General features: G+C 42.3%; 4 protein-coding genes and 1 non-coding gene across 13 annotated transcripts; 3 read left to right on the top strand and 2 right to left on the bottom strand.

Annotated features, from left to right (window-relative positions):
* Positions 1-31,405: 31,405 nt before the first annotated feature.
* On the bottom strand, positions 31,406-31,475 carry trnae-uuc (transfer RNA glutamic acid (anticodon UUC)). The gene has a single exon. It is a non-coding gene; the product is annotated as a tRNA-Glu (tRNA).
* A 26,737-nt stretch (positions 31,476-58,212) lies between these two features.
* LOC106571503 (potassium channel subfamily K member 1) lies at positions 58,213-62,282 on the top strand. The gene is made up of 3 exons (XM_014144674.3): positions 58,213-58,761; positions 59,754-60,158; positions 62,009-62,282. Exons 1-3 carry the CDS (start codon positions 58,425-58,427, stop codon positions 62,257-62,259), a joined length of 993 nt encoding a protein of 330 aa, XP_014000149.3. The 5' UTR covers positions 58,213-58,424; the 3' UTR covers positions 62,260-62,282.
* A 6,479-nt stretch (positions 62,283-68,761) lies between these two features.
* Positions 68,762-74,493, top strand: l3hypdh (trans-L-3-hydroxyproline dehydratase). Of its 3 annotated transcripts, none has more exons than XM_014144672.3 (6): positions 68,762-68,843; positions 71,216-71,687; positions 71,884-72,053; positions 72,176-72,298; positions 72,592-72,729; positions 73,241-74,493. In XM_014144672.3, the coding sequence occupies exons 1-6, from the start codon at positions 68,811-68,813 to the stop codon at positions 73,364-73,366; spliced, it is 1,062 nt and encodes a 353-aa protein (XP_014000147.2). In that variant the 5' UTR covers positions 68,762-68,810; the 3' UTR covers positions 73,367-74,493. The 3 variants fall into 3 exon arrangements, with proteins under 3 accessions (XP_014000147.2, XP_014000148.2, XP_045551728.2); XM_014144673.3 differs by having other exon boundaries at positions 68,779-68,847; XM_045695772.2 differs by lacking the exon at positions 68,762-68,843 and adding an exon at positions 68,895-70,506.
* On the bottom strand, positions 74,490-214,638 carry LOC106571498 (disheveled-associated activator of morphogenesis 1). 4 transcript variants are annotated; one of them, XM_045695770.2, is made up of 27 exons: positions 214,482-214,638; positions 181,565-181,719; positions 149,320-149,617; positions 133,858-133,947; positions 108,820-108,891; positions 107,157-107,251; positions 105,597-105,930; positions 104,593-104,703; positions 104,333-104,436; positions 104,159-104,225; positions 103,947-104,064; positions 103,202-103,340; positions 102,730-102,788; positions 101,856-102,043; positions 101,280-101,576; positions 100,473-100,580; positions 99,155-99,184; positions 98,482-98,582; positions 91,572-91,656; positions 91,079-91,185; positions 88,068-88,156; positions 87,772-87,940; positions 87,486-87,593; positions 80,917-80,977; positions 80,134-80,265; positions 78,236-78,406; positions 74,490-77,357 (listed from the first exon to the last, which is right to left on the bottom strand). In XM_045695770.2, the coding sequence occupies exons 3-27, from the start codon at positions 149,506-149,508 to the stop codon at positions 77,148-77,150; spliced, it is 3,234 nt and encodes a 1,077-aa protein (XP_045551726.1). In that variant the 5' UTR covers positions 149,509-149,617; positions 181,565-181,719; positions 214,482-214,638; the 3' UTR covers positions 74,490-77,147. The 4 variants fall into 4 exon arrangements, with proteins under 4 accessions (XP_045551726.1, XP_045551727.1, XP_082817978.1 ...); XM_045695771.2 differs by lacking the exon at positions 99,155-99,184; XM_082961852.1 differs by lacking the exon at positions 181,565-181,719 and having other exon boundaries at positions 214,482-214,636.
* Positions 214,639-217,306: 2,668 nt separating this feature from the next.
* On the top strand, positions 217,307-238,034 carry LOC106571501 (nuclear receptor coactivator 7). Of its 4 annotated transcripts, XM_014144669.3 has the most exons (18): positions 217,307-217,451; positions 217,872-218,003; positions 222,401-222,550; positions 223,815-223,978; positions 229,123-229,193; positions 229,456-229,563; positions 229,650-229,751; positions 229,846-229,971; positions 230,060-230,244; positions 230,709-230,863; positions 231,062-231,661; positions 231,738-231,900; positions 232,008-232,158; positions 232,357-232,485; positions 232,623-232,775; positions 232,857-232,952; positions 234,431-234,504; positions 236,173-238,034. In XM_014144669.3, the coding sequence occupies exons 3-18, from the start codon at positions 222,513-222,515 to the stop codon at positions 236,306-236,308; spliced, it is 2,451 nt and encodes an 816-aa protein (XP_014000144.1). In that variant the 5' UTR covers positions 217,307-217,451; positions 217,872-218,003; positions 222,401-222,512; the 3' UTR covers positions 236,309-238,034. The 4 variants fall into 4 exon arrangements, with proteins under 4 accessions (XP_014000144.1, XP_014000145.1, XP_014000146.1 ...); XM_014144670.3 differs by lacking the exon at positions 217,307-217,451 and having other exon boundaries at positions 217,721-218,003; positions 222,405-222,550; XM_014144671.3 differs by lacking the exon at positions 217,307-217,451 and having other exon boundaries at positions 217,721-218,003; positions 230,742-230,863.
* Positions 238,035-258,436: the final 20,402 nt, after the last annotated feature.

The raw sequence follows: 258,436 nt of genomic DNA, 5'->3' as shown, positions 1-258,436 counted from the left end.
TAACAGGCTTTCACAGCTTTCCATATCTGAGGACAGAAAATATTATAATCAAATTAGACAGCACTGAATATTATGTTGCTATTATCTCTCTGTACGCAAAGTTTTCCTCTCTAGGGACTGGAATTTGAGAATATTTTCATAATGTCCTCCCACAAAATGACCTGCCCTGTCCAGTAGCCAACACTTGCCCTTTACTGCCAGGTGGAGCTGCAATTTCACCCTCTTCCATGGCTGTGATCTACAAATGTATTTGGACTGTGTTTTTAATAAACAATGATTACATCAAGAAGCTAGGTCATAGGAAGTTAGCTAGCTGATAACATTTAATTCACTTAGTTAAACAGTGTGTAAAGTTAGCTAGCTAACAGCGATCAGTTAAGTTAGCCTACAAAGTGGCCTACTGTAACCAGCTAGCTAGCTAATAATACATACTTTAACATTAAAAACATGTATTTACTTACTTGAAGAGGTTCTCCCACTGCTTCTGTGTTTTTAATCCTTACAAAAACAAAATAATGGGCAATCTTCACAATATTTTCGGTGGTAGCAAAGTGCAGATAGCAGCCATGTGGATGAATGGAGACAAGGTAAAAAAGTTTGTTTGTCACAAGAGCAGTTTAGAACGTGTTGTGACATTTGACGTTACCAGAGTAATCCAATCTAAATAAATATAAATCTCAGACTGTCAGCCACACGTGATAATTTGAAAACTAGCACTTGAACCTAGCATAGGCAACAACTACCCCGATGAAAAACAGTGATGCATATAACACACAGCATCCCTTCAACGGGTGTGTGGGGTGAGGGTTCTTGAAATGTAACATCCAATCAAAATCTTGGCGCTGGGAGCCAGTGGACCATTCAAACCGTTGTTGCAGTACAAAATTCTCCAGACCTCCAAGGGAGGTGTGATAACAACGTGATCTTGGAGGTATGGCAACGAGAGACTAGGTTGTTACGAATGCACTGATATAAGTGGACGCACATGGCATTTCGGCAACTTTGAATAAAACAACTTTATATCAGAGTTGGGCCTGTTGTCATGAGATAGATAGAGGACTCAACATGGATATAACCCGTTTAAGCATGGACATTGCCATTGAGGGCTTCCACCATTTTAAATTAGTCAACTGGGTGGGGACTCCTATGAGTTGGGTGCAATCAGCCAATAAAGAAGAAGAAAATGGACTACTATAAAATCTTTGGCTCTGTGGACAACAAATCCCATGGTTAGGGCGGACACATAAGCATCTCATCATTATATCCAGTATCTCTGATCTGACATACCGGTACGACCTAAGATGGCAGCCAATATGGGCAATATGGGCGCTGGTGCCTATCAGACTTTCAGCTCTAACTTCAGAATTACATTTTATATTTTAGTCATTTAGCAGACGCTCTTATCCAGAGCGACTTACAGTAGTGAGTGCATACATTTCATTAAAAAACATTTTCTCCGTACTGGTCAGCTCCAATTGCATCTGAAAGATGGGATTTCCAACCTGGTATAGAGACATTGACTGGAGGCCAAATATTTATTTATATTATTGAGTTAATTTAACCCAGAAAGTGCCCAATATGGGGAACAAATCGTGAAAAGCGCCACAGGTAGCCAAAATGACTTCCATGTTGTTCCATGCTATATTCCTTGCATGTCAGCCACAGCTAACGAGCGGTCTTTTCAATAATGTAATAAAATGACACCATTTTTGTGGAATAACCATAAAAATGTCAACTAAATCTATGGTAGTATTGTATTTGAACATGAACAGAAGAATTAAGACACGAATAACATGAAGATATGCAGCCTCTATGTCACGACTTCCGCCGAAGTTGGTCCCTCCCTCTCCTTGTTCGGGTGGCATTCGGCGGTCGACGTCACCGACCTTCTAGCCATCGACAATCCACTTTTCATTTTCCATTGGTTTTGTCTTGTCTTCCATCACACCTGGTTCCAATTCCATCAATTACATGTTGTGTATTTAACTCTCTGTTCCCCCCCCCCATGTCCTTGTCCGTAATTGTTTGTTGTATTGCTTGTGCACGGTATGCTGGTATTTTACCGGGTTTTGTTTGACTCATTTATTGTATTGTTCTGTTGACGGTGGTTTATGGTTATTTAACACAACCGTTGTAAATCAGTTTCCGCTCTCCTGCGCCTGACTTCTCTGCCGCCAGTAGCAACGCATTACAGAATTACGGACCAAAACTATGGAGTCAGCAGGAGCAGGTACCCCGGGTATAGGGGTGGAGGAGCGCGTCCGGGAGCACGCAGCAATGCTCCAACATCTTGGCACCACCATGGACCGCGTTGTCCAGACAATGGACTGCTGGGAGAGACAGGGAGTTCTTCCAGTGCCTCCACCAGCACAACCAGGGTCTCCACTGAGCGCCCCTCTTCCTCCTGGTCCCAGTGGGATTCGTCTCTCCCTGCCCCAGGAATACGATGGGAAGGCTGCGAACTGCCAGGGGTTCCTTTTACAACTGGACCTATACCTGTCCACCGTCCACCCGGCTCCGTCGGGCTGTGAGAGGGTGTCCGCCCTCATCTCGTGCCTCACCGGGAAAGCCCTGGAGTGGGCCAATGCCGTGTGGAGTAAGGGAGATGCGGCGTTGGACCAGTTTGAGGAGTTCACCCGCCGTTTCCGGGCAGTCTTCAACCACCCGCCCGAGGGTAGAGCGGCGGGTGAGCGCCTCTTCCATCTGAGGCAGGAGACGAGGAGCGCCCACGAATTCACCCTGGATGTTAGGACCCTGGCTGCCGGCGTGGGATGGAGCGACAGGGCCCTGATCGACCATTACTGCTGCAGTCTGCGCGAGGACGTCCATCGGGAGTTGGCCTGCAGAGACACCACCCTCACGTTTGACCAGCTGGTGGACCTGTCCATCCGGCTGGACAACCTGCTGGCTACCCGCTGACATTCAGATCGGGGTCTGGTGGTTCCATCCCCCTGCACCCCCTCTCCGATACCTATGGAGCTGGGAGGGGCGGTGCGCTTCGAGACTGGAGGCGGTTCCAGCTTGTGCACCATCTGTGGCCGCAGAGGTCACACTGCCGGTCGGTGCCGGGTTGGTTCCTCTGGGGATCGAGGCAACAAACAGGGCGCTCTGGCGTCACCCCAGGTGAACCGGCACCATTCTCACCCAGAGCCCTCTGTTGCTCATATATGTTTGTCTATGTCACTTTTTCTGAGTTTTCCCCGCATTCACAGCATAAGGTGCTCGTCGATTCAGGCGCGGCTGGGAACTTTATATATAGATCATTCGCCCATAGTTTAGGGATCCCCATTGTTCCCGTGGCTGTGCCCTTCCCCGTTCATGCCTTAGATAGTCGACCATTAGGGTCAGGTTTGATCAGGGAGGCCACCGCTCCTCTGGGCACGGTGATGCAGGGGGGGCACAAGGAGAGAATTAGTCTCTTCCTTATTGACTCTCCTGCGTTTCACGGTTTCTTGGCCACAGAGGGCTCTCACGGGGTGGTCGCGGGAGTGCTCGGGGAGGTGTTTAGGGGTTTCCGTTGTTGCTACTACGGTGGAAAGCCCAGACCAGGTCTCCACCGTGCACATTCCCCCTGAATATGCCGATTTGGCTCTCGCCTGCTCTAAAAAGAATGCGACTCAATTACCACCCCATCGACGGGGCGATTGTGCGATAAATCTCCTGGTAGATGCTGCACTTCCCAGGAGTCACGTGTATCCCCTCTCACAGGCGGAGACGGAGGCTATGGAAACATATGTCTCCGAATTCCTGCGTCAGGGGTACATTCGGTCCTCCACTTCACCCGTCTCGAGTTTCTTTTTTGTGAAGAAGGAGGGAGGTGGTCGCCTGTTAGAGCATGACCTGTACGTCAAGGCTGAGAAATGCTTGTTTTTCCAGCAATCCGTCTCCTTCCTAGGGTATCGCATTTCCACCTCAAGGGTGGAGATGGAGAGTTACCGCATTTCAGCCGTGCGTAATTGGCAGACTCCCACCACGGTAAAGGAGCTGCAGCAGTTCTTAGGGTTTGCCAACTACTACCGAAGGTTTTTCCAAGGTTTTGGTCAGGTAGTGGCTCCCATTACCTCACTGCTGAAGGGGGGCCCGGTGCGTTTGCAGTGGTCGGCTGAGGCGGACAAGGCTTTTAGTCACCTGAGGGCTCTGTTTACCTCAGCTCCCGTGCTGGCCCATCCGGATCCCTCTTTGGTGTTCATAGTGGAGGTGGACGCGTCCGAGGCTGGGATAGGAGTGGTGCTCTCTCAGCGCTCGGGTACGCCACTGAAGCTCCGCCCCTGTGCCTTCTTCTCGAAGAAGCTCAGCCCGGCAGAGCGAAACTATGACGTGGGGGACCGGGAGCTGTTGGCTGTCGTCAGGGCCTTGAAGGCGTGGAGACATTGGCTTGAGGGGGCTAAACACCCTTTTCACATCTGGACTGACCACCGCAATCTGGAGTACATCCAGGCAGCGAGGAGACTGAACCCTCGCCAGGCAAGGTGGGCCATGTTTTTCACCCATTTTGTGTTTACCCTTTCCTACAGACCAGGCTCCCAGACGTTAAGGCAGACGCATTGTCCCGGCTGTATGACACAGAGGAGCGGCCCATGGATCCCACTCCCATACTCCCCGCCTCCTGCCTGGTGGTGCCGGTAGTGTGGAAGCTGGACATGGACATAGAGCAGGCGTTACGTGCAGAGCCCGCTCCCCTTCCAGTGTCCCGCTGGGCCTCTGTACGTCCCGTCTGTTGTCCGTGACCGGTTGATCTATTGGGCCCACACGTCACCCTCCTCTGGTCATCCTGGGATCGGTCAGACAGTGCGCTGTTTGAGCGGGAGGTACTGGTGGCCTACCTTGGCTAAGGACTAGAGGGTTTATGTTTCCTCCTGCTCGGTGTGCGCCCAGTGTAAGGCTCCTAGGCACCTGCCCAGAGGTAAGCTACACCCCTTACCTGTTCCACAGCGGCCTTGGTCGCACCTGTCGTGGATTTTCTGACTGATCTTCCACTCTCACAGGGTAATACCGCAATCCTGGTCGTTGTGGATCGTTTCTCTAAGTCCTGTCGTCTCCTCCCTCTGCCCGGTCTCCCTACGGCCCTACAGACTGCGGAGGCCTTATTTACACACGTCTTCCGGCACTACGGGGTGCCTGAGGATATAGTGTCTGATCGGGGTTCCCAGTTCACGTCTAGGGTCTGGAAGGCGTTTATGGAAGTCTCGATCAGCCTTACTTCAGGGTTTCACCCCGAGAGTAATGGGCAGGTGGAGAGAGTGAACCAGGATGTGGGTAGGTTTCTGCAGTCCTATTGCCTGGACCGGCTGGAGGATTGGGCAGCGTTCGTGCCATGGGCCGAGATGGCACAGAACTCGCTCCGCCACTCCTCCACTAACCTCTCTCTCTTCCAGTGCGTACTGGGGTACCAGCCGGTTCTGGCGTCTTGGCATCAGAGTCAGGCCGAGATTCCTGCGGTGGACGACTGGTTCAGGCCCGTGGAGGAGACATGGGAAGCCGCCCATGTCCACCTTCAGCAGGCTGTGACGCGCCAAAAGGAGAACGCAGATCGCCACCGCAGTGAGACACCGGTGTTAGCACCGGGGGACCAGGTCTGGCTGTCGACCAGAAACCTGCCCCTCCGCCTGCCCTGCCGGAAGCTGGGTCCGCGGTTTGTGGGGCCATTTAAAGTCCTGAGGAGAGTGAACGAGGTTTGTTATAGGTTACAGCTTCCACCCGATTACCGTATCAACCCCTCGTTCCATGTGTCTCTCCTCAGGCCGGTGGTAGCTGGCCAGCTCCGGGAGTCTGAGGTGCGTGAGGTTCCTCTGCCCCCCTCTGGACATCTGAAGGGCCCCGGCGTACTCCGTTCGTTCCATACTGGATTCGAGGCGTCGGTTGGGGAGGCCTTCAGTATCTCGTGGAGTGGGAGGGGTACGGTCCGGAGGAGGGGTGCTGGGTTCTGGTCGAGGACGTGTTGGACCCTTCAATGCTGGAGGAGTTCCACCGTCTTCGTCCGGATCGCCCTGCGCCTTGCCCTCCGGGTCGTCCCCGAGGCCGGTGTCGACGTGCTGCTGGAGCCGCTCGTCAAGGGGGTGGGGTACTGTCACGACTTCCGCCGAAGTCGATCCCTCTCCTTGTTCGGGTGGCGTTCGGCGGTCGACCTCACCGACTTTTGATTTTCCATTGGTTTTGTTTTGTCTTCCATCACACCTGGTTCCAATTCCATCAATTACATCTTGTGTATTTAACCATCTGTTCCCCCCCATGTCCTTGTCCGTAATTGTTTGTTGTAGTGCTTGTGCACGGTATGCTGGTATTTTACCGGGTTTTGTTTGACCCATTTATTGTATTGTTCTGCTGACGGTGGTTTATGGTTATTAAACACAACCGTTGTAAATCAGTTTCCGCTCTCCTGCGCCTGACTTCTCTGCCGCCAGTTGCATCGCATTACACTCTATTGAGCTTGAACTGCACCACTCTGATAGAGGTTCAAATTCCCCTCACTGTGGGTGTACCACTAAATTTTACTCCAACAAGAAAATGCTTCCATCAGTCAACACAACTGTTAAATCAAATACATTCATATTGATGCAAAGAATACAAACAAGGACACAGATGTACAAAAAAAAAAACTGTTGTTTGACAAAATCATGAGACATTGGAAGGATCCAACAAAAGTTACAAAAAGTAAGTTGTGTGTGTGTGTGTGTACACTGTCATTACATTCAATAACCAACAGTCCTCTGGCACCCCCTAAACAGGTGATGTCTATGTAGTAGAGGTCCCACTAAACCCCCGGAGGATATGTGATGCACTCTATCATAATCTGCTGGAAGTCGCAATGGCTTAACTTGAATATAAATGGTGTTTTTGTTAACCTCTATGGGCTAGGTGGGACGCTTGCATCCCACCTACTCAACAGCCAGTGTAATCCCGTGGCGCGATATTCAAATACCTCAAAAATGCAAAAACTTCAATTTTTCAAACATATGACTGTTTTACACCATTTTAAAGACAAGACTCTCGTTAATCTAACCACACTGTCCGATTTCAAAAAGGCTTTACAACGAAAGCAAAACATTAGATTATGTCAGCAGAGTACCCAGCCAGAAATAATCAGACACCCATTTACTAAATTACTCACGATAAACGTTCACAAAAAACATAATTATTTTAAGAATTATAGATACAGAACTCCCCTATGCACTCGATATGTCCGATTTTAAAATAGCTTTTCGGTGAAAGCACATTTTGCAATATTCTCAGTAGATAGCCCGGCATCACAGGGCTAGCTATTTAGACACCCAGCAAGTTTAGCACTCACCAAAGTCAGATTTACTATAAGAAAAATGTTATTACCTTTGCTGTTCTTCGTCAGAATGCACTCCCAGGACTTCTACTTCAATAACAAATGTTGGTTTGGTCCCAAATAATCCATTGTTATATCCAAATAGCGGCGTTTTGTTCGTGCGTTCAAGACACTATCCGAAAGGGTAAATAAGGGTGACGAGCATGGCGCATTTCGTGACAAAAAAATTCTAAATATTCCATTACCGTACTTCGAAGCATGTCAACCGCTGTTTAAAATCAATTTTTATGCAATTTTTCTCGTAAAAAAGCGATAATATTCCGACCGGGAATCTGCGTTTAGGTAAAAAGAGGAAAGAAAATAAAGCACGGGGTCGACTCGTGCACGTGCCTAAGCCCATTGTCCTCTGATCGGCCACTTGCCAAACGCGATAATGTCTTTCAGCCAGAGGCTGCCTCGATATCATTCAGCTTTTTCCCGGGCTCTGAGAGCCTATGGGAGCCGTAGGAAGTGTCACGTTACAGCAAAGATCCTCAGTCTTCAATAAAAAGAGCCAAGATGAACAACAACTTGTCAGACAGGCCACTTCCTGTTCAGAATCTTCTCAGGTTTTTGCCTGCCATATGAGTTCTGTTATACTCACAGACACCATTCAAACAGTTTTAGAAACTTTAGGGTGTTTTCTATCCAAAGCCAATAATTATCTGCATATTCTAGTTACTGGGCAGGAGTAGTAACCAGATTAAATCGGGTACGTTTTTTATCCGGCCGTGTCAATACTGCCCCCTAGCCCTAACAGGTTAACGTTTACATTTGTCGCTGTTGGGGGTTTCATCTGGTTTTAACAAAACAATGTTTTTGCTTTCATAATCTGTATGTATTATTGCCAAATTCAGAGTATAAATATAGTTTTTAATCTTCTAAACGTAGGATGAAACATAGCAACGAAGCACTTTCACATTGGTTCGGTGGATGCTAGCTTGCAACATATCAGGCTTTCACGGCAGTATCTTAACTGCACTATTACAACCCTCCCCTATTCCGAAATCATGAATGAATTACAAACTAGCTAGCTAGCTATATATTTTGAATCAAGCTACAATAGGCTATTCAATCGGTTCATTTTCCTGTTTGCCCAATCAAAAGCTACTGTAACTTATAAACCACGGGAAAACAAAGTGTACCTCAGGCTACACTCTCTCGCACTTCAAAACCAATCACACAGTCACACTGTCACTACTGCCTACACCTTAGCTAGCTAGCTTAGCTTTCTACTGCATCGATGAATTCCCGAGAGAGAGAAATCGGCAATTTTATATAATAATGTTGTGCTGGGAACTGGTTCAGACTATCAGTGGCGTCGACTTATTGGCAACTACTTTTTGACACTCAGCCGGAGTGCGTCACCATCAGCGACTCCGCAGACAGCGACTCAAACGAGCTCACCGAAGTCGAGGCCGAGCCCCTTGAGGAAGCAACCGAGGAAGACCCCCGTTAATGGTGGATCCGTCAATTACGGTGCTTCAGTCGGTCGACGGGGAATATGTCAGTGATGCTGGGCAAGAAATTGAAAAGGCTCACGAGTTCAGGTGCACTTGCAAGACCAACGAAGAAAGCCCTACTATTTGCTTTTTACCCATGAGGAGATGGTCAAGAAAAGTGACCAGATTAATTAACTCACCAATAGTAAGTGCTTCCCATTCAACTATTAGTCAAGTTCAGTTGGCTGTGAGTGAGTAAAGTGTAATGTATGTGTGTTTCTGTGTCTGCCTATCTGTCAGTGTCTGTGTTTGTGTGTGTGTATGTGATGAGGCACAAATAAACTGACTAGCTAGCTTGCTATTATATTAAAGCCGTGTGTGTGTGTGTGTGTGGGGCATGGGAGCGAGAGAGAGAGAGAAGAGGAGGATGTGTGCAACCTAGCTATGTAGCTAGTAACTTATGGGGCTTGAGTGTGAGTGAGTGTGAGTGTGAGTGTGAGTGTGTGTGTGTGTGGACACATGAGAGGGAGATGAGGAATGTGTAGCGCATAAAACCTTTACAGTAACTTCTGGACCTGTCTGTCTGTGTGTTTCTGTGTGTGTATGTTTGTGCGTGTATGCATGCGTGCATGATGGGTGCTTATATTTGTCCTACTTGTCCTAAAGACAGGTTACATAAATGCATGAAATGACCATCAACACTGAACAAAAATATAAACGCAACATCTAAAGTGTTGGTCCCATGTTTCATGAGCTGAAATAAAAGATCCCAAGTGTACCATATGCACAAAAACGGTATTTCTCCAAAATGTTGTGCACAGATTTGTTTACATCCCTGTTATTGAGCATTTCTCCTTCGCCAAGATAATCCTTCCCCTTGACAGGTGTGGCATACCAAGAAGCTGATTAATCAGCACGACCACTACACAGGTGCACCTTGTGTAATGGCCACTTTATAATGTGCACATTTGTCACTCAACACAATGCCACAGATGTTTTGAGGCAGCGTGCAATTGGCATTCTGACTGCAGGAATGTCCACCATAGCTGTTGTCAGATATTTTTATGTTAATTTCTGTACCATAAACTGCCTCCAATGTTGTTTTAGATAATTTGGCAGTATGTCCAACCGGCCTCACGACCTCAGACCATGTGTAACCATACCAGCCCAGGACCTCCTCATCTGGATTCTTCACCTGCGGGATCATCTGAGGGGGTGTGGGGGGTGCTGATGAGTATTTCTGTCTGTAATAAGGCCCTTTTGTGGGGAAAAACTCATTCTGATTGGCTCGGGCCTGGCTCCCAAGTGGGTGGGCCTGGCTGCCAAGTACACCCCTGCCCAGATCAAATCAAATCAAGCTTTATTTATACAGCACATTTCAGACCTGGAATGCAACAAACTGTGCTTCACAGGAAAAAAAAACAATGAAAATAAAAACTTCAATATTTACTACACAACAAACATAAGAGGATAAAAAACAATAACAATAAAAACAGAATGACTAAAAAGCACCCTATGGAAAAGCAAAGCTACAAAGGTGTGTTTTAAGATCTCTTAAAAATGTCCACAGTTTCGGCTGGGGGCATATTAACAAAAAGCTGCCTCTTCATGCATCTTGGTCCTAGGCTTTGGGATAGTTAAAAGGCCAGTGCCATAGGACCTGAGGGACATAACATAAAACCATGTCTGACATGTATTGGGGTGCACAATCGTGGATTGATTTAAAAACCAATGAAAGAATCTTATAATGAATTCTAAAACTCACAGGCAGCAAGTGCATAGACCTTAAAAGCGGTGTAATGTGTGCTCTCTGTCTGGTCTTGGTCAGTACCCCTCCTGCAGCATTCTGTATGTTTTGCAGTTGACCAATGGCTTTCTTCGGTAGATCAGACAGGAGAGCATTATTGTAGTCAAGCCTGCTTTTAATGAAAGCATGGATGAGTCTCTGTATCAGCTTGAGAGAGAAACGGCCACACCTTGGCAATGTTCCTCAGGTGGTAAAAAGCTATTTTGGTCACATTGCTAATGTGTAAGTCGAAATTGAGTTCAGAATCTAAAATAACACTTACTGTAGGTTTTTTACCTGGTGTTCTATCTTTATTACCCGTGAATAAAAATGTGCAGCCAGATTCTCTCTCTGTGATTTGGCTCCAACAATAAGTACCTCGGTCTTGATTTAGCTGGAGGAAGTTGTGAGCCATCCAAGTATTTAAATCACTAATACAGTCTAATAATTTATCCGTGGAGCTGAAATCCTCTGGGTACAAAGAAATATTAAGTTGTGTATCGTCTGCATAGCAGTGAAAATCAATGCTGTGCTTTCTGATAACGCTACCAAGGGGTAACATATAGTATATAAACCGGGCAGTACCGGACCCAAAATTGAACCTTGTGGAACGTCACATGTGATATGCATTTTCTCTGAGTTATGTTCACCAAGGGTGACAAAAAAACTCTTGACCGGTTAAATAAGTCCTAAACCAATTTAGAACTGGACCGGAGAGGCCAACCAACCTCTCCAGGTTAATGCAGCACTTTAATCCAAGAGTACAAGGACAGAGAGCTGTTTGGCATCTGTGTTGGTTCTAAGATTATTTACCACTTTAACTAAGGATGTCTCTGTGCTGTAGCGGGCCCAAAAACCAGATTGGAATTTTCAAAAATACAAAATAATTCAGCTGTTTTAAAACCGATTTCTCCACAATTTTGCTTAAGGTTGTAGTTTAGCCAAAAATATGTAAGAGCTGAAGAATCTAGACTACTTTTCTTCAGAAGGAGTTTCACCATAGCAGTGTTTAGTGCAGTGGATAACACTTCTTCAGATATGCAATTCAAAAAAAATATGTTCCGGAACTCCAATTTGAGCAGCAGCAGCTGAAAAATGAGCTCCTACAAATATTGAAATTTACATGGTTTTTAGAGTGAAGTACATCGGAAAAAAGCAAAAGAAAACTGCAAGACTGAATAGGAGAAAAAACAAGCAACAAACAAAGAAGATAGGCGTTTTGAAAAATAACTATTTTTCATAAAATTGTAGTTATCTTAGCAAGCTGAATTGTTTACCAGTTGCTAAGCAGTTGCTAGGGACTCTTTTGGAAGAAGCTAGCTAGCTAACGAAGAACAACAAAGAATCTAGTTAACAGAAGAAAAGAAAGAGAAAATCAGGACAGAAGAAAAAGGATATCAAAGTGAAACAGTTCTCTAAAGACACAGGAGACAATAATACAAGAAACAACACTTCTGTAGCTTGTCAACTATGTGTCTGTCTATCCCTGTTCTCTCCTCTCTGCACAGGCCATACAAACGCTTCACACCGCGTGGCCGCTGCCACTCTAACCTGGTGGTCCCAGCGCGCACGACCCACGTGGAGTTCCAGGTCTCCGGCAGCCTCTGGAACTGCCGGTCTGCAGCCAACAAGGCTGAGTTCATCTCAGCCTATGCTACCCTCCAGTCCCTAGACTTCCTGGCGCTGACGGAAACATGGATTACCACAGATAACACTGCTACTCCTACTGCTCTCTCTTCGTCTGCCCACGTGTTCTCGCATACCCCTAGAGCATCGAGCCAGCGGGGTGGTGGCACTGGAATCCTCATCTCTCCCAAGTGGACATTCTCTCTTTCTCCCCTGACCCATCTGTCTATCTCCTCATTTGAATTCCATGCTGTCACAGTTACCAGCCCTTTCAAGCTTAACATCCTTATCATTTATCGCCCTCCAGGTTCCCTTGGAGAGTTCATCAATGAGCTTGACGCCTTGATAAGTTCCTTTCCTGAGGATGGCTCACCTCTCACAGTTCTGGGTGACTTTAATCTCCCCACGTCTACCTTTGACTCATTCCTCTCTGCCTCCTTCTTTCCACTCCTCTCCTCTTTTGACCTCACCCTCTCACCTTCCCCCCCTACTCACAAGGCAGGCAATACGCTTGACCTCATCTTTACTAGATGCTGTTCTTCCACTAATCTCATTGCAACTCCCTTCCAAATCTCCGACCACTACCTTGTATCCTTTTCCTTCTTGCTCTCATCCAACACTTCTCACTCTGCCCCTACTCGGATGGTATTGCGCCGTCCCAACCTTCGCTCTCTCTCTCCCGCTACTCTCTCCTCTTCCATCCTATCATCTCTTCCCTCTGCTCAAACCTATCTCCTGATTCTGCCTCCTCAACCCTCCTCTCCTCCCTTTCTGCATCCTTTGATTTTCTCTGTCCCCTATCCTCCAGGCCGGCTCGGTCCTCCCCTCCTGCTCCGTGGCTCGACGACTCACTACGAGCTCACAGAACAAGGCTCCGGGCAGCCGAGCGGAAATGGAGGAAAACTCGCCTCCCTGCGGACCTGGCATCCTTTCACTCACTCCTCTCTACATTCTCCTCTTCTGTCTCTGCTGCTAAAGCCACTTTCTACCACTCTAAATTCCAAGCATCTGCCTCTAACCCTAGGAAGCTCTTTGCTACCTTCTCCTCCCTCCTGAATCCTCCTCCCCCTCCCCCCCCTCCTCCCTCTCTGCGGATGACTTCGTCAACCATTTTGAAAAGAAGGTTGACGATATCCGATCCTCGTTTGCTAAGTCAAACGACACCGCTGGTCCTGCTCACACTGCCCTACCCTGTGCTTTGACCTCTTTCTCCCCTCTCTCTCCAGATGAAATCTCGCGTCTTGTGACGGCCGGCCGCCCAACAACCTGCCCACTTGACCCTATCCCCTCCTCTCTTCTCCAGACCATTTCCGGAGACCTTCTCCCCTTCCTCACCTCGCTCATCAACTCATCCTTGACCGCTGGCTACGTCCCTTCCGTCTTCAAGAGAGCGAGAGTTGCACCCCTTCTGAAAAAACCTACACTCGATCCCTCCGATGTCAACAACTACAGACCAGTATCCCTTCTTTCTTTTCTCTCCAAAACTCTTGAACGTGCCGTCCTTGGCCAGCTCTCCTGCTATCTCTCTCAGAATGACCTTCTTGATCCTAATCAGTCAGGTTTCAAGACTGGGCATTCAACTGAGACTGCTCTTCTCTGTGTCACGGAGGCTCTCCCCACTGCTAAAGCTAACTCTCTCTCCTCTGCTCTCATCCTTCTAGACCTATCTGCTGCCTTTGATACTGTGAACCATCAGATCCTCCTCTCCACCCTCTCCGAGTTGGGCATCTCCGGCGCGGCCCACGCTTGGATTGCGTCCTACCTGACAGGTCGCTCCTACCAGGTGGCGTGGCGAGAATCTGTCTCCGCACCATGCGCTCTCACCACTGGTGTCCCCCAGGGCTCTGTTCTAGGCCCTCTCCTATTCTCGCTATACACCAAGTCACTTGGCTCTGTCATATCCTCACATGGTCTCTCCTATCATTGCTATGCAGACGACACACAATTAATCTTCTCCTTTCCCCCTTCTGATAACCAGGCGGCGAATCGCATCTCTGCATGTCTGTCAGACATATCAGTGTGGATGACGGATCACCAGCTCAAGCTGAACCTCGGCAAGACGGAGCTGCTCTTCCTCCCGGGGAAGGACTGCCCGTTCCATGATCTCGCCATCACGGTTGACAACTCCCTTGTGTCCTCCTCCCAGAGTGCTAAGAACCTTGGCGTGATCCTGGACAACACCCTGTCGTTCTCCACTAACATCAAGGTGGTGACCCGATCCTGTAGGTTCATGCTCTACAACATTCGCAGAGTACGACCCTGCCTCACACAGGAAGCGGCGCAGGTCCTAATCCAGGCACTTGTCATCTCCCGTCTGGATTACTGCAACTCGCTGTTGGCTGGGCTCCCTGCCTGTGCCATTAAACCCCTACAACTCATCCAGAACGCCGCAGCCCGTCTGGTGTTCAACCTTCCCAAGTTCTCTCACGTCACCCCGCTCCTCCGCTCTCTCCACTGGCTTCCAGTTGAAGCTCGCATCCGCTACAAGACCATGGTGATTGCCTACGGAGCTGTGAAGGGAACGGCACCTCCATACCTTCAGGCTCTGATCAGGCCCTACACCCAAACAAGGGCACTGCGTTCATCCACCACTGGCCTGCTGGCCCCCCTACCTCTGAGGAAGCACAGTTCCCGCTCAGCCCAGTCAAAACTGTTCGCTGCTCTGGCACCCCAATGGTGGAACAAGCTCCCTCACGACGCCAGGACAGCGGAGTCAATCACCACCTTCCGGAGACACCTGAAACCCCACCTCTTTAAGGAATACCTAGGATAGGATAAAGTAATCCTTCTAACCCCCCCCCCCCCTTAAAAGATTTAGATGCACTATTGTAAAGTGGTTGTTCCACTGGATATCATAAGGTGAATGCACCATTTTGTAAGTCGCTCTGGATAAGAGCGTCTGCTAAATGACTTAAATGTAAATGTAAAACTGTTTTGAATAAGGTGGTGGGGATAGGATCGAGAAGGCAGGTATCACTTTCCTGAGCATGTCTGTCAGTCAGGGAACACAAATCCATAGTGCCTTTGTGTGGTAGACTAGGGCACCTATCATCATTCTCATCAGGTCTTACTTGACTGATACCCAGCCTAACATTTGTTATTGTATCTCTGAAATATGCCCAGTCGTGAAATCCATAGATTAGGGCCTAATGTATTTATTTCATTTGACTGATTTCCTTATATGAACTGTAACTCAGTAAGATCTTTGAAATTGTTTCATGTTGCATTTATATTCTTGTTCAGTGTATGAAATTTTCCCATACCTTTATATCAAACATGACCCATCTACAATACTAGTTAAAAAGTGTGTGTGTGTGTACTGTTTGTGGTGTGTGTGTGTGTGTGTGTGTAGTGTTTGTTGTGTGTGTGTGTACTGTTTGTGGTGTGTGTGTGTGTGTGTGTACTGTTTGTGGTGTGTGTGTGTGTGTGTGTGTGTGTGTGTGTGTGTGTGTACTGTTTGTGGTGTGTGTGTGTGTACTGTTTGTGGTGTGTGTGTACTGTTTGTGGTGTGTGTGTGTGTACTGTTTGTGGTGTGTGTGTGTGTACTGTTTGTGGTGTGTGTGTGTGTACTGTTTGTGGTGTGTGTACTGTTTGTGGTGTGTGTACGGTTTGTGGTGTGTGTACGGTTTGTGGTGTGTGTGTGTGTGTGTGTGTTAAATAATAATGATTTTATAGATGAAAAACATCTAGTGCTCTTTGGCAAGATCGCAGGTTTGATTAACCTCTGCACGGAAACGGTCGAAAACAAAAAGAAACCAAACAGCAGAGGACATCATAGTTCCTTGATAGCCAGCAAATCTGCAGAAACATTCTAGTTCTTACAAGCGTTAGTTTTCTTGAGTAAAACAACTTGATGTTTCTGTTATTATTGGGACAGCAACATTATTAAAAAGTTCATGAGGTAGTAGGCTGTATCATGAATAGAAATACAAGAGCTGAGAATACATATGTGCTGAAAGGCACTATTAAAGGCATGATTTAAATGAGTTATTTTCTGGTTTCAGAATTTCCACAAAAAGTTGACTGCAGTGATAAAGTTCGACAAGGAACATGGTGTGGCTCCAAGGAAGAAAAGGTATCGGGGTCGTCTCACCAGCAAACGGGTGCTGTCCTACGAGGACATTCAGCGAATCGTCCACTATGTCAACAACTATGTCCACACGATGTCCATGTACATGTGCGAAAACAAGTGAATGTAGCCAATACATTTTGTCGCTTGTATGTCTACAAATATATGTGCAAGCGTTTACCCGTATACACATGCACACGTGCACATATACTGTACATGTGCACGTATACATGTGCATGCATGTGGGTGCGCAACAACGATGCAGACAGACACTGTCTGTATAGTTAGAGCAAGATGTAATTTATATGTAGCCTCTGTGTGTGTGTGTGTGTGTGTGAGAGAGAATGAGCGTGTAAGTGAGCTTGACTGAGTGAGAAAAAGAAGAACATAAGCACTCATGTCAATGGATTTCATGTATTGTGTTTGGTATTAAGTAAATAGTTCTTACTAATTATTTGAATAAATGTCTTAAAAGTAACTGCAAACTTTGACTGCGTTTTTCGCCAAAACATTTGGTGGAAAATCACCAGGTAATGGCACATAACTCACTTGATATTTGGAGTAGAGAGATTATGTTGGTCTCATTAGAAAGCTAGCATTCTCCTCTTTCCAGCACAGTATAAGACTGTGTTTCGGGGTCAAAGTGACTGATTATGATTGAGCAAGTCACGTATACAGTGCATTTGGAAAGTATTCAGACCACTTAAATTTTTGTTATGTTACAGCCTTATTCTAAAATGTAGTAATTGTTTTTCCCCCTCATCAATCTACACACAATACCCCATAATGACAAAGCAAAAACAGTTTTTTTTTAGAAATGTTAACAAATGTATTAAAAATAAAAACTGAAATATTAGTATTTCAGATCCTTTACTCAGTACTTAGTTGAAGCACATTTGGCAGCGATAACAGCCTCAAGTTTTCTTGGGTATGACGCTACAAGCTTGGCACACCTGTATTTGGAGAGTTTCTCCCATTCTTTTCAGCAGATCCTCTTGAGCTCTGTCAGATTGGATGGGGAGCGTCGCTGCACAGCCATTTTCAGGTCTCTCCAGAGATGTTAGATCGGGTTTAAGTCCGGGCTCTGGCTGGCTCACTCAAGGACATTCAGAGACTTGTCCCGAAGTCACTCCAGCATTGTCTTGGCTGTGGTCTTAGGGTCGTTGTCCTGTTGGAAGATGAACCTTCACGCCAGTCTGAGGACCGGAGCGCTCTGGAGCAGGTTTTCATCAAGAATCTCTCTGTACTTTGCTCCGTTCATCTTTTCCTCAATCCGGACGAGTCTCCCAGTCCCTGCCGCTGAAAAACATCCCCACAGCATGATGCTGCCACCACCATGCTTCACCGTAGGAATGGTGCCAGGTTTCCTCCAGACGTGACGCTGGCATTCAGGACAACAAGTTCAGTCTTGGTTTTATCTGACCAGAGAATCTTGCTTCTCATGGTCTGAGAGTCATTAGTTGCCTTTTGGCAAACTCCAAGCCAGCTGTCATGTGCCTTTTACTGAAGAGTGGCTTCCGTCTGGCCACTCTACCATAAAGGCCTGATTGGTGGAGTGTTGGAGAGATGGTTGTCCCTTCTGGAAAGTTCTCACATTACCACAGAGGAACTCTGGAGCAGTTGTACAGTTGTACCCATATTTTTGCCCATATAACTCAAAAATATAAATACATATTAGCCTCCAGTCAATGTCTCTATACCAGGGGTACATTCTTCTCCTTTACCGTGCAACTCTTTCCCGGGTCCATGATGTACAAGAGATGTGATTTCTGTCAATATACCTGGTAAAATAATGGTTAATAAACAACTCTAAGGGGGCCCCATAAAATAATGTTTTTTATTTTCCTGAATTCTCTTTTCTCAGTTGTATTTTTCCTGGTTTGGGATTATTACATTATTCATAGAGAAACAACTAAAACATATGTTCTGAGTCCATGTCAATGCTTAAATCACATCAGAAGACATGATCATAGTAATAAAAAAATACTTGTAATTCCCCTTTAATTGTGCATCTAGCAAGAGAGGGATGTGTCAGTCTAGTGTTTCTGCTGTTACACCTACTACACTCAAAACAATCACCACCCAATTGATACAAATAATAATGATACAGTTCTGCCAGGTAAGCCTACAATGCAGTTAACATTTAATTGAGAAGGTTTTTGGGGAAAGTCTGTCTACCCACAAGATGGTTATCATTAACTGGCTATATATAGCGTGATAGATAAGCACATGCACCGAACAGACAGAGAGGAGCAATTTGGCTGGAAATTAATTGGCAGATATTGTGTTATGTTTGGCTTTGTAGGGGTGGGATAATGTCAATGTTGCTTTGATTGGCTAGTAGTCAGGAGCTTTATGTTGGAACATTTAAAAATGCTTGTACTTTCAGAACTGATTGGCAAGTTACTCATAGGTTGACTGCGAGCTAATGGTAGCTTGCGATCTACCTGTTGGAGACCCCTGCTGTATACCAGTTGAGAATCTCATCTTTCAGATGGAATTGGGACTGAGTTGATAGCCCAAAAGGTTTCCAAAGTTAGAGCTTAATAAAAAAAAAATTGGGGGGGGGGGTAAAAATATCTACAAATGAGGGGGTAACTAGTTGCTTGACAAAGTCCTACAATTTTAGGATTAAAAAAAAGTTTAAAAATTACTACGTTTTTGACCCCTTGCGGTCATAATTGACACCGGTTGGCGCTTCTAGGGTTATTAAAGTTTTAGGGACACTGACTTTTTTCTACACAACTTTGCAACTTTTTAGTAACTCTTGTGTCTCTCCCCAGTTGAGAACTGATTCAGCAAAAAACAGTTTCTTCAGGAAAGACCAAAAATAGACAGCTAAACAGGACACAATGGCATAGCACTCTGATGGAATCAGGGCATTTATTCCAAACATTACATACCTATTATGACACAAATCCCCTTTTTTGTGTATTGAGAAAGCAAGAGAGAGAAAATGTGAAGGAGCGAGCAAGCGAGCGAACAAACAAGTAAGTGAGAGAGTAACAAAGACAGAAAGAGAGGAGGTGGGATGGAGAGAGGAGGACTTGACACAGCTACTAAATGGGGCAGCAGCATCCATCTCCAGCTGAATAAACCTCATTCTCCCACTCTCTCGTCTCCTTGCCTTGCTCCCACTCTGTAAATCTGTAAGAGTCCAGGGCTCATTATAGAAGCTGATAGACTGTGGCTAAAGCTTTAGTGGCCTCAGGGGTCAAGGGTCAGAGGAATGGACTGGCCCCAAGGGCTGAGGTGACCCAGATCTTGGCCTGAGATCAGAGTCTTCAGATGTAGCTAATTATGTGCCCACTGTCACTGGTGATAAACTCCCCTCCTCTCACAAAAGAAGAGCAACATCACTGATACAGCCAGAGAAGTAACTTAGACTCCACTACAGCCAGGCTAATCGCTGTCATAGTTTGGCAGTTTAGCATTACACTCTGATGTTGTACCATAATGTGTACAGTAGGGTAGCTTGTGTGTTATAGTTAACATGTCAGTATTCAAATCTCAAGTTCTCATGCAAAAGTCGGAGGAATTCAATCATTGTACATTACGCATCAAAGAGCACAAAGGCGAAGACTTCCATGTCAGCATTACTACAGTTGACATTTAAACAAATAAAAGACCCGTGTGGCATTGCATCAAAACCCAATAAAAATGCCTGTGTGATGTCAATCTTGAAATGTACAGTGCCTTCAAAAAGTATTCATATCCCTTGACTTGTGTTACAGCCTGATATCAAAACAGATTAAATAAATACAAATTAAAAAAAAAAAGAAAAAAAAAAAAAATAATCACCCACCTACACATAATACCCCATAATGACAAAGTGAAAACATGTTTTAAGAAATGTAAGCAAATGTATTGAAAACTAAATACAGAAATATCTCATTTGGCAGCGATTACAGCTGTGAGTCTTTCTGGGCAAGTCTCTAAGAGCTTTGCACTCCTGGATTGTACAATATTTGGCCATTATTCTTTTCAAAATTTTTCAAGCTATGTCAAGTTGGTTGTTGATCATTGCTTAGCAACCATTTTCAGGTCTTACCATAGAATTTCAAGCAGATTGAAGTCAAAACTATCTTGGCCACTCTGAAATATTCCCTGTCTTCTTGTTAAGCAACTCCAGTGTAGATTTGGCCTTGTGTTTTAGATTATTGTCCTGCTGAGAGGTGAATTCATCTCCCAGTGTCTGGTGGAAAGCAGAAGGAACCAGATTTTCCTCTAGGAATGTAGCTGTGGCTAGTTCCATTCCGTATATTTTTGATTCTGAAAAACTCCCCAGTTCTAAACGATTACAAGCATACCCATAACATGATACAGCCACCACTATGCTTGAAAATATGGAGAGTGGTGCTCAGTAATGTGTTGAATTGGATTTGCCCCAAACCTGAGGTGCTAAAAAATGCATATTGACGTCACATGCAAGGCTTAACCACGGCAATGTTTTCAGGGTCCTTCTGTCGTTATTACGTGACAAAGACACTCCTTCAGCATATATGTGGGCTTATGATATGGTGGTGCTGGCGACAGCTTATCATGAGGGTGATGAATAGGAGGCATATTGCTTTGGATGAAAGATGCAGCACCGTGTTTTCCCGGTGAGTGTGGGAGGCAGGACTGCAGCTGCTGGGCTGTTATCCAGTTCTCAGAATAAGGGCCCTATTTAATCTAAAATGTTAACTAGGTTGATGGGATAAGTTAAAGATACAATTAATTCAACACCAAGATGTTTTTTTAATGAACATTCTGTTTTGTGTTTGTCTCATACTGTCAACACTTTTGTTGAATACACTTATCTAAACATGTATTTTTGCAGTGCAAGAGACATTTGGATTTTACCTTAGTGAGAATGTTGAATACTTAACTAGTGAGAAAGCTTCTTCTTTTGACCTGTACAGTATATCACCATTGATACAACAAACTGTACCACCGCAACCTTTTTAAAAAAGGTGGTTTGTTTAGAAAAAAAGATAAGGTTAAACTTTACAATAAGGGTTCTATAATCAACATGAGTTAATGGTGTTTTAATAAATACATGGGATACAATTAGCTATTAATAAAAAATAAAATATTTTTTCATATTTGTAAAGGGTCTAAATGAGCAGTTATCCAAAAGTGTTAATATGCAATGGGAACAATATCAGTGTCAGAAATACACAATACATCATATTGTTTTGCAAGAATGTGTTTATTTATTAATTCCAGGAATCATTCCAAGAAAAGTACTCCAACTTTTGAAATGAGTTTTGAAGCAACTGTCACAAAATCATTCACTTTGAGGCCAGCGCAGTTTATTGGGAGGGATATTGCCACAATAGAAGTTGGATTGTCGAGATAGGTAGCTATTACATTAGCTTTGCCGATTCATTTAAACTAATATACGTTTATGTTAGTCAAATACGCTAACATACCTGACAACTACACTGTAAAAAATAATCTGGATGTTTTTACAGTATTATTCAATAAAACTAATAGTAAAGTACCATATTCATTATTTACAGTAAAATGCCATATATGGCAATGCACTCTGGGTGATTGTAGGGGTAAATGGTAAATTATAGTGTAAATGCCAAAGAAATTTTGGTTTAACAGTACATTACTGTCACAGCACTGCATTATGGAATTGTCAACTGGAAACTTTCTGAAGTTGCCAGTTGATTTACAAAAATGTATTATACCGAATATTACACGGTAATGAAAAACTGTGATTTCTACAATGCATTGGTACATTTATCAACAGTAAAGTACTGTGGAGCATATTGCAGCATACTGTCAATTATGGTGCATTGTGGAAAAATGTGGGAAGGGAAAGAATTGCTGTATTTTGAATGGTGTACAGTATTTTTGGAGTGCCAAAAAACATTTGACCACTAGTGGGTGCATGGTATTGTTGTTTCTGGCTCATTAACATATTTGAGGTGTGCCTTTTAAGAGGCTACATTTGTTGCACCTGTTAGTGAGAGTGCTGTGCCAATTTAACTGATGTGGTGGTGGTAGTAATAGTTTCCCAACAATTGAATGTATTTCGGGGACAGATTGGAGTGGCAGCAAGTCTCAAATGGTTGCGTAACCATTTGAGACTTGCTCAAATGGTTGTGTAACCATTTGAGACTTGCTCAAATGGTTTTGCCCTGTAGTCACTGCCACAGGCCTAAACTACGACTCGATGCTAGATGTATTCAGGCTTTTCTGAAATTAGCAAGCAGTTAGCTTCACATTCCATCTCAGGCTTCATCCATGTTACGAAGGTAGATATTGATCGTGCACCCACCGCTTCTCAAGCCTGCTTTATTACTATTAAAATATAGGTTGTGATATTTTCATTAATTCACCCAGTAGGCTAGTGCAATTTTGGTTTCATGTATTGTTATGAAAATAACAACTTGCTATTTAGAGCATTTCCCCCAAATACACATCCTGTTTTTTGGCTTCAAAGACAATAACAATTGTGGGCTATAATAAATGTGCATTGTCATGCAGTGGCATAATGATAGGCCTAATTGAGATAATGCAAATCATTAATGATTACTTAGTACAAAATAAAGAAAAGCCCTTGAATGAGTAGGTGTGTCCAAACTGCCAGTATGCTTCCAGGGCACATTTTAATTACCTAATGTGGCTATGTAGTGGGTATTCACTAGACCTGGAAATATCTGAGCTGATTTACTGATACATATTCGAAGGCAACTGTAATATTCATGAGGCAGGAGGCAAAGTGCCACCACGGCAGACAGTTTGGTTGTTGTGCCTGCATGGTTTAGGTAAACAACAAATGGAAGAGTCAGCTCTTTGTTAAACAAAACAACCTTAAAATGAAGAGACATCCTCCCAGAACAAACAATTTAGTACCTGATTTACCTTTTTTGTCTTCTACCACACACTGTTTTCTGTATCTCTATTCTATCTCCAATGTTTTTTTGTTGATCTGTCTAATGAATACCTATATCTCCCAGTTTCCTCAGTACCATCTTCCAGTTTCCTGATTCCTCCTATTCCTCTTTGTCTTTCCCTCATATGTCATTTTTCCACCTTTCACCTAGTCTGTCTCTTTTTTTGTCCGATTGAATTCACTGATTTAGGGCTCTATTCAATCCGTACCGCAGAAATTCAGCACTAAAGCACAATATTCCGTGTTGGCGGAAACTGCATTCACGGTAAACGCTGCATATGTTGGCTCAAACAGAAATTACCTTCAGATTTCTATCACGCAATATGTTACGCTTCAGCGACACAGATTGAATAGAGCCCTTAGCCCTCGCCCACTATTTTTCAGCACACCCCTTCTATTTATTGTAATGCACCAGTCCATGCTGCATGCTGAGTATTGCTCCTAGCTATAGTGAGTAGTCTTATGTAAGTCCTATGAAAAAGGAGCTGTTCTCTTCTGGATGGGGAGAGATGGCCAGTTGTGCAAAACAAGAGGCCTACACTCGACTCCACACGGGACACTTACACTAGATACAAAACCCCATCAGTCAATGCCCCCAGGTCTAAGGGGTTGGGATTTGAGAGGGGTGAACAACACTCATTCAGCACTGAAGTTATTTAATATATGCAATGAAAAAGAGAACTGTTGCTGCCCCTCTATTCTCATATATATATATATATATTTTTTTACCCCCTTAAGAGATTAGGCTCATCTGAGAAAAATGGCTTACACCTGTAGTGGAGGTGCATGGCTGAATTATATTTGCGTGATGAGTGCCCTAAAGTGAAACATGAAATTACAGGCTTTAGATCACTGTGCAATATACCGTCAATATACAGTTGCGTGGACAACCTGGATGGTTGGTTGCACAGAATTAGGAGAGGATTCAATCTGATTTTAAGTTGTAGAGCGCTGTCGATGAAAGCGAAAGTTGGCAAATGTTTTTTGCTGAGGCAGAAATGTAATAAGCTGTTATAGCACATGTATATGCATGCTACAACAGCATGGTTATACCCAATCCTACAAAACTAGGTTAGGATAAACAACATTCAAATGTGAAGATGGCACTGAAGTGGATAGCTGCCATTTTACGGGCTCCTGATCAATTCTGTTATTTTATGTTATTTTTTACACTGATCTGAACTTTTTTTTTTACATAATATTTCCGTCGTCATTTCCGATGACCTAAAACAGTTTCTGGACATCAGAATAGTGATCACTAACCTCAATTTGGATGAAGATTTCTACTTCAACAAGTCGGGCAGCTGTGGATGTACTCCTCATTGCGGACCAGGCCCTAATCCCCGTGCCTCGAAAGAGGAATAGATTGCGCAAGAGAAGCAAACGAGCGGGTCCATTGTCTAGACTACATCATCGAGAAAATAAACCGCCTCTACCCTCTGTTCTTTTGGCGAATGTACAATCACTAGAAAACAAACTGGATGAGCTCCGTTCGAGACTATCCTATCAACGGGAACTGAATAACTGTAAAATCCTATGTGTCTTGAAGTCGTGGCTGAACAAAGACTTGACTAATATACACTACCGGTCAAAGGTTTTAGAACACCTACTCATTAATGGGTTTTTCTTTAATTTTACTATTTTATACATTGTAGAATATAGTGAAGATATCAAAACGATTAAATAACACATGGAATCATGTAGTTGTCACGTCCTGACCAGTAAAAGGGGTTATTTGTCATTGTAGTTTGGTCAGGGAGTGGCAGGGGTGTTTGTTTTGTGTGTTTCAGTGTTTTTTGGTTTAGGTTCTATATTTTCTATGTGTATATCTAGTTTTCTGTTTCTATGTTGGGTTTTTAGCAATGACCTCCAATTAGAGGCAGCTGGTTGTCGTTGTCTCTAATTGTAGGCCATATTTAGTTGGGTTTGTTTTCACTTGTGTTTTGTGGGTGGTTATTTTCTGTATAGCCTGTGTGCCTTATGGAACTGTTTCGGCGTTTTGTTATTTTTGTTTAAGTGTTCACATTACTTCAAATAAATTAAGTATGAGCACTTTACCCGCTGCGCCTTGGTCCTATCCTTACGACGCCCTTGACAGAACCACCCACCAAACAAGGACCAAGCAGCGGGGATTGGAGCACCGAAAGAGGACCAAGCAGCGGAAGAAGGAGCAGCAGGAGGAACGGACATGGGAGCAAATATTGGACGGCAAGGGATCCTGGACATGGGAGGAGATCCAGAAGGGATTGAATCGCCGTCCATGGAAAGAAGTGGAGGCAGCAAGGGCAGAACGACGTTTCTGGGAGAGGGAATTAAGGGAGCTACATGAGGCCGAGAGGCATCCCCCCAAAAATTCTGGGGTGGGGGGGTGGGGGGGGGGGGCACACGGGGGAGTTGGGCAGAGTCAGGATGGAGACCTGAGCCAACTCCCCGTGCTTATTCTGGGGAGCGACGGATCAAGCAAGCACCTTGTTATGCGGAGATATGCACTGTGTCGCCCATACGCACGCACAGTCCGGTGCGGTCAATAAGGGCTCCGCAGCGTTGCCGGGCGAGAGTTGGCCGGCAGCCAGGGAGAAGTGCTCCGGTGCAGTTCATCTGGCCACCAGTGCATCTCCTCGGTCCAGTTTACCCTGTTCCTGCTCCTCGCACTAGTCCTGAGGTGCGTGTTAATAGGCTGGCGCCTCCAAAGCCAGTCCCACGCATCAGGCCTCTAGTGCGCCTGCACAGTCCAGTACGTCCTGTTCCTGCTCCCCGCACTAGCCCTGAGGTGCGTGTTACTAGTCTGGCACCTCCAAAGCCAGCCCCAAGCATCAGGCCTCTAGTGCGCCTGCCCAGTCCAGTACGTCCTGTTCCTGCTCCCCGCACTAGCCCTGAGGTGCGTGTTACTAGTCTGGCGCCTCCAAAGCCAGCCCCATGCACCAGGCTTCCAGTGCGCCTGACCAGTCCAGTAGGTCCTGTTCCTGCTCCGCGCACTCACCCTCCAGTGCGCCTCCATAACCCGGTACAGCCAGTGCCTGCTGTGAGCACTCGGCCTCCAGCCACGCTCCCCAGCCCTGAGCCTCCAGCCATGCCCCCCAGCCCGGAGCCTCCAGCCACGCCCCCCAGCCCGGAGCCTCCAGCCACGCCCCCCAGCCCGGAGCCTCCAGCCACGCCCCCCAGCCCGGAGCCTCCAGCCACGCCCCCCAGCCCGGAGCCTCCAGCCACGCCCCCCCAGCCCGGAGCCTCCAGCCACGCCCCCCCAGCCCGGAGCCTCCAGCCACGCCCCCCCAGCCCGGAGCCTCCAGCCACGCCCCCCAGCCCGGAGCCTCCAGCGACGCCCCCCCAGCCCGGAGCCTCCAGCGACGCCCCCCAGCCCGGAGCCTCCAGCGACGCCCCTCAGCCCGGAGCCTCCAGCGACGCCCCTCAGCCCGGAATCTCCAGCGACGCCTCTCAGCCAGGAGACTTCAGCGACGCTCTTCAGCCCGGAGTATCCAGCGATGCCACGCAGCCCAGAGTCTTCTGAACGGGAGCTACGCCCAGAGCAAGAGCCACCTCCGTAGTGGGAGGATTGGGAAGGGGGGGTGTAGCACAGGGACCGTCGTTGACGGTGGCCACCCTCCCTTCAAGTTTGGGGTTGTTTTTGTGGGGTGTTTTGTTTTTGAGGTGCATTCAGGGTCTGCACCTTTGGGGGGGGGGGGGGGGGTACTATCACATCCTGACCAGTAAAAGGGGTTATTTGTCATTGTCGTTTGGTCTGGGCGTGGCAGGGGGTGTTTGTTTTGTGTGTTTCGGTGTTTTTGGTTTAGGTTCTATATTTTCTATTTCTATGTTGGGTTTTAGGCAATGACCTCCAATTAGAGGCAGCTGGTTGTCGTTGTCTCTAATTGGAGGCCATATTTAGTTGGGTTTGTTTTCACATGTGTTTTGTGGGTGGTTATTTTCTGTATAGTCTGTGTGCCTTATGGAACTGTTTAGTCGTTATGTTATTTTTGTTTAAGTGTTCACGTTACGTCAAATAAATTAAGTATGAGCACTTTACCCGCTGCGCCTTGGTCCTATCCTTACGACGCCCTTGACAGTAGTAACCAAAAAAGTGTTAAACAAATCAAATAGATTTTACATTTGAGATTCTTCAAATGGGGGGGGGGGGGGGGGGGGGGGGGAGTACAGAAGATAGCCAAGGCCATATCATGGCAAGAACAGCTCAAATAAGCAAATAGAAAAGACAGTCCATCATTACATCAAGACATGAAGGTCAGTCAATACGGAAAAGTTCAAGAAAGTTTCTTCAAGTGCAGTCGCAAAAACCATCAAGCGCTATGATGAAACTAGCTCTCATGAGGACTGCCACAGGAATGGAAGAACCAGAGTTACCTCTACTGCAGAGAATAACTTAGAGTTACCAGCCTCAGAAATTGCAGCCCAAATAAATGCTCCACAGTTCAAGTAATAGACGCATCTCAACATTAAAAGTTATTAATTACACTTTGGATGGTGTATCAATACACCGAGTCACTACAAAGACACAGGCGCCCTTCCTAACTCAGTTGCCAGAGAGGAAGGAAACCCCTCAAAGATTTCGGCATGAGGCCAATGGTGACTTTAAAACAATTACAGAGTTTAATGGCTGTGATAGAATAAAACTGAGGATGGCTCAAAAAATTGCAGTTACTCCACAATACTTACCTAATTGAAAAGAAGGAAGCCTGTACAGAATACAAATATTTCAAAACATGCATTCTGTTTGCAACATGGCACTAAAGTAATACTTCAAAAAAAATGTGGCAAAGCAATTAACTTTTTGTCCTGAATACAAAGTGTTATTAATGTGTTAACACATTAATGAGCTCCACTCTCCATATTTTCAAGCATAGTGGTGGCTGCATCATGTTATGGGTATGCTTGCAATCGTTAAGGACTGGGGAGTTTTTCAGGGTAAAAAAAGAAACGGCATGGAACTAGCCACAGGCAAAATCCTAGAGGAAAACCTGGTTCAGTTTGCTTTCCACCAGACACTGGGAGATTAATTCACCTTTCAGCAGGACAATAGCCTAAAACACAAGGCCAAATCTTCACTGGAGTTGCATACCAAGAAGACAGTGAATGTTCCTGAGTGGCCCAGTTACAGTTTTGACTTAAATCAACTTGAAAATCTATGGCTAGATCTGAAAATTGTTGTCTTGCAATGATCAACAACCAATTTGACAGAGCTTGAAGAATTTTGAAAAGAATAATGGAAAAATGTTGCACAATCCAGGTGTGGAAAGCTCTTAGAGACTTACCCAGAAAGACTCACAGCTGTAATCGCTGCCAAAGGTGCTTCTACAAAGTATTTTCTCAGGGGTGTGAATAGATATGTAAATTAGATATTTCTGTACTTAATTTTCTATATATGTGAACACATTTCTTAAAACATGTTTTCACTTTGTCATTATGGGGTATTGTGATTAGATGAGTGAGAAAATAAATCTATTTAATCTATTTTTTATTCAGGCTGTAACACAACAAAATGTGGAATAAGTCAAGGTGTATGAATACTTTCTGAATGCACTGTAGTCACTGATTGTCATCAGGCTATTAGGCAGCCTACAGGTGCCACCCACAGGGTTCAGTTAAAGTCATTCATACTCACCCTCTTACTTGTACAAAATTCAATGTCACAAACCCATGGTGAAACCTTTAAATGATGAGTATGATGGTCTCCACTCCCTGATTTTAATATAATTGGAGCAAAAGAGGAAAAGTCACTACAATGATCCAGAAAACTGCAGTGACATGGGGAAAGAGCAGAAGGACCATCACCGTGATGACCTCCCTCTATAGTTTCCTAACCAAACTGCATCGTACAATGAATGTCCCATCGACCAAGAGTGTTCGTTTACTGAGGAGAGTATATGATTGGTGGTGAATCGTGGTTTGTGCCACAACTATAGTGTAGGGGTCAGAGGCGTACTCTGCCACAACAGGCAAACAGAGGGCCGTTTAGAGAGGGGGATGTGTCACCTGTCCTAGTGGAAGTGTCCACCGGTGCATTGAAAGGTGATGAGGATGAGCACTGAAGGACAGGCAGGCCAATTCACAATCCCACTCTGGAGTCCTGAACACCAACATAGAATGGAGAGACTGGGTTCATGAAACTAGCTTGTCAACTTATCAAATGAACTGGGGAGAGGGTTGAAAGGGCACCAAGATGGTCCATTTTACCACCATCAATATGTACAGTACAACCAAAGTGGCATTGCTCTGGTTGAAAGTAACTGCAGTGACTCCATCAAACAAATCACAATGCTCCACTTGTATCTTTTTCAGCGCATGAAAACACTGCATGATCACTCTAACCCTAAGCTTTAAAGGGGTGTGTTGTGATTCAGTCCTGTCTTACATCAACCCCTCATTCAGATTACAATTCTTGGAAGAGGTTTCTTGTCCATTTTATGTGAGACAGTAATGGGTGAATTAAAATATGTATTACTATTCATTGTTCATTGTTTATTTTTTTATCATTGTTTTTGGAGATATGCTTAAGCCTACTGGGATTGGCCTCATAGTGATGAGATTACACACACTTTTTTTTTTATTACATTCCACAACATTTTAAAAGTTACTATGGCGGATCAATGATGTGTCATTTTAAATATTATACCAACTTTAAACAATAATTCATTTAAAAAGCCACTTAAGGGGCAACAGTAATTGTAGCCAAGACAGTAGTAGAGAGCAAGAGAGAGCAAGGGAAAGAGACAGATGAACACCCACTAATGTGTTAAAATGGCCATACATTACACGATTTTAAACTGAGATTATGCAATGATTTGGGATCCATGGTAAATTTCTGAGATCGCAGGTAAATTGTGTAGTCGTAGGTTGCGTAATATGAGCAGGTGAGAGACTTGTGATTATGGGCCTTACGGTCTCCCGGTCCGCATTTTAGGTCCCGATTATTTTTCTGACATGACATACATTTTCGGTAGTATGTTGTGTAGTGAGGGGTAACGATGACACTTCTTAAAGCCACTGGTGCCACGCCCAGCAGGAACAGGAGGGGTCTAGAGCCAGGTTGCAATCTGAGCAAACTCGTGTAACGTGAGCACACCGGTCGCAGACTTCAGGATGACAACATTATGCAGACATTTCGCATAATGTGAGTCCTGCCAAGATGTCAAGATTTTTGTTGTTGACTAATGTATGCCTAGCTTTACTATTGAAGGAGGGTATGTGAAGCTATTCCCTGGTGGATACAGATAGGCTAGCTGTCATTTAAATGTGTAAATAGTAAGACGGACATAAATGTACAGCTGCTGTTTAGTGTTTATATATTTTTTTATTGTAACAAAACGGATTTTAGAGGCAATTTCAATTTGTGTGTGTTAAACAATTCTTTTTTTGAATAGTTACTGTTTGAGTAGGCTACACTCTCAGAGAAAAAGGTTCTAGTGTGTACCAAAAAAGGGCTATTCATTTTTTTCCAGTAGGGGAACCCGCTTTGCGGTGTGGATAACCTTTAATATTGGTCCTTTGTATAGCGTAACCATCCGCGGACGGTTCCATTAGGAACAAAAACTTTTTTCATTTAGATGTAAAAAAAAATAATCCTGGCTACTGGTTGCATTAAATGGTAAATATACAAGTTACTGTATTTTTTGGGCTGAATGAAGGTGTTATTACTGTGAGGTACAGTATGCTGCTGTGTTCTGATTACTTGGAACTCCTCTTGGTTGCCAGTGACCTGAATTTCCTGCTACATCATCAGGTCTGTGGGTATGATAGAGATTGTTAAAAGATTAGAGATAAGAGGAATCTGTCATTTGTCCCACTGTGGGAATCCTTTTGAATGCAACGTAGAACCCTTTGATTTGTCCCTATAGAGGAACCATGGAACCATTTAGAACCCTTTCATGAGGAACCCTCGTCCCTGTAGGGTGCTTCCTATAGTACCCTCTCATGACGAACCCTCTGGTTCCAGGTAGAACCAATGAGAATGAACAACCTTTCTCATTGGTTCTACCTGGAACCAGAGGGTTCTTCATTTGTCCATGTCAAACCATTTTGGGTGCTAGGTACAACTCTCTACACTTTTGGCAATTGCTGTTAAATGTGGTGTAAAAACAACAACAAAAAAATCATACTGTGTCATTCTTTTGATGCATATTTACTGGCAATCACAATGCACTTGGGTACTTTTTGGACCGTCTGGTAACATTTACATTTTAGTCATTTAGCAGACGCTCTTTTCCAGAGCGACTTACAGTAGTGAATGCATACATTTCATTTCATACATTTTTTTCTCCCATACTGGTCCCCCGTGGGAATCGAACCCACAACCCTGGTGTTGAAAACACCATGCTCTACCAACTGAGCCACACTGCTATTTTTTTTTACATTGGTGTCATCAAATAATCAGACAATTATTGACAACATCTGTGGCCAATCTTTGTCATGCCCACAGTTTGAGGCATAACAGGAACATTTCAGGTTGCTCGAAACCAAAAGGTTGTGAGTTCAAATCCCAGTTGAATGCCAAGTGTTGCCACAGTGCATACTTTTACAATATTGTACTGTATTAGTTATCCTATAAAGTTACATTAACTTACTGAGTTGCAGTTAAAATATGGTAAATATCATACTTTTAGAGTATACTGTCATCAGAATACAGCAGCATACTGTCATTTTACAGCAATAATACATTCAAGTTGTCGAACATTTACTTTATTCTTACTGCAACTGTAAGCAAAGTGCAGAAATGTACAGTTGAAGTCGGAAGTTTACATACACCTTAGCCAAATACATTTAAACTCAGTTTTTCACAATTCCTGATATTTAATACTAGTAAAAATTCCCTGTCTTAGTTAGGTCAGTTAGGATCACCAATTTATTTTAAGAATGTGAAATATCAGAAAAATAGTACAGTGAATTATTTCAGCTTTTATTTCTTTCATCACATTCTCAGTCGGTCAGACGTTTACATACACTCAATTAGTATTTGGTAGCATTGCCTTTAAATTGTTTAACTTGCGTCAAACGTTTTGGGTAGCCTTCCACAAGCTTCCCACAATAAGTTGGGTGTATTTTGGCCCATTCTTCCTGACAGAGCTGGTGTAACTGAGTCAGGTTCGTAGGCCTCCTTGCTCGCACTCGCTTTTTCAGTTCTGCAAATTTTCTATGGGATTGAGGTCAGGGCTTTGTGATGGCCACTCCAATACCTTGACTTTGTTGTCCTTAAGCCATTTTGCCACAACTTTGGAAGTATGCTTGGGGTCATTGTCCATTTGGAAGACCCATTTGTGACCAAGCTTTAACTTCCTGACTGATGTCTTGAGATGTTGCTTCAATATATCCACATCATTTTCCTTCCTCATGATGATCTATTTTGTGAAGTGCACCAGTCCCTCCTGCAGCAAAGCACCCCCACAACATGATGCTGCCACCCCCATGCTTCACGGTTGGGATGGTGTTCTTCGACTTGCAAGCCTCCCCCTTTTTCCTCCAAACATAACAATGCTCATTATGGCCAAACAGTTCTATTTTTGTTTCATCAGACCAGAGGACATTTTTCCAAAAAGTACGATCTTTGTCCCCATGTGCAGTTGCAAACCGGAGTCTGGCTTTTTTATGGCTGTTTTGGAGCAGTGGCTTCTTCCTTGCTGAGCGGCCTTTCGGGTTATGTTGATATAGGACTAATTTTACTGTGGATTAAGATACTTTTGTAGCTGTTTCCTCCAGCATCTTCACAAGGTCCTTTGCTGTTGTTCTGGGATTGATTTGCACTTTTCGCACAAAAGTACGGTCATCTCTCGGAGACAGAACGCATCTCCTTCCTGAGCGGTATGACGGCTGCATAGTCCCATGGTGTTTATACTTGCGTACCATTGTTTGTACAGATGAACGTGGTACCTTCAGGCGTTTGGAAATTGCTCCCAAGGATGAACCAGACTTGTGGAGGTCTACCATTTTTTTTCTGAGGTCTTGGCTGATTTCTTTTGATTTTCCCATGATGTCAAGCAAAGAGGCACTGAGTTTGAAGGTAGGCGTAGAAATACATCCACAGGTACACCTCCAATTGACTCAAATGATGTCAATTAGCTTATCAGACAGAAGCTTCTAAAGCCATGACATAATTTTCTGGAATTTTACAAGATGTTTAAAGGCACAGTCAACTTAGTGTATGTAAACTTCCACAAAGTAGATGTCCTACCCGACTTGCCAAAACTATAGTTTGTTAACAAGATATTTGTGGAGTGGTTGAAAAATGAGTTTTAATGACTCAAACCTAAGTGTATGTAAACTTCCGACTTCAACTGTATTCTTGGCTATAGTGTTGCATGGTATACCGAAACATCTGTACTTTTTCAATACTAGACCATTCAAAACGTTTCGGTAGTAGAATTTTGTTTACTTTCGTTACTTCTGTCAAATGTGTCTCACGGATCAAGTCTGTCTATCAGCACAGACAATGTCCCCCTTATAATTCGAGCGAGAGCACCGTGCCTGGTCCACTTACAGCCAGTGGGTAATAGCAAGCCATCTGCTTACGTTTTCGAGATGATCGCTCTCTGTCGATGGAGGAGATGGTTTTTCCATATTGTGTGTATTTATTTATTCTTAACACATTTCCATTTGTTGGCAATGTCAATTCTTCAAAACATTTTCTAAATACTTACTTCTATGTTCGCTAGCTGGACAGGCAAATGCTGCCGAGTACTTAAGGTAGTAGACAGCTGGTGACAGCTCGAGAGAGATCTCCATCCGACAAACTTCTATCAGGTAAAGTAATTTGGGGGTTTTGTAATCTAACTATTTAGTTATAGAAACATGATACCATCAAAGCGAGCTGTAAAATGACTCCCACCTTAGAACGCAGCAACCTTAGTAATGTAGCTAGCTTTCTAGTTTGCAAGCTAGTTACAACAAGTAGATTTGTTGCTATGTAGCAGGAGCCGTGCAAGATAGCATGTCATTCCGGGACAAGAAGTTTTTTAGTTATCAGTTTATTCCAAGTAATAATTTAAGACTACACACATCTATAGGACAGTTAGTGTAAAGCTAATACACAGCGTAAAGACAAGGTAGGATCCACTAAATTAATTCATACTGACAAATAAGAAATGCCACATTATCCGTGTCATTAGTTGGAGTAGGATGAAAGCAGAGAACCCCGCCTCAGACTGTCAGGATGTTCATTTTCTAGCTCACAAACTACATTCCTTTACTGTGATGATTTATTGTATTCATTCCTGTCTCTCACTTTTGTCTCACATGATCTATTCAGCTCTCCTGTGTCCCGCTCCCAGAGATCAACCAAGTGCTATTCACAAAGCATGAGCTGATTCACTCACCTACTGCAATTTGAACTAGCCCTGCCGTCACTATTTAGACCACATTTGCCTGTTGTCTTTTCTTTGTGGATTTTGTCTTACACAGTCTAGTGCATTTTAGAGTAGAAGAACACCCACTACAGATACACATGCTTGTTTGAGCATCTTTATTCATTCTTGCCTCTCACTTTTGTCTCCTATGAGTTATTCACCAAGTCCTGCAGTTTGAACTAGCCCTGCTGTCACTAATTAGACATTGAGACCACATATGCATTTGCCTGTTGTCTTTTCTTTGTGGGTTTTGTCTAGTGCATTTTAGTGTTGAAGAACACCAACTACCGATACACATGCTTGTTTGAACATCTCAAAGACTAAATTCAATGTAGAATCAGTTTGACAGGTGACAGATTTTACTATTGTAAAATGCAGTGGTGAGAATTCTATTGTCCCCATCAGGAGCCCAGGCTTTTGCCATAGATGGTAGAGTTCGTCTCTGGACCATACAAGCTTTAGATTACATTCTGCTATAGCACTTGTCTCCTATGGGGCTTGGGCACACAAATGCTCCTAGAGAGAAGGAGGAATACTGAAGCATGCGTTGATGACAGTAGTAGAGTCTCCATCAGAGGCCCAGGCGTTTGGTAGATGGTAAAGCTCTCATTTCTGGACTGCAACATTGTAAGATTGTGCCTTCCATGGCACCTGATATATATTGATTGGTTACACTATATTTAGATACTTCAAATACTGCCGGAGACACCTTTACTATTTGTCTCCGTACCCAGTAAATGGTGAAACACTATTTGGGATGGTGTTCTTTGTTGGAATGTATATGCATAAAACATTGTAAGATTGCCATAGAAAACATGTCTCACTCAGTCATAGCTATTAGAAAAATGAAGGGATTGTGTAACGCCCTGGCCATAGAGAGGGGTTTTTGTTCTTTATTTTGGTTAGGCCAGGGTGTTACATTGGGTGGGCGTTCTGTTCTTTTTTCTAGGTTGGTTTGTTTCGTTGATTTTTGCCGTGTGGCTTCCAATCAGGCACAGCTGTAGTTTGTTGTTGCTGATTGGGAGTCACACATAAGTAGCCTGTTTTTCCTTTGGGTTTTGTGGATGATCATTTTCTGTTTCGTTCATTTTTGACCAGACAGGACTGTCTGCTGTCGTTGCTGTTTAGTGTTTTGTTTATAGTGGTTCATTTTATTAAATATTCAAAATGAATACACATCCTCCGCTGCACCTTGGTTTTATTACGACGACGGCCGTTACAGATTGGCAAGATTTTGGCATCGGCATCTTTTAGAAAGTTAGTAGGAATGTTAATAATTTAAACCACCTAAATATACTCACATTCACAGAACATTTAGTATTTGAAACATAAACATTCATTTCCCTACTGCTTTTTCTATAATCCTACAGGCTCTGTTATTCTCCATACCTTATATTCCAATGAATCCAACATTATGCATGCCCACCATGGTATTGGGCAGCAGCTATTTGAGAACTCATCTGGTTTAGAAATCAAACTCTGGTTATTTTATTGCAGAGCACATTGTACAACTATTTTTAGAGAATATTTTATTTCAAGGTATGCTATATGTGTATGGGGGAGGGGTTATGTATTGCTAGCTAATATGCATATGTCGCATATACATCGTCTATCTACATGTTTTTATTTAGATTTCTATGCAAATTGTATGATTTAATGTTTATTTAAGCCTGCAGCTAGTTATTTGAAATGAAACAATCATGACAAAACATGATTCAAAATTGAATTCACTGACAGAGAGATAGTTAATGAAGCACTAGCTACCTGAGCAGGCACATTGACGTATTTGCTGGCTAGGCTAGTCAACGGTAACATTGGCTAACCTTCAATAAATTGGATAAATGGTCAACGAAGTTACCTCTTCATATAATCAAAACCATTCCTACTGCATGCTGCATATTTCAAGTGCACTCGAAAACAGATATTTATCTTCTTTCAGTCTTTGGGAGCTAGCGTTAGTTCCTCTTAACACACTGACAGCAGATCACGATTTCATGTGAGGCTGTGTTTACGTCTTAGATAGAGGCCCATTGGCTGCCTTCATCACGAGGGGTATATGTGGGATTTCTAATTGGTTCCAAGTTTAGCAGTTTGCCAATTTGCCTGAACAGACAGTGTAGAAATACACTTTTTCTGAGAAAATGTGCAAGAATTTAAGGTGCCAATACATTTTACAGTAATCATAAGAATATTTATTTGTCATATACAAAAAAACTCAGCTCCTCCCTCGATATAGATCAATCAACTTCACTGTTTTCGGCATAGGCCCACCACCTATTAGCCTGCACCAGGAGTCTGGGCTGCATATTAGCTCCCCACTCTCGCTGCAAAGAAGTTAGCACAATTGAATAATGCGACACGGCATGTAGAAATGTTGAAACTGAATTAAAGTTCGCAAAACAATGTTCCCACAGACTGGGACACTTTACAATGCAAGAAGATGCCGGTAGCTTTCAGCTTTGTAGGCTAACTTTCATCTGAAACTAACATCAATTCACTACCCTAGTACTTTGTTTGTGATTATATGAAAACCATAACAGAAAAATAGACGGTGATTTCAAAGCTGATTGCAACCAAAACTTTTTTCATTCACTTAATCTGTCCCTCTCTCACGTCTTAAGGATGATCTATTGCCTCAGCAAACTGACTGTGTGTGTGTGAATAGAGCTCCTGTCACGACTTCCGCCGAAGTCGGCTCCTCTCCTTGTTCGGGCGGCGTTCGACGGTCGACGTCACCGGCTTTCTAGACATCGCCGCTCCATTTTTCATGTATCCATTTGTTTTGTCTTGTTCCCTGCACACCTGGTTTTCATTCCCCAATCAATCTACATGTAGTTATTCCTCTGTTCCCCATCATGTCTTTGTGTAAGATTGTTTGTGTATTTTGTCATTTGGTATTGTTGTTACGCGCCAGACACTTGTCTATGTTCCGTGTTTTGGGCACATTGTTTGTGCTTATGATATTTTACCGGAATAAAGTGTGTGCCTGTTCACTTCACTCTGCTCTCCTGCACCTGACTTCGCCACCAGTAGACATCAAGTAACAGCTCCGATGGGCCGCCCCCTCCTAAAGAGACAGCGGCACTTTTATAAAATAAGCTACTTCTATGCAAATGTTGTTGATCAGTACAATAAAATAAGTCCCAAAACAGATCATTTTGAACTGTAGTCCCACAAAATCAACCAAAACAAGCTCAACAACTCAATGCATGAACACACTCCTATTGAATAATGCATTCACCTGTACTGTGAATAGGCCTAGGCTACAGAGATTTACCATTCAAATAAATGATTGCCATTGTTGTTATGTAGTTAGATTGTTTTTACCAAAGTCAAATTGATTGTATGATTGTATAATTTATTCATAAATGCATAGTGTACATTGCTGCAGCAGAACGTTTTTGACGCAAAACATTTCAAATTAATTCATATTTCACTTAAAAATGCCCAACTATTGAACAAAGCAGTAGCTTAGTTTCTCTGTCTGGATCAAGTGCCATTCTGTGACTTCGGCTAATATACCCTATTTTATTGCTGTGGTATTGTTTTGGTATCATTGAGTATTGTGATGGTATCAAGTATCGTAATACTAAACTAGGGCTGCATTCAGTACGTTTTTACGTTCTGGAACGTTTAATTGAATGCAATGGTGCTGTACTGAATGACTGGCCCTTTAAACTTCTTTCTTTAAGCCACACCTCGCCACACCCACCAAATGGGAGCAAACATACCTCAAAGTCTTTTCAAGAACGTTTTGGGGAAACTTGGCGTTCAGTACAAACTGTTTGGAAACTTAGCAAATGTTGAAGCGAACTGAACACACCACTGGTATAAGTATCGAAGTCAAAATTCTGGTAGCGTGACAGAACTACTTGGCAATAATGCTGCGTTCACAACTGGGAAGTCTGAAAAATACGAGGTCAAATCATGACGTCATTGATCTTCAAGTCGGAAAGTCGTAGCTCTAGAAAGAGGCCCGAGTTCCCGAGATGGTAATTCTAAGTTGGATGACCGTTCAAATCAGAGCTTGTTCCCAGTTGTTTTGAATGCACCAAAGTCGGAAGTCAGAGATTTCCAAGTTCCCAGTTCCGAGTTCCTAGTTGTTTTGAACGAGACATAAATCTGTGGCCACAGACCTGGTGGTGTAGCAGGAAATTCAGGTCATTAGCAACCAAGAGGTTGTGAGTTCTAATCCCAAGTGAGGTACAGTATAGTCCCAAGTAATCAGCATTCAGCAGCATACTGCCTTTTTACAGCAATAACACCTTAATTCAGCTGTAAGAATACAGTAACTTTTCTTTACTGTACTTTCACTGCAGCCAGTAGCCTGTAGTGTAGCGTAAAATTACTGGAACTTTTTAACAGTGTAGCATTTCATGGCATAAAAGGTTCTTCACAACCATCACAGCAGCAGGCTAAAAAAGAACCCTTCCTGATATGCAAATGGCCTTTTGGTGAAAATGGTTCAACATATAACCCTCACCCCTGACAAAGAACCCCTCAATTGCCTTTTTCTCTGAGTGTAGCCTAGTTACAAATACACTATATATACACAAAAGTATGTGGACACCCTTTCAAATTTGTGGATTCGGCTGTTCAGCCACACCCGTTGCTGACAGGTGTATAAAATCGAGCACACAGCCATGCAATCTCCATAGACAAACATTGGCAGTAGAATGGCCTTAGTGAAGATCTCATTGACTTTCAATGTGGCACAGCCATAGGATGCCACCATTCCAACAAGTCAGTTCGTCAAATGTCTGCCCTGCAAGAGCTGCCTCGGTCAATGGTAAGTGCTGTTATTGTGAAGTGGAAACGTCTAGGAACAACAACAGCTCAGCCCAGAAGTGGTTGGGAACACAAGCTCACAGAACGAGACAACTTAGTGCTGAAGAGCATAACGCGTAAAAATTGTCTGTCCTCGGTTGCAACACTCAGTACCGATTTCCAAACTGCCTCTGGAAGCAACGTCAGCACAAGAACTGTTTGTCGGGAGCTTCATGAAATGGGTTTCCATGGCAGAGCAGCTGCACACAAGCCTATGATCCCCATGCGCAATGCCAAGTGTAGGCTGTTGTAGTGTAAAGCTCGCCGCCATTGGACTCTGGAGCAGTGGAAACGTGTTTTCCAGAGTGATGAATCATGCTTCACCATCTGGCAGTCCAATGGACGAATCTGGGTTTGGCGAATGCCAGGAGAATGCTACATGCCCCAATGCATAGTACCAACTAAAGTTTGGTGGAGGCGGAATAATGGTCCAGGGCTGTTTTTCATGGTTCGGGCTAGGCCCCTTAGTTCCTGTGAAGGGACATCGTAACGCTACAGCAAACAATGACAATCTAGACGATTCTGTGTTTACAACTTTGTGGCAACAGTTTGGGGGAAGGCTCTTTTCTGTTTCACCATCACAATGCCCCTGTGCACAAAGCGAGGTCCATACAGAAATGGTTTGTCGTGATCAGTGTGGAAGAACTTGACTAGCCTGCACAGAGCCCTGACCACAACCCCATCGAACACCTTTTGGGATGAATCGCCCAACCTCACTAATTCTCTTGTGGCTGAATGGAAGCAAGTCCCTGAAGCAATGACTTTGGAATGAGATGTCCATAGAGCAGGTGTCCACATACTTTTGGTAATGTAGTATAGCGCCTCTTCAATTGACTCATTCACTTCTCAGGCGGTAACCTGGCGCTGAAACATTAGGATAGGCTGGTAGTAATAATAATTTCACACCAAAAACCAACCGGCTATATCATGACTAAAACGCATTGAAATATCTCACCTTACTGTGCATATTGTCGCATGCAATGTGCTTATTTATTTCAAATTTAAATTGCATATAGTCAGTCTAGTAAACATGGCTTTAGCCTAGGCTACTGTGAAGTTATATTGTTGCCTATCCCAAAAGCTGCTGATGTTACATTCATAATAATGAATGTAGCTTACTAAAGTATGCCTCATTAACTCATATTAGCCTTTAAATCACTACCATTAATTATCAAAGCAACAAACTTTGGGGATTCGTTATAAATAAAAGCATAAATGATGTCTTCTCTGAATAGTTGCCCCATTTATAGTCATGGAAATTATATAGACAATACGTTTAAGTAAGGCTTTTTAGGACACAACCGATTCTGGCGATAATCATATCCGGGAGCACACATTTTAATGTCAATCAGGCTGTCCCAAAACATTCAAACCTTACGCTGTGCACAGCCTTGTTTTAAAAAATGAATAATGTGATAAACAAATACAATTTTGCCTACGCATAAACTTGGCACATATAGCCTATAGGCTACATCAATAAATTGTATGCATCGCATAAAGCGCAGTAAGTTATTATTAAGTGGCACATGATCGTCTTCTGCATAGGCCTATCTATAAACTGCCAACAGAGGGTGTCTTGGAGTTTTTCAATAAACAACAGTGGCTCTGATATTCACAGACCTTGCTTATCTACAAAACAAATACAGTATCAGGTTCACAACCACAGGCTATTGCATCTGCTTATTCGCCAACAAATAATAATAATTATGCCTAATTGCCCTGAAATTTATGAAATGAATGCCCAGCATCATTTCATTCAGAAAATTGCGTTTGTCATCCTTAGCGAAATTCAACAGATTTGGTAATTGTAGGCTAGTCTTCACTTGTTTCTACATGCATTTGAACCATTTAATGCTACTGACAGAGGGAACTCTTACCACTTGAGCGCCGGACAATGTTCTCCAAAAAAGTGTTCTGAGGTGCCACCAAACCTCTTTTTCCCCCGTGCATTCTGTGGTCAGGAGGTGTCGTTCGGGGCTTCAAGCTTTATGAAAGCTGGTCGCAAAAGTGAAATAGTCTAGATAAGTAAGAGTCTGTGGGATGAAGAAGCTCATGGTAACAATGCACCGAGGCTGGTTTGATGTAGATTCTTTTATCACAGAGCTATAGCAGCTCCGCAGGCTACGAGCTTGTCCTGGTGCGCCTGCGCTCTCGATGTTTCACCGCAAACCCGATGGCAATGAATCTCAGATGGTCAATGCAATGATCTCAAGTAATGGCATGAGTTTGGGATCCAAACTGTTAGAGAACTTTGCCGACATTTTCAACCTATCTGGAAGTAAGCTATAGCTCAATGGGTTCTTAAACTTATTCTCCCTCTTTTTGCAATTCAAGCAACACTTGTCCATTTTCTTGCATGATATTACATTTACCAACAAATAGGCTGGCTAAACTCTTAGAAAAGAAAGATGCTAAATATAACCACATAAGGTTCTTCGGTTTTTCCCCATATGGGAACCCTTTTTGGTCCTAGGTAAAACCCTTTTCAGAGAGGTCTATGTAGTGTTCTTCATAGAATCCCTACTCAGCTGGTTGTCTAGGTCTTAATTGAAAGGAAAAATTAAAAACCAACAAACACTAAGCCCTCCATGGAATGAGTTTGATACGCATGACCTAAATCATCTACATGGAACAACCATCTCAGTAACGTGTGCAATAAGTCCAACTACTAACAGATAGGATAAGTAGTAGAATTATAAATGTATGTTATTTATCTTCGTGTGGCATAATCAAACAATCAATGTACATGCAAAAACACAGATATTGAAACAAACAATTCTGAAAATCAACCAGCAATAGAGCATGCTAGGAAATACGATATTGATGGGGTTGGTTTTAAATGGTTTACAATCCCCCCAGGATTTTGCGGGATTTTCTGTGATATTTGCAGGCAAAGGAGCTTGATTTTGCTACAGCAAGTCTGTCATTTTGCATGGCAAATGCAATGATTTTATCCAATTTGTCTCGAAAATGCGCTGATGAGAGAAAGTTTGTTGACGTGTGGCTTGATTGAACAATATCATGTGGTAAATGTGTGGTGATTGGTTGAAATTGTACTGCGGTGATGGGTATATCGCGAAATCCTGGAGGGACTGGTTTTACACTACACACAGTAAAAACGACACAATCACACTCAACCCTGGTCATTAACACCAACACTGGGATTATTTTACACCACTGAGTGTTAAATTAACTTTAATGTATGAATCAACACTATACATTTTACACAGAAAAATCAACACAAGGTAAAATTGGCCAATTTGCTGTGTAGAATACACATACAAGACACTGCTGGTTCAAATCAAATTAAATGTTATTTGTCACATGCGCCGAATACAACAAGTGTAGACCTAACCGTGAAATGCTTACTTACAATCCCTTAACCAACAGTGCAATTCAAGAAGAGTTAAGAAAATATTTACCATATAAACTGAAGTAAAAAATAATAAAAAGTAACACAATAAAATAACAATAACGAGGCTATATACAGGGGGTACCGAGTAAAATGTGTGGGGGTACAGGTTAGTCAAGGTAATTTGTACATGTAGGTAGGGGTGAAGTGACTATGTATAGATAATAAACAGCAAGTAGCAGCAGTGTACAAAACAAATGGAGGGGGGAGGGGTGTCAGTGTAAATAGTCCAGAGGCCATTTGATTAATTGTTCTGCAGTCTTATGGCTTGGGGGTAGAAGCTGTTAATGAGCCTTTTGATCCTAGACTTGGCTCTCCGGTACTGCTTGCCGTGCGGTAGCAGAGACAACAGTCTATCACTTGGGTGACTGGAGTCTCTGACAATTTTTCGGGCTTTCCTCTGACACTGCCTATTATATAGGTCCTGGATGGCAGGAAGCTTTGCCCCAGTGATGTACTGGGCCGTACGCACTACCCTCTGTAGCGCCTTACGGTCAGATGCCGAGCAGTTGCCATACCAGGCAGTGATGCAACCGGTCAGGATGCTCTCGATGGTGCAGCTGTAGAATTTTTGAGGATCTGGGGACCCATGCCAAATCTTTTTATTCTCCTGAGGGGGAAAAGTGTTGTCGTGCCCTCTTCATGGCTGTCTTGGTGTGTTTGGACCATGATAGTTTGTTGGTGATGTGGACACCAAGGAACTTGAAACTCTCGACCCGCTCAACTACAACCCAGTCGATGTTAATGGGCGCCTGTTCGGCCCGCCTTTTCCTGTAGTCCACGATCAGCTCCTTTGTCTTGCTCACATTGAGGGAGAGGCTGTTGTCCTGGCACCACACTGCCGGGTCTCTTAACTCTTCCCTATAGGCTGTCTCATCTTTGTCGGTGATCACGCCTACTTCTATTGTGTCGTTGTCACGTCCTGACCAGTAGAGGGTGTAGTTGGGTCAGGACGTGGCAGAAGGGAGTAAGTGTTTTATTGTTTCATTTAATTTTGGCCGTGTGACTTCCAATCAAGCACAGCTGTAGAGGGTTGTGGTTGATTGGGAGTCACACATAAGTTGCCTACGTTTCCGTTGTGTGGTGTGGGTAATTGTTCTTGTTACTGTGTTAAACGTGACAGGACTGTTTTGGTTGTCTGTTTATTGTTTTGTATTGTATAGTGTCCGTTTGATCATTAAATATACGATGAACACTAACTCCGCTGCATTTTGGTCCACTCTCTCTAAAGACAGCCGTTACAGAATTACCCACCGAACCAGGACCAAGCGGCGGAAGAGGAAGGAGCTGCAGGACTACAGCGTTATGGACAAATGGACATGGGAACAGATCCTGGACGGAGAGGGACCATGGACTCAGGCTGGGGATTATCGCCTCCCGCAGTGGGAGATTGAAGCGGCGAGAGCGGAGAGGCGATACTACGAGGAGAGAGAGCGCAACGAGCGCGAGAGGCAGCCCCAATATTTTTTTGGGGGGGGGCACACGGGACAGTCGGTGGAGCTGAGGTCGGAACCAGAGCCAGTCGGGATGACATTGGAGGTGAGCGAGGGCTATGAGACAGAGACTGTGACGGGGTTAATGGGAAAATTAGGAGAGAGAGAGATGAGAGAGCTGCTAGGTTGGTGCATAAAGTACGGCATTCGCCCTAATGAGCGTGTCGTGGGTATGATGTCACCTGAGGCAGCTCTCCATACTCGTCCTGAGGTGCGTGCTGGTTGTCTGGTAAAGACTGTGCCTGCGCCCAGAAACAGGCCTCCTCCATGTCTTCCCAGCCCTGCACATCCTGTACCTACGCCCAGAACCAAGCCTCCTGCATGTCTTCCTATCCTGGTCAAGCCCGTGCCTCCTCCACGGACCAGTACTCCAGTGGGTCTCTCTATCCTGTTCAAGCCCGTGCCTCCTCCACGGACCAGTACTCCAGTGGGTCTCTCTATCCTGGTCAAGCCCGTGTCTCCTCCACGGACCAGTCCTCCAGTGGATCTCCCTATCCTGGTCAAGCCCGTGTCTCCTCCACGGACTGGTCCTCCAGTGGGTCTCTCCACCCTGGTCTCTCCTGTGCCACCTCCTCAAGCCAGGCCTCCGTTATGTCTCCCCAGCCTGGTGAATCCTGAGTCGGAGCTGCCCGCCAGTCAACAGTCGTCGGAGCTGCCCGCCAGTCAACAGTCGTCGGAGCTGCCCGCCAGTCAACAGTCGTCGGAGCTGCCCGCCAGTCAACAGTCGTCAGAGCTGCCCGCCAGTCAACAGTCGTCAGAGCTGCCCGCCAGTCAACAGTCGTCAGAGCTGCCCGCCAGTCAACAGTCGCCAGAGAGGTCAGACTGCCCTGAACTGCCGGAGTGGCCGGACTGCCCTGAACTGCCAGAGTGGCCGGACTGCCCTGAACTGCCAGAGTGGCCGGACTGCCCTGAACTGCCGGAGTGGCCGGACTGCCCTGAACTGCCGGAGTGGCCGGACTGCCCTGAACTGCCGGAGTGGCCGGACTGCCCTGTTCTGCCGGAGTGGCCGGACTGCCCTGTTCTGCCGGAGTGGCCAGACTGCCCGGTTCTGCCAGAGGTGCCCGCCTGCCCTGATCTGCCAGGGTGCCCGGCCTGTCAGGATCAGCCCGAGTGGTCCTCCTGCCCTCCGGTCCAGCCCGAGTGGTCCTCCTGCCCTCCGGTCCAGCCCGAGTGGCCCGCATGCCTTCCGGCCCAGCCCGAGTGGCCCGCATGCCTTCCGGCCCAGCCCGAGTGGCCCGCATGCCTTCCGGCCCAGCCCGAGTGGCCCGCATGCCTTCCGGCCCAGCCCGAGTGGCCCGCATGCCTTCCGGCCCAGCCCGAGTGGCCCGCATGCCTTCCGGCCCAGCCCGAGTGGCCCGCATGCCTTCCGGCCCAGCCCGAGGGGCCCGCATGCCTTCCGGCCCAGCCCGAGGGGCCCGCATGCCTTCCGGCCCAGCCCGAGTGGCCCGCATGCCTTCCGGCCCAGCCCGAGGGGCCCGCATGCTCTCCGGCCCAGCCCGAGGGGCCCTCCTGCTCTCCGGCCCAGCCCGAGGGGCCCTCCTGTTCCCCGGCCCGGCCCGAGGGGCCCTCCTGTCCTCCGGCCCTGCTCGGGGGGTCCGTCTGCCTGGTGCAGCTATCGGCTCCACCAAAGTGGGCGACGCCGAGGGTGGAGCAGGGTCCACGTCCTGCACCGGAGCCACCTCCAGGATAGGTGGGTTGGGGAGGGAGGGTGTAGCACAGTGCCGTCGGTGACGGCAGCCACCCTCCCTTCCCTCCCTTATTGTTTAGGTGTTCCTTTTTGTTGGGGATTTTTTTTTTGTGTTTTCCTTTTTTTTAGGTGCATCCCGGGGTCTGCACCTTGAGGGGGGGGTACTGTCACGTCCTGACCAGTAGAGGGTGTAGTTGGGTCAGGACGTGGCAGAAGGGAGTAAGTGTTTTATTGTTTCATTTAATTTTGGCCGTGTGACTTCCAATCAAGCACAGCTGTAGAGGGTTGTGGTTGATTGGGAGTCACACATAAGTTGCCTACGTTTCCGTTGTGTGGTGTGGGTAATTGTTCTTGTTACTGTGTTAAACGTGACAGGACTGTTTTGGTTGTCTGTTTATTGTTTTGTATTGTATAGTGTCCGTTTGATCATTAAATATACGATGAACACTAACTCCGCTGCATTTTGGTCCACTCTCTCTAAAGACAGCCGTTACAGTCGTCAGCAAACTTAATAATGGTGTTGGAGTCGTGTTTGGCCACGCAGTTGTGGGTGAACAAGGAGTACAGCAGGGGACTAAGTACACACCCCTGAGGGGCCCCAGTGTTGAGGATCAGCGTGGCATAAATGTTGTTGCCTACCCTTACCACCTTGGGGCGGCCCGTCAGGAAGTCTAGGATCCAGGTGCAGAGGGAGGTGTTTAGTCCCAGGATCCTTAGCTTAGTGATGAGCTTCGTGGGCACTATGGTGTTGAACGCTAAGCTGTAGTCAATGAACAGCATTCTCACATAGGTGTTCCTTTGGTCCAGGTGGGAAAGGGCAGTGTGGAGTACGATTGAGATTCCGTCATTTGTGGATCTGTTGGGGCGGTATGTGAATTGGAGTGGGTCTAGGGTTTCCAGGATGATGGTGTTGATGTGAGCCATGACCAGCCTTTCAAAGCACTTCATTGCTACCAATATGAGTGCTACGGGGCGGTAATCATTTAGGCAGGTTACCTTTGCTTCCTTGGGCACAGGGACTACAGTGGTCTGCTTGAAACATGTAGGTATTACAAACTCGGTCAGGGAGAGGTTGAGAATGTCAGTGAAGACACTTGCCAGTTGATCCGGGCATGCTTTGAGTACACGTCCTGGTAATCCATCTGGCCCTGCGGCTTTGTGAATGTTGACCTGTGTAAAGGTCTTTCTCACATCGGCTACCTAGAGTGTTATCACACAGTCGTCCAGAACAGCTGGTGCTCTCGTGCATGCTTCAGTGTTGCTTGCCTCGAAGCGAGTATAAAATGCATTTAGCTTGTCTGGTTGGTTCACGCTACTGGGCAGCTCGCTTCTGGGTTTCCCTTGGTAGTCCGTAATAGTTTTCGAGCACTGCCACATCTGACGAGTGTCAGAGCCCCTGTAGTAGGATTCAATCTTAATCCTCTATTGACGCTTTGCTTGTTTGATGGTTCATCTGAGGACATATAGCGGGATTTCTTATAAGCGTCCAGATTAGTGTCCTGTTCCTTGAAAGCGGCAGCTCTAGCCTTTAGCTCAATGTGGATGTTCCCTGTAATCCATGGGTTCTGGTTGGGATATGTACTTATGGTCACTGTTGGGACGACGTCGTCGTTGATGCACTTATTGATGAAGCCGATGACTAAGGTGGTATACTCCTCAATGTCATTGGATGAATCCCGGAACATATTCCAGTCTGTGCTAGCAAAACAGTCCTGTTGCGTAGCATCTGCGTCATCTGACCACTTCCATATTGAGCGAGTCACTGGTACTTCCTCTTTTAGTTTTTGCAAGAATCAGGAGGTTAGAATTATGGTCAGATTTGCCAAATGGAGGGCGGGAGAGAGCTTTGTATGCATCTCTGTGTATGGAGTAAAGGTGGTCTGGAGTTTTTTTCCTCTGGTTGCACATGTGACATGCTGGTAGAAATGAGGTAAAACTGATTTCAGTTTGCCTGCATTAAAGTCCCCATAAGCCAACAAGAAAATGCTCATCCAAAAATACCAGATAGTATTCATAACCATTGACTTTTTCCACATTTTGTTACGTTACAGCCTTATTCTAAAATGTATTAAATAGATTTTCCCCCCTCGTCCATCTACACACAATACCCCATAATGACAAAGCAAAAACAGGTTTTTAGGAATTTTCACAAAGTTATTAAACATAAAAAGCTTAAATATGACATTTACATAAGTATTGAGGCCCTTTACTCAGTAGTTTGTTGAAGCACCTTTGGCAGCGATTATGGTCTCGGGTCTTCTAGGGTATGACGCTACAAACTTGGCACACCTGTATTTGGGGAGTTTCTCCTATTCTTCTCTGCAGATCCTCTCAAGCTCAGTCATTTTGGATGGTGAGTTTCGCTGCACAGCTATTTTCAGGTCTCTCCAGAGATGTTCGATCAAGTTCAAGTCCGAGCTCTGGCTGGGCCACTCAAGGACATTGAGACTTGTCCCGAAGCCACTGCTGCGTTGGCTTGGCTGTGTGTTTAGGGCCGTTGTCCTGTTGGAAGGTGAACCTTCACCACAGGTCCTGAGCGCTCTGGAGCAGGTTTTCATCAAGGATCTCTCTGTAATTTGCTTCGTTCATCAAATCCCTCGATCCTGACTAGTCTCCCAGTCCCTGCCACTGAAAAACATCCCCACAGCATGATGCTGCCACCACCATGCTTCACCGTAGGAATGGTCCCAGGTTTCCTCCAGACATGACACTTGGCATTCAGGCCAAAGAGTTCAATCTTGGGTTCATCAGACCAGAGAATCTTGGTTTTCATGGTCTGAGAGTATTTAGGTGCCTTTTGGCAAACTCCAAGCGGGCTGTCATGTGCCTTTTACTAATGAGTGGCTTCCGTCTGGACACTCTCCATAAAGGCCTGATTGGTGGAGTGCTGCAGAGATGGTTGTCCTTCTGGAAAGTTTTCACATCTCCACAGAGGAACTCTGGAGCTCTGTCAGAGTGACCATCGGCTTCTTGGTCACCTCCCAGACCAAGGCCCTTTTTGGCCGGGTGGCCAGCTCAAGGAAGAGTCTTGGTGGCTCCATTTAGGAATGATGGAAGCCACTGTGTTCTTGGGGACCTTCAATGCTGCAGACATTTTTGGGTGTTCTTCCCCAGATCTGTGCCTCAACACAATCCTGTCTCGGAGCTCTACAGACAATTCCTTCGACCTCATGGCTTGGATTTTGCTCTGACATGCAATGTCAACTGTTGCACCTTATATACACAGGTTTGTGCCCTTCAAAAACATTTCCAATCAATTGAATTTATCACAGGTAGACTCCAATCAAGTTGTAGAAACACCTCAAGGATGATCAATGGAAACAAGATGTACTTGAGCTCAATTTCAAGTATCATAGCAAAGGGTCTGAATACTTATGTAAAGAAGGTATTTCTGTTTTTTATTTTTAATAAATGTGCAAAAATGTTTAAAAACCTGTTTTCGCTTTGTCATTATGGGGTATTGTGTGTAGATTGAGGGTGATAAATATTTATTTAGTCCATTTTAGAATAAGGTTGTAACATATCAAAATGTGGAAAAAGTCAAGGCGTCTGAATACTTTCCGAATGCACTGTATATTCCCATATAGGTACGGTTTTAAACATGCTCACACCTATCTTTTTAAATGTATCAGATTACTCAAACTCCTGATGTTAAAGTTTAAACACTGAGGTAAACATTAATGCTCAGGCACTATTTAAAGTAAAGAAAAAAAATTACAATAAAAGCTTATTCAGATGTAGAACATTTGCCTTCCAAAGAATCCTTCTTGCCACCAAAAGAATCATCAAAGAAGGGTTCTTCAGATGAAAATGGTTATTGGTAGAAACCTACAGAGGTGTGGACTCGAGTCACATGACTTGGACTCGAGTCAGACTAGAGTTACAAATATGATAACATGCAACTCGACTTTGACTTCAACACCAGTGACTCATGACTTAACTTGGACTTGAGCCTTTTGACTCGAACTGACTTGATACACTCCCCAAGCCCAAATATTAAAAATGATGCTTTTTAAAAAAGTGTGCAGCGCATCAACTCTTCATTTAACAGATTACAGTTTGAATCGGACAGCAGCCAATAAAATTGTGCCAGCTGATAAAAAGTTGCGCGTGGCAGTGCAGAGCAACGTCGGCGGGTAAATTCAGATGGAGCCCTTGGAAAGATGATACCCAAAATTATTATTTTCGGATATAAAGACTGCTGTATCAACAAAAAACGGATTACAACTTGCAAAACATGCGGGAAGAAAATGACAGACAGAGGCGCAACAACAAGACAGAGGCACAAAGAACGGTGAGTCGTGGCTAATATAGCCGACAGCTATATCATTCATAACTTTGCTAGTGTAGCATGTTGGCTAACATAACGTTAAATCAATGAGCCTCCACACAGTCAGTCAGTGCGGGAACATGATCATTGCACCCAAGATTGAGCTACAACTGGCTAGGCAGTTGGTAGCCTAAATCCTGCCTGATGTTACTGCTGTTCCTAAAGCCATTGACATATGTTAGCCTACTGTAACCACACACACAGTGTGTGTGTGTAAGGTTGGGCGATTGTGTACAAGCCTACATTGCCCAATTGCACCCTATAGCCATCCTCGATAGGCGATCGCTATTGGGGGGGATCTTTCTTATGGCTACCATGTATTTACATGGAAATATAAAGTTTATATGGAAAGTAATAAATATATTTTTAAAAGCATTCATTGTGTAAATATAATATACTAACTATTACTCCTGTTAAAAATATGAAATGGTATTACAGTTGAAGTCGGAAGTTAACATACACCTTCGCCAAATACATTTAAACTCAGTTTTTCACAATTCCTGACATTTAATCCTAGTAACAATTCCCTGTCTTAGGTCAGTTAGGATCACCACTTTATTTTAAGAATGTGAAATGTCAGAATAATAGTAGAGAGAATGATTTATTTCAGCTTTTATTTCTTTCATCACATTCCCAGTGGGTCAGAAGTTTACATACACTCAATTAGTATTTGGTAGCATTGCCTTTAAATTGTTTAACTTGGGTCAAATGTTTCAGGTAGCCTTCCACAAGCTTCCCTCAATAAGTTGGGTGAATGTTGGCCCATTCCTCCTGACAAAGCTGGTGTAACTGAGTCAGGTGTGTAGGCCTCCTTGCTCGCACTCGCTTTTTCAGTTCTGCCCACAAATTTTCTTTAGGAATGAGGTCAGTGCTTTGTGATGGCCACTCCAATACCTTGACTTTGTTGTCCTTAATTAAGCCATTTTGCCACAACTTTGAAAGTATGCTTGGGGTTATTGTCCATTTGGAGGATCCATTTGCGACCAAGCTTTAACTTCCTGACTGATGTCTTGAGATTATGCTTCAATATATGAACATCATTTTCCTACCTCATGATGCCATCTATTTTGTGAAGTGCACCAGTCCCTCCTGTAGCAAAGCACCCCTACAACATGATGCTGCCACCCCCATGCTTCATGGTTGGGATGGTGTTCTTTGGCTTGCAAGCCATCCCCCCTTTTCCTCCAAACATAACGATGGTCATTATGGCCAAACAGTTCTATTTTTGTTTCATCAGACCAGAGCACATTTCTTCAAAAAGTATGATCTTTGTCCCCATGTGCAGTTGCAAACCAGTCTGGCTTTTTTAATTAAGGTGGTTTTGCAGCAGTGGCTTCTTCCTTGCTGAGCGGCCTTTCAGGTTATATCGATGTAGGACTCTTTTTTACTGTGGATATAGATACTCTTGTACCGGTTCCCTCCAGCATCTTCACAAGGTCCATTGCTGTTGTTCTGGGATTGATTTTCACTTTTCGCAACAAAGTACGTTCTTCTCTAGGAGACAGAATGCGTCTCCTTCCTGAGCGGTATGACGGCTGCGTGTTTATACTTGCGTACTATTGTTTGTACAGATGAATGTGGTACCTTCAGGCGTTTGGAAATTGCTCCCAAGGATGAACCAGACTTGTGGAGGTCTACCATTTTTTTCTGAGGTCTTGGCTGATTTCTTTTGATTTTCCCATGATGTTAACCAAAGAGGCACTGAGTTTGAAGGTAGGCCTTGAAATACATCCACAGGTACACTTCCAATTGACTCAAATGATGTAAATTTGCCTATCAGAAGCTTCTAAAGCCATGACATCATTTTCTGGAATTTTCCAAGCTATTTAATGGCACAGTCAACTTAGTGCATGTAAACTTCTGACCCACTTGAATTGTGATACAGTAAATTATAAGTGAAATAATCTGTCTGTAAACAATTGTTGGAAAAATTACTTGTGTCATGCACAAAGTAGATGTCCTAACCGACTTGCCAAAACTATAGTTTGCTAACAAGAAATTTATGGAGTTGCTGAAAATCGTGTTTTAATGACTGAAACCTAAGTGTATGTAAACCTCCAACTTCAACTGTACATTTGGTGAAGAGTACATTATGACTTGTTTAGGACTCAAAACTCGACTTGAGACTTGTTGGTCTTGACTTGAGACTTGACTCAGACTTGCCTGTCTTGACTTGGGACTTGACTCGGGACTTGAGTGCTAAGACTTGAGACTTACTTGTGACTTGTAAAACAATGACTTGGTCCCATCTCTGGAAACCTATCCCTCCACAAATAACCCTTTTAGAACCCTTTTTTCTAACCATGTAGCCTAGGCTACAGTACAGTGGTTTGTCCTTTAAATGTTGCAGTGTACTGTGGCACAGCTTGCATGGTACCTGAGACTTCTATGGCACGTTATTTAAGTGTCAACCACTGGTACCATTAATACTAGTTAGTGCTAGTTTGACCACCAGAGGGCATCTTTGAGAAGCATTTGATAGTCTTCAATAGTGGCTGTACTAGAGAATTGAAAACCTTTTTTTGTAAGAACAGTATATGGGACTGATTTTAAGAAATCTTGCTTAATTATTTTGATTAATATTATGGTGTTTCTATTCCAAGAAAAATGAAAAACCCTCTGGGTTTCCATAAGGATGGAATGGAAAATATGGTGCTGTACAACGTGACGGTCGTGAGTAGGCTACAGTACTGGGCTATTTAGCTAAAGAATCCCCGTGTTTTGTTCGGGCACGCGGGAGACCGAGGTTCAATTCTCCGATGGGGAGGAAGGAGTAGGCTGTCCTTGTAAATAAGAATTTGTTCTTAACTGACTTGCCTAGTTAAATAAAGGTTACACTAAGAGCATAACATTTCTACACCATAATTGTAGTCTAACCAATATCCAAACAGAGATTCAGTGAAAATAAAAATCTCATTGTTTTATCAAGACCAGTCCCCATGCTTGTCTCAGAGCAGCGCGAAACTGTGCTAAAATAGTTGTAGGCTATTGCTTCAAATCCTATTGCTTCGAACATCAATATGCTCTTTAAATAAATAAGACCTACACCACTTTTAACAGCACATTACTCAACACTAGTAAGACTCATGTTGCCTACGGTATGCCTACAGTATATCAACAAATATGACGTGACTCTCTGCCAGTAATTACATATAGAGGATAAGAGGATTTTAAATTAAAACCAAAAGCTGCCTCACGGGTCTCCCGGTGGCGGCCGGCATGGGTATCGAACCTGCATCTGTAGCAATGCATTTTGCACTGCGGGAGCCCCCATCCACTCCGGAGGCCCCTTCCACAAAGTATCAAAATACAGAGAGGTGTTGGTAAAGGTGTATTGTCCTGCTAATAGCCTATTATGGGCTATTATAATGCTGTACATGGTGTCCAGGTCAGGATAACCAAAAATGTCTTTATTAAAGACTATCAGAAAGAATGTTGGTACTTATTTATTTTGATCCAAAGCCATGAATGAGTGAGTCACTCAGCTATATGACTGTGCCATCAACTTGATAATATATAACAATATTTTAGAGGTTATTTCGTTTTTTAAAAAAGAAAGAGAGCGATGGTAATCTGAATAAAGACCAAAATAATATTTGTAAATGCCAAAACATTTATTTATATTTTTAGAGGGAGAGAAACGCTGGGCCCCATTGTGCACCGCACGCATATAAATGCCAAAATATAGCCCTTCTAATAGTCATAATGGCTCTGTCCAACGTGACGTGTGTGTTTGAAAGAGTATTTTCCAGTAAGCAACAATTTGTTTACCTTCATTAGACAACTTTGTTCCAATATTTATGTAATTCAGTGATATTTATTCCCATAGTAATTCATTATGGATCCATAACTATATAAACATTGGCATTTTGAAAGAGTATTTTTATTATTATTTTATTAGCGAAAGCATAAAGACGCTGATGAAGAAATACAGTACTGTACAGTATATGCTTTTACATTTGGATAATAAAGCATTTAAAGCATTTTGAAGATATAAGCCACCTGCATTTGTTTTTTAGGCTATAGCAGAACAGCATAAAGGTCCGGATGGCCCTTGCTTTGCCTGGTGAGCAGTTGGTAAAGTTCTGTTGTCAGAAGAGGAATGGAAATGTCAGGGTGAACCAACGACCTGATGAACCCGTCAGGTATGTTGACTCTGCCTGTCGGAGGTGGAGTTCCAGAGCTCACAGGTGTGCCTGGCATAGATTGTGACTCCATCTCGTTCCTCGCCATTCTCCGCCTGACTCTCCGCCAATGCCGCCTGGCTCTGGACTAATGCATCAGCTGTCGCCTGTATCTCTGCCCTCAGATAATGTTTCTCTTTCTACTGGTCTGCCTTCAATGACTCAATCTCGTTCTTCAAGGTTTGAATCTGATCCATGTGCACCTTCATCAGATGAGCAGAATGGTACCGCCCTGAGCCCCCATCGATTACAGTGGTCTATAAACAGGTAGGCCACAGTAGGCAACATTTCTGTAAAATTGGCCTAATAATGCTAAAAATAATGCTTAAATAAATCAACTGCTGGTCTTTACTGTATGCTGCACATTTTTACATTGTATTCCATTTCCAGCGAGACTATTGAATGAATATGATGAGCGATCGGCAAAGGCCATCTGTAATCTGATGGCATCACGGCACAACATCAACATCGCTCTAATCACAGTCCAAAGACAGTAGAAGAAACTTGTGGGGACTTATAGAAAGGCTCAGTAAGACATGTTTTTTTAATATATATATATATATATATATATATATATATATATATATATATATATATATATATATATATATTATTTTTTTCTAACATTAACCATGTGTGTTTGCATGTTTTAAACCGTTCTGTAGTTTCGACCCGATGATTTGTCTGACAAACCAAGAACTTTGCGTCCTGCAGGCCCAGGCATGGATCAAAGCTGGCGAGACATTCATTGATGTCATCTTCACAGACAAATCAACCGTGGTCCTTGAGCAATTTGCATCCAGTTCAACCCTAACTTTAGCCTCAACCGCAAGTCTAACCCTAGCTTCATGTACACATTCCGGTTCAAGCCTTACCCTAGCATCAAACCTAAGCCTAATCCTAATCCTATATTTTAGCAGAGGCTCTTATCCAGAGCAACTTGCGGGAGTAATTAGGGTTAAGTGCCTTGCTCAAGGACACATCAACAGATGTTTAACCTAGTCAGGTCAGGGATTTGAACCAGCAACCTTTCTGTTACTGACCCAACGCTCTTACCCACTAGGCTACCTTTCACTTTCAGTCCAGAACTAGGCTTAATCTGTGTCCAGTAAACCACCCCTATACTGTATGTCTGTCTGTTCACACTAGACACTAGAGAGACTAACTCAAAATTCCTGATTTCGAAAATGTGCAAGGCTTTGCTGATGCAAATGCTTAGTTAGTCAGATCCTACATTACCTCAACTTCTTAACCAGTGTTCTTAAATGGCCTTCAGTATCAAGGTCAGGAAGTCATGTCCATTGTATGGTGTTCAGTGCCTTATGATGTGTTTTCACTGGATACCACGTTGTCATACAGCATCTTCTAGATATCCCCTTTGTATGTTTCTTCCGAACAGCATGCAAAACAGCGCCTTGGCTGGTTGCCTATCCAACAGCTAGCAAGACCTACCCTCCCTGCTCATCGCTAAGCAACTTAGCTGATGTTTTGAATAATGACTCCTCACCTCGACTATTTATACTCTTATGGGTGTCATTTGCCTACTTCCTCACATTGCTCTTGCCTTATCTCCAATGTCCTTAGTGCTCTGCACATTAAGGTTAGGAGAGAAGAAGAAAGCATATCATAGACATCTGTGGCTTTTTATAAGAATTGAGGAACATGCCTTCCAGAACATTTCATGTGTTAGGTTTTAGAGACGTTCTTTTTTGGTCCTTAGTGCATGTCTGACACTGCCTTTCATGTAGTTGTGCCTTTGCCTGATACTGTAATCCAAGCCTTAACCTTTTACTGCAGTGGGCTAAATCAGGGTCAGTGTTTCTATGTAGTCTTAAACAAACCTACTTTGAAACAAAAGTATACACCTCACACACATGGTTATGGGCTTTAAAAAAAGAAAACAAAATATAACAAGATATGTAATGTAACAGTTGAAATGTATTACATTTTGAGTTTGCATCCCAATATTACACTTTATATACGTCACAAAAGAAATATAACAAAATTGTTTGACATAGAAACACCGGACCTTCAACAGGTTTTTTTAAATAATGTTTATTAATTATGAAATTATGTAAAATATGAATTACATTCCACCCATTAGGCCACTAGGTCATTTGACTGCAAGAAAGGGCTATGCACGGTGGCTACAATAGCAATAACTTGAACTTTCATTGTTACTGTAAACTATATGAAACTTCATGTCTCGATTTTCAACCTGGACTCAGGGGTAGACGTAACATAGTAAATATAATTCTGGGATACTCCAATTAGTATATGTTATGTTTCGTGTGGTATGTATTCATTTGTGCATGTCCATCATCCATTTCGTATGATATGTTACGAATTGCAATTCGTACAATATGTTAAAAATTGAAATTCATACAATATGTTACGAATTTGAAAAACGTATATGTTACGAATTCCAATTTGTTGTGGCTAACGTTAGCTGGGTGGCTAATGCTAACGTTAGCTAGGTGGCTAACGTTATCTAAGCTAAGGGTTAGGGTTAGGAGTTAGGTTAAAGGGTTAAGGTTAGGGAGAGGGGAAGGGTTAGCTAAAAAGTAGTAGGTAGTTGCTAATTAGCTAACGTTGTCCGTGATGAGATTTGAATATGCAACATTTGGGTTGCGAGATGTTCGCATTATACGCCTACCCATCCACCCTGACCAACCACCCTACTTTTGTTTTTGCCTTAAGTAACCATCTGTCTTGTGTAACCATACCAAACATAACATATAGTATCATACTACATGGATTGTCTCAGATTTATGTACAGAATATTACGAAATGCTCTGAGACCAGGTTGGACCCTGCGATAGACTAGCCTCCTGTCCAAGGGGTGTACTTGTACATCAAGCTGCCTCTCGCTACAGAAACAGGAGATCGGCTCATAGGGCAGGAGCCTTTCTCTCTCGCACAAGCCAAGGCTCATGCAAGGTTATACTTACTGTTTTGATTTATTGTATTACTATTTATTGATTGCACTTCATACTTTAAATGTGTATTTTTAGATTATTCTATAGGGCTCATTTAAAAAAGAGACATGGATCTCAATATGATTCCCTGTTGAAATAAAGGTTAAATAAATAAATTGCAATTTTGTTGTTTTTCAAATCCCAGATTGCCTCTTTAAGATACTTTATAAAGAGATAATGCTTAAAGAACATTTTTATGGAATGTTTTCCTTGAGCACTAGTACAGATCATAACAATCAAAGTGCTGCCATGTGAATGTGATGCATTTGTTTCATTGTTGACATATTTTTTGGTGGACCACCTACAGATGGCTTCAATTGAATTGCCTGATGTGAATGTAAAGTAACAAACGAATTGTTTAAATGAGAATTCAGACAATATCTTCCAATGCACCGCCAATCACAGGTAAAAAATATACGTATTCTGCCTCCATCTAGTGGGGGAAGAAAGGTGTAGGCAGGAATGGGCATACAAAAAAATACAATTGTTATATATACTGTATATACAACATTGTTTTAACCAACAATGTATTTAATTACGAAATAGGGTTTTGGGTGTGTGCGTTAAAAATGCTTTCATGCAGGAGAGACTATAAGGACACAGCTTGCGCTTAAACCGACTAGCCAAAACCTAAAGCTGACCCTTGCCATAACACATTCTGAAATTAAATATTGGTTTAGGCGACAGGCGGGCCCTTATAGCCTTTTCCCTGTCATGCACTAGAGCAGCAGAGTGATAACAACCAGCCCAAACAGGCAAGACCGGCTGCCCTGCAACCACACACCTCTCCTGTAAAGCCTACCTGGTCCAGTGAGAACCAACGACGTCACGCGTCCCGTCCTCAGGACAGGTCGCGCGTCACCTTGACTAGGGTTGTATCGTGGAATGAGGAAAAGAAGATCACACCATCTGGACAGAATACTTTTAGATATTAACTCTCATCGATAACAACTATCAGTAATGTGAAAATTAGACATAATAAATTGACCGCATCACAGAATTTGAAAGAAATAGTTGTAAGTCAGGTCCAGTTTCAGAATGTACCGCCAGTGCGCGTGTCTGGTGGAACGACACCGGTCAGAGCTGAGTTTCGCATTGCTGTTGTCAGGCTATGCGCTCTACCTGATTCTTGGCGCATGGGTCTTCTCCGCCGTTGAGCTTCCATATGAGCAACGGCTGCGCGAACAGCTGGAGACCGCCCGGAAAAAGTTTCTCTGGGACAACGAGTGCGTGTCTGACGAACGGCTCGAGGAGCTTCTGACCCGCGCGCTGCATGCCAATAACTACGGCGTGTCTGTGCTCGGTAACGCTAGCGAAAACAACTGGGACTTCATCTCCTCTCTGTTCTTTACCAGCACAGTTCTAACCACCACAGGTAGGTTTAGATGGGTTGGTCAGTGTGATTTTTAACCGTTGCTAAAATGTAGTTATTTAAAGTTTGTTTCACCTTCTCAAGATGGGTATCACAAAGCAGGATCACTACTAGATAACTGTGAAAACATTAAGATGAATTTAATAAGCCTGCAGCTTATGGGTTGTTTGAAGTGTCAGGTCAATGTATCCCTTCCATGCATAAGTAGGGATGTTGAGGGTGCTGCAGCACCTCCTGAAAAATCGGAATAATATATATATATATATATATTGTAATGACCCGGCTGGGTCATAAAGGAAAAAGAGACGGACTCTAGGTGTGCAGGTCAGAACACAGGTTTATTCCTAAACTGGGCTATTGTTCAGGCCACAGCCCACGCCGCTAAATGCCGAACGTACACAATTATACCAAGTCTAATTAATGTTTACTCCCATAGGAACAGATCAAGGCCCCGAACAGAAAAAAGGGAGAAGATGAGACAGTAATCCCTATTTATGCATTTCCAAATCCCGCGGGATTACCCATCATACCCCCCCAACCTTTCCCTCTGTCCTGACATATTTAACCCCTGCTAGTAGCCATGAGAACCATAACACACCCACAAACACAGAACACAATACCGGGTCGTTACAATATATTATTTTTTATTTTTTTCTTCTTCACAAAAGTAATGCACTGGGCCTTTACTAGTCCTGTATTAGTGGACTGATATGTCTGTAGCACAGGCAAAAACGTTTTAAACCCCACCAAAGTACTATGCATGGCCATTTCAAGCCTTCCTATGAATAAACACATACACTCTAAATGTAATCAGCAGCATCATGCACCTTATTTCTTTGAAGGGGAACTAATGGGAAAATTCAATATCTCTAATTCTGCTAAATATATATATATATATTTTCAGTGAAAGTGGATAAATGTACCTGAGCAGGGCTGTCAGCCTCCAGGGTAGGTATTACATTTAAAAAGATGTGTGTGTGTGCGTGTTGTTGCAGGCTATGGTCACACTGTACCACTGTCAGATGGAGGAAAGGCATTCTGTGTGTTCTACTCTCTCCTCGGAATCCCCGTCACTCTCCTCTTCCTTTCCGCCCTGGTACAAAGAATTATGGTCCTGGTGACACGCCGGCCTGTGGCGTACCTTCACCTACGATGGGGCGTGTCCAAACCAAAGTTTGCCGCTGTCCATGCGGCATGTCTATCCGTTGTTGCAGCACTGCTCCTCTTCCTCCTACCAGCGGTAGTGTTCTGCAGGCTGGAGCCTCTATGGAGCTACCTGGAGTCCCTCTACTTCTGCTTCATCTCGCTAACTACAATTGGCCTAGGAGACTATGTACCTGGAGAGACTCACAATACCGTTCCCAACTCTCACCGCACGCTATATAAGCTGGCTATTACACGTAAGTTACTATAACACAACCATAACCTAACCATAGCAAAGCCGTGAACCCCAGCCCTCACTGCTATTTACCTTGTCAAAGATACTAATGAAAAAGCAAGATAGATCGCCTGCCCTACTGCCATGCAACAATAGAAATATAATCTGTTCAATGCAGTTTAATGTCACCTTAAGTGTATACAGTGTATCAAAAAAGAGTGCACACTGTTTCATGATTGATTCTCAATTTCGGAGGTTCTATACTTCAGGTGGATGGATGTTTCGTAGATGTAAGTTGGCAATCTAGCACCTAAATGCAGAATCCTTGGTGTAATACATGAAGGTGGTGAAGGTCACGTGATTCTGGCTTTGGCGCATGTGCTGGCTTTGGCGAATGTGCAGTCTTTTTGCGAGGGGTGGGGTAGCTGCACTACCACTGTTATAACCAGCCCTACTATCCATGATGAAACACTGACCATAACCACAAAGTACGGTGCACTACAGTCTTTAGCCATGTCCTATAAGTTATTTTTCAAAATGGAAACACCACTCAGTGGTGGAAAAAGTACCCAATTATCATACTTGAGTACAAGTAAAGATACCTTAATAGAAAATGACTCAAGTAAAAGTGAAAGTCACCCAGTAAATTACTACTCGAGTAAAAGTGTTTGGTTTGAAATATAATTAAGTATTAAAAGTCAATATAATTGCTAAAATATACTTAAGTATCTAAAGTAAAAGTATAAATCATTTCACATTCCTTATATTAATTTACGGATAGCCAGGGGCACACTCCCAACACTCAGACATAATTTACAAACCAAGCATTTGTGTTTAGTAGGGATGACCAGGGATGTTCTCTTGATAAGTGTGTGAATTGGACCATTTTCCTGTCCTGCTAAGCATTCGAAATGTAAAGAGTACTTTTGGGTGTCAAGGAAAATGTGTGGAGTAAAAATGTACATTATTTTCGTTAGGAATGTAGTGGAGTAACCAGTACGGAAAAACCAGTACGGTTAAATGTATGAAATGCATTCACTACTGTAAGTCGCTCTGGATAAGAGCATCTGCTAAATGACTAAAATGTAAATGTAAAAATGAGTAAAAGTAAAAGGTGTCAAAAATATAAATAGTCAAGTAAATTACAGATACCCCCCAAAAAACGACATAAGTAGTATGTTAAAGTATTATTACTTACTTTAGTACTTTACACCACTGGCTCCACTGTAGTAGCTCCGATGCAATAATTGATTTAACAACATTTTGACAGCAAGCACTCTTCATCGGGGTATCATGAGTTATAATAACCATAAACTAACCATAATAACTAGGGCGGTCAAACGCTAAAACATTTTTATCAAGTTATTTCCAGGATTTGCTGTGATTAAACATGATTAATCACAAATTCTGAATTAGCTTAAATTAAGCAGAAATTAAGATTTTTCATAATAAAAAAAAATATATTGATGACTTGATTTGGTCTAAGGTAATGGTTAGCAAAATTAGATAAATTGAAAAAATACTTTATTTAACCTCAAAGTGAACTTGTTTTTAGATTGCATTGTTGTTTTTAGCTGTATAGATTGGGTATTTGGGATGTTGTCCGTGTACTTTGAAGGGTTTCAGACAAGGCGATTAATCACGATAAAAAATTATAGGGCACTAAAATTACAAAAAGTTAACTCGAGTCTTCAGTATTAACTCTGACAGCCCTAATAATAACACAATCATAACCCCGACCACATGCTATAGTCTAGCCATCACTTGTAAGTTACTATAACCATAACAGAACCACCAATGAATTACTATATCAGGTTCATGTGTGATTAATCTTATTCTCCCCCGTTTCTCGTCACTCTCCCTCTGTGTTAGTGTACCTGTTGCTGGGCTTGGTGTGTCTGTTGGTGGTGGTGGAGACGTGTTGTGAGCTGCCACAGCTGAAGAGCTTCAGGAGGAGATTCTACAGAGAAAATAATGCTCCAGAGTCAGAGATCAGAGACCAGGAGGAGTTTAGCAGCACAGAACATGATCAAATGACTGACCACCTAACTGATCAGCTGACCTTCTCCTCAGTGTCCGCCCAGGCTGCCTCCCTCCGCCAGGACAACACCCCCTGGCAATAGAATAAAATAGATACTTCACTGTGTATTGATGAGAATGGAAATTTGTCTTCTGCCTTATGCCCCTCCTCTCTCTCTCTCTCACACACACACACACACACACATGTTGAGATGCAGCCGCAGTGCAGCGCCCCTGAAAGGAGAGCCATTGTGGGGGGTTAAAATGTCTTGCTCAAGGGATGGTATATAGGATCAGAAACCAGCAGCCTTCCATCTGCCAGTTCAGTTCCATTCCCATGTCGCCTGGTCCGGGGTTTGAACCAGCAACCTCCCAGCTGTTGGGCACATTCTTTTTGCATCACCTGGTGCTTTGGTTGGGTGGAGTTTGCACATTTTAAAGTAGACCATTACATTGGTCCTAAAGTGAAATCTCCACCAACTAGACAAGGGGGGGGGGGGGGGGTTTGGGTGCTCTACACTTCCTCATTCAAGCAAATTAGCTATACAGTTTGAATGAGAGATGTGTGGCTAACCAGTGTGTTGTGGGATTGTGATTACTCTAGACCAGGATCTCCCAATCTCAGTCACTTTAACCTGTTGGGTCTAGGGGGCAGCATTTGCACGTCTGGATAAAAAAAATGTACCCGATTTAATCTGGTTACTAATCCTACCCAGTAACTAGAATATGCATATACTTATTATATATGGATAGAAAACACTCTAAAGTTTCCAAAACTGTTTGAATGGTGTCTGTGAGTATAACAGAACTCATTTGGCAGGCAAAACCCTGAGACATTTTCTGACAGGAAGTGGATACCTGATGTGTTGTATTGACTTTAAACCTATCCCATTGAAAAACACAGGGGTTTAGGAATATTTTGGCACTTCCTATTGCTTCCACTAGATGTCACCAGCCTTTACAAAGTGTTTTGAGTCTTCTGGAGGGAGATCTGACCGAACAAGAGCCATGGAACGGTGATGTCCCATTAGACACCTGGCGCGCTACTTCATGTTGGGTACCCTCGTTCCAATACGTTATAAAAGGCTATGCATTCGTCCACCTTGAATATTATTCATGTTCTGGTTAAAAAAGGCCCTAATGATTTATGCTATACAACGTTTGACATGTTTGAACGAACGGAAATATATTTTTTCTCCTCGTTCATGACGAGAAGTCCGGCTGGCTTACATCATGTGCTAACGAGACGGAGATTTTTGGACATAAATGATGAGCTTTTTTGAACAAAACTACATTCGTTATGGACCTGTGATACCTGGAAGTGACATCTGATGAAGAGAATCAAAGGTAATGGATTATTTACATAGTATTTTCGATTTTAGATCTCCCCAACATGACGTCTAGTCTGTATCGCAACGCGTATTTTTCTGGGCACAGTGCTCAGATTATTGCAAAGTGTGATTTCCCAGTAAGGTTATTTTTAAATCTGGCAAGTTGATTGCGTTCAAAAGATGTAAATCTATAATTCTTTAAATGACAATATAATATTTTACCAATGTTTTCTAATTTTAATTATTTAATTTGTGACGCTGACTTGACTGCCGGTTATTGGAGGGAAACGATTTCCTCAACATCAATGCCATAGTAAAACGCTGTTTTTGTATATAAATATGAACTTGATAGAACTAAAAATGCATGCATTGTCTAACATAATGTCCTAGGAGTGTCATCTGATGGAGATTGTAAAAGGTTAGTGTATCATTTTAGCTGGTTTTATGGTTTTGGTGACCCTGTCTTTGACTTGACAAAACATTACACACAACTCTTGTAAATGTACTGTCCTAACATACTCTAAATTTATGCTTTCGCCGTAAAACCTTTTTGAAATCGTAAAACGTGGTTAGATTAAGGAGATGTTTATCTTTCAAATGGTGTAACATAGTTGTATTTTTGAAAAATTTGAATTTTGACATTTATTTGGATTCAAATTTGCCGCTCTTGAAATGCACCTGCTGTTGATGGAGTGCACCACAGGTGGCACGCTAGCGTCCCACCTAGCCCCAAGAGGTTTTAAAAATAAAATTCAGGGAGTTGGCATTTCATGGGAGATAGTGTCTCACAGCTAAATAATGCAATTCAGTAAAGGTATAGCTTGAGTGGTAGTGGCGTTGATGGTACTGCCAGGGAGGGAGAAACATCAGTCAGACAGACAGGCCCGGAGTTTTGCATCAGGCACCTGTGTGTCTGAAGTTCACAGCTACTCCTCTGAAGGTAGGCTGAAACATCCACCACCGAATGTGTAGCACCTACCTGGGTGATGCTTCGGCAGATATAAGAGCCTGAGAGACCACCACACCTCAGCAGTAATCAGTAACAGTGTCCTACAAGTCAAGCCTCTGTCATCTCCTCACACCACAGTCAACATCCTTCCAGAAACAGGAGCAGGTGGAATAAAAAGCCGGTGCTGTATTGATCAGGCGTTGATGCATTAGTCCTGTGTGGCTCAGTTGGTAGAGCATGGTGTTTGCAACGCCAGAGTTGTGGGTTCGATTCCCACGGGGGACCAGTATGGGGGAAAAAAATAATGAAATGTGTGCATTCACTACTGTAAGTCGCTCTGGATAAGAGCGTCTGCTAAATGATTAAAATGAAAATGTTATTCAAATTAGATTAGCCAGCAAGTCAGACTTGCCATCGTCAGTCATGCAATTCCACAGGTCACCACCAGATATTTTTGCTTAACCCTCAACTGGTTATCAAAAAACCCCAAAAGTATTTAAAAAAAGAAAAAATATATAAAAACACTTCACAATTGCAAGAAATATGTACAATATTTACAGAGCTCTATGCCAAGGCTTCCTCACATGTCACGACTCCTGCCGAAGTCGATGCCTCTCCTTGTTCGGGCGGTGCTCGGCGGTCGACATCACCGGTCTTCTAGCCATCATTGATCCATTTTTCATTTTACATTGGTTTTGTCTTGTCTTCCTACACACCTGTTTCCAATCCCATTCATTACATGTGTATTTAACCCTCTGTTTCCCCTCATGTCCTTGTCAGAGATTGTTTGTTGTTATGCTCATGATATTCGATTAGTGCGGACGGGTTCTTGTACCCACGTTTATTTTATTATGTACTTTGGTTTTGGAGGTTTTGTTTTACGTTATTAAACTACATTTATACCAGTTTGATTCTCCTGCGCCTGACTTCCCTGCCACCTACAGACACGGCATGACATCACAGGTGAAAATGCAGCCTCCCGGTGAGGATTGGGGTGTGAGCCAGGTGCCCTGTTCAAAGCAGCTGGCGAAGTCTGCTCAAAACAAAGTTTCGTATGTAAAGCACATGGAGAAGGGGGAGACCAAGGTTGGTTGTCAGACGGATTGGTTGTCACAGTGCTCATAGAGAGCAATGGTAATGGCGTTTTTTTTGTAGGCACTAACTCCGCCAAGGCTCGTTGGCCAAGCCTATGGGGAAATTAATTCGGCCTCAGAAATTGCAGCCCAAATAAATGTTTCACAGAGTTCAAGTAACAGACACAGCTCAGCATTAACTGTTCCGAGGAGACTGTGTGAATCAGGCTTTCATGGTCGAATTGCTGCAAAGAAAGAAAAGACTTGCTTGGGCCAAAAAATACGAGCAATGGACATTAGACCGGTGGAAATTTGTCCTTTGGTATGGAGTCCAAATTGGAGATTTTTGGTTCCAACCGCCCTGTCTTTGTGAGTACGGTGTGGGTGAATGGAGGATCTCTGCTTGTATATTTCCCACCGTAAAGCATGGAGGAGGAGGTTAAGGTCTATTTTACCAAGAAGGAGAGTGATGGAGTGCTGCATCAGATGATTGGCCTCCACAATCCCCAGACCTCAACCAAATTGAGATGGTTTGGGATGAGTCAGACCGCAGAGTGAAGGAAAAGCAGCCAACAAGTGCTCAGCATATGTGGGAACTCCTTCAAGACTGTTGGAAAAGCATTCCAGGTGAAGCTGATTGAGAGAATGCCAATAGTGTGCAAAACTGTCAAGGCAAAGGGTGGCTATTTGAAGAATCTCAAATATAAAATATAGTTTGATTTGTTTAACCCTTTTTTGGTTACTACATGATTCCATATGTGTTATTTCAAAGTTTTGATGTCTTCACTATTATTCTACAATGTAGAAAATAGTAAAAATAAAGAAAAACCCTTGAACGAGTAGGTGTTCTAAAACTTTTGACCGGTAGTATATATATATATATATATTATGTGTATATATACACACACACACACACACACACATTTGATATAATGTTTAGGGTGTTCAATCAAAAATGCTTATTTTGACAAATGGGTAACATACTGTGTGTTGGTTGTGTCGATACTCCTCTAAGAAAAGCCATGGTCCAAACCTCAACTCTCTATCATAATCCGTTCAAAAGTTACTGGAGAATGGACAAAACTAGGGTGACTAAATCAATGAAGAAAAAAGTGTTCAAAAATCTGGAAAATACCATTGCATCAATTAGGCTGGATGTTGTGCAAGAATTATAAGGCTACCTGACAGTGACAGGCCCCCTCCATTAAACTCGTCAGCTTTCTTCTCGAATCTGGAGGACATAAAACATTATAGAGGAAAGATAGATATAGATTTTTAGACATGACATGTAGTATTTTCATATTTTAGTATCCGCTTTTCAAAATGTGATGTTTTTTAAAGATTTCTCACAAAAACAAGTTTACCATTGTGAAATGACAACTGAGCACTGAGCGTACCGCAAGCGTTCTATTTCCAATGCCTCTTACATTTAATTCAGTTTGTGTTATGTTAATTTAGCTTTTTGCGACCGCGGAAACAACTTTGCAGACGAACACCACAACATGTAAAATCCTCAAAAGTCGCTCTGTCAACAGGTCTCGGTGCTTGTTATTGGATGTATGAATCGTGACACATGAATCGCAGCAAATTGGTTCCATTTCAGCAGTGGTGTAAAGTACTCTAGTAAAAATACTTTAATACTAATTAAGTTGTTTTGGGGGTATCTGTACATTACTATTTATATTTTTGAGAGCTTTTACTTCACTACTTTTCTAAAGAAACTGTACTTTTTACGGCATACATTTCCCCTGACACCCAAAAGTACTCCTTACATTTTGAATGCTTTGTAAATGATGTCTGAGTTTTGGAGTGTGCCCCTGGCTATCTGTAAATAAATAAAAAACACAATAAAATGGTGCAGCCTGGTTTGTTTAATATAAGGCATTTGAAATGTTGTATACTTTTACTTTTGATACTTAAGTATATTTTAGCAATTACATGTACTTTTTATACTTAAGTATATTTAAAAACAAATACTTTTAGACTTTTACTCAAGTAGTATTTTACTGAGTGACTCACTTTTACTTGAGTCATTTTCTCTTAAGAGATCTTTACTTTTACTCAATTATGACAATTGGGTACTTTTTACACCACTGCATTTCAGTCTTGTCTTTGGTCACGTTCGCATTGGTCAAACAAACAAAAAACGATGATTTGTTGACAATAGAGCCTCCCACAATGCAGGTGATGGCTACAGGATGAAGTTGTTGAAAAGCAACTACAGAACTTGGGCTGAGTCACAAATCACCCCTTCCCTTTAGCCTTCCATTTGAGCGTCCACGTGTGCCTTTGCCATCTGCACAAGTGTCCCAAAGCTGAGGGAGTGGAAATGATCTAGACAGCAAGACTGCAGGTTTCAGAGCGAAGTGTTATCACAACAAGCACTGCATGTTTGGAGTTTGCACAATTTAATCCAAAAGAATGGAGAGGAGTGTCTAATTATGTGCCACATGCTTATATGTCTGATTTTGAGACTTGACACATTTAACAGATATACTTCCCAAATTAAATGTTTAACGGTAACAGAGGTTAATATCTTGTAAACTATTTCATTCTAGTTTTATTATTTAAAAGTGGAAAATGAATTGCATCATTCAAGTCTGGAGTGTGTCCATAAGTTAATGTGTTTATTAAAGCCCATCGCCACTCTGTTAAATCATCCTTAGAGTTTCGTCACAACACTTTGGGATTCACGGCTGCAGTCATGACCTTTGATCACATTATTTTTGTAACATTCATGCAGTCGACATGTAGGCGTAAGTCCCAAAAAAAATGCCCCAGAATGCAACACACTTTGAAAGACGGTGACCAACGATGGTGAAGGACTTGACAAACGTGATCCGCTCGAATGCGTCCATGAGAAAAAGGGATACTGTTTCGTGTAAACAGTGTAATCACCCGCCTCAAACCAGTCATGCATATGCATGTTGATTTCGTCTATCCACACCAGTACCCAATCATTTCCTATTGAGTTCGGATGTAGTAGAGTTTGCAATGTAATATTGTCTCAAATGGAATCAAGGTCTTTGGAAAGTGTTAACAGCGCCGCCTGCTGGAAATATCACGTGACACCACTGCTACAGGCCTATAAATACCAGTCTCAGTATTGAATTTGTTCTTATTGGTATGAAATAATTGAGTTGAAATCCCAAATTCTTCTTGTTTTCATTAATCATTTATCACATTTGCTTGAAATAAGAATATTAGAAGCCATTGATAAAAATAAAAAATGGTTTTGACTTTTATTTTGAAGTTTCATTTGAATACCGGAAGGAAAGGAACGGAAAGTTAAGTAGAGTTCCATGAATCTAAATAGCAGGATTGGATCTAAGAAAGTAGGTAAACAACTCTACGCATGGCCTAATAGCATAGTTCGAACTACTTTTAACTTAATAGGCTACCTTGAAAAACTGTTTTGAATGGTGGTCCCTTACGGTCTATCCGTAGGGTTTTAAAAAATTGTTTTACTCAATTCAATACACTTCATTCTGAACTGAACAAAAATATAAACGCAACATGCAACAATTTCAAAGATTTTACTGAGTTACAGTTCATAGAAGTAAATACATCAATTGAAATTAATTTGTTAGGCCCTAATCTATGGATTTAACATGACTAGGAATACAGATATGCATCTGTTGGTCATAGATACCTTTTAAAAAAAAAAAGGTAAGGGCGCGGATCAGAAAACCAGTCAGTCTGTGGCGTGACCACCATTTGCCTCATGCAGGGCCACACATATCTTTGGCATAGAGTTAGTTGATCAGGCTGTTGATTGTGGCCTGTGGAATGTTGCCCCACTCCTCTTCAATGGCTGAGTGAAGTTGATGGATATTGCGGGAACTGGAATGCGCAGTTGTACACTTCGTTCCAGAGCATCCTAAACGTGCTCACTGGGTGGCACGTCTGAGTATGCAGGCCATGGAAGAACTGGGACATTTTCAGCTTCCAGGACTGGTGTACAGATCCTTTCGACATGGGGCTGTGTATTATCATGCTGAAACATGAGGTGATGGCGGTGGATGAATGGCACCACAATGTGCCTCAGGATCTCGTCATGCCATCTCTGTGCATTCAAATTTCCATAGCTAAAATGCAGTTGTGTTCATTGTACGTAGCTTATGCCTGCCCATACCATACCGCCACTATGGGGCACTCTTTTTACAACGTTGACATCAAACTGTTTGCCAACAACGCCATACACGTGGTCTGCAGTTGGACGTACTGCCAAATTCTCTAAAATGACGTAGGTGGCTTATGGTAGCGCAATGAACATTACATTTCTAGCAACAGCTCTGGTGGACATTCTTGCAGTCAGTATGCAAATTGCACACTCCCTCAATTTGAGACATCTAACAGCAAAATCTCCTTTAGTTTTGTTCTGTTACCAAACTTTGTATCTGCACAGTTCTTCCTGTGAAAGTGTTTTTGTAAAATATTCTGTGGAAATTGTTGGAAGTAGTCCTTGTGCACAGAACTCTATAGTTTTTTTTCATCTTTTAAATCAAATGTTTTTTGTTTGGTATACATTTTAAAGTGAAAAATATGAGTGTGTAATTCTGTTACCATGGAATTGCCGTAATAAGATGAGGGAGGGGGTAAAATCAGTCTCGTGGGTGGGGGGAGACTGATGTTCAGGAGGGGACAGGCATGTGCACAGATAGGGGTCCATCTGTGACTGAGTACCTGCCTCCTGTGTCCTCCCACTACCACTGGGTGGTGGCATATACACAGAGTATACCAAACATTAGGAACACCTTCCTAATATTGAGTTACGCCCCCCCCCCTTTTGCCCTCAGAACAGCTTCAATTTGTTGAGGCATGGACTCTATAAGATGTCGAAAGCGTTCCACAGGGATGCTGGCCCATGTTGACTCCATTGCTTCCCACAGTTGTGTGAAGTTGGCTGGATGTCCTTTGGGTGGTGGACCATTCTGGATACACACGGTAAACTGAGCGTGACAAACCCAGCAGCGTTGCAGTTCTTGACACAAACCGGTACGCCTGGCACCTACTGTACTACCATATCCCGCTCAAAGGGACTTCAATCTTTTGTCTTGCCCACTCAAGGCTTAAAAATCCTTCTTTAACCTGTCTCCTCCCCTTCATCTCATCTGATTAAAGTGGATTTAACAAGTGACATCAATAAGTGATCATAGGTTTCACCTGGATTTGCCTGGTCAGTCCATGTCATGGAAGAGTTCTTAATGTTTTATATACTCAGTGTATATATTTTTGTATAGTTTTTGTCATCGTTGTTCTGAACCCACTGCCAAGTTGTTGTGACATCGTTAAGTTCGCCACTCCCCACCCCCATCTCTGAATTCAAAGACTGACCTGGAATTTGAATTAAATGGAATTTACAGAGAGAGGGAATTGAATTTGTGGAATTAACCCCAACCCTGCTATATTTTAACTTTAATTTAAAGCTTTTTCATCAAACTGTCCCATTTTCATGTCAGATGGTCCAGCACAATCCTCAGACAATTGTTTGAATTTTTTTAATGTAGTTCTAATTTCTGGATTAGGCTTCAAATACAGGATACAAATATTACTGTGTTATATAATTGGCAAAACACAGGGCCCTAACCTGAGGTAGATAAACCCATTGGATGATATTGTTGCATTCCCATTACCTAGTGATCAATTATTACACCACAGAAAATTGCATGCAAACCTTCTGGTTGAATGTTTTTGTTGAAATCAGATGGAGCTTCCACCCCACGAAGGATCGGTACTCTCTGTGGTTGACATGCACACGGGTGGAGAGCCTTTGCGCATTATCCTTAGTGGTTACCCAGAGGTAAAGGGCGAGGGTGTGCTATCCAAACGACGCTACGTGAGAGAGAATCTGGACTACCTACGGAGAGTGTTGATGTTCGAACCAAGAGGACACTATGACATGTACGGAGCCCTGGTCGTGGAGAGTGAGATACCTGAAGCCGACTTGGGGGTTCTTTTCATGCACAACGAAGGTTACAGTACCATGTGTGGCCACGCAGTCATCGCTCTTGGGAGGTTCGCTGTAGACTACAAACTTGTTCAAGAGCCGAGGTCGCCAGAGACGCAGGTGAATATACACTGTCCATGTGGCCTGGTTAAGGCATTTGTGGAGTACTCCAATGGTAAAACCGGAGGTGTGAGGTTCCACAGTGTTCCCGCGTTTGCATTTGCGACAGGTAAGTTACATTCTTTGCTGACAAGCATTTCAATACATAGTAATATTGCATATAGAGTTGCAATGAGGAAATATGGATCTGTGTTGATAATTGAACACGGACTCTAGTAGAATACAAGGTATCACCATCTCAAATTACTTTACACTGCTGGCTGCTGGTTGCCTTTGGCTATCAAGGCTAAATCTATTTTTGTCAGATGTAATTGTTGCTGTGCCTGGGTATGATGAAGTCACTGTTGATATAAGCTACGGAGGAGCATTCTACGCATTTGTAAGGGCAGAGAGATTTGGCCTGGACATCAACAAGTCCAAGACCAGGGATCTGGTGGATGCAGCTACTGCAGTGACCAACTCTGTCAAATCTCAGGTAAAGATTTGTTCTAGCCCATCTGTAAATTTGCAGTTTAACAGCCACTCAATGTTCACCACAATGTCCTGAATCCTTCAACCTAGGAGATTAATAACCCTGTGAATGTGTGGTTCCCCTAGGTAAAACTGCACCACCCAACCAGTGAGGACCTAGCCTTCCTCTATGGCACCATCCTCACGGATGGAAAAGATGCCTATTCCCAAGAGCCCACTGCTAACATGTGTGTGTTTGCAGATGCCCAGGTACAACTAACTTTAAATCTTGCCACGGTACAGTAGCCTTCAACAGAAGCCACTGTGCATGATACCTATGACACCGGTCATATCACCATATGATTTGAAGTAAGGTTTAAAAGAAAAGTAAAAGGCAAGCATAGATAAACATTGGAGACAGAAGTAGACAGTGATTTGTAAATAAGTCCTTTGATATTCAAATTAGAAGAGTTCAAGTTAATTGCAACTATAGCAAGACTTCTTTCATTAATGTGGTCTGATTTTGTTTCCTTTTTGGTTCTCTGACACGTCACATGGGCTAGGTGGACAGAAGCCCTACAGGTTCAGGGGTCACTGCCCGTGTGGCTCTCCAGTACCATAAAGGCCTCATCCAACTCAACCAGACTAGGACCTTCCAGAGTGGGGCCACAGGATCTCTGTTCACTGGCAAAGCTGTTCAGGTACTAGGGTTGTCTCCAATATATTTTCATGCCTCTCAAAGCCTTTTTGGAAGTTTTCAATTAAGATTTGTTTCATTAACACAATGATATCTCAAATGTATGATTTGTCTTGTTATATTGATGTTAATTTCAGGATAGCAGAAGGTCTGTATGCACTATGCAGACTTGACTGTGCTGCAGGTGCAGAGGAGCAAATAAGAGCATACTGTACATGGGGGGAGAAATACTGATAACTGCGACTTTGCAAAACACAGCATTTTGATCGAAGGCCACTGACTTGTTGCTGCTTTCTGCAGTTGACATCGCTGAATAATTGGTGCAATGATTGCAAAGATATGACACACACACACACACACACACACACACACACACACACAAAAGCTTACCCCAAACTAGTACAGTAATCGTATGGTAAACTCAGTTTTATGCAGATTCTATTTAAAGCATAAACAAAGTTCTATAATTGTCTACCTGGAATGCACCCAATTACGTTTCTCTCCATCTTGCACAGGAAACCACATGTGGAGACTTCAAGGCTGTGGTGGTTGAGGTGGCTGGCAGAGCACACTACACTGGCGTGGCCAGCTTTGTGCAGGAAATTGACGACAAGCTAAAACATGGTTTCCTGCTGAAATAGGAGCAGCTGTCCACAACCTTTTGAGTACATCTCCATCCAAGCAAAGCACCATATCAGATTACAAATCAATTGTAAAAAAACCTATCTCTCGTTGAAGGCCTATGTGGCATCGGTAACGGTCATAAATATTGTATGTACTGTATGCACAGAGTCTGACATGAGCCTCCACAGTTTTGTGAAATGGCAGACAAGGATGTTGGAATTCCCTCAAACATCTGCATGGTTAATGCCAACTTCCATGAGCAGGTGTCCAATATAACAAAGTTTCTTCCTGTCCTGTAGTGGTCATAAACACAAAATTGACTAAAAAGTGTTAAGTTGGCTAACTTTGGTCATAAAGTCAGTATTTTTAAGGAAACAATCTCTCAGATTTCTTGGATATTTGAGGATTGGGTTTCGATTTCAGTCATGCCCAGTCAACGCCTGGTACACAGCGATGGGAGAGCTGTGACACACTGGTCTGGACAGGAGTCAGTTTGTTGGTGCAATATACACACAAAAATTGTTTGAACTTTGATTCTCTCAAACATAATGCTTTCCCCCTGGGGGGTTGAGACCTCCCGCTGTTTGTATTTGAAAATCCAACCGTTGTATTGGATAAAAAAACACATCCCCCTTCATTACCAATGCATTGTGCCTACAACATCAGGAAGACCCTGTGTTTGATACCATTCCACTCCAGCCATTTCCACGAGCCTGTCCTCCCCAATTAAGGTGCACCAACCTGCGGTATGCACACTTTAAAGCATCTGCTAAATGGCATATATTATTATAAACCACACCCTCATGACAGAATCTCATCTCCGGAGTCACATTTCCTATGAGGAGGAAAACTGTGGTGAAATCAGTCAGTTCAGCCTCCCTTTAAGGTGATGTGCAAATCAATGTTAGTGTCATGCCAGAAGCGCTACAAAGCCAAGGGGGAACATATTGGGTAATATCACATATTGGCCTCAAGATGGTGCTATACAAACATTTTCTGCTAAAGTAGTCAAGTGACTATGAAGGAGGCTGATGTATGTAATTTAAAAAAGCATGTATCCATTCATAGACACATTTAGCTGTGATTGGGACATTTTACAATGTTATTTTCACCTTGATTTGAAATAAAAATACCACAACCTGCATTTTTTCCCCCCATTTATTAACTTTAACTTTATCATAAAATGGGAGGCCATATTTAAATTATAGAAGCCCAATGGAGGTATCTCAAATTGTGAACGAGAACTTGCCACACAGTTAAACTCTGGAGGAGGGCACTCCTGTGAAAGGGAAATAATGGTTGAGTAGTATTGCATTGACTGGATATGGTTTTAAAATAATTACATTCAACATGAAATATGGGGGGGACAAACAACCAACATTGTATGTACTGTATGCATAGTCTGACATGAGCGTCTACAGTTTAGTGAAATGCCAGACAAGGCTGTTGGATAACAACAAAGTATTTTCCTGTCCTGTAATTATTCACTCAGATCCCTGGTTACGTTGGGCGTTAATAATCTAGAAAATCACCACATACAAAATTGCCCATTCCAGCAGGGAAAAAAAAGTGAAACAAAGTTTGTCCACTCTGTAAAATGTCCTCTTAACGTCAACTTTAGTTGATCAACATACATCTTCCACTGGTTTTGGATTTCTCTTCCAAGTCCAAATGTCGTTCCAACACCCAGCCTTGAAAAATTGTGTTTCCTGTACATTTCAGTCTGCCCAATGATTATGCCATTAAACACAGCATGAATAACGTCTGTTCAAGCATGAATGAGCATGCTCCAGCATGAATTTGGGGGTTGTTTAGTGAAGCTACAATGTCATTGGAAGCAGATCAATTCCATCCAGTCATAGAATATGTTTCCACAGGTTACATGTGCTATAAAGGTGTATATATCAGATGAGGTCTGAGCAAATAGACTTTCCACAGCAGTCGAGGGGCCTCATTTATAAACCGTGCGTATGTACAAAATATACCCCAAAATGTGCGCGTGCCAGTTTTCACGCAAAAAAAAATGCAATTTAAACGGAGAACGTGCTCTCCTCGTCGCTAACTTTAGACCATGCATACGTACATCTGCTAGTGGTTGAAATATTGTATCGCAACCAAGTATTTTCTGCAAATGGTGATATGACAAGCATATTCATAAACAATCTGGAAAACATATTAACAAGTATGCAGCCATTTGCCATTAGTGAGAAGAGCGAAAATCCCCTTTAATTTTAGAATTAAAATAATTAGACATAGGAATATTTTTCCTATTTATTTTCATAACCATTGTAGAATATATTTCTCACCTTTTCTGGCCGTGATGGGTTCATATTCCCGAAGGACATAGAACAAATGATCATGCGCATCTGCCATTTCATTGGGCCTAGTAGCGTCGTAAACAGACAGGCTATATGTTTTGCAATATTATAGGGAGCGCGGTTTATAATATCGGCATACAGATCTTTTACATTGAAATAGGACTACTGTAATTACACAATTCTTTGGCAGCCTGCTCTACAATGTTTTACAATTCGAACTGGCAACCTATCATATTTGTGCTCATCTGTAGGGCAGTTTGTAGAGCATGGCGTTTGCTACGCCAGATCAGTGGGTTCGATCCCCAGGACCAATCATACTTGACATGTATGCACGCATTAAAGTAGCTTTGGATAAAAGCGTCTGCTAAATGGCATATATTATTATTAGTATATTTAGGTTGTGAGGAAAAGTCGATGCAAAACATTGTTGAATTGACAGGTCCACGACAACTTGCCATTGTTTTCTCTTCCAGAAACTGACACAGTGCTTTTCCAGATACAGCATACATTATTGCTAAAGTTTAAAATATTCTGCCAACATAGTAAATAGACCGGTAGTTTATGCAAAATAATAGACCGTATGGGCAGGCTAACATTTTTTTTGTGCGATAGGAGCGCGACATCATTGCCTATTTAATCTGAGTCTATACCAAGGCAGGAAATAGAAACCCAATAATCTATTGATAAAGTAAATATCGAACAACAATTCGTATTTTGCATGCCGTGGCCTAATGCCAATAGTTCCAAATTATACAGTAAATAAAAGGCCGTTTTTGTCCCCATTTTACGACAGGTCTGATTTATAACAGGATACATGTATGTAAGGCGTGCGCTACATTTATAAATCTCATTATTTTTGTACGTTTGCAGACTTCTCAGAAATGGTGCACGCAGGAATTGTGTGAAATTTACGCAACGTTTATAAATGACGCCCCAGGTGACCTCCACACGATAGTGTTGTCAGTCCATCCTCCCATTTCGATACATTCTGAAATACAAATAACACGCGTTGTCAGAGGCCTCTTCCTGGTTTTAGTAAACTTCTTCCACCTCAAACTCTGTTTATTTGGTTATTCATTTCCAGACAAACGTCTATATCCATTTTATCCTTCTGTTCCATCTTGGGGGAAGAACAGTAGACCACCTTGCAACATTCACTATCCTGGGTCACATTCATCAATTGCTCCTATTGTCACATAGTAGCAACGTTTTCAATGGAAGTGGTGCCTCCTACAGACCTCAAAAGGTTAACAGCCTGACATGTCTCAAAATGTTTCAGAACTTTATACTGTGATGAGTGGAACCATGGTTTTACATTTCTCTGTTGGGTCAAGAACGTGCACTCCCAACGTTTTCCACCAGATGACAGTATAGGCCAAAAGGAGGGGTGAAGCAGCCTGTGGATGGCTGGGTTGATAGGCTTGTGAGATGGGCAGTGGGTGGATCAAAGGATGGAGGGCTGGGCAGGGGGCCGGACCTCTCAGAAGTTGAGCTTGGTGACTGGCCGCTCCCTGCCAGTATCTGGCTGGCTGTTGATGCGCTTGCGGTTGCGTTTCATCTTGGACAGGTCCTTGTCGAAGACCTCGCCGGAGCGCAGTGCCGACACCAGGTCGTCAAACTCTCCGCCGTCGTCCTCGCCGCTGGCCTTCGCTTTCCGTGCCTTCCGCTCCTTCTCTCTCTGCTCCTTCAACTGAGAGAGAGAGAGAGAGAGAGAGAGAAACGTAGGGTAGATGGAAATATGGAGAGATCATGACAGAAAAGACATGGGGGAAGAAAAAGGGCTATTCCTATAAAGGTGTAACGACAACAGCTGATGTGATATTTTTCATAAAGCACCTAATTTCCTCCTGTCAACCTTGTGTTCTGCATATTGACTACGTTCCACGTCTCAGTCAAACTGGCATTAAACATTCCAAGATGATCTTGAGCCATGGGAAGTGTTAGATTGTAGCTGGGTTATCCATTGTCGAGTGTGTTCACAAGCAAATGGGCTAGGGTGTGCCAGGCTTGTACCAGCCAAGAGCACGGCTGGTACCAGCAGTGGCACCATATCCAGCCCAATATCCTGATGAAAAAGACTGATGTCCAAGTATTCTGGTCATGACGCACATTCATTAATCTAATTGAGCTTTTTATCTGATTTCTGTACTTGAATGAAAGGACATCAGGATTTTTGCCAGATGAACAGGTTGAAGGACTCAGAGGGAAAGCTGATTTTGGATGGGACCAATCTTTCCCATTAATCTGACATGTATCCCTACAGATCTCTCCTAATGCATGTTACGCAATCTAATCAGCAAAAGGCATGGAATATGAAATTGGTTAGACTCAAAAACACTTTTAAGGTACAAAAATGTAAAATCAGAAAATTGCCCTGGTGACATATCTGATGTAATAAAAATGTGATTATTGGTTGTGATAATACAGCTGTAACCTAAATCCATAATGAAATGAGGTTGCGATCTTCAGCACTAAATGCGACATCAAAACAGCACACAGATATTGAAATAAGGGAGAATTGTCAGGGTAAATCTTAATGAAATTCAGGATTAGCAGGTATGTACACACCTGAGTTTCCATTTTTGCCCTGCGCTCCTCCTCATCCTTGCGCCGGCGCATATTCTCATTTTCCTGACGCGCCTCTGCAAACGACCCCAGAAACTGGTCGAAGATGCCAAAGAACTCATCCGGCTGCATCTTCCCGGCATCTTCACCAAAATGCTTCACCGCCCTCAGGAACTTTGGGATTGAGAAGAGATTAACTAAAACATTCACTGACCCTAGAATTTTTTTTTTTTTACTGCAACCACACCTGACCAGAGATAAATGTGTGCATACATCCATTTCTGGCTATATGTTGTGATTTTAAGTACTGCTATTTCTGGTAGTGTGTATATAGTTATTTCTAATCCACACAGGCATTTGTTCTTGGCCAAACATTGGTTTACATTACCACTGAGAGCATTGTAGAAGAAAGGTGAGTATATTGACCGGAGATGAAATGAGAGCATATTGACCATAGTAGTATATACTGTATATCAGAGCATTTCCCAAGATGTGTTTAAATCATAGTGTGACCTGCATAACCAGAGGATGTTACTCCAGAATCAACAACAGTGCCATTATGGCAAACCGTTTATCAGCTTTATGGTGCAGCAGCAGGGCCAAAATACAGGCCAGCGTTAAGGCTTTGCAACCAACCAAAGCAAGCACAGACACACACAGAACAGCTACTAGACAGACATAATGTCATTTATTCAGAACAACAACAACTGTAGCCACACAGAACCACCACCCATCACAAACAACTGCATTGAGGATAGCTTGCAAAAACCAAAAGGACAAAACAAGTCCTAACCATGTATCCGTGAGAACATCGCAGATTCTCCAGACGTATAACGACAGTAAATGAGTCTGTAGTAATGTCAGCTCCTTTTCTTTGACCCACTACCCTTGATTCTATGTGTTTGGTGTCATATTATTAGCACGCCATTAAAAGAAGGAAGGAAGCCTTCTAATGCTCGGGTTTGAAAACAACAAACACAACAACGACAGTGGCGGTTAGGGTCCCGTTCTGCTGTAAAACAGTGATGTCCTGCTCCCTTAGTAGCGGAGCAGCAGCAGCAAGGCTTTGAAGCCCTCATTAACTTCCATTTCATGTGCTACTGATTACAGCTGTTGAACCTGGGCCTAGGGCAGAAATGAGAACTGGGTGCGTGTGTGTTTGTCGTAGTGTATGGGGTGAAGTGGGGGGCAGCGTTAACTTTGCTCTTCCTACTATGCCTTTGATGCGAGTACATCACTGCCATATGAGGCATGCAACGCCACAGGTGCCGGTGGGTGGTGTGATGGGGTTGGGGGAGAGGTTGGGGTTGGGGGAGGTCTGGTGTATATGGCTCACTACAACTAGAGATATTCTGTGGCCAGAGGATCTGCACAGCGCCACCTAAACATATTTAACATCTGAGAGCAAACATTAACCCTCTATAGCAAAAAGTACACAATTCTGCATGTTATATAAAAATGCAACAGTTTAATTGGAGCCAGAGCCAGCATTTCCAGGCATGTTTCCTCTCCCAGTCTCCTGAGGCCCCCTAGGGACCAATAATGAAGCCAGGGGCGGCAGCACAGGAAGCTCCCAGCATGCTGTGTGCTGATGTTACTCTCACACCTCGCAGGGGGTGGCCAGGGGGTCACGGAGGCCTGTTTCAACAGCTACTGTACCTTGTGAGGAAACTGAGGCAGCCCTAATCTGCTGCACACACGGCACGCATACAAACTCCCCTAACACAATCAGACTAAAGACTGTCACAGTCAGATACTCAGGTAGGCATGGACATGGAAGCACAGCTTTTTAGACTCCCACATGGCCCTATAAACACACACACACACACACACACACACACACACACACACACACACACACACACACACACACACACACACACACCCACTCACACACTCACCAGCTCTTTGGCCTCGGTGAGAGAATCCTCCACATCCGAGAAGCTGAAGCTGGCCACAGTGATGAACTGGCTCACCACTGACACAAACTTATCGCCCACCTCCTGGGGCCGCTTCTTCTGGAACTCCAACTCCTGACAGAGCGAAAGAAAAGGACAGAGAGAGAGACAGAGAGAGAAAAAGTGAGTGACAGAACAGAGGGGAAGAAATTTGCAGCTAACTTGGTCACCCATTGTTTGCTTTTTTACCTTTTAATAATTAGAAGTGATATCCCTAGAATTCCAGTCTACTTTTCCAATTGCCCTGTTCAATTTGCTCTCAAACAAAACGATCTCTTGCTTTAGGTCTGACAATGATATGGACTATGATACCTGGGAGAATATTCAGTGGTTCCCTTGGTGGCAGGATAGTCCACATCAGGGTTGCTACTGACTACAGCTATTATTACTTCAATTTCAATTCCAGTCAATTCAGAAAGTACACTGAAATTCCAATCAATTCTCATCAATGCTTTTTACTGAGGAAAATGTGGAATTGGAATTTGGTGTACTTTCTGAATTGACTGGAATGGAAATAGAATTGAGCCCAACCTGATCCACATACCATTGGGAGTGACGTACTATGAATTGAGAAAACAATCATAGAGACCAAGAGAAAGAGGACAAGAGAAAGAAAATAAGAGAAAAAAAGAAAAGGGTCATGAATGAGGAAAATATGTGGATGGGTAGAAAAAGCGATGACAGCGAGGGAATTAGGATGAAGACCGGGCCAATTACTGTACTCACACACTCAACGTTTTTCAAGCCACTGCGCAAGTTATTGATTTCCTTTTCCAGCTCAGTCATGCTACAGTGAGAGAGAGAGAGATAGAGAGAAATAAAGAGAGAGGTTAAATCCTCAAGAGAGCTCTTCAATTGCAAAGTTCCATTTCTCAACTTTCAAACTTGTTCTCACAAAATGTTCACACAACATCACACTACCAACTCAGACTTTTTTCACATGCATGGTGTTAGCCTAGTTAGAACTGTTTCAATCTAGAAATACAGTGTAGTGAAAGTGTCTCTATTCTTTCATATTTTTGATACTGAATTTTATCAGATCTTCCACCAAAACCTACAATTAGATAAAGGGCACGGGAGTTTACAATAACAAAAATGTATACGGTATTTATTTACTTAATTAACAAAGTTATGCAACACCCAATTTCCCTGTGTGAAAAAGTAATTGCCCCCTTACACGCAATAACTGGTTGTGCCACCTTTAGCTGCAATGACTGCAACCACATGCTTCCAGTAGTTGTTGATCAGTCTCTCACATCGCTGTGGAGGAATTTTGGCACACTTGCGTGCAGAACTGCTTTAACTCAGTGACATTTGTAGGTTTTCAAACAGGAACGGCTCGTTTCAGATCCTGCCACAAAATCTCAATTGGGATTATGTCTGGACGTTGACTTGGCCATTCCAAAACTTCATATGTGTTGCTTTTTAGCCATTTGTGTGTTTCGGATTATTGTCTTGCTGCACTTCAGCTCACAGACAGATGGCCTGACATTCTCCTGTAGAATTCTCTGATACAGAGCATAATTCATGGTTCCTTCTATTAAGGCAAGTCATCCAGGTTCTGGGGCAGCAAATCATTCTCAAACCATCACACTACACCACTGCCATGCTTGAACATTGGTATGAGGTTCTTTCTGTGGAATGCAGTGTTTGGTTTTAGCCAGACATAACAGGACCCATCCTGTCCAAAACATTGACCCAAGTTTGCCAAAAAAGCACCTGGAAGCACCTGGATGATCATCAAGACTCAAGTTCTATGGCCCGATGATTCAAAAGTATAACTTTTTGGACGACATGGGTCCCATTATGCCTGGCAAAAACCAAACACTGCATTCCACAGTAAGAACCTCATACCAATGGTCAAGAATGGTGGTGGTAGTGTGATGGTTTGGGGATGCTTTGCTGCCTCGGGACCTGGACGACTTGTGTGTGGTGTGGCCTTGCAGAACACTGCTCACGAGTTCTATGAGTGAATGAGGAAAAAAACACTTTTTGTATGTTTCTACTACACACAATCACGTGGAATGACATCAATGAGTGTGTGTGTGTGTGTGTGTGTGTGTGTGTTCAAAAGAGTCTTTAATTCAGATATCTACAATTGAAGCATTGTGGAGTGCAACTGATCCAATCACACACAAACATCCGTTCCTCTGGGCTAAAAGACGTAGCACATTCTTAGATGACGCAAGGCTGACTCATAGGACCAGTAGTAAAAAAGCCCATTCACTGACACACATACATTCAAACTTATCCACTACAATCGCCCCTCGCCTCATTAACTTACTACAATGAAAGCTGTGCTGGGGTAAAGCTTATAGACACAACAGCTACAGTGCCTTCAGAAAGTATTCTAACCTCTTGACCTTTTCCTCATTTTGTTGTGTTACAAGGTGGGATTAAAATTGATTAAATTTGTCAACTATCTACACAAAATACTCTAATGTCAAAGTAGAATAAATATTTATTTTTTTGTAATATTATTATTTATTTTTTTACAAATGTTGGAATTGACATATATATGAAAAATAAAACACTAATATATTCAACACTTTAAGTCAATATGTTAGAATCCCCTTTGGCAGTGATTCCAGCTGTGAGTCTTTCTGGGTAAGCGTCTAATTGCTTTGCACACCTTAATTGTACAATATTTGCACATTATTTTATTTTTTTAATCCTTCAAGCTCTGTCAAGGTTGTTGATCATTGCTAGACAATCATTTTCAGATAGTTTTTACTTAAATCGGCTTGAAAATCTAACTAGGCCACTCAGGAACATTCAATGTCACATTGGTAAGCAACTCCAGTGTATATTTTGCCTTGTGTTTTGGGTTATTGTCCTGCTGAAAGGTTAATTTGTCTCCCAGTGTCTGTTGGAAAGCAGACTGAACCAAGTTTTCCTCTAGGATTTTGCCTGTGCTTAGCTCTATTCCGTTTATGTTTATCCCCCCCAAAAAACAGATCTTGTCCTTGCCGATGACAAGCATACCCATAACATGATGCACCACTATGCTTGAAAATATGAAGAGTGGTACTCAGTGATGTGTTGGATTTGCCCCAAACAAAACACTTTGTATTCACGGCGCAAAGTTTATTTCTTTGCCACATTTAAAGTTTTACTTTAGCGCCTTATTGCAAACAAGATGCATGTTTTGGAATATTTGTTGTTGATCCATCCTCATTTTTTTCCTATCACAGCCATTAAACTCTAACTGATTTAAAGTCCATATTGGCCTCATGGTGAAATCCCTTAGCGGTTTCCTTCCTCTCCGGCAACTGAGTTAGGAAGGACGCCTGTATCTTTGAAATGACTGGGTGTATTGATACACCATCCAAAGTGTAATCACTAACTTCACCATGATCAAAGGGATATTAAATGTCTGCTTATTTTCTTCTTTTTTATCTACCTGGACGACTTCCAATGCCTTCTTTCCGAGGCATTGGAAAACCTCTCTGGTCTTTGTGGTTGAATATGTATTTGAATTTCACTGCTCAATTGAGGGACCTTACAGATAATTGTATATGTTGGGTACAGAGATGAGGTAGTCACAAAAAAAATGTAGTTAAACACTATAATTGCACACAGAGGGAGTCCATCTTAGTTATTATTAACTTATTTAGTGTAGCAATAACAAAGGGGTTGAATACATTTCAGCTTTTTCTTTTTTATTAATTTGTACAAAAATCTAAAAACCTAATTCCACTGACATTATGGGGAATTGTGTGTAGGCCATTTTAAATTCAGGCTGTAGCACAACAACATGTGGAAAAGGTCAAGGGGTGTGAATACTTTCTGAAGGCACTGTACATGATCAAATCGAACTGTGGTAAGGTGTTTTGGAGATGGTGGCCATTATAGCACAGAGTCTGCCTTAGCATTAGTACACATGCTATGGCAGGCCTTTGCAAGCAAGTCAAATTGTGTTTCTGTTTTGCTGTCATTAGCGTTAATGTTCTGTTGTCATTAATATTGGTGTTGACGTACATTTTGATATTGTTGTCATTCGCTAACATTGTTATTAGTAGTAGTTTATTATTATTACAACCGTAGGCTGTGCTTAATAGCTAAAAGCTGAATTACAGTACACAAAACAAACAAGTAACTTAGACAAAAACAATTTTAAAATCAGTAAGTCAGTCAGGAGCTGAAGGATGGTAATGGGAGTTGAAGCAGTTCAGTTGGTATTGAGAGCGGAGGAAGCGTTGATGTCTGAGGTAGCCGGTCAGTCAGAGTTCGAGAGAGTCAGCTCGGCAGCCGGTGCAATGCACCTCACCGTCCCCTCACATCCTCCTGGCTCTGCCTTCGTAGATGGTTAGCTGGCTAACCACTTCTTTCCACTAACACTGTGTAGCACCCACTTGAGTGATGCTACTCAGAGCCATGTATTTAGAAATAAATTAATGGATCTGATGCTACTTTTGCAGACACAAAGGCGCTGGAAGTTCACCACACCATTCTTATGGTCAGAATAGCTTTGTAGATCAGTCGGCAGAACAATAGCGCTTGTAAATGCCAGGGAGGTGGGTTCAATTCCCAGGACCACCCATACATGTATGCAGGCATGACTTTAAGTCGTTTTGGATTAAAGCTTCTGCTAAATGGTCTTTACACAGAGTACAAAACATTAAGAACACACTCCTAATATTGAGTTGCACCCCTCCCTTTTGCCCTCAGAACAGCCTCAATTCGTCGACGCACGGACTCCACAAGGTGTCGAAAGCGTTCCACAGGAATGCTGGCCCATGTTGACTCCAATGCTTCCCATGGTGGTGTCAAGTTAGCTGGATGCCCTTTGGGTGGTGGGCTATTCTTGATACACACAAGAAATTGTTGAGCGTAAATTGCCGAGCAGAATTGCAGTTCTTGACACACTCAAACCGGTGTGCCTGGCACCTACTACCATACTCTGTTCAAAGGCACTTAAATCTTTTGTCTTGCCCATTCACCCTCTGAATGGCACAGATACACAATCCATGTCTCAATTGTCTCAAGGCTTAAAAATCCCTCTTTAACCTGTCTCCTCCTCTTCATCTACACTGCTTGGTGCTTGCCTACGGAGCTGTGAGGGGAACGGCACCTCCGTACCTTCAGGCTCTGATCAGGCCCTTACACCCAAACAAGGGCACTGCGTTCATCCACCTCTGGCCTGCTGGCCCCCCTACCTCTGCGGAAGCACAGTTCCCGGTCAGCCCAGTCAAAACTGTTCGCTGCTCTGGCACCCCAATGGTGGAACAAGCTCCCTCACGACGCCAGGACAGCGGAGTCAATCACCACCTTCCGTAGACACCTGAAACCCCACCTCTTTAAGGAATACCTGGGATAGAATAATCCTTCTTCCCCCCCCAAAAAAAGATATAGATGTACTATTGTAAAGTGGTTGTTCCACTGGATATCATAAGGTGAATGCACCAATTTGTAAGTCGCTCTGGATAAGAGCGTCTGCTAAATGACGTAAATGTAAATGTTAACAAGTGACGTCAACATGAGATCCTAGCTTTCACCTGGATTCACCTGGTCAGTCTATGTCATGGAAAGAGCAGATGCTCAATGTTTTGTACACTCAGTGTATATACAGTATTATATTATCTTCACTAATCATCTCCACCTTTAACCTCTTGGGGCTAGGTGGGACGCTAGCGTGCCACCTGTGGTGCACTCCATCAACAGCAGGTGCATTTCAAGAGCGGCAAATTTGAATCCAAATAAATGTCAAAATTCAAATTTTTCAAAAATACAACTATGTTACACCATTTGAAAGATAAACATCTCCTTAATCTAACCACGTTTTACGATTTCAAAAAGGTTTTACGGCGAAAGCATAAATTTAGAGTATGTTAGGACAGTACATTTACAAGAGTTGTGTGTAATGTTTTGTCAAGTCAAAGACAGGGTCACCAAAACCATAAAACCAGCTAAAATGATACACTAACCTTTTACAATCTCCATCAGATGACACTCCTAGGACATTATGTTAGACAATGCATGCATTTTTAGTTCTATCAAGTTCATATTTATATACAAAAACAGCGTTTTACTATGGCATTGATGTTGAGGAAATCGTTTCCCTCCAATAACCGGCAGTCAAGTCAGCGTCACAAATTAAATAATTAAAATTAGAAAACATTGGTAAAATATTATATTGTCATTTAAAGAATTATAGATTTACATCTTTTGAACGCAATCAACTTGCCAGATTTAAAAATAACCTTACTGGGAAATCACACTTTGCAATAATCTGAGCACTGTGCCCAGAAAAATACGCGTTGCGATACAGACTAGACGTCATGTTGGGGAGATCTAAAATCGAAAATACTATGTAAATAATCCATTACCTTTGATTCTCTTCATCAGATGTCACTTCCAGGTATCACAGGTCCATAACGAATGTAGTTTTGTTCAAAAAAGCTCATCATTTATGTCCAAAAATCTCCGTCTCGTTAGCACATGATGTAAGCCAGCCGGACTTCTCGTCATGAACGAGGGGAAAAAATATATTTCCGTTCGTTCAAACATGTCAAACGTTGTATAGCATAAATCATTAGGGCCTTTTTTAACCAGAACATGAATAATATTCAAGGTGGACGAATGCATAGCCTTTTATAACGTATTGGAACGAGGGTACCCAACATGAAGTAGCGCGCCAGGTGTCTAATGGGACATCACCGTTCCATGGCTCTTGTTCGGTCAGATCTCCCTCCAGAAGACTCAAAACACTTTGTAAAGGCTGGTGACATCTAGTGGAAGCAATAGGAAGTGCCAAAATATTCCTAAACCCCTGTGTTTTTCAATGGGAGAGGTTTAAAGTCAATACAACACATCAGGTATCCACTTCCTGTCAGAAAATGTCTCAGGGTTTTGCCTGCCAAATGAGTTCTGTTATACTCACAGACACCATTCAAACAGTTTTGGAAACTTTAGAGTGTTTTCTATCCATATATAATAAGTATATGCATATTCTAGTTACTGGGTAGGATTAGTAACCAGATTAAATCGGGTACATTTTTTTTATCCAGACGTGCAAATGCTGCCCCCTAGACCCAACAGGTTAAGGAAAATGCGAAGTAAACATTCTGAACAACTGTTCCCCTAAATCCCAGTTGGCAACATTGAGAAGTTTGTGCTTTAGCAGTGTCTACAATGGCTTGTGTGACCTACAGGGTGAATGTTAACTCAATGGGACTGATAGACCACTGAAAACCATTTCCTAAAGACATTTAATGAGAGTATACAACAAGGCCCCTTAGATCTAAACACTGGAGAGCTGTACATGTGGAGGGTGTCTTTGTGGCTCGACCTACTTGACTTTAGCGGCTTCCGGCACACTCTGCAGGTCCTCCTGGAACATTAGGACTTTGGGGTACTTCTTCTCCAGGATGGTGATCAGGTAGTGGAGGAGGGTGATGTTCCTGCATGCGCATAGACAATAGATACTTTCAGCACTAGTACCATAGCATGGGTCACATATGCACACACCCATATAATGACATCACTCCATACAACACATGCAAACAGGTTGCTTCATAGAGCGTATCACTACAGCGAACTCATCACACTCGTCATTTTAATTATAGTTCTTCCTCTTACTTGTCTATGCTCGACTTTGTGTCTGCGATCTTGTTGAGCGAGGACACTTTGAAGCCATAGGCATTGCCCCTCTGGCCTTTGTTCATGTAGTTCCCAAAGGCCAGCACCACCTCCAGCAGCTGCTTCAGATTGCGGCTGTGCAGCACCTCTTTGGAGGCCTTGATCAGAGCTGAGGAGCGAAGAAACAAAAAAAGACACCTGAACTGTAGGGTACTTCACATGTGTGTATACAGTGGACCTCATTGTGAGTTTTTTATGTAAGGGTTTGCCAAGAAGCCCCACACAATCACACACACCTTCTACTTTGGGTTTGACCCCTGCAATCGTCTCTGCAAACTTCTTTTTGAAGTACAGCGACTGTAGCTTCTGTTGGTAGTGGTTTATCCTTTGAGCAAAAGAGGGAGAGAAAGAGAGATGGATTATTAAAAAGTGCAAAAAAAAGTAAGGGAAAGAAATTGATATGTCCTGAAAGGAGGTTGGGAAAAAGTCAGATATAGGATACAAAATTGCCCAGGTCACATTGGAAACATGACAAGATCTTGTTATCTAAGTCAGATAAAAAAGGAAGAAGCCCTCGTCCCTATTGATATGGTCGGATAACCATCTCGGCGTTGGCTGGCTAGACGTGAGATACTAAGATGGATTGTTGAAGGAAGGCAGAGCAAACACAGAGCGACCCATTTGGCTGAACTAATCACTAGGGCGTAGCTATCCACACTTCAGTGCCGGGGGGGGGGGGGGGGGGGGGGTCGCCTTGGCTACAGGGCTCTCAGAAACCAAAACATTAGTTGGACTATGGTTGAAGGACAAAGCCAGTTCCTGGAAAGAAGCACCCCACGTCTCCAAACACAGGATGGGGAAAAAACGCTACTACACAATTCATTTTTATGGTGTCTAATAAAGAGGGAGTGTAGTTTCCATGGGCATGTGCTCCTTGTTTGTTTTATGATTCCCCGACTGGGACATGAGGCTGTTGTGCATCTATGACGAGTTTCCTGTTTGGGTTGAGAACATATTGATGAAGAAAGAGTGTCGTTCTTGTGGTTATATCGAACACAGTTAACAGTAAGCCTGGGAATTGCCAGGGACTTCACAATATTATCAAGATACTTAGGTGCCCATACGATATGTATTGCGACTTTTAAGATTCTCACAATTCTCTTTGTATTTCAATTAAATACTGCGGATTAATTACGATTTGATGTTCCAAACATATTGCTCACTATATGTATGCTGCAGAGAGAGAAGAGAGAGCATGAGAAAACACGTTTTGAACAGTCAGGGAAATACACTATACAGTATATACAAAAGTATATGGATACCCCTTCAAATTAGTGGATTCGGCTATTTCAGCCACACCCATTGCTGATGGTGTATAAAATCGAGCACATAGCCATGCAATCTCCATAGACAAACATTGGCAGTAGAATGGCCTTACTGAAGAGCTCAGTGACTTTCAACGTGGCACCGTCATAGGATGCCACCTTTCCAACAAGTCGTTTGTCAAATTCCTGCCCCACTAGACCTGCCCCGGTCAACTGTAAGTGCTGTTAATGTGAAGTGGAAACATCTAGGAACAACAACGGCTCAGCCGCAAATTGGTAGGCCACACAAGCTCACAGAATGGGACGGCAGAATGCTGAAGCGTGTAAAAATCATCTGTCCTCAGCTGCAACACTCACTACAGAGTTCCAAACTGCCTCTGGAAGCAACATCAGCATAATAACGGTTAATCGGGAGCTTCATGAAATGGGTTTCCATGGCCAAGCAGCTGCACACAAGCCTAACATCACCATGCGCAATGCCAAGTGTCAGCTGGTGTGGTGTAAAGCTTGCTGCCATTGGACTCTGGAGCAGTGGAAACGCGTTCTCTGGAATGATGAATCACGCTTCACCATCTGGCAGTCCTACAGATTAATCTGGGTTTGATGGATGCCAGCAGAACGCTACCTGCCTGAATGCATAGTGCCAACTGAAAAGTTAGGTGGAGGAGGAATAATGGTCTGGGGCTGTTTTTCATGGTTCGGGCTAGGCCCCTTAGTTCCAGTGAAGGGAAATATTAATGATACAGCATACAATGACATACTAGACGATTCTGTGCTTCCAACTTTGTGGCAACAGCTTGTGGCAGGCCCTTTCCTGTTTCAGCATGACAATGCCCCCATGCACAAAGCGCGGTCCATACAGAAATGGTTTGTCGAGATCGGTGTGGAAGAACTTGACTGGCCTGCACAGAGCAATGACCTCAACCTTAATTAGAACGCCGACTGTGAGCCAGGCCTAATCGCCCAACATCAGCGCCCGACCTCACTAATGCTCGTGGCTGAATGGAAGCAAGTAGCCGCAGAAATGTTCCAACATCTAGTGGAAATCCTTCCCAAAAGACTGGAAGCTCTTATAGCAGCAAAGGGGGGACCAACTCCATATAATGTCCATGATTTTGGAATGAGATGTTCAACGAGCAGGTGTCCACATACTTTTGGTCATGTAGTGTAATAGTCCCGAAAGCATGTTGGCTCACTTTAAAAAGAAGAGGGAGAACAAGCAATAGGATGAAAAATACTGGAGTTTTGGCACAGGGACTGTACAACCGACTAGCGCTTGTTAACTCTACCTACAGTAGCAAAATAATATTGATATTTGGAGTCAAATATCGTCCTAATATCATCCAAAATAATATTGGGATATGTAACTATCGATCACTAGCTAACAGGGCTTTACTACTGCTCTGTCACTGTTGCAGTAATTGCCAAATATTCTTAAGAACGACAGCTAGGCAGCGAACCCAAGTCAGGCTTTAGGGTGGGTGGTCTAAGCAGGGAAGTTCCCTATGTCTAAATTCATTTAGCAGACTCTTTGGTCAACAGTGACTTACAGTGCATAGACTAAACAGCGAGATACACTGGCAGGAACAGGTCGAAATACTACGGTGTCGTTGGCTCCTCTCTGAGACGGTGAGAATAAAAAAAAAACCTTCTCAACATGGGACTTGTTCTGTTTTTAAGTAATGGTGGGAATCATCCATTTCTGTGGGAATGTGAGAACATGGGAACCAAGATCTTGTAACGAGTAAGTTAGCTTGCCTATGACCTGTAGACTTGTGAGCTCACCAAGATAATGTTGAGTCTTAACTTAACGAGCTTAACATGGACTTGTAGCACAGCGGGTTCAGGTTCAAACCCTCGACCATCACCGATGCAAGTTGGAAGAATTGTGTAAAAAAAAATAAAACACTGTATGAATATTGCTAAAACACATTTTATCGAATCAGGCCCTTGGTCTACTTCTCTCTCTCAGATCATCCTACCTGCTCATCTCATAAAGGAAGCGGTCAGCCTTGGCCATGCGGTCCAGCTCATGCTTGTGCTCCTCCAGGAGGTCCACGTCACTCTTTTCTGGAATAAACTTCAGCATCTGAGGAGGAGCCATGAAAGTGACTGGCCATTCACTAGCAACATATGTAGCATAGCTAAACATTGCACTGACATAAATCTAGCATATCACTTACAATATTGCAATGGAATCTTAAACCTCTCTTTTTATGATGTTTATGAAATGGCGGTGATAATTTATGTGGATGTAATCCAAAGATGCATCCTGTTTGTTTGAAATCTCATCTATTTGATTTTGCTCACTGAGAAACAGAAAATGTCAGCCCATGTGACATTGGAGCATACCGATTACCGGTGTGCTGGACTTTATCTTTTTAACAAGTATATGTTTTGCTCCATGCACCTGGAAGCACATTTAGGTGTGCAAGTTTACTGTTTCAAGCCTATGTGATTTTGCCATAGACTCACCTGCTCCAGCATGTCCTTGGGGAGGTCCTCCTGTTCATCCATGGTCAAGATAGCCCTCTTCATCTCCTCATTGGACAGCTTCAGCCTAGACGACAATCACAGGAGATGTCAGCCACTTTCAACCCACAGGAAAACTCAAATCAACTACAGGAACTAACACTAGAACCACCATTAATACTTTAACTGTTTTTGAGGCATCATGTGATTTGTAAGTTCAAATAACTCTGCCATTGTGAAAGTTGTTCTGCCCATTCTTGACCTTAATATATGTGCGCATTTAACACGCTGATGTTGATAGAATTTAAATATCACTGACATAATTCGTTTTAAGCACTTCTAAGATTCAATTGGAATATGCCTCAGCTTTCTACTTTGATGTCAAGAGCACGTCAACAAGAAGTGCCACGAAGCCTCAACCTAAACAAATAGATCATACTAAATGTATAATTCAAATTTAGCCTGCAACACTGAACTTCAAACCACAGGAAAAGTAAAGTAAACTGTGGGAAAATCATTTCCCCAGACCACAATGAGAAACACTGCCAAATTAACTTTGCCTTATTGCCAGTTTCCAGTTCCTGGCACTTCCTAACCGGTTTGTGTTTTCAGATATGTCTTTCAAAAGTATTCTAAAGCCATGGCTTATCACAAATTCAATTTTGTTGAGTAGACTGTGTGCATGTTTTGCATCTACAAAGCTGTGTCCATAACATTCAATTAATGCCATTTATTCTTGCACAAAAAAACAATATATTTTCTTTGCTGTTATTGATGATGTATTTTAGTTGTTGGTCGGAGCATGTCTCCGGAGCCGCGTGTATTAATCCCGCATCAGTCATTTCGGCCAGCAGGTTAAACTACAAAATGAACAACTCAGTCAAAAATAACGCTTTTACGAACGGCACATCACTACTAGTCTCAAGAGGCCATGGGCTACACATTAGCCAACATGTTTAACACAGGCAGCAATAACTAGCGGCTACTTCAACTCATTGTTAGTTCATCCACTGACCACCACATTTAGGAGCATAGCTAATTACAGAAATATAGCTATTCAGCGAGCTAACTTACTGGCCAGGCAGTAGCCACTAACTCATCGTGAATGCATGACCTATTCTTTGATACATTTGGGTTAACTTGGTCATATCATGCAACACATACCAGACAGTTTGTGGAAAGATAAAAATAACAGTTAGTTATATATACTGCTCAAAAAAATAAAGGGAACACTTAAACAACACATCTGAATGAAAGAAATAATCTTATTAAATACTTTTTTCTTTACATAGTTGAATGTGCTGACAAAATCACACAAAAATAATCAATGGAAATCCAATTTATCAACCCATGGAGGTCTGTATTTGGAGTCACACTCAAAATTAAAGTGGAAAAACACAATACAGGCTGATCCAACTTTGATGTAATGTCCTTAAAACAAGTCAAAATGAGGCTCAGTAGTGTGTGTGGCCTCCACGTGCCTGTATGACCTCCCTACAACGCCTGGGCATGCTCCTGATGAGGTGGCGGATGGTCTCCTGAGGGATCTCCTCCCAGATCTGGACTAAAGCATCCGCCAACTCCTGGTGCAACGTGGCGTTGGTGGATGGAGTGAGACATGATGTCCCCGATGTGCTCAATTGGATTCAGGTCTGGGGAACGGGTGGGCCAGTCCATAGCATCAATGCCTTCCTCTTGCAGGAACTGCTGACACACTCCAGCCACATGAGGTCTAGCATTGTCTTGCATTAGGAGGAACCCAGGGCCAACCGCACCAGCATATGGTCTCACAAGGGGTCTGAGGATCTCATCTCGGTACCTAATGGCAGTCAGGCTACCTCTGGCGAGCACATGGAGGGCTGTGCAGCCCCCCAAAGAAATGCCACCCCACACCATGACTGACCCACCGCCAAACCGGTCATGCTGGTGGATGTTGCAGGCAGCAGAACGTTTTCCACGGCGTCTCCAGACTCTGTCACGTCTGTCACATGCTCAGTGTGAACCTGCTTTCATCTGTGAAGAGCACAGGGCGCCAGTGGCGAATTTGCCAATCTTGGTGTTCTCTGGCAAATGCCAAACGTCCTGCACGGTGTTGGGCTGTAAGCACAACCCACACCTGTGGACGTCGGGCCCTCATACCACCCTCATGGAGTCTGTTTTTGACCGTTTGAGCAGACCCATGCACATTTGTGGCGTGCTGGAGGTCATTTTGCAGGGCTCTGGCAGTGTCTCTCCTGCTCGTCCTTGCACAAAGGCGGACGTAGCGGTCCTGCTGCTGGGTTGTTGCCCTCCTATGGCCTCCTCCACGTCTCCTGATGTACTGGTCTGTCTCCTGGTAGCGCCTCCATGCTCTGGACACTAAGCTGACAGACACAGCAAACCTTCTTGCCACAGCTCGCATTGATGTGCCATCCTGGATGAGCTGCACTACCTGAGCCACTTGTGTGGGTTGTAGACTCCGTCTCATGCTACCACTAGAGTGAAAGCACCGCCAGCATTCAAAAGTGACCAAAACATCAGCCAGGAAGCATAGGAACTGAGAAGTGGTCTGTGGTCCCCACCTGCAGAACCAGTCCTTTATTGGGGGTGTCTTGCTAATTGCCTATAATTTCCACCTGTTGTCTATTCCATTTGCACAACAGCATGTGAAATGTATTGTCAATCAGTGTTGCTTCCTAAGTGGACAGTTTGATTTCACAGAAGTGTGATTGACTTGGAGTTACATTGTGTTGATTAAGTGTTCCCTTTATTTTTTTGAGCAGTATATATATATATATATATTTTTTTTTTACACTGATCGGACAGTGAAACAAAAATAGATTGGTATACTACAGGCTTTTATTTATTTCCCAATTAATTTGGTCATTAAACTGAAGCTGGGTTTCACAAGTCTTTTTGTCGGTGCTAACTGCTCATACCGGCGGCAAAATCCAGCGAAACAGACGGCTCTGTAGCGTATTTGTGTAATTTCACGCACTCAAGAAGGCTCAACCAATCACCCGACGGGTTCTATGTCGAGAGTCATGAATATTCATACCACCATGAATATTCATAAATAGAAGAGGAGGAAAGGCAGAGAGTGGGGAAACAGGAAGTCTCGGAAAACAGGACCAGAGCAATTTCTATGTCAAAGAAAACCTGCCTTGGCAGACAGCACATTGTCGCCTGAGAACTTAAATGCACAGAACACTTATATGAACTCCATTGCTGAAATCGCACCTGCCCCTGCCATTTTAGACCAAACACAAAAGTATTTATTTATTTTTTATTTAACCTTTATTTAACTAGGCAAGAACACATTCTTATTTACAATCACGGCTTAGGAACACTGGGTAAACTGCCTTGTTCCTGGGCAGAACAACAGATTTTTATCATGTCAGCTCGGGGAACCGATCTAGCAACCTTTCCAACGCTCTAACCACTAGGCTACCTACCGCCCCTTATTATTATAATATGGTTGTTGCTAAAACAATTAACTTATGTTGCTAAGCAGGCCATTTTCTCCCCGGGACTCTAACAGGAGTGTACATGCAAGTTCAATAAAGTAAACTCAGCAAAAAAAGAAACAGCCCTTTTTTCAGGACCCTGTCTTTCAAAGATAATTCGTAAAAATCCAAATAACTTCACAGATCTTCATTGTAAAGGGTTTAAACACTGTTTCCCATGCTTGTTCAATGAACCATAAACAATTAATGAACATGAACCTGTGGAACGGTCGTTAAGACATTAACAGCTTACAGACGGTAGGCAATTAAGGTCACAGTTATGAAAATTTAGGACACTAAAGAGGCCTTTCTACTGACTCTGAAAAACACCAAAAGAAAGATGCCCAGGGTCCCTGCTCATCTGTGCGAACGTGCCTTAGGCATGAGGACTGCAGATGTGGCCAGGGCAATAAATTGCAATGTCCGTACTGTGAGACGCCTAAGACAGTGCTACAAGGAGACAGGACGGACAGCTGATCATCCTCGCAGTGGCAGACCATGTGTAACAACACCTGCACATGATCGGTACATCCGGAAATCACACCTGCGAGACAGGTACAGGATGGCAACAACAACTGCCCGAGTTACACCAGGAACGCACAATCCCTCCATCAGTGCTCAGACTGTGTGCAATAGGCTGAGAGAGGCTGGACTGAGGGCTTGTAGGCCTGTTGTAAGGCAGATCCTCACCAGACATCACCAGGCAACAACGTCACCTATGGACATAAACCCACCATCACTGGACCAGACAGGACTGGCAAAAAGTGCTCGTCACTGACGAGTCGCAGTTTTGTCTAACCAGGGGTGATGGTCGGATTCGCATTTATCGTCGAAGGAATGAGCGTTACACCGATGCCTGTACTCTGGAGGTGGATCGAGGTGGAGGATCCGTCATGGTCTGGGGCGGTGTGTCACAGCATCATCGGACTGAGCTTGTTGTCATTGCAGGCAATCTCAACGCTGTGCGTTACAGGGAAGACATCCTCCTCACTCATGTGGTACCCTTCCTGCAGGCTCATCCTGACATCCTGACCCTCCAGCATAACAATGCCACCAGCCATACTGCTCATTCTGTGCGTGATTTCCTGCAAGAGAGGAATGTTAGTGCTCTGCCATGGCCAGCGAAGAGCCCAGATCTCAATCCCATTGAGCACATCTGGGACCTGTTGGATCGGAGGGTGAGGGCTAGGGCTATTCCCCTCAGAAATGTCCGGGAACTTGCAGGTGCCATGGTGGAAGAGTGGGGTAACATCTCACAGCAAGAACTGGCAAATCTGGTGCTGTCCATGAGGAGGAGATCTACTGCAGTACTTAATGCAGCTGGTGGCCACACCAGATATTGACTATTACTTTTGATTTTGACCCCCCCTTTGTTCAGGGACACATTCAATTTCTGTTAGTTACATGTCTGTGGAACTTGTTCAGTTTATGTCTCAGTTGTTGAATCTTGTTATGTTCATACAAATATTTACGCAGTTGACAGTGAGAGGACGTTTCTTTTTTTGTTGAGTTTGTCGACTCTGCCAAATGCCAAACTCCAAATACAACTGTTATTATCTGTTTATGTAGATCTGTTAAGAGCAAAATGACATTGTATTTTCTAAAATATAATTCTACTTGTCCTACTGCTTACTAGACTGCCCATTGATGGGAGCATCTTTGTCTCTGGTGTCTTTAAATGGCATTGACCACAGCTGTTCCACAGATCATGTTTGCTCCTCAAAAATCAGGCTTCCGTCTTCTGAGGGCACCCACTTCAAAGGGATCATAGTACTCCATTCAATCCCTTTGGAGAGCGTCCGCATGGGTGGTCTCTGTTAAAGGCTTTTTGAAGCCCATTAAAAACCATTAAATGAAATGTATATAGGAGGGGCGGTTGATTTTAGCTAGAATTCTGTGTCACAGCCCTTTGACACTGGGATTGTGAATTGCGAGATGGGCCAGACTGTAACGGGAGCTAGTTTGGTGTGTGTGTGTGTGTGTGTGTGTGTGTGTACAGTTTTTACTTGGGAAACCTAATAAACGCATTGTAAAATAAAAGCTAGCTATGGAGCAACTTCTTCATATCACACCACATCCTCTGACTGAGAAACCTCAACCTCCTAGCTTTTGGAAAAAAATAAGTTGTACTCCTATGATCAACTCTTGCAAAACCACACCCTTTCAATAAATTGTTAGAAGTGGTCTAAGCTCCCATATAGAGAGTAATTATTGACCGGAGTTCATAACCAGGAAAACTAAAAACACAACCATCTCTCCTCCTGAGCTAAACCATTACTCTTGCATCACAACTGAATGGTCCTCCTCCACTAAACTCTTAATAAAATCGCCTTGATGTGGGACAACCCGATTTGAACACCCAAAAAGGAAGCATTAGAAGTAGTGGGTTCCATTTAGGCTTGTTTCATGGTCGTTTTGAGTCAGATTGGTCTTGATTAAATTAAAAGTTCCCCTCTGTGTGAATATGTGTGGCTTACTAATGATACCAGACCACATTCAATCATTGAGAAATCACAGCAGCTCTGCTAACAGAGCTGTTTCATGTTGTTTCAGTCAAGATTTGAGAGACAGGAATTTGTCTCCAAGTAACGTCTACTGTCAATGTATTTTAAAAACAATGACATACATGAAGCATTATCACCTTGAATGTCTTTCTGCCGCACACATTTTTAATTTTTAAGTAGCTTCTGCTCACCCTCCCGCTTCTCTCTTTACGCACCTTCTTCTGAACCCTCAACCAATTTGACTGACATGATGTTGCCTACGTCTCTGAACTGAATTTTTTTTTAAACACAGCGATTTAAAATTAAATTACATTTTTTACATATATTTTGTAGGTTAATTTTATCTGTTGCAATTTAGGATTTTGCAGTAGCACAAGCATGACTCCTTCTACACATTGCATTGGGGCAAAACAATCTGTGAACTAACCACACATTAGTGAAGATGTAATCATCAATATGCTGCCATATTGTAGCATGTTTTTAAGGAAAAGTTTTTGTAAAACTTGAAACTTTCTCTGTAAAGCTAACATTCATCAAAAGGGGGCTTTGGCTGAGAGTTTCCATGTCGGGGGGTGGAGACTTCGCTAGTCTCATTAGCATCTTCTCTCATACATATTCGACCATCTGACACAATTACGCAATAGTTTAGTTCCGGATTTTCAAGATCAGCCTTGTGTAAAGAAAGAGAGAATGTTTGGATTATGAGATAAAGTCCCACGATTCACTGGAGACTGCATTGAAAGAGAAGAATGACGCAAAGAAGAAAGCCTACTCACTGACATCAGGATCAAATCATAATTAGACAAAAAGTATTTCCCATCAACAGCATATGACATTGCAGTGCTAATATGTTACTCTCATCAGAACAGGAAATGACCTCAATAGCATGGCCCAGTTTCTGACTGCTAGTATTCACACACTCACCGCAACAGGAGGATATTACAGTTCTGGGCTCGACGGCCATCGATGACCGAGAGCTCCTTGACCTTCTTGGAGCTCAAGGAGTCCGAATCCTCACTCTCTTTCTGTGGAGAGTCGTTCAGAGGAGAGGCATTTCAGAATGGTAGGTATCTTAACTACAACAGCAGGAATACATTACACACATACAGAAAAAGTAAAGAAAGACAAACGCACAAATACGAGACACAAACTTACGAAAAGACAGTCAAGAAAAACAAGCAAATACATGGAGGAATACAGACACAGGCACCTACGTGTGCGAACACACAGTAACAGACATACACTACATTTAAAAAAGACAAGTCGCATTAAGAGTGAATGGACATTCTCATGGGATTTGTTAAAGATTATTATTTTTTTTACATACTTTAAAATAAGAGGGTATTTCCTTCACAGAAAAAAAACCATACAGTTTCTAAGCCTAAACTACTGCAACGTACAAAAGGATTTTGATGATTTATGGAAACCATAAGCTATAATTATTTCTTCATGTCGTCTACTGAAGATAAATATATTTTCAAGAGGATGAAGATGTCAAGAGGATAAGATAAGGAAAGCAAAATGTTCTAAATGATAGAAGAGGAGGAGGATGAAAAAAGTGCCACACCATTTTGGGTGTGGAAATGAATGAACTCACCTGTTTGCTGTTATTGACCATAAAGAAGTCCTAGAACGCAGGCAAGAAGCAAGGAAGATGTGGGCAGTCGTTATAATGATAGCGCAGTTGGGTGAATCCAGGCCAAAACAAACAAACAAATAGAAACAAGCTCATACAGGACATCAGTGATGAGTGAAGTGGGAGTGTGACTGGCGTAGGCAAGCAAAGGCTGATGGGCCATAAGAGATGGGTGTCGGTTGGGGGCTGGGAAATTGCCAAATGTCTATGTGTGTTTGCGTGCATGCGTGTGAGCTGATCATGAGGTGCGGGTGTTAGCGTGAGTCACAGGCAAAACAAATATGGTAACATTGGAGTCAGTTGAGCGTGATACATTTGTCATAATGTTCATTTAGACCAGGGATGTCAAAATGTTAAGGCAAATGTGAGAGCGGCCTCATCTACAAAGGAGCCTTAACTATGAATTCACTGATGTTTTTAGATTGAAAAAAAAAAAAAAATATTCAAATCCATTTTTTTAAACATGCAAAGAAACTAGCGATGGGGACACACATGGAGGCCATATTAAATCAGACGTTGGGCTTCATTGCTTGACACCCTTGATTTAAATAGCGCAGAATGAAAACCTAGGCTACATTGTGACCAAATCTCTTGTATTAGTATGATCAAGGTGAACTCAAGCAAATTTGCATTCCATACAGAGGGCCAGTGAGTAGTGAGAGAAAAGCTATTCCCTTTGTTTGTGGCTTATGTGCTAACTAGCTGATGCTTTTAGTAGCCCTGGGTCCAATTTCATCAGGGGTTAAAGGACAAGGTCTGCAAATGTTTGTTAACACAAAAGTCCCTCGGTTTCCCCTGACGACACTATAGTGATCTGTTTGCATCATCCCACAAACATCAGTGTTGCGGTATTAGGTAATACTAAGCTGCAGGCACTAAGGGCCAGACTCAATCTTTAAGTGTCTGATGATCTTTAAGATATTTTACATTGATACTCTAGCATCATAAAAAGGTTATTACAGTGTACGCTAAGAAAACTTAAATACTGTAGTCAGTGCTCTTTTGTATTTCTGTTATTCATACATGCAAGGCTTTTATGTTACTTAGTAGTGTCAAATGCCATTAAACTGCACACTAGCCAAACAATATGGTATTACTCTACATTTGTGAGACGGCAAATAATCAGCATGAGTGAAGTCATGTTTTGTATTGGTGCTTTATCTCTAACGAGAAGGGAATAAGAAGAAAAAGGGTGGAGGATGGATATATGTTGGAGGCTCTATAAAACTGTTCTCTTGATCAGCAGGACCAGCAAGAACACTTGGCCGCAGTACAGTACCTGTTGCCTCTGGTAGGCCGAGAAGGTCTTCTCAATGTCCTCCAGGTCGAGAATTTTAAAAACCTTCCCGTCGTCCACTTCTGTCCATACAGTGCCCTCCAACTTATTCTGGGATGGAGAGTGGGAGAATTGTATTTACATTTTTTGAGGTGGTGCTTTCAGAAGGGTTGGGGTCAATTCCATTTCAATTCAAAGAAATAAACTGAAATTCCAAGCAGAGGAACATTTCAGTTCACCTCATGAAATGACTGATTTGAGATGGAATTGACCCCAACCCTGGCTTTCAGTATCCTCAATATGTTCTGTAAGCAATCTCCAGCAGCCATAGTTCAATCACCGAGGCCTAACACAAGAGTATGTTATTCAAAGTTGGCAACAGAAGAATAATCCCTTATAGGAGCTAATCTAGAATCATCTTAAACGCTAACAAGAATATTCCCAGAACATACGGGAACGTTTTCATCTGGTTCCCCATTCTAAGTGCACTTGAATAACTGGGAAAAAAGTAACATTCTCCCTTACTAAACCGAAAATGTTCAGGGATCAAAATATTGTCTGCAGGTTACACAGACTAACATTTCCCTGTCGCTATCAATGATGACAAAGAGGTCAAATTGACTCTGTAGGGAATTACCAGGGTCATGTTCTTTAGGGCACGCAACGGAAACTGTTTTAAAACGTTTTGCAAGAGAACAAAAACGAGTGTTCCTTATTGGACAAGTCTAGGTAGTCTCGCCCTGTTTCAGTCCGTTGACTTCTGTTTGATCTCTAATGAACATGACCCTGTTCAAACCCATGCACTCTCACCTCAGCCAGCTTGGCCCAGTTGAAAGATTTGAGTGGGTTGGATGGCTGGGGAATGTTCTTCTTCTTGAGGGTGGACCCCAGGGGTGCCCCAGGGGGAGGAGGTATCCCTCCCATGGGTGGCCGTCCAAAAGGAGGCGGGGGACCACCTGGAGGTGGGGGTGGTGGAGGGGGCATCATACCCCCTGGGGGTGGTGGGGGAGGGAGCATCATGCCTCCTGGGGGAGGGGGGGGTGGGAGAGGCCCACCAGGGGGGCCAGGGATGAAGGGGGGACCGCCTGGGACACTGGCGATCGGTCTCTGGAAATGTTGGGGGAAAATACACAGATAAAGACAATGCACCATCACTTATCTTAATGAATCGTATTTCAATCCTTAACTTATCGTTCTCTTTCAATTTTATGTCGTAACATTGGTTGCATCAGAGACCCATGCAGTAATTTACTTTAGGTGCCTTCTATAATGTACTGTAAATCTAATAACAGTAAATGAATCTTGATGAAACATAATGAATCTACATTAAGGCATATTTGGTGACATTTTTTTGTATAAGTCTGAAGGAGTTGAAGGATGACGTACAGAGCTGAGGTCATGGAGCTGGAGAGAGAGATCAGCCACTTGCTGCTTGACCGCCTTGTGCTCGGTGCTCTCCTTCTCTAGCTTCTCCTTCATCTTGTTGAGGGTCTGCATCATGTCCTCCTTCTCCTGGGTCTTGGCGTCACACTCGCGCTCCTTCTTCTCAAACTTCTGCTGGAGCTCGTGGTGCTCTGCCCGATGGGGTTGGAGGTTATGTTGTGAGTGTGAACAGGTTCGGTTGCGTTTGAACTCAATTCAATTAGGACATTTGGATATCGCTCGTTCCTTTCTATGATCATTTTCTAATCATTTCCTAAGTTGACCGTGTTGAAATGTTAAATCACAACCTTTGTTGCAATCAACCCATGGGACCACAGGGTGGCTCAGAAGATGGTTGTCTGCTGTTATTTCTGATAGATCTAACAGGGGCAGGGTAACATATGGGCCAATAGTAGGCAGTGACTGGATCAATGTGCTACTGGTGAGGTAGAGGTCTCTTCAAAGACTACTAATCCAATAGTGAGCTACAAGAGATACGAATACACAATAAAAGGTTCAAATCTTGTGTTGGCTGACCAGCAAGTAGCTATATTCATATCCACAGCAGTCCAATTCACCTGATAAGCATAAAGCTTACAGACATTAAGATGAACACATTCAGAGCTTCACAACTGTGGAGAACGGTACCATTTAATTGGCATCCTCTGAAAAACCATCCCTGCCGATTTGTATTATTTGTACATATTGAAAGTAGTCAATCCCTTCCATGTGAAGTGTAAATTACATGCTGTCGATTTCTTTGTGGTCTTTTTTAAAATGTGCAATAGAGCCAAAGGGCAGAGTTTCACAAAGAAGCAGCTCAAAACATGAAACTGACCTTTTCGCATTTTCTCCGCCTGCTCTTTCCACTGCTTGACCTCATTTTCATTGACCAGCCTGTAAGGAGAGACACACAAACAAAGTTATCGGAGGGTCCTCAATGTGAGCATTCTATGACTGATGCATTGACTTATGTGAAAGACAACATGCAAACAATCAATCCTGTGGAAATGGAGCTGAGCTCATTGCTATTATGGGAATTAAAATACAGTTTTCATACTGAAGCAGTGCAGACTAACAGATTTTAAATACATTTTCTAAGAAGCCTCCAAGGGACTGAGGTTCCCTACAGTATTGAAGTATTGATTGGAGGGTCAGTTTGGAAATTATTTCATTTGACAGTTCAATTATGAATTTTCATGTCTTTCCTAGGCCTATATCATCCCAGCTCATCCCAGTCAGTTGAGCTCAAGCAGGACGTGCTCCCTCTCTCCCTTGTCATCTTAAGGGGTTATATGGAGAGCACTCACATCCGCACCACGTTCTTAACATTGAAGTTCTCAAGGGGTGTGACGTCGGGGTCGTGGCCCTTGTCGTTCTGCAGGACCATCTGCTGGACGATGCGGTCCAGCAGCAGCCAATACTGCACTGTGTTCCCACTCCTTTTATCTGGGGGGGACAGTGAGATCATCAAACACAGCCGATACAGAGAAGTCGTCGAGTAGAAGAGGCCTCTCTGCACAAGTAGATATTTAGCTAAGGACAGAAAGAGGTATCCACAATTGATTTATACAGAGTGTGGCTAGAGGGCAAGATGCCGTCTTGGTTTGCAGGCAGATCCTCATACAGATAAAAATTCATTTAAAGTGCACAGACACATGCACACTCAAACACGTGCACCCCCACACGTGTGCACCCCCACACGCGTGCACCCCCACACGCACAGCTAGCAGGAAGAAGACAGCAGGTCAGCTCTACTGGAATCATGGGAGATTGACTGGCACCTTAATTGGGGAGGACGGGCTCGTGGTAATGGCTAGAGCGGAATCAGTGGAATGGTATCAAATACGTCAAACACATGGTTTCCATGTGTTTGATGCCATTCCATTCGCTCCATTCCAGCCAATATTATGAGGCATCCTCCCCCCAGCAGCCTCCACTGACTGGAATAGGGAAACACAATATTCTGGGTAACTTCCAAAGTCACAGCGCTAAATTCTTACTGACCAGGGTCAACGTTAGCAGCAGGTCAGGAATGCAGCAGGGAGCACTTACGAGGCATGAGGAGACAGTGGTGCAGGACGGAGATAAAGTGAGGGTATGCGTCAGTGTGGTTCATCTTCTTCCGGATGAGGTCAAATACTTGGGAAGCACTTTTAGTGTCTATGTGCACCTGGGAAAAGAGAACACGTTGACAAGTCACAGTCCTTATCAAGCACAAACGACGATGGAATTCAGGAATGAAACAAGAATACGTTTTTACTTACCGACTCAAAACGTCTTGACATAGTTAGCTCGTCCTCATTGCGCAGCATTTCAAAGTAATCCAAATGCCTGGGGGAGATTAAGTAAAGTGAATAGGGTCATGCATGGTCAGCGATCAAGAGAAAAAAGGGACTTGTGTCACAATTCAGGTTAACGGGAACTGGGCTTCAACTCACCGGTCTAACGTGGAGTTGTCATGGGAGCGAAGTTTGTCAATGACTGGCTGAATTCCTAGCATCAGGAACTCGTAACGGAGGTGGATGCGGAACTCTAAACTGGCCTGGGAACATAAGATGGAGGATCAAAAGTAGGTGTCAATAAAGTTAAGTCAGATTGAGGTGCAGCACAAGTTCGATTGAAGAGAAAATCAAATTGAAGTATGGTGCAAGTGTGGAGTTAGGAGACAAGCGATGCAAAGGTTGACGGCTAATTTTACCTCTCCGGCGCCTTGGCTGAGGACAGCATTGATAAAGGACATGATGGCTGTCTTCAGGTTGACCTCATCCCGGTATCGACCCGTACTCCGGTCCAGATCGTTCAGCAGGGTCTGGGTGGTGAAGGAGAGGAGATGACCACAGTTATGGCTCGTCGTTCAGAGAGCAATCATATTGTAGACACAATTTATATTGCAAACACAAAGTTGCACAAATCATTGGAGCCAAACCACTTTAGCCAATGTAAAGCGTTTACTGTTGCAAATGGCCAGCCAATCGTGTTATTTGAATAAAGGGCGGATGTTTTAAGGAAATATTACATTATTCAATTCTTCTTGTGAAAGCGCTGAAATTAATACCTATAACTGGGTGTCTACTATATACTGAGTGTACAAAACATTAGGAACACCTTCCTAATATAGAGTTGCACCCCCTTTAGCCCTCAGAACAGCCTCAATTCACCAAGGCATGGACTATACAAGGTGTCTAAAGTGTTCTACAGGGATTCTGGCCCATGTTGACTCCAATGTTTCCCACAGTAGTGTCAAGTTGGTTGGTTGTCATTTGGGTGGAGGACCATTCTTGATACACTAGGGAAACTGTTGAGTGTGAAAAACCCAGCAGCGTTGCAGTTCTTGAGACAAACCGGTGCGCCTGGCACCTACTACCATATCCCGTTCAAAGGCACTTAAATCTTTTGTCTGGCCCATTCACCGTCTGAATGGCACACATACACAATCCATGTCTCAATTGTCCCCAGGCTTAAAGATCCTTCTTTAACCGGTCACCTCCCCTTCATCTGCACTGATTGAAGTGTATTTAACAAATTACGTCAATAAGGTATCATAGCTTTCACCTGGATGTTTTGTACACTCAGTGTATATAACCCAGCCAAAAGTCAAAATGTTACAATATTAAATGGTACTGAATGTTCATTCAATACAATTAAGGGGATAGGTTGCTAACGGTGACTAAAATATTAATTCATAACCCTCCCCTTGCCCACCTGGAAGCGTGTCCTCTCACAGGCGAAGCGCTGGTAGTGCAGCATGGCCTCCAGGATCTTCCGATGCCCGCCAGGCACAAGGCACACAGCGCCCATGATCTCCAGCACCGCCACCTTGGTCTTGACGTTCTCGGTGGCCAAACTCTGGGCAATGATGTTGATGCTTTCCGAGTGCGAAAGCACATGGGCGCGCCCCTGGGAGTTGTTCATCAGGGCCTTGATGCAGCCGATGAGCGAAGTGTGGATCTGCGACTCGGTCGTCTCATAGTCCATGGTCTTCAGGAAGTTGAGGATACAGGTCAGGCCATCCAGGTCAATGAACCTAGTCACAAACCTGAGGAAGGTCATGGGGAAACGGGATATCAATAAAAAAAACTAAGTTAAAAGTGCAAGTGCCAGTTGGAGCAAAGAGGCTAGTCTATGGGATCTCATGTAGTAATTGTCATTACTTCCACTTGAAATAGGGTATAAAGACTATAATCCTACGCACTGGAAATATCCAAAATAGTAATTAGGTCTGACATGCTGAGAAAATGGTCAACCTCTGTGTGTGTTATCAAAGTTGTTAAAAAACAACGGCCTGAAGAAATAAAAGGCCAGTAAGTGACCAAGTGCCACCATAACCCCTGAGGGTGAAAGTCTGACACCTGATCTTCAGGTCGCACGGGGTCATTAAACGGTGCAACACACACTAATGTGAAAGAGACAAAAAAACATGCTACACACAATGCAGCCAGAGGGACACCATATGTTCAATCAGCAGATCAATCTGGGTCGTGTTCATTAGGCACCAAACGGAAGAAACAGACAAACAGGGAGGGGTCTACCTGGACTTGGCCAATAAGAAACACTCATATTCATTTTCCATTTCAAAACATTATACGTTGCAATGAACGCTACCCAGGTTACTGCCCCACAGCAGTAAGTATGATTAACGACATAATAGGTGATTTGAATGAAAGATTAGGTGTTCTGGGAAGGACTGCCTGAAGCGTTAGAATAATAAAGCCTACTTTTATTAAGAGCAGTTACATAACTGCTCCACATAGCATTTGTACTGTAACTAGCGCAGCAGAAGGACCATATCATTTATGACATGTGTGACAATATCCAAGAGTGGTGTTCCAGCCTAGCCATCTACAGTACAGTGATGAATTACTGGGTCGTTGTTCATTCTGGTCTGCATATACACTTCTATAGGTCTGTAACTCCAATGGCAATTACTCCCTGTAGGGCCCTGTTATTTCAGTTATTGTAATTCAAAGCTCTGGTGTGCTATGAGTATATTCTATGAGAGTACAAAAAAAATGAAGGAAGAGTGCATGGAAATAGAGAGAAGGGTGTGTGTGTGTGTGTGTGTGTGTGTGTGTGTCTGTAAGCGTTTGTATAATGAAATTCATTTCAGAAAACAATCCTGTTCCCTCCTGTGTTTATTCTATGTATGGTAGCTACAGGTCATTTCTGAAGAGGGTGTGTGTATATAAGTCTATTTAAATGAGTTTCTTTAGCGACTGCATGCACTGTACAGTGAAGTGTATGGACGTTTGAGAGCCAGGGCACCTCATGGGTTGCGTCCGCAAAGCAGTCTTCAGGCTCTCTATCGTTTTGTTCCTCTCCTCCTCATCTTCCTTCTCCAGGGCAAGGAGTGTCTTCCTCTGTGCAACATAAATATAGCGTTACCAAAGCTGTTTGAACAAGTCAAATGCCGTGAATTTGTTAGACTACTCCTTGAGCCGGGTGCTGTATTTTCAAGACACACTAACTGTGAACAGTATTAATAGAAACAGAGACAACGGAGCAAATGCATCCCATGATATTTCCACGATACAGTATATCTGTAGTGCTCAATGGATGACATTCTATGAGAGCAACATTACTGTTTAAGCATGGTTCGATTCATACATAAATACAACAAAAACATGAAGTAAAACATGAAGTAATAGGTCTTTCGTTATTTGGTTACATAAAAAGGTAGGAAAGTTGTACTAAACTGATGAAGGTATTTGTACTGTAAGTCATATTCAAAATAAAATGTGTATAATTCATGTATTTAATTACTGGAAATCTTATTATTTTGCTTGACCAAATTGCTTAAATGTCTTCACGCTTTTTGCACATGTGCAGCTAAAAACCTATGCTGCTTATAAAGCGTATGGAACAGCTGGGGAACGAGCACCTGAAAGGGACTCCATGTTTGGATCCGATAACAAGCCTCCCAGCATGTGCCAGCAATTTCTGTGTTCAGTGGCTTTTAATATAAATTAAGTGTAGTGGAGAACGTGCCATTCAGATAAAGGAGAAAGGTCTCGAATCTGTGGCAGGTTTTTGCTCGGCTGTTTGAATCCAAAAGGAACCGTTGTAGATAGTTGAGTCGGCTGGATGTGTCTAGGCCTGAGGCATGCCTGTGCTAGATATTGCCTGTCTTTCTTTGGAACTTACCCAGAACCTCTTGCACCTGCCAAAACTGCAATATTATTACCAAAAACGTATCAACATAGCACGTGCCAGGAGTTAAAATGCTGACAATTGCGGTCCTCTGCGATTACATTTTAATCTAACATGAATGCAGAGTTAATCTGATTTAGGATTGATCTGAGAGGAGCTACAGATTACCGATGTAATTATAACTGTTTGCATTTGTTTCGTACATTGAGAATTTAGGAATAATTTAAGTTACTGCACATGCTTTTTATCACCTGATCAGGCTTCAATCAAGGATAATCTCAAATCAGTGCAAAAGTTGGTATAGACACAGTGACCCTCCATCCTGCTCTTGGAGAGCCGCAGTACTGCAACTTTTATAGGAAACGCACACCAGAACCATGAACGGCCGAGTGCAACCGAGTGGTCCCTATAACACACTGCAGCGACAGAAAAAGGACGGCCACCCGCAGCTTTTAGCCGTTCATTGTCGCAGTGTATTCAAAGCTTTAGTCCCAGCTCAGTAGATCAGTTGAATCAGGTGTGATGCCACTAAACTGGGACATAAACCTGCATACTGCATATCAGGTTTTAGGATCACTGATATCAAGCATGTAAATGATAAAGTTAAATGTTTATATTTGACAGTCAAGTCTCTTCCAGATCTGTTTAAGGAGTGTGAAAGTGAAATTCAGTACCACAGTAGACTCTACACTCACTTTGGAAGTGTCAATGACAGAGATTGATACAAAATCATAGTCAAGAGACCAAGAGTAAAGAATGACAAGGAGTCATTACTTACGGCAGCCATGGAATTGAGCTGGTCAATGTAATACTCTGGCCAGCTGGTTGCACCTTTGTTCTCCTCTTGTTCCTAAAAAGAGGAGAAGAGAGTATGTGTTTGGTCGGTTTAGAGTCGTCCACTAGGGCTGCGTCCAAATTCTCCACCATTTTCCAGAAGGGTGCACTTGTACAATCTCAAATGATTGGTGTAAGCAACGGCCGGACTGAGTTTCCACCATTGTTAAGTCCATGCAAGAAAGTGTGCACACCACGCTGGACACAGCCGGAGACTTGTAAAGAGACCGGGAGCACAGAGGAGTTGAGAACAAAACACAGTAATGGAAGCATATTGTTTTTAATCATCCTCAATCCAATAAATCATGTGGCCTACTTAAGCTGAGAACATCCTCAACAATAACAGGGTAGGTAGAATGATGAAAGTAACGTAAAGCATGAAATTAGTGGGAATTGTATAGTTGGAATAAAATGCTCATAACACAATGTGGGAATGATATATTCTGAATGAGAACCATAGGAATAACACATTTCACATGCCATTGCAGCCATCACGACAAGGATGTCCTCTTGAAAACAGAAACAAATGTAGCATTTCAACAACAGATTTGTCAACCCCATTCAGAGCCCTGAGAGTAAATTATCTAATTTACACACAATTCACACTGACCTAAACAGGCATGTGTGCACAGACACAAAAACACACAACATAAACACAAAAAATATGAGCACAAACACACTCACACAACTTGACACAAGAAACAGAATAGATCTAGTATAGTGAATATATGAATAGTCCAAACTGAAACAGAGCAGAGACAAAGTAGGACAGTGCCGATAAGGGGGCCTAGTTTATCATCAACTCGTTACTGAGAACTGTGGCCCAGAACACAGAGGAAGAAAACCAACCTTTATGGCCATAGATTCTGCCTGGCTACATACGAAAGCACAAGCTTGATTAAAACCTTAGGAGATTAGTGAACAAATGTTCAAGTTGTGCATTGGGGACATTTCTCGAATTTGGCAGGCTACATCTGCCTTGCAGGACTGAAGTCCATTAATTACAGCGAGCTCCAAAAGTATTGGGCCAGTGACAATTTAGTTGTTGTTTAGGCTCTGTACTCCAGCACTTTGGATTTGAAATGATACAATGACTGAGGTGAAAGTGCAGATTGTCAGCCTTAAAGGAAAGGTTCACCCATTTTGAATGCTCTATGTTTTTATGCATCTGTGAGTGATGTTCTATCGATTCCCTGGGTCATTTCAAGTTTTCATGTGTATCCGAGTTATTGGCGTTCGGACAGTGATAAATCCGTCCTGTATTACGTAGCACCGTGCTAAATCGCTCTTACTACACTGGTACTTCATAGGAATACAGCTTTTAGATCACAAAAACGTCTATCATACATGTCAGATTTCAATACTGGCCAATGTCATAACTCAGGAGGATGTCTTCTCTCAAATGAGCCATTGATCATATTTTTGTGATATTCCTACCTCGAGAAATGTGTAATTTAATGAAAGGTCTAGCACATTTCTCCTATTTGTCTGCCTCTTTAGTCCAGGGTGCATTGTATGGTGCATTTGTCAGAGATATTATAGAAAAGAGATCCAATGAACAAAGGAACGTATATCGCCCCAATAAGCAGACTATCGACCAATCGCGTTCACGTTGTCGCTAGGCTAATAGTTACGCAATCCCTTCTCAAAGTCAATGTAAACTCAGCAAAAAAAGAAATGTCCTCTCACTGTCAACTGTGTTTATTTTCAGCAAACATAACTTGTGTAAATATTTGTATGAACCTATCAAGATTCAACAACTGAGACAAACTGAACAAGTTCCACAGACATGTGACTAACAGAAATGGAATTTGTCCCTGAACAAAGGAGGGGGCCAAAATCAAAAGTAACAGTCAGTAGCTGGTGGCCACCAGCTGCATTACGTACTACAGTGCATCTCCTCCTCATGGACTGCACCAGATTTGCCCGTTCTTGCTGTGAGATGTTACCCCACTCTTCCACCAAGGCACCTGCAAGTTCCCAGACATTTCTGGGGGGAATGGCCCTAGCCCTCACCCTCCAATCCAACAGGTCCTAGACGTGCTCAATGGGATTGAGATCCGGGCTCTTCGCTGGCCATGGCAGAACACTGACATTACTGTCTTGCAGGAAATCACGCACAGAACGAGCAGTATGGCTGGTGGCATGCTGGAGGGTCATGTCAGGATGAGTCTGCAGGAAGGGTACCACATGAAGATGTCTTCCCTGTAACGCACAGTGTTGAGATTGCCTGCAATGACAACAAGCTCAGTCTGATGATGCTGTGACACACTGCGCGACTCGTCAGTGAAGAGCACTTTTTGCCAGTCCTGTCTGGTCCAGCGATGGTGGGTTTGTGCTCATACAAGCCCTCAGTCCAGCCCCTCTCAGCCTATTGCTCAGTCTGAGCACTGATGGAGGGATTGTGCGTTCCTGGTGTAACTTGGGCAGTTGTTGTTGCCATCCTGTACCTGTCCCACAGGTGTGATGTTCGGATGTACCGATCCTGTGCAGGTGGTTACAAGTGATCTGCCACTGCGAGGATGATCAGCTGTCCGTCCTGTCTCCCTGTAGCGCTGTCTTAGGCATCTCCCAGTACGGACATTGCAATTCATTGCCCTGGTCACATCTGCAGTCCTCATGCCTCCTTGCAGCATGCCTAAGGCACGTTCACACAGATGAGCAGGGACCCTGGGCATCTTTCTTTGTGTTTTTCCAGAGTCAGTAGAAAGGCCTCTTTAGTGTCCTAAGTTTTCATAACTGTGACCTTAATTGCCTACCGTCTATAAGCTGTAGGTGTCTTAACGACCGTTCCACAGGTGCATGTTCATTAATTGTTTATGGTTCATTGAACAAGCATGGGAAACACTGTTTAAACCCTTTACAATGAAGATATTGTGAAGTTATTTGGATTTTTACGAATTATCTTTGAAAGACAGGGTCCTGAAAAAGGGACGTTTCTTTTTTTGCTGAGTTTATGTGTTGAGAAATGTGCCTATTTTCCTCGAAAGTACGTAATGTCCTGATTCCAAAGCTATACGATGCTACAGATAGTAAGTGAATTATCTCACATCTCAGAAAAGATTTGTAATGTTGTACTTTTGTTCACAAAATTCATGCTAATGCTGGGTTTTTGAGCTAGCGTCCAATAAACTCCCATTCACGTCTTGTCCCAGAATCGACCAGAATGCACCACGCAGCCCATTAACGTAGGTAACGTTTCCCATCTCCTTAAAAGTATATCTGCCGTTGCGAATGTTAGACTCCACTCTGTGAGGCACATTGATATGCAGGTTGAACATGGAGAGATTGTAGACTCCTAAATTTATAGTGCAGTTTGTTTAGACGATTTTACAGCTAACTAGCTTTGTTACTATTGTTTGTAGTCACGTTTGCTAGCTAGCTAGCCAGCCCATTGCAGATTTTGCAGTCGACTTGAGGTGCAACAGATTTCATCTACGATTTTCCATGTTGCTAACAACCTTATAACACCAAAATTAAATATTTGTTCACAAAAATGATTGTTCTCACATAGTGTTATTTAACACTGTAAATTAAACAAATTAGTGGCTCTGGGTGGATTTGTCCTTTAATTTTATGGTATTTTCATTCATATTGTGTGAACCGTTTAGAAATTACATCACTTTTTGTACATAGTCCCGCCATTTTAGGGAACCAAAAGTATTGGGACAAATTCACTTGAGTGTCTTAAAGTCATCAAAAGTTTAGTATTTAGTCCCATATTCCTAGCACGCGATGATTACATCATGCTTGGGACTCTACAAACAGCCAATGCATTCAACAAGTTTGTAGAGTCCCAAGCATGATGTAATCATTGCGTGCTAGGAATATGCTCATTGCGTGCTAGTAATAAGCTTGATGTAATCATTGCATACCAATAATATGGAACCAAATACAGAACTTTTGACTATTTTAATACACAAGTGAATTTGTCCCAATACATACTTTTGGTCCCCTAAAATGGGGGTGGGAACTATGTACAAAAAGTGCTTTAAGTTCACCCGAAAATACCTTCAAATTAAGGCTGATAGTCTGCACTTTAACCTCATAGTCAGTGTATAATTTGAAATCCAAAGTGCTGGAGTACAGAGCCAAAATGACAACAGTCACTGTCCCAATACTTTTGGAGCCCACTGTAATTAATGGACAAGAGCCCTGCAAAGCAGATATAGCCTGCCAAATTTGAGCAATGTCCCCAATGCACAACTTGAGCATTCATTCACAATTCTCCCAAGGTTTTCATCAAGCTTGTGCTTTCGTATGTAGCCAGGAACAATCTATGGACATAAAAGGTTTGGTTTTCTTCCTCTGTGTTCTAGGCCACAGTTCTCAGAGACAAGTTGAAGATAAACTAGGCCCCCTTATCTGCATTGTCCTACTTTGAGTCTCTGCTCTATTTCAGTTTTGGGACTACAAGTAGGCAAACCAAATGGCATACAACCTACAGTCACCTCCAAAATGATTGGCAGCCTTGATAAAGATGAGCCAAAATGACTGTATACAATAAATGATAATACTGAGCTCAAAACATTTGGAAAATGATATTATTTTATACAAATACAATTGCTCAGACAATCAGAAATCAAAAACCGTGATTATATATATTTTAAAAAATGAAAACAAAAAAACGAACCAACCTCAAATCCAACATTGGCAAACATTGTTGTTTACGCCATACATAATGTGCTACATATTGCATTAGTCGAGACAGATTTGATCTTGTGCAGTTCATTGTTAACTTTGAGTGAACTCTAAGCTGTCTGCTTTTTTAAATGATTTTATTGGAATTTTATTGGAAATTTGGTTAAAAACTGCCGTCTCTATCCGGCACCTCCAGCACTGACCTTAAGATGGAAAAACACATTGGTGGCCAGCAGCCCTCAACCTCCCTTCAAGGTCATGTTGACCAGCATGGACTTACAAAGATTTACATACAATATAAATTAGAGGTCGACCGATTAATCGGAATGGCCGATTAATTAGGGCCGATTTCAAATCGGTAATCTGTATTTTTGGCCACCAATTTGCCGATTTAAAAAAATATATATATATTTACACACCTTTATTTAACTAGGCAAGTCAGATTAAGAACACATTCTTATTTTCAATGACGGCCTAGGAACGGGGGTTAACTGCCTTGTTCAGGGGGGATTTGGGGATTCGTTTTTGCAACCTTCCGGTTACTAGTCCAATGCTCTAACCACCTGCCTTACATTGCACTCCACGAGGAGCCTGCATGGCAGGCTGACTACCTGTTACGCGAGGGCAGCAAGAAGCCAAGGTAAGTTGCTAGCTAGCATTAAACTTATCTTATAAAAAACTATCAATCAATCTTAACATAATCACTAGTTAACTACACATGGTTGATGATATTACTAGTTTATCTAACGTGTCCTGCGTTGCATATAATCGATGCGGTGCCTGTTAATTTCTCATTGAATCACAGCCTACTTTGACAAACGGGTGTTGATTTAACAAGCGCATTTGCGAAAAAAATCACTGTCGTTGCACCAATGTACCCAACCATAAACATCAATGCCTTTCTTGAAAATCAATACACAAGTATAGATTTATAGATTATTTAGTTAATATTGCCTGCTAACATGAAATTGTGTCACTTCTCTTGGGTTCATTGCACGCAGTCAGGGTATATGGAACAGTTTGGGCCGCCTGGCTCGTTGAACTAATTTGCCAGAATTTGCCATAATTATGACATAACATTGAAGGTTGTGCAATGTAACAGGAATACTTAGACTTAGGGATGCCACCCGTTAGATAAAATACGGAACGGTTCCGTATTTCACTGAAAGAAAAAACGTTTTGTTTTTGAGATGATAGTTTCTGGATTCGACCATATTAATGACCTAAGGCTCGTATTTCTGTGTGTTATTATGTTATAATTAAGTCAATGATTTGATATTTGATAGAGCAGTGTGACTGAGTGGTGGTATGCAGCAGCAGGCTCGTAAGCATTCATTCAAACAGCACTTTTGTGCGTTTTGCCAGCAGCTCTTCGCTGTGCTTCAAGCTGTTTATGACTTCAAGCCGGGTGGGTATAATTTGTGGAACGTTCCAACAGGAATCTATTCCAAAAACTTCGTAAATAACAAGGTTGCCAAAAAACAACGCATACAAAGTTGTATAGCGGCAGAATAAGATACCGGGTAGGGAGAGGTCTATTTCATTGCGTTTTTCACTCATCACGTTTATTCTGAAAAATGTCTGTCCTCACTCTGGTTGCCTATGGACAAACATTAAGAATAAGCTACGTGGTGAGTTGATGCCTATTCGGCAGCTAGTTAGCTAGGTTTGTATGCGTTGCTACTTTGTATGCGTTGTTGGTTGGCAACCTTTTACTTTACGTTTTTTGGAACAGATTCCTGTTGGAACGTTGCACAAATTATACCCACCCCTTCAAGCTTATCAACTCCCAAGATTAGGCTGGTGTAACCGATGTGAAATGGCTAGCTAGTTAGCGGGTGCACGCTAATAGCATTTCAAATGTCACTCGCTCTGAGACTTGGAGTAGTTGTTCCCCTTGCTCTGCATGGGTAACGCTGCTTCGAGGGTGGCTGTTGTCCATGTGTTCCTGGTTCGAGCCCAGGTAGGAGCGAGGAGAGGGACAGAAGCTATACTGTTACACTGGCAATACTAAAGTGCCTATAAGAATATCCAATAGTCAAAGGTATATGAAATACAAATCATATAGAGAGAAATAGTACTATAATTCTTATAATAACTACAACCTAAAACTTCTTACCTGGGAATATTGAAGACTCATGTTAAAAGGAACCACCAGCTTTCATATGTTCTGAGCAAGGCACTTAAACATTATCTTTCTTAAATGGCACATATTGCACTTTTAAGTTAAAATAAGTGTTCATTCAGTATTGTTGTAATTGTCATTATCACAAATAAATAAATAAATACAAAAATCGGCCGATTAATCGGTATCGGCTTTAAAAAAAAAAATCCTCCAATAAATCGGTATCGGTGTTGAAAAATCATAATCAGTCGACCTCTACTATAAATACAAAAGTATGTGGACACCCAAGCTTACAGAATGGGACCACTGAGTTTTGAAGTGCATAGCACCTAACAATAGTCTGTCCTCGGTTGCAAAACTAACTATTGAGTTCCAAACTGCCTCTGGAAGCAACGCCAGCACAATAACTGTTTCTTCGGGAGCGTCCAAACCTTAAAGTGCCAACTTTAAAGTTTGGTGGAGGAGGTATAATGGTCTGTAACTGCTTCTCATGGTTCGGGCTAGGCCTCTTAGTTCCAGTGAAGGGAAATATTAACGCTACAGCATACAATGACATTCTAGATGATTCTGTGCTTCCAACTTTATGGCAACAGTTTGGGGAAGGCCCTTTCCTGTTTAGCATGTCAATGCCCCCAAGCACAAAGCGAGGTCCATACAGAAATGGTTTGTCGAGATCAGTGTGGAAGAACTTGACTGGCCTGCAAAGCCCTGACCTCAACCCTATCAAACACCTATGGGATGAATTGGAACGCCGACTGCGAGCCAGGCCTAATTGCCCAACATCAGTGCCTGACCTCACCAATGCTCATGGCTGAATGGAAGCAAGTCCATGCAGCAATGTTCCAACATCAAGTGGAAAGCCTTCCCAGAAGAGTGGAGGCGTTTATAGCAGCAAAGGGGGGACCAACTCCATATTAATGCCCATGATTTTGGAATGCGATGTTCAACGAGCAGGTGTCCACATACTTTTGGTCATGTAGTGTATATGCCAGAGTGTTTGTCTCATGTAGCGTAGTTCAGCTAGTCATAGCTAGCCTAGCTTTGCACAGTGACTTTACCTAATCTGAGACCTGAAATGAGGGTCCCCCCCAAACCATGACAGCTGGTGGTTTTCTGGCATTGGCAGTTAACTACAGAGAGCTGGTGGGAGCATCATAACATTTATTTATTTAACCTTTATATCAGGGATATCCCATTGCGACCAAGGTCTCTTTCAAGGGAGCCCTGCTTCATAAAAATGCAGAAAACAACGTAAATAATAAGGATTTAAAAAAAAAAAAAAAATTTAAACACTAGTGCATCCAATCGTAAGGTATTCTGAAATGTGTTCAAGTATGTGGCTCATAAGAACTAAAGGCTAAATCGTTGGCGACTAGGAATTTCAAGAGTTAGCCATTCCTGTGAATGAGTAATGTATTTTGTACTTCTGTAAATTAGGAGTGATGTGAGGTAACACAGTATGGTAGTTTTATCAGTCACCCATAATAAAGCGTAGAGCGCTATGATAAACAGTATCCAATGGTTTTTAACAACAGGAAGCAGTCATTTTGATTGCTCATTAATTAAAAACAATTTATTACTCTGTTATTTTTTAAGTCATGCCTCACGCCATCCTTGACTTTTCCTAAATAAGTCTATATAACACACTGTTGTTAGAATTTTAATATCACCAACAAAATGTGAGTTCTACCCAGTTTTAGGAGGGCATGTGATATTTTTTTAATGGTTTTCCCCCATTATCTCTCCTTCCCCCGACAGTAAGGCCTGCTCCACACCTTCTCGCTGTGCCCAGTTGATATTCACATTGATAATTGCATCGAAACTGAACCAAAACTAATTTCACACATAACAAATAAATGAAGTAAAGTATGATGGGGAGAAAGGGGGAGAATGCGTGAGTTGATGAGCGAGGGGAAGTGAATCATGCATAATTGAGTAATCACCAATTGTGAATGAAGAACAAGGTGGGCCATTTTATTGTATTGATCTATTCTAATTGTAATCTCAAAATGGAATGTACCCTACTACATCAGTCCATTGAATCCAAGCAGTCTTATCAGTCTACTCTGCCCTACTTGGAGTACAGAGTGAGAGAGTGAGCAATTTACAATGGCAAGAAGACCAAGAAGAATGGATGCACATGCCGCGTTAGCGCTGCTACAAAACCGGAATGAAAACCAATCAGATGGTGGGGAAGAAATGAATCATGACATTTCTGATGATTCTTCTTCTTATTCTGAACCTTCACCTCTGAGGCCAGAACCGTGCGCACTGAGCAGGTGCCCGTGCCACCAACAAATGAAACGGTGAGACAAGAAACAGGAAAGGATGACATTGGTTGGATAGAACAAGCCGGTGACAATGCTACGGTCAGATGATCAGAATATCGACAGCTGTCAAATTATAATGATATTATTGCTTTTGTAATGCCATTATTAATTTTGTGCTGATTTTCACTTTATCAAGCACAATTGGCGCTTATAAATTATGTTAAGGCTTCTGATGTTTTCATTATTTGACCGTGCGTCTTGCTGAACGTGCGTCTTGGTGGTTGGGCTTTTTATAATTTTTGTTGTTGTCAAGAAGCTGTTACCGTGTTCCAACACATATGTGTTTTGTTTCATAGTTGTAACAAATGTACTCCACAAATAAACCTGACTGAAAACTTGAACTTGTTTTTTTTTTTTTACATAATAGCCTACAGTAAAACTAATGAAAATACTATTGTGTTATAAAAACATTATTAAAAATGTATTCTAATGTTACCTAAGATAGTCATAAACACAACCAACTGATAATTTTTGCAATAGCATATATGAATGTATTAATTACACTGCTAGAATTTTGCAGTCAAAATGACTGCTCATTAGTTTGAAGGGGGGGTCCCTCGAGGCCCAGCGGTTGTAGTGTTAAAGAAGTGGCAGCTGTGTTAATTTAGATTATGTTGCCATAGTCTAGGGCTGACAAAGTTGACAAACTAAAATAACAGCAAATACACAGGATTCCGTATAGCAAAACAAAACTTCCTTCACCCAAACATAATCTGTGGTATGCCTCTGTGTGTGAGTGTGGGTGTACATGTGTACTTTCACCTAGGACATAATCCAGAATCTGGAACAAAATTTAGTGGTATTGTGCCTAAATTCACTTAGTGCACCCAGGGAGGTAACTATAATAACTTTTAATGCAGATTGCCAAAGTGCAAAGTGAATTTCACCAAAAAAATAAAATTATTTATTATTATTATTATTTATTTTTTTTGGTGAAATTCACTTTGCACTTTGGCAATCTGCATTAAAAGTTATTATAGTTACCTCCCTGGGTGCACTAAGTGAATTTAGGCACAATACCACTAAATTTTGTTCCAGATTCTGGATTATGTCCTAGGTGAAAGTATATATATATATTATTTTTTTGGTCAAATTCACTTTGCACTTTGGCAATCTGCATTAAAAGTAAATAAATAAATAAATAAATAAATAAATATAAATAAATATATTCGAACAGAAAAAAACAAGCATCCTTCATTTTGTGTGTTTCAACTGCAGATCCCCTGCTAACAGAGCAGCTAAGCAGGGCACCTCCTGATTAACAGAGACAAATACAGAGGAAACCATATTAAATTAAATGTGGAAAGAGATTGATGCTCTCCAGCATGACCTCATCAATTCAGGTGGCCGAACCAAAGTAAATATTAAATTCATTCAGAGAGACAGCGCCGCTGCTAGCCTACCATCCGTTGCTTGTTCTGCGGAACTTGCGGGGGATCGTGTTTACTGGATAACTGTTACCGTATCGAAGTCCTCTGGAACACAAAGGCTCCATAATGAACTGGCTGGCTGTGAAGGGGGGACTGAGAAATGAGTACCTCCTCCCTCATCCCCCTCTCCCTCGAAAACAAAAGCTGCACCTGCCAAGGGAAGGCTTTCCTGTTTGCTTTGGACGACTGAGCACTTCCCTTACAACCCCCCACCCGCTCTGTCTGTGAGCTTTAGGCCTTTGGGGAGCCATGCCAAGCCCTTGCTAGCTGGGCCCGGGCCAGGCTCACTGCTGAGTCTGCATTACTGACGTCCCGCTGCCAAGACTCCCCTCTCTCCGCGGCCAACTACCTCCCAAAGGCCATCCATCCATCCCCTCTCCCCGCTTCCCCTTCCTCCACACTGGCTCTAGGGGTTTATCCTCCTCCAACTCTGCTGATTAATTGTGCCCAAACACACTACCCTGCTTTGATCCTCACTGCAACACGGGTAAAAAATCCCAGCAAAGTCCTGCTGATCCACTCTTCCTCGGACCACAGCTAAGCAAACATACAGAAAGAATCAAGTGAAATAGGGAGAGAAAGAGAGAAGAATAAAAGCAACATAGTGAAGGGAAAGCAGGTTGGATAAAGTGCAACTGCAAGCATTTCTCACATTTATAATAATGAGGGTATGGAGACATTTTTGGCTTGTTTTCAGATGTAGCGAGACCCATTTAGGCTAGTCCAGGCCCCAAGATGATTCTTAATTAGGCCACTAATTGGGGCACGACACATGCAGTAGTGTAAGTAGTTTCGCCGTCAGGAGTGGACAATCGCGTTTTATCTGCCCGACTACGTAAGGAGGTGTGAGGGAAATCACAAGCCGACTCTTTAAAAAGTCTGCAGCCTAGGTCTGGCATGGGTCAGCCTAAGAAATGCATAATTACACACTCATAGGCACAGCATAAGTTTACACAATACAGCTATAACTGGTTAGGGGAGAGAGTGACACTGCATCTGGCCGAGTAGGGAGCGACGTAGGGTAAGGCAATCAGAATCTCCCACTGGCCTCCCGTTCATGGGATGCTGAAGGCAATGTTAAAATGTAGAGTTTCTCCCCCACATCATTTACATGTGGAATGAATGAGCATTCCACAATGTTGGGCAGACCACAGTGACCAACCTGGCCTGCACAAGAGCAGAGCAAGAGAGACCCGTCCATAATCGAAAAGTAAAAAGCGGGAGAAGCAGAGTACGAGTTCTTCCTCTCAGATCTGAATGGACTGGATAGGGTTAGAAAAATGGTGATAGGCACACTAATCAGAGGGCTAGGTAGATCTAACAAAAGACAGCCATGCATATTACCGTCCATCCACAATACATCTCCGCATAGCCTTTCACATATGAAGCATGAGAGAAAATGGACAGAAGGTAATAGAGCCCGCCAGCTTGTAATCAAAAAAAAAAAAAACTGAAATTAGTTAACATTATTTACCTTTGGTTCATTCGCCATTGATTCCTATGGGGGAAATGAAATGGGGAAAGAATGGGATTTTGGGATGAATGCCAAAAATAAGGTCTGAGGTTAACACAGGTTTAGGAGATATATGTTTGTTCTAAAATATAATATCAGTCAGTTAACATGACCTTAATGAATTATTAAGCCTTTAATTTATTTTAAAAAGTAACTGCCTTGTTCAGGGGAAGAACAAAAGATTTTTACTTTGTCAGCTCGGGGATTTGATCCAGCAACCTTTCGGTTACTGGCCCAACGCTCTAACCACTAGGCTACCTGCCACCCCCTTTATGTGCTTATTTTGATTTACATAAATGCTTCAAAATGTATAAAAAGTGACATTAGCTGATGAAGATAATCAACCCCCCTCCCCCCCAAAAAACAACATAAGATCTCCTAAGCCTGTGTTTACCACCAACTTAATTTGATCAGTTTATCAACAAAAAAAAATCTAACTCCCATTCATTTCCCCATAGCCTTTGGCCAACAAGCCATGGCGGAGTTAGCCTCTTATTGCCAACAAAAAGTCGCCATTACTATTACTATCTATTGGAGAAATATTTCACTGCTAGTCACCACAATCTTCATCACTCAATCGATAATAGACCCAGTGTATTCTGCCAAGGAATCACAGCACCATCTACAGTGCCTTCAAAAAGTATGAATTCCTCTTGACTTATTCCACATTTTGTTGTGTTACAGCCTGAATAAAAATGTATTAAATAGATGTTTTCTAACCCATCTACACACAATACCGTATAATGACAAAGTGAAAACATGATTTTAGAAATGCTTATTGAAAATGAAAGACAGAAATATCTTATTTACATAAGAATTCACACCCGAGTAAACACTTTGTAGAAGCACCTTTGGCAGCGATTACAGCTGTGAGTCTTTCTGGTTAAGTCTAAGAGTTTTGCACATCTGCACTAAGCAATATTTGCCCATTATTCTTTTCAAAATTCTAGATTTTCAAGTAGATTTAAATCAAAACTAACAACTCGGCCACTCAGGAACATTCACTGTCTTCTTGGTAAGCAACTCCAGTGTCGATTTGGCCTTGTGCTTTAGGTTATTGACCTGCTGAAAGGTACATTTATCTCCCAGTGTCTGGTGGAAAGCAGACTGAACCAGGTTTTCCTCAAGGATTTTGCCTGTGCTTAGCTCCATTCTGTTTATTTTATTCCGAAAAACTCCCCATTCCTTAACGATTACAAGCATACCCATAACATGATACAGCCACCACTATGCTTGAAAATATGGAGAGTGGTGCTCAGTATTGTGTTGTATTGGATTTGACCCAAACATAACACTTTGTATTCAGGACAAAAAGTTAATTGCTTTGCCACATTTTTTGCAGTTTTACTTTAGTGCCTTGTTGCAAACAGGATGCATGTTTTGGAATACTTTTATTCTGTACAGGCTTCCTTCTTTTGACTTTGTCATTAAGGTTAGTATAGTGGAGTAACTACAATGATCCATCCTCAGATTTCTAATATCACAGCCATTAACTCTCTGTTTTAAAGTCACCATTAGCCTTATGGTGAAATGCCTGATCGGTTCCCTTCCTCTCCGGCAACTGAGTTAGGAAGGAATCCTGTATCTTTGAGAGACTTGTTGTATTGATACACCATCCAAAGTGCAATTAAAAACATCACCATGCTCAAAGGGATAATACATTCTCCTTTTTTTTAAGCCATCTACCAATAGGTGCCCTTCTTCGCGAGGCATTGGAAAATCTCCCTGGTCTTTGTTCTTGAATTTGTGTTTGAAATTCACTGCTCGACTGAGAGACCTTACAGAGATGAGGTAGTCATTCAAAAATCATGTTAAACACTATCATTGCACAAAGAGACAGTCCATGCAACTTATGTGATTGGCAGAAACACACAACCAGTCAAAAGTTGACACACCTACTCATTCAAGGGTTTTTCTTATATTTTTTTTTTTTTTACTATTCTCCACATTGTAGAATAATAGTGAAGACATCAAAACTATGAAATAACACATATGGAATCATGTAGTAACGAAAAAAAGTGTTAAACAAATCAAAATATATTTCATATTCTTCAAAGTAGCCACCCTTTGCCTTGATGACAGCTTTGCACACTATTGGCATTCTCTCAACCAGAATCACCTGGAATGCTTTCCAACAGTCTTGAAGGAATTCCCACATACGCTGAGCATGTGTTGGCTGCTTTTCCTTCACTCTGCGGTCCAACTCATCCCAAATCATCTCAATTGGGTTGAGGTCGAGTGATTGTGGAGGCCAGGTCATCTGATGCAGCACTCCATCACTCTCCTTCTTGGTCAAACAGCCCTTACACAGCCTGGAGGTGTGTTGGGTCACTGTCCTGTTGAAAAACAGATGATCATCCCATCTGGTTTGCTCTTAGTGGGACTGTGTATCGCTGCAGAATGCTTTGGTAGCCATGCTGGTTAAGTCTGCCTTGAATTCTAAATAAATCACAGACAGTGTCACCAGCAAAGCACCCCCACACTATCACACCTCCTCCATGCTTCACGGTGGGAACCACATACGCGGAGATCATCCGTTAACCTACTTTGCGTCTCACAAAGATACAGAGGTTGGAATCAAAAATCTCAAATTTGGACTCAGACAAAAACAGATTTCCACCGGTCTAATGTCCATTGCTCGTGTTTCTTGGCCAAAGCAAGTCTCTTCTTATTATTGGTGTCCTTTAGTATTGGTTTCTTTGCAACAATTCGACCATGAAGGCCTGATTCACGCAGTGTCCTCTGAACAGTTGATGTTGAGATGTGTCTGAACTCTGTGAAGCATTTATTTGGGCTGCAATCTGAGGTGCAGTTAACTCTAATGAACTTATCCTCTGCAACAGAGGTAACTCTTGGTCTTACTTTCCTGTGGTAGTCCTCAAGAGAGCCAGTTTCATCATAGTGCTTGATGGTTTTTTCAACTGCACTTGAAGATACTTCCAAAGTTCTTGAAATGTTCTGTATCGACTGACCTTCATGTCTTAACCTCTATGGGCTAGGTGGGACGCTAGCGTGCCACCCGTGGTGCACTCCATCAACAGCAGGTGCATTTCAAGAGCGGCAAATTTGAATCCAAATAAATGTCAAAATTCAAATTTTTCAAAAATACAACTATTTTACACCATTTGAAAGATAAACATCTCCTTAATCTAACCACGTTTTACGATTTCAAAAAGGTTTTACGGCGAAAGCATAAATTTAGAGTATGTTAGGACAGTACATTTACAAGAGTTGTGTGTAATGTTTTGTCAAGTCAAAGACAGGGTCACCAAAACCATAAAACCAGCTAAAATGATGCACTAACCTTTTACAATCTCCATCAGATGACACTCCTAGGACATTATGTTAGACAATGCATGCATTTTTAGTTCTATCAAGTTCATATTTATATCCAAAAACAGCGTTTTACTATGGCATTGATGTTGAGGAAATCGTTTCCCTCCAATAACCGGCAGTCAAGTCAGCGTCACAAATTAAATAATTAAAATTAGAAAACATTGGTAAAATATTATATTGTCATTTAAAGAATTATAGATTTACATCTCTTGAACGCAATCAACTTGCCAGATTTAAAAATAACCTTACTGGGAAATCACACTTTGCAATAATCTGAGCACTGCGCCCAGAAAAATACGCGTTGCGATACAGACTAGACGTCATGTTGGGGAGATCTAAAATCGAAAATACTATGTAAATAATCCATTACCTTTGATTCTCTTCATCAGATGTCACTTCCAGGTATCACAGGTCCATAACGAATGTAGTTTTGTTCAAAAAAGCTCATCATTTATGTCCAAAAATCTCCGTCTTGTTCGCACATGATCTAAGCCAGCCGGACTTCCCGTCATGAACGAGGGGAAAAAATATATTTCCGTTCGTTCAAACATGTCAAACGTTGTATAGCATAAATCATTAGGGCCTTTTTTAACCAGAACATGAATAATATTCAAGGTGGACGAATGCATACTCTTTTATAACGTATTGGAACGAGGGTACCCAACATGAACTCGCGCGCCAGGTGTCTAATGGGACATCATCGTTCCATGGCTCTTGTTCGGTCAGATCTCCCTCCAGAAGACTCAAAACACTTTGTAAAGGCTGGTGACATCTAGTGGAAGCAATAGGAAGTGCCAACATATTCCTAAACCCCTGTGTTTTTCAATGGGATAGGTTTAAAGTCAATACAACACATCAGGTATCCACTTCCTGTCAGAAAATGTCTCAGGGTTTTGCCTGCCAAATGAGTTCTGTTATACTCACAGACACCATTCAAACAGTTTTAGAAACTTTAGAGTGTTTTCTATCCATATATAATAAGTATATGCATATTCTAGTTACTGGGTAGGATTAGTAACCAGATTAAATCGGGTACATTTTTTTTATCCAGACGTGCAAATGCTGCCCCCTAGCCCTAACAAGTTAAAGTAATGACGGACTGTTGTTTCTCTTTACTTATTTGAGCTGTTCTTGCCATTATATGGACTTGGTGTTTTACCAGATAGGGCTATCTTCTGTATACCACCCCTACCTTGTCACAACACAACTGATTGGCTCAAACACATTAACTTTTTAGGGTATAGGGGGCAGTATTTTCGATTTCGGATGAAAAGCGTGCCCAGAGTCAACTGCCTAATACTCAGGCCCAGAGTCAAATATTTGCATATTATTAGTAGATTTGGATAGAAAAAAACTCTGAAGTTTCTAAAACTGTTTGAATGATGTCTGTGAGTATAACAGAACTCATATGGCAGGCAAAAACCTGAGAAAAATCCAACCAGGAAGTGTGGAAATCTGAGAATTGTAGTTCTTCTTCTGAATCCCTATCTAAACTACAGTGTCTGTGGGGTCACGTTGCACTTCCTAAGGCTTCCATTGGCTGTCAACAGCCTTCAGAACGTTTTTCCATCCTTCTCCTGTTACTGGGCAGAGAATAGTAGCTCAGTCAATGAGTGGACTGCCTGAGGACAAAGGGCTTGGTGATGCGCGAGCCCCTCCTTTTTCTTCTTGAATGAATACGCTATTGTCCGGTTGGAATATTATCGACGTTTTATGTTACAAATACCCTAAGGATTGATTGTAAACGTTTGACATGTTTCTACGACCAGTAATGGAACATTTTGACTTTTCGTCTCTGGTACTGCACTCGCGCGTTATGCCTTTGGATAGTGATCTGAACGCACGAACAAAACGGAGGTATTTGGACATAAATATGGAGTATTTTGAACAAAACAAACATTTCTTGTGGAAGTATGAGTCCTTGGAGTGCATTCTGACGAAGATCAGCAAAGGTAAGAGAATATTTATAATACTAATTCAGAGTTTTGTTGATGCCAGAACTTGGCAGGTAGCTGTATAGCTTGCTTCGATGGCTGAGCTATGTACTCAGAATATTGAACAATGTGCTTTCTCCGTAAAGTTATTTTGAAATCTGACAAAGCGGTTGTGTCAAGGAGTAGTGTATCTAGAATTCTTTCAATAACTGTTGTAAATTTTATCAACGTTTATGATGAGTATTTTTGTAAATTGATGTGCACATTCACTGGCAGTTTTGGTGGAAATACATTTTCTGAACATCACACGACAATGTAAAATGCTGTTTTTGGATATAAATATGAACTTTATCGAGCAAAACATACATGTATTGTATAACATAAAGTCCTATGAGTGCCATCTGATGAAGATCATCAAAGGTTAGTGAATATTTTAGCTGTAGTTTTGGTTTTTGTGATGCATGTCCTTGCTTGGAAAATGGCTGTGTGGACTTTCTTGTGAAGTTTATGTCCTAACATAATCTAATTTTATGCTTTCGCCGTAAAGCCTTTTTGAAATCGGACAATGTGGTTAGATTAAGGAGAGTCTTATCTTTAAAATGGTGTAAAATAGTTGATTGTTTGAAAAAATGAAATTATGAGATTTTTGCTGTTTTGTATTTCGCGCCATGCTATTTCACTGGCTGTTGAATAGTGTGGGACGGTCACATCCCACCTAGCCCAGAGAAGTTAAGGAAAGAAATTACGCAAATTAACTTTTAACAAGGCACACGTTAATTGAAATGCATTCCAGGTGACCTCATGAAGCTGGTTGAGAGAATGCCAAGAGTGTGCAAAGCTGTCAAGGGAAAGGGTGGCTGGCTACTTTGAAGAATCTCAAATATACTTTGATATGTTTAACACTTTTTTGGTTACTACATGATTCCATATAGGCTATTTTATAGTTTTGATGTCTTCACTATTATTCTACACAGTAGAAAATAATAAAAAAAAAAAAAAAAACGAATGAGTAGGTGTCCAGACTACCTACCTACCCACCCACCCACCCACCCACCCACCCACCCACCCACACACACACTTGAAGTCGGAAATTTACATATACCTTAGCCAAATACATTTAAACTCAGTTTCACAATTCCTGACATTTAATCCTAGTAACAATTCCCTGTCTTAGGTCAGTTAGGATCACCACTTTATTTAACAATGTCAAATGTCAGAATAATAGTAGAGAGAATGATTTATTTCAGCTTTTCTTTCTTTCATCACATTCCCAGTGGGTCAGAAGTTTACATGCACTCAATTAGTATTTGGTAGCATTGCCTTTAAATTCTTTAACTTGGGTCAAACGTTTCAGGTAGCCTTCCACAAGCTTCCCACAATAAGTTGGGTGAATTTTTGCCCATTCCCCCTGACAGAGTTGGTGTAACTGAGTAAGGTTTGTAGGCCTCCTTGCTCGCACATGCTTTTTCAGTTCTCCCCACAAATTTTCTATAGGGTTGAGGTCAGTGCTTTGTGGATGGGGCCACAGTGTCTTCTGATCCCTCCTGTCTCAGCCTCCAGTATTTATGCTGCAGTAGTTTATGTGTCGGTGGGCTAGGGTCAGTCTGTTACATCTGGAGTATTTCTCTTGTCTTATCCCTCACGACGCCAGGACAGCGGAGTCAATCACCACCTTCCGGAGACACCTGAAACCCCACCTCTTCAAGGAATACCTGGGATAGGATAAAGTAATCCTTCTAACCCCCCCCTTAAATATTTAGATGCACTATTGTAAAGTGGTTGTTCCACTGGATATTATAAGGTGAATGCACCAATTTGTAAGTCGCTCTGGATAAGAGCGTCTGCTAAATGACTTAAATGTAAATGTAAAATTTTATCCGGTGTCCTGTGTGAATTTAAATATGCTCTCTAATTCTCTCTTTCTGTCTTTCTCTCGGAGGACCTGAGCCCTAGGACCATGCCTCAGGACTACCTGGTATGATGACTCCTTGCTGTCCCCAGTCCACCTGGCCGTGCTGCTGCTCCAGTTTCAACTGTTCTGCCTGCGGCTATGGAACCCTGACCTGTTCACCGGACGTGCTTGTTGCACCCTCGACAACTACTATGATTATTATTATTTGACCATGCTGGTCATTTATGAACATTTTAACATCTTGACCATGTTCTGTTATAATATCCACCCTGCACAGCCAGAAGAGGACTGGCCACCCCTCATAGCCTGGTTCCTCTCTAGGTTTCTTCCTAGGTTTTAGGCCTTACTAGGGAGTTTTTCCTAGCCACCGTGCTTCTTTCACATGCATTGCTTGCTGTTTGGGGTTTTAGGCTGGGTTTCTGTACAGCACTGAGATATCAGCTGATGTACGAAGGGCTATATAAATAAATTTGATTTGATTTGATTTGTGATGGCCACTCCAATATTTTGACTTTGTTGTCCTTAAGCCATTTTGCCACAACTTTGGAAGTATGATTGGGGTCCATTTGGAAGACCCATCTGCAACCAAGCTTAAACTTCCTGATTGATGTCTTGAGATGTTGCTTCAATATATCCACATAACATCATGAGGAAGGGAAATTATCTATTTTATGAAGTGCACCAATCCCTCCTGTAGCAATGCACTCCCACAACATGATGCTGCCACCCCGGGCTTCACGAATGGGATGGTGTTCTTCGGCTTGCAAGCATCCCCCTTTTTCCTCCAAACATAATGATGGTCAATGGCCAAACAGTTCTATTTTTGTTTCATCAGACCAGAGGATATTTCTCCAAAAAGTACTATCTTCGCCCCCATGCGCAGTTGCAAACCGTAGTCTGGCTTTTTTAATGGCGGTTTTGGAGCAGTGGCTTCTTCCTTGTTGAGCGGCCTTTCAGGTTATGTCGATATAGGATTTGTTTTACTGTGGATATAGATATGTTTGTATCCGTTTCATCCAGTATCTTCACAAGGACCTTGTGTTGCAGTGAGGTCCTGGAATTGATTTGAACTTTTCACACCAAAGTACGTTCATCTCTAGGAGACAGAACGCGTCTCCTTCCTGATCGGTATGACGGCTGCGTGGTCCCATGGTGTTTATACTTGCATTCTATTGTTTGTACAGATGAACGTGGTACCTTCAGGAAACTGCTCCCAAGGATGAACCAGACTTGTGGAGGTCTACAATTGTTTTTCTGAGGTCTTGGCTGATTTCTTTTGATTTTCCCATGATGTCAAGCAAAGAGGCACTGAGTTTGAAGGTAGGCCTAGAAATACATCCACAGGTACACCTCCAATTGACTCAAATGATGTCAATTAGCCTATCAGAAGCTTCTAAAGCCATGACATCATTGTCTGGAATTTTCCAAGCTGTTTAAAGGCACAGTCAACTTAGTGTATGTAAACTTCTGGCACTATAGAATTGTGATACAGTGAATTAGAAGTGAAATAATCTGTCTGTAAACAATTGTTGGAAAAATTACTTGTGTCATGTACAAAGTAGATGTCCTTCCAGATTACCAAAACTATAGTTTGTTAACAAGAAATTTGTGGAGTGGTTGAAAAACGTATGACTTCAACTGTATGTATGTGTATGTGTATGTATATATACACATATACATACAAACACGTTCAAAAGTTTGAGGTCACTTAGAAATGTCCTTGTTTTCCATGAAAACATACATGAAATGAGTTGCGAAATTAATAGGAAAAATAGACGTTGGCAAGGTTATAAATAATTATTCTTAATTGAAATAATAAGTGTGTCCTTCAAACTTTGCTTTCGTCAAAGAATCCTCTATTTGCAGCAATTACAGCCTTGCAGACCTTTGGCATTCTAGTTGTCAATTTGTTGAGGTAATCTGAAGCGATTTCACCCCATACTTCCAGAAGGAGCACCCATAAATTGGATTGGCTTAATGGGCACTTCTTAAGTACCATATGGTCAAGCTGCTCCTACAACAGCTCAAAAGGGTTGAGATCCAGTGACTGTGCTTACCATTCCATTATAGACAGAATACCAGCTGACTGCTTCTTCCCTAAATAGTTCTTGCATAGTTTGGAGCTGTGCTTTGGGTCATTGTCCTGTTGTAGGAAGAAATTGGCTCCAATTAAGCGCCATCCACAGTGTATGGCATGGTGTTGCAAAATGGAGTGATAGCCTTCCTTCTTCAAGATCCCTTTTACCCTGTGAAAATCTCCCACTTTACCACCACCAAAGCACCCCCAGACCATCACTTTGCCTCCACCATGCTTGACAGATGGCGTCAAGCGCTCCTCCAGCATCTTTTCATTTTTTCTTCATCTCACGAATGTTGTTCTTTGTGATCCGAACACCTCAAACTTAGATTTGCTTGTCCATACCACTTCTTTCCAATCTTCATCTGTTCAGTGTCTGTGTTCTTTTGCCCATTTTAATATTTTTTTTTAATTGGCCAGTCTGAGATATAGCTTTTAATTTGCAACTCTGCCTAGAAGGCCAGCATCCCAGATTTGCCTCTTCACTGTTGACGTTGAGACTGGTGTTTTGTGGATACTATTTAATGAAGCTGCCACTTGAGGACTTTTAAGATGTCTGTTTCTCAAACTAGACACTCTAATGAACTTGTCCTCTGGCTCAGTTCAGTACTGGGGCCTCCCACTCCTCTTTCTATTCTGGTTAGAGCCAGTTTGCGCTGTTCTGCGAAGGGAGTAGTACACAGCGCTGTATGAGATCCTCAGTTTCTTGCCAATTTCTCACATGGAATAGCCTTCATTTCTCAGAACAAGAATAGACTGACGAGTTCCAGAAGAAAGTTATTTGTTTCTGGCCATTTTGAGCCTGTAATTAAATCCACAAATACTGATGCTCCAGATACTCAACTAGCTTCTTTAATCAGAACAACCGTTTTCAGCTGTGCTAACATAATTGCAAAATGGTTCTCTAATGATCAATTAGCCTTTTAAAATTATAAACTTGGATTAGCTAACACAATGTGATGGTTGCTGATAAATGTAGATATTCCATAAAAATAAAAAATCTGCCGTTTCCAGCTACAATAGTCATTTACAACATTAACAATGTCTACACTGTAATTCTGATCAATTTTATTTTATTTTAATGGACCAAAAAAAATGAGCTTTTCTTTAAAAAACAAGGACATTTCTAAGTGACCCCAAAGTTTTGAACGGTAGCGTATGTGTTTTTTTTCCCACCCTGTCCCCTCACCCACATTAACCCTTCAACCACAACCGTGCCAGACATGTTGTTAAAACAGAGGCACAACTTCAGGCGTCTGTCCTCTGGTACAGGACACGTTAAGGCTTGTGTGTGTGACATGCTGACCAAACCTTGCTTTTCTTTCAAAAACAAGGACATTTATAAGTGTCCCCAAACTAACTATCTAGAGTGAGAGAGCTTAATTTAGAAAATCTGTTTCCAAGTTCTCTCACAAATGAGATCGTGTCTCAATGTAATCAGGGTATGAAATGATTTTATTTTCAAATACAACGTCATTTTGCCTTTAGTTGTGGTACATTTGAAGTGTACAAATTATTATGATCATGTTCCGGCCCCCTGACTATTCGCTCCGACATTACAGTGGAGAACTTGTTGTCTGCCTGCCATCTGGACCAAATTAAAATCCTAATTGTTGGAGGCTGATGGGAAGCATCAGATAAAATGGCCACCTCGCCTTTCCAGAGCGTCGAAGAGAGTTAAAGCTTGTGTTTGGTGAGGCTGCAGAGAATGAGGGGTGGGGTTATTTTTTTAACCTTTATTTAACTAAGCAAGTCAGTTAAGAACAAATTCTTATTTACAATGACGGCCTAGGAACAGTGGGTTAAACTGCCTTGATCAGGGGCAGAACAACAGACTTTTACCTTGTCAGCGTAGGGATTTAAACTAGCAACCTTTCAGTTACTGGCCCAACGCTCTAACCACTAGGCTACCTGCTCCCCAGCTTCCTTGTCAAGATAATATTAATACCTTAAAGCAGCATGTGACAAACAGAATATGCTTTCTGCTACTCTAAACAGTGGAGTCATCCATCTTCGGGCTAAGGAGGGAGGCAGTTCTTTCTTCCAAATAATTTTCCCAGGATCATGCGGCTTCGAAGGTCCTGGAATTAAACCATGGCAACCTGTTGTTTGAACAAGCCTAAACTCAGTAAGCAAGTGACAAACATTGGATATGAAAGAGGCAGTGTAGGGGTTTTATTGTCCATATAAAAAGGACCATCAGCCAATGCTTGAGGATGAGTTGTACAGACAGGTCATGGAAAGGTCATTTATGTCACAAGACGAGAGTCCAAAAAGTCCAGCAGTAAGCAAGCAGAGTGTGGATGGGGTCAGAGAGAATACATGTCAAAAAGCTGATGAGGTCACCAGTTGTGACTGGATGTGAAATGTGGCGTGTCCTTATCAACTCCCTAGACTCACTGTGAGAATACAAACCATATTTTCTAAGTTATTACTCCAACAAAACTAAGCTGTCTCTCACCACTATCATACTCCATTCCAGACATTGAGCGATCTATCATCTTGTGTCAAACTCCGGTCTCCCTTAAAGAGCATTAAACCAAATACAGCTCAGACCAAATACAATTCATATCACAAAAACTCATGCAGTTAATATATCCTTTTACCTACGATTATAAATCTGCCAAAATACCAGCACGGACAATTCTACAGCTGAGAATACCAGCACGGACAATTCTACAGCTGAGAATACCAGCACGGACAATTCTACAGCTGAGAATACCAGCACGGACAATTCTACAGCTGAGAATACCAGCACGGACAATTCTACAGCTGAGAATACCAGCACGGACAATTCTACAGCTGAGAATACCAGCACGGACAATTCTACAGCTGAGAATACCAGCACGGACAATTCTACAGCTGAGAATACCAGCATGGACAATTCTACAGCTGAAGTCTTTGGAAAAGCAGCTGTGTGGTCATATCCCTGCAGGATGGTTCATTTTGTGTATTATCCTGGTCAGCGAATTCAACTCCCCTGCCTCATCACCTGGAGTTAACGATGGTATATAGCAACAGATTTGTGCAACCTACACAGCCTCCAACTGGCTAAGGGTATCCTGCACTTCGCCATGGCCTTAAAACAACTAAAGTGCGGGGATGACCTACAGCTGACTGTTCTTTGCCAGATGGGCAGCATCTCTAAATGGCAACAGGCTCCACCCAAACAACCTCTCATAGGGGTCAAAGAGTACAAGAAAATACTAAACATCCTCTTATAGACTTTTCTCCACAGAAAGCGGCTATCCTGCATTTTAGCTGATTGAAACCCTTGCACTGTATCAGGCGACTGAGAAACTTTAGCAAGATTTATTATGACCGGTACAGGGGGAGGGGGGCACATTAATATTGTGGGCCGTTCCACTCGATGAGAAATTTATTCACTGCAGCTCTTTGGTTAAAGAGATTAGATGCTTTGCTGAGAACATCTTCATTAAGTGAAGTGGTCCTCTAAAATGTTTTGGAAAAGTTGGTGCAGGCTTCTGTTGAAATTAACCAGTGATGGATTAGTTAAGCTAAAAGGGCAAGATGCTTGGACTTGCATTATGCCCTCTAATGGGGCACAGAATTGCACTTATACCAAGATTACTACAACAGGGAGACCGACACAAACATGCATATGCACGCAGACACACTTGAATTACATGACAAGCACACAACGATGCGGTCAGAAAACCTTACCTTTTTCTTGCTGCAGTAGATCTGCCATTTTTTCTCTGCAGGCAGGTTGAACATGGCCTCCCTGTGTTTCTCTGTGAGGTCAAGTTCATCCTGCAGAGAGTGAGTGAGTGGGGAAAGGGGGAGAGAGAAAATGGGTCTGTGAGAGTAGCCTAAAAATACAGTAAATATTATAATCTACACACAAACCCTTATTGATTAATTAACGTGTAGACAATATATAATTCACAGTTGTACATTAATGTGGAATACAACTTGTAGAAAACAGTAACAGGTGGCTGATCATTTTAGTGAGTTTTTCACCACCATTGCCAGCAACCTTGTTGACCAACTCAGAGAATGCTCTGTAGAATTTGGAAACCCTCATACTCAAACCTATTATTCAGCCAAGGGCATCTTCGAAGGACAGTTTGCCTTTTCCCAGGTTTCAATTTCAGATGTTGCAAAGATGCTTCAAGATCATGACAAACAAAAAGACACCTTGGTTCTTGAGTGATGCTGCCGATCGTACAGGTGCCAGAGGAGTACGGATGGGCATTTTACCTTTGACTGGTCGAGTACTCACATGATTATTTTTCCGAGTACTCAAATTAAAATAAAAAGCTATTCTTTGAACATGGGTGGCACTGGATTTTTTTGTTTGTGCATTTATCTATATGCAAACAGTGAGCAACAATGCCTAATGTATCATACCCATTACAGATAACGAATGCTAAATTGGCTCATTTACACTGAGTGTACAAAATATTAAGGACACCTGCTCTTTCCATGACAGACGAACCAGATGAATACTACAATCCCTTATTGATGTCACTTGTTAAAACCTCTTAAGGTTCGGACCCTTTAAAAAAAATGCTCACCTAAAATGACATACCCAAATCTAACTGCCTGTAGCTCAGGACCTGAAGCAAGGATATGCACATTCTTGATACCATTTGAAAGAAAACACTTCGAAGTTTGTGGAAATGTGAAATTAATGTAGGATAATATAACATAATGGATTGTGTGTGTGCCACTCAGAGGGTGAATGGGCAACAAAAGATTTACAGAAAGTGCCTTTGAATGGGATATGGTAGTAGGTGCCAGGCACACACATTTGTTTCAAGAACCTCAACGCTGCTGGGTTTTTCAGGCTCAGTTTTCCATGTGTATCAAGAATGGTCCACCGCCCAAAGGACATCCAGCCAACTTGACATAAGTGTGGGAAGCATTGGAGTGAGTCAAAATGGGCACCATCCCTGAGGAACGCTTTTGACACCTTGTAGACTCCATGCCCCGACAAATTGAGGCTGTTCTGAGGGCAAAGGGGGGTACAACACAATATTAGGAAGTGTGTGTGTGTGTGTGGGGGGGGATTCTGCCAGAACAGAACCTGAGCAGTAAACTTTTATAATGTCAGCAAGTGGTTGTCTGACAACAAACTGTCTCTGCATTTAGGCAAGGTGGAATGTATCCTGTTTGGTTCCAAACACAAAGAAACCATCCCAACTTCTCAGTCAAGTGTAATGGTGTAGCGGTGAAGGAGAAATGCTCTGTTACATACTTGGGATGTGAACTGGACCAACACATGACAGGTACTCATGGCTCTGAAGGTCATTGAGGGGTTCACTCCAAGACAAAGTTCCTGGCAAGGGTGGCCATCACCCTGCATAAGAAGACTAGGAGGACCCTGGGAACACATCTGATCCAGTGTCACTGTTCAGAGCAATGACAACAATTCTGAAAGAAAAACTATGAGCGACTCAGAACAAACTGATAAGAATTATACTCAAGCTCAGCCCCAGAATGGACATTGATCCTATTCATTTCAGGGAACTGCATTGGTTTCCAGTTGACCTTCCATCATACCAGAGCCAGCGTTGCCAACGTCAGACTGCTAGACTATAAGAGAAAGGCTGGAAAAAACTTTTTCCTTAACTAGGACTGTGGTGGTCATGACATTTTGTCAGCCGGTGATTGTCAAGCAAATCACTGCCAGTCTCACAGTCATTAACCATTAATTAACATAAACACATTTAGCACCTCCTGGCTTCCACACATAGCCTACAAGCCACTGATGCAGACCTTTGGAACATCTACATTTTATTTATAAAAAGTATAAATCAATGTAACATAGCCTACACCTTCACAATAAATCCAGTATTTATTTTAGACAGGTCTACAGAACATAATATGAAGAAAATGTCCAAACATTTACTGAGGTAGTGCGCACAAGCGGCTATTCTGTGTTAACAATGACACAGGTACTCCTATATGCTTAATTTAGAGTTATTTATGTAACTTTAGTTGTGATACAAATGTTGGGCTACATGTTTTGATTTTTATACATTCTAAGGCTGCATGATGCGACCCTAATGTTGATTTGAAAAAAGTCTCTTGAAAGGCATGAGCTCTGCTTTGTTTTTTGCACAGGCTGTACACACTACATCAGTCTCTCATTCACAATTTGACAAGCACTTGATAATGCCTCAAATTTCCCGGCTGCATCCCCTTTGTGCCCGTAACGCCCCCTAAAAAAAAAATACATGCCTTTTGCGGCCAGTGGCCGTTGTGCCCTTGGGCTTAATATAATAATTATAATTCCCTTCTCCCGGCTGCGTGCCCCTCACTCACATGGCTCTCAGTCACGTGATCGATACATTGGGGATGCAACTGCGCGCGTCCTTATCCAATTCTGGAGGCACATATTGAAGATATTGGAAGAACTGTCCACATTTACTTTGTCAGCCAACAAGATGAGTAGGCCTAACAAACATAGTAGCCTATGTCAATCTACTATCCCCCATAGTACAAAAGTCAACCTATTTTATTCTGTGCGAGACAAAAATACCACAAACATAGTTTGGGACAGGTGTTGGATGCGATAGATCCCAAATGAATACAACCACGAGCTTAAAAAAGCTTAAAATAAACTATTAGGCAATTTAAAACACACACACACACACACCACACACACACACACACACACACACACACACACACACACACTCAAAAGTTTGGACACCTATTTATTCAAGGGCTTTTCTTTATGTTTTTAAAATGTTCTACATTGTAGAACAATAGTGAAGACATCAAGACTAGGAAATCATATAGCAACAAAAAAAAGTGTAAAACAAATCCAAACATACACTACCGTTAAAAAAAACAGGGTCATTTAGAAATGTCCTTGTTTTTGAAAGAAAAGCAACTTTTTTGTCCATTAAAATAACATCTAATTGATCAGAAATACAGTGTAGACATTGTTAATGTTGTAAATGACTATTTTAGCTGGAAAAGGCCGATTTTTTATGGAATAACTACATAGGCGTACAGAGGCCCATTATCAGCAACCATCACTCCTGTGTTCCAATGGCACGTTGTGTTAGCTAATCCAAGTTAGGGGGGTTGCGGTTTACAGTAGGTGCACTTGATTGCTGCCTTGTGTGCCGGGTAGTCGAAGTGATCACATTTAAAACCATTTCAAGTGTCTTAAGGGAACAAACTACGCCTACCCAGCGAACCCTGAGAGCAAATCAAGTGCACCTATAGGCCTACTGCTGGCCAATCAGATATCGCAGATCCCCGTGCAGCTTCCATGAGCCCACAGCGAAGTTCATACTGTGAGATTTCAAAACTTATAAAACCATGACTAGCGAGAGACTGCCAGCGAATACAGCAAAGAGCAGCTGTGAGTTCACGTTTCTCCCTATCCACTCGCACAACATAGTGTATCGACAGACTTGCGTTATTATTAGCATCTTGTCTTTCTTAATAGAGGAATATTTCACATTTTCTGGTCATTGGAGTAACAACATAAATTGGTGTGCGGTAGAAATTAATGACGTGCGACTGTTTTGAAATATAATTTTTATTGTCTGAGAAGAACCACAGTGTAATGCATGGGGTTAAGTTTAAGTAATGTTTAAAACTTTTTTCATTAAAGCTAGTCAGTGGTTCCTGCACCACATTGCTTTGGAGTAGTTAAAATAATGTTTAGATATTTCAATATGATCAATCGATAAATAATCTAGACCTACATGCAACAGTATCTCGTGCTTTTGACGATGGTTTCACGAGGCCCATTTCACATGATATGCCTAAATCCTTATAACCACTAGGCTAATAAATAAAACACCTTTTTTTTTCGATTATTTAAATGACCTACATCATGTTATTTCAAGTTATCCATTTGGAGCACAACATGCCGTTGTTAAAAAATATGTCTAAATTGGGCAATTGAAGGAACACTACATGATCAAAAGTACATCTAATTCCTAAGTTATGGTCATTAATATGGAGTTGGTCCACCCTTTGCTGCTATAACAGCCTCCACTCTTCTGGGAAGGCTTTCCACTAGATGTAAGAACCTTGCTGCGGGGACTTGATTCCATTCAGCCACAAGAGCATTAGTGAGGTCGGGCACTGATGTTGGGCAATTAGGCCTGGCTCGCAGTCAGCGTTCCAATTCATCCCAAAGGTGTTTGATGAGATTGAGGTCAGGGCTCAGTGCAGGCCAGTCAAGTTGTTCCACACCGATCTCAACAAACCATTTCTATATGGACCTCACTTTGTGCATGGGGGCATTGTCATGCTGAAACAGGAACGGGCATTCCCCAAACAGCACAGAATTGTCTCGAATGTCATTGATATGCTGCCCTAGCTCGAACCATGAAAAACAGCCCCAGACCATTATTCATCCTCCACCAAACTTTACAGTTGGCACTATGTATTGGGGCAGGTAGCGTTCTCCTGGCATCCGTCAAACACAGGTTTGTTCATCGGACTGCCAGATGGTGAAGCGTGATTCATCACTCCAGAGAACGCGTTTCCACTGCTTCAGAGTCCAGTGGCGGCAAGCTTTACACCATTCCAACCAATGCTTGGGATTGTGCACGGTAATCTAAGGCTGGTGTGCGGCTGCTTGGCCATGGAAACACATTTCGTGAAGCTCCCTACGAACGGTTATTGTGCTGATGTTGCCTTCATTAGCAGTTTAGAACTAGGTAGTGAGTGTTGCAACCGTGGACAGATTATTTTTATGCGCTACGCACTTCAGTACTCGGTGATCCCGTTCTGTGAGTTTGTGGCCTACCACTTCACGGCTGAGCCGTTGTTGCTCATAGACGTTTCCACTACAGAATAACAGCACTTATTGTTGACCAGGGAAGCACTAGGGCAGAAATATGACAAAATGACTTGTTGGGAAGGTGTCTATGGAAATTGCATGGCTGTATGCTCGATTTTATACACCTGGCAGCAACGGGTGTGGCTGAAACAGCTGATCTGATCTTCATCTAGGTCACAACAATAGACAAACACAGTCTGCTTAAAGTAACACAAAAACAATTATACATTCATGTCTTTATTGAACACCGTGTAAACATTCACAGTGCAGGGTGGGAAAAGTATGTGAACCCTTGTATTTAATAACGGGTTGACTCTCCTTGGCAGCAATAACCTCAACCAAACGTTTTCTGTAGTTGCGGATCAGACCTGCACAACGGTCAGGAAGAATTTTGGACCATTCCTCTTTACAAAACTGGCTCAGTTCAGCAATATTCTTGGGATGTGAACTGCTCTCGAGGTCATGCCACAGCATCTCAATCAGGTTGAGGTCAGTCCAGAAGGCATATTTTCTTCTGTTGAAGCCATTCTGTTGTTGATTTACTTCTTTGTTTTGGGTCGTTGTCCTGTTGCATCACCCAACTTCTGTTTAGCTTCAATTGGCGGACAGATAGCCTAACATTCTCCTGCAAAATGTCTTGATAAACTTGGAAATACATTTTTCCATCGATGAGAGCAAGCTGTCCAGGCCCTGAGGCAGCCCAAAACCATGATGCTCCCTCCACCATACTTTACAGTTGGGATGAGGTTTTGATGTTGGTGTGCTGTGCTGTGCCTTTTTTCTCCACACATAGTGTTGTGGGTTCCTTCCAAACAACTCAACTGTAGTTTCATCTGTCCACAGAATATTTTGCCAGTAGTGCTGTGGAACATCCAGGGACACTTTTGCAAACTTCAGACGTGCAGCAATGTTTTTTTTGGACAGCAGTGGCTTCTTCCATGGTGTCCTTCCATGAACACCATTATTGTTTGGTGTTTTTTTTACATTTGTTTTTTACCAATTCTGATCATCAAGTCATTTGACGATTTCTAAAGTTGCATACAATGTTTGAAAGGGCTATAATTTACGTTGAACTAAAATCAAAGTTAACATACAGTGGCATACCATGGTCATGAAGGACCCAGAACCCGCAAGGTGAAAGCTGTTCGTTATTTTAGTGTTAAAACAGGTTTGAACCTTTTCTGAGATGTTTTTATTTGATTTATTTGACCATTTGAAAACAATACAACCACGCATATGGATACAATACAATGCCATTAAAATCATTGAGTATGACACAAAAAAGTTTTAAAACGTATTTCTATTGTGGCCCACATGAATACATCTCATCAATAGGGAGGAAACTGTAAAAGGAATAGCATAGATTACCATGTAATGTTCATGGAAAACAATTAAACTTTCTTTAAGCCTGTGCAGTTTTAAAGCATTTTGCCCATAAACCATTTCTTAAGGTTTATCTTAAAACTCCCTAGCGTAGGGATAGATTTTATATGGTTTGGTACACCATTCCATTTCTCTGCACCAGGGTTAAGGAAAAAGCTTTTTCCTGACATGCTCCAATAGCGCAGCAGTCTGATATTGGCAACACTGGCTCTGGTGTGATGGCTATGAGAGTCTCTAATGAAATTAAAATAGCCAGACAGGTAACTGGGGGAAAGGTCATGTACAACTTTAACAACCATCAACAGTTTGATCTGCACCACCCGGAGATCAACTGGAAGCCAGTTCAGTTCCCTGCAATGATTAGGACAAATGTGCATCCACGGGCTGAGCTTAAGTATAATTCTCATTAGTTTGTTTTGGGCCATTTGAAGTTTGTACTTCAGAGTTTTTTTTATGCCACTGAACCATGAGATACAAGCATAGTCATAGTGGCAATGTATCAGAGATGTTGCCGTGGTTCTCATAGTCTCTGTATCCACAAACTTGGCTACCCTTGCCAGGATCTTTGTCCTGGAATGAACATTCACAATGACCTTCAGAGCCCTGGGTTCATCAGTCATGTGTTCACATCCCAAGTATGTAACAGATCATTTTCCCTTCACCGCTACACCATTACACTTGAGAAGTTGGAAAGGTTTCTCACTTTGTTTTTGGAACCAAACATGATACATTCCGTCTTGCCTTAATGCAGAGACAGTTTGTTGTCGGATAACCACTTACTGACTTTAGTCATTTCGCAGCTTAGGGTGTTTTCAACGATCTCCTTATTCTTATGTGAAACCAAGAGGACAGAATCATCTGCATACAGGAACAGAGGGCATGAACAAGCAGAATCCATGTCATTTATGTAGAGCAAAAAAAAAGCAAAGGCCCCAAAATGCTCCCCTGGAGGACACCACAGTTTATCTCCTTAGCATAAGACAGTGTCCCGGCTACATCCACCCTTTGGACCCTATCAGTTAGGTATGACTTCACCCATAATAAGGAGTTAGTGCAAAAATCAATTGCTTTCAGTTTGTACAACTAAATATCATGATTCAAAGTATCAAATGCTTTTCTGTCAAGTATAGTAAACAGGTATCGGTAGAATAAGATTGTCTACAACCGGACTGAAGGTCATATAAAATGTCATGGTCATCATTGTACTTTATGATGATCTGTTCATGGAGTGATTTTTCTAAAACCTTTGACAACACACCCAAGATTGACACTGGTCTGTAGTTCCCTTGTTCAACTTTGCTTCCTTTCTTGAATAAAGGAACTCTTCGACTCGTGATACCTTTCATGTTGAATGGAAAGGTTGATGATGTGTGTTACATAAGGTCTGTTACAATCAGTAGCATCACTCAGGAATCTAGCTGGGATGTTATCCAGTCCTGTGGCTTTCTGTTTGTATAGATCTTCAAGCATCTTTGATGTTTTGTGGATACGGGTCCTGGTCATGTGAGGAAAAATACCATGATTTTCAGTAACAACAATCAAGATTGAACATGCATGCAATTGACCACAGGCCAGTGAGCTACAGTTTTATGACTGTCCTGAAAGAAAACCTACTGCATGGTATGAATCAAAATTAGTCTTTCATCAGGTACTGCAGAACTAAATCTTTGCCACAAACCTGTGATAGCAACACCGACAAGACTAGAGAATGCATTGTTCTCTAAATGTATTTTATCCTAGAAAGACTTCCTACCTCAGTGAACAAAGTGATCAACAAAGCCAGGATATACTTATTGTAAGTCAGTCTTTGCCCGAGTCTGTCAAATTATTAAAATGTCATGTGAATTCAATAGTGTCTGTGTGTCTGTATACATCTATGTGCACTGTTTGTGAGTACTAATTATGTCAGAGCATGCATGCAAGTCTGTGTAGAAAATGTGTGCAGCCATATGGTCTTCGTGGGGCGGAGGGGTGTGGTGGGGTGTGAGAGAGTCAGCTCGACTATTCAACTATAATTTCTGCATGCAACCACATTTGCAGCAAACAGGCGCTCTCTCTGGAACTGAACACTGTCTCGCATGTGTTCATAGGGTTCCTATCTGGGCAGGGAGCCACTGGGAAGGGATGCAGGGTGGGTGGAGGAGCTCTTCCTCTGAAGTATTTTTCAGCTACGGGCAGTGGCGGACCCGTGGAATTGTTAAATTAGTACCTGCGCTGTTGTGTAACAAGCAATCCAAATCAGACGCAAGCCAGATGTTTTGGGTGCAAGATTAATAGCGTCATGTTATGGCTGGGCGATATATAGAATTCATTCCAATGTATGTTTCAGTGCGATGTTCCAAATGCCTGTATCGCAAGAATCAATGTTTATTTTATTTTTATGTGCACTTTCCCACTCACACAGACACCAAGCCCCTCCCCCTGTCACTCACAACAACGATGAAAGAGAACTGCTTGTTGTCAGAGAGGAATAAGTTTAAACTCTCTATTTACACGAGGTTTGGTCCAACAAAAACGCTTAGAGACATTTTACTGTAATAGACGAGAAATTAACCTTTTTAAAAAAATACATTTTTTTTTGTCTCAACTCCCAAAATATAGAACAGAGCAGACCCTATTAAAACGAGAGAATCAATGTTCATTGATAGTGTCAAATTAATGCTCAGTTTGTTGTGCGTGGAATTGTGGTACTGTTAGCAGCATTTCAGTGAACGTTGCATATACAGTTGAAGTCGGAAGTTTACATACACCTTAGCCAAATACATTTAAAAACTCAGTTTTACACAATTCCTGACATTTAATCCTAGTAAAAATGCCCGTCTTAGGTCAGTTAGGATCACCACTTTATTTTAAGAATGTGAAATGTCAGAATAATAGAGAGAATGATTTATTTCAGCTTTTATTTATTTTATCACATTCCCAGTGGGTCAGAAGTTTACATGCACTCAATTAGTATTTGGTAGCATTGCCTTTAAATTGTTTATCTTGGGTCAAACATTTCAGGTAGCCTTCCACAAGCTTCCCACAATAAGTTGGGTGAATTTTGGCCCATTCCTCCTGACAGAGCTGGAGTAACTGAGTCAGGTTTGTAGGCCTCCTTGCTCGCACATGCTTTTTCAGTTCTGCCCACAAATTTTCTATAGGATTGAGGTCAGAGCTTTGTGATGGCCACTCCAATACCTTGACTTTGTTGTCCTTGGGGTCATTGTCCATTTGGAAGACACATTTGCGACCAAGCTTTAACTTCCTGACTGATGTCTTGAGATGTTGCTTCAATATATCCACATCATTTTCCTCCCTCATTATACCATCTATTTTGTGAAGTGCACCAGTCCCTCCTACAGCAAAGCACCCCCACATCATGATGCTGCCATCCCCGGGCTTCACGTTTGGGATGGTGTTCTTAGGCTTGCAAGCCTCCTCCTTTTTCCTCCAAACATAACGGATGGTCATTATGGCCAAACAGTTCTATTTTTGTTTCATCAGACCAGAGGACATTTCTCCAAAAAGTACGATATTTGTCCCCATGTGCAGTTGCAAACCGTAGTCTGGCTTTTTTACGGCGTGTTTGGAGCAGTGGCTTCTTCCTTGCTGAGCAGCCTTTCAGGTTATGTCGATATAGGACTTGTTTTACTGTGGATATAGATACTTTTGTACCCGTTTCCTCCAGCATCTTCACAAAGTCCTTTGCTGTTGTTCTGGGATTGATTTGCACTTTTCGCACCAAAGTGCACCAGGAGACAGAACCAAAGTGCATTGTTTTGCTGGCTTATAGTACTTTTTCAGCAGACCTTTTCATACAAATATATAAACACAAGGTTCACTATTTATTATAAATGATATGGTCTTAGTCTGTTGTCAACAATTACCAACAACGTCAAATGTGCCTAAAATATAATCGCAATATATACACTTATATTGCGACAGAACGCGTCTCCTTCCTGAGCGGTATGATGGCTGTGTGGTCCCATGGTGTTTATACTTGCGTACTATTGTTTGTACAGATGAACATGATACCTTCAGGCATTTGGAAATTGCTCCCAAGGATGAACCAGACTTGTGGAGACCTACAATTTTTTTCTGAGGTCTTGGCTGATTTCTTTTGATTTTCCCATAATGTCAAGCAAAGAGGCACTGAGTTTGAAGGTAGGCCTTGAAATACATCCACAGGTACACCTCCAATTTACTCAAATGATGTCAATTTGCCTATCAGAAGCTTCTAAAGCCATGACATAATTTTCTGGAATTTTACAAGGTGTTTAAAGGCACAGTCAATTTAGTGTATGAATTATAAGTGAAATAATCTGTCTGTAAACAATTGTTGGAAAAATTACATGTGTCATGCACAAAGTAGATGTCCTAACCGACTTGCCAAAAGGATATTTTGTTAACAAGAAATTTGTCGAGTGGTTGACCTAACCTAAGTGTATGTAAACCTCCGACTTCAGCTGTAGGACATCTATTTCTGGTTAGGTGGTGGCCAATGCATTGCAAATAGTTGTGCAATGCTTAAAACAGTGCTTGCATTCTAAAATGTAGGACGATTACATTAAAGTAATTTAGTATTATTTGCCTGTGTTACCCTGTGGAGGCAGTCATAGTAACAGGTTATACTTGTTCTAAACTAGAAGTATGTCATTGTCGGCTCTGGTTGGCTTTGCATGTCATTCGTATGCAAAGCCAACCAGCCAAGCCGGTTCATCTGAAGTACTAGCATAACGATAACAAGCTAGTGTAATGCTTCCCAAAGGCCATCTCCATTTCAGAGCTTTAGCTGTGTAAACAAAAACAAAAATGGCAGACAGGAACCCAAAGCTCCATCAACCAACCTCTATTTCAAGCTCACCTGACAGCACTCCCGTCAACATACCGCTGATCAAAGGCAGGACTCGGTCAGCTGAGCCTCATACATATTGTATAATAGTCGCTAACCCTAGACAAGGATTTGCTTCTACACTTAGACTTACGACTTATGACAGGCACAAATGTCCTTACCACAGTAATAAGGAAAGAGTTAAACTTCATTTAATTTCAAACAAATCCATTGAGAAGATTAAAATGATAGAGGATTATAGCCTTACATATCAAGATCTATAGTTTAGGTGTGTGTTAACACTAGCGACATAACACATTCATCAGAGTCATCTGATCTTCATTGCGATGTGTCATGGTCATTAAACATGTTATTTATTATCGCAGGGAGAAATTCTAGGGTTTACTTCCTTGGGAATACTGCTGGGGGGACGGGGGGAGACGTTCAAAAGGTGCCTGCCATGACAGACGTCTGGCAATGGCCTTAGTGGGCTTTATGCAGACTATGTGTACAGGGCCAGAGAGTTCCCATGTTGTGTATAAACGATTGCTATGAAAGATAGCATGTTGAGGGAAACCAGAGCCAATAGAGCTTAAGTTAACTGTCATAAGGCAGGGAATAGCCAAGCTACAAGCTGATGAGTAGTGTGAGGCTGAAGGCCTCTAGATGACCTCACCAGATAGGCCTCTCCTACCTAGCTCCAGTAGCCTGTCCTCCTAGGGCCATCAGGAAGGGGTCTGTTCTGAATCAACTACCATATAGTGCTAGAGATAACAAGATACAGACAAGCCAAAAACAATGCCTGAAAATTCTAACGATCAATTTCACTCTTAGACGTACAGCAATAGACATTTGAAGAAAAATACAGCAACAAAGACTCACACTTTTACTTATGTCACTGCTTATGTCTGTGCATTGCTACATGTCCAATTTAATCCTGTCCGGATGCGTTTTGATTTCTGCGGTAGCATATAAACAAACCCATTTTTCCTGTAGATCAAATAAAATCTGTGTGGTTTTGTGTTGAGTACAGACAAAGAAGGCTCTTCGTACGATGCTTCCAGTTTCAGTATAAGACTTTGCTGCCTGGCAGTAGCTCGTTGCATAAACAAAGGAACTGCATAAACATTGCTGAGGTAGGTTTCCTTGAATCAAGGTCTAAATATATTTTAATATGACAGTTTGTTTTATTCCATTTATAAAGACCAAGAAAAGACACGGCTCTAGTTGGTTGGCCTTTTAAATCCCAAATTAATCTGAGTTTAACATTAAGCATACAGTTTATGGCTCTTTCAGTATTTCCCTAATATGGTATTCCTTTTGAGGTACAGCTGTAGTTCAGAAGAACAATTAGGTTACTCTCTTTCGTTCCCCAGGGAAGAGTCTATTTGGGCCTATAAAGGCAAAGCCTAATTATCAGTACTACTATGTTTAATGTATTTACTCTCCACAAAACAGCACTTGTTGCATGGGATGCAACATTTTGGACATTGTAAAAGAAAATACAGATTACAACGATACATTACAAGATGCTTCCATGCGACATTCATGGCTAGAGACAACAGGACACAGCTTGCCATTGAGGTCTAAAGATGTTCTGACCCAATCTAAGATGGGACTGGCAATGTCTCCATGCTCTGTGAGCTGCTCAGTGAAGTCGCCAGACCTGTCATTCAGAAAAGCGCCTCAGAGCCTCCACCAAGGAACACTATAGCCTTTGGGAAAATCCCCACATTTATTCAGCATCCGCCTTCAGACACAAAACATTAAAAAGACGCAGTGAAAGTGCCGTAAAATACATGTCCATTTTAGTTTTCCTAACCGTATTAACACAGGCGCTACGCTAGTTATAAGGCCGATGGCTACTCAATTCATATGCCCTGTGATTCAACTTAGCGACTCAAAAGGGTCGTTCTGCGAAATGAGGCCTTTTGCATCCTTTTGATATATTAAGTAGAAAGTGTGCACCGATATTGAATTTTAAAAGCCCTTTAAGATGGACCACATAAAACATTATATAAATGGGCTTTGTTTTACATGAATAAAGACTTGCTACAATTCTGCATTTTGGCATATCCCCCTGTGTACCTACCCTCTTACCTCGAGGAAGATTGTTGACCTACTTAACCCCCAAACTCCTCCAAGTTTTCACCATCATTGTAAAGCACTAGTTACATTGTTGCTTTGACAAAGTCATTTCTGGAGGTTATTTATTTCAATTAGTGATTCATAAAAATAAATAACTGTCCCTCATTTTAACGTCAATCGTGTTATATGAACTGAACTCTCATTTTATTATGGTGAAACTATTCCTCTTGAAATATATATTTTTTAAAGAAACAAACATCTAATAGTAGAATCAGTGTAAAAGCAGGTGAGATGGTTCTACTCTTTTTGGGCATTTTCTGGTGTTTTGTGGTGGAAAACTGAGCGGGTTGAGCTTAACACGTCAACCCTGTTACCCATGGAAAGAAATGTTTAAGACTTGCATTTAATTGCCTCTCCCTGTTGCACACAACAAGCTTCCATTCCTCCTGTCACTATTTAGGTCTGATTTAAGGTGAAATCGTCAACCCCATTAAGGTCAAACCTGTTACTTAATTTGGCACTTACTACAAGCATTTCGCTACACTCGCATTAACATCTGCTAACCATGTGTATGTGACAAATAAAATTTGATTCGACTTCAGTCATTTTTATATTTAATCTCTTGAGATGGGAAAACATGTTTTTTTATTAAGTTGATGTGCTCTTTATGACAGAATGTTAAAATATATATATCTTTTTTTTTACCAAGTTACACTACTCAAGAGACTTCGTGTAACAACCCAAAAGACAAAGGACAGAATTGTTACTGTGGCCGTGGCATGCGGACTGAATTAAATTACAACAAGAGAATAGAGTGCCTCACCATCTACAATCTATCTATTTGACTCAAGGAATCAATTCAGGTTCTACAAGGAGAATGACTACTGCATTGTTATACATGAATATTATAATTAGCTTTCATGAAGGGGACAATCATTCGTTTTATTTAGAGTCGACATACTAAACCATGTAAATACCACCCTACAGCTCTGTTGGCTTGCCTCTAAAGCTAAGCAGGATCTGGCCTGGCTGATCCCTAGACGGAAGACTAAATGCTGCTGGAATAGTCTCAAACAGTTTCCTTCATACTTTCTAGCCCCATGACCAATGCCAGGGTAGTGGTCACGAGCTTGTCACTGGTCACAAGGGAAAGGACACCCGAGATAAAAGATGTTCAAGACTACAGGGACAACCAACTTGGTTGCCCTCATTATACAAGCGCAAACAATCCCCTTAATGTCGACAGTTGAGCAGAATATAAATCTGTTAAATAAGGTAATGGTTTTTATAGGTGGCCGCCAATCTCCCTGCCAGCCCTGATCTTTTAAAGCTTTTTCACTAAATTACCTCCGAACCAGACAAATGAGGGTTTATCGGGCAAGTGGATGGCTTGTGTCTATCCCTCAGTGAAAACATAGCGACTGGAAGCCCCCTTTGTCGTCACACTCCACTTATTCAATCCAGGCTGGAGAGAGGGAGGGCAGGCCAGACAAAAACAAGCAATTAGCAGAAGGAGGAGGCCGAGACACAGGGCCTCTCAATAGGGGTCTATTGATGTGCAAAACGATCTGGTGGCGGCCTGCATAAGTGTGGCAACCATGTCAGAGGACGTCATAGGCAGTGGATGGCAGATTAAAGAAGTGAGAACAGACTGAAAGGATGAGAAAAGGCAGCTATACTGAGACGAGAGGAAAATGATTGCACAACGAAAGTAAGCTATACTCTGAATCACTATTCACATCATGAAGAGCATTTTACTGGTTGTAGTTGAAGTGATTTAAGTTTAATGCAGTTGATTGGCGACGATTACAAAAACATTATATTAAGCAGGATATTCAAACCTTACAATCCAAAAGTAGTGTGAAACTCACTCATAAGCAACATGTAAATGTAGGCTTTTTTTTGCATGTGGTTTATGAGAACTCCCCCGTGTTTTCCTCCACAGTGAGGAAATTGTGAATAGCGACCCGGAGTATTAAACCCAAGCTAGCAACATAGCTCATTTTCAACTGTGGCCCATGTGAAGAAGATAAATCTTGACAATAATACCAAAAAGGACACTCCGGTCGCTACGTACCACCAACTCGGAGAACATGCCGTCCAGCTCATCATAGCCTGGCATGGGCAGTGAAGGCTCCATGGTCTGCAGGGCGAAGTCCTCACGCAGCTGGTAGGTGATCTCTGGGTGGTCGCTGCCACTCTGGAAGCAGCAGAAGATGAAGGAGATTCCGGCGCCGCCGCCACCACCACGCTTCCTGGGGGCCATGGCTACCGCTGGTGCAGCAGAGGGTTCAGGCTTGGGGGGAGAAGGGGGTGAGGCTCTTTCTGCAACACCTGCCTCCTCTACCTCGGTGTTTCAACTCCTTTAGAGAGCCCTGTGACGGTACAAAAACGGAGAAGACGGGGTTAAACACAATATCTAAACAATACAACATCCCTGGCTTACACAGCATGCATTGATCATAAGTAGGGCTAGGGTTTTTTCCTACTCTAGGCCCAATTCTTTTTTCCTGATAAGGAAAAAACTTTTAGTTAGCAAGGGCCAGAGATTTTCTGAGCCAAATCACAGAAAAATAGCCATAATTAAAAAGGCTTTTAGTGGCTTGATAGAAACCTCACACTTAAAATGTGAATATTTAAAGAGGTGTCTGTTAATAAAAATCAAAGGGGTGGCACACTATCGCATTTCACTGGTTGTAAATGCACAGCCACTTGTATTGATTTACAACACAGGGTAAAAAGCAGATGGTAGGTGAAATCTAGACCCTCTCCCTCGGGAAGCATCAGCTTTCCTCCCAGGACGTAATGATTGTGTTCAATCAAATTTCAAATCAAATGTATTCATAAAGCCCTTTTAACATCAACCGATGTCACATAGTGCTGTACAGAAACCCAGCCTAAAACCCCAAACAGCAAGCAATGCAGATGTAGAAGCACGGTGGCTAGGCAAAAACTCCCTAGAAAGGCAGGAACCTAGAAGAAACCTAGAGAGGAACCAGGCTATGAGGGGTGGCCAGTCCTCTTCTGGCTGTGCCGGGTGGAGATTATAACAGAACATGGCCAAGATGTTCAAACGTTCACAGATGACCAGCAGGGTCAAATAATAATAATCACAGTGGTCATTGCAGTCTAAAAGTTGCATGTGTAGAGGTCTAAAACAGTCAGTGAAGAGCATGAGAAACACCACAGACATATGGTTCATAAATGCATTTCAACCTCAGGCCTTCTGAGCACAGGTGCTATATAACTTAATCAAACCACAACAGCTGCTCAATGCTAATGAAAATTCTAGAGATACGGTAATATCACGCACGTAATATATGTCTGTCATTTTTATGGGGGAAAGAAACAGAGACAATGTTGTGTAAGAAAGAAAAATTGCATATGGTCAATTCTGTGGGAAAGTCAACTTGAGAATGCAAAAATAGTTATTCGTTTCCAAATGACACCACATTTGTAATTATTTGTTTGAGTGAATGCTTTAGTTCACCAGTTTTAGTAAGACATTTGATGAATTTTGGCCATTACGGAGTAGGACGCCAAGTCTCAAATAAGGCTTTTCAGTCAATCATATTTCATGGCTTTTGGAAAGGGCTCACAGAGCTTCTATTTCTTTCCCCACTTACAGCTGTCCCCCAGTGTTTGTTATGAAGTTGACATCATAATACTTCATTGAACTGTCCTGAGTTTTATTTGAGAGTTCTACAGTCTTTTAGGAAAATGAAAAGTTTTTGTAAAACATGCACCTTTCATCAGATCATCTTGAAACTTACTCTGTTAAGCCAACTTCCATCAAGGTTTTATATGGTTTATAATTGGTATCCTTTCATTGTCAGTATCCTTTTTCAGCATTATGATATAGTCACATCCACACCGGTTGTATGGATACGGATGCATCGTATTCTTGGCTTCAGAAGCATGTGCATGCACCACATTTTGTGTGCTTCTGAGAAATACTCTCCAGACTTTCGAAGAAGCAAATTGTTGATATCATGAAAATTCTGTGTTCTAGGTAAGATTTTCTTAAATGCATTTCTCACACATGGCAGTAGCTTCGTGATAGATTTTTGATAGGTGTTTATCCACAATCTGTGAATATTCCTAGATTGTGTTATTCAAATTAAACACACCCAAAATATGCTGACTTCATCCATTGTCCCTAAACGTGTATTGGCGGTGTAAGCATTTGTATAGTATATTGCCTCATTTGCATGTTTTATTGGAATATTTCAGAAAAGGCATAATACATAAAAAAAAAAAAAAAAATATCAAAAATGTGTGTCTACATTCAACTGTCCGAGGACAATTTCGATGCATGTGAAGATAAAAAAATGTTTTACCTATTAGGGTATGTTGCCTTCCTGTCCTTAGCCTATGTAGTATACTATTCTGGCTACCTGTAATAATGTAACCCTAAAGTACTCCGCCTTCTGCTGACATTTTTAAAACATTCCAGATGACAACTAATCGATTTTGATCGTGAAATCCGACTATTTCAGACTGTCACATCCATAACAAAGAGCGTAACATCCATAGCGATCGTATTTCCTCTCTAAAGTAATAATGGATATGACAAATCTTTTCCTTCAAAATGGCTATGAATGTTTTAACCTAAGAGTTAAACGCAATAGTTTTCTAATAAGTGAAGTCTCCCGTAAAGCTTTATTTTTTTTTATCCAACATGCTTATATTTAGGAGCCAGTTTTTTGGGGTATACACTCCCCCCAAGGGGAACTACAGACACATACGTCAACATTTTAATTTATGTTTTGTTAGTCCATTATGTGAGACATTCAATTTGTGATTTTACATGCAAATGTCACATCCATAATGCTGGAATCGCCAATATAGGCAAAAATATCATTTTCTTTATACTTCCATAGTATGCCTCCCCAAGTCCTCCAGAAAGCTATACGGGTCAGCTGTCTCAGCTACAATCTATGATAGCCCTTTGAGCTTGTAACAATTTTCACTACCACTGTGCTACTGTCTATAGCCATACACCAGTCTAGGATCAGAGATTTTATCACAGGGCGGGCCAAGACATGGGGCAGAGGTCACCGCCTCACTCAGAGCTGCTGAAATGTGCACAATTTAGAGACGCAGTCTTATGCCAGCAGAAGATGCTGGGTAAACAACACCTGGCTATATGGGCTCAAGCCATGCCTCACATAGCCCTGTGCTAACGTCTGTTTCCACATTTGTCGCAAAACAAAAATGTGAGCATTCCAGGCGTTGCTCTGTGGGGACATGAACCCTGTGTAGCTTTACTGGGGTGGGTTGAGCCTATATTTCAGATTAATTTTCCTGTACACGCACGGAAGGGATTTGTCATTAACAACTAAAGGATCACACCACCCCACAGTTCATCCAGTCAGCTAGAAAGTTCAAGTGGTGTAACACAGCAGGGTGATCCACAAGTGTAGCATTACTCATGCAGAAGCAGGGAGTGCACACCTGTGCAGAGTGAGGATATAATGACAGAGGTGAGGGCGGCGGTATGGTATCTCAGCCCAGCTGCTTAGCCCGAGGGCTGCGGACAATTGTTGGAAAAACACGGTAGGGTTTCACCTCACCTCGGTGAATGTGTCAGTGTAGCCCAGATAATGAGTTTGCAAGGACAAAGCATGGGGCAAGGAAAACATTTCAAGTTGTAGAAGGTGGAGTCCTGAGTGGTAAAGTTATACACAATAGAGTAAATGTAGGGTCTCAGAGGGAATCGTCCACATTTCCTCTGAGGGGGCCAGGGCTGTGCTGGCATAGATGCCTGACAGACTTCTGGCCACACCACAGTGGCACAGCTGAACCTCAAATCTCAGCTAATCTGACGCCGGAGAGGAATTCCCAGCTGCCTCTTCTTTAAAAAAAAAAAAACTGTCAGACTGTGCTCAGGCCGTGTCTAGACATGGAGCTTTAGTATTCTGATCATAGTGTTCTGATCATGGAATCCCGAACGCGTCATGCATCTACACTTAAATGTGTCTGTGTCCATTGTGTCCGGATTCCCTTTTCCTGTGCTATATTCAAATGCCAATATGCATTCTACAAAACGGTGGAATAGGCAAAATATGATAACACAACAACTGATGGCAGTAGCTAACTACTGTAGCTAACTAGCCAGCAAGCAACGCTAAAGGGATTGCAAAGAAGTTAGCATAACTCTAGCCAAACAAAACAACTTTTTTCCTAAATATTAGCTAGCTGGCTAGCATTTATGAGGCCAGCAAACACATTAATCACATGTATTTCTTCCAACGTTATAATGAAAAGGTGGCTCTCGGTCCCAAAACACACATTTCTGGAGACTTGTGGGAGGAGTGCTGATGACGTCGCCCACTGTATTACACCCAGACGGAGGAGAAATCAGCACACATCCCTACCGCGCCTTCTTATCCACGCCAAACTTGGTGCAAAACCACGCCCACGAGTAACCTAGCAACACTCAAAGCCGTGCTGATTGGTCAGAGTTCGGACTTTCCCTGTGACAAAGTAAATGAGCGTGAGAGAAGAACACTAGAGGGAATCCCCGTGAACAGGGAGTTCGCTCGTGCCTGCCATGCCACGAACCGAAGGAGATGCGCAGTTTCGCGGCCTCGTTTGAAATGATCTAAACAAAAGGCAAGCAACAACTGACTCTGTAGATAGCTAACATTACATGATTGTCATTAATAGTGAATCAATGAAGCTTTGCCCATTCAGCTTCTTTAATTGTCAGCTAGCACAAATGTCATGTAGCTAAATATCTCAATAGTCCTTTCGTAAACACTTAGATAACCACACTAAGCTAACGCTAGACGATGCACACTACTAGACAGCTTCAGCCCAATCGACATTGTAAGATAAAGAGAACACTGATATAAATCACAGCTTACTTATCTCCAAAATCAATGCCAGTATCCGTGATGTCAGTGCTATCCATTTGATCAGGCTGCCTGCAATTACTCACTAATTGGTCTGATGGTCTGAACGCATCAGACCAGAAAGCAACTTTTTTGCGTCTACACCTGTCTTTTCAATGTGATCTTCGCATTCTGATTGCTGAAGTCACATGTAAGTATCAAGTGTAGACACGACCTGTCTACACTTGACACTGTGATCCTGTAATCTTTAAGTGAAAAGAGTAAGCACCTTTGCATAATGTTACGTATTAGAGCACTCAGAATTGTTGTACACATTCTTAGTAGAGATTCGAACAACAACAAAAAAATACAAAAAAACATTCCTTATGTACATATGATTGTGAATGCAAAATCGGAGGGATGCTATAATATTGCTGAGGGATAAGACAAACTTCACCAATGTCGACAAGTGTTCAAACACAACCCCTCCTTTTGGGGCAGTCCACCACAGAACGACCAGCTGTGATCTAGCTGTGCATCTCTCGATACTCCAATAGGGTTGTGTGGAACATCCTGACATAGATACTGCCCAATACCAGTGAGAGAAAAAAAAATATGGTCTGGCCGCCACCCGAACTGTGCAAGCAGTCAAGGGTCACCATGCTTTCCTGCCCGCAGCAGCATCAAAACATGGCCAAAACATGCGGCGAACGAGCGAGAGATCTGTCAGCAGCTGTCTCTAGTCCCTGCTGGACCTCCGTGATCAAGCACTTCAATCCAGCAGCAGAAAGTGTGGCTCTGAACGATCGCTGCAACAACAAACTGTAATTTATTGTTGAGTACAAGTGCAGTGCGCAGGTGCATGTTTGAAGCAGACTCAAGTCCAAATGGGAGCAAGCTGGACTCTTAAAGCCAGAGCAAAGCATCTGGAAACGATTCCTACTATCCCTTTGTATAGTCTTTGGTGCATTTTCATATTCTACCATCTCCATCCCTGTGGAAGCTATATTTGCTCCAGAGTCTTGGACACCTGGTCCTCTTGGCTGAACTTATGACCTGTGATATTGTGGTTTAACCAAAAGGGGTGGTTTGGAGAAATGGTTTTGTGGTACCACCTCATTGGTACTGAGCAGTTCAGAAAACACATCTGACAAACACACAAAAAAACACAGTACTATTGAGTCTGCCAAAACAATAATCTCTCTGTGGTAATAGTTAAATACTCTGATACAGGATACCCAAAAGAAAGAGAGACAAAAGTGTGTCCAAAGATAGTCACCCAAATGCCACCAGCCATTTGAAGACAGTCAAAGCCTATTTATTTAGATACAGTACACTATATTGATGCTCATAAGGCAGAGGAGACTAAGACACACAACAACAAGTCTTAAATTGAGTAGGACAAGCTCAACGATGACAGGGCTCCAGAGTGTGACCCTTTCACTCGACTGTGCGAGTTCGATAGGCTATAGCCTAAAGTTTTAAATATACTACACATCGAAACATAAGGAATTGTTTTTTTGGTAATTTGTTATAGGTAGTCTTGAGGGACACGTAACTCTGGCTCATTTGGCCAATATCACTCGTTTATTTTTCACATTCATTTTTATAAACTTTATTTCCACAGGGAAAATTATCACATTCCTCAGCAAAGAGGTCCTTAAATCAACAATTTGAACTGCCCCAGAGGCACCATAACATCAAGTTGCAGGGAACTCTGTCCATCATTCCATACATGGGGTGCAAAGAAACTGAAAGCAGATTTACCTTACTCAATAGAGATCTCTAGAGTGAGCCATCCCTGAGACCAGGTCTAGTAGTTTGTACATCTGTAGGTTAACAATGAAGTAAAGTAGGATGGAGGTTTGTGCAAAAGGGCTTTAAACAAAAAGAGTGCAATGCATCTATGTACAAGACTTCAAAAGAGGCCCAGCCTACTTTCTGATACAGAATACAGTGATGTGTACTGAACCTGTTGCACGTAATAAAGCGTATTGCGCCATAATAAACTGCGTCCAATGGCTTCAATACAGTTGCAGCTGCATTCATATAGACCAGGGGTGTCAAACTAAATTTTGCCCCAGGGGGCTGCATTCATTCATCAACGAGTTCTGGAAGGCCACACTGAAAATTGGTTACATTTCCTCGCCATCCAAATTTGCAAAACATGGATAGTTCTCTATCGTTTTGGAATTTTCTATACTCCCGCCTGTCTACCGTAAATTCCGGACTGTAATCCGTAACTTTTTTCCCACGCTTTGAACCCCGTGGCTTAAACAATGACGCGGCTAATATATGGATTTTTCCCGCTTTCAAAAAAAAAAAAAAAAAAAAGCTAAGCTTTCATTAGACCAATGAAATTGCCGAACGGGTTAAGGTCAAACAACTTTTTTGTTTACTGTTTAGATTAAATCGAGCGCTCTCAAACTTCCCATCATTCTGATTACGGTAGTCATTTTGTCACCCTCATCATGGCAAACACATGGAGAAATGCATATGATGCAGCTTTCAAGTTGAAGGCGATTGATCTGGCTGTTGGAAAAGGAAATAGAGCTGCTGCATGGGAGCTTGGTCTTAATGAGTCGATGATAAGACGTTGGAAACAGCAGCGTGAGGAATTGACTCAGTGCAAAAAGACAACTAAAGCTTACTGCTAATTTTTTATTTTTTGTTACAAGCCGTGTTTCGTTAAAGCCTATTTATTTTTGTTACAAGCCGTGTTTCGTTAAAGCCCGTGTAAAGTTCATTTGTTTAAATTCAGTGGGTGCGCTTAATAGTCCGGAAATTACGGTAGTTTAATTCCAGTGATTATTAGCGAGCTGAACACAGTCAATAAACTGTATAAATGTAGGTTCATTATCATTATTTGACACCCCTGATGTACACAATATCATCATAGACTATAACTGTTATGAATGTTGACAATGATTTTTTTCCCCCCCTGCTATTTAAAGGGCATGACATTGATGGCACTGGCTACGCCAGGTCAGGGGTTTATTTCTCCATTTCGTTCTACTCTCAGATCTGAATGAGTCTCTTACATCCACATGGGTCTGTTTGAGTCTGCTTTCCATGGGCTTTTTTGGACCTCTAGTTGGGAGACCTTGTGAGTTTTAAAGAGCGTGAGTGCAAAAGCAGGAGAGTGTGAAAGATTGTGGGAGAATGTGGGGGTGGGGGAATGTAATAAAGGGAGCGTGAAACAAGGGAGAGAGAGTCTGTGTGCGCCAGATTAGCAGTAATGTCACCGTAAACCTCAGAGGGTTTGCATGTTTACAGTCATTTCATTAACCTGACTCTGGCCCCTGAACTTGCCCCTCTATAAGGTTGTATGTGAAGCGGTCAAGTTCCCCCCCTCCCATTGGCTTGTCAAGACAGGATCACATTCCACTCATATTTTGGAGTGCTCAATGACCCTGAACAACTTCAACACAACAACACCTATCAGCTACTCTCACCTCATATTACTAGTTCTCCCACACTCTTGACCACATTATTACTTGCAATAACATCGCTCTCTTCGATACATGCACACAATTCCACAAACTAACCAAAAACGAATTCTTATTCTGATAGGCAAGTCTACTCCTGGCTTGGTGCGGAGTTTCTGTGTAGAGTAGCATCAAATCTTTGCAGCTTGAGACAAGGGCACAGTACATACAGTACTTGTATCTGAGATTAAGCCCAAGAAGCCTTCACCTATATTAGGTCTTGCAGAGAAAATAAACAGAAGAGAAAAGCCCTAAATGTGGGTGATGCTCATGTTCCTAAACCATGTACCTGACTAAGGAAGGTGATGGATGAATGTGGACAGAGGTGTATCATCGCTGGCAGTCTGGAGGCAACCCCACAAAGGAGGCCTGCTGTGCTACACACATCAAACGAGAGCTGGCACCTTCACTCCAGCGGCCTCCCTCCCTTCTGGCTCCCGCTCTCACATAACCAACCCTCTTCTCGCTCTCCTCTTTCATCCGCTCTCACATAACCAACCCTCTTCTCGGTCTCCCCTTTCATCGCGCTCTCACTTGCTTCTTCTCTCTCCCTCGATCCCCTTCCTCTCTCCCCTGCCTCGCTCAGTTTCTTTGAGATGTTCTGTTTTATCTCTTGGCTTGCTCAAGCTTCAAACACTGTGCCAGATGACCTTTATGGGTAAAAACAAGGAGAGGACTTCGTCTCCATATCGCTTATAACCGTTCCTTCCATTCCATTATGAAAAGATGTTACCATCTTGAGTGCACAGTCCTATTAGCGTATGTTCAAAACTCAGTCTTCCCTCATCCCTTCCCTGGACCAGAAACTGATATTTGATTCATTAATCTAGTCTGGTCCGACGATTCGGCTACCGTCGGGAAAAGGGGAAGTAAAAGTGTATTTTCAGTTTCTGGCCCTCTGGGGCATCGAGAGATTAAATGGCATCCCATTTGCTCCTCTTTCCACAAGACATGTCATGACATCACGTTGACTTTGGCTCACTCAACATGCACTTCTGCTTGCAATTCAATCTGAAGGTGAACACAAAAATCAATGGCTTGGCTAGTGGCTAAAGCGTCGGTGAGCGCATGCTCCATGCTCACACAGAAAATGAATCGCTTGAGTCCAGCACAAGGAAATAACGTTGCGGATAAAGTTCGAAATGACACAATTTCATGTCCACAACATCTAAAGACCTGCATCACTAGCCTATACTAAGAGCGTTGCCCTTTCTAAAAGGCCGTATTTGGGTGTTTTGGGAGCTCTTGTTCATGTTTTATCCACGTCCTGGCAATGCAGAATGAGCATGAGGAAGTCTATTGCCGGTTGGGGTAAGTTTCTCAAAACCATGCGAACTCACCCAAAAAGTGTCTGGAACAGGGTTTCAATTAGCCGTTAATAGCCGGCTTTTGGCCGATAAAAAAACCCCCAGAAAAAAACGCTAAATAAAATTGGGGCCAGCCAAATGTGAAAATGCATTTTAGCCCATTCATTGATTGGAATACCAGTCAAAGCGTAAGAGCTGCTGCTACAGCTCAAAACAGCTTGTTTGTTGCTGATAGAGTGAAATGTGCTTTTATAAGCCCAATCATTGCGCAACAATTCTAAACGCAATCACATCTTAAAAACAGTTTATGGCCACGATTAAAAATAGCAATTTTTATTTCTCAAATGGTAAGTGAAGCACACTTCCCATTCGCCATTCAAATGAATAGGCAACTAAGCAGGCTTCAGCGTGTCACACCACTTTGCAATGAGCTGGATGCAGTAAACATTTTGAAAACATACTTTAAAAACCTGAAAATATCACTACTTTATTGTGAGGCATGTCTTACCTTGCTTCAAAGTAGCTTAGCCAAAATCCAACCAAACATGAAGGCAATTATTTTATCAAATACATCCATTTGCCATTGAAGCCTGTAGCTAATTCTCTATTGGTTTTCAAATCAACTTTCTTTCATTGTCCAGAAGCCAAAGACACAATCCTAGTCATATTAGCAAACCATGCTAGTTGTTGTACTTTCAGATCTCCCCTCTTTCTAAATTTCTAATTGATATTTTCATCTCCATCTCATGAAACAGCTTGCATATGTGGTGCCCTTTTAACAATGGTGTTTCCCTGCTAATTGCGGGAACATTTGCACGTAACCTACTGCCTTGTGTACATTGCTGCGCTTATAATATTAAGAAATAGTAGTTTGTCAACATTTTAAGCTAAACGTTCTGATCTGTTGCATGAGCACCATTGTTTTTTAATGTTTTTAGGATGTAGGCCTACAGGTTGTATGAATTTGGGATCTATTGTCCCACAACTGTCCCAGTCTGTTTGGAATAGGCCATTTCTTGCTGTCATTCTGAGCATCCTGGGTGGACGCCATAATCAGGTTACGCACCCAATGCATATGGGTCCGGTAAATTTGGTTGGATAAATATGAACTTTTCCTTTAATAAAGCAACAAACTGTACACCTAATATGGATATAACCCTAGACTTCTGACTCAAACAACTAAGTGCTGTAAATACATAAGCTATAACACTATGTACTACGTTACCATAACAGCAATTTGGTCCGTTTTAAAAGGGGACTAACCCCGAGTTTGTAGAGTATAACATAATTGCACACGTGAGTCTCGTGAGTGTATGGCAAGCCCCGAACACAAAAGTAACAGAGTTCTTATGAAAGTGTTTGTGTGACAGGGGAGCAGTGTCTCTGAAGTGTGAATGTCACATGGGCGAAAGCCCAAGGTGTTCATGGGAGTGGCGTCTGAGATCCTTCTCAGATTACTGGATTAACAGAGAGAGAGAGACAGAGAGAGAGAGAGACAGACAGACAGAGACAGAGACAGAGACAGAGAGAGAGAGAGAGAGAGAGAGAGAGAGATTTGCTTGGAATTGACTTTGGCTAGTGTTAGGTGAATCAGTGACTGTTGGGAAAAACACATTTGATTTGGGTAAATGGCTTAAGGCCGTCTTTAACCGAGAACACATCAATGGGGCGACAGCTCAGTCATCAACACTTAGTGTCATGACCTAGGACGAGAAAATGCATTTATTTCACTGGCCAACTACGACCGACGGTTCTAAACTCCAATTGTATATAGTCAAGGCTGGACTAGGCAGCTGTAGTACACTGAAAAGTTACCTAGGGACTGACACTGCAGAGTACAGCATGTGATCATATCGAGGAGGTGAAGAACAACAATATGAAGACACATTACAAAAAAAATTGCCTTTTTAAAATGGCAAAATACTGCAGTAAAAAATTTTAAAATGTTGGACAGAATTTGTAGCATACCGCAGTTATACTGAAAACTTTTTTGTAAGGGAAGGAACTCCATTTATCCAAAGACTGTTGTTTTCCAGAGAGTATGAGCTGAGCTCCAAAACGAATGCATGGCATATGGTCTGAGCTTGTGTTCCACATGGAGACCTCTGTACGGTGCGTGGTGAAGTATCAAACTGGTTACAGAGTATGTTTATTTGAGTATAAAGCCAACCCTAGTCTTTCCCCTTACAGAGCCATGGTAAGGACAGTGCATTTGCCCACTGTGGTCACACAGCGTGAGTAAAAGACAAAATCAGGTTCTCGGGTAAACTCAACACGGGTCAAATTCCACACTCCCTCCTGACTGGGGTAATTTAGGGAGTGAGGATAAAAGAGCTGGCTGAAAGACGGGCAGGGTTGTCAATCTCAACAAGACCTGTCGTCCACCCCCCAGTCTAAACTTCACTGCGATGAGTTTGCATTCTTTCCCAGGTCGACCTTCAAATTGAGGTTAAAGAAATGGAAAGCGTTCGGTACAGAGGTTTAACTGCTTTGAAAGTAAACCTGGCCTGAAGTGCTCTGGTGACTCCCTAAATATCATTCATATTAGGGATGGTGCGGCTATTAGAATATTCAAATTGATATTAGTACTCAAATACTTGTGAGAGTAATATGTTAAAAAATGTTAACACTAAAAAGGCTTGTTCAAAATTAAATTAAAATAACCATGTGACATTGTTACATACAAGGTAGTCTCGTGTTTTGGAGAATTTTGTATTGCCAAAACGGTTTAAAATGGTCCACTGGCTCCCTGCGGCAAAATTTGTATTGGATGTTACATTTCAAGAACCCGCCCGTAGAAGCGGTGCTGGGTGTTATGTGCGTCACAAAATCTGGAAGATTGTCCTTACAAAAACAAAATAAATGGCAGTGGGAGAACCTATTCAAGTAAGTAAATACATTTTTTAAATGTAAAAACAAGATGTATTGTTAGCTAGCTGGCTACAGTAGGCCACTTACTAAGCTAACTCAAATGAGCTGCTAGCTAGCTAACTATACACACGGTTTAGCTAAGTGAATTAAATGTCATCAGCTAGTTAGCTAGCTAATAGGTAGTTCTTTTGATGTAATCATTGTAAATTATAAACAGTCTCTAAATGCATTTGTAGATAACAGCCATCTAAAAGGGTGAGATTGCAGCTCCAGCTGTCAGTAAAGTGAGGGTGTAGGCTACAGGATACCCTTACAAAAGAAAGTTGCAGTCAGAGTGCAGTATAATTGCAGTATGCTGCAAATACTGCATACAAAACAACTTTTTTTACTGCAGCAATTTTGTAGTGTAACTGCAGTTACAGTGCAGTAGAACTGCAGTTCAACTGCAGTACACTGCATTTGTTCTGCAATTACTGCGCCCAAAATGCCACAGTCGACTGCAGTTACTGCAGTTTCGAAACTACAATTTTTTTTGTATGGGTAAGGCAGGTAATTTTGTGGGAGGATATTATGAAAAGATTCTCCAGTTACAGTCCCTGGAGGGGAAAACTTTGAGTACGGCGAGATCCAGTAACAGCACTGAAATATTATGTTGCCATCTAATTTTAGTATAATGAAGCCTGTTTCTTTGTGACGTTTTCTGTCCTCATATGGAAAGCTGTGACAGCCTGTTTGCAGATTAAGAGAGTGGTCCCAATAGATGCCTCAAGAGACTAAGGGTATATCCTATATGCCATGGGTTATATGTATAGGCCTACCTATGTAAGCAAATGCTGTATACAAAACAAATACAGTTAATCACACACAATTGGAGCAGGCCAACCCTGCTGGGGTATGCAGGGTTCTGTTTTAGCCCAGCAATAACACACCTAATCCAACTTATTAAAACTTATGAGTGTGCTATTGCTGGGCTGGAATAGAAGTCTGTTCACCATGTAGATCAGGGATCAGTGGAGCAAGGTTGGCCACTGCTGGTATGGACTTTTATTTTGTTCACCTGAAATGATGTCTACATGTTATTTCTCAATTATCTATTGTTGTTTAGACTAAGATATGTTATCATCTTTACATAAAAGTTAGCTTATTTGTACATTTTGAAGTGATGATTCTTTGAAGTTAAGTGTTTAAACTTGTTTGAATTGTTCAACAATTATTCAAAATGAACTAGTGTCAATGTTGATTAATCAGATCACAATCCTGAAATAAAGTGGGGAAGGGGTTGTCTCTAATGTATGTGTTTCTCAAATAAACATTTAATTTTTATCTAGTTGTAAGATCTCAAATCTGTTTTATTTGATTGTCACCCTCTCTCAGTATTAAGATATGGCAATCCATTTTGCAGCTTATCATATGGCATGCATTGCCAATGCAGCCATAGAACTACAGTATTATGGCATTACTGGGCCTCTGTCATCTGAAGCAGAGAATAGCTAAACTCACACACAGTCTAAATGTTGAGCTATAGGTTCTCGATTTAAAATAACACCAGTAGACAATGTATTTGAGGAAAACCATATACAGCACGTGTTGACATACAAAATTGTTTAGTGCAAATCCAACCCTTGTAATTGAAGTACAGGTAGCTTAGCGGTTAAGAGTGTTGGGCCAGTTACCGAAAGGCCGTTAGTCGACTCGTTGATTCGAACTAAGTGGAAAAAAATCTGTCGATGTGCCCTTGAGCAAGGCACTTCACCCTAATTGCTCCTGCAAGTCGCTCAGGATAAGAGCGTCTGCTACATGATTAAAATATATATAAAAAATATATAAAATAAGGAGATTACGCTACAGGAGATTAGCATTACAGATGACATGAGGTTCATCTTATTTTAGCAATGTTGCTTGCAAAAAGGTTGCAGTTGTTCCACATAGACAACACATGGTTGATCTATGTATCACTGACCCTGGATAAACTACCGACTGTCCTAACACAGCTAAACTTTTAGTTAAATAATATACTGTTTTTATAAAAATGTTGTTGGCCTTATAATCGTGAGAGAAATTGAACTAGCTAGTAGCTAGCTAGTTATACCTACAGTTGAAGTCGGAAGTTTACATACACCTTAGCCAAATACATTTAAACTCAGTTTTTCACAATTCCTGACATTTAACCCTAGTAAATATTCCCTGTCTTAGGTCAGTTAGGATCGCCCACTCTATATTAAGAACGTGAAATGTGAGAATAATAGTAGAGAGTGATTTATTTCAGCTTTTATTTCTTTCATCACATTCCCAGTGGGTCAGAAGTTCACATACACTCAATTAGTATTTGGTAGCATTGCCTTTAAATTGTTTAACTTGGGTCAAATGTTTCCGGTAGCCTTCCACAATAAGTTGGGTGAATTTTGGCCCATTCCTCCTGACAGAGCTGGAGTAACCGAGTCAGGTTTGTAGGCCTCCTTGCTCGCACATGCTTTTTTAGTTCTGCCCACAAATTTTCTATAGGATTGAGGTCAGGGCTTTGTGATGGCCACTCCAATACCTTGACTTTGTTGTCCTTAAGCCATTTTGTCACAACTTTGGAAGTATGCTTGGGATCATTGTCCATTTGGAAGACCTATTTGCGACCAAGCTTTAACTTCCTGATTGATGTCTTGAGATGTTGCTTCAATATATCCACATAGATGGCATCATGAGGGAGGAAAACTATTTTTGCGAAGTGCACCAGTCCCTCCTGTTGCAATGCACCCCCACAACATTATGTTGCCTCCCCCGGGCTTGTGTTCCTCGGCTTGCAAACCCAAACCTCCCCCTTTTTCCTCCAAACATAACGATGGTCATTATGGCCAAACAGTTGTATTTTTGTTTCATCAGACCAGAGGACATTTCTCCAAAACGTACGGTATTTGTCCCCATGTGCAGTTGCAAACCGTAGTCTGGCTTTTTTATGGCTGTTTTGGAGCAGTGGCTTCTTCCTTGCTGAGCGGCCTTTCAGGTTATGTCGATATAGGACTTTACTGTGGATATAGATACTTTTGTACCTGTTTCCTCCAGCATATTCACAAGGTCCTTTGCTGTTGTTCTGGGATTGATTTGCACTTTTCGCACGAAAGTACATTCATCTCTAGGAGACAGAACGCGTCTCCTTCCTGAGCGGTATGACAGCTGCGTGGTCCCATGGTGTTTATACTTGCGTACTATTGTTTGTACAGATGAACATGGTACCTTCAGGCATTTGGAAATTGCTCCCAAGGATGAACCAGACTTGTTGACGTCTGCAATTGTTTTCTGAGGTCTTGGCCGATTTCTTTTGATTTTCCCATGATGTCAAGCAAAGAGGCACTGAGTTTGAAGGTAGGCCTTGAAATACATCCACAGGTACACCTCCAATTGACTCAAATGATGTCAATTAGCCTATCAGAAGCTTCCACAGCCATGACATCACTTTCTGGAATTTTCCAAGCTGTTTAAACGCACAGTCAACTTAGCGTATGTAAACTTCTGACCCACTTGAATTGTGATACAAGTGAAGTGAAATAATCTGTCTGTAAACAATAGTTGGAAAAATGACTTGTGTCATGCACAAAGTAGATGTCCTAACCGACTTGCCAAAGTTTGTTAACAAGAAATGTGTGGAATAGTTGAAAAAACGAGTTTTAATGTAAACTGTGTATGTAAACTTCCGACTTCAACTGTAGGTAGCTTACAAGTAGTGATTGGAGGGGGAAACAGTTACATATCGGAATATTATTTTTTACGATATTATTTTAGCAATATCACAATATTATTTTTGCAGTAGTTGGCACCATAACTCCAGTATTTTTCCTTCATAGCTTGTTTTCCATCTTCTTTTCAAATTTGGAGCCAATTTGTTTTCAGCACTTTTATCTCCATGACTGATCAAAACTTGTTCTCATGACTCTCTCTTGTACCTCCACAGCAGACATGTGGCGAGCAATATGTTTAGAACATCATCGCAGTATCGAATCGCAATACATATAGAATCTTGAGAACCGCAATACATATCATATCGGCAATTCCCAGCCCTAGTGTGCAGCCATGACTCCAAAAATGACTGTTCTCCTAAATTCCTTCACTTTAAGCAAACATTAAAACTGCATTACTTGACATGCCTCTAGAGATTCATTACAAGCAAAGTCCTCCAGATATTAAAATTCCAATGCAGAGAGACAATAGTCTATCCTTTCCACACTCCCAGAAGACTTAAACAGGGGGGTTGCTTGTTGTCACAATGTCTTCATGACATATTTCATAGGGTTTTATTAATATAGTTTTTGGCAAAGGACCACCTCAAACAAGGCCATAACTGTAAGATTAGTGCAAATAGTAGGGAAGGGTTGGGAGGGACATTAGTGTCCTAACATGCTTGGTCAGGTGGGTGTCATCCAGGCAGTGTATGTTTGTTTGTCCTGGCCAAAGGGCCTATGAAGGGAGAGGGCAAAAAGGGAAGAGAAAGAAAACAGGTGGAGTCAGGGGGAATCCTTGGAGCTTTGAACTAGACCCTTAGAAAAGCTCACAAATTGCTCATTTGAATCCCAAACAACATATTCTCTGGTTTTCCAATCCACTAAACTGGTCACCGTTCATGCAACTATTGAGCACTATTTCAAAGCAATTCTGTGTACAATACATAGGCAGATCCAGGGGAGAATGACTGCCCCCTCTCATTGAAGCCATAGAAGTTCAAGACCTACTGCGGTGCTGCAGGTATTGTTAGCAGAAAACAGGATCCCCATTATAGTGAAGGGAAAAATGGCAATCTTCATTGTCAATCTTTGTGTAAATAAATAAAAAAATGTGCGAAGACAATCAAGGTACCAATAATTGCTTCTAATACACCAGGTGCATGTCCTTGAACAGCTTCTTAAAAATCGCACACAGAAGTTATAAGGATAATTTAGTTAGCCTGCAGTACCCGGTCGGCCTTCAACTAGAGTTACTCAGTGAGAGAGGCCAGCACTGAGATAGCCTGCAACATCACTTCCTGGAGTAGCTCAAGCTGTGCATGTTATGTCTCCATGAGACACCATCTTATCCTGCAATGTACAGTTTCAAACTGCGGAATCCTCACGATGCCTCAGTTGCCTTGACAACGCCAGCTGGGTGACTAGTTAAAGCTTTGTGTATTATTTAAAATCTCATATTCCACATATTGCCTTTTCTTTAATCCTCCGTTTGTCGTCATTTGTGGGGAGAAAAGTTATTTCTTCCAAATTCGCCAGACAAAATCAAACAAACACAGCTTTAAGGATTCAAAGCAAATTGGATTTGAGAAGGCAACTACTCCCTAAGCAGAGGCCATGCCTACATATTGGCTTAAAAACTAGTAAAGGTCTAATTCTCTGTCATATCTCACACGAAAGTATGGATGTTTAGTATCTTACCTTAAATGTTTTGATGGGGTTTTAAAAATACCCCCAAAATGGATAGATGTACTGTCTGGATGGATGGACTGATGAGTTCTAGGAACTGCCATGACAACCAGCTTGGGGATCCCACTCTCATACACACACACACCTTAACATTACAGACTGATGGGGCAGGGGCAGAGGGGAGGTGAGGAGAGGGATGAAAACCAGAGGAAGGGCTGCACACACATTGGAGCTAGGTTACACAGGAGTCTGCACCACCATTCTCAACTGTTAGTTTCAATCCCTTTCACTATCTCGCCATGTTACATCTACGTAGGCATTAAGTTGAACTATTTGTTCCTTGGATTTGCTGCATCTCCTATGGGCATGTTGATAAAGCAACATTAATTGAGAGAGACCATATGAAGAGTGGAAAATAGCATGCCTGGGAGAGAGAACGCTTGAAGAGACTTCTCTTTTCAAGGTGACTTTCCATTTCATTGACCTCCTTATCTGCATTGCCCCCCCCCCCCCCGATAAAAATGTATGCCAGCTCATCTCCCTCGCACACGCACACACAGCTCTGCTCTAAGGCTGCATACTCTAGACGAAGCTTGTCATTACGGGGCATTCCCCCGCCATGCAGAGGACAGATCTCTACATTACGAACTGCCCAAGGCACCCCCCCCCTCCCCAACAAACCGCCACCTCCCAATTAATTATACAAGCAGTCACACCTCCCAGCGAGTGGAATAACACACTGAGTGAGATAGCCAACTGAAGGGTTAACAGTCCATCAAGGCCTACACCCCTCGCAGAGGTAACAATCACATGCTGGCATCACACCATCTTATCGGCAGAGATAACAGACAGGCTCGCTGACTGGACAATGCTCAACCCCATTTCTCTCACATCATTACGGGGGAGAATGGTGGGATATCAAATTTAGCGTTTTCTTACCCCCTATTGAAGTGAGTGAGAGTTGCTGTATCCCCTTTAAGAGTCCATGTTGCTGCAGTATCCAGTTTTGCACACGCACATTACTACAGAGCTGCTTCCATCACAGCTTACCAGCGAAACGCTGTTTCTGGGAGCCGTCAGTATCCAGGTAACACACTGATTGGATCTCAGCACATGATTAAAAAGCCTCAAGTGACAAAATTCCCGAAGGTCTGTCCACAATGAAAGGGAGGAAGAATATAGGCCAGCTCTGGTTGGATGTATTCCCAGAGCCCGGTTTGTGGGAGGTTAACAGCACACAGCAAAAGAAGACGTTCCTGTTCTTCCCCAAGCCGGCCGGCAAATGCAGCCTCTCCCTACTATTCCAGAGAATTTGCGAAAACAAATGGTCCATCCCTGCCTCGCTACGTCATAATCTCTCTCCCTCCCCTCTCTCGCTCTGTTCCACCAGCATGCTGTGGGGGCTGAGGGTAAAGGCACAGATGTTACTGGCTTTAGACCACACCCCTTTTCAACAGCCAGAACCATTATAGGACTCAGGCAGTTTAACTCCCTTATGGTTTGCTAAAGTGTTTAGGGTTTGTTTAGAGAAGGGTTGTGAGAAAACGAAGCCTAGGTGTGAGCCTGTGTGTGTGTGTGTATGTGTCTGAGAGTGTGAGCAAGAGAGAGTGGAGGAGAGAGGACTGAGTGTCAGTGAGGGAGTAAAAAATATAGCAATAGATAATGTTACTAAATAATGTGGATGGGTATTTACATACACTACTGGTCAAAAGTTTTAGAACACCTACTCATTCAAGGGTTTTTCTTTTCTTTTTTACTATTTTCTACATTGTAGAATAATAGTGAAAACATAAAAATCATGAAATAACATATGGCATAACCAAAAGTGTGTCAAACAAATCGAAATATATTTTATATTTGAGATTCTTCAAAAAAGTAGCCACCCTTTCTTTACCTTGTTGACAGCTTTTGCACACTCTTGGCATTCTCTCAACCAGCTTCATGAGGTGGAATGCATTTCAATTAACAGGTGTGCCTTCTTAAAAAGTTAAGGAAAGAAATTCCACAAATTAATGTGTTTGAGCCAATCAGTTGTGTTGTGACAAGTTGGAGGGGGGAGGGAGGGGGGTAATACAGAAGCCCAACTTGGTAAAAGACCGAGGCCATAATATGGCAAAATCAGCTCAAATAAGCAAAGAGAAATGACAGCCAATCATTAGTTTAAGACATGAAGGTCAGTCAATACAGAAGATTAAGAACTTTGAAAGTTTCTTCAAGTGCAGTTGCAAAAACCATCAAGCGCTATGATGAAACTGGCTCTCATGAGGACCGCCACAGGAATGGAAGACCCAGCGTTACCTCTGCTGCAGAAGATACGTTCGTTAGAGTTACCAGCCTCAGAAATTGCAGCCCAAAGAATTGCTACAGAGTTCAAGTAACAGACATCTCAACATCAACTGTTCAGGAGACTGTGTGAATCAGGCCTTCATGGTCGAATTGCTGCAAAGAAACCACTACAAAGATGAGACTTGCTTGGGCTAAGAAACACCAGCAATGGACATTAGACCGGTGGAAATTTGTCCTTTAGTCTGGAGTCCAAATTTGAGACTTTTGGTTCCAACCGCCGTGTCTTTGTGAGACGCGGTTTGGTGAACGGAAGATCTCTGCTTGTATATTTACCACCGTAAAGCATAGAGGGGGGGGGGGTTATGGTGTGGGGGTGATTTGCTGGTGACGCTGGCAGTGATTTATTTAGAATTCAAGCCACACTTAACCAGAAAGCTACCACAGTATTCTGCAGCGATACACCATTCCATCTGGTTTGCACTTAGTAGGACTATCATTTGTTTTTCAACAGAACAGTGACCCAACACACCTCCAGGCTGTGTAATGGTTATTTGACCAAGGAGAGTGATGGAGTGCTGCATCAGATGACCTGGCCTCCACAATCCCCCGACCTCAACCAAATTGAGATGGTTTTGGATGAGACAGCAGAGTGTAGGACCGCAGAGTGAAGGAAAAGCAGCCAATGAGTGCTCAGCATATGTTGGAACTCCTTCAAGACTGTTGAAAAAGCATTCCAGGTGAAGCTGGTTGAGAGAATGCCAAGAGTGTGCAAAGCTGTCATCAAGGCAAAGTGTGGCTACTTTGAAGAATCTCAAATATATTTTGATTTGTTTAACACATTTATACTTAACTCATGTGGAATAATGTAGTATTTCATAGTTTTGATGTAGTCACTATTATTCTACAATGTAAAACATTTTTAAAAATAAAGAAAAACCCTTGAATGAGTAGGTGTTGTAAAACTTTTGACCGGTAGTGTATATGGGATCATTACACACACACACACACACACACACACACACACACACACACACACACACACACACACACACACACACACACACACACACACACGCTAGCTGAACCCTTCCTCTACAGAGGTTCCTTCTGTGGACAGGTTGTTGTTTTAATTAACTGTAAACATGCTTTTGGCATGTCAAAAAGTGCCCCCGGGACCAAAAATGGCTCCCTCTTAAGAACAGAACAAAATGGTAAAGAAAACTATTACCATAAGGACAATTCCAGCGGTATGGATAGAGCCAAAACGTTTAACTTATGGTTTCACTGTCCAAATACATATGGTGGGGACTGTACATGTGCCTATACCACCAACCTATTTTCTTCATTACGCAGTCAACTTTATAATAAACAGTTTGGGACAGCTGTGAGTGGCAAAACTAGCTTTGTGAGCCTGCCCCCCCCCAACAAAATATGATTGACTAAAAAAAGTGTTGTTTGACACTTGGCATCAATAGGGTGAAAAAATGTAATCATACAATTTCCTACTTACCCTGTTATAAAAAGAGAGCAACTCAACAATATATACAAAGTATGTGGACACCCCTCCAAATTAGTGAATTCGGCTATTTCAGCCACACCTGTTGCCGACAGGTGTATAAAATCAAGCACACAGCCATGTAATCTCTAGACAAACATTGGCAGTAGAATGGCCTTACTAAAGAGCTCAGTGACATTCAACGTGGCACCATCATAGGATGCCACCTTTCTAACAAATTTCTGCCCTCCTAGAGCTGCCCTGGTCAACTGTAAGTGTGGTTATTGTGTAGTGGAAACATCTATGAGCAACAACGGCTCAGCCGCAAAGTGGTAGGCCACACAAGCTCGCAGAACGTGACCTGCTCCAGGTCATGGCGATTGAGTCTTCCGTGGATCTGTCAGGGTGGTAGGCGAATTGGAGAAGGTTGAGTATGTCGGGGAGGGACGGGAGTACGCTTGGGGCGGAATGTACACAGCCATGGCAATAATCCCTGTGTACTCTCTCGGAAGGTAAATAGGAAGACATTTTATGAATAAGTATTCCAAGTTGGCAGAGCAGAAACTCGCAAGTTCCTGTACGTTTCCCGCGTTGCACTGTGTAGTAGAGCCCACCACATTTGCCAAAGAGAGCCCGCTTCCTTTCCGCTCAAAAGGTATTGTTGCAGGATCTGATGTCCTTCTGGTAGGAGATCCTCGCTCTGAGTTCAAGTTTGTTAATTAATGATTGAACTTGGCGGGTAGTATGCTCGGTAATGGAGGACTAAAACCCTGCAACATCTGCCTCTCTGTCGGCGTCTTCACTTCCTACTCTCCGGTAGGACTCCCAAGAAGCTCAGCACCTCGCCAAAGAAGCTAGTCCATTGTTCTGCCATCTCAGGGAATTCAGGGAGGTCAGGTGGACGTTAAGTACCCAGCAATTAGTATTCAAAAGTTCTACCCGGGTGTGTGTAGTATGATCGGTGTCCAAAAATGCCGATTACCAATTGTTATGAAAACTTTAAAATCGGCCCTAATTAAAAATCGGTCAACCTCATATATAAGGTCGACCGATTAATCGGAATGGGCGATTAATTAGGGCCGAGGAGACTGCGTGGCAGGCTGACTACCTGTTATGCGAGTGCAGCAAGGGGCCAAGGTAACATGAATTTCTTTTAACTAGGGAAATTGTGTCACTTCTAGGGTATATGCAGCAGTTTGGGCCGCCTGGCTCGTTGCGAACTGTGTGAAGACTATTTCTTCCTAACATAGACAGCCAACTTCTCCAAACGGGGGATGATTTAACAAAAGCGCATTTGCAAAAAAAGCACAATCGTTGCACGAATGTATATACACACACATACATATATTAAATCTCACACACACACACACACACACACGTTCATATGTTTGGGGTCACTTAGAAATGTCCTTGTTTTTAAAAGAAAAGCAAATTTTTTCCCCATTAAAATGCGAGAAATTGCCAAGAAACTGAAGATCTCATACAACGCTGTTTACTACTCCCTTCACAGAACAGCACAAACTGGCTCTAACCAGAATAGAAAGAGGACTGGGAGGCCCCGGTACACAACTGAGCCAGAGGACAAGTACATTAGTGTGTCTAGTTTGAGAAACAGACGGCTCACAAGTCCTCAACTGGCAGCTTCATTAAATACTACCCGCAAAACACCAGTCTCAACGTCAACAGTGAAGAGGCGACTCCGGGATGCTGGCCCTCTAGGCAGAGTTGCAAAGAAAACCCATATCTCAGACTGGCCAATAAAAACAAAAGATTAAGATGGGCAAAAGAACAGACACTGGAGAGAGGAACACTGCCTAGAAGGCCAGCATCCCAAAGTCGCCTCTTCACTGTTGACGTTGAGACTGGTGTTTTGCGGGTAGTATTTAACGAAGCTGCCAGTTGAGGACTTGAGGCGTTCCTCAACGTAGCCTATCTGAAATCTTTCCAGCTCTCTCCCTTTTGATAACCATTCCACATGAAAGGGTTAAAAAAAAAAATAATAATAATAATAATAATAATAACCATTCTCTGATCCGGTGGAAAAGTCATAAAATAGGACTACCTGATTACTTCTTATCCCTTGCGCAAATAGCCTACAGCTTTGTCTGTCTGTCCGGAGCTCACTGGCGCAGGAAACTGAGGGCCCAGAATATTTTATGCAACTTTGCGAGCACGGGCTTCAGGGCTGGACCAAGTTAATAGTTGATACCGTTTTTCAAGTTCCGTGCAGACAGGCCATGGGTAGCCAATGTGATTTATAGGATATTTATTTTTAATTAGGATATTTTCTACCTGCGGGCTGCAATGTGTTTTTATTTGTTGGCTTTAATGGTTTGTTTCCCTCAATCTACACACAATACCAAATAATAACAAAGCAAAACCAGGTTTTTAGAAATACCTTATTTAAATAAGTATTCAGACCCTTTGTAACGTGACTCGAAATTGAGCTCGTGCATCCTGTTTCCATTGATCATCCTTGAGATGTTTCTACAACTTGGAGTCCACCTGTAGCAAATTCAATTGATTGGACATGATTTGGAAAGGCATACACCTGTCTATATAAAAAAAGGTCACACAGTTGACAGTGCATTTCAGAGCACAAATCAGCCATGAGGTCAAAGGAATTGTCTGTACAGCTCTGAGACAGGAGATTGTGTCGAGGTACAGATCTGGGGAAGGGTACCAAAACATTTCTGCAGCATTGAAGGTCCCCAAGAACACAGTGGCCTCCATCAATCTTAAATGGAAGAAGTTTGGAACCACCAAGACTCTTCCTAGAGCTGGCCGTCTGGCCAAACTGAGCAATCGGGGGAGAAGGGTCTTGGTCAGGGAGGTGACCAAGATTCCGATGCTCACTCTGAGAGCTCGAGAGTTCCTCTATGGAGATGGGAGAACCTTCCAGAAGGACAACCATCTCTGGCCAGACGGAAGCCACTCAGTAAAAAGTCAAACGATAGCCCGCTTGGAGTTTGTCAAAAGGCACCTAAAGGACTCAGACCAGGAGAAAACAGGATTCTCTGTTTTGATGAAACCAGGATTGAACTCTTTGGCCTGAATTCCAAGTGTCATGTCTGGAGGAAACCTGGCACCATCCCTACGGTGAAGCATGGTGGTGGCAGCATCATGCTGTGGGGATGTTTTTCAGCGGCAGGGACTGGGAGACTAGTCAGGATCGAGGCAAAGATGAATGGAGCAAAGTACAGAGATCCTTGATGAAAACCTGCTCCAGAGCGCTCAGGACCGCAGACTGTGGTGAAAGTTCACCTTCCAACAGGACAACGAAACTAAGCACACAGCCAAGACAATGCAGGAATGACTTCGGGACAAGTCTCTGAATGTCCTTGAGGGGCCCAGCCAGAGCCTGGACTTGAACCTGATCGAACATCTCTGGAGAGACCTGGAAATAGCTGTGCAGTGACGCTCCCCATCCAAACTGACAGAGCTTGAGAATGGGAGAAACTCTCCAAATACCAGTGTGCCCAGCTTGTAGCGTCATATCCAAGAAGATTCGAGGCTGTAATCGCTGCCGAAGGTGCTTCAACAAAGTACTGAATAGAGGGTCTGAATACTTATGCAGATGTGATGTTTCTTTATAAATGTGCAAATATTTCTAAAAACTTGTTTTTGCTTTGTTATTAGGGAGTATTGTGTGTAGATTGATGAGGAATTTGTTTTATTTAATCAATTTTAGAGTAAGGCTGTAATGTAACAAAATGTGGAAAAAGTCAAGGGGTCTGAATACTTATTTCGTATTTTATTAGGATCTCCATTAGCTATTGCAAAAGCAGCAGCTACTCTTCCTGGGGTCCACACAAAACATGAAACATAATACAGAACATCAATAGACAAGAACAGCTCAAGGACAGTACTACATACATTTTTAAAAAGGCACACGTAGCCTAGATATCAATCCATACACACAAACTATCTAGGTCAAATAGGGGAGAGGCGTTGTGCCATGAGGTGTTACTTTATCTGTTTTTTTTAAACCAGGTTTGCGGTTTATTTGAGCAATATGAGATGGAAGGAAGTTCCATGCAATAAGGGCTCTATATAATACTGTGTGCTTTCTTGATTTTTTTCTGGATTTGGGGACTGTGAAAAGACCCCTGGTGGCATGTCTGGTGGGATAAGTATCATTTAATTAACAAGTATTAGGATACTAAAAGAAAAGCAAGAGTCAGAAAGAGATGGACATGGCATAGCACAAACCCTTTGTTTTTATGGTGTATTGAGCATTTGTAGAAATAAAATGGAACCAACAGTGAGGCTGGTCTTCACATTTGTTTATTTGAAGAAACAGTCTTGTCAGGCCAACACTAGTCACAATGCAGAGGGATGAGCTCTGCATTAAGCCGCAGCTAGCAGCATTCTAGTCTGGAGCAGAGGTTACATAATTTACAGCAGGATAAATAAATGCTCAAAGGAACGTACTTATATTGATCAAAATGTGTCCAACACGGAATACCTTTCTAATTAACAAATGTCCATAATGTAGGGTCTCCTATTGGAACTGACATGTAATTGACCCCCAACTCAAGCAGCCTACATTGTTTTCCTTTGTTCATCACCATTCTAGTTGTGCTAGTAGCAATATAGTCATGTAACCGATGTACCTAAAGCAAAGGGCATGTGTTGAACCAATGGATAACACAAGGAGTTATCTTGTTCTGGGATGCCGCCTCTGAAAAGGGCCGACTGCAGCTGGAATAACACACAGGTCCGGTTTCATGGAGAGCGGCCCTGACTCTCTCTGGGCTTCTGCTCTGCAGTGTGAGGGGCAACTAACGATCCGGGAGGGGGGGGGGGTAAAGTTCCATTGAGTAAAGTCTGATATGTGCCCTGCCTCTGAACCAAGTACACTTAACCACTAAACTATGTGGGGGTGTGCATCATGTGTGGGGGGTTCTACATAAAAGCCCAGTTGTCCCATTCCAAACCAAAAGGAGTGGTGAATTCAGGGATGGGCCGTATCCACAAATTCCATCAATACCATCGTGATCACAAATTAAAAGCTTGGCGTAGAGAGGGTTGTGTTAAGAGGGGTGGGAAGGCCTAAGGGCCTTGTAATTTCCGCCTGGCATCACTCCGGACACCCCACGAGGAGCCTTGCCACGCATTTTGTCCTGTAATCTACCCTGAATGCCACTGAACAACTGGAGCTGTGAAAAAAAGGGCCGCTATCTCGCCAAGGCAGGGAGCACCGCTTTTTAAATCTGGGATCCAAAATAAAAGGAGAAAAGCAACTGCTCCTCCTGTTCGTGGTCAAAATAGCATTTTATTCCATGCAGCTGTCTTTTGAACTTCAAAAGAAAGATAAAGTGAGAATGGGAAAGAGGGAGCGATTGAGAGTGGGAAATATGAGTAGAAGAGAGGGGAGGGAGCTTGTGTATTTAACTTTCAGAGGATCCCAGTCTATTTGCATTGGTGGTCACCTCAAAAGGTTTTAGGCTTTCCTGATTGTCCTCTCCAACTCAGAGGACAGCCTTGGCAAAATCTGGATTCTGCTATCTGATATAGGGACGTGAAATACTTTCCAGTTTAACTGCTTAATCTAAATAATTAACAAGGTTGTTATTGAATTTGTTCTCAATGACTTACCTGGCTAAATAAAGGATGAAATCAAAATCAAATCAAAGAACCAATTCTAAGCTGGGAAGGTACATCAACCACACAAAACATACTTAGTGCCTGTCTGGCTCGCACATTATGTTTCAAAAGAGACGTCCTTCCATGGGAGCTTTGCTTGATGTGTTGTGCGTGTTGTGCATTAAGGAATTCCAAACTTTTAATGGGAGAAAGGAAAGAGCAAGGCAAAGGGCTGCAGCTGTTGGGGAACGTGCTTGCACTGGATTTATGGAATTTGGGGGTTAACAGTTCTGGTTTAGGGCCTAACTTGTTGATCCCCCCCAGATGTGCCTCAATGCTATGAAGAGCTCAAGCAACCATTGCTGATTTGTGGAGAGAATGAGAGAGGGCAGACAAAGAGACTATCATAACATGTACTTGATCCTCAGCCAGATCTCAATTAAGAATTAATGGGAATTTAGGCCTATGCATATCCTGAGAGATATAATAAAGCAATAAGGCCGAGGAGGTGTGGTATATGGCCAATATACCATGGCTAAGGGCTGTTCTTATGCACAATGCAACGCAGAGTACCTGATACAGCCCTTAGCCGTGGTATATTGGCCATATATTCCAACCCCAGAGGTGCCTTATTGCTATTATAAACTGGTTACCAAAGTAATTAGAGTAGTAAAAATAAATGGTTTTGTCATACCCGTGGTATACGGTCTGATATACCTCGGCTGTCAGCCAATCAGCATTCAGGGCTCGAACCACCCAGTTTATAATCAAGTATTGGCCATAGTAGGAAATTGATCTAATGGCATGACTCCTTTTTTGACTAGACAGACATGGGCTATCAAAATTGTACTTTAGGAGGCTAAAACAATATGGCTGTATACATGTCATGTGACGATAAAACAAGTTGCTGGGTGTAAAAGCTCACTGACAGAGTGGCCACTGATTGATGCTGTCTCGATGGCCTCTTGGCTTGACCACTAAATACCACCATGCAAATGCTCTCTGTTCCAATTCCTACTCTAACATGCAGACCACACCACTTGCGTCATGTGCGCGAGCATTGCAAAAAACATGAACACATACATGTTCATACACATACATGCAGTATATACCCACGTGGGTGATTGAAAAATGAACTAAGGTCCACACTCCGGTAGGTTGTGGTAATGCTGTGAAGTTTGTTGCCAACCGCCATATAAAGTCCAAAGAAGAAAAAGAAGCCTTAAGGATGGAGGAAAGACGACGAGAAACTAATTCAGTTTACCGTTTTATCTGTGGATTAATTGTCGGAGTTGAGGAACTTGTGCATTTCAGGTAAAATAACAACCCAATGTTTATATACCAGGACAAATTAGCTAGCAACAGCAAGCTAGCTAGCTACATTTCCATAAAATGTTTAATGCTTTTTGACCTGTCCCCAAATTAATATAATTGGTTCACAGTTTGTTTTGATATTTCAACCTGCATGTCCTGATCGCTTCTGGTGTGGGTTAACAAAATCAATGTGTGCGCGTCCGGTTTGGTCAGCATGTCACACACACACACACACACACGTCCTGCACCAGAGGACAGACGCCTCACGTTGTGCCTCTGTTTTAACAACACGTTTGGCACAATTGTAGTTGAAGGGTTAAAGCGGGTGAGGGGACAGGGTGGGAAAAAAACACATGCTACCGTTCAAAAGTTTGGGGTCACTTAAAAACTCTCTTGGGTATGTGGGTCGTGACCGTCCCACCTGCGGGACACACTATTCAACAGCCAGTGAAATAGCAGGGCGCCAAATCCAAAAGGACAAAAATCTAAATTCAAATTTCTCAAACATAGAACTATTATATCCCATTTTAAAGATAAGATTCTCGTTAATCCAACCACATTGTCCGATTTCAAAAAGGCTTTACGGAGAAAGCATAGCATTAGATTATGTTAGCACATCACCTTGACAAGAAAAACCAAAACAGCCATTTTCCAAGCAAGGAGAGGCGTCACAAAAACCATAAATACAGCAAAAATTAAGCACTAACCTTTGATGATCTTCATCAGATGGCACTCATAGGACTTCATGTTACACAATACATGTATGTTTTGCTCGATAAAGTTCATATTTATATCCAAAAAACCCATTTTACATTGGCCCGTAATGTTCAGAAATGTTTTTCCTTCAAAAACTTCCGGTGAATGAGCACATCAAATTTATAGAAATACTCATCATAAATGTTGATAAAATTTTAACTGTTATTCAAAGAAGTATAGATAAACATCTCCTTAATGCAACCGCTGTGACAGATTTCAAAAAAGCTTCACGGGGAAAGCACACTGCAATAATCTGAGTACGGCGCTCAGAAAACAACATCAGGCAATACAGATACCCGCCATTTTGGAGTCATCTAAAATCATAAATAACATTATAAATATTCACTTACCTTTGATGATCTTCATCAGAATGCACTCCCAGGAATCCCAGGTCCACAATAAAATGTTTTTTTTTATTATTTTAACTAGGCAAGTCAGTTAAGAACAAATTCTTACTTTCAATGACGGCCTAGGAACGGTGGGTTAACTGCCTTGTTCAAGGGCAGAACGACAGATTTTTACCTTGTCAGCTCGGGGATTCAATCTTGCAACCTTACGGTTAACTAGTCCAACGCTCCAACCACCTGCCTTACATTGCGCTCCACGAGGAGCCTGCCTGTTACGCAAATGCAGTAAGACGACAAGGTAAGTTGCTAGCTAGCATTAAACTTATCTTATAAAAAACAATCAATCATAATCACTAGTTAACTACACATGGTTGATGATATTACTAGTTTATCTAGCGTGTCCTGCATTGCATATAATCGATGCGGTGCCTGTTCATTTCTCGTGTAATTTCGTGTACCTAACCATAAACATCAATGCCTTTCTTAAAATCAATACACAAGTATATCTTTTTAAACCTGCATATTTAGCTAAAAGAAATCCAGGTTAGCAGGCAATATTAACCAGGTGAAATTGTGTCACTTCTCTTGCGTTCATTGCACGCAGAGTCAGGGTATATGCAACAGTTTGGGCCGCCTGGCTCGTTGCAAACTAATTTGCCTGAATTTTCCGTAATTATGACATAACATTGAAGGTTGTGCAATGTAACAGGAATATTTAGACATATGGATGCCACCCGTTAGATAAAATACGGAACGGTTCCGTATTTCACTGAAAGAATAAACGTTTTGTTTTCAAGATGATAGTTTCCGGATTTGACCATATTAATGACCAAAGGCTTGTATTTCTGTGTGTTATTATGTTATAATTAAGTCTATGATTTGATATTTGATAGAGCAGTCTGACAGAGCGATGGTAGGCACCAGCAGGCTTGTAAGCATTCATTCAAACAGCACTTTCGTGCGTTGTGCCAGCAGCTCTTCGCAATGCTTCAAGCATTGCGCCGTTTATGACTTCAAACCTATCAACTCCCGAGATTAGGCTGGTGTAACCGATGTGAAATGGCTAGCTAGTTAGCGGGGTGCGCGCTAATAGCGTTTCAAACGTCACTCGCTCTGAGACTTGGAGTAGTTGTTCCCCTTGCTCTGCACGGGTAACGCTGCTTCGAGGGTGGCTGTTGTTGATGTGTTCCTGGTTCGAGCCCAGGTAGGAACGAGGAGAGGGACGGAAGATATACCGTTACACTAGCAATACAAATGTGCCTATAAGAACATCCAATAGTCAAAGGTATATGAAATACAAATCGTATAGAGAGAAATAGTCCTATAATAACTACAACCTAAAACTTCTTACCTGGGAATATTGAAGACTCATGTTAAAAGGAACCACCAGCTTTCATATGTTCCCATGTTCTGAGCAAGGCACTTAAACGTTAGCTTTCTTACATGGCACATATTGCACTTTTACTTTCTTCAACACTTTGTTTTTGCATTATTTAAACCAAATTGAACATGTTTAATTATTTGAGGCTAAATTGATTTTATTGATGTATTCTATTAAGTTAAAATAAGTGTTCATTCAGTATTGTTGTAATTGTCATTATTATTATTATTATTATTATTATTATTATTAATATTTTATTTGTATATATTTTTTCTTTTTCTTTCTTAAACCGGCCGATTAATCGGTATCGCCTTTTTTTTGGTCCTCCAATAAATCGGGATCGGCGCTGAAAAATCATAGTCGGTCAACCTCAAGTCTCAACATCAACAGTGACGAGGCAACTCCGGGATGCTGGCCTTCTAGGCAGAGTTCCTCTGTCCAGTGTCTGTTCTTTTGCCCATCTAAATATTTTATTTTTATTGGCCAGTTTGAGATATGGCTTTTTCTTTGCAACTCTGCCTAGAAGGCCAGCATCCCGGAGTCACTGCTTCACTGTTGACGTCGAGACTGGTGTTTTGCGGGTACTATTTAATCAAGCTGCTTATCGGGTCATTCCATGTCATTTCAGCAAGCCTTGACACCCACCATCTCAGATTGTTCTGAAATGGTTTCTGCAGTTAGACAAGATAAGAATTCCTGTATCATTATTTTGTTTAACTATAATTTCATTGTTTAAGTTTATTGATTGCACCCATATTGCCCATTTTAATTGATTGGATTCATATAATATTAAATATAGTACCCAACATCCGATTTGGACTAGACTTCTTCCCAACAATGATTAAAACATAAGGAATAAAAAATGTTTTAAAGGCAAGCCACAGACGGATCCCCCAAACCAATCCTATCCCAATGGCCAGTGTCAGTTCTCTATGTCTGAAAAATAGTATGAAGCTGTGGCTTGGAGTATTGTTTCTTCATACTAATGTTGTGGAAAACTCTATCCAAAGAGTAGGAAGAGATTATGGGAGAATAATAATGAACCTTTAATCAAGCAGCTGCAGGGGAGATCAGGGAAGACACTCACAGCGGAGATGGTTGCATGTCCCTCATATATCGGGAGGTGATAATACAATTATATTGTTTACATAAGTTAGTTTATACAAGAAACAGTTCCAGAACACAATGGCCTTAAACTGCATTTCTTAGACAGCCCCCTCATCACAGAACATAAACATTGAAAAATTACAACAGCTTACCTTTCCCTTTCCCCAAATGTTGCCACCACACTATGTAATGTATTCCCAGTGAACCTAGTGACTGTTTAGGAACAATCTGAGATGGTGTCAAAATCCTCTTTCTTGAGCTCCTTTGAGGTGGAACAACCCAAGCTCAAAGTGTGTCACGTTTAAATCTGAAAAACAAGAGGCAATGAGGTGATAGTAAATATACTGTCTCTTCTTCATAACTTCTACTTCACCAGATTCACAAGACAAAAATCAAGACTTTAATAATTTGGGGACAGCTGGTCACAAAATTCTGCATGTTTTGTTTTTATGAGGGAGAGAGGTGGAGGAAAGGATATTGGGAGGATGTTGACGAGGCCACCTGCTGTGTAATAGGATAAGTCTCTGATGTACTACACACAGAAGTGCATACACAATTATGCCTCGCAGAAGGGCTGGGCAGTATACCAAATTTTACGATATACTGGTATTGATGTATGGACCGGTTTTGGGGGTTTTACTTGACCTTCTATAAACGGTATTTGAATGTTTGGTTTGTTAAATGTGATACACCGTGTGTAATGTCAATTTTTATAGTTTACTCCTCGCTACTTCAGTCATCTCTCCGCTCTCGCTCTTCATGCCGCTTTCTTTCCACAGACCTAGCCCCGCACCTCAAGGAACACATTTGTTGGTCCTCGACCACAAGATACTTGCGTTCAGTATGTATGGTTAATGCAGCACATGCAACAAATGTTGATGACGACGATGCGGTTTTCACTTTGCTTCTTAATATAAATCCACTAGAGCTCTATAATTACACTATTAGTTTGTGTTTATTACATCTTCAAATGGCTAGTTTGTCTTTTCTTAGCAAGTTGGGCCTAAATCGTGTTAACTGCTAATCGCTAGTTAGCTGGCTAGCTAGCTAATAAATGTACTGAGTCAGAGCAAACTGGCTATACAGCCTGATAATACCAGCGATGGTGTAGACCTAAATCAGCATGTGGTTTGTGCAACGGTATCTTCTAAAGAGGAATTGGCGAAGCATCAATATGTTTGCTACATGAAGCAGCTAAGAGAAAACATTCAAATGTAGCCAAAGATTATAGGGTTCCCTGCCACAATAACTCCTCCCTGGCATTTTTCCATTCATTGTCATGTCAAACACTGTATTCAAAGTGTCCACTATTATATTCCAACTAGAAGTCGACCGATTAATCGGAATGGACGATTAATTAGGGCCGATTATAAAGTTTTCATAACAAATCGGTAATCTGCATTTTTGGACACCGATTGTGGCCGATTACATTGCACTCCACGAGGAGACTGCATGGCAGGCTGACTACCTGTTACGCGAGTGCAGCAAGAAGCCAAGGTAAGTTGCTAGCTAGCATTAAACGTATCTTATAAAAAACAAATCTTAACATAATCATTAGTTAAACTAGTAATATCAACCATGTGTAGTTATCTAGCTTGTCCTGCGTTGCATATAAATCGATGCAGTGCCTGTTAATTTATCATTGAATCACAGCCTACTTCGCCAAACGGGTGATGATTTAACAAGCGCATTCGCGAAAGAAGTACTGTCGTTGCACCAATGTGTACCTAACCATAAACATCAATGCCTTTCTTAAAAATCAATACACAAGTATATATTTTTAAACCTGCATATTTAGTTAATATTGCCTGCTAATATGAATTTCTTTTAGCTAGGGAAATTGTGTCACTTCTCTTGCGTTCCGTGCAAGCAGTCAGGGTATATGCAGCAGTTTGGGCCGCCTGGCTCGTTGCGAACTGTGTGAAGGCCATTTATTCCTAACAAAGACCGTAAATAATTTTCCAGAATTGTACATAATTATGTCATAACATTGAAGGTTGTGCAATGTAACAGCAATATTTAGACTTAAGGGATGCCACCAGTTAAATAAAATACGGAACGGTTCCGTATTTCACAGAAAGAATAAACATTTTGTTTTTGAAATTATAGTTTCCGGATTTGACAATATTAATGACCTAAAGCTCGTATTTCTGTGTGTTATTATGTTATAACTAAGTCTATGATTTGATAGAGCAGTCTGACTGAGCAGTGGTAGGCAGCAACAGGCTCGTAAGCATTCATCCAAACAGCACTTTCGTGCGTTTGCCAGCAGCTTTTCGCTGTGCTTCAAGCATTGAGCTGTTTATGACTTCAAGCCTATCAACTCCCGAGATTAGGCTGGTGTAACCGATGTGAAATGGCTAGCTAGTTAGCGGGGTTCGCGCTAATAGCGTTTCAATCGGTGACGTCACTCGCTCTGAGACCTTGAAGTCGTTTTTGTGGAGCGATGGGTGACGATGCTTCGAGGGTGGCTGTTGTCAATGTGTTCCTGGTTCGAGCCCAGGTAGGGGTGAGGAGAGGGACGGAAGCTATACTGGTACACTGGCAATACTATAGTGCCTATAAGAACATCCAATAATCAAAGGTATATGAAATACAAATGGTAATGAGAGAAACAGTGCTATAATAACTACAACTTAAAAGTATCATCACATTTCAAAAGGTGTAACCAAGAAAAGGATCCCGCACTGTAAAATAAACAGCAATGGTAGAGAAATGAGGGAAGGAACACATGATTCTGAAAGAGAAAGGCAGAGAAGGATAAAGACCTATATAGAAGAGAGGAGGATGAAATAAAAAAGTAAATGGGGAAAGTGAGGTGGGTTAATAGAGGTCTTGCCTACTACACTGAACAAAAATGTTAAACACAACAATTTCAAAGATTTTACTGAGTTACAGTTAATATAAGGAAATCAGTCAACTGAAAAAAAATTCATTAGGCCCTTATCTATGGATTTCACATGACTGGGAATACAGATATACAAACACTTTTCCCGCATGCCAGTGGCCTTTTATTGTACCCAGCACAAGATCCACCTGTGTAATGGCCATACTGTTTAATCAGCTTCTTGATATTTCACACCTGTCAGGTGGATGCATTATCTTGGCAAAGATTTTTTTTGAGAAATAAGCTTTTTTGTGCGTATGGACAATTTCTGCAATCTTTAATTTCAGCTCACGAAACATGGGAACAACACTTTACATGTTGCGTTTATATTTTTGTTCAGTATATTTACTTAAAGCCATTTCTACTTTTTCAGTTTAAAAACCAGGAAAAGGTTTTAATTTGGACAAGGTTGTCTAAAATAGGGAAACCACTCCACTGCCCATTGTGCCCCCTACTGCTGGTCAGGTGTATTTATATGAATAATAGGTATGCTGTGCAATTAATAGATTTTAATTTCACATGAAAGCAATGGTTCGTTTTTAAGGTTAGGGAAAAGTGCAGTGAATAGTGTCACTTTTAAGGATGTCAATATAAATGAATGTCTAATTTTCTTTACCTTTATTTAACTTGGCAAGTCAGTTAAGAACAAATTTTTATTTTCAATGATGGCCTAGGAACAAATTCAAGGGCAGAACAACAGATTTTTACCTTGTCAATTTATTGTTGTTTGTAGTTTTGTCTTGCCTTTTAATCATTATATGCGTTACAGTTTTAACCATCGACCATTTTAACCAACTTTGGAAACAAGTGTTTTAATTAATACTTTCAAGCAGAGGTCGACCAATTAAATCGGCATGGCCGATTAATTAGGGCCGATTTCAAGTTTTTCATAAGAATCGGTAATCGGCATTTTTGGACGCCGATTACATTGCATTCCACGAGGAAACTGCGTGGCTGGCTGGCCACCTGTTACGCGAGTGCAACAAGGAGCCAAGGTACGTTGCTAGCTGGCATTAAACTTATCTTATAAAAAAACAATCAATCTTCACATAATCACTAGTTAACTACACATGGTTGATAATATTACTATGTTAACTAGCTTGTCCTGCGTTGCATATAATGAATGCGGTGCCTGTTAATTTATCATCACAGCCTACTTCGCCAAACGGGGGATGATCTAACAAAAGTGCATTCGTGAAAAAAAAGCACCATCGTTTCACGAATGTACCTAACCATAAACATCAATGCGTTTCTTAAAAACAATACACAGAAGTATATATTTTTTGAACCTGCATATTTAGTTAAAAGAAATTCATGTTTGCAGGCAATATTAACTAGGGAAATTGTGTCACCTCTCTTGCGTTCATTGCACGCAGAGTCAGGGTATATGCAACATTTTGGGCCATCTGGTTCGTTGCGAACTAATTTGCCAAATTTTACATAATTATGACATAACATTGAAGGTTGTGCAATGTAACAGCAATATTTAGACTTGGGGTTGTTGCCCATTTGATAAAATACGTAACGGTTCTGTATTTCACCGAAAGAAAAAACTTTTTGTTTTCGAGATGATAGTTTCCGGATTTGACCATATTAATGACCAAAGGCTCGTGTTTCTGTGTGTTAATATATTATAATTAAGTCCATGGTTTGATAGAGCAGTCTGACTGAGCGGTGGTAGGTGGCAGCAGGCTCGTAAGCATTCATTCAAACTTTACCGTGTTTGCCAGCAGCTCTTAGCAATGCTTGCTTCACAGCACTGTTTATGACTTCAAGCCTATCAACTCCCGAGATTAGGCTGGCAATTCTAAAGTGTCTATAAGAACATACAATAGTCAAAGGTATATGAAATACAAATGGTATAGAGAGAAATAGTTGACGCGCCATAATTCCTATAATAACTACAACCCAAAACTTCTTAACTGGGAATATTGAACCACCAGCTTTCATATGTTCTCATGTTCTGAGCAAGGAACTTAAATGTTAGCTTTTTTATATGGCACATATTGCACTTTTACTTTCTTCTCCAACACTGTTTTTGCATTATTTAAACCAAATTGAGCATGTTTCATTATTTATTTGAGACTAAATAGATTTATTTATGTATACTGCTCAAAAAAATAAAGGGAACACTTAAACAACACATCCTAGATCTGAATGAAATAAATCATCTTATTAAATACTTTTTTCTTTACATAGTTGAATGTGCTGACAACAAAATCACACAAAAATAATCAATGGAAATCAAATTTATCAATCCATGGAGGTCTGGATTTGAAGTCACACTCAAAATTAAAGTGGAAAACCACACTACAGACTGATCCAACTTTGATGTAATGTCCTTAAAACAAGTCAAAATGAGGCTCAGTAGTGTGTGTGGCCTCCACGTGCCTGTATGACCTCCCTACAACGCCTGGGCATGCTCCTGATGAGGTGGCGGATGGTCTCCTGAGGGATCTCCTCCCAGACCTGGACTAAAGCATCCGCCAACTCCTGGACAGTCTGTGGTGCAACGTGGCGTTGGTGGATGGAGCGAGACATGATGTCCCAGATGTGCTCAATTGGATTCAGATCTGGGGAACGGGCGGGCCAGTCCATAGCATCAATGCCTTCCTCTTGCAGGAACTGCTGACACACTCCAGCCACATGAGGTCTAGCATTGTCTTGCATTAGGAGGAACCCATGGCCAACCGCACCAGCATATGGTCTCACAAGGGGTCTGAGGATCTCATCTCGGTACCTAATGGCAGTCAGGCTACCTCTGGCGAGCACATGGAGGGCTGTGAGGCCCCCCAAAGAAATGCCACCCCACACCATGACTGACCCACCGCCAAACCGGTCATGCTGGAGGATGTTGCAGGTAGCAGAACGTTCTCCACGGCGTCTCCAGACTCTGTCACGTCTGTCACGTGCTCAGTGTGAACCTGCTTTCATCTGTGAAGAGCACAGGGCGCCAGTGGCAAATTTGCCAATCTTGGTGTTCTCTGGCAAATGCCAAACGTCCTGCACGGTGTTGGGCTGTAAGCACAACCCCCACCTGTGGACGTCGGGCCCTTATACCACCCTCATGGAGTCTGTTTCTGACCGTTTGAGCAGACACATGCACATTTGTGGCCTGCTGGAGGTCATTTTGCAGGGCTCTGGCAGTGCTTCTCCTACCTCCACAAAGGCGGAGGTAGCGGTCCTGCTGCTGGGTTGTTGCCCTCCTACGGCCTCCTCCACGTCTCCTGATGTACTGGCCTGTCTCCTGGTAGCGCCTCCATGCTCTGGACACTACGCTGACAGACACAGCAAACCTTCTTGCCACAGCTCTCATTGATGTGCCACCCTGGATGAGCTGCACTACCTGAGCCACTTGTGTGGGTTGTAGACTCCGTCTCATGCTACCACTAGAGTGAAAGCACCGCCAGCATTCAAAAGTGACCAAAACATCAGCCAGGAAGCATAGGAACTGAGAAGTGGTCTGTGGTCCCCACCTGCAGAACCACTCCTTTATTGGGGGTGTCTTGCTAATTGCCTATAATTTCCACCTGTTGTCTATTCCATTTGCACAACAGCATGTGAAATTTATTGTCAATCAGTGTTGCTTCCTAAGTCGACAGTTTGATTTCACAGAAGTGTGATTGACTTGGAGTTAGATTGTGTTGTTTAAGTGTTCCCTTTATTTTTTGGAGCAGTGTATTATATTAAGTTAAAATAAGTGTTCATTCATTATTGTTGTAATTGTCATTATTATTTATATATAATAAAAATCGACGGTATCGGCCTTTTTTGGTCCTCCAATAATCGGTATCGGCGTTGAAAAATCATAATCGGCCAACCTCTACTTTCAAGTGATATCCTCTGGGTCCACATTGTATATTTTGTTGAATATGTCTGTTAACCAAAATAAATTCAATTCAATACTGTGTACTAATTTAGAACATACTGTTTAGTAAAAATGAATACACTAAGCAACAAATATCAGCATGCAAGGCTCATCCTACTGAGAATGCGTCATCTTATGCACAATTCTGTTGATTTCCACCTTTGTTCATTTTGGTACAGCGCGTCCCGTCAGCTGATTATCAGCTGTTGTCAAATGCATGTGAGTCTCGAAAGACGATTCTCTTCCTCAAAAGTGTGCATTAAATTATACTAGATGAAAACCCAAAATGACATCCTGGCATTTAAAGCATACAAAATGTTTGAAATTTCACATACAGTACCTTAACTTTTTTAGCATACCCATAATAGCTACTATTTAGAACGCAAGTACGGGTATTGGGACTCGACCATTGTCCTCATTCAGTTATAAGCTCCCTCAGGCTCAACAACATATCAGAACAAGAGTTTGTTGTCTGCTAGGTAGGTCACCATTTTGCTTGAGAGCAGTGCAAAGCAGGTAATGCTCCTCCAAACAGTTACAGATAATCCCCTGCTGACAACGGTCTGCTCGCCTCAACCCATTCCCTGACCTGCTGGAGACTACCATTGTGTTTGGTTTCTAAGGAAACACTCGTCAGAATGGATTACTGCTGCCCTCATCGACAGCACGTGTCAATTGTTGGTTCTTCATCTCTAAATAACATGACAAAAAACAAATGGAGTAAAGGCTAAATGCCCTCAGACTAGTTGTAGGAAAGGCTAATAATCTGAGAAGTAGTATGAAATGTCGCTGACGCAGCCCAGATTAACTGCTGCATCGAACATTGTCAACTGAAAGCTCTGGCACCATGAAAGCATCCCTTTCCGTGTGATCCCAGTGTAACCTGAATACAGCCTAAATTCCATAGCATTCTACCCAAGGCCAATATCTGCACTCCATCCTTTAGCTACAATTGTGTGACCTGGAGACAGACTTCGAACAGGGACTTCCTAGTTATGAAATGCATACACCAAGCCCCTTATCACCCCCATGGTCTTGTCACGGCTTCACTGGAGCCAGCTGACCCCCCCCCCCCCCACCCGACCACCACTCTTTGTTTGCGCTGGGTGTTAGTGGTGCACGCCCTCTCCTCATCGCAAGGGCTCTGCAAGCTGTTCATTTGTGAATTATTTGTTCATTATCATGGTAATCTAGGCCTTGGTTCCGCTTCTGTCTTCTCTCTGGCTTCTCTGGCAGAGCAACTGTCGCTTGGGGACAAAGTGACACTTAAAACAGGCCATCGTTTGACACAGACTGCAGTGGAGAGGGAGTTGCTGCAACCCTCTTAAAAGGGGAATTTCAATGAAAAATATTTGTGCTTATAACCCTACAATTGAATGGTTGTGTCAATAGTGCTACATTGCTAGACTGTTGGAGTCACCCTAATCTCTTTAGCGAAGGCCCTCTGCATTCCATTTGTCACTTAAAATAAACATTTCATTTTACATTATCCTGTTCGGGAAGCCCAGTCGATTATGAGATGAGCTTTACAGACAGTTTACACACAGAAACTGCATTGTTTCCAAATCTGCATACTTGAGCACTCCACAGGGATGCCCGATTCAAGTCAAAAAGTTTTCTTGATTAAATACAATTCTTTATAAAAACGGCAGTCAGAGATAAAAGCTGGCACACATTTAACCCTTTAGGAAGTAGGCTACAGTCCATAAAGTATTTTGGATTAATTGTGAAACTGCTTAACTACATTCCTGGGACGTGGCCTACATTAAAGACGCTTAACATTTAAAAAGACTACCAAACTATTTTCCCTATTCAAAGAACTAAAACAGTCTAATATTTGTATGTGTTTTTGCAGGTCCTTGAAGTGCCTCCACTGAAGTGAAACCAGAGCGGGTGGCACAGTTACACCAGAACTAGAACATCCTGTGCCTTTGACTCAAGGACACATCTAAGAATTTCAGTGGCACAAAAAACTATTACATGGGTCACCCATTTCTACATCTCCAGTATATTTATAGTAGTATAAAGTAGAGTGCAGCTACAAGGGTTACTTCTCTTGGGAATATGTGAAGACTTTTGGGTGTGTTATTTGCATTTAACCAAGAAAGTGCATTACTAACATTAAAAAGCAGAAGAGTTGCAAGGAACATACATGACAGGTTGCAAGGAAACAAAGCAATGAGATCTTGTCCTATTGCCCTTTCACTTCACCCTCTTCAAGTTCATAGATACCTAGTAAGCCACACAAGCATGAACATCAGCATGTCTAAGCATGATATGATCAGAGGGGGGGGTGGGGGGCTGGTCCTATATAGTCACAGGCTTAAAGGTGCACTATGCAGAAATCACTCTGCCATTTCCTGGTTGCAAAAATTCTAATAGTTTTCCTAATTTCAGTTTGTGTGATAAAATAAGCAACTAAAGTTTAGAAAATCATTGGACCATCTAAAACACTATGAAATATATTTTTCCTTACCAAAAATATTGTGTATTTTCAGCTGTTTGAAGGAGGCATACAAAACCAAAAGTAAGACATGAAAACGAAACTTAAGAACAGGAAGAATAGGGCACATAGAACAGTTCTACTGCTTCTTAGAATTGTTTTCAATGACAGATCTATAATTCACATTTTTATGTGAATTTTATCAGGTCGCCCAAAAAGGTTACATTTTGCAGATTTAAGAGAGTAAACTCAAAAGGCTGCTCATCTCCCCTTCTGGGTGAAGGAGAAAATGCTCTGAACTGCACGCCATTCTGTGCCCCATTTCAAGAGCTGTACACAGGTCGCTGGTGACGCAGCTCATTTTGGTCAGTGTAGCTAGTGTTCCACATCCTTTTTTCTTGTACTATTGACCACACTTGCAAAAAGTATTCCTCCTTCAAATCAAATGGCATGTCAAAATATTCCAAAGAACAGTGCCACTGACAGAAAACAAATTACAGGTAAACAACTGAGCAACTCTAGATAATAATTAAGAAAATACCACAAGCACATCCTGAACTGGAGACAAGTTGAGCAAACTATATATTTTTTCAGGGTTATTGTAAGACATGACAGAGTACATACAGTATCTTTACGCTGGTGCTGAATACCCAGGAATAGGGAATGGACAAAAACTGAAGGCCAGGTAATGAAAAGAAATACACATGGTACATCAGTTTTGAGATAATCACTGGGCTAGCCTACATGTGGACTTAATGGTTGCATAATCCACTTAATTCAAAACACCTCCAATCTTAATGGGAAACCAATCAGAAGGGGTCTGGTGGGGACAATCAGTTCAAGCGCTGAGCAAATGAATATCCCTTCATTTTCTATTTCACCATAAGAGTAAGCGGTAGACAGAAAGAAGATTTATGAGTGTTCAAACCTGCCGCCATGTTGCTCCCTTTACCCCGAAGACACATGAAATCTAGTGCTTTCCCGACAGAGCAAAGTTTTCAAATAAAAAAAAAAGGGCCTCTTTTCCAGCATCAGTCATCGCACCAATAACTAGCGGAATACTGTAAATTTCAGGGCCCTGAATAGCAGCAGGGTTCAGGACAAGCCAAGGTAATCTGTGTTGCTGCTGAAGCACTTTTGGTAATTGGATGATGCCTCCTGTCTCGTCATTTTTCTGAAAATGGCTCGGAGAAACCCAATGACTATCAAACCAGACATATGGTGAAGATATCAAATCCTTCAAATGTGGGGGGGAAAGCCTTTTTTAACAAGGAAGGGCTTTTTGGAATCCAGGGGGAACAAATGGCCCCATGACCCTTATACTCCCTGTCCTCTTAACCCAAAGAGGCTGATTTCTTGTTTGAAGCTTACTCTCTGCACACGTAGTTCCCTGTGTCAGATGTTGCTCTCGCAAACAATGACGAACAAGACAATGCCTTGTCACAGGTAACAAAAGAAAGTTGAACAAACGGGTGTGGAAGCAAAGTAGAAAAAAGCATGGTGGCAAAACATGAGGCATCTCTTGCTGTTGATAGAGGGGATGGTCTTCCGATGGGAAAATCTAATGATAAAGGAATCTAACAGGCACGTACATTCTGACTGAGAAAACCTAACAAGTCATGGCTTCCAGGAGGAAACCACACATCCTACGCATTAAGAATTTACATTCAAAATGTACACGGAACAAAAATATACACTTGAAGTCAGAAGTTTACATACACAATGTAAGTGTATGTAATGAGTCATTAAAACTCGTTTTTCAACCACTCCACAAATTTCTTGTTAACAAACTATAGTTTTGGCAAGTTGGTTAGGACATCTACTTTGTGCATGATACAAGTAATTTTTCCAACAATTGTTTACAGACACATTATTTCACTTATAATCCACTGTATCACAATTCCAGTGGGTCAGAAGTTTACATGCACTAAGTTGAGTGTGCCTTTAAACATCTTGGAAAATTCCAGAAAATTATGTCATGGCTTTAGAAGCTTCTGATAAGCTAATTGACATAATTTGAGTCAATTGGAGGAGGTGTACCTGTGGATGTATTTCAAGGCCTACATTCATAATCAGTGCCTCTTTGCTTGACATCATAAGAAAATCTAAAGAAATCAGCCAAGACCTCAGAAAAACAATTGTAGACCTCCAAAAGTCTGGTTCATCCTTGGGAGCAATTTCCAAATGCCTTAAGGTACCGCGTTCATCTGTACAAACAATAGTGTGCAAGTATAAACACCATGGGCCCATGCAGCCGTCATACCGCTCAGGAAGGAGACGCGTTGTCTCCTACAGATTTACATTTACATTTTAGTCATTTAGCAGACGCTCTTATCCAGAGCAACTTACATTGCATACATTTTTTTTTTCTTCCCCGTACTGATGAACGTACTTTGGTGCGAAAAGTGAAAATCAATCCCAGAACAACAGCAAAGGACCTTGTGAAGATGCTGGAGGAAACAGGTACAAAACTATCTATATCCACAGTAAAACGAGTCCTATATCAACATAACCTGAAAGGCTGCTCAGGAAGCAACTGCTCCAAAACTGCCATAGAAAAGCCAGACTATGGTTTGTAACTGCAGAGATCGTACTATTTGGAGAAATGTCCTCTGGTCTGATGAAAAAAAATTGAAATGTTTGGCCATAATGACCATCTTTATGTTTGGAGGAAAAAGGGGGAGGCTTGCATGCCGAAGAACACCATCCCGACTGTGAAGCACAGGGATGGCAGCATAATGTTGTGGGGGTGCTTTGCTGCTTGAGGGACTGGTGCACTTAAGAAAATAGATGGCGTCATGAGGAAGGAAAATTATGTGGATATATTGAAGCAACATCTCAAGACATCAGTCATGAAGTTAAAGCTTGGTCGCAAATGGGTCTTCCAAATGAACAATGACCCCAAGCATACTTCCAAAGTTGTGGCAAAATGGCTTAAGGACAACAAAGTCAAGGTATTGGAGTGGCCATCACAAAGCCCTGACCTCATTCCTATAGAAAATGTGTGGGCAGAACTGAAAAAGTGTGTGCGAGCAAGGAGGCCTACAAACCTGACTCAGTTACACCAGCTATGTCAGGATGAATGGGCCAAAATTCACACAACTTATTGTGGGAAGCTTGTGGAAGGCTACCCGAATGCAACCAAATACTAATTGAGCGCATGTAAACTTCTGACCCACTGGGAATGTGATGAAAGAAATAAAAGCTGAACTAAATCATTCTCTCTATTATTATTCTGACATTTCACTTTCTTAAAATAAAGTGGTGATCCTAACTGACCTAAGACAGGGCATTTTTAATAGGATTAAATGTCAGGAATTGTGAAAATCTGAGTTTAAATGTAGTTGGCTAAGGTGTATGTAAACTTCCGACTTCAACTGTAAATGCAACATGTAAAGTGTTGGTCCCATGTTCCATGAGCTGAAATCAAAGATCATAGAAATGTTCCATATGCACAAAAACATATTTCAGATTTTGTGGACAAATCTGTTTACTTCCCTGTTAATGAGCATTTCTCCTTTGCCAAGATAATCCATCCACCTGATAGGTGTGGCATATCAAGAAGCTGATTAAACAGCATGATCATTACACAGGTGCACCTTATGCTGGGGGCAGTAAAAGGCCACTATAAAATGTGCAGTTTGGTCACACAACACAATGCTACAGATGTCTCAAGTATTCAGGGAGCGTGCAATTGGCAAGCTGACTGCAGAAATGTCCACCAGAGCTGTTGTCAGAGAATTGAATGTTCATTTCTCTACCACAAGTTGTCTCCAATGTCGTTTCAGAGAATTTGGCAATATGTCCAACTGACCTCACAACCACGTGTAACCACGCAAGCCCAGGACCTCAACGTCCGGCTTTTTCACCTGCGGGATCATTTGAAAACAGCCACCCTGACAGCTGATGAAACTAAGGGTTTACACAACTGAAAAATTATGCCATCGTAACTGACTTCAGTGGGCAAATGCTCACATTCGATGGCCACTGGCACGCTGGAGAAGTGTGCTATTTATGGATGAATCGTTCTCATTCTGAGAAATAAGCATCTTGTCATCAGGTAGGCAACTTGATTTCAATAATCTTAACAAAGTGAACAGGCTGTTGTTCAAACAGTTGGAGACTGACAGGAGGGTGTATTCATAACAGTTAAAACTGTTCTACCTTGTTAGCAAGTACATATCTAAAATGAACAGACTTTAAATATAAAGATTAGCCCGCTACTCACTAGCATGTGGGCTTGAGCTTATTAGAGGTCGACCGATTATGATTTTTCACCGCCGATACCGATTATTTGCGGACCAAAAAAGCCGATACCGATTTATCGGCCGATTTTTTTTTCTTTATGTGTAATAATGACAATTACAACAATACTGAATGAACACTTATTTTAACTTAATATAATACATCAATAAAATCAATTTAGCCTCAAATAAATAACAAAACATGTTCAATTTGGTTTAAATAATGCAAAAACAAAGTGTTGGAGAAGAAAGTAAAAGTGCAATATGTGCCATGTAAGAAAGCTAACGTTTAAGTGCCTTGCTCAGAACATGGGAACATATGAAAGCTGGTGGTTCCTTTTAACATGAGTCTTCAATATTCCCAGGTAAGAAGTTTTAGGTTGTAGTTATTATAAGACTATTTCTCTCTATACGATTTGTATTTCATATACCTTTGACTATTGGATGTTCTTATAGGCACTTTAGTATTGCTAGTGTAACAGTATAGCTTCCGTCCCTCTCCTCGCTCCTACCTGGGCTCGAACCAGGAACACATCGACAACAGCCACCCTGGAAGCAGCGTTACCCGTGCAGAGCAAGGGGAACAACTACTCCAAGTCTCAGAGCGAGTGACGTTTGAAACGCTATTAGCGCGCACCCGCTAACTAGCTATCCATTTCACATCGGTTACACCAGCCTAATCTTGAGAGTTGACAGGCTTGAAGTCCTAAACAGCGCAATGCATTGCGAAAGCTGCTGGCAAAACTCACAAAAGTGCTGTTTGAATGAATGCTTACGAGCCTGCTGGTGCCTACCACCGCTCAGTCAGACTGCTCTATCAAATCATAGACTTAATTATAACATAACACACAGAAATACGAGCCTTAGGTCATTAATATGGTCGAATCTGGAAACTATCATCTCCAAAACAAAACATTTTTTTCTTTCATTGAAATACGGAACCGGTCCGTATTTTATCTAACGGGTGGCATCCCTAACTCTAAATATTCCTGTTACATTGCACAACCTTCAATGGTATGTCATAATTACGTAAAATTCTGGCAAATTAGTTCGCAACGAGCCAGGCAATGAACGCAAGAGCAGTGACACAATCTCATGTTATCAGGCAAAAGTAACTAAATATGCAGGTTTAAAAATGTATACTTGTGTATTGATTTTAAAGAAAGGCATTGATGTTTATGGTTAGGTACATTGGTGCAACGACAGTGCTTTTTCGCAAATGCGCTTGTTAAATCATCACCCGTTTGTGGAAGTAGGCTGTGATTCGATGAGAAATTAACAGGCACCGCATCGATTATATGCAATGCAGGACATGTTAGATAAACTAGTAATATCATCAACCATGTGTAGTTAACTACTGATTATGTTACGATTGATAGTTTATAAGTTTAATGCTAGCTAGCAACTTACCTTGGCTTCTTGCTGCCCTCGCGTAACAGATAGTCAGCCTGCCATGCAGGCTCCTCGTGGAGAGCAATGTAAGGCAGGTGGTTAGAGCATTGGACTTGCAACCGGACGGTTGCAAAAACGACTCCCCCCTAAACAAGGCAGTTAACCCCCGTTCCTAGGCCGTCATTGAAAATAGAACGTGTTCTTAATCTGACTTGCCTAGTTAAATAAAGGTGTACATTTTTCTATTTTTTCTATTTATAAAAACAAAAAATATATTTTTTATTTATAATTTTAAAAAAGCAAAAAAAGTTAAAGTATAAAAAAAATAAATATATATATATATATATATATATATATATATATATATATATATATATATATATATATATATATATATATATATATATATATATATATATATATATAAAAAAAAATAATAAAAATACAAACAAAACTAAAATCGGCCAAACATACCGATTGCTATGAAAATTTGAAATCGGCCCTAATTAAAAAAAAAAAAAATACAAAAAAAAATTTAAATTAAAAAATAAAAACATTAAAAATAAAAAAAATACAACAAAAAATATTTAAAAAAATACAAATCGGCCATTCCGATTAATCGGTCGACCACTCCGAGTGGCGCACTGGTCTAAGGCATAGCATCACAGTGCTAGCTGCGCCACTAGAGATCCTGGTTCGAGTCCAGGCTCTGTCGCAGTCGGCCGCGACCGGGAGACCCATGGGGCGGCGCACAATTGGCCAAGCGTCGTTCGGGTTAGGGGAGGGTTTGGCCGGCAGGGATGTACTTGTTTACATGCACGTTGAATTGGTGTGGCTGGCTTCTGGGTTAAGCAGGCATTGTGTCAAGAAGCAGCGTCGTGTTTGAGTCGTGTTTCGGAGGACGCACGGCTCTCGATCTTCGCCTCTCCCGAGTCCGTACGGGGGTTGCAGCGTTGAGACAAGACTAACTACCAATTGGATACCATGAAATTGGGGAGAAAAAGGGGTGTAAAAAATAAATAAATGACAACAATTTTTATAAAAATAATGTTATAGACCGACTTGAAAGCCAGATCAGTGATTATTACAAAAAGCAGATTAAACTATACTGATAATATAATTTAAATTATTAGTGGATCTTATGGTTGTGGAAGGCTTCTATTTAGCCTAGGTATAATTTCACATGCAGAGTTTTGACCTTTAAAATTGTGCAACAAAGCTTATTTAGAGAACATACATACATACACACATTATACATACATACATACACACACACATACATATACATATATATATATATATATATATATAGTGAAATCGAGTTGAAAAATCTAGTTATGAGGCCATATCGCCCAGCCCTACCCCTCACTGCTTTCAATGAGATCCTAAAACCTTGTAAAAAAATAAATAATAATAAACAACTAACTCACATTTCAACACAACAGGGCTGAATGGCTTCCAAAATACCTAAAAACGACCATGCGACGCATTTCTTTTGGGACATGTGCTCTCACCATTCTGTGTGTAAGGAGAGTAATGCTACCTGAGTTTCTTTACAATTGGGGTGTCGCCGCAAGGCTATCTACTAGTGTTGTCAGGATTCCAGAATTGTGACTTTGATACCAGGCATTTTAGCCAAAAATCACCAAATGGCACTTGGTCCAAATAGAAACTCAGCTACTGCTCTGGCATCTTTTGAGTTTCGAGTAGCAAACTACATAATTGTAATGATTTATTTGAATGGTAAATCTATTGATAAATGGTAAATCAAGATGTAGCCTAGGCCTATCCACAATACAGGTGAACACAATACAGGTGAACACATATTCAATAGGAGTGCATCCATTGGGTTAAAGCTTGTTTTGGCTGATTTCATGGAGCTACAGATAACCCAAAAATATATTTCCCGTTCCATTTGAGACTTATTTTATGATACTGATCAACAACTGCATAGAAGTAGCTTATTTTATAAAAATATGCGCTCTCTCTTTAACCAGTAATGACATCATTCATGAGGCAGTCAGTTTGCTGAGGCAACAGATAATCTTTGGGAGAGACATGAAAGAGACCGAATAAGTTCATTTTGGTGGTGTTCAGCTTCGAAATCAGCATATTTTGCATTATGGTTTGCATATTCAATCAGAAACAAAGTACTAGGGTAGTGAAGTGATGTTAGCTTTAGCTGTCAGCTAGCAAGGAAAGTTAACCTACAAAGCTGGAAGCTACCAGTGTCTTCTTCCATTAGTGCTGAGCAATTAACCGACATAACGTTTTTTTGTGGTGTTATTAACTACTAATTGACTGATGTCAGTCCATTTTGTGAGCCCAATGCGCTGTTTCTATAGAGAGAAATCAAATCCTTCATGAGATAAATCCTGTGAAGAACTACGTGGGATGCTGGGCTGAAGTGAGTTTTAATTAAGCGTAAGAACATGGTAATGAACTACAATGACCAAAATCCATTTTGCCTGTTTTTTCCGGCTGTCTGAGATGGATCTACTTTTACGCCTGCTATGTTAGACACACACAGACCACATGAGAGAGGAATGTAGACAACTATGAGAGGGAGACAGTTTGTGAAAGTATGCCTTATCTACTTTTAAGAACTAGTAAAATGATCGTCAGACAGCTCTGCAGCATGCTTAGCCAGGCTAGCCTAGCTAAGTAGGATGACTAAAGACAATAGCCTACAGTATGGGGAGAACAGAGAACATTGTCTGGCTGTTTGGCTGCCTCTGCCTGAGCAGAGATCAGATGATAAAGTAATCTAATAAAAATGAGTAAGTAATATAAATTGTATTATTTCTGAGTCATTTCCAATTTTTCTATTGATGTCTACCCAATGTGGACCTGACAGAGACAATGGAATATTTTCTGTTTTGGCAATTGAATGTTCACTATTTTTGGCTTTGGAATTTCCATTAAAAAGCTCTAAAATATTTCATAATGCATTTAATATGTTAAAAAAAAATACAATCAAAACCAAAAACCGTGATTATAATTTTTTATAAATGAACCAAACTCAAAAAGCACTTGTCGCTGATCACTATCTTCCATTGTAAAGTGTTGTAGTCTTCACGGACACTGTTTTGCAAACAGTACTTAACAGTTTCAACATACCTAAACTGAGTGGGGAGCCATCATGATGCAGCTCAGACTCCCAGTACAGGCTAGCAATGAGTAAGTGTGCACTTTGATAAGGGGTCGGCTGCGCTGATGGACAGGCTTGATCCGTGTGACACATTTGACAGAAGTACCAAAAATAACACTAATTCTATCAAGGGTTGGAAGTGATTCAGGAAACAGAACCTAAAATATTTTTAATCAAGGAACAGAGCCAGGAACGAAAGTGATCCATACTGTTCGATAACAGAACCGTTATATTAAAAGCATGGAAACTGCTTAAACTTTATTTTACGTTCAAGGCATTTTTTTCTAGTCCCACAAAAAAACGCAACAAAGTGCCTATGCAAAGCCCTCACTGTCACTCAGAAATGTATTCCAGCGTCTGCCTGCAAGCTGAAAATCTTTGCAGATGTGTGTGCGTGTTTAGGCTACCTCTGAAGCATAAACTACAAAAAAAAAAGTAAGATGTGTTAATTCTGGTGTCGCTCTGCACACACAAGCTTGTTAGCTTGCTAGCGCAAAGGACATTCAAAGTTCTTTCATAGAAGCCACTCATCCTAGGTAGAATTCTGTGGACCTAATTCATGTCATAAGATGTGAGCATGTCAAGCCTGCTCATCAACCCTCTCGCTCTCTCCCCACCCTTAAAATTTCAGTCACATCTTTCGCCATAGGCTACACTTGTTTGTCCATCACGCATATAAACAACTATTTTGCCTGCTCTATCCACACAGATTGGTGAAGTATTTTGGGGTTCGAATTGGTTGAATTGGCTTACATTCGCTGTCCAAAATTCTAAATGTTTGTTTGTTTGTTAGGATCTCTGAGCCCACCAAGGGCTAGTCTTCCAAGACTAACTGTCATTTCCATGTAAAAGGACCCTTGAGCACCAAGTTCATAGAAACATGTCAAATCTGGTGTCAAATATTAGCTAAGAGTCTATATTTTGTATAAATGATGGCATCATAAATATTAGGAATAAGCAAAGGCTTTGATTTCTGATCAAACAGATGGAAAAGGGGTCTTAGAAAACATCTAGCAGAAAAAGTATTAGAAATGGAAAGTATAGACCCCTGCCAACAAATAAACACATTTCATTTTGGATAAATTATTTGCCTTGTGTAAGTTTAACATATTTTCAAATTTCTCTCCCTCATAAGGGTAATAAAATTGCACAGAAGTAACAAGGTAGACCTAACAATTAGTTATAGAATACCCAAATATACAAAAGGAGGATATTGCATAGGTATGCCTTTGTGTACCTATTTAGGATACGTCACCATAAAGAGAATGACATTAATATCCATAATAATTCATTTCTGTGAAGTAGAGATTATGCAAATTATAAAATCCCATTACTGCAATACTGTTAAGGCTTATAAATCCACTTCATTTAATGTAGTTCAATAACATATATTTTTTTATAAGTCAAGGTGTCACCCCATTCTTTCTGCAGCCATCTTTGAATCTTAATTTGGGGCAGATATATAGGGAAAATGTGGTCATATTAAAAAACAGGGAGATTTTACTGAAATTCTGTTACCAAACTTTACATCTGTACAGTTCTTCCAGTAAATGTTTATTTTTTTAGTTTTTTTTTAAATGTTCACTGTAAATTGTTCAAAGTAGTACTTGTGCATATAGTTGTATGGTTTGATAAAAAAAAACATTGATTTCAAAGTTTGTTTGGTATACATTTAAGTGAAAAATCTGATTTGACGCAATTCAGTTACTGTGGAATTGCCATAATATGTTAATGATATTCAATAAGTTTCTTTTTAGACAGGTTCGATGGAGAGACTGCAATTATTTACCACACCAGGAGATGCAGAATTCTGAGCAAATTTATGGAAGGCATTCCAAAGTACCCCGGCCTATACCCATTTTCAGGAGTTTCAAATTCCGAACTGCACCAGCAACGCCAATAACTCACATTCCGAACCAGTCAGGCATTTATTTGATCGCGTCAAGCGAGAAAGCCTCAGAGAAAGCCTCACATCTGGTGAGGCTCAGGTTGAAAGAAGGGGGACATTGAAGAATTTCTGCCTCCATGGAAGGTAGGAAAAGCCCCATTTGAACTTGGAGTGTCCACATCCTCCACAAGGTTATTGAAATTGCAAGCTAATGCACAAAACAGTGGGTTGGGTCCCTAGGGTGCTAATTAACACCAAGCAGCAGCAAAGACTTGAGAAGAGCTCTTTTGGACACATACAAGGTCCCCCATAACCAGGAGTTTGAGCACGACAACGCCCATAATTTAACTCTTTGGAAAGTTGGGATGAAAAGCGTCCCCAGAGTAAACTGCCTGTTACTCAGGCCCAGAAGCTATGCATATGCATATAATTAGTAGATTTGGATAGAAAACACGCTGACGTTTCCAAAACTGTTAAAATAAATGTCTGTGAGTATAACAGGACTCATATGGCAGGTGAAAACCTGAGAAAAAGCCAACCAGGAAGTGGGAATTCTGAGGTTTGTAGTTTTCAAGTGAAAGCGTATCGAATATCCAGTGTCTGTGGGGTCAGATTGCACTTCCTAAGGCTTCCACTAGATGTCAACAGTCTTTAGAAGTCGTTTCAGGCTTCTATTGTGAAAGGGGAGCGAATAAGAACTCCTGGAAGTAGACGACTGAGAAAATGACATGAGTTCAGTGGCGCGCCCTCACGTGAGAGTTAGCTGTGTTCCTTTTCTTTTTTGAAGACAAAGGAATCGTCCGGTTGGAATATTATGGAAGATTTATGATAAAAACATCCTAAAGATTGATTCTATACATCATTTGACATGTTTCTACCAACGTAAATCTAACTTTTTATGACTTTTCGCGCTCGCTTCCTGCATTTGGAGTAGTGGACTAAACGCTCGAACAAAAAGGAGGTATTTGGACATAAATGATGGACTTTATCGAACAAAACAAACATTTATTGTGGAACTGGGATTCCTGGGAGTGCATTCTGATGAAGATCATCAAAGGTAAGTGAAAATGTATAATGCCATTTCTGATTTTAGTTGACTCCAAAATGGCGGGTATCTGTATTGCTTGTTGTTGTCGTCGTCTGAGCGCCGTACTCAGATTATTGCAAAGTGTGCTTTCGCTGTAAAGTTTTTTTTAAATCTGACACAGCGGTTGCATTAAGGAGAAGTGTATCTATAATTCTTTGAATAACAGTTTAATATTTTATCAACGTTTATGATGAGTATTTCTGTAAATTGATGTGCTCATTCACCGGAAGTTTTGGGAGGCAAAACATTTCTGAACATTACACGCCAATGTAAAATGGGGTTTTTGGATATAAATATGAACTTAAACATACATGTATTGTGTAACATGAAGTCCTATGAGTGCCATCTGATGAAGATCAAAGGTTAGCGATTCATTTTAGCTGTATTTCTGGGTTTTGTGACGCCTCTCCTTGCTTGGAAAATGGCTGTGTGGTTTTTCTTGTCTCGGCGCTGTCCTAACATAATCTCATGTTATCCTGTTATGGATAGGGGGCAGTATTTTCACGGCCGGATAAAAAACGTACCCGATTTAATCTGTTTATTACTCCTGCCCAGAAACTAGAATATGCATATAATTGTTTGATTTGGATAGAAAACACCCTAAAGTTTCTAAAACTGTTTGAATGGTGTCTGTGAGTATAACAGAACTCATATGGCAGGCCAAAACCTGAGAACATTCCAAACAGGAAGTGCCCTCTCTAACCATTTCTTGGCCTTCTTTAGCCTCTTTATTGAAAACAGAGGATCTCTGCTGTAACGTGACACTTTCTAAGGCTCCCATAGGCTCTCAGAAGGCGCCAGCACGTTGAATGATGACTCTGCAGTCACTGGCTGAAAAACAGTAGCGCATTTGGATAGTGGTCGATCTGAGAATAATGAGACGGGTGCGCGCGTGTACGTGAAGAGTCCATTTTACATTTTCAGTCTTTGAACAAAAACGACGTCTCCCGGTCAGAATATTATCGCTATTTTACGAGAAAAATCGCATAAATAATTGATTTTAAACAGCGTTTGACATGCTTCGAAGTACGGTAATGGAATATTTTGACATTTTTTGTCACGATATGCGCTCGCGCGTCACCCTTCGGATAGTGTCTTGAACGCACGAACAAAACGCCGCTATTTGGATATAAATATGGATTATTTGGAACCAAACCAACATTTGTTGTTGAAGTAGAAGTCCTGGGAGTGCATTCTGACGAAGAACAGCAAAGGTAATCCAATTTTTCTTATAGTAAATCTGAGTTTGGTGAGTACCAAACTTGGTGGGTGTCAAAATAGCTAGCCTGTGATGGCCGGGCTATCTACTCAGAATATTGCAAAATGTGCTTTCACCGAAAAGCTATTTTAAAAATCGGACACCGCGATTGCATAAAGGAGTTCTGTATATATAATTCTTAAAATAATTATGTTTTTGTGAACGTTTATCGTGAGTAATTTAGTAAATTCACCGGAAGTGTTCGGTGGGAATGCTAGTTCTGAACGTCACATGCTAATGTAAAAAGCTGGTTTTTGATTTAAATATGAACTTGATTTAACAAAACATGCATGTATTGTATAACATAATGTCCTAGGAGTGTCATCTGATGAAGATCATCTAAGGTTAGTGCTGCATTTAGCTGTGGTTTTGGTTTTTGTGACATTATATGCTAGCTTGAAAAATGGGTGTCTGATTATTTCTGGCTGGATACTCTCCTGACATAATCTAATGTTTTGCTTTCGCTGTAAAGCCTTTTTGAAATCGGACAGTGTGGTTAGATAAAGGAGAGTCTTGTCTTTAAAATGCTGTGAAATAGTCATATGTTTGAAAAATTGAAGTTTTTGTATTTTTGAGGAATTTGTAATTCGCGCCACACCTATCATTGGATATTGGAGCAGGTGTTCCGCTAGCGGAACGTCTAGATGTAAGAGGTTAACTATCGATTATGTTAAGATTGTTTTTTATAAAATATGTTTAATGCTAGCTAGCACCTTACCTTGGCTCCTTGCTGCACTTGCATAACAGGTAGTCAGCCTGCCACGCAGTCGCCTCGTGGAGTGCAATAAAATCGGCCATGATCGGTGTCCAAAAATGCCGATTACCGGTTGTTATGAAAACTTGAAATCGTCCCTAATTAAAAATCAGCCATTTCGATTAAATCGGTCGACCTCTAGATTTACATTTAAGTCATTTAGCAGACGCTCTTATCCAGAGCAACTTACAGTAGTGAATGCATACATTTCATACATTTTTTTCTGTACTGGTCCCCCGTGGGAATCGAACCCACAACCCTGGCGTTGCAAACACCATGCTCTACCAACTGAGCCACACGGGGCTCAGTGGGATGTTCAAAGTTTCAGATCTTTTTTTATAACTCAACCCTGATCTGGACTTCTCCACAACTTTGTCCCTGACCTGTTTGGAGAGCCACTTGCTTGGTGATGCCCCTTGCTTAGTGGTGTTGCAGACTCTGGGGCCTTTCAGAACAGGTGTATATGTACTGAGATCATGTGGCAGATCATGTGACAGACTGCACACAGGTCGACTTTATTTAACTAATTGTGTGACTTCTGAAGGTAATTAGTTGCACCAGATCTTATTTAGGAGCGAATACATATTATCCACCACTTAAAAAAAAAAAAAAAATTTAAACAAGTAATTTTTTTAATTTCACTTCACCAATTTGGACTATTTTGTGTATGTCCATCACAGGAAATCCAAATAATAATCCATTTAAAATGAGGTTGTAATGCAACAAAATAGGAAAAATGCAAAGGGAGATTAATACTTTTACAAGGCAATGTATATCTCATTTGCCTGACGACTCAAACCGAATTCTTCCACTGCTCTATCGTTCGCTACATACTTCAGTCGGAGACGGCCATCATTGAAGTTGTTTGTGGGGACGTCAAACGAGGGGTGTTGTACAAAACAAAGTCAGAGATTGGATCATCTCTAACCAATGACACATTTTCAAAACACCGCTTTTCCCAAGTTTGTTCTGCTCTGGCCCAACCCATTGGTTTCTGGGACCAATCAGAAGGTCTAGAATGGATTTCCATTCTAGAAATCATCGGGGAGGTACTCAGATCAAGACTCATTGCAGAGAAGAAACTTATGTCCCTGGGCGTGGCGTAGAGTTTGGCCAGCTGAAGGGGTTTGGGAAGCCAGGCAAATAAGTCATGCATGTTCACATTTAAGTTTAGGCAATTCATAACCGCACTACCAATTTGCAGAAAAGACGGAAAATCATGCGGCCTAGAAAAATCAAATACCAGCATTTCTAAAAGACAATAGTTTTTTTGGTAATCTTTTCATAGCAACATTTAATAGGGCTAAAATTATATCAGTAATTCAAGAAATATTCGTCTATAGCATCAAACAATGGCAAAAGAAAAAGACGCAAATATAATCTAGGCCTAAATTGCTGGGAGAGTCCAGATAAAACAGTTCAGTCAAGCTAAGCTCTCATGCAGAGCTTGTAATAATGATACTTCCACATGAATGCAAACAAACAGTGCAATTGAAGAGAAAAATGAGGGAGATGGAGGAGAAAATAGCAGAGGGGGAGGGTGAGGCGGGGCAGAAATCAGAGGTAATTACAGTCACCCGGCTTGGTGCATAATCCTATTTTAGCTGCAAAGAACAGAACGTGATCGGAGGGAAACAAAATGGAAGAACAAGACAAGAACTACTCTACTTTTCCTCCACGTTCTGAATACAAAAGTAACAGGCCCATATACCATGTACAGTATTAACATGGGTGTGGTGCCGATTGACAGAGGTCAAGACCGTTCACTAACCAAATAGGCAAGTTTTAGCAAAAATTCTAGCCCGTCTCCATCTTGGGGGTCACAAAAACTACATCCATGTGACAAACTATTTTTGCGTATCTATATTTTTCATAGCTGTCTATTTACCACCACAAACTGATGCTGTCACTAAGATCACACTTAATGAGCTGTATAGGGACATAAGCAAACAAGAAAATGCACATCCAGAGGTGACGCTCCTAGCGGTGATTTTCATACAGCGGAACTGAAATCCCTCTTACCTTATTTTTACCAGCATGTCACCTGTGCAACTGGAGCCGGGGGGGGAAAAAAAACAAAAAAACACAACCTCTAGATCACATTTACCCCACACACAGAGACGTAAACAAAGCTCTCCCTCCCTCGCATACAAAGCTCTCGCTCGCCCTCCATTTGGTAAATCTGACCATAACTCTATCCTCCTGATTCATGCTTACAAGCAAAATCTCAAAACAGGAAGTACCAGTTATACGCTCAATACGGAAGAGGTCGGATGAAGCGGATGCAAAGCTACAGGACTGTTTTGCTAGCACAGACTGGAATATGTTCCGGGATTCATCTGATTGCATTGAGGAGTTTACCACATAAATCCCTGGCTTCATTAATAAGTGCATTGACGAAGTCATCATCAAAATGACGTACATATCCCAACCAGAAGCCATGGATTACAGGAAACATCCACACTGAGCTAGAGACTAGAGCTGCCACTTTCAAGAGTGGGACACTAATAAGCCAACAAACAGTGGAAACGTCAATACAGGAATAAGAGAGGGTTTGCAAACACTGCCACATCCAACAATCACAGATTATAAAAGGAAACCCAGCCATGAGCTGCCAGTGACCCAAGCATACCAGATGAGCTAAATTCCTTATATGCTTGCGTCGAGGCAAAAAAAGATGGGTGCAGTGAAATGTGTTGTTTTACAGGGTCAGCCATAGTAGTACGGCACCCTGGAGAAAATTAGGGTAAGTGCCTTGGTCAAGGCAAGACCATTGTTTCAATATATTCTCTAAATATTATTTGTTTACGAAGTATCCCTAAAGTGTTATCCCATCTTAGGGTCAGGTGTGGTCAATTCAGTGTATGGTCCGTCAGTCCCAAGCGGACAAGGCGAGACAGAGCGAGGGCAGGGTGTGGTGGGAGCACCCTGGTGACAGACAGGGACTCAGTGGATAAGTGATGCTAAATGAAACCATTGTCTGTCCCAAGTGAAGCACACTGTGCAGAGAAAGAGACATTCAAACAGCCACACAGGCCCATTGTTGTTTCTATTGCCAACAGGGTCCTATCGCATAGGGTATGGTGGGCCTGCACAATGTTGGTCCTCTGAAACTGCTGTAGTACTGAACACCAGTCAGATGTAGTAGTGCCATACATCATCTGCTAAATCACTTAGAAATGTTCCACTATTTATCAGGGTTTCTCAACTCTGGTGTCAGAGAACCACTGTTGTTTCATAAAGTCTCAATACATTATGAAAGTGGATGGGCCAAACATCCATATTTTGAGAAATGAGAGCATTGTTGCTCTGGCTAACTTGAAGTGGGTTAAAGCTCTTATACTCTGAAACAAGGGAAAGGGGGATACCTAGTCAGTTGTACAACTGACTGCATTACTTAGGTGTCTACTCTGATGTTCAACTGGAGTGTAGTCCAGTATTCAATGGCTCCAGGACCAACAATGATAGACTGGAGTATGCACCCATTAGAAAGTCCACTTTGTAGCCCCCGCTATGTGTTATCAGTCATTGTTGGGAATATCCATTTATGAATTTAATGTCAAATTCTGTCGTTATTTTTTGGACTTGGCGAGGACTGTAGATGGTTTATTACATTATGCATACATTGACGCATAATGTAATAAATCATCTACAGTCCTCTCCCAGCGGAGAAACATTCAAACCTGGCATCCTTTGGTGCATCAGATCTGCACGCTCATCCCTGTCATGTCGTGAATGCATGCTCTGAAGCAAGAAGCTTTCCCTGGCTGCATGCACTTACCCTTAGTTATTTTGATAACAGTGAAAATACATTGATCAAATCATGCATCATAAATTCGAATGTTTTCTAATCTATTAAACCTTGGTAGTAGTTTCATTACTCTTTCAATGCATTTCTCTGGAAAGATGGCATTGTAGCCAGACAAACACATTGGAAGATGATTGTCAACCAGATCAGAAACACTATGCTCACAACCTGTATCTCCTAAATGGTATCGCTGGTGTATTTTGATAGAATTTAGGAAAGTTTTGCACAATGGACTAAGGTTTTTGCCAGGGGCACGTCCATCCATTTATACCGTTCATGAATCGTGACACAACATGCATAACTTATGTGATCGAGAAATGTATACCGCAAACTTTCACCCACTTTTTAGAAAATAGAACTCTACCTTTGTTGTGTCAACCATCCATCCAAAACAAATAATCCCATGTGTGCACCTTGTCTTTATAAACTTTCACACATATTCCATGATATGAGATTATCCAATAGGCAACACTGCAGCTGTTGATTGCCAGCGATCATAATTCATCACGTAGGAATATGCTATAATCAACACACACCTTTCATGGAGTAGAACATTTTATACCAACATATAAAAGTATAACATTTCCATTGTATAAAATTACATTATCACATTCGCTTGCCATTCTATTCTCATGAGATCATGCATGCAACTACTAGAATACACCTGCAACAACCGAACTGATGGACAATGTTGATTGGCAGGTGGAATTATGGACAATAAGGTTGCAAGGTTAAAGTGGGCGGCGGGATCAGGTCGGCAGAGTATTGTCCAATGAGGTTGCGGGGAGAGCCCAACATGGACACCACAGTTATTCCCCCAAAAAAAATGTACTGTCTTTGTGCACCCAATATGGGGGCTTGAGAACAATGACGTGATGTCGTTGTACACAATTTTTGGGGACCCTTTCAGGCTCTTGAGCGCTACTTTAAAAACTACTGCCTTATAAGTATACAAAATCTCAGTTCAATCTCTATAAAATAACTGAAAAAAAGCTATCTCAGTAGCAATCCCCTGTGGCAACAACACGATGAACGTCAATAAGTGCCCCCATTCTTCCTTATTCTCCCAAAGATGCTCTCCCTCAGTGTTGTGGCAGAAATCGCAACCTGCACTCTTATACAAACAGGGGCATGAACATTTTTTCTTGTACTGTTCCTCCTCCTTTCGCATAAATTACAAGGGAACCAAACAGAGCAAAGTCTCTGAACAGAAGCAGTACTAAGCGAGGCAGTCACTGCAGATGGATTTTCCTGCTATTGTCCGGCTAATCCAGCTCTACAACTCAAGGCCAGGCAGTTGAATGGAGTGGAATGGAGCCTGTGGAAGATGGAGAGAGCATCCCCGCATTGCTCCCTTTCCCCTCCCCACTTTCCCAAGGTCGAGCCAGTTGCCATGGCGACAGGCCCGGAGGCGCACACAGGATAAGGAGAAAGGGGTATTGGTTATAAATACCCGAAACCCGAAACAGTCAAATCAGGGGCTTTAAGGAGCCTGACCTTTCTGAGAGCATCTCCAATGAGCTGTCTGTCAGAAGAAGAAATTAAGAGACAGGTGGCAATGGCTGTGCTCAGGAGAGGAACCTTGAGACTCTATAGAGAAAAGTTATATAATCATCACTCTAAAAAGAGCCCTGCACCTTCGTTGGTAGCCAGGGTCTAGTCATCGAGTGACTGCTCATTCTATAAGCATAGAATTTACTAGTCTACTACTTTTTAGCATGTGATTCATAGACTTGGTCATGAGGTGTATAGATGGCTTGTATATTTCAGAAGAAAACTGTACCCACACCAAGGCATACTGTAGCGAACTCCATTACACACAATCCTTGAGACACAGGACATGCATGGGTGATTTAGGGGTGTATGCCAAGCCACAGACCTACATCTCATATAGTACATTCACTGATGCCCATTTAGAGGTATGAAAGATCACTGAAAACCACAGAATATAAAATGTATGATAATGTTTTTTGAACCGTGCAGCCATAATAGCCTACTAACCTTCACTGCACTTAATAAAATATTGCACTGATGATACCAAGATGATTTCATAAACTGCTGTGGGCCTATTCCCTTATGTAACCAAGACTGAAATGGCTTGCAAAACGTATTCAGTTTAATGCACCACACCATCTAAAAATAAGCTGAATACATGTATACAGAAAACACCAAGATATCCAAGGCTGCTGACGATCACCTACCTTTCAGTAGGTCGCCGGACATGAGTAAATTGCCTTAACATTTTCTCCAGCTCTGCTAATAAATTGTCCACCAAACCAGAATACACTTGCAGGCTTTAGTAAGAAATCTGCGGGATATCCCGTGTTCCATCTCATACAGATCAAAAAAATAATGTTGTCACATGCTTTGTAAACAACAGGTGTAGACTAATGATGAAATGCTTACTTACGGGCTCTTCCCAACAATGGAGAGAGAAATTTAAAAATATATATTATAATAATAATAATAATAATAATAGCATGAGGAATAAACATACAATGAGTAATGATAACTTTGCTATATACACGGGGTACCAGTACCGAGTCGATGTGCAGGGGTACGAGGTAATTGAGGTAGATATGTACAGTGGGGGAAAAAAATTATTTGATCCCTTGCTGATTTTGTACATTTGCCCACTGATAAAGAAAGGATCAGTCTATAATTTTAATGGTAGGTTTATTTGAACAGTGCGAGACAGAATAACAACAAAAATATCCAGAAAAACACATGTCAAAAATGTTATAAATTGATTTGCATTTTAAATGAGGGAAAATAAGTATTTGACCCCCTCTCAATCAGAAAGATTTCTGGCTCCCAGGTGTCTTTTATACAGGTAACGAGCTGAGATTAGGAGCACACTCTTAAAGGGAGTGCTCCTAATCTCAGTTTGTTACCTGTAAAAAAGACACCTGTCCACAGAAGCAAGCAATCAGATTCCAAACTCTCCACCATGGCCAAGACCAAAGAGCTCTCCAAGGATGTCAGGGACAAGATTGTAGACCTACACAAGGCTGGAATGGGCTACAAGACCATCGCCAAGCAGCTTGGTGAGAAGGCGACAACATTTGGTGCGATTATTCGTAAATGGAAGAAACACAAAAGAACTGTCAATATCCCTCAGCCTGGGGCTCCATGCAAGATCTCACCTCGTGGGGCTGCAATGATCATGAGAACGGTGAGGAATCAGCCCAGAACTACACGGGAGGATCTTGTCAATGATCTCAAGGCAGCTGGGACCATAGTCACCAAGAAAACAATTGGTAACACACTACGCCGTGAAGGACTGAAATCCTGCAGCGCCCGCCAGGTCCCCCTGCTCAAGAATACATATACATGCCCGTCTTAAGTTTGCCAATGTACATCTGAATGATTCAGAGGACAACTGGGTGAAAGTGTTGTGGTCAGATGAGACCAAAATGGAGCTCTTTGGCATCAACTCAACTCGCCGTGTTTGGAGGAGGAGGAATGCTGCCTATGACCCCAAGAACACCATCCCCACACTCAAACATGGAGGTGGAAACATTATGCTTTGGGGGTGTTTTTCTGCTAAGGGGACAGGACAACTTCACCGCATCAAAGGGACGATGGACAGGGCCATGTACTGTTAAATCTTGGGTGAGAACATCCTTCCCTCAGCCAGAACATTGAAAATGGGTTGTGGATGGGTATTCCAACATGACAATGACCCAAAACACACAGCCAAGGCAACAAAGGAGTGGCTCAAGAAGAAGCACATCAAGGTCCTGGAGTGGCCTAGCCAGTCTCCAGACCTTAATCCCATAGAAAATCTGTGGAGGGAGCTGAAGGTTTGAGTTGCCAAACGTCAGCCTCGAAACCTTAATGACTTGGAGAAGATCTGCAAAGAGGAATGGGACAAAATCCCTCCTAAGATGTGTGCAAACGTGGTGGCCAACTACAAGAAACGTCTGACCTCTGATTGCCAACAAGGGTTTTGCCACCAAGTACTAAGTCATGTTTTGCAGAGGGGTCAAATACTTATTTCCCTCATTAAAATACAAATCATTTTATAACATTTTTGACATGCGTTTTTCTGGATTCTTTTGTTGTTATTCTGTCTCTCACTGTTCAAATAAACCTACCATTAAAATTATAGACTGATCATTTCTTTGTATGTGGGCAAACGTACAAAATCAGCAGGGGATCAAATACTTTTCCCCCGCTGTACATACAGTGCCTTCAGAAAGTATTCAGATCTTTACTTTTTCCACATTTTAGAATAAGGCTGTGACGTATTAAAATGTTTTTTTCCCCCTCATCTAGACACAATACCCCACAATGACAAAGCTAAAACTGGCCTCGAATTTCTTGCTTATTTATTTAAAAGAAATAAAGACCCTTTACTCAGTACTTTGTTGAAGCACCTTTGGCAGCGATTAAAGAATCGAGTGTCTTGGGTATGACGAGACAAGCTTGGCACATGTATTTGGAGAGTTTCTCCCATTCTTCTCTGCAGATCCAATCAAGCTCTGTCCGGTTGGATGGGGAGCGTCGCTGCACAGCGATTTTCAGGTCTCTCCAGAGATGTTCGATCGGGTTCAAGTCTGGGCCACTCAAGGACATTCAGAGACTTGTCCCGAAGCCACTCCTGCATTGTCTTGTCTGTGTGCTTTGGGTCATTGTCCTGTTGGAAGGCGAACCTTTGCCCCAGTCTGAGGTCCTGAGAGCCCTGGAGCAGGTTTTCATCAAGGATCTCTGTACTTTGCATCGATCCTGAGTAGTCTCCCAGTCCCTGAAAAACATCCCCACAGCATGATGCTGCCACCCATGCATCACCATAGGGATGGTGCCATTCCTCCAGACTGACGCTTGGCATTCAGGCCAAAGAGTTCAATCTTGGTTTCATCAGACCAGAGAATGTTGTTTCTTATTGTCTAAGAATCTTTAGGTGCCTTTTGGCAAACACCAAGCCGGCTATCATGTGCCTTTTACTGAGGAGTGGCTCCCGTCTCGCCACTCTACCATGAAGGCCTGATTGGTGGCATGCTGCAGAGATGGGAGAAACTTCCAGAAGGCAACCATCTACACAGAGGAACTCTGTCAGAGTAACCATCGGTTCTTGGTCACCTCCCTGACCAAGGCCCTTCTCCCCCGATTGCTCAGTTTGGCCAAGCGGCCAGCTCTAGGGAAAGTCTTGGCGGTTCCAAACTTCTTCAATTTAAGAATGATGGAGGCCACTGTTCTTGGGGACCTTCAATGCTGCAGACATGTTTTGGTACCCTTCCCCAGATCTGTGCCTCGACACAACCCTGTCTCAGAGCTCTATGGACAATGCCTTTGATCTCATGGTTTGGTTTTTGCTCTGACATGCACTGTCAACTGTGGGACCTTACATAGGCAGGTGTGTGCCTTTCCAAGTCAATGTCCAATCAATTGAATGTACCACAGGTGGACTCCAATCAAGTTGTAGAAACAGCTCAAGGGTGATCAATGGAAACAGGATACAGCTGAGCTCAATTTCGAGTCCCATAGCAAATACTTACATAAGTAAGGTATCTGTTTTTTTCTGCTTTGTCATTGGGGTATTGTGTGTAAATTGCTGAGGATTATTATTATTTTAAATCAATTTTAGAATAAGGCTGTAACGTAACAAAATGCGGAAAAAGTCAAGGTGTCTGAGTACTTTCCGAAAGCAAGTGACTAGACAACAGGATAGATACTAAACAGTAGCAGCAGCGTATGTGATGAGTCAGAGTTAACGATAAAGGGTCAATGCAGATAGTTAACCAATAGCTACCCGGACTAACTACCGGTATGTACCAGTCTCCTCTGCTACGCCAAACAGTACCTAACCTGTAACTGCTAATGGAGCATCAAATTAGCCCGTTACAATCTACTAGCTAGTGAACCAATTGAGTAGGCTAGCCTACGTGGGTGTTTATCATACATGAGATGAAAACAGCACTTGCAAATTACTGACATACTGACAGGCTTTGCGAACGACATAGAAACTGTTGATAAACAATTGATCACAGAGGCTCTCGTGAGCGTCGAACTACAACACTAGGTATACAAGTTGGGGAAATAAGAGCAAAGAAAAAGTTAACACAGCAACAAAAAATAATACGCAGGATGTAACCACGTTACACATCAACATAATGAAATGCGTCCTACATTCAGTAGTCTCTGATCATTCTAGCCGGTGTCACTGCCTCTTTCTGCAAGACAAACAGCACAATAGAATTTCTAAGGGGCCTATCGAAGGTTCTGCACGGATGCATGAGCGTATTCAAGAAACTCGCTCAAAAGTCTGCACCAAAACCATTCTTACCTCGTGTGGGTGCACATTTTTCTGATATCCACAAGTACTCCCAGCGAACAATATACTGTTTAATATTGCGCTACCCGTAGACTCAGTATTTTGGGGATAATCTCAATTGCATTGGCATTCTCCTCGCCTCCTACTCAAAAACCATTGGATTAAAAACAAAAAAAGAGGTCCCGCCCTTCTGACCTTATCCTCCAATCGGTTTTGAGAAGGAGGCGAGGAGATATGAGAGGAGAGAGGACGCGAGGAGAATCAATAGAGATTGTCCCAGTGACATCATCCCCTTTGCGATTATCAAAAAGCCAATGTGCATGCTTATAGAGATGAACGTTTTCTGGGAACTGTAGTTGGCCAATGCTACCATCTAGCCTTCTCTCGTGAGTATTACAAAAACATAATATTATTTACCCTTAAAGAGCTTCACTGGGCGGATTCGATTATGCTAAGCAGCAGGGCACCGGTCTATGGCCCGTTATACGTCATAACGGGATAACGGGCAAAAACGGTGAGGAGCACCATTCTCAAATCGATCAGTAATCTTGCGCCACTCGGCCATGTTGTCAACAAGGCAGCATAGTTTGAGCCGAATTCGTCGTGGGCTTTGAGCGGGGCACCTGGCTTCGCCCGGGAGGCAGCCTTGTTACAAAACGAATGCAATCAACTTTCACCCGGTGTAAAACACGTCTACAAGGGGGCCCGAGACAAGTTAATCGAATCACCTCACTGCTATATCTTTCTGTTGTGGCTTTTGATATATTTTCCCAGGTTTATCAAAATACCTAGGCTAAAATCCCTATTATAATAATCAATAAAACTATGTTTTTTATGTTAGGCTATCTGGTCTGAATATTGTGACAGTATGTTCTTGTTTATAAGTCAGTAACAACACCAAAGTAGTTGTAGAACTTGCTTACTATCTCAAGTCAATTTATTGCCAAACTAATCAAACGATTTCATATTTTCACAACCTGCAATTTTAAAGAAATGTATAATGCACTGCAAAATACTGTATATTGATCATTCAATCTGTCTACAAGAACCTCTACTGAGGGAGCTGGGTTGTGAAAGAAAATAATTATCCAATAAGCTTTCTTGAAATACATATTTTTTTTTATTCAACATGGCCTCTTTTAGCCATACAGCTTTTAGGTTATTCCACAAATAGTGTCTTTCAAATCAAATGTTATTGGTCGCATACACATATTTAGCAGATGTTATTGTGGATGTAGCAAAATGCTTGTGTTCCTACTTCCAACAGTGCAGTTATATCTAGCAATACACACTAATATACACACATCTAAAAAGTGCAATAATGGAATTCAGAAATCTAGAAATATTAGTGTGTGTGTGTATTGGGATATATAGGCAATATGGATAGAATATGTAGCATATCTGAAGAATACGTAGGATAGAATAGCATATAGTTAAACAGGATAGGCCTTGACTAGAATATACAGTGTATACATATGAAATGGGTAAAACAGTATGTAAACATTATTAAAGTGACCAGTGTTCTATTACTATGTACATAGGGCAGCAGCCTCTAAGGTGCATGGTAGAGTAACCGGGTGGTAGCCGGCTAGTGACAGTGACTAAAGTTCAGGGCAGGGTACCGGCTAGTGTTGACTATTTAACATTCTGATGGCGTTGAGATAGAAGCTGTTTTTCAGTCTCTCAATCCCAGCTTTGATGCACCTGTACTGACCTTGTGTTCTGGATGGTAGCGGGGTGAACAGGCTGTGGCTCGGGTGGCTGAGGTCCTTGATGATTTTCTTGGCTTTCCTGTGATACCAGGTGCTGTAGATGTCCTGGAGGGCAGGCAGTGTGCCCCCGGTGATGTGTTGAGCAGACTGAAGAAGAGAGTCCTGCGGATGCATTCGGGGCTATTGCCGTACCAGGCGGTGATACAGCCAAACAGGATACTCTCAATGGTGCATCTGTAGATGATAGTGAGGGTTTTTGGGGCAATGCCGAATTTCTTCAGCTTCCTGAGGTTGAAGAGGCGCAGATTGTCAGTGGTGTACACCGAGGAACTTGACGCTTTTCACCTTCTCCACTGCTGCCCCGTCGATGTGGCTGGGGGCATGCTCCCTCTGCAGTCTCCTGAAGTCCACGATAAACTCCTGCGTTTTGTTGACATTGAGAGAGAGGTTATTTTCCTGGCACCACTCCACCTGGGCCCTCTTCTCCTCCCTGTAGGATGTCTCATCGTTGTTGGTAATCAGGCCTACCACTGTTGTGTCATCTGCAAACTTGATGATTGAGTTGGAGACATGCGTGGCCACGCAGTCATGGGTGAACAGGGAGTATAGGAGGAGGGGAGGTGTTGTTGCCTACCTTCAGCACCTGGGGGCGGTCTGTCAGGAAGTCCAGGACCCAGTTTCACAGGGCGGGGTTCAGACCCAGGGCCCGAGCTTAATGATGAGCTTGGAGGGTACTATGGTGTTGAAGGCTGAGCTGTAGTCAATGATATTCCTCTAGGTATTCCTCTTGTTCAGATGGGATAGGGCAGTGCGATGGCGTCAACCGTGGACATTGTGTGTAAATCTGGATAAAACACAACATTGTACGGTTGGATCACATGCATCTAAGCTCTAACTAAACCATGTTGAAAAAAAATCCAATAGTGGTGTGTTTTCATTAAAATAAATTAGTTGTTTCTATGAAAACCCCCATTTTGGCTAGCCTAACCAGCCGCCAGATGGCATGGCACTATTATTACAAATGACGTAAAAGGAATAATAGGGCCATCTGGCGACCGTTTGGGCTACATTTTGGCATGTCCCACGTCATGTTTGTTCAAAATCGTTGTATGGCCATTGTTATTTTGTTTCTTTGACAAAGTCAGTTCTGAAGATTGTTATGTTTAATGTGATGTGATTAATTTACGTTTGTTCCTCAGGTGATTATTTTAGCACCAGAGGGCGCTGTGCATTCGTAATCAGAAAAAGGTTGAAAATACCATGGCATGAGGTAAGGTAAACTGGATAGGTTGTATTTGTGTTCGAAGTATAAAAATGTAGCTAACATTGGATGATATATGTAAACGTTTTATGCGTGCATGTCCACTATTTGGAAATCGTATCTAGCCTGAATGCTATCTGGGAGGCTTCGGACGTCCCTACCGCCATTGAAGTTGAAATGTAGCTGAAATGGTTATGGTAAAAGGTACGTTAGGGTTTAGGGTAGGGACGTCCCAAGGATCCCGGATAGCAAGGCTCGTAAACAAACTGGCTAATAAATGTGCCTACGCAGCCACAGACAACGTAATCTTTGACGAAGCTAGGCTAGCGTTAACGTGCTGAGCCAGCATCAGCTCAGCTGTCAGTTGTGTGTGGACCTTGTCCCTTCTGCGTAGCTGAAAGTGTCCCCTCTCTCTCTCTCTCCACACAGTTTCACGCAGCATCCATCCAGACAGTCAGTAGACTCCGGTTGCATAAGGTTACATAATTATCGGGAAATCTCGGTATTGCTGCACCAGAAACAAGCGAAGCAGCCAAAGCAAAGGATGTAGCTAGAAACACGGTGGGTAACGTTAACTTAACTAGGTAACGTTAGTTGGCTGTTAAAGCTAGCTTTAGCATGTATGAGCTAGAAACCCTGACTAGCTACCTAGTAAGTTAACGTGGCTAGTTATAATTCGAGGTTAGCTAGTTACTACGTCAACAGTAATTTAGTTAGCGAACGATAACTGTTAACGGAAAGGAACATTTGAGCTAACGTTTTTTCGTGTTGTTTAGCTAGCTATTTGACACTAGATATATTTTGTTTGCCAATATCAAAGGCTCAATGTTGGCTGTTTAATTTCTGCTGCACTTGTTAGCTACAGTCATAAAATGTATTGTATAAAGTACCTAGTTAGCTAAAGGAGATGCCCTGTCTTGAAGAGAGTAGTCAGTATCACCTTGAGATCTAATGCAGTTGCTCAGTTACTACCAATGTGTATAATAAAACATTGGTTACTACAGCCGTTTGCCAAGCTTTTCATTGTGAGCTGTTGCAGTGGTTAAGGATAATATGCACCCATAATCACCTATTCATACCCACCCACTAATCAAAAGGCAAATATTAAACTCACACACACTGGGATTTGAGACGGATAAGCTATGCAGTATGCTTTGCAAATTAGCAGATAACATGGCAAACATTAACGGCATGAGACAATGTAATTGCAACCACGATGGTAACATGCAACTGGAAAAGACTGAAGGTTGGTAGCTACATCAAATTGTGAGCAGAATGACTAGGGTCATTTACTTTAGGAAGCCAAGGGATGTGCTGCTACTGAGTCAGTCACCGGATTCATGGAAAAATGCATAGATAATGTGATACCGATTGTGTCTTTCAAAACTTAAACTGTGGATTGATGAGAAACTGAAGGAGAGAGATGCTGCTTAGAAATACGGCAAGGTGACCAGGGACAATTGCATGGTTAAACAGTACAAATATGACCTATGCAGATAAATCAAGATGACAAGACACAAGTGTAGGTACAACATGGAGGAGAAATTAAGCGGTTTGGATACTCGGTGTATGTGGCAGTGGCTTCTAAACATCACGGATTACAAAAAGAAACCCAGTTAGGTCGTGGACACCAACGCTGCCCTACCGGACAAGCAAAACGTATTTTTGTCACGCTTTGTGAAAACGACTCTGAGCTGCAGAGAGCCCCTGAGGACCACGAGGCTACGTGCTTAAGGTCTCCACGGAGGGCGTATGTACAGTGGGGGAAAAAGTATTTGATCCCCTGCTGATTTTGTACGTTTGCCCACTGTTAAAGAAAGGATCAGTCTATAATTTTAATGGTAGGTTTATTTGAACAGTGAGAGACAGAATAACAACAAATAAATCCAGAAAAACGCATGTCAAAAATGTTATAAATTGATTTGCATTTTAATTAGGGAAATAAGTATTTGACCCCCTCTCAATCCGAAAGATTTCTGGCTCCCAGGTGTCTTTTATACATGTAACGAGCTGAGATTAGGAGCACACTCTTAAAGGGAGTGCTCCTAACCGCAGCTTGTTACCTGTAAAAAAGACACCTGTCAATCAGATTCCAAACTCTCCACCATGACCAAGACCAAAGAGCTCTCCAAGGATGTCAGGTACAAGATTGTAGACCTACACAAGGCTGGAATGGGCTACAAGACCATCGCCAAGCAGCATGGTGAGAAGGTGACAACATTTGGTGCGATTATTCGCAAATAGAAGAAACACAAAAGAACTGTCAATATCCCTCGGCCCGGGGCTCCATGCAAGATCTCACCTCGTGGGGTTGCAATGATCATGAGAACGGTGAGGAATCAGCCCAGAACTACACGGGAGGATCTTGTCAATGATCTCAAGGCAGCTGGGACCATAGTCACCAAGAAAACAATTGGTAACACACTACGCCGTGAAGGACTGAAATCCTGCAGCGCCCGCCAGGTCCCCCTGCTCAAGAATACATATACATGCCCGTCTGAAGTTTGCCAATGTACATCTGAATGATTCAGAGGACAACTGGGTGAAAGTGTTGTGGTCAGATGAGACCAAAATGGAGCTCTTTGGCATCAACTCAACTCGCCGTGTTTGGAGGAGGAGGAATGCTGCCTATGACCCCAAGAACACCATCTCCACCGTCAAACATGGAGGTGGAAACATGCTTTGGGGGTGTTTTTCTGCTAAGGGGACAGGACAACTTCACCGCATCAAAGGGACGATGGATGGGGCCATGTACCGTCAAATCTTGGGTGAGAACATCCTTCCCTCAGCCAGGGCATTGAACATGGGTCGTGGATGGGTATTCCAGCATGACAATGACCCAAAACACACAGCCAAGGCAACAAAGGAGTGGCTCAAGAAGAAACACATCAAGGTCCTGGAGTGGCCTAGCCAGTCTCCAGACCTTAATCCCATAGAAAATCTGTGGAGGGAGCTGAAGGTTTGAGTTGCCAAACGTCAGCCTCAACCTTAATGACTTGAGAAGATCTGCAAAGAGGAGTGGGACAAAATCCCTCCTGAGATGTGTGCAAACCTGGTGGCCAACTACAAGAAATGTCTGACCTCCGTGATTGCCAACAAGGGTTTTGCCACCAAGTACTAAGTCATGTTTTGCAGAGGGGTCAAATACTTATTTCCCTCATTAAAATGCAAATCATTTTATAACATTTTTGACATGTGTTTTTCTGGATTTTTTGGTTATTCTTTCTCTCACTGTTCAAATGAACCTACCATTAAAATTCTAGACTGATCATTTCTTTGTAAGTGGGCAAATGTACAAAATCAGCAGGGGATCAAATACTTTTTTCCCCCATTTGTAAGTCATTCAATCGTGTAAACCCACACAAGGCTGGCCCAGACGACATCCCTAGCCTCAGAACATGTGCAGACCAACTAGCTGTTGTGTTTTCTGACATTTTCAATCTCTAGTTCAGGCTGTTATTCACACTTGCTTCAAGATGGCCACCATCATTCCTGTGCCCAAGAAAGAGAATGTAACTGAATGACTACCGACCAGTATCTCTCATGTAATGAAGTTCTTCAACAGGCTAGTCAATGAGTAGGTCACCTCCTCCCTCCCCGATACACTTGACCCTCCAATTTGCCTACTGCCCAACAGATCCACGGACTACGCAACCGCCATTGCACTGCACACTGCCCTCACCCACCTGGACAAGAAGAATGCATATGTGAGAATGCTGTTCATCGTCTATCGCTCAACCTTCAAAACCATAGTGCCCTCTAAGCTCACCACAAAGCTCACAGCCCTGGGACTTACCTCCCTATGCTACTGGGTCCTGAAATTTCTGACAGGGAGCCCCCAGCTGGTGAAGGTAGGCAACATTACCTCACTGATCCTCAACATGGGGCCCCACAAGGGTGTGTCCTCAGTCCCCTCCTGTACTCGCTGTATACCCACTACTGCGTGGACTCACACAGCTCCATCATCAAGTTCACTGATGACGACAGTAGTAGGCCTCATTTGCCTACAGGGAGAAAGTAGGCACTCTGACCGTGTGGTGCCAGGTAAACAACCTCTCAACATCAGCAAAACAAAGGAGCTGATTGTGGACTAAAGGAGGAACCAGGCTGGGCATGCCCCCATCCTCATCAATGTGGAGACGGTCAAAAAGTTCCCTGGTGTACACATCCAAGGAGCTGAAAGAGTCAAACAACACAGACCCCGTGATGAAGGCACGATAGCGAATCTTTAACCTCAGGAGGCTGAAGAAATTCGGTCTGTCCCCGAGGACCCTCAGTGTTCTATGGGAGCATCATCAAGCATACTGTCGGGCTGCATCACAGCTTGGTAACTCCACCGCCGCTGACCGCAAGGCACGACAGAGGGTGGTAGGCTCAGCCCAACGCACCATTGGGTGCACACTGCCTGCCCTCCAGGACACCTACAACACCAGGTGTCGCAGGGAGGCTAAGAATATCATCAGGGACCTCAGCCACCCGTCACTCAGCCACAGGCAATATAGAAGAATCATGGCTAAAACTAACAGACTGGCCTATAGCTTGTACCCCCAGACCATCAGGCTGCTGAATATCCACCAGTAGTTGTCGTCATCCCCCAACAGATATCTACCCCGCCCACACCCCAATGGACATTATCATGTCACAGTTGTAAATATGTATATATTTTTTGCTTCGTTCACACCTACGCTGTTGGCGCTCGGAGCGCAAGTATTTCACTATAGACTGCAACTACATCTGCACCCTGTGCAGGTGACAAAAAAAAGATCCTCTGACCAGTAGATTAGATTGTATCAGCTGAACAGCATGACTAATGCTCATTTGATATGATTTCAGCACTCTGACTACGCTGTGGCATTAACCTTCAGTCAGCTCGGTTGGCGTCTTTGGCTTGCTGTTTTGGTATGCAGATATTTAGCCAATTCCCTTCAATAATTTTTTTTCTTCTCCCCCATGATAAGGAAGTGGGAAGATTGTGGAAAGGGAGAAGAGCGGGATCATTAGGACGTTGTGCCCACAGGCTCGGAGCGTGTGTGTGTGTTGGGGTGCATGCAGCTTTAGGATACCGCACTGATGGAGAAGAGGGACAGGAAGCCGGGCTACTTTGCCAGGTAAGTGAAAGGTTCTTCTGTGTATAGCCTCTTTTAGGTCTATGCCAAAGTGTTTACAGTGTTGCGTCTTTAGAGAGCCTGTGAAGTGGGTTTTAGTGTTACCAGCATGTGGCAACAGTTTTGCTTCCCTGTGTGCATAGCGATTTGAGGGAGGACGGGATGTTTTGTAGCACCACTAACTGATGTCCCACTATGCCGTTGTTTGTTACGGTGCATTGAGTGACTGTCCACTTTTAGTCTGACTAGCATTGTGTTCACTGAGTAGTGCTCTGTAGCCATCTGGCCCTCACTGCACTGGGTACACCTGATACTAGCACTGATGCAATAGAGTTATGCGTCAATGCTCAGGCACAGTAGAGTAGCCGACTGGATTTCTATCCCTGTAAGTAGCTGAAGCATGAGACATCCAGTAGTGATGATGTATGCTTGAGATCCTGGCTCTGTCTACTCCTGGGATAAGGAGGTTGCTGCTGTTTTTGGACGAGTTGTTTGTTTTGCTGCGCTTGAATGAGTACGCAGGCAGACTAGCTTTTCCTCTGCTACCAGGATAGAGAGAAAGCAAGAGGGGGATAAAAAGGTAAAGCGCCAAAGGAAATCTCTACATTCCGCTCTTGTTAATGTCCCTGTGTGAAACAGGAGTGTGCTGTTTGGAATTTATTGGTGGAATCCAGAAATGTTTACCAGATGTGTGTATGGTCTGCTGCTGTGTTTGTAATGGATGAGAGGCTATTTGAAGGCCAGAACTGTATCTGTCTGTCTTCTTTCCAAACCTATTGATCCAGTGCTCCTCCATTACTCTGTCGCTGTCAAGCTCTCTCTTTAGTCGTCTGCTTCTCCATTTTCACATGTCCTTTGCCTGTACAGCAGCTGTTTTCCTTGAATTTTATTTCCCTGCCCCACTCTTTCACCAGCTTTTTCTATACTGGGCGCACACAGCCAGGACCTTGTTTACAATCCATTTCAATCCGACTCTAGAGCTACATGCTGCCATGTCGGCTTAGTTAGCTGCAGCTTCCCCTGTTAATGAACCCAGGCAGGCGGGGGTGGGAGACTCCATGACATCACCGCCTGACCTATCAATAATTAATCAGGAAAAAGGACAGAGGAGCAGAGAAAGTGGGCAAGCAAAAGACAGTGATGTTTTGGATTTCTGTTTTTGAGTTTTTCACAACCGAACAGGAAACTTTCATTAGTAGTGAAATCCAATGTTCATAAGCCTGATTGGAAGTAAACAGATTGACCACCCCTCCCTCCATATCCTCAGGTTGAAGAGACGGCGACAGCTCAAACAGAGCCAATCAGAGAAGGCTATGGCTGAGCAGAACCCGTCGGATTCGTCCTTAAAAACGCCCGTCATCTCCTGCCCATCCCTCCCTGCTTTTTCTGACCCTCAGGAGAGGATAAAACCAAACCCACCTGAAGGTTTAGGTAAAACACGCACCACACACACAACCTTTCTATAGGCACAGGGGCACATTAACAAAGGGTCAGAAGTGCACTACATGACCAAAAGTATGTGGACACCTTCTCGTCAAACTTCTCATTCCAAAATCATGGGCATTAATATGGAGTTGGTCTCCCCTTTGCTGCTATAACAGCCTCCACTCTTCTGGGAAAGCTTTCCACTAGATGTTGGAACAGAAATTTGTGTTAATGTTGGGTTTTTGAGCTAGCGTCCAATAAACTCCCATTCACGTCTTGTCCCAGAATCGGCCAGAATGCACCACGCAGTCCATGGGAAACGTTGCCCATGCTACGCCAATGGGCCGCGTGGTTCATTCTGGGCGATTCTGGGACAAGACGTGAATGGGAGTTTATTGGTCGCTAGCTCAAAAACCCAACATTAACACAAATTTCATCAACAATAAGTACAACATTACAAATCTTTTCTGAGATGTGAGATAATTAACTTGCTATATGTAATATCGTATAGCTTTGGAATCTTGACATTCTCTACTTTTGAGGAAAATAGGAGTGTTTCTTGACATACACTGACTTTGAGAAGGGATTGCGTAACGATTAACATGACCGTGAACACGATTGGACCACAGTCTGCTGGGTGAGGCATTATACGTTCCTTCATTCATTGGATTCAGACTCCACTCTGTGAGGCACATCGATCTGCAGGTTGAACATGAGATTGTGGACAGCTAACTACCTACTTTACATGCTGGTATTGTCTTTGGTTGTTGTGTTTAACTACGTTAGCTAGCAAGCCAGCCCGTAGCGAGATCATTGCATTGTGGATTTTGTAGTCGACTTGACCTGCAACAGATTTCAACGATTTTCCATGTTGCTACCAACCTTATTATAAAGGGAAAATTAAACATTTGGTCGCAAAAAATGCTCATATTTTAAAGGAATGGTGGATTTTTTTCCTTTTAAGGACAACTGCTCTTTCCATGACAGACTGACCAGGTGAATCCAGGTTAAAGCTATGTTCCCTTATTGATGTCACTTGTTAAATCCACTTCAATCAGTGTAGATGAAGGGGAGGGGACAGGTTAAAGAAGGATTTTTAAGCCTTGAGACAATTGAGACATTGATTGTGTATGTGTGCCATTCAGAGGGTGAATTGGCAAGACAAAAGATTTAAGTGCCTTTTGAACGGGATGTAAACTCAGCAAAAAAAGAAACGTCCTCTCACTGTCAACTGCGTTTATTTTCAGCAAACTTAACATGTAAATATTTGTATGAACATAACAAGATTAAACAACTGAGACATAAACTGAACAAGTTCCACAGACATGTGACTAACAGAAATTGAATAATGGTTCCCTGAACAAAGGGGGGTTCAAAATCAAAAGTAACAGTCAGTATCTGGTGTGGCCACCACCTGCATTAATTACTGCAGTTCATCTCCTCCTCATGGACTGCATCAGATTTGCCATTCTTCCTGTGAGATGTTACCAACCTCTTCCACCAAGGCACCTGCAAGTTCCCAGACATTTCTGGGGGAATGGCCCTAGCCCTCACCCTCCGATCCAACAGATCCCAGACGGGCTCAATGGGATTGAGATCTGGGCTCTTCGCTGGCCATGGCAGAACACTGACATTCCTGTCTTGCAGGAAATCACGCACAGAATGAGCAGTATGGCTGTTGGCATTGTCATGCTGAAGGGTCATGTCAGGGTGAGCCTGCAGGAAGGGTACCACATGAGTGAGGAGGATGTCTTCCCTGTAACGCACAGCGTTGAGATTGCCTGCAATGACAACAAGCTCAGTCCGATGATGTTGTGACACACCGCCCCAGACCATGACGGACCCTCCACCTCCAAATTGATCCCACTCCAGAGTTTAGGCCTCGGTGTAACGCTCATTCCTTCGACGATAAACGTGAATCCGACCATCACCCTTGGTGAGACAAAACTGCGACTCGTCAGTGAAGAGCACTTTTTGCCAGTCCTGTCTGGTCCAGCGACAGTGGGTTTGTGTCCATAGGTGACATTGTTGCCGGTGATGTCTGGTGAGGATCTGCCTTACAACAGGCCTACAAGCCCTCAGTCCAGCCTCTCTCAGCCTATTGCGGACAGTCTGAGCACTGATGGGGGATTGTGCATTTCTGGTGTAACTCGGGCAGTTGTTGCCATCCTGTACCTGTTCCGCAGGTGTGATGTTCGGATGTACCGATCATGTGCAGGTGTTGTTACACGTGGTCTGCCACTGCGAGGACAATATCTCCTTGTAGCGCTTTCTTAGGGGTCTCACAGTACGGACATTGCAATTTATTGCCCTGGCCACATCTGCAGTCCTCATGCCTCCTTGCAGCATGCCTAAGGCACGTTCACGCAGATGAGCAGGGACCCTGGGCATCTTTCTTTTGGTGTTTTTCAGAGTCAGGACACTAAAGAGGCCTTTCTACTAAGTTTTCATAACTGTGACCTTAATTGCTTACCGTCTGTAAGCTGTTAGTGTCTTAACGACCGTTCCACAGGTGCATGTTCATTAATTGTTATTGGTTCATTGAACAAGCATGGGAAACAGTGTTTAAACCCTTTACAATGAAGATCTGTGAAGTTATTTGGATTTTTATGAATTATATTTGAAAGACAGGGTCCTGAAAAGGGGACGTTTCTTTTTTTACTGAGTTTAGTAGTAGGTGCCAGGCGCACTGGTTTGTGTAAAGAAGTGCAACGCTGCTGGGTTTTTCCACTTTGAACAGATTCCCATGTGTATCAAGAATGGTCTACCACCCAAAGGACATCCAGTCAACTTGACACAATTGTGGGATGCATTGGAGTCAACATGGGCCAGCATCCCTGTGGAATGCTTTTAACACCTTGTAGAGTCCATGCCCCAACGAATTGAGGCAGTTCTGAGGACAAAATGGGAAGGTGCAAGATCTTCAAGTTCCTCTGTGTCCACATCACTAAGGATCTATCATTGTCCAAACACACTAACACAGTTGTGAAGAGGACACGACAATGCCTCTTCCTCAGGAGGCAAAAACGATTCAGCATGGGCCCTCAGATCCTCAAAGTTCTACAGCTGCACCATTGAGAGCATGTTGACTGGCTGCATCAACGCTTGGTATGGGCAACCGCTTGGGATCCGACCACAAAGCCCTACAGAAGGTAGTGCGGATGGTACGTCACAAAAAATTGTCAGACTGCAGCCACCCAAGTCAGAGACTGTTCTCTTTGCTACCGCATGGCAAGCGGTACCGACGCACCAAGTCTGGAACCAACAGGACCCTGAACAGCTACTACCCCCAAGCCATAAGACTAAATAGTTAGTCTGGGTAGCTATTTGGTTAACTATTTAACAATCTGCATTGACCCTTTTTTGACTCATCACATACACTGTTGCTACTGTTTACTAATATCTGTCACTTTATTCCTAGTTTATAAGTACATATCGCTCTACCTCAACTTCCTCGTACCCCTGCACATGGACTCGGTACTGATACCCCTTGTATATAGCCATGGTATTGTTAATCAATGTGTCTTAATACTTTTATATGCTTTACTTTTCTATTATTTCTATATTTTCTTTCTCTCTGCATTGTTGGGAAGGACCCGTAAGCAAGCATTTCACTGTTAGTCCACACCTGTTGTTTACGAAGTGACAAATAAAATTTGATTTGAAGTAAACAACATTTGCAAAAATGTATTTGCGGGAATACACTGCCCTCAAAGACACATGATGTGAGTCGTTTCATGTGACAGATTAACATTTCCATAGTTTTTTTCTGGGTACACCACCCAAAGGACATCCAGTCATGGTTTGGGGGGCGTGGCCACTGGTGCTGTTGCTGATTAGAAATTTTAGAGGCCCTCCTGTTGGCCGCAGTGACAAAATGTAGCTGTTTTTAAAGCTAATTTCCTGTAATTCTACACATTTTGCCATGGCTCATGCTATCTGACTGACTCAAACATTATAGCACAATCAATGGGATCCCCATGCCATGATAAATATTCTCAAATGCATAATTTTTTACATTTTAGATGTACCTGAATGTCAAGCTTTTGGTGATTGTTGGTTCTCAAAAATCATCTTAAAGGTCCATTATATTTTCTACATACTTTATATTTGGTTTTAGTCATTTGTTTACCCCTAAAATTATTTTCTATTTACTGTTTGGACATGGGCAGCCCCTAATTATTATTTATAGTAAATAAACTTTTCTTTACAGAAAACCCTGATCTTCGTTATAAACTTAGAGGGAAAATCTAAATATGCAACAACTAGGACAGGTGTTTAATGACTAGGATTGTCCCTTTTGGCTTCTGGACAACGAAGAAAGTTGATATGAAAACCAGTAGTGAAATTCTGAAGCTTTTTTGTTTGCTACTGCTAGCTTAGCTGCTGAGTGCTGCTCCTCTCTGTCTCTCCCTCTGCTCCACTGCTGCAGCCTGTGTCTGTGAGTTGCCTAGCAATGAGTCTCCTCTCTGGCGAGACAGAGCCATTTAGTTGACACATTAAGCAAGCTACTTTTTTACTCCATACACTCACTATACATTGCTAGTCTGCAGCCTTTTTAATCCTGAGGATGTTGCGTAATGACAATACAAACATGTTATTAAATCCGAAAAGGTAGTCATCCTAGTTATGCGCTGACTAAGGAGTCTATGTAGGCCTACACTGCATTAACAGAGCAACTTTTAATCTATATTGTGACTTTCTCGATCTGATAAAGCTACCACTCACTAGTTAGTACAAAGACCTAATGAGTAAGTGACCGCTCTTACCAGTGGTAAATTCTGTGTGGATGTACAGTGACCCACAGCTGGACTCTTCACAGCCTGCTGTACAATGCTGAGTCATTCCTCCAGTTTCTATAGAGGAGCTGGAGTAGAGGAAGTAGGGGGAGGGTGTTCTAATGAACTGGCTCTGGCAATAAGAAGTGCTGACTATGACTGTAGTGTAGAGAGTTCACTAGGATACTAGCTAGCCGTGTGTGTTTGCGAGCAAGGGTTATGCTTTTAATATAATTCAATTTAAAGCGGTGTGCGCTAGTTTTTGTGTATACATGCATTTGTGTTTCTGAATGAACGGAGCAATAATTGTTTTTGCTGTTTTCAGGCTATCATCTCTATACTGTGTCACTGACCTATTTCTCTCTCTTTCAGATGACAGCAACAACATGAGCAGCCAGGCCAAGAAAGAGAAGAGGAGGCCCCCCGGGACAGTGGAGTATACTGTGAGTACAGGCTGCCTATGCAATGCCTCACTACAACTCCCACATGGGGTTCTGACTCAGACTCTAACTTAGGTTTGTCCACATTGCTTTCCTAAAGTTTTTTAACATTTTTGTAATGAAATAATATAGCAAAAAGGTTGCATGCTATTCAGGGAGTCAAGGTTTCTGCTTTCTAATTTAGTCTTTCGTGCTGCATTTTGGCTTGGATAGATTGATACTTTTGGTAATAAACATTTACCAAGGATGTAACTTCATGTTGCAGGTGGGACCCCAAGAATCTCTAAACAGCATTGCTCTGAAGTTCAACATCACCCCCAACAAATTGGTGCAGCTCAACCGCCTCTTTTCCCGCAGTGTCTATCCGGGACAGGTGAGCTTTCAGCACTTAACACACCACATCCTGCTGTCAATCTTGGCTTTCTGATTGGCAAACAAGCCTGTCCGTCACCCTTGCAGAAGCTATTTGTTCCTGACGTGGGCCAATCGGAAGCCGAATCTCAGTCTGTGGGTTCCTCTGACCCCACCTCAATCAAAGAGCTATCAGAGAAGGTGTCACAGGTAAGTCAGTTATCCTTGATAAGAAAAACCCAGACTAAAGTAATCAATTTGATCCTAGTTCTGCGCTCATCCCTGTTGCCTGGCAATGTTACAGGATGGAGACTTCAGCGGCAGGTCAGTAAGACCGTTACGACGTGAGCGGTCTCCCCTGTCCGAGGATGAGAACCCCGCCATTGTCAAGTTCATCAAGATGAGCTGCAAGTACTTCACTGACGGAATGGTGAGTGGCCACGCCGGAGGCCATTTTGAGATGAAAACAACCACCACAGCAACAGAGATTCAAACTCATGTCTTTTATTGTCTCCCAGGGTGTGGTGGGAGGGGTGATGATCGTGACGCCCAACAACATCATGTTTGACCCTCACAAGTCGGACCCCCTGGTGATTGAGCACGGCTGTGAGGAGTACGGCCTGATCTGCCCAATGGAGGAGGTGGTGTCTGTGGCCCTCTACAACGACATCTCCCGCATGAAGCTGAAGGACGCGCTGCCGTCGTAAGGACCCACCCTGGCATCCTGAGATTCTTTCGCACTGTCAATTCATCTTTCACTCCCTATTTAATCCCTTTTCCCCCTTTCTTGATCTTATCTTAACCTTACTTTTCTTACTTATTTGTCAAGTGTTGCATTCTGTCTGTCTTCCTCTTTCTGCACTCTCCCGTGTTCTTTCTTTCTTTGGGGGTGAAAATGTTAACTGATTTGCCGAGCTCATGCTGTAGGGTTTCCTGTACCAGATTGTAGGGGCAGACATGACTCCATTTTTTTCTTTAGTTTATCTGTTTCATTTTGTACTGGTTCATTGTTTAGTTAGTATTATTATTTAGCCTTTTTTGAATTCTCTTTTATTTGTGTTCTGTTTTTGAGTTGCATTTTCATTTTGTTCATATATGATTTGTTAAAATTTTCCCATCCTCCGTTGTGATGTGCGTGTGGTGCCCCCTGACTCCTGGCCCGCACAGAGACCTACCCCAGGATCTGTGTCCTCTGTATAGGCCCGGGGAGTGGGAGGAGCTGCCCTCAGAGCGCGACCTCAACCCCTTCAGCCGCTACGAGGCGCTGGATCCCAAACGACCCATCGTCCTGGACGACATCGACTCTGCCCTGTCAGAGATGGGTATGACTGAGAGATGACGCACAATGACTTGTATTGGATCAGGATGAATCAGAGAAAATCAATATACATCATAGTGAATCATTATACATGTGTAGTTTAAGAGAAATCAAAACCAAATGGCTTATGCAGAATAATAATTTAAGCATTATTTAGATCCATGGTAATTTTTGTAATACCTCATGGTTTCTTATATCCCAGTCATAGAGAGGGCAGAGTGTGAGCCAGCAGACCAGTCTCCATCAGACGAGGGTTTCACAGAGCTGGAGCTTCCCTTGAACGGGAGCGCTGAGGAACCAATGAGTGGATCCAGATCACCTGCCATTGCTACCAGCCAGGACCAGCGGGGAGAGCTCCCAGGATCTAGTTCCCCTAAACAGGTGGAGTCCCAGGACCAGTCCCTCTCTGACCCAGTTCCACTGACCTCGCAGAGAGGAGAGGAGGAGGACGAAGGACTGGTACAGAACCGCTCCATCGAGGAAACGACCCAATCACTGCCTGTCCTTTCAGAGACTGAGAAAGACGGTGAACTGTTGAAGGAAAAGCCTGCTAGCCTAGCCACACGCCAAGCCAAAGACGGGAACTCTTCAGGGCAACTGGTGAACAGTGTTAGCGACCACTCAGAATCAGCAATGGACCAAAACAGGAAGCTGAGCTTGAGTGAGACCGCTTCGGGGAAATTTAGTTCTCAGGAACCCAGCCCTGCAGAGGAGCGGCTGAGTGAGGAAGAGAAGCGAAAGAGGAGCAACAAGGCGGAGGTGAAGTCTTGGCTGCTGGAGAGGATGCAGGCACCTATCCAAAGTGAGTGTTCACAAGCGGTTTGTGCGGTTTCTTGTATTGCATTGTTTCAATATTACATTTCTCTCTCTCTCTGCAGACATGCTGCTCTCCACAGAGGAGAAGAGTAAGACCCCGCCCATGTTCCTTTGCTTCAAGGTGGGCAAGCCCATGAGGAAGTCCTTCATCATTGGCCGGACATCCAGCCCCGCCCACACTCGAGGAAAGCAGCCAGAGTACTGGTTTGCTGTGCCCCAGGAGAGGTGAGAGGTCAACCAATGAGAACAGTCACAACCTCTTTGAGAACTGGGGTGTATTCACAATGCTATAAATGTTGAATGTTCTGAAACATAAATGTGGTGTGTTTCAGGGTGGACCACCTGTATGCGTTCTTTGTCCAGTGGTCTCCTGACGTGTATGGTAAGGAGGCCAGGGAGCAGGGCTTCGTGGTCGTGGAGAAGGACGAGCTCAACATGATCGATAACTTCTTCAGTGACCCCAAGTCTTCTCGCAGCTGGGAGGTGCGTTCACACGGCATGACCTCAGTCTGTGTGGTGTTGTATGTTCGCATTGAGGTCAAGTGTTTTGTGACTTTGTGGTTGTATGCGGGGGTTTTTTGTGTTTGGCCCAAGCTGTGTTCAATGTTTTAACCATGCATTGAGTTTAGTATGTTTTGACTGTACGTTGAGGTGTCTGACCGTACATGGTTGTGTTCGTAGATCATCACCATCAACGAGGCGAAGCGCAGGCAGAGTTTTGGCAGCTATGAGGGGGAGGAGCCTTTTGGGGATCTACTGCCCATGCTCAGTGACCCCAGCGCTCTCCTGCAGGACACACACATAGAGAAGGTAAACACAGAAATGCCATGACACACAAAACACTTTCAATCAAGAAAACATACCCAGTGTGACTTCACCTACACAACCTGCACACAAACTCCGAAATACACATTTACACACTGAATCACGTGTCTCTCTCCTCACAGCTTGCGTGTCGGCTGCCAGCGCGGGTGCAGGGGTATCCATGGCGACTGGCTTACAGTACGGTGGAACACGGGACCAGCCTAAAGACCCTGTACAGGAGCCTATTAGAGGTGGACAGCCCTGTGCTACTGGTCATCAAAGACATGGACAGCCAGGTACTCACACACTGAACATGGTGCTCAATTTGTATTGGGCTCTTGAGTTTTATTCACTCTCTTTATCTCCCCCCCTCCCAGTTGTTTGGGGGATACTCCACCCATCCCTTCAGAGTAAGTGAGCACTGCTATGGCACGGGAGAGACCTTCCTCTTCAGTTTCTGCCCTGAAATCAAGGTCAGACATAATCTCATTTATACTCTGTGTTGTATCCACATACCTACACTACCGTTCAAAAGTTTGGGGTCACTTAGAAATGTCCTTGTTTTCCATGAAAACATACATGAAATGAGTTGCAAAATGAATAGGAAAGAGTCAAGACAGTGACAAGGTTATAAATAATGATTTTAAATTGAAGTAATTGTGTCCTTCAAACTTTGCTTTCGTCAATGAATCCTCCATTTGCATCAATTACAGCCTTGCAGACCTTTGGCATTCTAGTTGTCAATTTGTTGAGGTAATCTGAAGAGATTTCACCCCATGCTTCCTGAAGCACCTCCCACAAATTGGATTGGCTTGATGGGCACTTCTTACGTACTATACGGTCAAGCTGCTCCCACAATAGCTCAATAGGGTTGAGATCTGGTGACTGTGCTGGCCACTCCATTATAGACAGAATGCCAGCTGACTGCTTCTTCCATAAATAGTTATTGCATAGTTTGGAGCTGTGCTTTGGGTCATTGTCCTGTTGTTGGAGGAAATTGGCTCCAATTAAGGGCCGTCCAGTGTATGGCATGGCGTTGCAAAATTGAGTGATAGCCTTCCTCCTTCAAGATACCTTTTACCCTGTACAAATCTCCCACTTTACCACCACCAAAGCACGCCCAGACCATCATTGCCTACACCATGCTTGACAGATGGCGTCAAGCACTCCTCCAGCATCTTTATTTTCTCTGTCTCGCGAATGTGATCTGAACACCTCAAACTTAGATTTGTCTGTCCATAACACTTTTTTCCAATCTTCCTCTGTCCCGTGTCTGTTTTTTTGCCCATCTTATTTTTTTCTGGTTAGAGACCGTTTGCGTTGTTCTGTGAAGGGAGTAGTACAGTGTTGTACGAGATCTTCAGTTTCTTGGCAATTTCTCGCATGGAATAGCCTTCATTTCTCAGAACAGAATAGACTGAAGAGTTTCAGAAGAAAGTACTTTGTTTCTGGCCATTTTGAGCCTGTAATCGAACCCACAAATGCTGATGTTCCAGATACTCAACTAGTCTAAAGAAGGCCAGTTTTATTGCTTCTTTAATTAGAACAACAGTTTTCAGCTGTGGTAATTCTTTTGCAAATATGTTTTCTCATGATCAATTAGCCTTTTAAAATGATAAACTTGGATTGTCTAATTTAAGGTGCCTTTGGAACACAAGAATGATGGTTGCTGATAATGGGCCTCTGTACGCCTATGTAGATATTCTATAAAAAATCTGCTGTTTCCAGCTACAATTGTCATTTACAACATTAACAATGTCTACACTGTATTTCTGATCAATTTGATGTTATTTTAATGGACAAAAAAAATTGCTTTTCTTTCAAAAACAAGGACATTTTTAAGTGACCCCAAACTTTTGAACAGTAGTGTACGTTTACGTTTTACAATTCATATGACCTCTGTCATTGCTTCGCTGCCTGACTTGATGTGGGTTGCTTTTCTTTTGCTCAGGTTTACCGCTGGACTGGGGAGAACTCCTACTTTGTGAAAGGCAACATAGATTCTCTTCAGATGGGAGGAGGAGGGTGAGTGTATTTGAATATACAGTCCCTTCAGAAAGTATTCATAATACCCTTGACTTATTCCACATTTTGTGTTATAGCCTGTATTCAAAATGGATGTAACATCATTTTCTTCTCACCCATCTACACATAATACTCCATAATGACAAAGTGAAAACATGTTTTTAGAAATGTTAGCAAATGTATTGAAAGTGAAATACAGAAATATAAAATCTACATAAGTATTTACACCCCTGAGTCAATACATGTTAGAATCACCTTTGGCAGCGAGTACAGCTCAGTCTTTTTGGGTAAGTCTCTAGGAGCTTTGCACACCTGGATTGTACAATATTTGCACATTCTTTCAAAAAAATCTTCAAGCTCTGTCAAGTTGGTTGTTGATCATTCCTAGTCAGCCATTTAAGTCTTGCCATAGAGTTTAAGTCAAAACTAACTAGGCCACTCAGGAACATTCAATGTCACATTGGTAAGCAACTCCGGTGTTTATTTGGCCTTGTGTTTTAGTTTATTGTCCTGCAGAAAGGTGAATTTGTCTCCCAGTGTCTGTTGGAAAGCAGACTGAACCAGGTTTTCCTCTAGGATTTTCCTGTGCGTAGCGCTATTCCGTTTCTTTTTATCCTAAAAAACTCCCTAGTCCTTGCCGATGACACACATACCCATGACATGATGCAGCCACCACCATTCCTGAAAATATGAAGAGTGGTACTCAGTGATATGTTTGGGGCAAATTCAACACCTTGCATTCAGGATATAAAGTGCATTTCTTTGCCACATTGTTTTCAGTTTTACTTTAGTGCCTTATTGCAAACAGGATGCACGTTTTGGAATATTTTTCACTCTGTCATGTAGGTTAGCTTTGTGGAGTAAGTACAATGTTGTTGATCCATCCTCAGTTTTCTCCTATCACAGCCATTAAACTCTAACTGTTTTAAAGTCACCATTGTCCTCATGGAGAAATTGCTGAGTGGTTTCCTTCCTCTACAGAAACTGAGTTAGGAAGGACGTTTGTATCCTTGAAGTGACTTGGTGTATTGATACACTATCCAAATTGTAATTAATAACTTCACCATGCTGAAACGGATATTCAATGTCTGCTTTATTATTATTTTTTACCTATCTAACAATAGGTGCCCTTCATTGCGAGGCATTGAAAAACCTCCCTGGTCTTTGTGGTTGAATCTGTGCTTGAAATTCATGTTCTACTGAGGGACCTTACAATTAACTGTATATGTGGGCTACAGAGATGAGGTAGTTATTAAAAAATCATGTTAAACACTTTCACACAGGGAGTCCATGCAACTTATGTGACTTGTTAAGCACATTTTTACTTCTGAACTTATTTAGGCTTGACATCATAAAGGGGTTGACTCAAGACATTTCAGCTTTTCATTTAATTAATTTGTCGAATTTCAAAAACATAATTCCACTTTGAAAGTATGGGGTATTGTGTGTCACTGCCCTACACACAATCTCAATTTAATCATTTTATTCTGGCTGTAACAATAGATGGAAAAAGTCAAGGGGTGTGAATATGTTCTGAAGGTACTGTATGTGGTTGAGCAATGTGAGACTATCTTTGCGGGACCTGCTCTCTCTTTCTGTTGAAGTCAACTTGTAGTTATGAGTCTGTCTGACTTTTCCCTGTCTCTCTTTCTCCTTCCCTCCATCTAGAGGTCAGATAGGGCTGTGGCTGGATGCTGACCTGTATCACGGCACCACCTCCAGCTGTGCCACTTTCCATAACCAGCCCCTCTCTACCCAGAAAGACTTCATCATCCACAGTGTGGAGGTCTGGGCATTCGAGTAACCTCCCTCCACCTCCTCCAGTCCCCTCCAAAACCCACCCGGGGGGGCGACCAGGACCTAGCTTCAACGCCCACCCCTTACTCTACCAGAATGGGAAGCTGATGGTGTGTCATGGTTTATGACAGTTGGTTTGATGTGGTTTGTCCTGAGGGTGGCAGAGGTGTGAGAAGCTGTGGCTGGTGTATTTCCCTCTTACTCTATTGGCTGCCTTATACCTCCCATGCCACCCACAGCTATCCCAGCATGCAGCCTGCCTGCAGAACTCAAAACTTCTACCCAGTTGGAGAAGAGCGACATGTTCCTGGAGGATCAAAGAGGCAATTGTCCTAGCTAACGGAATCAGTCATGAGTTAATTTCAAACACAATATCAAAACATAGGCAATGATATGTGAGATTGTTGTATTAGGGATGTGGGTGCAATGCACATCAAAAAGGAACAAGGTATCTGGTTACAGGTAAGTAAACACGACCATCAATTCTCTACAAACGCAGCAAATCAGAATATTCCTGTTGATAAGTTCGTAACATGTCAGGGGAAAAAACTTATGCGAAAGGTTAGAAGTTTTAGGTAGGCATTTTGTGACTAATTTCTCTTCCAAAACACATCTGCCCCAAAACCACTAAATATAGGAGTAATTGTTTACAAAGAAGAGGCTTACCTTGACTGAAGGTTGTCTTGTTCTTATGTCTCCAGTCCTAAATAGACTTAATGAGAATGTTACATTGCATTTCAGAGCATTCCATGTCTCGCTTTCCAAAACAACTGTCAACTAAGAAGGGAACATAAAGGGGGTTTTGCAATGACCAAATGTCGTTTTATTTTACTTTTGTATCTGTTTTTGTTCGTTTCATCACATTTTATAATTTTTCTTATGATTTATTTGTGCAAAGAATGTATGCTTTTTGAAATAGTTTCACTTTGTTACAGAATTTTATTTTTTGGTGAATGTGTTTTGTTTTCTGTTTTTAGGTAAGTCCTGTGATTGGCCACAAGGTTGATACATCCAAGCACTAAATAGATTGAAGAATCTCAAGGCAGTATTAGTCTGTCACATCTTTGACCAACTGTACCTTCTCTTTGTTTTAAGGTGTGTTTCTGTAAGTAGAGTGAGTTACTGCAGAGTGAGAGTTTAGTCTACTCAAGTGTTCATTAGAACACATGAGCCAAGGGAAGTAAGACAGTTCAATAACTAACTCCAAGTTGATTGGTCTGGTCTGTGGAATTAACATCAATCATTTGTTTGTGTATAAACCTGTCACTATTGTCATTTTCTGCCACTACATAAGGGAAGGACCGGTGACTACTGAAATTTTGGGAAAGAAGGGGATATACCATTTGTTTTTTTTCTTAACGTGTTCTGTTGAGATCTTATACCACTGTTTTCCAGACCAATGTTGATAAATGGAGTGTTTGTTTCTGTCTCAAGTTACCATGAGCTGACTAGACCTACTGCATGATATACAGAAAATACTGTAACTGTAATACAGACAATACTGCTTAAATATGACATTCCCCTTTCTGCATCCTACTATTCACAAATCCTTATAGGTGTGGCTTTGTTTGTTTCTGTGTAATAGATGTTGAGTGTTGTTCTCATTGTGAATGTTCCTAAAGTGTTATTTCCTGTGAATCCAAAACTGTCATATTATAGGTGAGTATCACTGAGGATATTTATTGTATTGTTATGTTAAACTAAATAATAAACATAATACAATTCCGGCCTGAGACCTTTTCCCCCCACATCCTCTTGCTTACTTTTCCAAGGTTTGCTTATTTACTTTTAGGTAGGCTACATAGGCACATTTACGATAGGTAAAGGTGACTGTTTCAAAATAGTTTAGGATTTATAAAATTGCTCAACATCTAGCAGGTGTAGGTGCTTGAATGCTATTCATTGACAGCTCAGCGTTCAACACCATAGTGCCCTCAAAGCTCATCACTAAGCTAAGGCCCCTGGAGCTAAACACCTTCTACAACTGGATTCTGGACTTCCTGGCGAGCTGCCCCCAGGTGGTAAGGGTAGGCAACAACATCTGCCACGCATGATCCTCAACACGGGGGCCCCTCGGGCGTGCTCAGTCCTCTCCTATATTCCCTGTTCACCCATGACTGCATGGCCAAGCACGACCAACATCAGCATTAAGTTTGCAGATGAGACAGCCTATAGGGAGGAGGTCACAAGACCTGGCAGTGGTGCCAGGATAACCATCTCAACGTGATCAAGACAAAGGAGATGATCGTGGACTACAAGAAAAGGAGGGCCGAGCATGCCACCATTCTCATCGACGGGGCTGGAGTGGAGCAGGTTGAGTGCTTCAAGTTTCTTGGTGTCCACATCACCAACGAACTGTCGTGATCCAAACACACCAAGACCGTCGTGAAGAGGGCACGACAACATTCCCCCTCAGGAGGCTGAAAAGATTTGGCAGGGTCCTCAGATCCTCAAAAAGTTCTACAGCTGCACCATCGAGAGCATCCTGACTGGTTGCATCACCGCCTGGTATGGCAACTGCTCTGCCTCCGACCGCAAAGCACTATCAAGGGCAGTGCGTACGGAACAGTACATAACTGGACCAAGCTTCCTGCCATCCAGGACCTCTATACCAGGCCGTGTCAGAGGAAGGCCCTAAAAATTGCCAAAGACCAGCCACCCTAGTCATAGATTGTTCTCTTTGCTACTACACAGCAAGCGGTACCGGAGTGCCAAGTCTAGGTCCAAAAGGCTTCTTAACCACTTCTACCCCCAAGCCATAAGACTCCTGAACTGCTAACCAAATAGCTACCTGGACTATTTGCATTGACCCCCCCCCCCCCAAAGTCATTTTACTTCTACCTACATGTACACTCATCTCATCTCGGTACCTAATGGCAGTCAGGCTACCTCTGGCGAGCACATGGAGGGCTGTGCGGCCCCCCCAAAGAAATGCCACCCCACACCATGACTGACCCACCGCCAAACCGGTCATGCTGGAGGATGTTGCAGGCAGCAGAATGTTCTCCACGGCGTCTCCAGACTCTGTCACGTCTGTCACGTGCTCAGTGTGAACCTGCTTTCATCTGTGAAGAGCACAGGGCGCCAGTGGTGAATTTGCCAATCTTGGTGTTCTCTGGCAAATGCCAAACGTCCTGCACGGTGTTGGGCTGTAAGCACAACCCCCACCTGTGGACGTCGGGCCCTCATACCACCCTCATGGAGTCTGTTTCTGACCGTTTGAGCAGACACATGCACATTTGTGGCCTGCTGGAGGTCATTTTGCAGGGCTCTGGCAGTGCTCCTCCTGCTCCTCCTTGCACAAAGGCGGAGGTAGCGGTCCTGCTGCCCTCCTACGGCCTCCTCTACGTCTCCTGATTTACTGGCCTGTCTCCTAGTAGCGCCTCCATGCTCTGGACACTACGCTGACAGACACAGCAAACCTTCTTGCTACAGCTCGCATTGATGTGCCATCCTGGATGAGCTGCACTACCTGAGCCACTTGTGTGGGTTGTAGACTCCGTCTCATGCTACCACTAGAGTGAAAGCACCGCCAGCATTCAAAAGTGACCAAAACATCAGCCAGGAAGCATAGGAACTGAGAAGTGGTCTGTGGTCACCACCTGCTGAACCACTCCTTTATTGGGGGTGTCTTGCTTATTGCCTATAATTGCCACCTGTTGTCTATTCCATTTGCACAACAGCATGTGAAATTTATTGTCAATCAGTGTTGCTTCCTAAGTGGACAGTTTGATTTCACAGAAGTGTGATTGACTTAGAGTTACATTGTGTTGTTTAAGTGTTCCCTTTATTTTTTTGAGCAGTATACTTTAATACTTGTTTTTTTCTTAACTGCATTGTTGGTTAAGTAAACATCCCCCTAAGGTCTACAGCTGTTGTAATCGGCGTATGTGACAAATAACATTTGATTTGATGTCTGTTGAGCTGGGTTATTTCCTTACACCAGATGGGAAACATGACAAAAGACACCTTTATGCCCAGGGGTTGTCTAGGACTCGACTTGCCGCAACCTTTCATTGCCTACTACACTATAGTTCTTATAAACAGGGCAATACTGCATAAACTATCATAAGATACGGGAGCTATACAAAGCAGACAAACATAGAGCAACTAAGTCAGCCCAGCAGGAAGGAGGACTCTGCCATGGATCCAGGACGGCGTGGTGAGAACTCGATCGGTTGGAATGTGAAGATAAGATTTATTTCCAACACTTCGTAAACTACACTTGAGTGGGCAGAGCTAGGCATAATTCACTTGGACACGTTTCAATATGGAGAAAAGCCTAATTTTACAAAGGGTCCGCCGTGGTTCTGTGTAACGTAGTTATATTTGAGACCAGTGTATTCCAGTTACTTTCGTCTGATTTAAGTAAAATATATTTGAGAAGGAATCAACGAGTCCCAGACTGTTCTCAATAGAACATATGAGGGTAACCTGGTCTCAGAGCATTTCATATTATTCTGTACGTAAATCCGAGACTCATTTAGTATGATATGTACAGTGGCAAGAAAAGTATGTGAACCCTTTGGAAATACCTGGATTTCTGCATAAATTGGTCATCAAATTTAATCTGATCTTCATCTAGGTCACAAAAATAGACAAACACAGTCTGCTTAAACTAATAACACAAAAATTATACATTTTCATGTCTTTATTGAACACACCGTGTAAACATTCACAGTGCAGGGTGAAAAAAGTATGTGAACCCTTGGATTTAATAACTGGTTGACCCTCCTTTGGCAGCAATAACCTCAACCAAACGTTTTCTGTAGTTGCGGATCAGAACTGCACAATGGCCAGGAGGAATTTTGGACCATTCCTCTTTACAAAACTGTTTCAGTTCAGCAATATTCTTGGGATGTCTGGTGTGACCTGCTCTCTTGAGGTCATGCCACAGCATCTCAATCGGTTTGAGATCAGGACTCTGTCTGGCCCACTCCAGAAGGGGTATTTTCTTCTGTTGAAGCCATTCTGTTGTTGATTTACTTCTTTGTTTTGGGTCGTTGTGCTGTTGCATCACCCAACTTCTGTTTAGCTTCAATTGGCGGACAGATAGCCTAAAATTCTCCTGCAAAATGTCTTGATAAACTTGGAAATTCATTTTTCCGTCGATGATAGCAAGCTGTCCAGGCCCTGTGGCAGCAAAGCAGCCCCAAACCATGATGCTCCCTCCACCATACTTTACAATTGGGATGATGTTTTGATGTTGGTGTGCTGTGCCTTTTTTTCTCCACACAGTGTTGTGTGTTCCTTCCAAACAACTCAAATGTAGTTTCATCTGTCCACAGAATATTTTGCCAGTAGTGCTGTGGAGCCAACGAGAGCGTCCAGGTCGCAGCGGTGGGTAGTATATGGGGCTTTGGTGACAAAACGGATGGCACTGTGATAGACTGCATCCAATTTGTTGAGTAGAGTGTTGGCGGCTATTTTGTAAATGACATCGCCAAAGTCGAGGATCGGTAGGATGGTCAGTTTTACGAGGGTATGTTTGACAGCATGAGTGAAGGATGCTTTGTTGCGAAATAGGAAGCCGATTCTAGATTTAATTTTGGATTGGAGATGCTTAATGTGAGTCTGGAAGGAGAGTTTGCAGTCTAACCAGACACCTAGGTATTTGTAGTTGTCCACATATTTTAAGTCAGAACCGTCCAGAGTAGTGATGCTGGGCGGGCGGGCAGGTGTGGGCAGCGATCAGTTGAAGAGCATGCATTTGGTTTTACTTGCATTTAAGAGGAGTTGGAGGCCACGGAAGGAGAGTCGTATGGCATTGAAGCTCATCTGGAGGTTAGTTAACAGTGTCCAAAGAAGGGCCAGAAGTATACAGAATGGTGTCGTCTGCGTAGAGGTGGATCAGAGAATCACCAGCATCAAGAGCGACATCATTGATGTATACAGAGAAGAGAGTCGGCCCGAGAATTGAACCCTGTGGCACCCCTATAGAGACTGCCAGAGGTCCGGACAACAGGCCCTCCGATTTGACACACTGAACTCTGTCAGAGAAGTAGTTGGTGAACCAGGCGAGGCAGTCATTTGAGAAACCAAGGCTGTTTAGTCTGCCGATAAGAATGTGGTGATTGAAAAGCCTTGGCCAGGTCGATGAATACGGCTGCACAGTAATGTCTCTTATCGATGGCAGTTATGATATCGTTTAGGACCTTGAGTGTGGCTGAGACCTGATTGCATAGCGGAGAAGGTACGGTGGGATTCGAAATGGTCGGTAATCTGTTTTTTAACTTGGCTTTCGAAGACCTTAGAAAGGCAGGGTCGGATAGATATAGGTCTGTTGCAGTTTGGGTCTAGAGTGTCTCCCCCTTTGAAGAGGGGGATGACCGCGGCAGCTTTCCAATCTTTGGGAATCTCAGATGAGGGAGATTAGCAACAGTGCTGAACTTTCTCCATTTATAGACAATTTGTCTTACCGTGGACTGATGAACATCAAGGCTTTTAGAGATACTTTTGTAACCCTTTCCAGCTTTATGCAAGTCAACAATTCGTAATCTTAGGTCTTCTGAGATCTCTTTTGTTGGAGGCATGGTTCACATTAGGCAATACTTCTTGTGAATGGCAAAATCAAATGTTGTGAGTGTTTTTTAAAGGGCAAGGCAGCTCTAACCAACATCTCCAATCTCATTTCATTGATTGGACTCCAGGTTAGCTGACTCCTGACTCCAATTAACTTTTGGAGAAGTCATTAGCCTAGGGGTTCACATACTTCCAACCTACACTGTGAATGTTTAAATGATGTATTCAATATAGACAAGAAAAATACAATAATTTGTGTGTTATTAGTATAAGCAAACTATGTTTGTCTATTGTTTTGACTTAGATGAATATCAGATCAAATTTGATGACTAATTTATGCAGAAATCCAGGTAATTCCAAAGGGTTCACAAACTATTTCTGACCACTGTATATTTGATATGGTTACATAAGACAGATGGATACTCAAGGCAAAGATGAAATAAGGGTGGTTGGATGGGTGGGAGTATAACACCAATGTCTAGCAACTCAAAAGGTTGTAAGTTTGAATTTCATCATTGACAACTTTAGCAATTTTTCAACTACTTACTACTTTTTAGCTACCAGCAACTACTTGAGGCGTCGTTACAGACCCGGGCTGTATCGCAGCCGGCCGCAACCAGGAGACCCATTGATGCAGTGCACAATTGGCCCAGCATCGTCCGGGTTAGGGGAGGGTTTGGCCGACCGGGATTTTCTTGTCCCAGCGCACTCTAGCGACTCCTGTATCGGGCCGGGTGCATGCACGCTGACACGGTCGCCAGTTGTATGGTGTTTCCTCCGACACTGGCCATGTGACCAATACAATTTGATTTGAATCTCTCCTGGCTCAAAGTGGAGGAGAGATTGACTTCATCACTACTTTTATTTGTGAGAGGTATTGACATGTTGAATGCCCCGAGCTGTCTGTTTGAACTACTGGCACACAGCTCGGACACCCACGCATACCCCACAAGATATGCCACCAGAGGTCTCTTCACAGTCCCCAAGTCCAGAACAGACTATGGGAGGTGCACAGTACTACATAGAGCCATGACTACATGGAACTCTATTCCACATCAAGTAACTAATGCAAGCAGTAAAATTAAGATTTAAAAACCGGATAAAAATACACCTTATGGAACAGTGGGACAATGAAGCAACACAAACAGACACATGCATACAAACACACGATAACATGGATTTTGTGTTGTCGATATGTAGTAGCTTGAGGGTACACACTTAATGTTTTGTGAAATCTGTTGTGAATGTATTGTAATGTTTTTAAAATTGTATAACTGCCTTAATTATGCTGGACCCAAGGAAGAGTAGCTGCTGCCTTGGTAGCAGCTAATGGGGATCCATAATAAATACAAATACAAATAAGAACTGGACATTGCATCCAAGATGTCTGACTATTGTTTTGCAAGGTAATCTACTCACATTCTCATGGACCGTCTATATCCGGGTTGCATACGGTTTATATGGACTAGCACTCAGTGCGCAGCGTGAGCAGCGATGACATCATTACATGGCAGACATTGGATGAATGTAAAATGTTAATCTCTTCGGCTGTGATTGCTGAAGAAAAAAAAAAGACCTCAGTGACAATTATTTTATTCATTGTTTTGTGCACAAAGGTGATGACTAAAGTGTCTTATTAGGAATTTTCTAATCTGACTTTCTATGTGGCCGTCTATGGAAATTGTCTTTCTGGGCCTGGTGTCAGTTAAACTGCAGTACTGAAGCAAAACTTTAGGAGCGGTTAAAACTGTGCTTCTAGACCAGAACCCTGGCCCTGTAGCAGGCATAAAACGATTCCTGAGCAGAGTTCCCACCAGGGGCGTAGGCCCTCCAACTGGGGAGCCAGGCCCACGCAATCAGATTGAAAAAATAAATAAAAATGATATGCGCTTTACTTGTTTTAAAATGTTTTGCTGATTTCTGTATTTTGACAGTTACATATCTTGAAAACTTGAGTGCTGACATGCAAAACATTTTGGGTTTATGTAAACAATGGACTAATAACACAAATACCAAATTATACACTTAAACAACACAAATGTAACTTCATGTCAATCACACTTCTGTGAAATAAAACTGTCCACTTAGGAAGCAACACTGATTGACAATACATTTCACATGCTGTTGTGCAAATGGAATAGACAACAGTTGGAAATTATAGGCAATTAGCAAGACACCCCCAATAAAGGAGTGGTTCTGCAGGTGGTGACCACAGACCACTTCTCGGTTCCTATGCTTCCTGGCTGATGTTTTGGTCACTTTTGAATGCTGGCGGTTCTTTCACTCTAGTGGTAGCATGAGACGGAGTCTACAACCCACACAAGTGGCTCAGGTAGTGCAGCTCATCCAGGATGGCACATCAATGCGAGCTGTGGCAAGAAGGTTTGCTGTGTCTGTCAGCGTAGTGTCCAGAGCATGGAGGCGCTACCAGGAGACAGGCCAGTACATCAGGAGACGTGGAGGAGGCCGTAGGAGGGCAACAACCCAGCAGCAGGACCGCTACCTCCGCCTTTGTGCAAGGAGGACCAGGAGGAGCACTGCCAGAGCCCTGCAAAATGACCTCCAGCAGGCCACAAATGTGCATGTGTCTGCTCAAACGGTCAGAAACAGACTCCATGAGGGTGGTATAAGGGCCCGACGTCCACAGGTGGGGGTTGTGCTTACAGCCCAACACCGTGCAGGACGTTTGGCATTTGCCAGAGAACACCAAGATTGGCAAATTCACCACTGGCGCCCTGTGCTCTTCACAGATGAAAGCAGGTTCACACTGAGCACATGTGACAGACGTGACAGAGTCTGGAGACGCCGTGGAGAACGTTCTGCTGCCTGCAACATCCTCCAGCATGACCGGTTTGGCGGTGGGTCAGTCATGGTGTGGGGTGGCATTTCTTTGGGGGGCCGCACAGCCCTCCATGTGCTCGCCAGAGGTAGCCTGACTGCCATTAGGTACCGAGATGAGATCCTCAGACCCCTTGTGAGACCATATGCTGGTGCGGTTGGCCCTGGGTTCCTCCTAATGCAAGACAATGCTAGACCTCATGTGGCTGGAGTGTGTCAGCAGTTCCTGCAAGAGGAAGGCATTGATGCTATGGACTGGCCCGCCCGTTCCCCAGATCTGAATCCAATTGAGCACATCTGGGACATCATGTCTCGCTCCATCCACCAACGCCACGTTGCACCACAGACTGTCCAGGAGTTGGCGGATGCTTTAGTCCAGGTCTGGGAGGAGATCCCTCAGGAGACCATCCGCCACCTCATCAGGAGCATGCCCAAGCGTTGTAGGGAGGTCATACAGGCACGTGGAGGCCACACACACTACTGAGCCTCATTTTGACTTGTTTTAAGGACATTACATCAAAGTTGGATCAGCCTGTAGTGTGGTTTTCCACTTTCATTTTGGGTGTGACTCCAAATCCAGACCTCCATGGGTTGATAAATTGGATTTCCATTGATTATTTTTGTGTGATTTTGTTGTCAGCACATTCAACTATGTAAGGTGAATTAATCTCCCAGTGTCTGGTGGAAAGCAGACTGAACCAGGTTTCCCTCTTGGATTTTGCCTGTGCTTAGCTCCATTCCATTTCTTTTTTATCCTGAAAAACTCCCCAGTCTATAACGATTACAAGCATACCCATAATATGTTGCAGCCACCACTGTGCTTGAAAATATGGGGAGTGGTACTCAGTAATGTGTTGTATTGGATTTGTCCGAAACATAACACTTTGCATTCAGGACCAAAAAGTAATTGCTTTGGCAATTTTTTTTTGCAGTATTACTTTAGTGCCTTGATGCAAACAGGATGCATGTTTTGGAATATTTTTTATTCTGTACAGGCTTCCTTCTTTTTACTCTGTCAATTCGGTTAGTATTGTGGAGTAAGTACAATGTTGTTTATCCATCCTCAGTTTTCTCTTATCACAGCCATTAAACTCTCTAACTGTTTTAAAGTCACCATTGGCCTTATGGTGAAATCCCTGAGCGGTTTCATTCCTCTATGGCATCTGAGTTAGGAGGGACGCCTGTATCTTTGTAGTGACTGGGTGTATTGATACACCATCTTTCCTCTGCCTGTTGGCAAAATGTGTACAATTGCAGGAAATTTGCTTTAGAACAGCAACATTTTCTCTCAGCCTCATGGCAAAATGTGTAGAATAGGATGAGATAACTGCAGTTTTATAGCTTTCTCTTCTCCCCATGGCAAAATTGCATGAAGTTATCTGCTGTCCCCCCAAAAATAATAATAATCTTTATTTTTATAATTTTTGGCCCACCCAAATTTCTGAAATTCTGCACCAATGAATTCTGGCTAGAGCACTGGTTCCCACATCAGTTTTTCAGGGGAAATGGAAGCTAAGTTTAAAATACTATATCCCTGAAAAATGGAAACATCTGCTTTCTTTCAACCCTGCGGAGTGTTAAATCAAAGATGTTCTACTTTGCTGTCCTATGAAACATTAGAAAAGACCCACACTTTATCCTGTCCTATGAAACATTTGAATAAAGACACACACTTTATCCTATCCTATGAAACATTACAATAAAGACCCCACTTTATCCTATGAAACATTTTGAGTTGTCTATTTTCTGAAGATGCATTAAATTATAGTATACTATATTGTGTGGTATTCTAACTTAATTTGATCATAGGGGCAACAGAACATACGTAGTTGCCTATACAATGTTTTACAGACATCTCCCATAATATAAGAGGTACTTAATGGTGTTCTACATCTCGATAAATGACTTTGCAATGGCCCAGTGTCACAAATGAGGGTTTCTTTTGATTGTGCAGCATAACCTGGGATGGCCTTAGATGTAATATGGCTGGGCACATTGGTAAACTACCGTTAGCTAGCCATGCTGCCTCATGCTAGTTGTGTTAAACCCAGCTATAGATTTGTTTCATTACTAGTAGCTAGCATGTTTTATCTATCAGTGATCATTGCTTTGGTGATTGAATCGATGGGTAGTCATGAATACAGCACACCACTGATTACACAGCCAACGACGTGTGCCTCACCACGCAATTACTCCAAATGCATCTTTTCATTATTTATTCCATACCTTTCAAAGTCTGTTGGAAACTGGAAAATAGTTTTTTTTTTATTCACAGAAGGAGTACTAGTAGTGGGAGAACTTGCAAAGATATCGATTTCTAGCTATTTAAGCCAAGTACGTTTTATGTTGTTGTTTTTTGTATGTAAATTAGCTAGCCATCTAGATATCTACTTGGGACAAGCTAGCTACGGCCAAGAAGAGGATGAAGACCATTTGTGCCTTACTGGATATGCATGAAGTTCATTAGGAAAACGCCCACTATCTAGTGAACTTGTCCTAAACAAAGTAATCTCTATAAACAATTAGGTAATTCAAGTCTACTAAACTTAGTGTACTCTGTTTATTATAGATTCTAGTTTTGGAAACAGAAAACTGTATGGAGATCAAATGTTTCATTTCTGAGAAAATTTGCAGAATGTTGGCCAAAATCCATCTTGCTCAATCTTCTCCCACTGCCATATTTGGTAGTGAGAGGAAACGCCAACCGGATGTCTCACATTTATACATCCAGTGAAATATCTGTCTCATCTATCTGTGGTTAAATTGTCAATGGTTTCCGTAATTAATACACATCAGTAGTGGAATTGCCGGTTCACCTCCAAAATAAAAGTCCCCCATTGAAACCGAAGCAAACGGATACGATACAAATAATGGATAAATGCCATAATTGGACTGGATAAAGCTAAAGGTTGGAATGTAATTACATAAATTCAACAAAAGACAATAAATAATTAATTTGACAATAAACAGTTGAAATCCCACTGTAGATGTACTAGACTGCATATAGTGCCAAGGAGGAATTCCGCGGACCCTTCATGTCTGGAAGTAATTTAGCAATTCATGGTAGCCATTGGCACTCTGTAGAATTGATATTTTCTCGTAGTTTTCTTGTGTCAATTAACTCGTGACATTCCTGGATTCCAATTTCATCAACAAATACGATAGTCAGTTGAAAAAAAAGTTAAGGGTACAAGACTATGTACATATCCCTACATATCCCATCAAGCCAAGCAGGGAGAGGCTACCCCTTGTCACAGTTCCAAAACCAATCAGAAACGTCCAGCTAACAGGCTGACTACACCGCTCGCATCGCACCCACACTGCTCGCGCGCGCCAACGAGTGTCTGCGTTGCCAAGGGCTAAAATAGAAGTCAGTTCTATTTCTGATGCAGATTGTGCTGCAAGTCCTGCCTCTCCCATCTCCTCATTGGTTTATAGAAGCAGGTACCCATGTGCCATCTCCTCATTGGTTATACCCACGTGGGTGACTGAAAGACGAACGAGGTCAGTGGTGGTAATGCACATCATTTATGGAAGTTTCCAATCGCAATATAAAGTCAAGAGACGAAAAAGCCTGGAAGGAAGAGAGATGACTAGAAACGATTCCCTTGACCATTTTATGTGTGGATTAATTGGAGGAGTAGAGGACCTTGTGCATTTCAGGTAAAACAACTCAATGTTTATATCCCAGGACAAATTAGCTCGCAATAGCAAGCTAGCTAAATAGGACAAATTCGCTAGCAAGTGCAAGCTAACTAGCTAAATTGCCATAAATGTTTAATGCTTTTCGACCTGTCCCCAAATTAATATAATTGGTTCAGAGTTTGTTTTGATATTTTAACCTGCGTGTCATGATCACGTTTGGTGTGGGGGGACAAAATACATTTATGCACGATGGCGCACGCGCTAAGCCGGTTTGGGTTCCATGTAACCATACGCCAATGACCCTGGTGGATCTCAAAATGGAACTTTGATCTGCAATGATATCATTCGCCACCATTGTCTTATGACGCGACAGATGACTCAAAGCAGTTATGACTATTCAACAAAACAATAAATAATTTTCACGTTTATTTTCAGCTAATTTCTTAGTTACATGATTGTGTATCTAGCAAAGAAGTTTTGAAGTTGAGGGTGCAGTATTTATGAAGTTTGGCAATGACGACAAAAACTAGCATAGTTCAGTGAAGGAATCCAGGGAAAACAAGCTCGGGACAGGCTATAGCTGGGCGCACATGTGCACGAAGCGATTTCAGGACAGATTTTTTTTAGACCTTTATTTAACTAAGCAAGTCAGTTAAGAACAAATTCTTATTTATAATGAGGGCCTACAGGGGAAAAGTGGATTAACTAGCATTTTCAGGGGCAGAACGACATATTTTTACCTCGTCAGCTTGGGATTCAGTTGCTGGCCAAGCGCTCTAACCACTAGGCTACATGCCAATTGACGTTTTTATGCCCTCAAACCTGCCCTTCCTGAGTAAGCTCCTTGAACGTGCTGTTTCTAGCCAATTCCAAAAACATCTCACCACTCACAACCAACTCAAATCCTTCCAATCGGGTTTCAGAGCTAAACACAGCACCGAGACTTCCCCGGTAAGGGTCACCAATGACCTTCTTGTGAATTCTGACTCTGGGGCTACCAGCGTCCTCCTACTGCTGGACCTCAGTGCAGTATTCGTCATGGTCAGCCACACCATCCTGCTGGAAAGCATGGAGAAGCTCCTGGGCCTGTCAGACACTGTCCTGGACTGGACATCTCACTGATCCTGGACATCTCACTGATCTCTACCAGTTTGTAGTCATCGGTCCTAGTAGTTCAGACATATTTGTGGTCTGACAGGGGGTCCCACAAGGCTTGATCCTGGGGCCCTTACTGTTTTGTATCTACAGTGGGCTCCAAAATTACTGGCACCCCTCACTGGCAATGCACAAACAAATATAAACAATATAATTATAGAGATGAACTAAAAATACGAACATGTGAGAAATACTGTACTTTATTAATGTTTCAATGGAACCAACCAAAATAATTTATTGATTTAATTAAAAATCAATGTCCTCCAAATCAAGGTTTCACAATTAATGGCACCCTTAAAGATTATTGTAAATAACATCTACCAAAATTAAACCACAAATTAAATTCCACTTATTTAAGTTTATCTAAGTCTTAAGGAACTATATTGAGCCATTACATCACTTCCTGTTTCACTAGGGTATAAAAATGAGGTAACACACATGCAATATCCCGCTGTCATCCAACACCTTGAAGAAAACAAAAGAACTAGCAGTTCACAAGAGACAGATGGTCATAGACCTTCATAAATCTGGTAATGGCTACAAGAAGATCCACAAACAATTGAATATACCACTGAGCACTGTCAGGGCAGTTATTAGAAAATTCAAAAGATATGGAACAGTTGAAAACCTTGCGGGTTGAGGACGCAAATGCAACAAAATCCCCAAGAATCACTGTGAAAGAATTGCTGGCCTTTGTGGCGTCTTGGGGTCACCAGGTTTCAAAAAGCACCATCAGACGCCACCTCCACAACCACAGGCTCTTCGGAAGGGCTGCCAGAAGAAAGCCCTTAATGACCCCAAGACACAGACGCAAGTGCTTGGAGTTTGCCAAACGTCATTTAAATTATGACTGGAAGAAGGTGCTCTGGTCAAATGAGACCAAAATTGAACGTTTTGGTCAGATACAGCATCGGCATGTTTGGTGTCGAAACAGAGATGCATAAAAGGAAAGGCACTTCATACCCACAGTGAAATATGGAGGGGGGTCAGTGATGTTTTGGGCTGTTTTAATTCCAGAGGTCCAGGGGCACTGGTTAAGATTGATGGCATAATGAATTCTACCAAGTGTCAGGCAATTTTGGCTGACAATCTGGTTGCCTCTGCCAGAAGGCTGGGACTTGGCCGTAGGTGGACTTTCCAACAAGACAATGACCCGAAACATACCTCAAGATCCACACAGAAATGGTCCTGTGACAACAAAATCAATGTTCTGCCATGGCCATCTCAGTAGCCGGACCTCAATTCAATCGAAAACCTGTGGGCTGAGTGGAAGAGGGCAGTTGATAAGCGCAAACCCAAGAATGTGAAGGATCTTGAAAGGATCTGCATAGAGGAATGGTCCAAAATCCCTCCAAATGTGTTCCTTAACCTTGTCAAACATTACAGGAAAAGACTCCATGCTGTTATCCTTGCCAGAGGTGGTTGCACTAAGTACTAAATGAGGAGTGCCAATAATTATGAAACCTTGATATTGGTAACATTTATTTTGTATTAAATAATTGTATGATTTTGGTTGGTTCCATTGAAACATTAATAAAGTACAGTATTTCTCACATGTTGGTATTTTGAGTTTCTCTCTAATTATATTGTTTATATTTTTAAAGTATTGTTTGTGCATTGCCAGTCAGGGGTGCCAGTAATTTTGGAGCCCACTGTACATGCTGCCACAGGGAAACATCTTGCTGAAACATGTACTGGGTTTTCACTTTCATGCTGATGATGCTCAGCTGTATGTCTCCACAAGCACTGACACTGCCAATGCATTCCTGATGAGCTGCCTGCAGGACACCAAAGCGTGGATGCAGTTAAGTTTATATTGTGGCAAGCACAACATTACAGTTGGAACTTTATTTGACCAACTAAAATGTCTCAACAGAATTAAACAAAACACATGTTTCATATTTAGGGAACTGGTTTAAACTACCACAAAGTTTTGAACAGGCTAGGCCTATATTGAAGCAATTACCAACAAAGGCTAGTGTTTACTGTAGGCATACCCAACAAATGACAGCAATAGGCTAATGTTATTTATTTTCCAACATGCCTACTGTTAACATACATACAAAGTAAAAATGTAAAAGACAGTTCGAATTCAACCCCATCGAACACCTTTGGGATGAATTGGAACGCCGACTGCGAGCCAGGCCTAATCGCCCAACATTAGTGCCCGACCTTACTAATGCTCTCGTGGCTGAATGGAAGAAGTCCCCGCAGCAATGTTCCAACATGTAGTGGAAAGCCTTCCCAGAAGAGTGGAGGTTATTATAGCAGCAAAGGGGGGGGGGCAACTCCATATTAATGCCCATGATTTTGGAATGAGATGTTTGATGTTTCATACTTTTGGTCATGTAGTGTTTGTGAAAATTAAGCATTTTTATGTTTTGTAGTAAAAAAGCGGAAGATAAGTGTTTCCAATGTCATCAGTGGTGTGCTTCGTGTGATTTTAACCAATTATGAGTAGGCATTTCCTACTAATTGCTAACTAATTCGTTGATGATGTCATTGGAAACACTTATCTTCATCTATAATTTTTACTACAAAACATAGAAACATGCCATTTTCACAAATGTTGATGTTGGGGTGCTGCTGGAGATGATGAATATGAAGTTGTAAAGTGGTGAAATGTTCCTTTTAATTTAGCCAACAAGAATGTCTCAACACTATGAAACAAAACAATTTTATCATATTTAGTTTAGATTCCTAAATAGCCTTATAATAATAATAATAATGATATACAATAATAGTAATGACAAAACAAATTATAATAAATACGAAAATAACTCAATTAAAGTTAGAAACTTGTATCAAACCTAAATAGCGAGTTGCACACTTGGGAGTCCATTTGGCCGTGCCGACGTTCTTCTCATCTTTCTTCACAACAATATTAAAACTTGTCTCTGAGGACATTCCCCTTGTTGGCTTCTTTTCACTGTACTCTTTCTTCTCTAAATTTTACTTCAATGAAAAAAGACTACATCTTCGCAATCAGCCGTAGCCTAGGCCAAGGCTACTTTCACTCTCCCTCTCCTCAGCAGCAGGTGCACGTGAGGTGAACAGCCGTAACCAGTTTCAGCTGGACAGCTATACGTTTTATTGAGTTGGAATTAACTGACACAGATAACAAGCAGTTCTCATCACCTCACACAGTCAGTAAATATATTTTAATTGCACATACCCGAGACCTTGGCAATTATATCAGACCCGATCAAGATCTGAGACAAAAGTCCGCATCACCCTCTGTAGCGCCTTCCGATTGAAGGCGGTGCAGTTGCCATACCAAGCATTGATGCAGCCAGTAAAAATGCTCTCAATGGTGCCGCTGTATAACTTTTTGAGGAACCTAGGGGCCATATGAAATCTTTTGAACCTCCTGAGGGGGAAGAGGTTGTGCCTTCTTCACAACTGTGCTGGTGTGAGAGGACCATGTTATTTGAAGCTCTCGACTGGTGTGAGAGGACCATGTTTCTCCATTACAGCCCCATCGATGGGGTGTGCTCGCCCCTCCGTTTCCTGTAGTCCACGATCAGCTCCTTTCTTGCTGACATTGAGGGAGATGTTGAGGAAGAGGTTGTTGTCCTGGCATATCATTGTCAGTTCTCTGACCTCCTCCCTGTAGGCTGTCTCATCGTTGTCAGTGATCAGGCCTAACACCGTTGTGTCGTCAGCAAACCTGATGATGGTGTTTGAGATGTGCGTGGACACATAGTTCGGGTGAACAGGGAGTACAGGAGGGGACAAAGCACACACCCCTAAGGGACCCTCGTGTTGAGGGTCAGCGTGGCAGATGTGTTGTTACCTACCCTCACCACCTAGGGGTGGCCCATCAGAAAGTCCAGGATCCAGTTGCAGAGGGAGGTGTTCAGTCCCAGGGTCCCGAGCTTGGTGATAAGCTTAGAGGGAACTATTGTGTTGAACGCTGAGCTGTAGTCAATGAATAGCATTCTTACATAGGTATTCATCTTGTTCAGGTGGGAGAGAGCAGTGTGGATGCAATAGAGATTGCATCATCTGTGGATCTGTTGGGACTGTATTCGAAATGGTGTGGGTCCAGTGTATCTGGGATGATGGTGTTGATATGTGCCATGACCAGCCTTTTCAAGAAAGCATTTCATGGTTACAGATGTGAGTGCTACCTGCTGTTTAGGCAGGTTACATAGGAACATGGACAATGGTGTTCTCCTTGAAACATGTTGGGATTACAGACTGGGACAAGGAGATGTTGAAAATCTCAGTGAAGACACTTGCCAGCTGGTCAGCGCATGGTCTGAGAACGCGTCCTGGTATTCCGTCTGGCCTAGCAGCCATGCGAGTGTTAACCTGTTTAAAAATCTTACTCACATTGGCCATGGAGAGCCAGATCACACTGTCGTCCGGGACAGCAGGAGCTGTAATCCATGGCTTTTGGTTAGGGTACGTATGTTTGGTCACTGTGGGGACGTCGTCGATGACTTATTGATAAAACGCATGACTGACGTGGTAAACTCCTCAATGTTATCGAATGAATCATTGAACATATTCCAGTCTGTGCTAGCGAAGCAGTATTGTAGCTTAAGTGTCCGCTTCGTCAGACCACTTCCGTACTAAGCGCGTAAACAGGATGCAGGAGGATGGAGTCATTGTGTGACTTGCCGAAAGGAGGACGAGGTAAGGCCTTGTATGTGTTTCTGTGGGTAGCGTAAAATTGGTCCAGTGCTAGTGCCTCTTGTGGTGCAGGAGACGTGTTGCTCACTGAAAACGCTGCCTCAGGGTGAGCATTTTCTTGTTTGTTTATGGCCCTGTAAAGCTCAAGACTTCTGGACAGTTCCTTCACACTTGAAGCAGTGCACCAGTTGTTGTTTACGAAGAAAGCACACAAACCATGGAGAAACCCTTGAGTATTACAGTGTGTCCATATCGCCCAACAATCAAGTTTCTGAAAAGCATTGAATATTACAGCTTTATAGGTTCCGTTGTTAGGAAACTTTTGAACGGATCACATCCATCTTGTTCTCAAGTGACTGGAAATTTGCCAATAAAATGGGAGTGTTGGACGATTTTCTCTGCGTCTGAGTCTAACAAGGACTCCAGCCCTCCTTCCGCATATTTGCTTGTGGCGCTTGGGTATCCCGAACAATGGGGTAGGGTCCGGTGTAAACAAGGGAACAGCTGAGTGGGAGATGAAGTGAACCCAAATTTTGGTCAAAATCGAGGTTAGTTGCTGTCGTTTCGTAGTTCAAATGTACTTGGCGGTCATAGGTGATAATGGTGTGAGCTTTCTGTAGCAAAAAATTAAGGATAAACACAAAAAAGTCACAAAGTAGCAAAGTCGGGTTGAAGCACATAAGATGTCGACCATCTCGACCAGCGCCACCTTATCACACCAACAACAGTAGAAATGTAGCTAAGCTTTAGCTAAATAAAACGTTTTGAACACTTACCTGTCAAAAAGCACATCATCCGACTGCAGTTGAACAGAGAGATATTGAGAACTTCCAACGCAAGTGAATGCCCTTTTTCTCGCTCTTCAAATTGTCCCGCAATTGGTGACATTTCCCATTTCAACCAATCCAATGGCTGCTGTGGCTATGTTCCATTGCTCAGATGATGGATTGCGCTGGAGCAGCTGCCCCTCCCTCGCATGGCTGCCTCACCTAGATCAAATTTAGAGATTCCTGTTTTTCTACAGTCAAAACACTACAATAGCCACAAGCCTGTTGACAACCAAAGAAACGATGGGCAAGTTCCCTTGCTCCCTTGTAGTGAACATGTAAACTCGAGAGATCAGGCGGCCTTGCGAGGCTATGCCTGCCTCACTTGCGACAACTTTAGAGATTCCTATTTTTCTGCAGTCAAAAGCAGCCCATTGGATTCCATGAAAATGCTACACCTAGCATTGGGGTGAGTAGCTACCAGAAGTGTTGTGGAATCCAATGGGTTGTTTTAGCATTAGCTAGCCTAGCATGAGGATGAAAAAAGCAGTTTAATTAAAAACTAGCAGTATTTCAATCTTCTCGATTTGTTACTCTGGATAATGGGATAATTAGAAGTATAGCAACATCTTCCACCCTGGATTGAAGTACGTTTTGGAACCATATCCCGCGCCGTCACCATGGTGCAAACATTTTACCATGGCAGTGTTTCGACTTGGAGAAAAATATCTTCAAGTTGAAAGGTTTTGGCTAGTAATTAATGGGTTCTTACTATCCTGTAAGTCCTTAGCTCGAGCAGGCACACTCCAGCATGCTAACAACAGCTGCAGGAGATGTAGTTCATAAGTCTTTTTTAACTTTCGTAGATGTCTTAATTCATGAACGCCAAATATCTTGATTAAAGGCATTGGAGTAAATCAATACATGAATACTAATAGAATTGTATATATATCTGAGACCACATTTTCATGAATTTGATTATATAATCAAAGCCCATTCAAAAGACCTGGGACATGACCCTGGAAGTATGATTTAGGATGACGTCACTTGCACATCATTTTCTCTTGAACCCTCTTCCCAAAATCTGTAGCTTCTGCACATGTGCAGGATTCTCTACTTTATGCACAGTGTTTGCTCTACTTGTTCGGCTGCCCAGAAAACAAGCTATTCTGGCGAATGGTGCTTGTTTAAAAAAGTTGTGAGGTCGTTTAATAAAGTTGAAGAAAAGGGCTTTTTCTGAGTGGCTGTCAATATAATAGCATAGAATAACGTTACTGTAAGACAAAAACACGACCTGATTTCTTATGAAATTTTTGGATAATTGTGCGAATGGTTGCCTTTTTCTCTCATGCGGCGAAAACTCAACAGGACGTGGCACTAGGCAAAATATTTGCTTTGATTGAAACAAAACACAGGTATGCTACAGTTTGTTACCACCATCTGCTGCAAAATTCACTCATTGTACATAATGTACTGTATATCAAAACAACACTGTAGTTTACTTAAAAACAACACTGTACATAACTCAAGAAGATCTAAATGCATATGGAAAATTCCACGGTAACAAGTTAAACAAACCATACAACTGTATGCACAAGGACTACTTTTAACAATTTCCACAGAAATCTTTACAAAAATAAATGCACTTGAAGAAGTTTCGTAACAGAATGGTTTGTGCTGTTTGTGCCGTCATTCTGTTACCAAACCTTGTGCATTTCTTTACTTGAGAAATACTGCATAGGGTTGCAAAGGGTCGGAAACTTTCCGGTAAATTTCCGGAATTTTCCATGGGAAGTTAAGCCCGAGAATTTTGAGAATTTTGATTAACTTATAACAGTGAATCTTCAATTCTAGGTCTTGTGACAGTTTAACCAAAATATCCCCAATTCAATGGAATTGCAACCCTCTGCATGCACAGTGCATTCTTTCTTCACATGTGCAGCTGATTCTCAAGATCTTGCACACTAATGAGATGCTATTGAGCCCACACTACTACACTGTCTGAGCCACGGACTACATGCTTTCTGGTAAGTTTTGATTACAATACTGGGTAGGGTGAATATATTTTATATGACATGATTTTGTGTTAACTAGTAAATAGTAGCCTACAGCAAAGTGTGCTTAAATAATTTCTAACTTGTTAACAATTTCTGCTAATTAGTTTTTGCTACCATGAGGGTTTTAGCTTGCTTGAGCCTGCTAACTGAGGAGTGTTAATTCACCTGTTCCATACATGTTTCATTTTAAAACATTTATCTTACAAAGGAGTTGTTTAATCTAACTGCTTAACTATTTATCTGTACATGGAATTGTATTTGGGTTTTTTACAAAAAAAATTCTAATCTTTACAAGAAAATGCCACGGTCACTATCTGGTGTGGAGACATTTCACTGCAGCTAATGTAGAAGGAAAAGCTGTGTACGTCACGCCCTGACCATAGAGAGCCCTTAGTTCTCTATGGTGTAGTAGGTCAGGGCGTGACTAGGGGGTGTTCTAGTTCAATATGTCTATGTTGGTGTTTTGTATGGTTCCCAATTAGAGGCAGCTGGTAATCGTTGCCTCTAATT

This window comes from Salmo salar, chromosome 15 (genome assembly GCF_965601325.2).
Source record: "Salmo salar chromosome 15, fSalSal1, whole genome shotgun sequence".
Classification (NCBI taxonomy): domain Eukaryota; kingdom Metazoa; phylum Chordata; class Actinopteri; order Salmoniformes; family Salmonidae; genus Salmo; species Salmo salar.
The sequence above is the reverse complement of the archived record's forward strand: the minus strand, read 5'-3'. Positions and strand labels throughout refer to the sequence as shown.

What these genes read in the sequence shown, in the direction of transcription:
- LOC106571501 (XM_014144669.3), top strand. Translation starts at nt 222,513, where the DNA reads ATGGAGAAGAGGGACAGGAAGCCGGGCTACTTTGCCAG. An exon ending in CCGGGACAGTGGAGTATACT is followed by an intron (nt 229,194 to 229,455) that starts GTGAGTACAGGC and finishes TTCATGTTGCAG; the next exon opens with GTGGGACCCCAAGAATCTCT. An exon ending in AGTCTTCTCGCAGCTGGGAG is followed by an intron (nt 232,159 to 232,356) that starts GTGCGTTCACAC and finishes TTGTGTTCGTAG; the next exon opens with ATCATCACCATCAACGAGGC.
- LOC106571503 (XM_014144674.3), top strand. Translation starts at nt 58,425, where the DNA reads ATGTACCGCCAGTGCGCGTGTCTGGTGGAACGACACCGGTCAGAGCTG. An exon ending in CACAGTTCTAACCACCACAG is followed by an intron (nt 58,762 to 59,753) that starts GTAGGTTTAGAT and finishes GTGTTGTTGCAG; the next exon opens with GCTATGGTCACACTGTACCA. An exon ending in ATATAAGCTGGCTATTACAC is followed by an intron (nt 60,159 to 62,008) that starts GTAAGTTACTAT and finishes CCTCTGTGTTAG; the next exon opens with TGTACCTGTTGCTGGGCTTG.
- LOC106571498 (XM_045695770.2), bottom strand. Translation starts at nt 149,508, where the DNA reads ATGGCCCCCAGGAAGCGTGGTGGTGGCGGCGGCGCCGGAATCTCCTTC. An exon ending in AGCTCCATGACCTCAGCTCT is followed by an intron (nt 101,577 to 101,855) that starts GTACGTCATCCT and finishes CAACATTTCCAG; the next exon opens with AGACCGATCGCCAGTGTCCC. An exon ending in GCTTGAAAAACGTTGAGTGT is followed by an intron (nt 80,266 to 80,916) that starts GTGAGTACAGTA and finishes TCGCTCTGTCAG; the next exon opens with GAGTTGGAGTTCCAGAAGAA.
- l3hypdh (XM_014144672.3), top strand. Translation starts at nt 68,811, where the DNA reads ATGAATCTAAATAGCAGGATTGGATCTAAGAAA. An exon ending in CGCGTTTGCATTTGCGACAG is followed by an intron (nt 71,688 to 71,883) that starts GTAAGTTACATT and finishes TATTTTTGTCAG; the next exon opens with ATGTAATTGTTGCTGTGCCT. An exon ending in TCACTGGCAAAGCTGTTCAG is followed by an intron (nt 72,730 to 73,240) that starts GTACTAGGGTTG and finishes CATCTTGCACAG; the next exon opens with GAAACCACATGTGGAGACTT.